The sequence below is a fragment of the Cygnus atratus genome, chromosome 1, assembly GCF_013377495.2.
Source record: "Cygnus atratus isolate AKBS03 ecotype Queensland, Australia chromosome 1, CAtr_DNAZoo_HiC_assembly, whole genome shotgun sequence".
Classification (NCBI taxonomy): domain Eukaryota; kingdom Metazoa; phylum Chordata; class Aves; order Anseriformes; family Anatidae; genus Cygnus; species Cygnus atratus.
The window spans coordinates 193,444,960-193,721,963 of record NC_066362.1 but is presented as its reverse complement, the minus strand read 5'-3'; the positions used below and the strand labels follow the sequence as shown (position 1 = coordinate 193,721,963).

General features: G+C 39.6%; 1 protein-coding gene across 6 annotated transcripts; it reads right to left on the bottom strand.

Annotated features, from left to right (window-relative positions):
* Positions 1–68,215: 68,215 nt before the first annotated feature.
* Positions 68,216–212,730, bottom strand: PDGFD (platelet derived growth factor D). Of its 6 annotated transcripts, none has more exons than XM_035542579.2 (8): positions 212,158–212,730; positions 128,237–128,423; positions 123,978–124,158; positions 123,271–123,312; positions 99,974–100,033; positions 94,936–95,137; positions 82,897–83,111; positions 68,216–71,891 (listed from the first exon to the last, which is right to left on the bottom strand). In XM_035542579.2, exons 1-8 carry the CDS (start codon positions 212,285–212,287, stop codon positions 71,757–71,759), a joined length of 1,152 nt encoding a protein of 383 aa, XP_035398472.1. In that variant the 5' UTR covers positions 212,288–212,730; the 3' UTR covers positions 68,216–71,756. The 6 variants fall into 6 exon arrangements, with proteins under 6 accessions (XP_035398472.1, XP_035398471.1, XP_035398474.1 ...); XM_035542578.2 differs by having other exon boundaries at positions 128,237–128,441; positions 212,158–212,728; XM_035542581.2 differs by lacking the exon at positions 99,974–100,033 and having other exon boundaries at positions 128,237–128,441; positions 212,158–212,729.
* Between the last annotated feature and the right edge of the window lie 64,274 nt (positions 212,731–277,004).

Here is a 277,004-nt window from a genome sequence, read left to right as displayed (position 1 = left end):
TTGTGCTTATTATCAAAGGATTTCAAAGCATATGATTGTTAATTATATTTCATGACTTGTCCCTGTGGAATACATGCCTAATGTTATCATTTAAAATTTTATTATATTCATTTAAATCTTGGCATCTACTTTCACCATTCCTGTCCCATGGAAAATCCTGAGTTGTATTTGGTATAAAGTTTTTTTTTTTTTTTTTTTCCTCAGTTGTACCTCAGTGAAGTGACTAATTGACAACCAATAAACACTGATAAACTTTTTTAGGTGTAGTGGCCCTTGGTACAGAATCCCAAACTCTATGTTAGGAGTCAGTAAATGCATACTGAATATGAAACAACCTAAATTAATTCCAGGAAATACTGAGGGAAAGACTGAGTCTTGAAATCTTGTTTCTTAATCCCCTTGTTTAAAGGTGCTGAATGTATTCCATCCACAGGGGATCGATAGTTCTAAACTTGTCCTTGAAAGTAGGACTGCACCTTCATTTGAAATATACTTTTAATTGCAAGCACTTAATGCTGTCCTTCTTTTCAATGTTAGTTCTCTTACAAGAGTAAGTACAATTTTGTTGCAGCTAAATTTCACCCACAGCCAGTTAAAGTTTTGCTAGTCTTTTCTCGATCTATCTCATTAAGACTAAATAAATAGAACAAGTCAAACCTTTAACTTTTAGGAAATCATAGGAAAACATTTTAATTGGAAAGAGAGCACAAAACTGCAACAAATTACCCAGAGAGTCTGTATATTTTCCATCCTTGAAAGTTTTCAGGAGAAGGCTAGAGATGACCTGCTTTTGTGTTGGCAACAGAACCACATTGAGGGATATATTGGAATGGGTGGTCTCATGATGTTCCACCCAACCAACCTGACTGTGGTTGTATGAAACCTTCCCATTATAGGTAGCTATTATGGGTAATCAGGCAGAAAACTGCAACACATTGTCAGTGTTTTAACTGATGATGATTCCACTGTTTCAACCTAGCAACTACCTGTGAAGAGCCAGGTTGACTTTGGTGATTAATATTGCCCTTATCCATTTGGATTTACCTTGGATTCAGCATCTTCTTACCAAATTTTGTCTGCTGAGAATTTTCTTTTGGGCTTTACCTTTTTATTTATCTACCGCTGGAGAGGATAAGTGAGGAAATGAGAGACTCATGAGAGAGACTCAATGGCATAGCTGTAAAGCTCCAAGTCTTCTATGCAGTGATCAATATTCAAAAGTCAGTACTACTCACAGCTACCACTCACAAATGAGAGAGTGATTATTTCTTCTCCTAGGTATTCAGGAGAGAGCAGAATTGTATATAATGCTATCACTTTGACTGCAGCTGGACAACAAATATCAGTATGGGATCCTTTTGTCTATATTTTTGCCGATCACTGCCCACAGAAGGTTTCACTGTGCTTACAAGTCTTTTTAGGGTCTAATGGCAATCAATCACTTGACTGGCATTTACAGCTTATAGTCTTGGCTGAAAATAAAGAGCAAAAGGATGAAGCCAGCATTAAGTATATATATGCTCTGTCATTTCAGACATGGGTTCATTTGTAGATGAGGCAACTAGGCTGTCATGATAATTTTTTGTTTCTACCACTTGCAGTTCAAGACAGTTTGAGACAAATGTTGAGTATATGTGCATACATGTATATACACACATAATGCAGTCATGTCCTTAATATGATCAAAACCACTGGGCAAGAAACCTTGGGTTCCATTTTTCTCTTATACGTACTGGTACATTTAATTTTCTGTATGAATAAGCATAGATTGCGATTAATCCCAGCGAACTGCAGGCAACTTATTTTAAACTATCACTCTTCCATCATTAATCGAGGGGAAAATGGGCATCTTAAAACATTGCTTCATCCCTTAAGTGTCTGACATGGATGCATAGGTACAGGATACGAAACATAACCAAATCCTTGCTGGTCGGGCTGAGTTGTCATTAAGGTCATAATTTTATTTAGTAACTCTTCCAGAAAGTCAACATTACAGGTTCCAAAAAATTCTACATTTACAGTTATGGTGTGATGTTTTCTGCTTTCTTCTTTAAGGTGTCATATAGGATCTTAGTGGATTCTCTGTCTCTTTTTCAAAAGACTTACACAAGCTTCTCTTTCTCCAGGGGTCTATTGTGAATAGTTTTTCTATTAAATTTTATAGCATAATGATTTCATACCTGTGCTTTAACTTGGCTTTCCCTTTTTTGAGAACTGTTGTTTGAATCTGGATTTCAAATAAGAAGTAGAGGTTGTTTTTTGTTGTTTCCAATCAATATATATTAACAAAGAAATTAAATATTGGTGAGTTTGAAATCAATGAGAGCATTAAGGGGCAACATATCTTGCTATTCACCATAACAAGAAATGAAATAAAATTTTTTCTTTGGTGTATGTGCAGCTGTCACTGAAATTCACTATATCTGTGGGTATCTAAGGGCATAATATGAACAATCACACATTGTTACGTATGTTGATCACCATATTCATATTTCTGTGTTGATGAACCTAATTTGGATGTCCTAACTTAATTAGTACATCACTTTATTTAATTTTGTAAATAAAATTCTAAAAAAGAGATGAAACAAAAACCATACAAAAAGAGAAAATCGTGCTCCTCTCCAGTAAAATCAGCAATAAACTTGATAAAGTTCACCGTTGTGAATCAGGATTGAATGATGTGTCATAACTGGAAAATGTTGTTCCAGGACCTCATATTGACCATAACTTATAAGAACTCAAATAGGTTCAGCTAGTCAGGAAGTATTATCCTGCTTCATGTGTGCAATAATGTTCAATATTTCACAATAGTTTGTGTTTATGTGTGGAGTTTACCATTGATTTGGGATTTATTTTCTTTATTAATTTCTATATATCCTTAATTACTGGGAGTTTACTTAGAGGAAAAGATACTATAATCTTGAATTAAATATAATAATGGGAAACACAATTCATGGGAAAATGTACTTAGCAAGATAAACATTATTGGAATCATAGTACAAAAAAAGAATTCAGCAAATCTAAAACAAAATTAGAAGAAAGCTAAATTCTAACTGTTCTGTCCAAAATTTCCTGATTTATCCAAGCAGTCACTACTAATTGTTGTCATGGTGTTGGCTGGGACAGAGTTAATTTTCCTCATAGAAAAAACACAAAATGCTATGTTTTGGATTTTTAAAGGGCAGCTCCATGTACTGCCCTGCCAACAAGATACCTGGGGGTCCACAAGGAGCTGGGAGGGGACACAGCCAGGAGCTGACCCAGGCAGGCCAAAGGGATGTCCCATACCACATGGCATCATGCTCAACTATAACAGCTCAGGTAAAGAAGGAAGAAAGCGTGGGCGTTCAGAGTGATGGCATTTGTTTTCCCAAGGAACTGTTACACCTGATGAGCCTGCTTTCTTGCTCTTCTATGATTTATCCTCCACAGGCAACTCAGCCCCACTCAGCTGCTCTCTCACTCTCCCCAGGTGGGATGTGGTAGAGAATCAGAAAAGTGTGAGAACTCAGCGGTTGAGATGCAGATAGTTCACTAGGTAAAGCAAAAGCCATGCTCAAGCAAAACAAACCAAGGAATTAATTTGCTACTTCCCATCGGCAGGCAGGTGTTCAGCCACTCCCAGAAGACAGGGCTCATCATGCTGGCAGGGCACCACAAGAAGCAGAAAAGTCTTTGGCTCTATGTAAACGCTGCTCTACAACAACTAAAACCAACAATGTTTTATTACCACTGTTTTAATCAAAAATCCAAAACACAACATTGTGTGAGGCTCCACAAAGAAAATTAACTCTGTCCGAGCTAAAACCATGACACTCAGGAAAAAGTGGATCAGTCCTCTCATGTTTAGAACTTCACTCATTTCTTGAGGAACCAGGCCCCTGGAAAAAAAAAAAAGGCTTCATATTTGTCAGGAACATTTATGCTAGAGATGACTATTTTACTCCTGTGGAAATTGCTTTGGTGGTAGCAGAATTATATGCTTTTACAAAAAGTTTGGTTCCCACGTACTCCTCAGTGAATTGGTGCTTTTCAACAGCTGTGCTCTCAGTGCGTTCCAGAGGGCTTTGAAACTCTTTCATTTGCTTTGTATCTCTAGACAATACAGCTGTTATCATCCCTAAATATACTTCAGCCTATGACATCAGGAGCAAAGCTGGACCTTCTCATTATTGCTCTTTTCTTCTGCTCTCTGACAGGGTGTTGCTATATACTGGAACAACCTGAGGCACTCTCTCTAGACTGCTAAATAAAAGTATCAGAAAGTGAATTTGAGCCCTACAGCCTTGCTCATCCACATTACTTTATTGTAAATTCTGCTGGCTCTCTTTTGGACTGCTCTGTTTGGCTTATTCCGAGGTAATAGCCTGGCAGGTTCACTAGGCAGTTCATTTCAGAGACAGTTCTTATAAGATAGTATGAATAGGTCTCTACCAGATCCTCCTGTCTTCTAAGAGTGTCTCAAAGGACTGCACTCTCAAATCCCATGAAAAACACCTTTAACCAGTGAATGCTGTATACACCAGTGAATGCTTAAATGTACCATTTAAGCAAAATCGTTCTACTCTTATGTACAGACCTCATGTTATTTCAGGTAATTTGAACTGTGGAAGAAAAAACTCACCAACTTAAACAGAAAACAAGAATTCTTTTGTACAGAGCCACAGGAGATCCAGAGGAGACTCAAAACCAAGCGTGGTGTAGCGTGGATGTGACAATTTTGTGCCACCAGGGGAAAAGCCTAAAGATAGACACTCTCATTAAAGCTCAGGAGCAGTCTGTTCTGGTCAGCAGGGCAGGCTTTGCAGGAGGTCACCTTGACTGTACAAGGAATTCCAGATGGAGTTCAAATGTAAAAATCTCAGCTTGGACTGGAGGTTGAAGTGAGGACAGGCAACCAAGGGAGAAGAGTCTGCAGTCATTGTTGTGGTGATGAAGGCCAGACATGTATTGGGTTGCTTTAGCAATATAAAAGACTGAGGGAAATAATTGTTAGATATCCTTTTGCCTTTATTTTACATGTGTGGGGCCTCATCTGGAATACTGTGTCCCGTTTAGAGACCTCAGTATGTGTTCAAGGAACTGGACCGCAAAATGTGTGAAAAGAGACTGAAGGAGCTGACAGTGTTCAGCCCAGAGAAAAGATTAGGGAGGGGATCTAATTACTGTCTTTGTCCACCTGAAGAGAATTATAGACAAGAAAGACCACTTCTTGGTGGTGCATGCTGAAAAGACAAGAACCAATGGTACCAAGTCATAATGAAGGAAATTCCCACTGGGCATATGGAAAAAAATTATTTAGACTGAACATGACAATATATCCACAAAGGCTGTGAGATCTCCACCCCTGGAGATATTCACAACAGAACTGGAGAAGACTTTGAGCAGCCTAATCTGACTTTGAAACTGGCCCCTGCCCTGAACAGAAGTTTGGACCAGATGGTTTCCACAGATGCCTCCCAACTTAATCTTTTCTTATTCTATGCCATCTAGCTCCATATCAAGGTATTATTTCATATCCATATTTTACCTAGTCATATAAACGTATGGTTAATGACTTCCGTCTTGTGTTTGGGTGGTGTGAAAGAAGAAGTCATCAGTTTCAAAAGGAGCAGGGACACAAGCCAGACTGGGAGAGAAGAAAAGCAATACTTTGGTGCAAGAAAGCTCAGACTTCTCCAAAGAATGGAAGCCTAATGTATGAAGCTTGAGCTGTGGTTCATATAGTCGGAATCACTTTCCATTTACTCAATGGACTTGAGATCGGTGCACCAGGCTTGACATCACTGGAATACTGCTGCATGGTCAAAGAAGCCCCACTGCACTAAGTTTTTGTAGGAGAACAAGACAATAGTGACACGGGGACCTGGGACCAAAGGAAAAAATGGTGGTACCACTTTCACTTTGTAAAAGATGAGTACTCTGGTTGCAAAAGGTATAGAAAGTAAGGCCTGGCACATATGAAGCTTGTTGAACCTCCAAGGGACTGGAGAAACTGTAAAAAGAGTTAGCAGTAGCTGGCATTGCCTACGCAAAGAGCCAAACTGAGGATGGGCAGCCTGAGAAGTGAAACCTTGTACAGGCTTGTCAAGGGAGGAGGTTGGAATGGGGATATTGAAGAAATAAAAATAGAAGGGTTAAACTTCATGGGAAACACCTCTGAGAAATGGAGAAAGTTGCTGGTGAATTTACCAATCCTCCACTTACAACAGAGGTTTGTGAAATCCACTAACAATCAAGTTTTTCTTCCCTCTCTTACAATTTTTGGTATTGGTTGGGTTTAAATTAAGCTGTACATGTGTACTCTGCAGCGTTCTGAGGACTTGCTTCTCTGTTTCTCAGTTAGGTGAAAGCATGCTGTGTTTGCTGAGTGCCTGATTTTTCTTTCTGTGAAGACCAGCATGCAAAGGCATGAGGATGGGAAACCAGTGCATGTCTGGTGTCTGGCAAGTTTAGATTAGGGACTCAGACAGTGTGTTCAGCCTGGGTGTAGGAGCTTGAAAGCACTTTCTTAGTTCATACTGGCTGCAGAAAATGCACCTCAGAGTGCTGCCGGCAGCCATGTCAGTAGGCTGTTCGGAATCAGAGGTCTGTAGGGGAAACTTCCGAGTGTCACCATTGCTGTGGTTGTGGGTTTCTACAATGCAATGTGATAAAATTAAGGGAAGAAAGATCAAAATGACTCCCATTTGCTTTTATAAAAGGCTACACTCTGAATTTAAACAAACTAGTTTACAGACCTTTTTGCATTTGCACATTCTTATTCTCAAGCCACACCTGCCTGCAACAGAGACAGGAGGGGATGGCAGCCTACAGCAATAATAATGGTGATGCCTACTTCATTGAATGTTGAAATACCTCACAATATTTCTGCTAAAATTGATAAGATCTTTGTTCCTGTTACTGTAGGTGCTCCAGGCATGTGCAGGTATTGTAAAGTAACACTCCCTACTGCAGCATTTCCTGATTTATAGGGTTTGTCTCACACCCTCCCATGTGAGATGCTTAAGGAAACAACCGAGGTCAGGAAACTCACAAAGGAGAAGTTATGGGGTGTGCCACAGGAGGTCAGTGAATGCTAACAACGTTTGGGGAAGAGGTTCACAAATACTTACATCTATTTGGGCTGGAAGACATGAAGCAAAATAATTTCTCTCTTTCATTGCCAGTAGCCAGACTCAGCTACTTCACAAGAAGCCACAAGCCCATAATAAAGCGTAATAGAATAGTCTTTGCACAGAGGAATGTTTTTTTCTAGCCCCAGATAGTTTGTATTTTATATTTGAAGCATGGAAGTTTATGTCCCGTCATAACTTTTACACTATACTAGTGCAACTCAGGGATTTTCTTTTTATTCATTCTACCTGCTATAAAAAATCTTATTGAACTCTTGATTTTGGTGATTTTTTTTTTTTTTTGATGTGGCGGTTCCCCAGAATAATTTTGTGTCACAAAACCATTATTAACTTATAAAACTTCTGCATTTGTTACTTTTCTGTGTATGTCTGTAAGTCTGGCTAATAATGCTAGAAAAAAGTGTCACAAGAGCTGCCCCAGCTTCAGAAAAGGAGGGATTCTTTCTGTGCAGACCCTTTTTGATCTTGGTTCTTGCACTCCCTAGTTCAAAATGTATGGGTGTAAAGAGGTATGTTCTTTGCAAAGACAAAATTGTCACAAAATGTTTCTTGTTTTGGAATATGGAAAGTAGCCACAGGCTAACTTTGTTTTATCAGTGTTTCCTCCTTTTTAAAGTTGAATCTCAAAAAAAGACCTGAAACTGTAAAATCACTTCTTTGGTTTGTTTCCTAGCTTCCTGTGCCTGGATAAACATGTCAATCAATCTCAAATCCTCTGCTTCTATCTTTCATATGCCTAAGAAAGGATTAAATTAAAGAAACTTCTCTCCTCTCCCGTCCATTTCCTCTGTTTTCTTCCAGTCCACAGAGTCTGACTGGAAAAGACTTAAGACTTCTGTTATCTGCTCTTTAAAGATCTGAGCCTGTTTAAACTAAATGTTCCCTAGGCCTTATGCACCAAACATTTCACATTAGCACAAAACTAACAGACATCAGTGCTTGGCGTCATAATGGTTCAGTTTACTAAGTGACTCTGAAATTAACTTTGGTGGAGTTAATTTTAATTTCTCATGTGCAGAGAAGTAAGCTTAAAAAGGAAAATGAAAGGCACACCACACAGATAAACAATTATTGTCTGGCTTGGTGAGAGATTTCTGTATACATTTTTCAGTTTTAAATGGAGCATTCTGATCAATGTAATTCTTCTGTTCAGTAGCATATTTTTCTATGAATTACATATTTGCACAAAGTTCCTCTGTCTCATGAATGGCCTTGTTTAGCAGTCAGGCACTTTTTTGTCAGTATAAACTGAGCAATATGTAAATGAGCCAAAGACTGCAAAATTTCATCTTCAATCTATTTGGCTATAGTTTGTGGAGCCTCTGCTATTCCAGCTTGTTTGCTCTGGGCTGTTGTTCTGCATAATTATTTGTAGGCAGATTTTGTTATACCAAGGTGCTTCCAAAGGTCCCTCTGGAGCATAATTGAGGTTTAGGTTCTGAACTGCTTACAGAGGCAAAACTTGACTTCACCAAGAGATTTTTCTTGAATAAGATTCACTCTGAGTACCTCATTTGCCCCTACATAAGCCAGAGGGGGATTGGCAGTCCTTTTATTAATTTCAAGAGAAGCAACTCTAAAACCATGGGGTTAACAGAGTGCTTACAGAATACATTTAGCAAACCATAATGCAATGTTTTTACAACAAGAGGTATCCATGTCTGTGAATAAACATTAACTGACAACTTGTTCCCTTTCCAGACCCATGTGCTGATTTTGTTCTTCTAATCTGTTATTTTTGTTTCCACAGAAACAAAAATAAAGAGAAATATAGTCAAAGAAGTATAGTTCATGTTGTAGGAACTCTAATTAGCACTTGATGTTGAGAATAGAGGCCTTTTGTCTTTACTTTAATCTTGAGTTTTGACTATAACTTCAGATTAGTATGTGCCTTGTTTTACTTCAGTTCAAACTGTCTATAAAACCCATTCTGTATTAAAATATATCTATATATCATAAACAGGAAGGGACAGCTTGAAATCTGAAAGAAGAAACTGCAGCCAACACAAGATAAGAGGGAGTTAGACAAAGAGGATCTTTTCATTTGATGCCTATAACCCAAAGAACTACAATAAAGTGTCAAATCCACATTTCCAAGCCCACACTTGCATGTTTAGTTCTGTTCTTGCAACTAACTGGAAATACCAGGTGTAACAGGCTAGGGAGTTGGGGGTTTTCAGCCTGGAGAAGAGAAGGCTCTGAGGAAATATTACAGTGGCCTTCCAGTACCTAAAGGGGACCTACAGGAAAGCTGGGGTGGGACATTTGTCAAGGGGATGTGTTGATAGGACAAGGAGTAATGGCTTTGAACTAAAAGAAGGTAGATTTAAACTAGATATAAGGAAGAAATTCTGTGAGGGTGATGAGGGACTGGAACAGGTTGCCCAAAGAAGCTGTGGATGCCCCATCCCTGGAGGTGTTCAAGGCCAGATTGGATGGGGCTTTGAGCAACCTGGTCTAGTGAGAGGTGTCCCTGTCCATGGCAGGGGGGCTGGAACTAAGTGATCTTCCAACCCAAGGTCTCTTCCAACCCAAACCCTTCTATGATTCTAACAGAGATGTTTAAAAAATATTTAGCAGGTGAATAAAAGACAACTTGTATAAAGTACGAGGTTTCATTCTAGCCTCTGATGTTTGTAAATCCATGTGCCTCACTAAACATTCTGATAAATTGGTGGTCTCCATAACTGGTTTATTTTATTTTATTTATTTATATATTTTTTTCCCACTAAACTTAATGTAGGAGTGAGTTTTGGGTACTGGACTTAAAATGTACATGAAGAGCTACCTCTCTTGTAGCCTTTAAGAAACAAGAAAACTCAGATAGGTTCCTCTGCAAAACAATTCCTATTGCTTAGTATGCACCTTTTATCTGAGTATCTGTGTTTTGAAGATTATTTGTATGAAATATCCTCTCTGTAATAACACTGACCTTTGTTTTTCTCACTAAGGCCAGCCAACTCAAACACTAGCATTATATTGTCCAACTTAAAGACAAGCAAATCCATTCTGAGGCTCTCTGAAGTCTATTTCTCTTCCCAAATCAAGTGAGCTGATAGTGTGAATTTCTCTACCTCTTCAGTGGAAGAGAAATAGTGATGGGTAGAACTATGGCAGAATCAGTATTTCCTCTGAGAACCTGAACAATTGAAAATATTAGTTAGGCTAATTAAATGCTTACCCCAGAGACAGTATGTTGCTTTTTCTTCCATTCTTATTATGGCTTTACTTAGGCTGACAGCTGAGGAGCTGACACTGGAATTGCTGTCTGCCTTACTCTTTCAGTGGGTCTTTCGGGGTGGCTGAACAAAGGCTTGATATGTGGAAAATGAAATTATTGAACAGTTTTGTTTTTTTTTTTATTAGAAAATGTGATGATAAAATTAAACCTAAGGCTAGAAAAATACCTCTTAACTAACTGGCTGGAGCTGCACCAACTTCATTTTTCTCCATACTGCATGCTGGGAAATGCTCAAGGAGTTAATGTGTCTTTTCCAAAGTAGCCAAGGCAGGCGACATTTTAAGACTTTTTTGTTATCCATTCCTCTAAGATATTCACCCAGAACTCCTTCCTCCAGCTGGTTATAGTCCTCCATCCTGGCCTAAACTCTCATATGCCTCACAGATTATTTGGTACTTTTTTTTTTTTCTCTGCTAATTATGTACTGTCATTTTTGCTGAAATGTAAAAAAGACCTATTGGCAGAAACAATTATTGTAGCTTTCCCCTCCTGCTTCACAACATAATTATTGTTTCATTTGGATACTATGGAAACTCTTAATTTAAAGAAATAGCCAAGCTAGCTACAACTGAATATTGTTTAACTGTCATATATACCTTGAGGATTTACATACCACCACTAACCCACTTCAGGCTCTGCTTGAACATGCCAAGATTATGAAGTTATTCACAGAAAGGAAAGCTAAGAAGGGCAAAAGTTGCAGCCATATGCTTCATGGGAATTTATCAAAGAGAAACAAAGTCTATTAAGAAATGCCAAGGTTATTCCTTTGCCCAGGCTAATCTGTTGTGCCCTGACAGCTCAAAACTTGAAGGTACCAACACAGCTTTGGAAAAGAGAACTACTGCAAGCCATTAATTTGCAAAAGTGGAGCTGACAAAGCAGGGAAGGTGAGCAGGTTAGGCTTAGCTTCAGATGTGTACTTTCAGAATACCTTCCTCATCTTCAGTTTCTTATTTAAAAATGCATTTGTAGCCATGTTTTTTTTGCAGGAAAGGACGTTGCTTCAAAGCCTTGCATTATTTTAATCCCTCTCCCTCTGATTCTTGTGTTTGCTGTTTACAAAGGAAACCATAATAAATTATCACTGGACTGATCACGAAAAGTCAAGAGTGCCAATGCTACTTTTTGAGATTTATGGATCTCTTATATATTTCATCCTTATATCCAGTTATCTCCGATAATTTCAAATGTTTTTATACTAAGCACCCACAAAATTATAGAAGTCATCATTTAAATATTTACCATGTTCAGAAGCTGCCAATCTGTGTTCAGGATACCTGATTGAGGCTTCCAGAAGATTTCATCTACCTAAGCCTGGCCCCTCATAGCTTTTTTCTTCAGAATCCCTCAGACACAGGCAGAGTGTGGGCTCTCATGTTTTAGCCATGTGATGAATATTTAACCTGTTATGCGATGGGTTGGTGTTGAAGTATCCAATCAGCTTGATATATAAAGAGCTTAGTCAGCTTGATGTAGAGAGCCCTTCTGTGGTTAACAGCAATGAAAAGTTTGGGCACCAATAACACAGAATTACAGAACCACATACTATTTGTTTTTAAGCAGTAAAGTTCAACTCTTCTGGATAACTTTTGTCACAAGTACATGTGCTCCATTTGTACAGTTACTCAGCTAAAGCAATCAATTTTCAGGAGAGATTCATGAGAGCTATACTCCTATTAAAAGAAACTCAGGGGATGACTAACCACTCTGTTTGTGAAACTCTCCTTCCGAGTTTCACAATGGCCATACAGCAAGTCAGCAGCACAATAGAGGATCAAGAAGTCTTTTCTACACACTCCATGTATCCTCTTTTCCTCATCCATACAGCTTGTCTATCACCTTTAACTCCTTTGTAACTTCATCAGGGATGAACACCTTCTGTGGCTTTTCTAAAAAATGATACTATATTAATATATACACTGAAAAAAAAATAGTGTAACCCAGTAGCTCAAAAGTGTTTTCATTCATAAAACTCTTAGGAACATTAGGGAGTCTGAGCAATGCCTGTAGAGTCCAATGTAGTTACTTAAAACAGACATGAGGGGTTGATCATGCCTTGGAAAGTTTCTTTTGAACCTTCATGGAAAGGGGACTCAGATGTATTAGCTTTTATGAAATGATCAGAGTTTCTTTGATGGTAACACCTCAGAAATATTGGTTATTATCAAAGAGCCTGAATGGCTAGCCTATGCCCATTATTTTCTGCACTATTTTAATCACTTTCATTGCATAGGTCAGTTTAATCTGCCAGTGAATGATTTTTTATATAGCTTGGCATGGTGTTTTGGGGTATGAATTCTGATTTCTTGACATGTGGATTTCACTGTCATTACTCACAATTTAAACTGGTGAAAAAGGAGATCAGAGTGAGCCCAAAGATCTTATGAACCAAAGATATTTTCTTTGATTTTAGCAGGACATACTTGTATATTCATAGGCAGAATTCATTGTTCAGCAATCATCTGACATTTTGCAGCTCTCACACTCCCTGAATACAGAAAACGAGAAAAAAGTTCCTGCAACTCAAATAGATCTCATTACTAGGTGATGCATGAATACTCTCATGTGCACAGTCTGCAGCACCTAGGAGATATGAAAAATTAAGAATGGCATAAAATTAACACAGAGCTTGCTGTTCCTGTATCTCTTAGGATGTAACTTAATGATTAATTCTCTTGAGAACAGACTCTGTCAACTGATCAATGCAAATGAAAACTGTTGACTGGCTAATACTTGCAGTGATGGTTTTAAAGGAGGCTGTGGATAGAAAGTTTTAAACATCAGCAGTAAAACTTGTGTTTCATTAGCACAGACCCTTTCATCCTCCTTTACCCTTCACTCAAAGTCTAGTGTGCCTGTGGAAACTAGGAACCACATTCAGTGTTGACAAGCATCCTTTCCAGCTCAGGTTAAGTCAGTAGGGTTTGCTGGGATATAAACCAATCGAGTATAGCCCTATGTATTCTGTAAATTGTCTCATCCATTCTTTCTTGTGTGAGAGAATAATTTTCTGTATTTGTCCCAATTTACCCTCTCACCACGTTGTTCCTGAGACACTGGAAGTGTCAAATTACACTTAAAGCAGTAAGTCATAAGGATTTTGGTGTCTAAATCTCTCACTGGTATGCTGTGCAACCTGTAGTAACTCAGCTTTCCTGTCTGAAAATATCTGCATATTCTTTCTATTTGTACTGCATGGTGCTGTTTTAAGAATTTCTTCATCAACAAACTTCCATATACAATGTCAGCATCATGCTTGAAATCCTTAACATTTGAGCATAGTATTGGACCTTACTTGTAAAATAAACCAAACTAAAATGTCACTGAAGGTCAGCTACTGACCCTTTACCCCTACTGACCCTTTTCCCATTCAATTACTGGTTTTAAGTTGGTCTCAGAGCTCTTGGTGAATCTTCACTAGGAACTTTTCTTCATTAAAATTGAAGTACTGGTCTTTATTGTTCTTGCTTTCTATTAGTTTGCCTATATTAGCTCATGAGGCTCTGAATCTCTAGCTGGGTATTTCACATTCCTATTTTCTATTTTTCTTCTGTGATTTTTACAGTCTTAAGTTTCATTGATACACATTTGCTATTTTCCTTTTCTTTCACTACATTTAATTCATGGACTATTACTTGCAAAAAATTTCACATGACCATGTGTATGAAATCTTTCTAGGTTGAAGACTGCAGGAAGCCATATCTATTCAGAAAGTCTTTTCAGTTATCATCGATTTATATAAGTCCTCCTTTTCTGGAAAATCTTCCTTGCTTTTAGACCTTTAATAAAACAAAACAAAACAAAACAAAAAAACAACAAAAAAGCATACCTTATACCTAACGCTTAGGAGAATGAGGGATATTAATTTAAATTAAACCATAAAGATAGAACAGAATTGAGAGCAAAAATATAAAAGAACTTTTGAATGACTGTATATACTCAAAAGGATAAAAAAATAGAGTACAATATAGTGTGGTGTACTGTAGTATTGTTTATAACTATCTCATGAAAAATCCATTTTGCTGAGAAATGTTATCCTGTTGGTGTCAGCTTTGATACATGCTGAAATTCCTGATGAACAGAGAGACCTACTGTGAGCAGGAATCATTGCCTGATGCATACATCTTTTTAGAAGAACATTGTGCAACTATCATAAGCATTTAGGTGTCATTTTTGATGAACTCTGCAGAGGAAATAGAAAGCTACTATCCTGAGCTCTGTGACCTTATTATCTGTATCCTGAAAGCTTATTAGACTTTAAGATTTGGATGCATGTATAAGTCAGGATACAGCTGCCTGACCTAATGAGGTGGACAGTACCAACAGAAACACTATACCATTCTTTGTGGACTTGATTGTGTTTTCCAACAGCTGAACACCAGAAATGGATCTTAAATGTATATAAGACTTTTTCAAAGCCACCTTAGCAATATGAGTTATTCTGGAATAACCTCTGACATGTGCGATTATTACTATTGGGTAGGTGACTGCAGGACTTAATATGAAACTGCATCAAGAAAGCCATACCAAATATTGCCTAACAGCTGCAAAGCAAATGTTGAGGCTAGTCTTGGAAAAAATATTAAATGGTAGGATATGATAAAGAGCTGGGCTGAAGCTGACTGCTGCTGCATCTGCTTCTGAATCTCTAGGAATGGTAAGATTAGGAAGAACAACAAGCTTCATATGATGTTCTGCTCCTGCCCTGCTCAAATTCTCTTTTTAAGTGGTACAAAGGTTGTCTTGGTGAAACAGTTGCTTAAATAAAAAGCACAGATTTGTTGGGTATCCTAGACTCAATCACTGGCAAGATGGCTCTTAGGGAGTTTTGTTCTGTAGTCCAAAATGGTTTACTTTGCATGAAAAGTCCCCAATTCTGTGTCAAGGGTGATGAACTGAATGTATGTCCTGACAATCACCATACACCCACAGATGGAGGAAAGCTTCTGGTAAAGCACTGGTTAAAGGGAAGTAGTTAAGAATACACTTCAAAGACTGTGACAATCACACCAACACAAAGATACTGGGCATTTAGATCTAAGCATTGACATATGTCTTCAAACAGGTGCATGACTCGAGTAATCTATTGTCATTTTAGACAAGCTTGCACGAATGGGGTTCAACTTCTTTGTGACAACCTGGAAATATGGCTAGATATTTGATCCAGACAAATTCCCAACTACATGACTGCACAAACCTCTATCTGATTGATGTTGATGGATATTGTATCTCTGGACTTCATAAGCTGAAATTCACATCAAAGACTTTAAGGCAAGAAGAGCCTAACAATATCTGTCTCGGTCTTCTTGTAGATGTTCTGGGCTGAGTGGTGTTGCTGTGTCTTGTAGAAAGGAAACTTCTGGAATGATGATGTGATGCTGGGTAAAGGACAGAAAAACTAGCATTAATGTTACTGTTTGAAAACTCCTGGAGGTGTACCCAAGCCATTATCTAAAGATTTAAGTGTTTTCTTGTAGTTTTGATGAAAATGTTTGAGGCAGTGAGCCAACCTGGACTTTCGAGCATTATGGTAAGACTCTCTCAGCCAAGAAAACTTTTGTCAGTCTTGAGACAGAGCGACCTGTGGTGGTATATATGGAACAGACTTTCCAGTGTAATAATGAGCCAACAGTAATTAAAACAACAACAACAACAACAACAAAACTAGTTGGTTTTGTAAATATAGGGAAATTATGGTGCATTGCTTCCTGGTATTAAATTCCAGTTTGAGAAGGTTCGAAATCCTTTCTGTATTTTCTTGCCTTTCATTAAAACTGTTTTGTGTCCACACTGGTTCTTACACAAGATTGACAATGTTTTTTGAAACTCTAGTTCAGGAAATGTCTTTGCTTACTTCAGCAGACCACACCAGGCATTTTAAGATGACTGGTAAACCACACTCATCTTATAAATACTTTTTTTTTTTTTTAAATTGCTTTTCTTTCAGTCACTATCAGTAAGTAAAGTCTGTATATCCCAGGTAGTTTTTCAAGGAAGACCTACTTAGAATATATCTAGATTATGTGTTTGGGAACCAATTTTGTAAGCTTCATACACGTTAATTGGGTAGCATACTCTCAAACATTCCTTCCAGCATAAATATTGGCAAGACATAACCAAGTTATTATATAAGAAAAGTTTAATTTGTAAGCACATGTTTGAATTTTGTTTATTTGCATCATATTGCTAATTGTGTTAAGATCCTTCTATACTGTTAACAAGGTAAAGGCTAGTTTTTGAGGTATCCTCAATGTCTGTGGAAAGTTCTTGAATTGCTGTTGGCTGTTACTTCATTAACTAAGTTTCCTGTCAGCTTCAAAATAAATGAAACAGGTTCTCACATTGCACAGAGGCTGTGGCCACAAAAAAATAATGTTTACATGAATAGAGTAAAGAGGTTCATGCCAAAGATATATTTAATACTTCCTGACTTGGCTGCTCTCACAGTGTTTTATGCATTACATTTATGATCTTATAGCACCTAAAAGCATATTAGATGCTTTCCAAAATGCCTCAGTTCATGATCTTTCCTATTCCAAGATGAAAAAGTGGTTCAGCTGTTTATACCTAAGGGTTTGAAATCTTCACTGTTGCAAAATGAATCAGCTGATGGAATCAAGTGATAGCATATGAATTAAATTTTAGCTTTTATTATTACAAACATATAAACCCAAGAGCCAAATGTAGTCTCAAACACTCCAGAGACATATTTGTTTCTTCTCAGAGATTCCTCAGAATATGTAGGCTTAAGTCATGCTTTTGAAATGCCAGAGTGTTTGGAACAGTTAAGACAGGATCATATGAAACATTTAGCCTCACTTGCATTTCCCAGACCACTTAGTGCAGGAGCTCCTCTGCTAACCCATTTTTGTCCTCTTTCTAAGTATTTTGTGATCAACGGTGATGGTACTGTGGAAGAAAAAGGTTACTTAGCCAAATCTGTCTGTGATGATCACAAAAATTTTCCTACACATTTTCAACACCACCCAAAATGTGTTGTGATACTGGTCCTTCTTCACCTTCTTTTGACTGAAGATTCATTACTATCTGTTAAAAGGAGCTGGCTCATACATTTAATATAACTGGAAGTGTCTCCTGCATGTCTGGAATTTCCTTAGACAACTGATTTCCCTCTTTCAAGGCTTCAGTTCATTGTAGGAGAGCTGCCTGGACTTTTCTACATCATCCAACTGAATCATACGAGGGAATTCATCTCACCTTGGTGTAGATATCACTACTATTAACAGCTATATGTAGATATCACTATTATTAACAGCTATAGCTGAGCTGATGTCTCTATCTGGACAGATTGGAGAGCTGGGCAATCACCAACTGCATGAAGTTTAACAAGAGCAAGTGCTGGGTCCTGCACTTGGGACGGGGCAACCCTGGCTATACGTACAGACTGGGTGATGAGACGCTGTAGAACAGCCCGGCAGAGAGGGATCTGGGGGTTGTGGTTGATAGCAAGCTGAATGTGAGCCAGCAGTGTGCCCTAGCAGCCAGGAGGGCCAACCATATCCTGGGGTGCATCAAGCATGGCATCACTAGTCAGTCAAGGGAAGTGATTGTCCCTCACTGCTCTCCGCTGTGCAGCCTTACCTGAAGTACTGTGTGCAGTTCTGAGCACCACAGTAAAAAAAGGATGTGAAACTGTTGGAGAGTGTCCAGAAGAGGGCTACGAAGATGGTGAAGGGCGTAGAGGGCAAGACATATGAGGAGTGGCTGAGGTCACTTGGTCTGTTCAGCCTGGAAAAGAGGAGGCTGAGGGGAGACCTCATAGCGGCCTACAGCTTCCTCACGAGGGGGAGTGAAGGGGAAGGTGCCGATCTATTCTCCTTAGTCACCAGTGATAGGACTCACAGGAATGGTGTCAAGCTGTGACAGGAGAGGTTTAGGCTGGACATCAGGAACAGGTTCTTCACTGAGAGGGTTGTCGCGCACTGGGACAGGCTCCCCAGTGAAGTAGTCACTGCACCAAGCCTGTCGGAGTTTAAGTGTTTGGACTGTGCACTTAGTCATATGGTCTGAATTTTTGGGTAGACCTGTGTGGTGCCAGGAGTTGGACTCGATGATCCTTATGGGTCCCTTCCAACTTGGGATATTCTATGATTCTATGATTCTAGTGTCTTCATAATGACTGGAGAGAAATGGTAGTCTGTGGTGTGCATCTTCTGGTCCATTCTAGATATCTAACCAGTATAAAATCCATGACAGAAATACTAGAGCTTCTAATTGCTTCACTCAGTATAAGTAAAGTCTAACGCTACTGTATATCTGTTTTAAAAAAATGGCATTTACTTAGATGACTTATTGGTCCTTCAGTTCATATTGTCAGTGGAGAATCTGTCCTGCTGCTTAGGGTAAAGCAAAGCAGTACTCATCAGGAATGTCTCCAGGAGACAGGGAAGCCTCCTGCACAGCATCTAACACTGGTCTTTCAGAGTGATGGATGGAATGGGTTTGATTGACAAAGAGTGCTGTGAGAAGGATTTAGTTTGGAAGAGTGGTTAAGGAAAAGATGCAAATGTCATTATCGCCTGTGTGTATGAGAAAGCTGACAGCTATTCATACTTTATCTTGGCTTTGGATATATTTTTCAGTATCCCAAAATAAGGATAAGTCTTTTTCAGAATGCTGTGAATTTCAATTGCCTGGTCTGAAATATCTAGTTAATATTTAGGTAAAAGCAGCCTGACCTCTTAAAATATGCCAAGCACCTTAGGGTCCTTTATAGTTCAATGGGATTTATTAGCAGGTTTCTAATAACCATCCAAAGGGGAGATTTAGCAATTGATTTTGGGCACTGGAGGCAATGTTTGGGAGCTAAGAATCTGTGGCATTTTTAAACTTGTATAGCTACACAGGAAAGAGGATATTAGGTGATTGTAATCAGAACTGGTGAAGGCATCCAGGATTTTTGTGTGACTTGGATATCTTACTGGTCTTTCCACAATATAAGCTGGAACTGGCCTTTTCCACAATAGAAGCTATTATTCAGCTATTTCACCATGTATGTGTCTAAGAGCAGAACTAAATCTATAAGAGCTGTAACCACAGAACTGCAAAGGAAACTGTGCCTGTAGTATCTTACTGTACCATACTTTCATTTTAAAATCTAATAGATAATAACGTTAACCTGAAATTTTATTTAAAAATATATATATTTAATAGCTTCCCTCAAAAACTGCAAAATTAAAAAAAAAAGATCTGCCTTTCAACTGCATGTTGATGTCTTATTGCTCTAACAGAGTAGGTCTAGAATACAGGCTTACTTAATAGTTTATAGGTATCTCAATATATCCTTCATAAGCATCGATATACTAAAGACTGAATCATAAACATGTATTTTATGAGCTTTTTTTATGAGTGTATGTGAATTTTTTTAAATCCCATTTGACGAGAGTCCTATTCACAGTGAGTACAATGTGTTTTAACATGCCCTGAGGGAGGTGTCTATTTGTGGTTCATTAATAAGGGCTCTTTTCCAAAGAGCTATCTGTTATGTAATTACAAAGAACACTAAAAAACGACCTCCCTGTTTCCAAGATGGAGTTGTTCAGAGTCTTCTGATGGCATGAGAATGGATGAAAACATCTGCGCAGCCCTAGCTTCTTGCCTAATTAGACAGCTCTTGTATATTTGCTTTTGCTTAAGCCATGCAAACAAATTTTTAAATTGCATTGTCTTATTTGTACTCTGTTGGGTGTAGGGATGAAATGTAAATTACACTAGTTAACCATCTGTTTATCTGCAGACATATAACATTGTTCCCTCTCGTGTGGCTGTGAGTGGCATGCCTGGTGTTGTCTGGGGACCTCAGGATGTAACCGTGGCCGACATATCATTAAGGGGAGTAGTATGCAGCAGGAACAGCAGCTGGGAGATGAAACTGCTTCCTTTTGACATCTGCATCATGTCTGAGCAAAAGAGGAGGCCCTGCAGTCCTGACGCTGGATGGGAGCCTGCTCGGCAGGCTCAGTGAGTGGCTGTGCCTCTTGCTGATCTCCCTGGGCATTGAAGCACCTACTGAAGCACTGCTCCGAATCACCGCTCAAAATAAATACCCAGGGTGTCCCTCCTGTCTCGACTATCTGAGTGGCTCTGAGCTGGGTGCTGGTTTCCTTCAGCTACCTGTGAAACAGTGATGCTGATATTATCCAGCATTCTGGGAAAGGGTTGTTTTGCTTGTAATGGGCTTTGAGCTTCTGGAGGAAAATAAAGTAAACACAAAACATTATGAAGGCTCTAAAGCTGAATGTTATATCAAAACACGTAAAGGGAAGTAGCTTGCTGGAGACTGTGTAGTGCCTCCAAACGTGCAATTTTATTTGTGTTTCCCAGGGGAATTTTTGTTGCTTTAAAGTTCCTTGTACAGAGTTGAGAAACAATGGTTAAATCTACTGATAGATTTATCAGTAAGGAGAAAATCTCCTTCCCTTCCCTTCCCTTCCCTTCCCTTCCCTTCCCTTCCCTTCCCTTCCCTTCCCTTCCCTTCCCTTCCCTTCCCTTCCCTTCCCTTCCCTTCCCTTCCCTTCCCTTCCCTTCCCTTCCCTTCCCTTCCCTTCCCTTCCCTTCCCTTCCCTTCCCTTCCCTTCCCTTCCCTTCCCTTCCCTTCCCTTCCCTTCCCTTCCCTTCCCTTCCCTTCCCTTCCCTTCCCTTCCCTTCCCTTCCCTTCCATCTTACTGTGTAGCTCTTAGTAATGAAAAATCAACATGACTACTACCATATTGTGCTTTCTCTGCAAAACTTTAATGTTATATTCTCTTCAGATCACCTCATAACATGTACTGCACTGCTCCTTTGTAAAAGTCATTTAACAGTAGCATTGCAAGGTATGTTCTGAGTCATTACTGCATGGGTAAGAAAGCAGGCATTTTTATAAGCTTTTTATTAAATCTTCATGTATAAATTAATGTATAAGGGTTTAATGTATGTTTAATAGATATTTCAATAAATAATGAATTCTTATAGACTTCATCAGGTCAATAGGTTGCCAATTATCATAGTTTATTACCTGCTTCTGATGTATTTATAACCATCTGGTACATGTACAGCTTAGATCTGTAGCAGCTAACATCTATTAATCATTTTAAATCATTAATTAGTGTAATATTTAAATGACATGTCGTTTTAAGCATATGAAAAATAGAGATTTCAGGTTTCTTAAAAAGGAAGGCCTCTTTAGTTCTTGGTTTTGTGTTCAATATGCTCAGCATCTAATTTGATTTTTAGCTTCTCCTGGTTTATGATTTGATCTTTCTCTGACAGCTTTCCTTTAACAGTGCCAATATTTGCAGCAGTTGCTTGTCCATGTGTGAATGTTATTTGATAAGTCTCTATATTCAGATGTTGTCATTCTGCGGTGGTAAAATAAACCACCATCTTTTTCAGGCATGGGTAGAATCAGATCAGATTTTTTCTTTTCACAGGGGAAAAATATAAAATGTTGAAGGATACTATTGGTGTGGTTTATGAACATAGTGAACAGAGTTGATGAGGAAGTAATTAAAGACAGGAAAAAACAATTCCACTGAATCCCACTGAAATTACAGGCATCAGAAAAGCTTCCATATGTAGAAGCCTGATTTAAAGTCTCTAAAAGGAGATAAGAGGAGAAGATTAAAGAAATTTTTTTTTTTTTTTTTTGTGAACAACATGCGAAATCAACAAATTAGTCTGCACAGACATTAGCCTGCACAGACATTAGCTCCTGAAGCCTGGAAACTGTGAATCACCTCTATTGTGTAGCAAATGTTTTGGGGGGTTAGATCTTCAAGTTCTACCGAATTTGTTCACAGTAGCTGAACAATAAAGGGGAACTCTATTGTGATTGCAAAATGCTAAATATTTCCTACATACATTTCCTTCATGGAGTAAAGGCCCTACACCCTTCCAGTCTGAAACAGAAGGCAACAAGGTGGGACTGGCACTGGTTTATAAAGCAAGTTTTGTTCCCTACCCACTGGAATTAGAAAGGTAGGGATTGCTTCTTAATAAAGACTATATATAACTCTTCCATTCAACACTGTAGGGGACTTTTAGGCACATATACATATTTTCTTATGAGCCAAAGGTAGGCAGGTGCCTCAAAAAGTCAGTTTTACCTGACCTGTTGCTAGGCTCAAACAGATTCGCATCACCAGAGTTTACTGATACTGAGAATGTCCCATGTCTTGTACATGGGTTTGCACAGCCCTCCACAAACTCAGGGGTAATACAACACTGACTAACACACAGGGTGTGATTTAACTCAGAAGACTCTGAGAGGGGGCAGGTAGCAATTAAAATGCCCTTTGGCATTTTTCAGTGTAGGTAAGCTACATGTAGGAGTCCAAAAATGGAGAGTGTGGAGCCATGGCTCTGCTCCCTTCTCCCTAACAGCTACCACAGGGAAATGCCTATTGCAAAGACACCGCAAGGCTTGCTACTTCCGGTATCTTTAGTATAACAGGAAAGGCAAAAAAATTTGGAGACACCTCTCCCCTTCCCTTCTTACATTCTAGCTGACTGTGAATTAAAGAGTGATGAAAAAATATTTGTGTGCACAGGAGCTTAAATGAAAATGCAAAAAGCTTGTGTCAGTTTACTGTCTCCCATAATATTCCTGGATGTGTCCCAGTGACTATTTCCAAGGGGCTGCCTGGATATAGGCACATGATTTTGGAAGATCTGAGAGGTTGCTCTAGGAACTCATCCAGGTCTGTTGGTCTCAGGGCCACAAAAAGACCTTGGGCATGTTTAATTCATGTGCATACGTGTGCACATTTTGTTCTCACTTGGTACGTTAATGGGTCAGGTCCCTCCATAATATGACTTATTAACTCAATACAATATCACAAATAAATGCCTCTTTACAATCGCTGTCTAGCAAGTCATTTTTCTATATGTGTTTTAAAGTTTCAGTTCTGTCCATGTAATGTTTGGCAAATAATCTTGTTGGAATAATGCTGTGAAACCAAGTCTATTGAACATAGAATATTCTATTCTAAATAATGCTAATTACAAACTGTCTGTACTTTACAAAATCATCCAAACATGGTATTCCATTGCACTTCAACAGCAGGCACCTTAGGACACTACTACAGCATAACAATAAGGGATCTGTACATTAATAAACATAGACTTGTAATTCTGCAAAAGTTATAAATCTTGAATGCATTTCTGGATTATTTACAGGGTAAGAGACCTTAAAGACCACCATGACCATAACCAGTTACCCATTTCTTCTTCCTTTTTATTCTCTTTTTTTTTTCTTTTCTATTTTATTTGTTTTCTTTTTCCTCTTTTCTTTTTTTTTTATTTTTCTTTTTTTTCTTTCTTTTCTTTTCTTTTCTTTTCTTTTCTTTTCTTTTCTTTTCTTTTCTTTTCTTTTCTGTCAGTTAAAACAAAAATACAAATATAGTCAGAACATCTGGGTTTTAATGCTGGTGTCTGTGAGGCTCTATCTCACTTCTTTTCTCTGTTTTACCACTGCAACTACTTTTTGTGCTGTAATTCACTTAGTCTAAATTTAATCTAAGGCTTTGTCTAAGTTAGACCTTTGGGCTCCTTCTGTAGGCAACACAGAAATAAAAAAAAAAAATTGCACTCATCATGTTCTCAGATAGTTGTCTAAGGCAATTTTTATATCACTGAATCTGGAGACATTTTCCTGAAGATGAGCCCAGGTGAGCACTGCAGCCAGCTTTCAGCTCCATGATAAATGAACATCAGGAACATCAGGCATGCACCCACCCTCTTCATCCCTAATTACCTGGTTTCCCCCTGGAAATTTGTGTTTTTGGACTCCCATAGATATGGGGATGTTCTGGAGACCCTGGAGTACCATGGCATAATCCATTAATTGAGTCAAGGTCAAGCCTGATGATAGTTCATTTAGAGGATGAAGTTCTTGCTATCTCTTACAGGGGTCCTATATAATTAACTTATATTAGATTCTAAATTTAGACATGTCTACAAATAAGTGATATGACTCTGAACACATACAAGAAACAGAAGACCTCTTTCTAATGAAAGGCACAAAAAACTATAACATTTCTTGCTGGTTTTGCTATAGGCAGGAGGAAAAACAGATGTCAGTTTTTCCCTTCTATCCTGCAACATGGACAGGAGAAAGTGTGTTGTAAAAAAGTTAGTTTGTATAGTCTATGCAGAAAGGACTGATTGTAGTTTACCACCACTGCCAGAGGTGGACACAAGAAAGCCCATAAAGTCTATTCTAAAGTCTATTTCTATTTTAATTGCTGTTACTGCTGTAACTTCAAAGAATATATGCCACACATTAACACCCAATAGTGCCAGGCTCTGTACTAACACAGGCCAAAGGGTCATCCTTCCAACAGTACTATTAATAGTACTATTCAAAAGCAGTACAAACTATTCCTTGTGCTAACACTTGCTGATCCGTGCTGATCTGAACTGTAAAACGTGAGTGTACTGAGGACAGGCCAATCTCTTCAGCAATGTGAGTATTAGCTGAATCTGAATTTTTTCATTTATATTTTTCCACTGCTCTTCCAGCTTACATGGCTGTCAATGAACTGCAAAGGCTATTTCTGCATGCTGCTGCTGGACCTAGCCTTTTCTGACATCTAGACTTTCTTACATTTTGTTTGCTTGTGATTTTAATGTGCCCTGCTCCTCCCAGATTAGTTTAATTCTCTCAATTGAAACAGTTTCTCCAGCATCTGGATGTTTCTGGCATCTGAAAATCATAGAATCAAAGAATGGTTTGGGTTGGAAGGATCTTAAAGATCATCTGGTTCCAGCCCCTCTGCTATGGGCAGGGACACCTTCCACTAGATCAGGTTGCCCAAAGCCTTATTGGCAAAAAGAGGAGATCTTTTTAAAATATAATGTACTTGCCTCTTACATTATAAAGGATTGACATTTATCAAGGCCTTTTTTCAAGATAATGAGCGTTGAGAAAATTTATGATACATGCAGTTACCTAGGTATGTTTTATGGAGCTAAGGCTGGGCAGTCAAAACAATTACATTAGGAAAAATTCTGCTTGCACTGCAAAATGGGCACATCTAGTGCTCAGAATTCTATATACTTAGGAAAAGAACAGATGTGTAGAAGGGCATGAAACATGAGTGTTGTAAAATATGGAGAAATACATTTTGTGTTTGGTTAAGGGTTAACATGACAGAAAACAAAAACAAGTAAACAGAATAGTTTGTGCACACAAATTACATTGCTTCAAATTAATAACATAGCACAGATGCAGCTGACGCCAAGCACAGCCATATATTTCTCTTTGTCATAACTGTGCAAATTAACTCAAAATCAAAGCAAGTTGGGGACCTAGGAAGCTCGTGTCTAAGTCATCAGCACAAGAGTGCCTGTGTAGAGCCAGAGCAACACAGTCAGAACCAGGAGCTGTGATTAAACTGATTGTCCTGAGCTGCTGCAGTTCTCAGAGAGAAAAGAATTAATCATTTTTGTGTGTGTCTTTAGATAAAGATAAAGACATGCAGTGGAGTGGTAAGCAAAGAAGCTCTGATGGAGCAAAATTGTATCTTGAATCTACGGCATTAATTAGAAAAAGAGGTGGTAGATTCTCCTAAATATTGAAGGATACCAAAAGGAACACTGTTTTCCATGATCATGTAGTTGCTGGTAATATTCTATACTTATTCAGTTTAGAAACTGTAGTTTATAAAGTGTCCAGGCAGTAAAAGAGTTCATGTTTGCAAGCCCCTTACTGCTCAAAGCCTTTTGTGCTTTCACTCCTCTTACAACACAGTTTGCCAGGACTTCTGGGCTGTAGACGTGCTCCAGGGTCCCCAGAACTGCATCCAATGTGCCCTTCAGTGAACTGTCCTGCTTTGACTCATAAAAGCTTTCACAAGACCTAAGCAAGAGTGTTCTCCAACTACTCAAAGACACAGCCAAATGATTTTTTCACCACTGTTACCATCACAACCAACAGCACATCTAGGTATTGGCCTCAAGAAAAACTGTGTACCAGCAACAGAAGTTAAATTCAGGATGTATAATGCAGTGAAAGGAATAGTGGCAGCAGCTCATGGTCCTCAAATGTTGCTGTGCATCCAGCCACACATAACATGTAAAAGCAGGAGAACGCCTAAAGCGCAGCACAAAAGAATTTCAGCCACTCCAGCTAGTAAGGCAGCTTCATCAGGGTCCAACTTAAATGTCTCTATGCTAACGCACATAGCATGAGGAATAAACAAGAGGAGTTAAAGATGTATGCATGCCTGCAGGGCTGTGACATCACTGGCATTATGGAGATGTGGTGGGATGACTCCCATGACTGGAGGGTTGGAATGGAAGGATATGGGCTCTCTAGGAATGACAGGCAGGGGAGACGAGGAGGGGGCATCAACGAGCAGCTGGAGTGCATGGAGCTCTGTCTGGGGATGGATGAGGAACTGACAGAGAGCTTATGGGTCAGGATTAAAGGGAGGAAAGGGACAGATGACATTATAGTGGGGGTCTGCTACAGGCCACTTGGTCAGGAAGACCAAGCAGATGAGGCCCTTTATAGATGATAGAAGCAGCTTCAAGTTCACAAGTCCTTGTTCTCATGGAGGATTTTAACCAGAACATTATCGGTTGGACGGACAGAAAAGCAGGGCACAGGCAACCCAGGAGGTTCCTGGCATGCACTGATGACAACTTCCATCTCCAAGTGACAGAGGAGCCAATGAGGAGAGGTGCTATGCTGGATCTCATTTTCACCAACAAAGAGGGGATGGTGGATAATGTGAAACTCAGGCTGCAGTGACCATGAAATGGTGCAGTTTGGGATTCAGAGGGTAGCACGGAGGGAGCACAGCAAGCTCGCTACCCTGAACTTTGGGAGAACAGACTTTCCCCTCCTCAGGGATCTGCTTGGTAGAGTACCATGGGACAAAGGGACCTGGAGGGAAGAGGAGCCCAAGAAAGCTGGTTAATAGTCAAGGATCACCTCCTCCCAGCTCAGGAGCGATGCATCCCAGGAAAGAGGAAGTTGGGCAAAAACACTGGGAGGCCTGCATGGACAAATAAGGAGCTCCTGGGCAAACTCCAACAGAAAAAGGAGGCCTACAGAGTGTGGAAGCAAAGAAAGATAGTCTGAGAGGGATAGAGACATTGTCTGAGCAGTCAGGGATGATGTTAGCAAAGCCAAAGCTCTGTTAGAATTAAATTTGGCCAGGGACATCAAGGACAACAAGAAAGGCTTTTATAGGTACATCAGTGGTAAAATGAAGACTAGAGAAATTGTGGGCCCTCTCTGGAAGGACATGGGAGATCTGGTCACCCAGGCTGAGGTACTCAATGACTTTTTTGCCTGACTTCACTGTCAAGAGCTCCAGCCACATGGCCTGGGCCCCAGAAGGCAAAGGCAGGGACTGGGAGAATGGTGAATGGCCCAGTGTAGGAGAATATCAGGTTCAAGACCACCTGAGGAACATAAAGGTGCACAAGTCCACAGTACCTGGTGAGATGCACAAGTCCACGAGTCAAGAGGGAACTGGTATATTTAGTTGCTAAGCCACTATCCATCATATTTGAGAAGTTGTGGCAGTCTGGTGAAGTTCCCACTGACCAGTAGAGGGGAAACATAAGCCCCATTTTTAAAAAGGGAAATAAGGAAGACCCAGGGAACTACAGGCTGGTCAGTCTCACCTCTGTGCCTGGCAAGATCATGGAGCAGATACTCCTGGAAGCTATCCTAAGGCACATGGAAAATAAGGAGGTGATTTGTGACAGCCAACATGGCTTCACTAAGGGCAGATTTTGCCTGACAAATCTGGTGGTCTTCTACAATGGGGTTACAGCATTGATGGATAGGGGAAGAGCAAATGACATCATCTACCTGGACTTGTGCAAAGCATTTGACACTGTCCTCCATGATATCCTTGTCTCCAAATTGGAAAGAAATGGATTTGACAGATGGACCACTCAGTGGGTAAGGAATTAGCAGGAGGGTCACACTCAAAGAGTTGCAGTCAACGGTTCAAAGTCCAAGTGGAGATCAGTAATGAGTGGTGTTCCTCAGGGGTCAGTATTGGGACCAGCACTATTTATCTTTGTTGGTGACATGGACAGTGAGATTGAGTGTACCCTCAGCAAGCTTGTTGATGACACCAAGCTGTGTGGTGCAGTCAACACACCAGAGGGAAGGGATGCCATCCAGAGGGACCTGGACAGGCCTGCGAGGTAGGCCCATGTGAACCTCATGAAGTTCAACAAGGCCAAGTGTAAGGTCCTGTACCTGGGCCAGGGCAATCCCAAACATGAATACAGACTAGGTGATGAGTGAACTGAGAGCCACCTTGCACAGAAGAAGCTGGGGATATTGGTGGACGAAAAACTGACTATGAGCCAGTGATATGAGCTTGCAGCCCAGAAAGACAGTTGTATTCTGGTAATACATAAACCTTGGTTCAGAAGCTTCTTTTACTGTATAGACTTCCCTAGTACATCATTTCTTAACATACACAGCTGGGGAGGGACTCTTTGTCAGGGAGTATAGTGGCAAGACAAGGGGTAATGGTTTTAAACTACAAGACGGGAGATTTAGACTAGGTATAAGGAAGAAATTTACTCTGAGAGTAGTGAGGCACTGGTACAGGCTGCCCAGAGAAGCTGTGAATGCCCCATCCCTGGAAGTGTTTAAGTCCATGGAGTTTTGAGCAACCTGGTCTAGTGGAAGGTGTCCCTTTCCATGGCAGAGGGGTTGGAATTAGATAATCTTTAAGGTCCCTTCTAACCCAAACCATTGCACGATTCCACAGTTCTACGTCATCTTTATGTATGAGGTGTCTGACTGATGTTATGACAGTTGTGCATTCCCCTGTGCTCACCAGAGGGTGAGCAGAATGGTAGTACCACGCCAGTCTTAGAGTTATGAGTAGCGTCCCCAAGTTTTCTGTGTGAGCGTGGAGGTGGGACAAGCTAGCTCTCCATGTTAACATGCAGTGAGACAGGCCTACTCATTCAGAAGCAGGTTTCTACACCTGGAAGCTAATCAGCCTAGACTCTTACAGATTGGTGATTATGTTGCTGAATAGATCCTGAATATAAATTCTGGTTCTGCATCCGCAGCATTTTCCACAAGGTCCCACAGAACAGCCATTTCAACATCCCCCTCCACCCCCCCCCCAATAATCCATTTTTAAATGTGAGCTTCTGATACCTAGTTTTAAAACACTTTAAGCTCTACCGATGAAATACACCACGTAAGATCCAAGTATGATCAACCTTACTGTTATTGTTGAATCCCACAAGGGATTTGCTGAAATGACTCTGTAGATTACCTCTGAATGTTTTTGAGTTCGTTTTCCTGTGTGCACATGTAAGTAGGCAGGTGCCAAATGTTGACAGCAATACTTGTATGATCAAAATGAGCAACCACTGAGCATTATTTTTTCGGTCCCCCTTGAACATATAAATCAGAAGTTGAGTATTGAGCGCTGTCTGCCATGATGCCAGGTGTGGGAAGTGCAAGTATAGCAAAGACTTACTTAGGACTCCAACACCTAATTAAATGAGGGTCCAGAGGGAGGAATGACAAAACAGCAAAGGGAGTGAAAATAAAGAAAGTATTTTACAAGTTTGCCCATACTCCAGGGAACTGCTCTAGTTCAAAGCATAAAAGGGATGCTTTGGCTCACAAGCATACGGCATGCTTGTTTAACTTTGAGGTATTAAGTCTGCAAAAAGTAAGTAAATATTCTGGTAGCTTTATTAAGCATTCTGTTTTCACTAGAAAGGCATATCCTAGCTTGGACTCTGTTCAGAGACAGGTTCTCAGGCTTTACCAAAGGCATAAAATGCAGCAATTATATTACCCAATTGATGGAGCTGCCATCATTTCCCTCGGGAACCTTTTTTACAGTCTAGTAGACTTCGCTACAGGGAAAATCAGTCTAAAATGTCAGTGTGAGATTCAGTCTACTTTTTCCTATTTTTTTTTCTTCTCTCCTGCACCCCTGCCCCTCCCAAATTAATGTAAAGTATTCTGAGTACACTGAAGTATAGGTTCCTGCACTTCTGACACATAGTTGTCCTTTTCCTGATTTTGAAACTTCTGGTTTAAATCATAATCATTTTTAGTGCATTTCCTTTGACAGAATCAGTCAGGACCTTTGCTGCTACAGTGACCAGCTATTAATGCCTCTGCCTTCAGTACAGCATGTGGAATGCAAGGAAATGTACAGAAATGTAAGGGTAGAATTTTTAGAGAAAATAGGAAGTTAACCATGATATGGCTAATAGGAGAGGATTCCTCACCAATCTCTACCACTTAAAGGTAGTGCATAGTAGCTGTAGTTGGCATTCCCAGTCAATACAACCTCTTCAGCTGCTGGAGTCAGCCCTTTACCATGAAGAATCTCAAAGGCTGTTGTCAACGTGGCACATATGTGTGGTCTTTGCCCTCCCTCCTTTCTCATCATCCCTGCTGGGGCATATTTGAATAATCCATGGCTTGCCCTCTGCTTATGCACCCATGTTTCCTTCCAGAGAGAAGGAAAGCAGGATGTACAGCCCCACTAACCATTATCCCAAGCCACTGAGCTCTTGGGTTGAAAAAGATGTGGTTAGCCTGCTCCAAGAGCTTTGTCTTGGCTGTGTTTTTCTATGACAAGAAATGCACTGACAATGTTTAGTTCCAAATTGAGATGTGGGGGGAAACACTGGGTGTGTGATTTGAACCGCTCAGCAGAACCATGCTTCTGGAAGGTTTGAACAACTGCACAGGCATGAACCTAATGGATGTCCCTAATGGATGTTGCTGTCAGTTTAGAATCCTTTAAAGTTAGACTGGGCAGATTCCTCAAGGACTGCACTGGTGCTTAGACAATCTAACTTTACTCCAGGGAGACCTGAAATCGATATCTGACATTGGACAGGTGTCTGGTTTCCTAGGACTGATCCAGGAAGAAAAATATGTCATTTGAGGGGGAAGGGGGATTTACAATGATGCAAGAAATGGAAACAAGATTTAAAAAAAAAAAAAGCTCTGAAAAACAATAGGCAGGTAGATCCTGAAAAAACATTTTTGGTGATGTGCATGACTCTGCATGCACACTATGTTACAGATCTATTCTTGGACCTCAGGTGGATTTTACAGCAAAACAGCTCTCTCTCAGTTCTGCAGTGATATCTGGCTGCCATGAAACTAGAGACAAAAAGCCAGATGACACTAGAGGTTGAACAATCTCTAGTGTGGGAGCTGGTGAGTGAGATCAGGTCTGCTGACTGTTCGGTCTGCTTCTGAATCTCTGCTGGTGCCAAGATACAGGTACTTTGGAAGAATGTGCTAAGCATAAAATAATCAATTCCTAGGGTAATATCTTGTAGCCAAGATATTAAGTGATTGCCTTTAGTCTTTAACCAGGGTTTTAGATTCTTTAGATACATTTATCTCATTATCTGAGATATTACATGGATTCTTCAGACATAGAATACCTACATCTGCAACTGTGGAGACAAAATGATTTCACATTTCAGACTCCTTTACTCTGGAATCCAAGTCACACTTCATGCCCTCTCTAAAGATGAATATATTTTTTCATGGTCCAGACTAGGTTATTTTCATTTACCTTCTCAGTTAAACATCTTTTTTGTTCCAAAACCCAATGACTCATCACTGAATTCCACAAGATGACTGGAGTATTATGAAATTTGCTTCTTTCTGTGTAGCATTTTGAAATGCGAATTGGGATGGGAAATACAACGGCTGTGGAGCCCCAAGCCAGCACCAATGCATGTCAACCTGTGCCAAGTTTTGCACAGGTCCTGCCACCTCAGTCCTTGCTACTGCCTACCTCCAAGCGGAACATGGTGCATGCCTGTGGAATACCACCGAGAGGCTGTCTCTGGCTGTGAGGGTGGGAGAAAACGATGATGGACACAGATGTTTTCCTCATTTCATGTGCTTTTTCTTTTCCCTTCTTGTTTATGGTGCAGTAAATTGTTTCATAGCTGGTCCTTTGTTCTGGGCACAGCTTTGTTTGCTTGTTTGTTTCCGTTCCTGTTCCGTTTGCTTTTCCCACTGCGTTTCCTCCGTCCGTCTCCCCGGGTGACAAAACCCGTCTGTGCCATTTCCCTCGTCTCCACAGCTTCCCCTTCTGGCCCCGCCCGGGACGCGGTGACTCCGTGCTGCATTGCTGTGTGCTGTGTCTTACATAACAGGGCAGCAGGCAGTGTGTTCACAGCTGAAAGGTGACCTCCTCCTGCCATGCAAGCAACAGACCTTGATTTTTAATTGAGTAAATTAAAGATTTCTTAAATCTCACTTTTTTCTTTTTTTTTTTTTTTTCTCACACTTCTATGAGCAAAGCAAGAGGCCTGTGTGAGGAAGAGATCTTGTTAATTACGTTACCTGAGGTTGTTTCTGATGGATGAGTACCAGCCTGAGTGACACAAAGTGGCAGTTGTCATCATTTGATCGCTCATAGTCCTTTGAACCAGATCAGCACTTTCTGTCTTCCACTTTGTCTTATATTTTGCTAGTCTGGGCCTGACACATCTTCTTAAACAATAGCTCACTTCATCATCTCAGGCCTGTTAAGCCTCCTCACAGTCAAACTCGGGGCACAGATCTGTGCCACAGAGCTCTGTGGCCTGCAGTGCATCCACTGCCCCTATAGCTGGCCGAATCCCACAAGATATCCAGAAAGCCATAAATTTGCCTCTAGGCTTTGCTTCTCATCCATGGGTTTGCTCCATGTCTCAAAAATCACAGGCCTCCCCTCAGTGCAGGAGTGGCATCATGTGCTAATGGATGCACACAAGGGGCTTCTGAGCTGACCAGACTGAGCAAAAAAGGGTTATTTCCCTTCCTTATAACTGCTTATATTTTATGTCTTTTGCAAGCTAAAGTGAAACTGAACTTGAACCAAATCCCATTGTCAGTGAACAGACTTCCGCTGATTTCAGTGGATGCCGAGCTGTGGCCCTGAAGTCTCCTGGTCAACGTACCTAGCTTTGCAACTCAAGCTACCACACTGACTTCAGGCAAGTATCTAAAACCTTTGCTGAATCCAGTCCGGATTCACGGAGAATGTGTTTCAAAGCTGTGGTGACAGTAGAGCAATGACAACTCAAAACACAGGCAGGCAATGGAGAAAAAAAGAGTTTTGTCCTTTAACAAGAACAAATCAACAGAAATTTCTCAAAAGAGATTTGTGAGTGCATGTAAAGCTTCAAAAAATTTTACCATATACAGGTTTTGCCAAAAGGGCATTGTTCAAGAATTTCCCTTGATTTTGCTCATTGCTTTAATATAAATTAAAATGTTGATAGTAGTGTTTTTCACTCTGGACTGTTACAGGTACTGTCAAATGGGTGGACACAGCAATGATGGAGCAAGCATTCCCAGGGCCAGGGACACGGGGTGGCACACAGAGGACCTGTGTCACTTTGCAGCTTCACTGTGGTCATGCCAAGTATCCTGTGTCAGACCCTACACCTCATTTCTTCATTTATCAAATATGGATAGCAGTGCCTCTCTGTTTCAGAGAATGCCTTTTAATGATTAGGAGGCACCACAGGTGTGATGGTGATTGAAATCACGTATATGGATAGATGTAGCCTGGTGAGAGACTCAAACTGGGAAATGGTCTTGATAAAAATGAAAGGGCAATATCTAAATACAGAGAGTGGTTTGCTATTGAAGTACCCTGTAACAAATCTGGTATTTCGCACATCACCCCAACACACAGATGCATGTGTTGTGTACATCCTTTTTGGGAATCACCGAACATACTCATTTTTAAGATAAACAAGGGAAAGTAATTCAGGATATTCTGCCTGTGTGATCTCAGTCATTAGTCATTGGCAAAAAGTGACCAAGTGCAGTAATTCCCCAGCTTGTCAGCTTTCTGGGAAGGTGAAGCCGGGCCATGCTGCTGGGCTGCTGGCCAGGGCAGCTGTCTCAGTACTAGTGGTGGGCAGCTCCTGTCGCTCTCCTGCTCTGGCTGCCCATGATCAGGCATGTTTTGCATGAAGGATGGTGAAGGAAAATAGAGGTAACATTACCATACTGGACATAAGTGAGAGACAGAAAATGTAAAGAGGAGCATGAAAAGGCAGGTGCATGCGTGAGTCTAACCTGACTGTATCTACAAGGAACTCATTTATACTTTTGGGCATCACAGTCACAAAACAAGCTCTTCAACTGTGCCAAGTGATGAGGGGCTGCTATTTAGTTAAATAAGATGGCACAAACTTTGGCTGCATCTATGCCATTGAATGAAGTGGGTCAGTGACTGTTCTTTGTCCAGAGGGTGGGGTACATGGTGTGATTCACGTCCGCATGGCTAAGTTCCAGAACAGGGTGGCATCATCCATCCATCCATCCACCCATCCATCCACTCATCCACCCATCCACCCATCCATCCATCCATCCATCCATCCATCCATCCATCCATCCATTTATCCATCCATCTAACCATACATCCATCAGGAAGCTCTTCCTGGTACTTGCTGTCCCAAACTGTGCCTGAACATGGTCAGGGAGAGGACTAGTGGATCTAAACCAATGCTATTCCAGGGAACATGCTTGTGACCAAGCCCTGGCTGGTAATAAAACCAAGTTTAGGTCTGCACCTGTTAATTTTACTAGAATAGATACATCAGGCAGGTAATCAGTAGAGATGGCTGCTCTAATCTGTGTTTGCGGCTTCCTCATATAAAAATGTTGTTGTCCACAACCAGAGTGACAAATCTTCACCTCAGTGTAAAATAATAATTAATATGAAAGATGGCAGGAGTTTGCCTCCTCCATGGTGTTGTTATCTCCTCAATCATATTCCTGCCTGAGATGCAAGATGGATGAAATTCAGTCCTACGGCAACAACCATTTACCAGTATATAAAAAATTGTAATGTAAAGGTCCTATAGTTCCCATTTTTACTGAGCTCAAACCAGAAATTTCATGAAATTGTAGGAATGATTCCCACTTTTCTATGAAATATACACGTTCTTCATTTCTAGGCTAAGTATAAGGGCACAGAGAGATGACCTGCTGGAGAACTGAACGGTATTTCATATCATTTACAGAAAGTTTTATGGCTTCCTCTGAGTCCTGCTTCATTGAACTTGTGATGAGGACACATGACTTTAATACCAAAAGGACATGAAGGCAAGTCCCAGCCATTTTTAAATGACCTTAAACTTTGATAGGATAAATTTCTGCCACTTCCTTGGCATGTTGAGAATTAATGGTATGAGACAGTACCATATGATGCTGTGTACATAACAGCCATGTAATCTAATTTAGCGAGGAATAAATTTTCCACTGTACAGATGCTATACAGAACAATCCCTGCCCCAGACACCTTCCAGTTTAGGCAAGACTGTACAGCTTAGTGGACATATATAATGGCTTTTTGAGTTACTCATTTTATTCCTTTGTAGGTCTGTTCAAATGGTCTAGTGTGGAGGGAGAGAAGTGCAAATACATTTTAAAATACAAATGAAAAATCTGTGTGAAAACTTCTACTTCTGTTGCAAACAATGAAGACACTGTGCTGTAGGACTTTATTATGACAGCCTGCAACTACAGAGACAAGGAACATTTGTTCTTTTTGGTTTAAAATCAACCACAATTTTAAATTTAAATATAATTTTAAAAATATTAAAATATAAGTAGACATAAAAGCAATGGCTGCTATCCTCCCTGGCCCAAACCCAATATCTGGCTTGTATGACGTATGGTTGCCAATTACAGATTGTACAATGCAATGCAAGCTCCTAGCACTGGAACATTGCCTTGCCCAAGTGTTTTATTCCAAGTGTCAAGCAACATGTTAATAATTTACTTCAATGCTAGTACATCCAGTAGTTTTATGACATTATTATTAAGTTTATTCCCTAATTAAATTTAAATAAATGAGGTGGGAAAAGAAACGGGAAAAGAGCAGAGAAGGTGAGATCTGAATGTAAATGTAACTCCAGTGATGATTTGGGGCAGGACAGGAAGCATACATCCCACAGTCAAGCGTGTTGTTTTTTTGTTTTTTTGTTTTTTTTTTCCCCACTACAGAAAGGTAATTATAAAGAGCATAACTCCAAAGAAAAGGCTGTACTAAGGTTTTTCTGTATAAAAAATGTAACTTTATTGACATTTATCTGTATTACTTTAAATTGTTAGCATCAGTTGCTAATATTTGCTAAGCAAATAAATGGGTCTACTAGCCTGTTAAACATAAGCGCTTCTAACAATGAAATTCTTGTCTTCACTTGTAAGGTCTTCTCTCCTCTTTCCCCACAGCAACATTTTGAATATAACAGAAGGTAAAAGGCTGATCTTCCCATAAGCTGCATGAACTAATTTTATAAATGGCAAGCAAGTTGAAATGAAAATATAATACTGTCAAGAAACAATTCAGAAGGAGAAGATGTGCTTAAAAACATAGTCTTCTTGGAGCCTGTAACAGTTCTCCACCTAAATATTATGATAAAGCAAATTTGCTTAATTATATAAACTGCCAGGATCAAAAGATAAAAGTGCTTTTGAGGGGGGGCAGGGGGAGAGAGAGGAAGTATGGGAAATTAATATTATTTTTTAGACCTGAGCTATCAACTTTCCATTAGCTAAACAGGCTCCTAAGACCAATGGTTTTTTAAAGTTCTATTGCTTATCAAGTTGTGATTTCTCATCTGTGACTTAGACATATCTTGGATCAGTAACTTTTCAGAATTATTCGCTACATTATGAATAACGTATTATAGTTTCTAAAAGTAGCCTAGCCATTTATCAAAGCAATTTAAGTCCCTCAAACCTTAAGGACCCTATCACTTTTTATATGACCAATTCACACATTGTAACCATTCTTCTTTGCCAAGCTAAGATGCATTTTACTTCTCTCTTGAGGGGGCAGGATGTGGCCGTCAGTGCTGTTTCTGTTCACTGAGTGTTGTGTGTCCTGTCTGTGTATATCTGTGCGCTGGCCATATTTATGCATGTATATGTGGTGTACACATCTCTGTGTGTGTGCGCCTGCTGGGAACGCACGTTCAGCCTCACTGCTGGTTGAACCTAGGGGTATGGAGATGTGGCACCTTACGTCTACCGGGCTGCAGGAATTGCCAACCTATACCATCAGGTGTGGCTTCATCTGCCTGCGAATGACAGCAATAAAGCAGTACTCAGATCCACTCATATAAATCAATGCAGAAATTAAAGAAGTTGTTAAACTATTTCTACAGAGTGCAGAAACCTGTATGTATTCAGAGGACTCTGATGTGTGATCTCAGCCAGGGAGTTCAGATGAATAAGGAGATTGCTTGCATTTCAGGAGCAGGAACACAGAGCTGTTATCAGTGAAATCTGTGGGATTTGAGGAGCTGCATCTGCAGGGGGCTGGGCTAGCACTGAATCATGAGAAAGCTATTGCTATTTAACTCCAGTCTTTTGTATACAAATTAAAACCCTAAGTCATGGCAATTTCCTTATCTGTGTTCTGCTTTTGTTACATGAGTCAGTGCAAATAATTGTCAGTAATTATGGGAAACAAAGCTGTAATCCTAGATGGTGATTCCTGGGTCATGCCCTTTATGCAGCTTTGACATTTCTCAAAGATTTTTTTCTGTCCTGTACCCTAGCTGTACAGACACAACAACTTCCTCTTCACTGAACAATTGGGAAAGATTCTTGGGACTGAAAACACTAGATATACACAATGACCAATTTTCAGTTTCTTTTTTCCTCGAGAGAAGAGGGTCATTTTATATTTCAGATTTCTGTTCGTGTCTTGCTGCCCGAATGGCAATGCCATTAATAACATGCAAGATGGATAGCTGTGATGGATTACTTCAGCAGCAGAGTCCGTGCAGGGAGAATACGAACAAGCTGCACAGAGAGAGGAAACAGAGTAGGAACCAGCGGGCAGCTGGTATGCATATCTGTAACGAACCTTTGTCAAGCACCAAACAGAAACTCACGAGAGTCATATTGTACACACATTTTGTTTTTTGTTTGGTGCTTGTTTAAAAATTCAGCATGTCTCTTTTTCAGTGAGGACAGATCACATTAAAACCTCGTAAGCAGTTACCTGTGGGATTTGGCCTGTTGATTCTGGTTTAATTTAACAGTTGGTGTCTAATGAGCAACAGGCATTCAGTCGTGAAAATAAATGTTAAAAATAAAGGTCAGGTGGTTTCCTGTTTCTCTGGGTCTCACAATGGTGTGGGTATATTACCTTAACTTTGCATTCCTCAGGTTTCCCACAGAAAGAATGCAAATAGTAATGCTAATTTTGGTCCCCTAAACAAGAAACTCCTAACCTTAAGGCACCGCTTTGACGTCCCATATTCACCATTATTGCTCCCTGTCTTTACCAGGCACTATTTTTCAAACTTGAAGCAATACCTTTAGACTTGTTCTTTGATTACTCTGTTGTGGTTTGCCCTGTTTAATTAGAGCCTGGAGAAATCCAGACCCATGTCTTGAAACTTTAGTTCTTCAATCTAAACCTTGAACTAAAAGAAGCTGAAGGTGCTGATTGATAGATCCTCCTGAAGACAAATGTAGAGAGGGGCCAGTATGTAATACATTCAGCTTATTGGTGAATAGAACATGGCATCTGGGAGAGCCACTCCAGCTTTAAGTGCAGCACAGAAAAAAAATGCCACTGTCTTTCCAGCCTCAGTAAGGTGCTACATGTGGTTTGGATATGCAAAGGAATATAAAAAGTGTGGGGTACAGGTCTTTTATGCACCTTGTGACCTTACCATATGGTTTTACAATACTGCAGTGCTGTGACCATTGTATGGACATGGGAATGCTTAGGTGTCCAGCATCCACTTACAGCCATGACTATATAAAATGGACTCTAATGTTTACAAGTTAGGGTAATTGTTTACCAACCTGCAGGTTTTTGACACTACATCCTTCGGAAGGAGCATTATGCTGTGGAGCACTGCTCTGCTGACAGTCCTTTCCCTGTTTTCCCAGCATCTGCACATCCCATGGCTGTGGGTCACTGATGTTTCCTCTGCTCTGGCAGGGCAGCGCCTGTCTTCCCTCCTGGCATCTGCTACTTGAGCCCAAGAACAATATACAGGTTACAGCACCTAACGTAATGGCCTGTCTTACTGTGTTACAGTACAAGGATTTGGGTCCAAAATGTCACTCTCAAAAATATGGTAGAATATTTCAGCCTCAGAGTCCTTGTGTGGTTTTTGTTGTTGTTGTTTGTTTGTTTGTTTGTTTTCCTTTTTCAAAGGGGAACATGAGCTGAAATTCAGTAATTTCTTTCTGCATATTTTCTGCTTTTGTCTGCTGGACTTTTGAGATTTTAGAATTGTAAAATGAGGCAGAAAAAGTGACACAAGGTTAATCTCCCCATCCTCATCCTGCAGCAGAATAATGGGAACTAACTCTGCTAAGCACTGCTGACTGCTGCAGCTTGCGTGTGTCCATGTTTGCATCTCCTTATGCATGCATGTGAAGCTTGGGAACAGCATGGCTATTTGTTAATTTTTCAGCTTTGTTCACTTGTGGTGTTTCCATTATGATCTCAGTATGTCAGATTGCATCGCAGCAACTGAGCTTGCACCAAACTCATGGTTGGTGAAGAACAAGGCAAGCTGAGCAAATGCAAATTGTGGCATTCTTGGGTTTTACTCATCTTTTGCAGAGAGTTAGGGGCTGCTTTGCAGTAGCAGCTGGCAGGGCCAAACCTTATGTAGTCACAAAATCCTAGCTCATGCTACTGACACTACTGTGATGGGCAAGATCAGATGCAGCATTAGATTATGGTATACGACCCTTACAGACAGAGAGACTATATAGTGACAGTGATTTAGTGTCTTGGTGCCCAGATGCACTGTGCTCATTGAAATCAATACCTGTTAGCGATCAGAGCACCTCTGAAGATCTGGGCCAATGTACTCTAATGCCTCATCATCTCACCAAGTGGAGATTTTCCCCTGAAAAACAAGGATGGAGGCTCCTGCTGAGTGTCTAATAATGCCTCATTATCCCTGCTGATTTTACATAAAAGGTGCTCAGACCATCTGCAGGTAGACAGCAGCATAACTCAGGAGCTGGCTAGAAAATGCAGGGATGGGTTTCAGTCCACAGGATGCTGCTGTTTTACGTGGATGCTACTTTTGTTCCTCCTTATTACAGCAGTGATAAACTGTCAGGCTTATCAGCAAGTTCTCCTCGAAGGTGTGACTTACATGTGCATTTAAAATCGCTCTTTTCAATCCTGCCCTAAAGTTATCTATCAGCATAAATTTTAATCTTTTCTATCTCAAGAGGAAACGTTATACTCCAATTAATTGCACAAATAATTGTGCTCTGTATGCAATTTGGCTGACAGTCGCAGCTTTTGTTAACTGTATGAGTGCTGTTGTGGCTTTTAGTGGCTTATTGTATTAACACCATTTCAAGGTAATCAACATTTACTCTTCAAATTCAGAAGCTGAGCAGGGCAGAGTCGTGCACACCAGAGTAACTCTGTGTAACATACTGCATTGCAGCAAGACAGCTAATAACAGTGCAGCAAAGCACATTAGCTGTCAGGCAATACACTGTGCTGTGGAAAATAGACTGATACCGTGTCATAGTTTGTAATCATGCATACGTTGAGGGATATTTTTAAGAGCTGAAGCATATTTCTGACACAGATGCCAATATATTAAGCAGCCAAATGGATTTCTTTCATTCTGGTTATTTGCAAAATATCACTCTGTTATTTGTAGCTGTTGGTGAGACAATTCTCTGTCTGGTGCACTGTTGTCTGGGGGACAGGGAATAATGTGACAAGCCTGTTGCAGCATTAAAACAAAAACCATAAAAGCAATACTTACATAGCAACAATACTTCAGGATGATAGTACCTTTTCTGTGAGGATATTTTCAGTCACACAAATGGACATTTGTTTTCCCAGTGAGTTTCAGTAAAAGTTTGGCACTTAAATGTCAGACCTGTGCCTTTGAAATAAATGGTAGTTTCACTGGATGGTTGTCATTACAATAGTTGTCACTGTTTTGCTTCATAAATGAGCATGCAAGCACTGTAGAAAGCACCAGAGCTAGACCTACTCCTGTAGTAAGAAAACAAGAGACCACACCACACTTCCCTGCCTGCCTGCAGGCGATTCAGGATCTCCCTGTCAATTTGCCTTCACTTCTTGAGCTATCCTGAACTTTCATACTAGAAAATCCATTGGGCAGTGCATAATAAGGGGAGGAAGAAAAATCAGTTAAGCCTGATGGATGCTCAAGTGCCCATGTAGATTCACACACACTAATCACGATTTGCAACTCTCTAAGCTATGAGCTGAGCTGTGCCTGCAGCTTTTTCCTTGCACCGTTTTCATGACCAGCAATGTGTGCCAGCCCAAGAAGTGGAGGCCTTCCCTCTCTAGAGCATGTCACTGCTGCCTGTTAGCAGCAGTGATTCTATGATTTTATGATACCTGGTTTCAGTGGAAATGTAGAAAAGAGTACAAAAGGACTAGCCAATAAATTACTCTCAACCCAAAGTACCCTTAGACTGGCCTTAAAAATCTGTTCTGAACAACTGTTCTCCCACTTTCTACACAGAAGCACTTATGGGCCATCCACATCATTCAGGACTGTACTGCTCAGTAAGATTAAATAAAGTCTGAATGCTGCTTGGCTATCTATCCATACAGTAACATGTGCTTGGTATAACTTGGGGGAGAAATCTAACAGATTTAAATGAGTACGTGGCGAAAAATGCTCAAAATGCCTTCAGAAATATTAGTAGAGATGTCATTTATAAATGAGAAGTGAATGAGGTTTTAGATTTTTGTAGATTTGCCTTTTGTTATGGTGAATAAATAAAACAGCTCTCAGAGTTTGCACTAAAATTCTGAAACTGCATTTAAACAGCTCGCACAAACTACACACTGATCTGAGAGAATCAGCAATGCAGCCAAGGTTCAGCAAATTCACAAGGACATAGCTACCGAAAGCACCTACATTTACTTACACAAGAATAATAAGCCAAGAATATAAAGAAAGAAAAGCATCCTTCTGCATTATATATATCAAGGGGCTGGAGTACCTCTCCTATGAAGACAGGCTGAGGGAGTTGGGGCTGTTCAGCCTGGAGAAGAGAAGGCTCTGTGGTGATCTCATTGTGGCTTTTCAGTACCTAAAGGCCTAAAAGAAAGCTGGGGAGGGACTCTGTGAGGAACTGTAGTAATAGGACAAGGAGTAATGGTTTTAAAATAAAAGAGGGGATATTTAGAGTAGATATTAGGAGGAAGTTCTTTACTGTGAGGGTGGTAAGGCCCTGTCACAGGCTGCCCAGAGAAGCTGTGGATGCCCCATCCCTGGAGGTGTTCAAGGCCAGGCTGGATGGGGCTTTGGGCAACCTGGTCTGGTGTGAGGTGTCCCTGTCCATGTCACGGGGGTTGGATTTAGGCGATCTTTAAGGTCCCTTCCAACACAAACAACTCAATGATTCTATGATTTTATGATACCTGGTTTCAGTGGAAATGTAGAAAAGAGATAAAATCTGCCTAGTGGGCTTCTGGATTTACTGCTGAGTCAAGAGGTTGTCATCACAGGGAGGAATTTACCTTGTCTATGGCTTTTAAACTTCATCACGAAACAACTGAAGCATCACGCATAGAAAATTTAGTCTCTTTAAAAGTGGTTTATATGAAAGGAAAATGTTAATATTTAACAACAACATCAAAACAACAACAGCAAACCACAAAGGTTTTATCTACTCTTTAGTCACCTTGAAGAGATTTAACTCAAATTCTCCCTAAATTCTCCTCTTGCTGGAGATGAATACAGGAAACTGTAGGTTCAAAGGTATCTTTCACAGAAAAATGAGGAGTACATGATAATCACTTAGCTAGGTTCATAACCAAGCTTTAATGTTTGGTTTGTTTGTTTGTTTGTCTTTCAAGAGATGTTTTGTTTGGGGAATTCAGATATGACTTTGCATTTATAACTTCTATGAACATAATGCTGTTTTTATTAAGGTGTTTTCTAATTATTTTTTTTCCCCAAACAAATTTTAGGTTACGGATTGTGGCAAGCTGTACTCTTCACTGTGTCTTCAACTGTATGATATTTATAAACCAATATCATGCTTGTTTCCCTAGTGAAGAAGACAGAAGATGAAATTCATTCTATACAAAGGAACAGTGAAAGTTACTTTTACCTGCCGTAAATAAATTGGGCACAATTTTCCCAGCAGTGTATCTCAAAGTATCATCAGGTAGAGGTTTCAACTTGCTTTTAATTTTACAGTTATCAATGGCATTTATTTATTTATTTGTTTTAATAGGCTTCTGTAGCATCCATGAATACTTTGTCTCAAACTACTTAATTTCATTAGCATGTCAACAAAATAATTAAATTTTTGGTCCATATTCAGTAGGTTAATCTTCTGGATCCCAGCTGCTTACCAGTTCAAAAATCTGCTGCAAAGTATACATGTGATGAAATACTAAGGTAACTCAAAAAATACAGAGGTGAACTACCCTGTATTTAACTCTATTGATTTCCTGCAGTGTTGATCTGTACAGATCTGTACTACTTCTTATTTTGGCTGGATGTATTTTTTTCTTTTGTCAAGAGTATATATATAATAACAAAAAGTATTTTTTTTCTTTTAACTAATCTTTAGGATTTTGCTTTGGAGAGAAAACACTGCAGTTTAGCTGGGAAACACCACTTTCCCACCAGCAGCCTTGATTTTTTTTTTTTTTAACAAGTAGGTTATGAAAGAATGAAAAATACTGAGACAAAATGAAAAATACTGAAACAATGTTAGTTTTCTTCAAAACCATTTGGACAAAGGAATGACATAAAAGAAATATTTTCTGCTGAGGAAATTTTTTTTTTTGGCTGTCTAGTTGCTAGCAGAGGATTTTGTGCTGTTGGGTTAGTTTTTGTTCAGGCTTGATCAGCTGTCTTACTAGAAGGTGAAATATGCTGATCTGAGAAGAGTTCATGGGACCTTATGAGATGTATCTGAGGATCCTGAGTGACCAGGTGTATGAAGTTGGTAAGCCACTATCTGTCATATTTGAAAAGTCACAGCAGTTTGGTGAAGTTTCGCTTGAATGGAAGAGGGGAAATATCACTCCCATTTTTAAGAAGTGAAGAATAGAAGAGCTGAGGAACTATGGACCGGTCAGTCACACCTCTATTCCTAGCAAGATTGTGGAGCAAATCCTCTGGAATCTATACTAAGGCACAGAAAAAAAGAAAAAAAAAAAAAAAAGAAAGAAAAATGTCATTGTGGAGCCAGCATGGCTTCACTAAGGGCAAATCATACCTAACTAACTTGGTGACCTTCCACAAAAGGGTTATAGAGTTTGTGGATAAAGGAAGAACCGATGTCATCTGCCTTGACTTATGCAAAGCATTTGATACTGTCCCACATGATGTCCTTGTTTCTAAAATGAGGAGTTGTGGATTTGTTGGATGGATCACTCAGTGGATGGTGAATTGGCTGGATGGTTTCACTCAAAGAGTTGTGGTCAATGGATCGATGTCCAGGTAGAAATCTGTAACGAGCGATGTTTCTTAGGGGCTGGTATCAAGATTGATATTATTTAACATATCTTTGTTGGTGACATGGACAGTGGGATTGAGTGCACCCTCAGCAAGTTTGAGGATGACACCAAGCTGAGTGGTGAGGCTGACATGTTGGAAAGACAGCATGCCATCCAGAAGGGACCTTGACAGGCTGGAGAAGGGAGTCCATGTGAACCTCATGAAGTTCAACGAGGCCAAGTAAAAGGTGCTGCATCTGGGCTGGGGTAATCCCAAACATGAATACAGGCTGGGGGATGAGTGGATTGAGAGCAGTCCTGTGGATAAGGACTTGGGAGTAGTGGTGGACAACAAGTTCAGCTTGAGCCAGAAACATGTACCTGCAGCCCAGAAAGCCAACTATATCCTGGGATGCATCAAAAGAAGTGTGGCCAGCAGGTCAAGGGAGCTGATTCTCCCCCTCTACTTTCTGTTAGGATTGCCCCCCGTGGAGTACTGCGTTCAGCTCTGTGACCCCAGTACATGAGAGACATGGACCTATTAGAGTGATTCCAGAGGAGGGCCACAAAGATGACCAGAGGGCTGGAGCACCTCTCCAGTGAAGAAATGCTGAGGCAGCTGGTATTGTTTAGCCTAGAGAAAAGAGGGCTCCCATGGCAGGGGAATTGGAACTAGGTGATCCTTGAGATCCCTACCAACTCAAACCATTCCATGACTCTATGATTCTATGAAGTAACTGTAGACAGCAACAAGCTCTTCTGGTTTGTCTTCTCCAGGCAGAACAGTCCCAGATCCCTCAGCCTCTTCTTGTATGATGGATGCTCCAAGCTGTTAATAAATTTTATGGCCCTTTGGTGGACTCGCTACAATATGTCCTTCCCTTCCCTTCCCTTCCCTTCCCTTCCCTTCCCTTCCCTTCCCTTCCCTTCCCTTCCCTTCCCTTCCCTTCCCTTCCCTTCCCTTCCCTTCCCTTCCCTTCCCTTCCCTTCCCTTCCCTTCCCTTCCCTTCCCTTTCCTTCCCTTCGTCTCAGCTAAGGCCACTTGTCATCTGTGGGAACCAAAATCAGCACAGAACATTTTTTTTTTGCATTTCCCCTCACAGTCAAGAGCTGCGTTATGCAGAGCTTAGCCAAAATTATCACAACAGATCACATCTAAACATTGGATGAAGAATTGAAGGATTTGCATGTTCAGTATTGATTGCTGTCATTGGCCAAAATAGCAAGATTTTCAGCAAATCCAAAATAATTACTGTTAAAAAGTAAATAAATCTCACTCAACTATTTTTGGAAAGGATATTTTGGTCATAGAAAAAGTAAGTGTGGTTTTGAGTCGCTTGGCCATTCTTGTGAGTTACCAATTTCTTCCATTCTCATTTATACAGTCTTGACATGCTTCACTTTCAGCCTGCTCTGTTTTGAAACAGGCTCTGAGTAGTCATCGTACAATGGAAAGAATGCATGTCCTCTGTCTTCTGCAAGTTGTGTTCTGGGCATAGGTATAGCAAAGCATCCACAGATTAATTTGTTCAGTGTTCAGTGAAAGAGTGTTAATCATGATGAACTAATGTGATTTTAATGGGAATGTCATAAGTAGCCCTATGCAAATTCTATTTTAATGTAGCAATTAATTGTACTGTGATTTCACCAAATGAGATAGCTTGCAGTGCAGCATTACAGCTTCTGCACTGAAATACTGTGACCTTTGATGCAGACCCGTGCTATTGACAGGATCCTCCTATATAAACATTGGAACTAGTGTGGGAACTAGGAGGCTGGGAAGGAGGGATGTGCAGATCAAATTCGATCTTTAACTCATGTTGCCTACATGGTAATTAATGCAGCTGAAGGAATCAAAAGCAGATAAATAGATTGGGGCTGGTCAATATATATGATGGAGAAACCTAAGTTTATAAAATGTTTTACACCAAAATTCCTCTTTCCCACAAGAAGGACCTCTACTTCTGCTGACCAGCATGACTTATTCCTTTGCACTCACTTATCTCTACTTGCATCTTTTTTCCCACCACTTGTAGTATTTCCAAAAGGCAGAGGCAGAAGTATATAGAAGTATATATCTCCTCATTTCACACACACACGCGCACACACACACACACACACACAAAAAAAAAAAAAGGAGAGAGAGAGAGAAGTAGAAATTCCATTTGTAGTACTGAGAAAATAACTGTCTGACATCCCAGAGAACCAGAACAGTAACAGAGGTATTTTGAGGCTCTCATGGTCTCCTGCATACTGCTACTCCCAAACCTCTACTGAAATGGTCTTCTTGCATCTCCCCAACACACGAATTGTTAGTCATAGCACTGCACTGGACTTCACAGAGAAGGGAAAGAGGGCAGAGGGGAAAGCTACTGTTAAACACGGGCAGTTGTCCTGACTGTGCAGAAGTCTCCTCTAGCAATGGGGAAGAGAAAGGCTGGTGTTCAAGTCACTGAATAGAAGCAGTAGCAGCAGGCAGGTTCCGCACCCCCCCCCCCCCCCTTCACCCCCCAGACATTTCCTGCTCTGTCTGTAGGAATCTGACTTTCCTTTCTGTGGGATACCCCAAGGTTTACTAGGACTGTGGCTATGGCCCAGACAATTTTGTGACCCTAAGGGCATATTCCTGGAAAAATAAATAAATAATAAAGACCTAAGTCCTCAAATCTTCAAGGTTGAGGAGAAGTGGAAAAACAGCTCTCTTTTTTTTTTTTTTTTCTGGGCAGAAACCTCATTGATAACTAGTCTGACAAAACAGACCTCTTCTCAGGGGATTTTGAATGGTCAATGGTGCTGTTGTGCTGCCCAGGATCAGTAACCCACTTGGACACAGGTTTTCTGGACAGGCAACTTTGCAGCCAGCAGGCAGGAGTTGTGATTTGTACCCTACAGCACCATATCACTCGTCATCCAGGTTACCCTCTGAACCTCTGATATTTCTGCACTAACTGTTCTGGGGATAACTGTGTTTTGTGTTCCTTTCTGAGTCATTCTTAACACTTACTTTTTGTCCACATTTTTAGTGTGCAGATTTGTTCTTATTTATATATATATGCCACAAAAGGAATTATGCACCTCGCTTGTAAGAGAAGCATCAATATATTTATTGATGAAAATAGTGATTTAACAGGGCTTAATTGTGACTGAGACAGTGATTTAACAAAGCTCTAATGGTAACTGTGACATTGACCAGATTTGTGATGGCAAAGTCGCTTCATTATTTACTGCATAAAGGACAGGGTCAGACTGAAAGCATCAGGGAGACCCTCACATTGAGTCATGAGGTTCAGAATGGAGTCCTTTTTGCTGTCCAAACTCTGAGGAGTCTAAATACAACTGGACTTTATGTCAATCCTAGATTTATTGGTTTATGCCTGAAGGATTATATGCACAACCAATCCTTTATATCACTTAGCTAAGATTACAAATTTCAACACTCTTAGCAAAATACTTGCAAAGATTCAACAAGCTACCTATTAGTCATTTATCAAGTGTCTGTCACAGGTAAGCAATTGACCTTGAGGAGTAACCTTGAGTGGTGTCCCTGCTCAAGGGGAAGATCCAGGCATGCAGCCTGCTGCAGTATAGCAGAGCTCAGCAGGCTCTGGGCTCTCTCCGGTTCACGGGGCGAGATGACTGACTACTAGCCATATGTGCATACCAGCCCAATTTGGTTGGTGCATGAACAGTTAGCCCTTGAATCATTCTCCCTCAAATCCACCTGGAGCCCAGTTTGGCTATCATGACCAAACACATTCATGATGGTCACCACTGATGGCTAGTGGCCAAGCAGGGTTATGGGTGAAGGGTCAAGCTGGGGGGAGGAAGGGGGGTGAGGGAGGCAGGGAGGAGTACACAGCCACACTGTCTTAGGAGAAAGTCAAAAGAATTTCAAGTCTCAGGAAAGATTTCAAAACAGTTCGGGCTCAGGCATGTCTGAGCTTTAACCTGGTTATATAGTCTTATTGTATCAGCAAATCATAGTTATCACAAATGTTTTATCCTGACTTTTATCACAAGTCTTATATACAGATTTTTGTTTGCTTTCTTTATTTCAGCCCATGAAATGCCTTTGAAATAAGCAGAGACCTTGAATGTGATTTGAAATATAATAGGAAGCCAGAATGAAGACCTCAGTGACAGACCGGTACAGATGTGTTATCAAATGTAGCTAGACACACTACCTGCATCTCTACTAGCTATAATTTTCTGTGTGCTGAAAGTTCATGCTGACATTTTTGCTGTTGTCCAGCAAGGAAGTAAAATGGGAATAAATAATAAAAATAAAATCACTGCTCATCTGGGTGGGTCAAAATCTGCTAATGAACTGAAGATGGATAACACTGTGGATGCAATGATGCAGGAATTAATGAGTAATGAGAAGTCTAAGAGCAGTTCTCAGCTTGGCCAATTGGAAGCTTCACCTCTTCTCCACTGGTACTGTGGGCTTTTTGGTGCCGATGTCTTCATTTATGAGTTAGTCTTTTCCAAACACAGGGTTGACTGTACATGGTGAAGGATGGGCAGGGCTGTGAGTCATCTGCACATTTCCAGCATCTAAGATGTTTGATCAGGCTAACATACTATTTCATCACTAAATCAGTGAATGTTTACTTCTAGTTACAGAAAAGTACAAGCTTAGATGACTTTGGATATCCATTAGATCCAGGCTTACCTTAAATGCAGACCATTTTCTCACACTGTATCCTATTTCAGCCATGCTGAGCACTCTGGAGAGGTAGATGAAGAGAATAATGAACATCTCTACCACTGATGGCTGGTAGAGTAACAGAAGTTTTTTTCATATTCCTGAATATAGATTGTCATACCTAAAGTATTATATTCATTAAGGGAAAAAGACAGTTGGTTTGCTTGAAAATGAGTATGATAGCAGCTGAAAACAACAGACCCAGAAGAGACTCCTCTGCTGGGACATTGAAACAGGATATTCACTGGCGTGTGCAATTCATAGAAAAGTTTACAGTTTGCGATAAACTTTAATAAGTTTAAATAATAGTTTAAAGGTAGGTTGCAAGAAAACAGGACTGATGTTGGCCCATTTTAAAATCATGGTGTGATATTTCTCCAAGATAAGTAAGAATCATTTGAACTCTAAGACTTTGTTGGCAGGAAAAGAAATTGGTATAAATTAGCTATAAATAAAAATAGTCCAGAATTAATTTTTTTTTTTCTAGACATTTAATGATTGAAGCTTTGGTAGAACTTTCCAAAGCTCTTCCAACTGGGGAGAGAAACCTGTCTGTTTTTAAGCCAGAGTTTGTTATAGATATGAGAAGAAACTTAGAAGATGGCTGAGTGTAATATCAAGAGACTAGGATGAATGATTCAGGAGGGTGTTTCTTGGTTTATATTCTTATAGTCAACATCTCTGGTAGTGCCTTTGGGGCAAGATTTGGCAGCCTACATGGAAAGATTACAAGGAAATTGCTATTTTTCATCCAGTCTATCTTACCTCTTTCTTCAGCCATTTCATTTCCACTTCTCATCCAAAGTGATACCTATGATCAGGTTTTGTTGTCTGTGTTTTCAGTCAGGATGAACACAGGCAATAAATACCTGAGATAATCCCAGAGCTGTTAGCAATTGGATTTCATTTTTCTTCAGGAAAGCTCTTACAGCTTTTGAATGGGAATCAGAAATGCATTTGGAAGTCAAACTGGTGCACGTTCCTGTTTTCTAGATGATACTTCCTTCCCCCAGAGCAATGAGAACTGCATGCAACTCATACAAAACTTGAGCCTGCACTTGTGGCTATTTCCTGCATAATGTTTTCAGAGCAAATTCACTCTGCAGCATAGATCTCGATTACACATTTATTCCAATTGTTAGATGCATTGTCAGGAGGATAATAAGGATAGTGGGGATGGGGAAGATTTATCTGGCTAGGAAAATCACATTGTGTTCAGACTCCCTGTAGAGCTTTTATTGACTCTGCTACCAGCAGAGATTAGTGCAATGCAAAACTGTTAAATACACAGCCCAGCACTTCCCACTATTTAAGTGGTTCAAATAATTAGCAGTTCTCAGCCTCTCCATTTACATTTTTTTCCAGCTGGCAGACTCATTTTTAAAATATATCTACGTGGATTTGTGTGCCACTTTAACACTTCTGAATTCAAAGGCTTCTACTGGGCATTTGATCACTCTGGATAAATGTCCCACACTGTGTAATGTCTTCAGGAGATTATTAAAGGTATTATAGGTAGAGTTATATAGTTAGAGCCTCTTCACAAAATTACAGAAGCCATGTTTCATATGTAAATTCATTTATTCATTTATATTCAGTCACATAATCACTGCATCTACAGTGGTTTACATTCTGTGGTGACATGAATACAATACGTTACTTTTCAATTCTCTTTCAAAAGAATTTCTCTACACTGATGATAGAAAGAGCCTGAAGGTATTTACCCCTATCTTGACTTCAGCACCTAAAATTATTTAGAAAGGTCTTGACATTTGTTATCAGCTGTGAGGCAATGCTCCTCTTCAGGGAGCTTGGTATGCAGCAAAGGTTGGAAAGCAGGTGGAAGAAAGATGGGGCTATATTTCCAAGGTGTATTACAGTAATCATGTTCTCTGCTCTATATCAAATCCAAAGGGTTACGGTTCAAGACAGGAGTGTTCCTGGAGTAAACTGCTTCTGTGAGTTCTTGGGTGTTTCATTATATTGTGTATGACCAGCATTTCCTCTGCATTGGTTTGTACAGTGCAATGTAAGACTTCTGTTATCTTCTTCTTTTCTGTCTGAATGACAGCTTAGTTTCACAGAAGAACAGGCTTGGAATTTGAAAAATATGAGGGTAAAATGGTGGCAGAGAGGAGATACATGGTAAGTTTAAAGCTGTCTACCTAAAAGCAATAATTGCTTCAGACAGTGTGGGACCCTTAGAGAGAGAGAGAGAAATGGGACCCTAAATTATTCTTAAGCAAGAAAATGCATCTGGGCTTCCTCCAGAAAGCCCATCCATCAGCAAATTCAGCTCTATCCCTCCTTTGCAAAAGCCCTCTTTCCTTAAAGAAGCATCAGTATTCAGAACAAAGAGAACAGCATATCCTTTGGCTGTACCCTGCAAAGACTTCAGATCCAACAGTAAATGCACAGGTAATTCATTACTAGCTTTGATTTATGTATTGCCTCCTGCCAGACTCCTTAGAGTCTGAGACTTCACTTTAGAGAATTGCCCCCATGAGCTTGAGGGGACCACTTTGCTTAATCTGTTTTTAAACTGCAGGTGACTTCAGGGCGTAAAATGGCTGCCATTAATTGGTAGCTGTAAACACCACACAGCAGAAGTCTAACCCTGTAAAAGTTGTTGCCTTCAAATCCTCTGACCTTGGTATCATTGTATGCTCTCAGGCTAAAGGTCCTCACACTGCTAGCTGTGGAAAATCAATCTCAATTCTCAAAAGATAGGAGTGCTGTCACTATTTGGTCACTGAAGTCACTGAAAGTTAGCAGCTGCTTTTCACTTCTGGGGTTTTGAAGAAAAGTTTTAAAAAGCAAACAGTGTTTTGATGATGGTACGCAGGTTCAAGTGCTTGTGTTGCTGTTTCAAGTGTGATGTTTTATTTCTGGTATCCCCATCTGAGGAGCTCTCCTCTTTGTACACTGGCTTGTTTATATCTCCCAAACTTTGTAAGGTCTTCGGGAGTCATCCGTAGGGTTGTGCAATATGTGGGTTCTCATTCCAAAGTCCAGGCAATGAAGCTGAGCAGGACTGAAGCTTACATTACTTTGATCCAAGAAAACTGTTCTCTGAAGACCTGGTTGAAACAAAGCCCTGAAGTCAGTGAGAATATCTTCTTTTGTTTAAATGAACCAAATCAGATCAGAGAAGCCTGGGAAATAAGCAAGGATAAATAAGCACAAATGACATCTAAGTAATGCATATGTGTATCTGTATCTGCATTTGTGCTTCCTTGTGGATATATTAAACAGTGATCAAATTAAATCCTTATGTCTTTGAGGGTCTCTGGATGTTTCAAATTTTAGAAAAACAAACAAACAAAACCAGAATGAGAATAAACAGTACAGGTGTTTAAACATGAAAATAATAATGAAAAATTTCAGCAGTCCTCATGTCTTAGCTAAATTGCTACATTTCCTCAGTGCCTTGGGCAAATCTCGAATCCCTTTTCCCTCTGGAGTGTGGGCATAATAACAGCTATTTGTCTAATTCGTAGAGAATTTGAGTCTTTCTTAATAAATATTTTCCTTATGTCTTAACTGTTGCAACTCCAGGCTTTTCAGAACTGAAAACTGCTGAAATATACAGTCAACACAACATCTGGAAAACAAAAGATATATTTATCTTCTGTTTTTCTTCTGTGGCTGTTTGATTTCCCCCTCAAATTCTGTGGGTTGCACACCAGTAAATTCTAACCTGCCCAGATAATATAATATCTTTCTCTTCTTCCCAAATTTGTGGCACTGCCCAATTATTTATTTGAATGACTGTTATTTATAATCACTGCTGTCAATCTTGAATACTCAAATAACAGGGTTAAAGGAAAATAGTGGTTAAAATGTAGTAGTTCTCTCCAGGATATTCAAAAATCCTTTCCAAACTGTTTTTTTAAGATAACTACTTGAAAGAAGTGTCCTAAGACCCTGCAAATTGTTTTAACTGAGATATTATTGTTTTATGTTTCAATTGGCAATAGCAAATTATTGCTGGCATTATGTTTGTCACAGTTGACACATTTAAACAAAAAAGCTTGTACAAAATGTTATTTTAGCCATGCTGGCACTGTGTTTTCTCACACTCGCAATAAATTATTTGACTAACAGTGTGACATACATTCTCATAAACATAGGCTTCAAGCTGACTCTGGAGAGGGACAGTTCTCCCCGGTAGGGTGCACGTTTCTTTAGGCATTATTTCACATCTACGAGTCTCAACTAGGTGTCCAGGATACTGCTGAGCATCTGAGAAATGTGGTTCAAACACGAGTCTTCAGTCGAACGGACTCTACCTGGTGATGTCTCATCAAAGATGACAGTTGATGTGTCATCTATCAATTGATCTGTCCTAGGGAGAAGAAAGGAAGAAAAAGAGGAAGAAGATACAAATTAGTTGCCATTTTCATAATTAAAATTTCATAATTTTGAAAGTTTTTTTAAAAGGTTTTGAAATGACTTAACTAAGAACTTCTGAAAATTAACTCTTCAGTCATTGCTGCTTTTTCTATGCATCAGTACTAAGTGGAGGTCTTAGAGAGTCACTTAGATGGTGCAGAAGAGGTTCTGGAGGTTTCTTGTCTAATCTCTTGCTCAAAGTAGGACTGGTGCTGACACTAGATCATGGCTGCACGGCTTTATTGAGCCAACTCTTGAAAGCTTCCAAGGATGGAGATTTTACAGTTTCTCTGGGCAGCCCATGCAAGTGCCTCATTGCTGTAGTAGTGGAACAGATTTTCCTCATGTCCAGGCAGAATGTCATAAGACACGAAGTGTAACCATTGTCTCTTCTGACTCTTTCAGACCCCTTCCAGCAGTTGCTGACAGCTATCAGATTATCCATCAGTGTCTTCTTCAGCAGACTAAACAAGCCTATCTTCCTCAGCCTTTCATAGAATCATAGAATATCCTGAGTTTTAAGGGATCCACAAGTGTCATTGAGTCCAACACCCAGCTCCATACAGGACCACCCAAAAATCAGATCATATGTCTGACAGCATTGTCCAAATGTTTGGTGCTGTGACCGCTTCCCTGGGGAGCCTGTCCCAGTGCCTGACCACCCTCTCAGTGAAGAACCTTTCCCTAACACCCAGCCTGACCTTCCCCTGTCCCAGCTCCACGCCATTCCCTCGGGTCCTGTCGCTGTCCCCAGAGAGCAGAGCTCAGCGCCTGCCCCTCCGCTCCCCTCGTGAGGGAGCTGCAGGCAGCCATGAGGCCTCCCCTCAGCCTGCTCTGCTCTGGGCTGAACAAACCAGGGGACCTCAGCTGCTCCTCATGCATCTTGCCCTCTAGACTCTTCATCATCTTTGTAGCCCTCCTTTGGACGCTCTCTGACAGCTTTATGTCCTTATATGGTGGCATGCAAAACTGCACACAGTACTTGAGGTGAGGCTGCACCAGCACAGAGCAGAGCTGCACAATCCCTTTTCTCACCCAGCTAGCAGTGCCATACTTGATGCACCCAGGAGACAGTTGGCCCTCCTGGCTGCCAGGGCACATTGCTGGTTCATGTTCAGCTTGCTGTCAACAAAAACCCCCAGATTCCTTTCTGTAGGGCTGCTTTCAAGCCTCTTGTCTCCCAGTTTTTATGTATAACTGGGCTTACCCTTTCTGAGGGGTCTCTTTCCACATGGGCCATGTTCTTTAGGTTCCTCACAATCTTAATAGTCCTCCATTGGACAATCTCCAGCTTCACTTTTTTTTTTTTTTTTTTCCTTGAACTAAGAGAGGCCAAAACCAAACACAGGATTCCTAGTGTTGCTTCATCAGTGGTAAATGTGGTGTACAACATTTCTCTTTTGCTGATGATGCTCACCCTAAGTTATCCCAGGATGAAGTTTGCTTTATTCGCACTGAGAGCACATGGTTGACCGATGTTCAGCCTGGTGTTGACTGTAACTCACTGTCTTTTTAGGTATGGCTTCTACTTAGATTCACTTGCCAAAGTGAATTTACTAGTGCACAGGGTTATTCCGTTGGTGACAGAACTTTATACTTCTCATTACTGAACTCCATGTGTTTTCTAGTGGCCCAAGTCTCAAATCTCTCAGGGTCCTTCTGAATGGGTCCTTCACTACAGTCTCTCACACAGTCCTTTCCTTCCTTCCTTCCTTCCTTCCTTCCTTCCTTCCTTCCTTCCTTCCTTCCTTCCTTTTTAGTGTCATTCACAGATTTGCTAAGGATTAACATTTCCTTTGCCTGCAAGTCAATGATAAAGACACTAAATAAGAGTGCCTTAGCACTGACCTCTGGGTGAGGTACCATGTTTGCAGTTTTGCAGAGAATTCACCACTGTATCTAGTTTACATTATTTTCAATAGTTTGTTGCTTGTTCACCTGTGTCAGATTACATTGGCACTGTATATTGTTTGTCTTAATCATAGAATCATAGAATCATTTAGGTTGGAAAAGACCTCTAAGAACATCAAGTCCAACCATTAACCTAGCACTGCCAAGTCTTAATTTTGAATCCACAATAAAGACAGTTTGGGCATAAGTGTTGGGAACATATGCTTTCCACAGAAAACAAAAGCAGCTTGGTGAACTCTATAACTTTGAAAGAACAGAGGAAATGATAATTTAAATATGGACTTAAGAACTAAAATTTTGTGATAAAATGTTGTCATTATTTATGAAATAAATGGCTTGCACTGTCTAAAGATAGATTCTAGACTAATTTCTAGTCAGTTACTTAACACAGATGTCTAAGGCAGAAGCCATATTTTACCACTGAAATCCATAAAAGATAGGAACAGAGAAACATACCTCCAGCCACATGCACCTTTCTCCGTAGGGTACTTCATCCCACCTCTCAAGCATCTTTGACACAATGGAATTCATTTCACTTTGTTTTAGAGGTCTACAACACAAATAGTAAGTTTCCTGATTAAATCAGTGCAGGAAAATAAGATTTTTGAGGGCACAATTCATTTGACTAAATGTAGAAATCCACTTCAGGCCACATTTCTATCCCATGGTTATATATGGGAGGTTTCTGTCATTTGTTTAATTGTGGATGTTTATGTTTTGGACATCTACAACTGGTCAACTAAGTCTTAACCTTATTGACTATAGAGGGATCCTGTGGTTTATACAAGTTCCAAACTTGCATGTCTAAATGTAATATGAAAATATCTGTTCTTTCTTTGTGCTCTGCATTAAATGAAAACTATCTTTTACCAATTTCCTTGACCCCAGTTCAAGTAAACTTCATCTGTTGTTGTAGAACTTCTAACGTCAACACTTTGCTGCCATTTAGATGATCCACCTGTGCCACATTCGTTTTTGTTCTTCATTTTGCTGACTGTAAGAAGGAGAGAGGGGAAAAGGCACTGTATATAGACATCAGAACTAACCCTGCTCCTGTACAGACATGATGAGAGGAAACCTCAGGAGATTACCAAAATGCAGCCTAGAAGGACGTACAGTGGTGTTATCCAAACTATAAATAAAGAGAGAGGTAATAGTAATTGAAACTGCAGATGAAACTGCAAATGATGGGGGGAGAGGGGATAATAATAATAATAAAACAACAACTACAAACGAACAAATAAAAACAAACAACAACAACAAAAACACTGCAAACAGCAACAACTTTGATCAACAGAATCAGAAGTCTAGAAGTACCTACAGACAGATGAAAGATCTAAATAAAAATATAGCATCCATTAAAAAAATTAGATGAATATAGCTTCTATTCAGCTGGACAAGGTTGACTTCATCACAGTAAATATATCAGTATTGAAAGTTGTAAACTTTACATAGATGCCATTTTAGTCTTAGAACAACTGCATAATATTTTTATTTCTCATAATTCTACCAAACTGAATTTTATGTAGGATTTCTGTAGATATATAATGGAAATGCCTCAATGTACCATTTGAGAAGAATAATGGAGTTGCCAGCATATAAAAATGATAAAGCACAATACCACTAGCAGCATTAAATAACTGAAATGTATGTATGTATGTATGTATTTATTTATTTATTTATTTTGTTCCCTCAGGGAGTATGGGAAGTGATCTCCTGTTACTTAGGACCTGCTACCCTGAAAAATGCCCTTCTCTTCAGGGTAGAGTTGCCTCAGCATCATTCTGGGATGGAAGAGCCTTCAGACAGTCAAGAGAGCACTCACAGACCATTTTGGGCTGTGGAACCATGACTTTGGACTTTGGCAAGGAAACAGGATCTTTCATGAGGCAATGCCAGACACTAACTAGAAATCATAATCTGTTTGAAATACTACTCTTTTCTGCTGTTACATATTATGTTTCTTATAGAGAATCCCTAGTCTGGGAATTGGACCCTTGCCCAATTGATCTCAATGGGAATTTATGCATTTTATAAAGGATAGTTTATGTAATGTTGCATATGATAAAGCTCCTTAATGAAATCATGTTTTTATTGACAATAAAAAACACCTCTCCTGCGTGTAGTAAAGTTGTGTAGGTTCTATAGAGAGCTCTGGTGTGGGTTGCTCAGGTTGTATTTCTTCTCTGGTACGTTTTGCAGAGCCCTGACTCAGAATCCAAAATGGTAATGTATGCTTTTGGCAACTAGGAAGCTGGTTGAGATTTCTACCTCTTTTAAAGACAGTGTAAAAATCACAGTATATTTCTCCTGACTGTAAAGCTTTAAGAATATTTTGCTGACTGCATCACAACATTACTCAAAGAAAATTTGTTGAGAAATTGGCACTCTTTACAGTTCAGACAGCAGGGGTGGCAGGTGACACTTAATGACATATTTAAATGCCTACATGGTTTGCTATGAACACTCAAACAAGAAAAAAGATCACATTTTATTAATAACACTAATGCCTTGTCTGGCTATTGTTCCTGATTGCAGGTAGTATTGCCAGGAATGCAAAGCTGTTATGAAAAGGGTATTCAGGCCAGACTGATAATTTTCTGAACACTTCTGTTTTTAGCACTTCCTGGATAATTACACTTGTTCAAAATTGTCACACTTTGTGCCATTGCAGTTCCATGTAATTTTATAGTTTCATGCAGATGCATCTCTTTTCTTTTTTTTGTGATATGTATGTTCCTCTCCTTGTAAGCAATCAAATTTCCTTCCTTCCTTCCTTCCTTCCTTCCTTCCTTCCTTCCTTCCTTCCTTCCTTCCTTCCTTCCTCCCTCCCTCCCTCCCTTCCTTCCTTCCTCCCTCCCTCCCTGCCTCCCTTCCTTCCTTCCTTCCCAGGAAAATATAACCTTGACTTTTGTTAGCTAAAATATCAAATTGTTAAAATTAACAAATTTGTGATAAAGAATTTACTTCTGAATGTAAGCATCATGCTTACATGATTTCCTTCTCAGCTTCCAGCTTTTGCAGCCTTCTACCCCTCCAGCACTTCTCTGTTTCTTTAAATCTATATCTTAAATCCAAAATCTTTTTAACCTGAGATCCTTGAGGCTTTTTATATTCTGTATATAAATAGTATAATACCACTTATTACTCATTGTGGAACAATTCTTGCAAGTGCTTGTTCTGGCTTATGCTGGTTTCTGTCTTAAAAATATTGTATATATAACATTTTTAAGCTCACTTCAGATACTTAATGTATGTAATTAAAAAAAAAGCTTTGAGAAATAAACTGTAGCATAAACTGTTTTTAGGCTCTAGAAACTATTTCTGTTTACTAGACAAAAACAAAATTAATCCAGAGTTTCTTTATAGTTTGAAAGCAGCACTAAATTAAATGCTATCTTCTCTATCATGCTGCCAGTGCTACTAAGAAATACAGCACTGGAAATAAGATGCCACAGTAACTCTCTTGCACTTTAATTCTAACATTTGTTTCTCTGTAACCTAGGATTTCTTTAGCACAGTAAGAAGCAGAGATTTTGGAGAGGGCAAAGGATAATTTATAGCATGCTTCTTGACCCATTCCTCAACTAATAAGATCAGTTCTACCCTCTGTGATACCTAAATGTCATGGGGAGTTACTCATCACAGCTTCTGGTCTTTACAGAGTTCCATCAAGCTTATCGCACAACAGATTCCCTCAAACTAAAATCTTCTCAAATTTATGTCACCCGTCCCCTCCCTGTAGTACTGCTCGATTATTTCCTTAGGCATCGAAGAGCGGCATCACACACTGCAGAGGGCCCAACATTGAGTAAATTAACTCAATAGTTAGGTAGGAGTCAACAAAAATGCAGATTTTCAAAGGTGATTTTGAATATCCATTTTTTCCCTGGGCCTCATTTATGTGACTGACAATTTGGAATCATCTAGACTAGACAGTTTACAAATAAATAAATATCCCACCTTAGGTTGTTTATGTATATATATATATATTACATATATATTATTACATATATACACACACACACATATATATATATTTCAGAACCCAGAATCAGACCACCTATGTCACTTAAAAAAAAAAAATAAATTTAAACCTCCAAATCTTGCAAGTGCCTACTGTCAGTCATTCCATCTGCAATATCTGCAGTTTTCCTGAGTGCTACTCAGTTCCCTCTTTTCCAGCAGTTTTTATTGGCACTCATTGCACAAATGAGCACTGGCCAATGCCAATGAGGTATGACCAAGAAAGGTCATTGCAGGGACAGTCGGTGTAATCAGGGCTTTCAAATCACCTGCTATCCACAGGTTAGGAATGACCTTGAGTGAAATTCAACTGTTCTTCTCAGACAAATTGTTTTGGGTGAGATTTTATTTCCATTCTTTCAGGAAAACCTCTACAGAATATGAGTATTTGAGGGAAGGGTATCACAGAAGTTTCTAAGTTTCATGGTTTTTCCAACTAATACCACATATCCAGAATATGGGGGAAAGTGAAACCCTGATTTGTATTCATTGTTTGGATGCAGGGACTTCGAATGTTTTTCTAGCTTGTGGTGATATCATACTGATGCCTGCAAATAAATACTCAGCACAATCTGAAAACTTTGGCTTAGCTGAAGCATGGTTGTTCTGAATTGTACAGAGAGGTTTGCCCTGTCATTTGGCCAGCATATCAAATGTAAAACCCTTTTAGGACTTACCATCCAAGCTTGGGAGCTGGGGTTTTGCAATAGGATAACGTCTAGAAACAATTGTAATGATCCATTCCACAAATAACATGATATATGACACTTCATGCTTGAAGAAAATTAGTACTCTACAAGCATGATAAATCATTCTGCCACCCGTCCCAAAGGAAGAAGGAATCCTTACAGTTTCTTCTGCATTACTACATCCATTTCTCCTAAGTCCAAACAAGGTTCAGACATGGTCAGTTTCCCAGCCACACTTACATTGTCTTTTAATAATTCCTTTATTGGAACTCAGCCTTCCTGTATTAGTTGGATTGTATTTCGTAACTGCCCATTGCTTGGGCCTGTCTGAACAGTTCAGAATTAATGGACGGGAAGCATATATTTTCCACAGTTTTCACAAATTTTTTCTTAAACTGCATCCTACCGTTCAGTGGTCACTGAGAAGAGAACAGAAAGCTTTGTTTGCCAAGAGACAGGGGGGGAGGATTTTTCAGTGACCTATCATTTATTTTTAGTTTTTCGAAGTTCTAGCAGGTGGATGTGGCCTGGAGGAAGCTGTGGCCCATTCATGTTTGGGATTGCCTCAGCCCAGATGCAGCACCTTTTACTCGGCCTCATTGAACTTCATCGTTCACATGGACCCCCTTCTCCAGCCTGTCAAGGTCCCTTTGGATGGCATCCCTTCTTTCCAACATGTCAACTGCACCACTCAGCTTGGTGTCATCACTCAATCCCACTGTCCATGTCACCAACAAAGATATGTTAAATAATATCAGTCTTTATACCAGCCCCTAAGAAACATCACTTGTTACAGATCTTTACTTGGACATCGAGCCATTGACCACAACACTTTGAGTGAAACCATCCAGCCAATTCACCATCCACTGAGTGGTCCATCCATCAAATCCACAACTCCTCATTTTAGAAACAAGGACGTCATGTTGGAGAGTATCAAATGCTTTGCACAAGTCAAGGCAAATGATATCAATTGTTCCTTTATCCACAAACTCTATAACCCTGTTGTGGAAGGTCACCAAGTTAGTTAGACATGATTTGCCCTTAGTGAAACCATGCTGGCTGTCACTTATCACCTCCCTGTCTTCCATATGGTTCCAACATGGTCTTGCATGGTACCAGTCTTGCATTGTAATTGCATTACAAGCCTGTTGTCATTTTCAAGGAAAGAAAGAAAGAAAGAAAGAAAGAAAGAAAATTTATCTGTAGAATAATATTTCTTTTTACCTATTGATAAATTTTATCTTGGTGGAGTAGGTTTTAATCTTTTTCCTACTGTTTTTTAACTTACAGTTAAAGCAGCTGGAAAAAACTTTTGTACATGTGTATATATAAATTCAATATATAATATATATATATAATATAAGCATATATAGATATTTTTATACATACAGAGATATATTAATCAGATGCATTTGATCAGAGCACTGCTCCATTTTGGATAAAATGGAAAAGGAGCAACTGCTTGGGACCAAATACAGATAAAGAATTCACTAAGAATTTTTTCCAAGACTGGATGAAAACCCATGTCTACAATGTAATGTATTCTACTCTTTTGTAGAGCAAATTTCTCAGTTATTCAGTATCATGTCAGATGCTCTGTACTCACAAGGAAGTTCATAAGGTCCTTGGCACTTGACAAGTGCCCTTGATATTTGATTTTTCTTGGAGCAGGCAGCAAGTTTTCTCCATGTTGCATGTTTCTCCATGTTGTTAAATAAATAAATAATATGCTAAGACATAGCACATCATTTATTTATTTGTTTGTTTATTTATTTATTTTCCAGTGTGTATTTGTTTACAGTCACCTTTTTCCCTATTTTATTCTGTGCCCACATAGTCATTTTAGCTTTAGGTTTTACAGAGGCAAAATTTCCATATTGTGTGTTAGCCTTCACTTTGATCCAAGGTAGCATGCCAGGTAGTTTTTTTATTCCAGCTGATTGTAGAGTGTCTATGTATATGCCCCTGTAGGCCATTGTCACATGGTATAAGACATTGTGTAGTTTAGAGAGTTATAATCCAGTGGAAAAAGCAGGAGGTGTCAATGGGAATGGTAGTTCACTTAGCAGATGCGTCACACGGTTTATAGGTGAGTTGTCACTTTGCTAACGTAGCTATTTTTGACTATCCATTAGGGTCCTACATGAATATACAAAATTGTATTTCAAAATCTAAAGGGAATTTGCTGTCTAAAAACGCATGACAGAGTCAAGAAAATTCCTGTAGCATATATGCAAACCTTTTAAACATAGTATTTTTTAATGCAGACAATTGCACATCCAAGTGAGCTCTGCTGTATGCAGGGAGTACTCTTTGGTCTCTGTTTTTCAGTAGGCACTACTGTGAAGGGCAAAACCTATAGGTCTTAATATTTAGTGAAATACTAATATCTTGTTAAAATTCTTGTCAGACAAAAGTACTTACACACTCAGATAAAGTAAAAAGAACTTGATGTTGGCCACAGATGAGTGGTGATACGAAAATGCAAGGACTAGTTTTCATTTGTTCCTTGAATTAGCTTGCTGTAGAAGGATGTTTTAAGGGATACTTCCATTTCAATTATTAAAATTGCTGACTTAGCCTGCATTGTTCAATACTGAAGATTTCAGGTATGCACTAGCTGCATTTCTCAGCAAAGCTAATTTGCTTATATTTTCTTGTCAGGATCTTAATTTGGACCCAAGTGTTTTCATTTTAATTGAAAAAAAACCAATTAGTCTTTCATGGAAGTCTATATGGCTTACCTTCATTTAATAATCGGTTGTGTAATTAGTGTTCAGGCATAGTTTAATGAGGAAAATTGCAGCATTTTGCCTATGCGGGGTTATTTGAATACTGAAACTGCATTTTCCTTACCATATATATAACAATCGATTCCTTGAGGGCACACAAATCCTTGCTTGACCTTCTGAAATAAATTAGCAACAGAATCCAAGGGTTGGTATTTTGATGTAAAGGTTGTAATGAACGCCATCTGTCGGGGATCGGTGCAGTTTAATGAAGCCCTCCTTTACATCAGGTGCTGTCTGAGTTTGGGTAGGTACTCTGGGGGTTGCACTGCAGACCAGCCTGCATATTCCACTGTAAAGGCAGACTTTTTTTGCCTTCCCATGGCTTAAGCAGAAAATCTATCTAGAAGCTGTGAGATATTGCAATCTCCAATCCTTTCACAATTTATGAAAGCTTCCCCTGTGATGGCTTGCTGTGGTCTGCTAACAGCTGCTGAATTGGGCATACAAAACAGACAGAAAAAATAAATAGAAAGTGGCACTCATACAGTCACAAACAGCACCAGTGGCCTCATCCTCTTCCCCCTTCTGTATCCTCCAGTACAAGAGAGACATGGACATAGTATTACCAGCAGGTCAAGAGAGGTGATTCTTCCCTTCTACTCAGCACTGGTGAGGCCACACTTTCAGTACTGTGTGCAGTTTTAAGCCTTCCAGTACAAGAGAGTCATGGACGCACTAGAAAGAGTCCAAAGATGATCAAAGGGCACCTCTTCTGTGACAAGAGTCTGAGAGAGGTGGTTTTGTTCAGCCTGAAGAAAAGGAGGCTCAGGGGGGATCTCATCAGTGTCTATAAACACCCGAAGGGAGGGTGCAAAGAGGACTTAGCCAGGCTGTTTTCAGTGATAACCAAGGCCAGGACAAGAGGCAATGGGCACAAACTAGAACACAAGAGGTTCCCTCTGAACATAAGGAAGCACTTTTCTTCTGTACAGGTGACTGAACTGGGTTTACAGGGCAAGGTTTTGGTAGCAGGGGGCTGCAGAGTGGCCTCTGTGAGAATCCAGAAGCTGCCCAATGTTAGATAGCTCTGCTGGCCAGAGCTGAGCCAATAAGTGATGTTGTTTGCACCTCTGGGAGGGTCTATTTAAGAAAAGGAAAAAAAAAAAAAAAAAACAACTAAAAACAAACAAACAAACAAACAAACAAACAAACTGCCGTGCTGTAGCAGCTGGGAGAACGAGGAGAGAGAAGCAGCCTTGCAGCCCTCAAGGTGAGTGCAGCAGGAGGGCAGGAGGTGCTCCAGGCACGCAGCACAAGTTCCCCTGCGGCCCGTGGAGAGGCCCCTGGTGGAGCAGGCTGTCCCCCTGCAGCCCACGGGTCCCACATGGAGCAGATCTCCACGCTGCAGCCCGTGGAGGAGCCCCCGGTGGAGCAGGTGGATGTGGCCTGGAGGAGGCTGCGGCCCATGGAGAGCCCCCGCAGGAGCAGGCCCCGAGCCGGAGCTGCAGCCCGTGGAGAGGAGCCCACGCAGGAGCAGGGGGTCTGGGGGGAGCTGCCGCCCGCGGGGGACCCGTGCTGGAGCAGTTTGCTCCTGGGGGATGGACCCTGTGGTACGGAGCCGTGTGGGAGCAGTTCTGGAAGAGCTGCAGCCTGTGGGCAGCCCCCGCAGGCTCAGTTCAGGAAGGACGGCATCCCATGGGAGGGACCCCACGGGGAGCAGGGGCAGAGAGTGACCGTGAAGGAGCAGCAGACACGAAGTGTCATGGACTGACCGAAGCCCCCATTGCCCGTTCCCCAGGGGTGCTCAGGGGGAGGAGGTGGGAGAGGGTGGTTGCGAGGAAGGTGTTTTTAGTTTGCTTTCAGTTCCTCACTGTTCAAGTGAACTGGTGATAGGCAATAAATTATATTAATCTCCCTGTGCTGAGTCTGTTTGCCTGTGACAATAATTGCTGAGTGATCTCCCTGTCCTTATGTCAACCTTTGAGCCTTTTTCATTGTATTTTCTCCACTTTTTCCCTTTCTGGAGGGGGAGTGAGAGAGTGGTGGAACTCATCTGCCCAGCTGAGTAAAACCACCAGTGATGGAGCACTGGCACGGGTTGCCCAGATAGATTCTAGTGTCTCCTCTGGGGCTAGAAGCTTGAAAAATCCTGACCTCCTTGGCAGGCTGAAGGACCTTGCCACCATGGACTGTAGAGTTCTTCCATGAGCCACAGCCCTCAGTGAAAGTCCAAGGCTTTGTCAGGATTTTCTCTCTCTCTTGTTTTTAGGACCCACTTCATGAAGCAAACTGCTCCCTCATTCGTGCTCTACATACAGTCTGGTAATAAGAGTGGAGTCTCCATCCTTGGAGATAGTCAAAACCTGACTGGACACAATCCTGAGGAAACCTGCTGTAGGTGACCCTTCCTGAGCAGATGGTTGGACAAGTCCATCTCCAGATGGCCATTCCTCACCTCATTCAGTCTGTGATTCTTCGACACATAATGGTTCTTCATTTTGGGGGAGGAACTCTTCTCCATATATGAGTTGTGAGTAGAAATACCAAACCAAACTGATTTGTATTTTCTTTGCTTGCTTTTTCTATTTTCCTGTGCTGAAGTGAAGAGGTAAAAAGCTGTGACTATGACAATGAATAGAAAGATTTGGCAGAAATGTAGTGATATGTAGGATGGTTCCCCAGACCACCTTCATCTCGGTGAGAGTAAACTGATTTCAGACTGAGGCAGAGAGCTCATCTTAGTGCACCAGCTACTTAAGATGGTACTCTCCAAACTCAAACACAGACCAGAAAGATTAAGCTGTCTGCTGCTATTACTTATCTAATAGAAACACAATGAATTAAAGTTAAGGGCTTTTTGTCATGTCACCAGCCTTTACATCAAAATATTTGAAAGGTAGCCAGCTCTCTTTATCCTCTTCTCTTCATACCAATTTTGAAACTGAAATTCTTTCAACTGAAGCAGAAATCCTTTGTCAGCTTGAAATTGGAGCATCAAATACAGTCACTGTTACTTTGTAGCTACTTCCATTTTTATTAAAGCTTGTCTGTGCTACAGCAGCTTTCTATAAGCAACACATAAATGAGGTTTTGAAAATGAATTTCAAAAATAAGGCTTTATAAATTCGGTTTTGAAACTATACCTCTCTATAAATAAATTTCAGCCCAAGTCTGAAAATCAGTTTTAGAAGATAGTTTAAAACCTAGAATATTTCCTTCCTACTATATGTGGCAGAGTATTTGCTGGTTTGGAAATTCCATTTAGTGAAGAAGTTTTTGAAAAAAAATGCAAAATCTACTTTGCTCTTTAAACACTTAAGGCAGCTTTTCAAGGCCTCTCAATGAATGACCAAATAAATTATGAATATTTTATATTTCAGCAGATTTGACCAAGACAGTCAATAAACAAAGTTATAGTTTCTATAATGAGAGACCAGAATACTAATTTCTGCACTTTCATTAGCTTCTGCACTGTAGTCCCTGGGAGAATAAGAACAAATTGGACATCTGTTGAATTCACATTTCAGCAGAGTGACAGGGCAATGCACTCCAGTAAAGAGCAAGGGAAATCATAAATGAATTTGTAGGAAAGTATTTCTACAGCTGTTGCAGACCTTAAAATTAACTGAAAGAAGATTCTGGATTCTTCCAAAATGAGAAGAAAAATATTTTTTAAAAATATATTATTTAAAAAACATAAGTAATGGTGAGTTTCTGATGACTTCAGGAACCATATGCTTTTTCAGCTGAAAAGATGGAGAACTGCTTTTTTGTTGCAGATTTATAAAAGTTGTTACTCAGGTGAGCACAAGAGTATTCTGATAATGTTAGCTAGCCATTACTTATACAGGTACATAGCAATGCCAGATTGAAGGAGCTTTATGCCATTCTTGCACACTTTGCTATTTTTGAGCTGCTGTCTGTACAGGATATTCAGGATATTCAGAACATTTCTGATGGGCAAAAATATTCTCCTCCACCCATTAAATATGTCCTTGCTCATTGAACACAAGAGAACTGCTTCTTTTGTTAGGAGAAGTCTCTTCTGTGTGTCTTTTTTTTTTTTTAATATATTATTTAAAAAAAAAATGTTGTCACCATACCATGGTGGCATTACCATACAGAACAAGGTGCACATGCATGAGGACAGGTTGCAAAGCTGTGTCCCCAGACTGTATGCTATCTCCAATTTCCCCTTGTCAGACAGGAAGGATAGCTGGTGAAGAATTAGGATGGCAACTGTTTCATGTCCTTATTCAGTCCAAGATCCAGCAAAGGCTTAATGCACATGCTTGACATGAGAATCTTACATTGAAAGCTGGTTATCAATGTTATGAAAGTTATGTTCCAGACAGAAGCAACATAACATAAATTGCTTCTGCCAAAGTTGGGGAAAATGTCCAAATTCACCAGGGTTGGTTAAATCTCCCCATCTGCTCCAATCTCCCCATCTCCCCATCTCCCCAGTGCTTCAGCTTCCTCCAGCTGCCCTGCACACAGGAATTGGCCGCTCAGCTCAGCCATGGTTTGGGTGGGATGCAGAACTCCAGCAGGAGCCTGCTTCGCTATTAAGCAGCTGAGCTTCAGCAGGACAAGCAAGGATAGCTCTGCTGCAGCCAAGCCAAGCCCATGGGGGTTGAGAGTAGTGCCGAGCCCAGGGGAGCACCCTAATGTTTATCAGAAATGCTGTGCCTCTGTCAAACTGCTGCTGCTTTGCAGTGAGTTTTAAATTTGATTATCCTAAAATCACACCTTGGTTCTTCCATGATGTTCTTCCTGAGAATGACTACTAAAAATCTCAAAGACAGCATGGATGATGTCCTGTTGTGGAAATGTCCTCCAGTAAATTTCATTTTTAATTCATCTGAATTCTGAATGATCACTCAAAAAAATCACTTTTCTTTCAAAAGCAGTATTTATTTTTTTCATCAAGATAAGACACATTACATACTGCATAAAGTAAAAAATACTGCTACAAAAGCTGCATTTAACTGAAATAACAAAAAATATATATATAAATTGCACTTGAGAAAGTAGGCTTTATCCCAGAAGAATACACTAAATAAAAAGTTAGCAAGTGGCTTTGAAATTAAGAATCTATTTGAGTTTGCTTTGAAAATGTATATATTTTAGGGTGCCCAATTCCACCAATAAAAATGAACGAGATTTTTTTTTTAATAGCATTGCTTTTTACATTAAAACAATATGTAAACAACATAGAAATTATTACATAGACAAAAGAAAAAAAATAGGTGTGGAAAAACATCTCTGCAATTTCTGCTATAAATAAAAAAAATTTTGCTGGTATTTGATTTTGCCAGGTTCACTGCAGGCTGGGGCCAGGGAGTTTGGAAGTTTTACTTAGTTGATGTTTTTTATCTCCCCCTCACTGCAACATAAAGCCCATCCTTAACTCTTCTGCATTGGCCTGGAGCATGCTGTCTTTATGGCAGATGGCAGCATGAAGCAGTGACTCCTGGTCAGTGGTTCTATTCATTGCTAAGTGTCCCAGGAGAAACATTTTATGTTTTATGACAAGTTTAGCCTCTTTTTAAGAAAATAAACCCAACATTAAGCAAGAGGATAATCCCTGTTATACCAATCTCTTTTACAGCTGAATTTTCCTCCTGGATCCTGGCATCCACTGCTGCCTGCATCTAATTCAGTTAGCAAAACTATTGGCTCTTCAGTCTTTAAAATGAGTATTCATACCATCTGCCTTGGTATATCTCCTTTAGATGCGCAAATCAGATTTTTAATCTCTCTACACAGTCAAAAGAGAGAGAGAAAACTGCCATACTGGGTGACCTCAGTCTGGGGTCTATGGCATACTTCATAAGAGCATCTGTCTCCTTGCTGCCTGTAGAAGCGACTCAGGCTGTCTGATGAGGCTGGATCCCCAAAATTAGATGGTGTGAACACCTCCCAAGACAGGGTTGGTGTGGATAGAGACCAGGTGAGCAAGCAGAGGAGCATTGGAGATGCCAGGCACAGTGGATACACGGTGCACATCTTCCCTTGATGTGTGGGAATCAAACGACCACTCAAGGCACAAAGTTATATGAGACAGATGCTTCCTACCACTGATACTAACTATTAGGCTAGAGTGCTTAGGCATACTTCAGGCACAATTCAGTCAGGAATATACATTAGAGAGAGTGCACCGTCTCAAAAACAATCAGTACTGTCAAGGTCTGACATGCAAATTTATTTCCAAATTAGCTGAAAATTATGGAAGGTCTGGGTCAATCTTGTTATAAAGCTAGAGACAGAAAAAGAATGAAGTCTTCTTTAAACAGCCCTGAAATAAGAAATGAAGGCAGCAGTATTTGGTTACAGTGTTGTTCTTTTAAAATGAATTGCTGTGAAAAATGATGAATCACCTCCCAACTCAGCATTTGGGAGCATTTTTAAATAGACGTCTGGGAGCCAGAGAGGAAAAATTAATATAAATAATAATAATAAAAACCCCACACATTTTGAGTCTTAAATGTTAAAGTACAGGAAGAAAAGCAACACAACATTTCTAAGGGATGTTTCAGTAAAGTTTTGTTAAAATTATAAAAAAGCACTTATAAAATACTTGAGCTGATAGAGAGGCTAAGTCTGAACATTACTGCACGTTATGAAACATAAAATTGTGTATTGCTAAAACATACCTTAAAGGCTCTCAGTATCATACTATAGCACATGCCAGTTTTCACTAATTATGACACACTATTGTCAAACTACTTTGCTCTTTCAGAGAGGCAGAAACACAAGAGGCAACATGAACAAGATGAACCAATGCAGTCTATGTCTGTTATTAAATATAAAACCTCACCATTCCATGCCACCCCATTCTCTCTGTTACATTCATGTAAGAACTCCAGTTCTTTCATAGACCTAAAGCTGCCTGTGTTTTACACTGAACAACTTTTGGAACAGCATTTTAAAGCCTTTAAAGCTATTTTGGAAAGATTTTATTTTATTTTGTTTTATTATATTTTCATCTAGAGCACTTTCATAATATTTTAAAAGGCATAGGAAGCTATGCTGTAGCTTTTAAAGTGCTTATTTTATTACGAGGTGGTGTATACTAATATTCTTGTGGAAGTTAATAAATGATGCACATTTTCCATGACAGACAGACATTGCTTAATGAGCTAATATGCCTCAGCAAAATGCAATCAAAAAGAAATTCGCTGTCAACAGTTTAACCATGGCAATACACATAGCTGAAGTGAGACAACTAGCCTCAGATAACTAAGATTAATGGATACATGACAAAGATATAATAATCCATATTTAAAACAAACAAACAAAAAAAAACCCCAAACCAAATAACGATAATTAAATCTCAAACACAGTTTAGTTTCCCAGTAACACAACTGCAAAACAAATCATATTTTCAACAGACAAGTGCCCTATTTCATCGCCTGCTTGGGGAGACACAACACTCTCCCAAATACAGTGAGGGGAGGACTTGGGGAAGCTCTATCTTGCTTTTCATATAGAGAGGGCCCTTCCTGGGCAACTTGCTCAGGGAAAGTGGCAGGAGTCCAGTTCAGGTGGGTAGAGACCAGAATCAGTCCCAGGACATAGGGACTTACTTGGGGATGTGAAGGGAGCCCCATCTCTCCATGCTTGCAGAAGCACACGGACGATGGCTCCTGTGGAGTCATCATGGCAAAAGAACCAGCCTCTGTACCCCCTACCACCACTAGTGTCCCAGATTATGCAAAGCATTTACTAATTTCAGCACAAGGTTTGCTCAAGTACAGACAGTGAGATTTGACTCTACTAGTGTTATATTTCATGTAGTCATGGATTTTCCTCATTGCATCTCACTGTGCTGGGAGGGAACACAGGGAAGTTCATTTTCAGAGCTCGGTTAACCATTTTACAATCATACAGGCTCAAATTCTCTCTTCATTTATACCCACAAAACCCTACTGCCAGTCAGGAGAGTTCGTCAGGTAGAAATGGCAGCAGAATTTGAGTATAGCAAATACTGAGTGAGAGACGTGCAGAAACGCAACAAATGGTCTTTCATTACCACAATATCAGTGGGCATTATTGTGTGCTTAAGGACTGTAAGTGAGCTTTTGAAATCTCAACCCTCAGAATCTAGCTATAGAAAACCATAACCCTATATTCTTGGATGCTGATATATAAATCTATGATATACCTGTTTAGCTGCCATGGCACTGATCAGCATGGCTATGCTGAAACACAGCAATCATTTAACCATTTTTGCTAATTGCAAAGGCAGGCTAATAGCAAAGTTCAAATGATTAGTGAATAAAGGTCCTCGGAGCAATCCCGCTTAAAAGTAAATGTCTGGTAAGCTGCAATTAGTGGGTCTTGGGTTTTTTATTTCTCTCTTTCTTTCTTTCTTTCTCTCTTTCTTTGTTTCTGTTTCTCTCTCTTTTCTTTTTTTTGTTGTTTTGTTTTTGTTTTATCGCGGTGGTCTTGAACTGCAGACACAATCACAGCGCTCATGGTGATCCAACTGTATATCTACTAAAGCCATGTTGTTCCTGGTTCTGCCTTTCCTTCGAGGATGCCCAGCCTCAGGGACAAATTTCAGCACCTGGCAGGATGAAGAGAAAAGCATCAGTTAGAAAATGCTGCTAGAAATAAGAGGATGAGAGTGTTGGGGCCCTAAGGATACCACCCTGACCAGCCTCATTTGGAGCTTGCACCCACACCCCTTCCTATGGACACATACACCTGCATACTCATAAGATAATGTTTAGGTAGTCTGTCTTGGCAATATATCTGTATTTTGGTGTTTATTTGCTTCCCCCTTTTGGAGTGGAATGGTGCTTGGATTCTACCTTGAAGCTCAGATTTTACTTTCTGTTAATTGGGACACATTTTTGTTACACTTCCAGCTTTTTTTTTTTTTTTTCCCACTCCATGACACCCTGCTGTATTGTTTGTCCTGGAGCTTTGACAGATTGGATTATTTTCTACATCAGGTATCTTTGTATTGTGCAGTTCCCTAACCATGTCCAGAGCTGCTCCTTTGCATGCTGATTATCAAGCATGATTCCTTTGGCTTGTCTTTACAGTCCCATACATATTTGAGTTGTTCTGTCCCTTCTCTTACTTGTATAATATTTCTGCTCTAAAGAACAAGGAACATTTTTTAAAACATTTTTAAATTTCTGAAGTATACATCATTAGAATTGGTCCAAAAATGAAATGCCTGTTGGAGACAGAAGGACATGAATGCAGCTTGTGCAAAATATTCACCAAGATACCACTGAGTTTCTCTAGAATCTGACTTTTCATAACATTTCTAACTTTGAAATTCTCCCTGCTTTGAATGGGAGATTGGACTAGATGATGCCCAGAGATGTCTTCCTACCCAAATTATTGTATGAATCTATGATTTCATAAAAAATGGTGTGGAGATGTGGAAAACAGCCATAATATTGATTCCTATCTCATCTTCCGTGATAGCATATGTATGTGAAACATGGACTGGCAAAGGTTAAGGAGGACGGCATTTTGCTTGGGCATGCTTAGTGAGCCCACCATTGGAGGTTGAGTATCTGTCTAAAAGCTCATATCACCACTAGCATGGTGGTGCAGGTCGAGGGAAGAGAATCCCATTTTGTTTCATTAGTTTGTTGTTGAAATGCTTATGATAGTTTAACAGAAAAGGTAATAATTTCAAATTACTGCCCTTAAACTCAAGTATTAGTTTTGATCAAGTACAAAAGTTGAGTAAAAAACTAAGAACACCTTAACTCTCCTATAGCATTTTTTCCCTAAATCTCATAGCACACTCCACAGAAAGATATGCATCATTATCAAAATTTAATGGATGGAGAATATGAAACTATTTCCTCAAGGCTCACTACAGATCAGTAGAAGAACTACCAGTGGCATTTGAGTTGCCAAAGCAACTCAAGCAAGCCATTCCAGAAACCATGCGCTGGTAAGATGCTAGAGCCAATCATCTCACCCCTTGGCAGGCTGTTGTGAGCCATGCTAGCTTGGCCAAGGCACTTCTAAACCATCTAGATTTGTCTTGCTTGTTCAAAAGGTGGAGAGAAGTCCATCTTGTCTATGACCTGCCAAAGCCACTGATCAGCTGGGGAGTGGACCACTCAAGCGTCATTAGTGTCTCAACCACAGAAACACCCACATCTTCTAGACTGAATAACAGACCCCCTAATTAACAGATCATACTGTCACTCAAGGAATAACCTCATTTTTGTACCAAGTACTTTCTGTACATTGACCTCAAAACATCATACAAGAATTGAGATGATTTGGGGAAGGAGAAGCAAAAAGGGGTTGGACAGCAGATTGACAAAATATTGGCAGCTTCAATAGAATTAGAAAGTCCCAAAAAGTAAGTCTGAATGACTTGCCAAAGGTTAACCATGAATGTTTGGGAGGGCTGGTGGGGAAGGGAAGGGTGAGCAGCCTTCAGGATGAGACCCTTTGTTCTCCACTGGTAATGCCTGGAGGGTAGGAAGGCCATGGGATGTAACAAAACAGGAACACTGAACATCCTCCCTTTTGTGATATAATTCATGTTTAACCTATGTAATACTAAGAGGAAGGACTGTGCCTAAGCAAGGTACAGATATGGTGTTTTAACCTGTTGTGAAACCTTTAGAAATATACAGACATGCCATTGGAAACAAAGGAAAAAAATATGATGGATTTTAATTTTGAACATTGACTGCCTCAATATAGGCCATAAATCCTGATCCCAGACAACTCACTGTACCACATTGTCATCCAAAACAGAAAGGAAATGAATCTAATCAGGCTACTGAGATTATTACAGAGTTCAAAATAGACTGCATCTTCAAACATGCCTTTTTTTTTTTTTTTTTTTTTAGGAAAACAGACTTTTAAAATGAAGTACAGCTATTAAAGCCAAACCCATAATAAAATTCTTTACTTAGGGAAGACTTTCATCAAAACCTGACAAATTCAGATGACTGGTTCTTTGCAAGATTGTAGGTAGGTAGATCTGCTTTTTTCAATTGAGAGCAAATGAAAGTATGCAATCGGATAAGAGCAAAGATGTGGGCTGTATTTAAGCTAACAGACCTCCTGACAGATTGGGGATTTTCCCTGTGTTTTATATTAAGAAACATGAGCACAGTATATGGGCTTTGCTGATAAGAGTAGAAAAATGAATTGGCAGACATTTCCTCAGACAAGACAGGAAAGAGGTGTTTGAACACAGCTGAAATTGGACTGCTTTAATAGCTGATCACAGAACTGATGTTCAAAGCTTTCAGTCTAGCTTCCATCTAATAGTTTTAGTTTCAACTAAATACAGAGAATTGAAAAGAATCAGGAAATAAGGCCATTTCTGGTGACCACAGTAGTTGAAAGAAAAACCTTTATTTTGAAAATAGCTGCTGTTTATTCATTTCATGGTCAGTTCCTTAAAGGCGAGGAACTACTGAATTAATGAAAACAGTTCAAAGAAATTTTGTTTAGGACACTTTACTGCTCCCTTTTTGATGAAATCAGAAGCATTTCTGCCATAAAAAAATATGGATATAAGGAAGGACTGGAATGTTCAAAAGCTTTATGTTGTGTGGGAGAAAAAAATGTTTGCAGCTTTCAAATTAAAGGAGCAAGTCTGTCACTACTAATCAAAATGCAGTGCCTCAGCTGTTCAGATCATTGCCTCAAAGATAATATGTAACTACAGCCATATCACCCTCATCAAACACTGAGTTAATTAGAGTCATAAAGCTATTAAACCAGTATATTAAAAAAAAAAAAAAAAGCAATACATGGGACTTAACATCTGAGCTAGACTTGGTGTTTACAAGTAATACAAAAAAGAGAATCAGGGCCTTGTTACATTTTACATGTGGATAACCCCACGAGCATGCCACTATGCCAGACAGCACTTTTTGTAGGTGTGAGTGAACATCTGAGAAGTTTCAGGGTCAGATGACTGTGGCAACTGCATAATTTTCCTTGGGGGTGGTGGTGAAGGAAAGAGAAAGAAAATGCCTACATACTTTTCTCTGCCAGGAGTCTTGCTAACTGACTGCGCATTAAATTTGGATTCCAGATTGTGAAGGATTCCTTTAACTAGAGACTAAAGCCATCACCAAAAACAGCACCTGGAATCTGAAGCCAGATAAACTCAGTCTGGAATTAGGGAACAGCTGTTTAAGTCAGGCCAACTCAACACTTGGACAGCCCTCCAAGGAGCTAAGTGGTTTCTGATCTCAGTTCGAGGACATCAGAAAACAGCAGCCTTCCTAGTAGGTAAATAGTACAAGCTTGGGGCTTGCTTTGGGGGCAGCAGTGGCCTGTGGAGCATGGGAGGTCAAGACCAATGGCCCCTTTAACCTCAGATCTATAAAAGTACTTTGTAACCTGATGTCAGAATCAATGGGGCCTGTTTGAGGGCTAAAGAGAGCAGAGAGATGATGTCTGCTGGAGAAAGGACCCATCTGGATATGGTATGTTCATCCTGACCCATACCCAGCACTTCTCCAGTAGAAGCAGCAACAAAGAGGTAATTTTGGAGAACAATTCACCTGAAACACCTGTCTCTGGAAGTAGGTGGTGGGGCTAGCTCTGTTGACCAAGAGAGGAGCCCAGTGGCTGGACTCTCAGCTTTAAATGAGTAGAGCTAGATGGGGAAAACCACTCCCTCCTAACCAAGTATTATTTGCCTTTGAAGTCAAGCAACATTTAGCCATAGAAGTCCATTATAGGTGATTTCTCTTCTAACAAAAAGCAAGGAGCAATAGGGAACCCAGCCAACACTTATAACAGCAGCAAGAAAAATGTATCTAATTGCTCATATCCATTTTTAACTTATTATCATATACTTTATGTATTAGTATTTATTAATACCAACTTCACTAATATTATTTGCTAAATTCTTGATCAGTAGTTTAAATACCAATGAAAATCTGAGGCCTCACTTAAAATAGCTTTTTTTTTTTTTTTCTTCTTTTTTTTTCTTCCCCGATTAGGCTAAGAAGATTACAAATAATCAAAATGACTACAGTTTACCAAATATTGATTAGCTGCATATTCCAGTGATAGAGGATGGAGAGCAACTCTGGATGCTATTTTAGATAGTGAAATTTGTACTTTGCAGAATTTATTTTAACTTGCAGCTATGCAGCATTATCTAATCTCCTTTTGCTCATCTAAAAATACCATCATTCTAGCATGCAAACCAAACTACATTTGTCTGAGGTTCATGAAAGAGGACACATCAAAAGTGCAAAACATCAACAGAGATCCAAGTTCTGATACAGATGAAAAATCTTACTCAGCAATTTCTGAAAGTTAGCTAATCCAAAGGCCACACATAGTTTAGCTATGCCCTTAGCATAAGAAAGCAAGCATCATGGGAATGTGGTTCATAATTTAGCATAAGAACCTTTATTCTAGTAGGAATGTAGCCTAAAATAACAACAGACCTAAAGCTGTATTCTTTCTTACCCAGAATAATTATAGGATATCAGGAACAAGAAAAAATAAAAAAGGGTTCTTTTGCTGATCAATGGTAGCATTCAAACTAAAGCATTATTAAATGTGGTTGGGATTATTGCTTCTATTTTTTTGATCTGTGTGAATCAGAAACACCGGCGTGTAGCACAGCAAACATGGGGAAAAAATATTTGGCTTAAAACTCAAGCATCTGAAACAGACACCAAAGCTACAATGTTTTTTATTTACTTGACATCAACAAGACCCTCACTTTTGATCATCTTGTCAAACATTATGGCTCCAGCTATTGCTTTCCACTGACAGATACAGGGGTTCCCTGTTCCCAAATTTGCCTCAGTCTGCCCAGACCTGTATCACAGCTGTCTCATTAGCTTAACTTCCAGATGTCATCCCAAGAACCTTCATTTTAATCTAGTCAAAAATCAACATTTATTCTCTTCCTGCACTACTTTGCTCTCACTGCTCCTCCTGCAATCTAGCAGTCACTTCTGACTCATTCTGTTTCCTTGCATTTGCATTCCAAATAAATCCCATTGCAGCTTCTTGTATAATATTTCTATGTATTAACTCTTGTTAGGTTAATTCTGTGCCTTTATTACCATAACAATCTTTTTGTCTCATTCGTACATGTACTATCACCTCCAGGACATGCAACAATCACACCAATCAACAATCCTTGCACATTGGTTTGATGATGCTAGCTCTTTTTAATCCCTCAATCAATTTCCTTTGTTGTATTATCTTTGTCTAGTTATCTTATATTTCCCTGTGTAAAGACAGCATGAGAATTATTGTCTGGTCTCTCAAGTGCCTCCTTAAGGTTTGCTTCTCACTTCCCTGTGGAAAAAGAAAAGAAAGAAGGGGGAAAAATAAGCCCAGACAACACCAAATTGCATTAGTTAAATTTAACTCCACTGCAAGAATTCTTCTGTCTTACTGAAGTCCCATATCACCTCTTTGCTTTCTCCCCTGTTCATTCCTCCCCTTCTGTATCGTTTCCCCTTTACTGTGCTGGGTCTGGCTAAAGCTCTTTTTGTGCCCCAGCAAGTTGTGTAAAGGCTCAGTACTGTGCAGGTACTCTGAGGTGCTTGCTGCTCCTCTCAGGGCAGCGAGTGGCTGGGAAGTTGCAACATTAACAGTAATCTAAACCTTGTGGTTGAGAATTATTTGCGTGTATGTCCTGTGAAAGCAAAAACAAAGCAACATATACATTGAAAAATGCATCAGTCTTTACCATTGAGAAAGTAAGTAGGCAAGAGAGATGCAATCAGTTTCACCACTTTATTTTTCCTTATGTGCCTGTTAGCTGTGTTGCAGAGCACAGTGTTGGTGGAGGTTTATACACTGTGACAAATTCTGGTTGCTACCTTAAGAGTGTTTATTCCTCACGGAAACTCATTTCACATCTCATCAGTTACAGCAATGAGATGGGGATACTGATTTCTCGTTTCTGTGAGGTACAAGCACTCCTGGCACAGCTGGAGACCTAGCTGCACTAGGTCCTGGCCTCTCTGGGCTGGGTTGTCTCCAGCTTCAGAGCCCCTCTCTCCTTAAAGGGCAGCTGCAGGCACTTCTGAAGAAATACACTGCAATGGAAAACATCCTTTCATTTCAGTTCCCCTTTAGCAAGTCAGACGTGAGTATTAGATTAAGGAGTACTGCATTCATTTCCATGATTTGCTTTGTCTTTGCATGGAGCCCTGCACCGTAACTCAGGATCTCTTCTGGTAGGCTGTCAGGGACATTTTGAGATGCTGCCAGAACTTGTCCTGTTTGGTTTGCAGGGTTCATGACACTAACTGTGTGGTAAGTCATGAGTATTTGTCTATGAGCTCTCGTTTCAAGCAAGCCCAGAAGCTGCGGAAAACCAAAGAGCATCACAAGACTCTTTTTTTTTTTTTTTAAACAAAACAAAACAAAACAAAAAAAAAAACAACAACAAAAAAAACCATAAAACTAGCTGTTTACTCAAGTTACGAACCCTTTTATTTCTGGAAATTGCTGAGTAGTTTGGTAAAGTTATGGCAGACTTCCAAGTTAAATAAAAAAAAAAAAAAAAAAAAGCCCCAAGGTCTTATTATTAGCATTTCCCAGGGCAGTAAAGAAAAATATACCCCTTACTGAGGCATTCTCATTTTCTCTTTTTCCCTGCTGTTGCATTATTTCTTACAATTGGACGTGATAGGAAAGAGCTATACAGTCTGTTCAATGAACTGCAGCAGCAGCTTGGGGAAATGTGATTGCTGTTAGTCCTGAGATACTAGGAGGGAGTGCTCAGAAACCTTGGTGATGAGTACAGTATAAGGCTTTGAATAGGAACTAAAAAACATCATGAGCATAAGACGATAACCTTGAAATCTCTCTGGAGTGTAAGCCTCTCAACACGCACGCTGGGCATTTGTGTCCCCAGAGCTGCCTGCATGCTGCAGCTCTAGTACTGCAAGACACTGGCTGCAAAGATGAAAAGCAGCCTATTGCTTCTGGAAAATTTGCCTGCTTGTCTTCCTCATGCAGAATAAGGGGTAGCACAGAAATGACAGACAACTGTTATGTGTTTTCTAGTCATTTTTTTACTGTTCAGAACAAACATATCCGTGTGTAGGGTGAAGAGCTGTAGTGGGTCCAGGAACTTGGTAGGTGAAACTCTAGGACAGTGTTTAGGCAAATTTCACCTGGCAAGAAAAGAAAACTGGTGTCTGCACGACGCAGTTTCAGCTGCTACAAACGATTCTTTTGCTCCACTATCTTGTACTTCTGGTGTCTTTTGCAATTGAATCAAAGTAATTGAGACTTGCATTTGAATCTGGTTGACCTTCTCCTGGAGCGGAAGGCAGAGATTTTTAACAAAATTAACACCCCCGGGGAACTTCTTAAAGTGTGAAACTCTGTCCTTTGTCATGCAACTAAAGGCTTTTTGATTAAAGCTAGTGGGTTTCAAATTGGCTTCGAAAAGGGTAAAGCAGATACATGGTTCTAAAATCGGCATGTCGAGAAGCCCCTCCTCCGCGCTTTTACTGCCAGACATTTAAATAAAATTAGAGTTAAGCGTTGAAAATGAATAAAGAATAAAACTGATTACCTGCACCTACCAATAATAATAATAATAAAGTGGAAAATATTGTGGACTAAAAGTAATGGATATACCCTTAGTATGTCATATGTGAATTTATCTGCATGACTTTCACTCATTTTAATGGCAGTCACTTGGCTAAATTTCTGTTCAGTGAGCTGTTAATTCATCCCTCAGGGATTAAGTTGAAATTTAAACTTACAAAAGCCATTCAATGCTAAAGCTGAATCACTGCTTTGAATTCACACAGTTTTCAGAGAACAAAGGACCAGTGAAATAAATAAGCAGTGGTGTATTAATGTTAATATTGAATTTCTTGAATTTAGTGATTAATTTTGTATGCCGTGACATCTTGGTTCTGACCAGTACCCACTTGGTGTGATATTCCAGTGTTCCAGCACCAGATGCTCCCAAACAGCTGATAAAAAAATAACTACTTGACAACATGTTTGCAACCAACGTTTTTTCTAGCTGCTGTCAATAGTTGGCTTAAGCTCTGACACAGATGTGACACAAGATTCTTTAGTTTATATTTTGCTTCTAATTCTCTCAGAATCCTTCTGAATTTGAATTATGCCCAACTTTTACATTTAAGTATTGAAATTTCATATAGATTTACTGTGCAAAAAAATCAAAATCCTTTTTATCATTTCAAATTAGTTCTATTTCAATATCTTTGACTGCACTTGGTCTTTTTTAAAGGAGAAGATTATTTGGGAAGACCTGAATTTCCTGTAGGTAGTATTCATTTTTTTTGTATCTTTTACTGTGTCCTCTATTACTGACTTTTTTTTTTCTAAATGCAATTGTCCCAAACTTTTGAGCCACTTTCCTTAAAAATGCTTTTGATATGTATCTTCTGCTGTATCTCCACTGCTGTATATTTTCTGCTTCTGTATATCTCTTCTGCTCCTGCCTGTATGCTTCTAAGCACCAACAGTCAAAATCCATACAAATACCCCACCTATTTATCTGAAGCCATAGTAAATACTTGGTGTGCTATTCTCTATTCACCTCTGCTTCTGCAGAATATTGTCACTTGCTTTTTTCCCACCACCTCTATGCTAAACAAATGTTTTCCTGAAGCTCTTCACAGTGATTCACTACTCGACCTTTGGTCCAGTTTCCATCCCTCATTTCTCCCTCCTTCCCTCTCACGCACAGTGCTATATGAATAAATAGTTGAGACTGCTTGTCCCAATGCTTGCTGCTTTTCTAAACTGCATTTATAAGTAGTTTCATAGGTCTTCTGAAAACCCACACAGCCTTCTATGCTGTTAGAATACTTTATCTCTTGTGTTATCTGTCATTTTTGCCACTCACTGTTCACCTCCTTCCGGACTGATCATACATGAAATAACACTTAATTCTCATACCGGGGACACCCACAGATAGTCACTCCTATGTAGCAAATTGTTCATCTCTTCCACCTCTTTGCTATTTATCTAATCCATGACTGATCTTGTCTGGTAGACCGTCAGATCTCTGAAGGAGGTGCCAGGCCTTTTAGCATTCTTGTACAATGGTATGGTGCTGTATAGATATTTATTCATATGTAAGGCATTCTAGCTTCATTTTATCAGCTCACAGTCATCTAGGTGTTTTATACCTATTAATTTTTTTCCAATTAATTTTTCTACCACTGAGATAAAGCTTTCTGCTCTGTAATTACCAGGGTCATCCCCTGCATCTTGCTGAAAATTAGATAAAATATTAACTATTCTCTAGTCCTAGGTGACGTAGAATATGTCATACGCTGCAGCTAATTGTGAGAAGACTCTCTTACCTTGGAAAAGGGTAACCACACTGTTCACAGTGAGGAAAACAGTCTGACCTTCAGCAGCCTCCTGCTATTTCAGCCTTAGGCTCTCCCAAGTTAAAGCCATTTTGAGCACACATTACCTCCAGATTAAAAGTCCATGAAGTTCACTTTCACTGATGACTTAAGCCAAGTGGCAAATCAAGGCTCTTAAAAGAGATATGTGTCAGAAACTTAAGTCAGTATGGCATACAGCTACCTACTTTCAGACACTGAAAGAAAAATAGCAAGTTTCCTATATATGTTCACTTTGGTGAACATCGTTCCTGTCTGGTTTTGAAAATGCTGATTCAGAGGAGAGAATAAAAAATTATCTTTAATTCTCTTTCCTTGTTCACCCCAACAAGGGAAACTTGTTGTTCTGAATGGATTGCAAATAAATATAAAGGACTTTGTTCTCACGCAGAATTTTGCATGAAAAAATGCTGAGTGGGAAAAAAGCTAAGGCTGAAATATTCAGCTGCTTCCTATGGGTAATAAATCTGGAAGGGAAAAGAGTTTACAAGCAACTTAATTGTCATTTCCTAGCATGATCATAAGTTTAAAAGATATAGTGTAAACCAAGAGGAAGCACAGTCAAATGCCTCAAGGAACATATCTCTGTGTTACTGAAAAAAATATTTTCACTGCTATATAATTGTATTAGTCCTTCTTCGGGAAAATCAGTCCAATTTAAGCCAAGCTCACTAGGATGCTATGGTAGTATCCCTCTAGAGAGGTGGCAGAAGTTCCCTCCAACTTCCAAATTATCTTACCCATAAATACCTGTTAACACCCCTTCCTAACCCATATACGAACTCCTTCCACTCTGCTCATTCACCACCTCCAAATGTAAATTGCTGCACAGTTGTTTGTAACCACTGCTTGTTTGTGTACTGCTGCTTACTGCAGCATAAAGTGTGAAAGCTGCTCTGCGAGGCACCAAGCTGGTATCTAGCATGGACAGCAAGAGCAATGCCACTGACTAAGGGATGCTCCACCCTCAGGCTACCTGAACCTGTCTGGAAGCCCAGGCAGAACCTTCACTTTAGGAATAACACTGATCACAGTGGGCATTCACTTAAATATCCTACTTTACTACCATCGGCAATTTTTGCTCATCTTCACACTGCAGACGCAACATGATAAATAACATGGCAGCACACATAGGTCTGAGAAACGCTTTCAGAATTCACATAAGCAATAAATAAACAAAAGAAGTACCAAAGAAAAGAAAAAGAGTAAAAATACCTCATGATATTTTTTCACTGTTTTCCCTGACACACATGTGCAGGATTTCCAGTTCGAAGTCCCACAGCCACAATTTCCTCCGCAGCGCTGGACGAGGAGGCAGCGAGGGAAGAAAACTACATTTGTCAGCTTCAGTTCCTCCCTTAAATTGACAGAGTAGTTTCTCGGAGTGCAGCTGTAACGTTTCACATCATCATTCAGCCTGTCCAGGTCAACTGCAATGCAAAAGAGAGTTCATTAGTAGGGACTGAATGAGACATCCACCCCCCCCCCCCCAGTTCATACTGCTCCCTGGGAAGCCAACAACACCAAGTGATGTGGCACTGGTTGGAAAATACACCAAGTACAGCAGTGATTTCTGACCAGATAAGCATAAACACACCAATTTTAAGTCATTACAAGTGGTCATCCCTGCTCTCATCCTGCCCACACCGACTCCCACAGCAGGGCTCACATAGACTCTAAAGGTGATGGGAAAGCTTGTAATAAAATATTGGCTTGAAAGCTCAAGACTGGTTATTTTATTTGCTCTGCCACCTATCTGCTGAAACTTTGGGTGAGAGATTTCACCTCCACCACTCTCTTCCGTCCCTGATTATAACCTACTTATTGAGATGATGTTATTTTTTATTTTGGGCACAATTTTTTGCCCAACTGTAGGTACACAAAGGGCAAACACTTTAAACAAGTCTCTTCCTGTGGCCAGTAGAGAAATGCCTTTGTAGAGTGATTCATCCCTTCCTCAAAAGGGCCTCTAAAGCAGGTGGCACCCCTTGCTTTCCTGAATTGCCTGTCTGTATCATTTGTGGATAGAGGCTAGATACCTCACTTTTAGATGCCTAAATCAATCTAAACAATATTAATTTCAGCCTTTAAGTGCTGTTATAATAGGCATACAAATAGATACAATTAAAACTAATGAGCTTCATTGAATGCCAATAGTTGGTTGATGTTTAAAATGCCTGGTGTCTCTGTGAGATGTATCATGGAAACAAGCAGTAAAGCCAACCATAAAAATGACTTATAGACAATCAACTGTGAGTTTAAGTGCTGTTTCTAGCTTTATCTTGCAAAGCTAAAATAAAACTCAAAAAACTTCTATAAATCCATTTTCCACAATTGTGATGCATTTAAAAGTAACAAATTCAATTAATTTTATTTCTATAGAAGTTTCCTGATTTCTGTTTCCATCCTTTTCTGCTTTCACCTTTTCTTTAGGTTCTATTCAGCAACTACCTGTTCAAAATCTTAATAATTCATTCAAAATTGGAAGACGTGTGAACCTCTGTTAAGAAGTGAGATCCTCTGGATTGAATCTAAGAGCAAGAAAGAAAATTAAAATGCATTTTGAACTGATGGAGCTTGAAAGCTGAAGAATTCATCTTTCTTTTATTGAAATCTTAAAATTTCAGGAAAAAATAGAAAACTGAAAATCAGAAACACTTTCTCACTGACAGATCACTCATTTTTTATCAGTGATAAATCACTAAGTAAATTACAATCAGACGATAAATTAATGTGAACAAATAAAAATAACAATATGACTGGAGGGTACAGAAAACAAAAAATAATCCCCTCCCACTCCAGACAGTATTTGCAACAGGAAAACAGGAATGATTTAAATGAGAACTGAGATAACCGTATAGTGTTTGTGAACATATCAGATTTTCACAGGCATGTTTAATAGCTCAACACCATCTCTGGAACTGAGCTCACCTATGCTTACGCTGTGCTATAAACATGTGAAAACCTCCAGAAAAGTCAGGAGCACTACTGCACTTCATTTTGTCCGTGACTCAGCCCTTGTCACAAAGTAAATTGTGGAAAAGCTGTGATTTGTAAATATCATCCACCTTTACATTCTGGCCTTGAGATACTCATTGGTTCATGGCAGATATGCAAGAGGCAAGGGTACATAAATGTCATGAGTACTGTTACACAAAATCATAGCAACTTCAGTTTTTTGGCAAGGTGTTATCTCAGTCAAAGGGAATTTAGCAGATAAATTGTGATTTTATAGCAGTTGTGATACATCTTGCCATGAAATCTCAGTGGTTCTGTCCAGAGAGCTAGCATCTCTCCAAAAGAGGTATAGATCATCCTCCTGATATAAGCACAAAATCAATGGGGCTGCTGGTATACTCATGCACTGGGAGAAAAATACATCCCGAATATCCACAGTCAGGACTTAGAAGACAAGGAAATATTGATTTTTTTTTGTTTTAACAGATGATATTTTGTTCTCCACTGTCATTCTTCAAAGCCACCCCTTCTCACTGCAGCCTCTCAGGCTAATTCTTCTCACAGGAAAGTGTTTCCCACTCCTCTAAACGTTCTCACCAGGACCTCTGCCATCAACTTTGCTGACTGATAAAGCAAAGGAGTATCTGGCTAATATTCATTTCAACTGATTGGCATGAAGGGAAAAATAATCAAAGGAAAAAGAGAGCAGAAAACATTCTGCCTTGATGATTAATTAGATTTCTTGAGGGGAATGCCCAGGCCATCCACATTCTGCCCTGCAGCAATCCAGGGGAACGGATATCGATACAAGCAGGCTCCTACCAGGACAGGCTGGCCGTGGACAGGGATGGCATTATGTCAATGGTGCATCTCTAGACTGAGAAGAAAATGCTCAAAGGTTTAATTCAGACATTGATTGCAGTGCCTCCCACTGAGGTAACACAGCAAACAAGACTTCTGGCAACAACCTGGTCATTAAGGAGGGCCCATACCCAAGCAACGTGAACCGGCATCTCTGTCCAGGCGAAGATGTCCAGGGGACAGAACAAAATGTGCTCTATCACAGACTAAATTTCCCCTGAGGCTCAACAGTTCTCATTCCTGCATTGAGCTGATACCTATTATCACTGCTGTGTTATCAGCACAGGAATGAGTCTTTGCAAAGGGACTGGCAGAGAGAGACAGCACCAGCATTTCAAGGACCAGGGTGGGGTCCTTCCCGCAGAGACAGTCACATGTATTAGTTCCAGTACTTAAGCTGCTCGATTTAAATGGCAAGGGTGACCTGGCAGAGGGCTTTCTCTGGAGGAAAGGCTTTACTCACTAGCCCTCAAAAGCCTAGTTTTGATGACTTTCAGAAGTCTTTGCAGGATCTCTCAGACTGTAGCTGAGTCAGTACTGTGAAGAGCTGTTGACTTGCTCAAAGCATAGGAGGGAATAACCAGATAATTAGGATAACTTGCTTTATGCAATATGAAAAGCTCAGCTGTTTTTGATGAGGGCTCAAGGCTTTCAACAGATGCATTTTTCAGGAATTCTGAAATCAATCAGTGGAAAAAAAAAACCACACTTTTAGTGTATTTTTCCATGTTGAACTATTTTTGAAAAATATACAGGAAATTTTCCAATACAACTGCATGAATTCTCCTTAGTTTCATATTCATAGAATTCTGATAATGACTTGTCAGTAGTTCTCAGGACCCCCAGTTTCAGAGTTTTCATTTAAGATGTGAATTGTGAGCTTTGGCATATCACAACTCAGGTATCAGAGTCTAAATTGAAATTGACAAATTCCATAATGGAAAGGTCTTATTTTAGTGATGCTGAAATTATGAAAATAACTGCAAGCAGAGAAGGAAAGATTAACTAACAGGTTTAAAACATACACAAGTAATCCTCTACAAAAAATTGTCTTGAGGTTAACATTCTTTTTGACTCTGCTCTACTGAAACCCAATGCTTGGTGGGACAAGGAAAGTGTGCAACACCTCTGAACAATGTGTACAGTACTCTAGTAGTATCCTGCTGACACCCAAGAAGAGTTCCTATTGCCTAATTAGCTTTAGAGCATGGTTTGCAACCCCTATAACAAAAGAACACATTTTTCTCTGAATAACTCTGCTGAAAGCTTCAATATGCATATTTTTCCCTGTCTTGGGATTGTTTTACTGTCTGGAGCCAGTCTATTTCCTCATCCATATAACAATGAGATTTTACAGTACAGTCAGTTTCATGCATCTCTTCACTGCTGTGACTAAAACGTAACCGAGCCTTGGTGTGATTGGTGTGAAATCCTGCTGCTTTACTTATCAAGGACTGAAACCACTGGAGTCCTTAATTTAAAAATAGAACTAAAATGTTCTGTAGACTGGATGCAAATAACTTCAAAGTATTATTACAGAATGTCTGCATCAGAGATTCAATCTGAAGGCAAGGCAGACATAAAAAGATGTACTGGAGCAGCAAGCTGGATACTTGGGGTACAATGTTTGCTCCTTCTTCCCTCTTAAATCCTACACTTAAATCCATACTCATTTTTCAACAGCACTAAGGCATCTGCTTACCTTTAAACATTGATCTTAATCAGAAGTGACCACTGAAATCAGCGACTGCAGCTAACACCATGTCTTGTTTAGAAGCACAGCCTTCAAGATTGGACAGGAGAGAAACCCCGTGCTGCTGGTCACTGATTTTGTTTAAAAAGACAGTCTGCTAGGATTTATTTTAATACTGTATCTGTTCCAAATTCATACATGGCTGTAACATTTTCATATCAGAACATTTTACACTTTTTTTTTTCATGCATCAGCTACAGACTAGAGTTGAGGTGTAAGAAATGGTATCTACCTCACTCACAGTCCTGTACCATATGTCAAGGCCATCTACAAGGCAAGGAGGATTCGAGCAATTGCAGACCAGTCAGGCTAACCATGGTAAAATGAAGAAGTAAATCCTTTTGGAGACAATGTTCAGGCACATGAAAGACAAGAGGTTGACTGGAAATTGCCAGCACAGATTTACAAAGGGCAAAATGTGAGTGACCAATCTGAGAACCTGTTGCGATGAGATGACTTGCTGGTGGAGGGGGAAGCAGCAGATGCTGCCTACCCTGACCTTAGGATTGTTTTTGACACAGTAATCCACAGCATCCTTGCAGCCAAACTGCTGAGATACAATGGGATAGGTGGACTACAAATTGGGCAGATAATTGGAAAGATAAGGGGGCTTGCACAAAGTGGTCAGCAATTCCAGGTACAACTGGTGGCTGGTTGCTAGTGGTGTTCCCAAGGGTTAATGCCAAAGCCAATACTGCTAAAGATTTTCACTAATGACCTGAGGAACAGAATGGTGTGACCCCTCAGAAAGTTTGTCAGTGAAACCAAACTGTGGAAAGTTGTCCGTATGAAGTGGGGCTGCCTTTCAGAAAGACCTTGGCAGGCTAGAGAAATGCACTGGCAAGAACCACATAAGGTTCAGTGATGACAAATGGAAATTCCCAGACCTGACTTGGAATAATCCAATGCATCAGTCCAGACTGGGGACATACTAGATAAGTAGCAGCACTTCAGAAGAAGACTTGGCATCGTGGTAGGCAGCAGGCTGAACATGAATCAGCTGTTTGCTCTCGTAGAGGTAGAGGTTGAATGCTGAGCTGCATTAGGAGAAACATAGATGTCAGGTGAATGTCCGCCTTCATTCAGCTCTTGTGAGGCTGTATCTGGAGTACTGTGTCCAGTTTTGAGCCTCATTCAGCAAAAGGGAAGGATCAACAAACTAGGAGTATAGTGAAGGATGACCAGGATGGTTAAGGAGGGGATCCACAACAGCCACAGTGACGCTGAGGGAACTGTATTTATTTAGTCTGGAGAGAAGACTACAGGACGTTCTAATAATTGTCTCCAGCTGTCTAAAAGGAGCTATGGAGAGAATGGAGCCAGACTCTTCTTGGACGTGCACAGCAAAAAGACAAGGAGCAAAAATCACAAGTTGTAGCAAGGGACCTCTAAAGAAATACTAACCACTATAAGCGTGATTGAACACTGGGACAAATTATCCAAAACATTGTGGAATTGTCCTAGTTGGAAATATGCATAACTTAACTAGAGAAGGCCCTAAGTAACCTGTTCTAAATTTGATGTTGGTCCTGCTCTGGGCAGAGTTTTGGATGAGCTGATCCACAGAGTGCCCTTGTATCCAAAATTGTTCTGTTAATCTGTGATTGATATTAAACTGCCAAGATGGCTGTATGTTTGCTGTTTTTCCTGAAAAGGTATCAACATCATCAACTATATGGACAGATATGGTTTAAAAAGTCTGATTATGGTCTGTTGTGAAGGCAATATGGATGTGTGGAACAGGATTTTGGGATGACATTCATCACCAGACTATGTTGACAATAGGCCAACATTAAACATCATCAGTATGCAGAGAGAGTATAAGGCTTAGAACTTCAAAGACGTTAAATGCCTAACTCTCATTGAGGGGATTTACCCACATTATACAGGAAACTGGTGCAGAGACTGCCCAGCTCCCTGACTATTCTCCCCTTTAGAAATATACATCACCTCGGGCCTCTTGCCAAAGGCAAGCAATCCACTGCCAATCCTGCTGAAATTTCTAACACTTGTACTCTTTTTGGCAGCTAAAGAGACATATGCATGCAAAAGACCTGCACTCGTTACTTTCCCCTGCTCATGTTTTGTGCATCAGCAAGTGATGGAACTGCAGCATGGTATGAGCACTGTGTGCCATGCACCGGTCCAAAGCTCAGTTCTAGTTTGACTCTCATCCCCCTTCATGTGTGATTTACAGTTTGTAACAAAGGTTGTGCTGCTGTTTTTATTCTGACTCTTGACATTTAAAAATTCCTCCTATACATTATGGACTTTCTCAGAGACCTATGAATGTATTGCACCCCTTATCCCCAGCATTTGTACTCCTGTGTATGTCAGAGCTGTGTCAGGTAGTGCAGAAATATTGCACAAGTGGTCAAAGAAATTCAGAGCAGTGCTGCAGCTGACTGCAGTCATAGTGTGCTTCAGCCTGAGTTGGAAAATTCAGTCCCGTACATACAGTAAACAGTTAAATCTTCCACTGATTAAATTACCAAAATACATCAACACTGATGAAATTCTTCTCCATACCAAGTGTTGATCAAACCCTGTGGCTTTTAGTCTTCAGCACATATGGTTAAAGGCAATCAGTGCTCCCCTGTACATGCTTAATGAATCACAATAAGCACTATGTTAAATATACCTGAAAACTTTGGGAGATGCCCAAGTCTTTTTTGTGGGAACTAGGGAAAAGATGCTGTGATTTGGATTTACTACAGAACCACAATGCCAAGATGAATCTACTTGATACGGCAACTATTATTTTAGAAGAATGAGCGAGCAGAATTTCAGTGGGATTATAACTGTCTGCATGAAACAATGTTCACGATATATAGGCTTATTATAGACTAGCAAACCAATTATCAGCTGTGGTATGGGTCAAGTAGCAAAATCAGGCCAAACCATCAATGTCGTAAATGGACATAGCTTCATTGAAATCAATGAAACTGAACAGCTTATTCCAGTGATAAATAATATGCTGCAAGTTTCACTAGCTTTTTAAAAAAAGGACTTAATAAGAAAAGCTTTCACTGCAGTGGCCAACAATAACGCCATGTAAAGCATGAGGGAAAATCTCATTTGAGATTAAGACTATGAAATGAATGAGTGTGTGCCTTTTGCATGTAACAGATAAAGTGTTTCCTAACTGAGGAAGAGAGGAAGTATACTGTTTTTTTTAAGCACAGGGAATACTTTATATTAGCAGCTACTTGAGAAGGTATTCCATCTAGTCAGAATATTCACGTGTGCCATGAATGAGCATGCATTCAGCATTTGTGATGCCTGCACTCCCTGTCTGGTGCACTGAAACTTGCTGGCAGCCATCCCAGAACCTTTCAAGGAAGAGTACATGGATGTCTGCAGTAATTTATTGGCCACTGTTTGCAAACCCCTGAGAAATGACATTCCTGGGTTCAAATTTTGTTTAACTTCTTGCTAGAGCATTGTAAACAGTAATAATTAAAAGGTATTGTTAAGGACATGGTGCTACTTGCTTGATATTGGGAACCTGTATGGCAGTGGATGGCAGCAACATTCCGTTAAGACTTGTGGTCTCACCTTGCTATTCCCCTTCTAGGGAGCAGTTTGGCTATGCTAGCAAGTGTTTATTTATTTAACTTGTGAAGCTGTCATTGCAGACAGATGTTATTACAAGAATGTCCCACCTGATTAATTTCTTCTGATAGCCAAAGGCTTCCTGCACACTGTTTCTCAAAAAGAAAATGATCTCAGAGGCATGTGTAGTCTTGCTCATTACCAGAATGTATCCACAGATGTTCCTGTTTCCTAGGTCTATTTATGAAAAAAACCCACATTTATTTCTAAAGATGACCCCTTTCTTTATGTAACATCCCCTAGACATTTGGATCTAATTCTGTGATGAGAAACTGAACTTTTTCTTTCTCTTTTCCTTCTTCCTAGATTTTTAAACACAGGTCATTTCACAGGCAGAGGTCTTTTTCTTTCTTTCTTTTTCTTTTTCTTCTTCTTCTTCTTCTTCTTCTTCTTCTTCTTCTTCTTTTTCTTTTTCTTCTTTTTCTTTTTCTTTTTCCTTTCTTTTCCTTTTTTTTTTTTTTTAACTTCTAAAGCATTTTTAATGAGATATAAAACTTCAGAGTGAATAACAAAAGATAAATGCAAACAAGCATGAGGCAAAAGTTAAATGATGTTTAACTGATAGTTGGAACTGTTTACAGCAGCGTGTCTCTGCTCTTCTAGGAGCTCTTCTAGTAGTATCAAGCAGACACACTGATGCTTTCAAAAAAAACAAACTGTTGGATGAACAAATTTCCTTCCAACACTTCTAAATGTTCCTTATGATTCCCTAAAAGAACAGAGACCTATTTGTCTAGAAGTTCAACACAATTGCAGAGTATGGCCATTTTCTTTTTTATATGTGCTGGTGTTCTTGCTAAGAACAGTATAAAATAACCCAATAGCTTGTGACAGCCTTTTAGAGAAGTTTTGTATTTGTAACAGCCAAATTACTATGACACTGGGGTCAGCTACAACATATTACAGCAAAGCAAAAGGAATTACTTTAAAAGATATACTTTATTTGGTATGACCTGCTTTTTCCTGAGAGTCTAGGATGAGCCTAAGGCTGAATATTCATACTTTCAGAGTTTCTAAAATGCATCAGTGACGAGCAAACCTTTTTGAGTACAGTTAAAACTGCTGCAAAGCTTTTGAAACCTCTACTTGTCCTATTTTCATGTAGAAGGTGTACACTGTAGTTTATATCTTATACAAGACCTCTCATGTAAGGATTTTGAAAATGCAAGTGTGTATCTTCCCCTTTCCTTTCTGCCTTTTTATTCTAGTCTAGGTATCACTGTGATTCTATAGTTAACTTCTATACTAGCGTGTTAGTCACTCCAGTGACTAACAGAAAACCTCATTGAACATATGTAGAATTAAATTTCAAACTTCATGTGGTTATTAACAAGACACATCTGATAACAGTATCCCACCTGAGTGGTGTAATTAGAATGCAACACATTTAACTCAATAGAGTTGTATCAGTGTTGTAGAGGTGTGAGATCAGATATTGTAGATGGAATAGAGTTATCATATATATAAAGATACATTTAATCAACAAAGCCTTCACCTTTCAGGTTGTTGCAGGAGGAATCCAGGGAAGGACTGGTCTTATCAATGTCTATAAATGCATGAATGAAGTAAAGAAAATGGAGCCAGAGTCTTCTTTGAAAGGACAAGAGGTATTGGACAAATTGCAACATAGGAAAATCTACTTAAACATTGAAAAAAACAATCAAACAAACACTACTTTTGTTGTTGTTGTTCTGAGGGTGGTCAGACACTGCCACAGGTTGTGGAGTCTCTATCCTTGGAGATACTCAAAACTCCAGTGGACGTGATCCTGAGCAACTTGCTGCAGATGGCCCTGTCTTGAACAGGGAGGTTGGATTAGGCAATCTCTTGAGGTGCTTTCCCACTTCATCTAATCCATGAGTCAGTAAATTTAAGCTTTGCTAAAACACTGTGCTTGTTTCCTTAACTGTGATCCTTATCTTCGTGAATTATTGATTGCCAAATTAAGAAAAAAATACCATTTACATGTCATTTATTATATATCTCTGTTATCAGAACTGATATTCAGCAACACTGCCTCTTAAACTCAATTTTCTGGCACAATTTGGTATGGGCAGAGAGTCGGATAGGAGTGAGAACATTACCAATTTATTTATATCATTTATATGACATGTTCTGAAAATATTGTGAAAGGTAGGCAGAGATTACATCAAATTGTTCTAATCTACTTCACGGCTGTTCTAACTAAGGATAAAGAATAAAACCCAAGCTGGAATTAGAAACAGATATCTGAAATAAATAATGATATAATCTACTGTTGTCTTTACTGCAAGGTTATCTTAGTGCCTATAAACATTCCTCAGAGATCCACAGTGTCTGTATTTAAAATCCACCAAGCATTTCTAATTTAAAGACCTGTTAAAGCTATTCCCTACTCCTGACATCATCCAAGAACAAGTCTTTAATCTTCTCAGAAGTTTATGACAAAAGACAAATTCTTAACTGATTTTGTTTAAAGATTTGATTGTGTTGAGGTACTTTTGCCCAGACGGCTGCTAATATTTAGGGAATTTGGCCTTTAGTTTGAAGACAAAAGAAAAACTGTTGTGAAACTTTTTTTTCCTTTTTTTTTTTTTCCCCTGGTGTTTATTACTGTAGTTAAAACCAAAAATGAATAAATAAATAGAATAAAATCTTAAATAAATAAACCAAAAACATTAAAACAATAATGAAGAAACCCTTATACATCTGCATTTTCTGAGCACTAACAGAAAATCAAACTGATGTCTATAGCCTACGTGATCAGCCTACATAAGCATCAAATGCTATTTTCTATATATGTTGTCATGTATACACATGGGGTACAAGGCCAAATATGCTCTGAGGATCAAACATTTGGAGAGCAGAAACAGTACAAGATCCAGGTTTCTAATCACCTTCATTAAAATCAAAACAGTCATTTTATTTCTGTGGTATGCGTGTCTATCAATGCTGATTCCAGCCTGGATAGGATACATACTTTTCATGTTTCACAGACACCTAAAAGAGATCAAACTGATCTCTGATGCTGTTGCAGTCAGGTGATCTTTTCACAAAAGATGGAGTGTTGTGGTTGCCTGAAATCTTTGATGTGCCAAAATGGAGTGAAGTAAAGAGGGCCAGCTTTCTTTAGATGGGTGCTCAGGGCTTTTTACAGATTTCTTTAAGTGCTGAACCAAAAAACAGAGATAGTCAACACATTTTGGAAACACCAGCCCAAGCTGGCTGTATAACTACTAATATACTGTATGTTCCTGCGGTCATTCTCCTGCACCAAGGTCAAAAGGCATGGGAGAGCCCACCTCTCTGCCACTAGCCTCTTGCACTCCAAGACAGGATGGCCACATGTACACTGACCACTGCTAATGTCATTCTACCTCTGCCAACTCATGCCCACCAATGACCTAGGAAAATGACTCTTTAAATAGTGTTTCTTTATCAGTATGGGTTTCCTAGTTTACCATCTCTTTGCTCTACCATTTGGTGGATTATTTGAACTAACAGAAGAAAACATGAAACATAACCCAGAAATGCATGCTTTGCTCAATTACTAACAAAGATGTTAAACCATAGTAATGTTTGCTGCCAACAAAATGAAAAACTGTGAGGTGCTCACATCCTAAAAAACCAGCTGCATATACAGGTGTCTGCACCAGATGCTTTCCTAAACACAATGTGATAAAAGTGATTATTTCTCACTCAACAGAGAACAATCCCAAAGCAGGGTATTTAACAGAGGATGATAGTGCAGGTAATTAGGAGCCCCATGCCTTACACATAAAGTAATGCTTAAGAAGGTGAAGCTGAGAATCATCTGCACTTTACACAAAGGCCTATGGTTGTGTTTGTGGATTTATCATAATGATTTGGCAGTTTTCATACTGATTTCTCAGGTGAGATCCTACTCAGTCAGAAAATGATTAAGGATTAAATGACTTCTTTGTAGTTGTAACAGGTGATAGCTTGTCCTATGGCCCCAAAAGGAAAATAGGCATCAGAATCTCATACTTGATCTAAAGACATTTCTGTGAGGAGTGAAGGAATAGCCTGGTTTTCCCACAAAATTTATATATTATGTCTTTTCTTACCTTTGGACTTCCTGTCATGGTAGCTTCTGCCTCGATAGTGGTGGCCACTGTCTGTGTACAAATTCTCCAGATCTTCTTGCCAGGAGTCTGGATTAAAGTGTTTGAGCAGATCCTCCACTGTGTCAAATGCAGCAATGGTCTGATCCAGCGCTTCCGCTGTGAGCGTAGGGTCAGTCACTGATGGAGAGGGATAGGAGACCCCCTAAGAGTGACATACATCTCAGTGTACTTGGAATAAGTTACAACACCACTCAAAACAATTGACAACATTATTGTCTTGTTTCTGACTGAAACAGGTACTTTGGGCCATCTTTTGAAGTCCTTCACTCAGTCAGGCTGTGTTATGCCTGCGTTTTATTTTGCAAGAAGCAAACAAACTCATGATGAAATCCAGGAGGAGATCTGGGGAGAGGCAGTACCACTACTGCTAGATTGTCCACTTTTTGCTGTCCTCAAAGGACATGATGGTTTGCACATGTGCAAAGATATTGTGGAAATGCCTTTTGAAACCACTATGATGGCCATGATAACAGAATGGAGGTGCGTTGTAGTGCTGGGGTGGTGCCTTCTCATCTCTGCCAGGTCTGTAGGTAAATCTGAAAGAGGCCGATCAGAAACCACAGCAGAGAAAGACAAAGGCAGCAACTTCTCTAGATTTTCTTTCTCTCCTTGGTCAGTTTGGACTACAAATTTGGCTAGGTTAACGACTTGAAAAGATGGCTCTTTATTCCCAAGAACAAAACCTGTTATGAAATATTGATGAATGTAAATTTTACCACCCTTTTACCAAAACCAAAAGTTACTTAAAAAAATGAAAACATGGTATTTGGATCTCAGCAATGTAGGAATGAATATTGGGATTACCAACAAAGTCATATCCTCACAACAATATCACAATACCATATGGAATATTATTTCTAAGCAGGAAGAGCCAAGTACCACTTTCTGAGCACACTTTGTTCCCACTGAATTTGTCACACAACTTGAGTTTGCAGAAAGACTGGAGTGATTTCATTTTTACTGGAATTAACTTTAAACATTTTTCATAATCATCAGTTAGAATCACAGTATTCAGAATCCTGATACCACATTTTTCCTTGTCCAAGCACAAAGCCTCATAATAACCGTGTAAAAGATGCACAAGAAAAACTATTAATGCAGATCTGTTACTTTCTGAAGAACCACAATCAAAATAGCTACTTTTGTCCAATAAAAAGCGTAATGTAACACGAGAGTTTTGTTTGGATTATTATTATTATTATTTTTTAAGTTAAGACATTGGGGCAAAGCCCTGGAAAATGAAAGAACCCTTTTCTCTTCCGAAAATCTAGCTCTGAAGTAATGTAGCAGAAACATGCCATTTAAAATTAATGGCCCCCCCAAAATAGTTTTTTTGCCTGATCTCCCAAGTAAATACACATGTTAAACCATTAATCTTTGTGATTAACTTCACTCAGTTGAGTAGCAATGAAAGGCTCGACTCATCTAAGTGAAGTTACTTGCATGTTTGCAGGATTGTGTCCTTCAATGGTGGCTAAAATAGTTTCGAAGTAATAATCTTTTTGTCTTTTCCTGTTAGATATATCACAAAATTTACAATCCTTGATATTTTACTGCATATATCTGCTGAAAGTATGGACAGTCCAAATCATTATACACAAGAAAGAGAAGTTGAAAACATTACAATGGTGTGGTCAAGAAAGCATAGCTGCACTTTACTGCTTATTGCCAACAGCACAAGAAGATTCTGAGGGCCACTTGTGCCTGTAATGCCTCTACAATGCAGTTCTGAGACACAGTGCAGATGGCTCTAAAAATTCATGACCCACTAAAAGGGAAGGCATACCTCAAAGCATCTCTCCTGACTTCTAAGTGGCTCAGAGTAGAGACTGACAAAGAGACGGAAACCCCAGGAGATGAAAAGCTCACACCAGTAAAGTGAACAGTGTTGTGATCTAAAACAATGCTGCAGGACGGACAGTGCTGTTGCTGGGCATCACGCAGTGTACTAATGCTGTCTTCGAGGTTACAAAAGAAAAATACTTTGAATTGCTACTTGTTTATTAAGGAGAGTTAATGGGAGCTCATGGCTGGTCTGTGACTGCAGCCCAACTGGGAAAGGCCAGCCCCTGGCTCCCTTTCTAAAGTGAGAGAGGGAGGGAAGAGGTGCAATGGTGCTGAAGAAATAGCAGCACAAAAAAATGGTCTGCTCCGACAACCCAGTGACAATCAGAAAGGAAATCCAAGTGTGTATGAGCATGCTGCTGTCCAGGGACCGCCCCGTGACACGCATACATCCCCCTTCTCAGCAGTTTAACTAAAGCCTATGTTTCTGAAACAAGAAGGAGGGGTTAACAGACAAAGAATGGCATACAACACAAGAGTTTTTTTCAGGTGTTCAACTGTGCTTTTCATAGCAGAACTGCAGGTCAGGCTGTGAATTTGTAGGGCATGTCAAACTAACACAGACAGCAGGGATTCCCCATTTTCTTTCAGTATAAAAGGCCCTACTCAAGAGATTTGCACAACCTAGTTCGCACACAGAAGAAAGCTTAACTTTTTTCTCGGTGACAGCCAAATCAAGAGGAATTATTGCAACAGCTAAGATAACCTACTGGCAGCGACATTATGTGACAAGCCCAAAAGTAACTTCAAAGCTGCCAACCCAACTGCCTCTCTTTTGTCCTGCCAAGAATGAAACACTAGCTGCAGAAGAGCTTGGCTCATTGTAATCTGGCTTCTGAGATCGCATCCAAAGAGAGGGCAAGAAGCGGTGAATAGCGAAGATTTTCCATATAATGTACCTCTTCTACATTTCTTAAAAGCACTGAGCACATTTTTAATTTCATGAGATTTAAAGCTACCTTTCCTGTTAGTGCTCTTATCCATAATTTCTATTGCTTTTCCCCCATTCTTTTATATTTTCTATCTGTATTGTGAAGGTGGCAGGCTTTTCAATGTGCATCACAGTTATTTGTTGGTCATAATATCACTTCAGAAATAATGAAAGCTAAACCAATAAGGACTGAATTATTTATTTATTTATTTTTTTTTTTTCTGGGTTGGCCATGCTGGGATCAGGGCAGAACTATTGGTTTTAGCTTTCTGAGAGAAAACAAGAAATATGGTTTTGTGTCTGATATAACCTCAGACAAGGAAGAAAGCATTTGCTCACCTTAAGTTTTCATTCTAAGCATTGCAAGTAATCCAGATCCTAAAATGGGTCTTAATGTTACCTGTGGGTTTCAGTAACAAAACACATCTGTCATGCTAACTTACTATCAGCAGAACAGTATGTCATCTTGCCAGCAACTGACAGGTTCAAGTTTGTCCTTCTGCCCCCTCAGAACCACAGCGGAATCACTAAACCTTTCTCACTTGAAGAATTTGCATGCTCTCAGACTTTTTGCCTTGATATTTTTGGGAAAAATTACTCAACCTCTCCACCTTATTTTCCCTGAGGATAAAAAAGGGCTAGTGGGTGCAATGCACACCAAGTGGAGGATAGTATTTTTAATTGGATTGCTGATGGCATGGCAAAAACAAAGAGACAGGAGTTCTGTTACTGGTTTAGCTGTAGGCTTCTTTGTGACGGTGGCCATCAGCATTCTACCTGTAATATCGGTACTGAACTTCCCTGCCTCTAATACATTAACAACAGTTTTTCAGAAACTAGATGTAGAAGATGAAACAATTTTTTTTTCAACATGAAAAAATACTGGCTTATTTTTTGACATAGTGACATTATGATGTTAAGGAGGATAATTATCATGGCGTTTACCATATACATGATCTCGTTTTCATAGCTACCTGATGAGGGAGCCCTGAGCTTACATTTTCAAACATTAGTCTACCAAATTTTAAAAGAAAATATTCTATCAGATATATATATATATATTTTCCAATTCTATGTTAGAACGAAAAATTAGTGTCTTTTAGCAAAATAGTCTCTTAGTATCTCCTTCTTAGCATACCCAGTAGATCTCAGTCCTGCTAACATTGCTACTGAGGACTTTCAGCACAATTAATTCAAGTTTATCATAGCATTTTATCATGAAGGACAAATGTCAGCTGCAAACTCAAGAGTAAATGCAGGTGAGATTGGCATAGACTCTTAATTTTGGCACTACAGAATTTTCTCTCTACTCATTGTCTGTCTTAGACACTAATCAGTAGAATTTACTCATATTTTATTTACTGTTCCTCCACTGGCAACTCCTCATAACTACTGTATCAAAGGTGCCATCAGTAAGCTTTCATCCACAAATGCTCCAAACATTGTTGTCATTGGTCTCAAGTCTGCTTTGAGCACTTATGTGTTTAAGGAGGAGTTTGTGAGACCTGTGACATGGTCTTGACCAGCCAAAATGGTGCACAGAAAAGGACTGTCCATAATATGAGGTCTGATGATACCTTGCTATTCCCCACAATGTGGACCCAGAATACAAATTTACTTGAGAAATGTAGGAGGGGACAGATTTTTATCCAATGACACAAATCAAGTGTGATGAAAAGAAAAATAATTGTACACTGGCTTCCTTTTTTTGTTTTGTTTTGTTTTGTTGTTTTTTTTTTTGTTTTGTTTTGTTTTCCTGAGTCACGTTTCATTGATGAATATGGAGACTTTTAGATACAGTATTATATTACAAACACTTAAAAAATCTCATATCGAAAATAAAAAGCTAAATCCCTTTTTCTACCAGCCTGCTATAAGTACGATCTTCTATTTAGGTCAAGACATTTTACCACTGAAAATCCTAAGGAGTTTGTATCTTGTATTTTCATCTTGGCAAGATGAATTTGGAAGCAAGAAATGTTTCCCAATGGCTATCTCATGTGGTTACAACAGCTGATGGCATATTTTGAATCTTTTCTCCTTAAAAACACAGTGGTTAAAAAGCATAAGTTTGTTAAACACTTATTTTATCCTCTGCCAAAGGTGAATACATGGCTTCTCTGTGTAGGTACCAAAATAGTGATTTGGATTCATGCCATTCTATCAGTCTATTCGTGGGCAAAATAGTAACAAGCTACTTACTGAGACAGAGCTTGTGACTGACTCCCAGTTGGTTTCTGAGGCTGCATGCTGGAAATCATCCTAAGGGGAAAAACCCACAGGAAAAATCACCGTTAAGGCAATGTCCTGAATTAACTATAGAACCTAAAATGTCTCAGCATTCAACGTCTGTCACCTTTTTGAACCCTATTCCATGAAAGAGGAATTGCCATGTATCATTCCTAAACCTTTCCACAGGATAATGCTACTTGTATTCAGGTTCCTCCCTTCTTGTTCTTTATAAATTAGCTCCTTGTAAGCTTGTTGAGGCAAGGCTAGGTATTATTATTGTTTGTAATATGTAATATGTTTTTCTTCGTAACAGGACCTAACTTCTAACAAGTATTAACCACCTCTGCATGTATACAATCAGAGCGTAATGCTGTTTCCCAAGCTGACCCATTCTGGAAAGAATGTGGACATACCCTAGTATGTCATGGTGAAAAGCAAGGTAACGTAATCCATTTGAAATGTAGTCCTAACATGACTGTACTGCTTTTGGTGCTTGTGCTGAGCAGGACTTGCTCATCTGTGCAGAGCACTGAATGGCACTAGGCCCTTTATGTCAACAGCCACAGCCACAGTACATTCACATTAGAAGCGTCATATCACAAAAACCCTGGGCTTTTATGATTAATTTGAGCATGGGAATAGGATCTATCTAATCTACCTTTGGACATCTACAAAGCAAACATCTAAGCTAGTCATTTTTTCAATTACAGTCAAGTAAGACTTTTTTAAGAATTTTTAGGCTGTAAATCACCTGATCTATTTTAGATGCCTAATTTGGGATGACAATAATCGGATCCTAAAAATGCTTTTTTTTTTTTTTCCTCTCCATTGTCTATAAAGGCAGCCCTGGGGTGATTAGCGTAGATACAGATTTCAACATTGTAGATATTGACCTGTGGTCAGCTGAATACCAACTCGCTTGTCTGACCAGTGACGGGCAATCATTACTTAAATAATGAATAACCCATTTCTTTAATCTTTGGGCAGATTTACTTATTTCCAACTAGAATAATTAAACTAAGAAAAATTAAGGAAAAAGGCAGCATTAGAGAATGTTTATTTAACATACACATGCAGAGAAATGCTAATGATCAGCATGAATGGGCACATAAAGAAAGCAGACTGAAGTGATAGCGTACCAAGATTTTAGTTTCTAATAACAGAATTCATGATGAAAGTGTTTAAAGAAGAAGGATCAATGTCTGGTCTCACTTTACACTGACTCAGTCTCTGCTATGTACTTTTTAAGTTGACAGCTTAAAGGGAAAATGGAAGATGAAATAATCAGCTGGTGCTCTCAACACCATATTGGACCATACACATATGCACATGTTCATTATTTCTTATGAATGCAAAAGAGAAAATTGATCACATAATCTGAGAGATCAACAATAAATTTCTCCATTTGTCAAGAAAGAACAGAGCTGCTTTCAGATACAAACTTCATATACATGGTATTTACTGTTTTTCATCTGCTATAGAAAAATATTAAAATGTCCTAAAAGTCACAAGACTGTTTATTCATTATTGTTACTGTTTTTTTCTTCCTTAAAACGTTCATTTCTCAAACTTGTGGCTGCAAAACTGTAGTAATTTCTTTAATACTTAAGATTAGTAGAAATTAAGCAACCCCATCAAACTATACTGTCACTAAGTGATCACTGAAACTGCATGGCTATTAAAATGTTAATAATTACAGGGATCATTTCTTCTAGGAGTACAGAAGCAAAATGTTATCTGTGAAAATTTTCCTGCAGGTATTTTATAAAGAGTAAACAGATCTACAAATGCCATGATCAAGTCATAAAAAATTCAGGAGTAGTGGGCTACCTTAGCCACATTCTCTACAAATTTGGTTGCCCAGTTATTGACAAGGCATGCTTTGATATACATGGACATGGATTTTAAAAGCTCATGGATCCTCTGGTAGTAGTTGTCAGTTGCAAAATTTGGAAATCATTTCCTCTCTGTCATTAGCTTCCATTTACCACTTCCAGAAAAAAGTGGCATTGAGTTCTGAAGCATTACTTTAAAGCAGGAACAATCTGCCTCATTGAATGCCTGGAGGAGACCACAGACAAGGAATAATTTTCTGTTTGAAGTGACGGTCCCCTTGTGTTCTCTAATTGTAGGCATCAAAACAGTTTCTTTAGTCTATGATTCTTCGAGATGTTTGATGCCAGGGAACCCCTCCAAAACCCTGAGATAGTCATGTGTACCACCTGCTTCTTGGATCTCAAACCTGATGACTGCATATTTTGACTCTGTGATTATATTTTATCTGCATAAACTATTCATAACTAGATGGCTTTGTTCCACCATCACTTAAGGCAGCTGCAGTCATTCTTGGCTTCTTGGAGCTTTCAACCTCTACAGTTTGAAGATTATTATTATCTATGGCTTCTGCTTGCAGCTATTTCAAGTAATGATATCAAAGTGATTGTCATCATTGCAAAACCCTCTCCTCCTTCCTCACCTAATAGATCCTGAAGGACAAATCTATTTTCAGTGCTATCTATTCAGTTCAATTCAATTCATACTATCTTGTATATGGAATTGGCATATGATCACTTGGCTTTTCTTTTTCTTCTTTACTTAAAATTACATTAAAACTTTTAGTTAAAACATATAAAAGGCAACAACAAAAAACAACCACATCTTTTTAAACTGAATACTGGGAAAACAGGGTGGCAATAATTTGGCTAGACCACCCTGACAACAGTGCTTTCACTCATATATGTGTCAAGGTAATTTTACAACATTACACGAGACTTCAGCAAAGCAATGTATTTACTCTACAAGCAGCAAAACTAGCGGCAAAGCCACAGAGCTTCCAATCATCTTCTGATAGAAGCTACTTTTATTGGAGAGAAATGACTTCCATACCTCAACTTCCAAAATTACACTGCAGCAAGCCAGTCTTCAGAGCTGAATATGTAGGGACATTGACATATTTTTCGTGGCTCTGTTTCAGACAAAGATAAGCTACTCTCTCTCCTTCACAGACTGACTTTGTTTGCACCCTGTCTCTGACCATTATCTTCATGAAGTGAGAGGGAGTCACAGGGAATACTTGTTTAACCAGAAGCTTTCACAAGTGATGCATAATGGCCACTGCCAAGGATACATGAGCTTGCGGAGACAACACTGGCTGCTGAGGGAGATAGTTTGTGTGACCAGGGCTCCGTGACCTGCAGCAGCACAGGATCTGCAGGGCTTGAGCCATGGGGTTTGGCAGGGTCAATGGGAACATGGAGACATGGGGAAGATGCCAGGGATGAGGCTGGGTCTGGGAAGATCGCCAGTTTGCGAAGCATGGTGTCCATGACTCGCTTTGCTGCACCACAAATCCAGCAACACCTGAGTCCTCACAGCCATGCTGAATTACTACCTGGTCCTCGATTTATGGACAAGAAGCACTTTATAACATTTCTGTGATTCTTGATTTTTTATACACTTTATCACTGTAGTCCAGCCTTTTGTTACCTTGGTGCTTGAGATCTTATGAGGCACAAGGCCTGGGATAGGCAATAACTGCCACAGGAAAGGCACAACACACTGGCAGCAATCCCTCCCATGATCTCTATAAGCTCCTCTCTGAAGTGCTTTTCATAATCTGCAGGCCCCAGGGGTAAATGGATTAGGCTTGCTAAAAGATTGTTTACTTAAGGAAATTAAGGAACTAAGGAAACTAAGGAAAAATGAGCATAACAAAGGAAAAATGAGCTTAAAAATGCTGAAAGTTGAGCTCTGCCTATGTGCAGCTCAACTGTGGTACTTAGATGGCAGATCTTTAAACTATACAACAGAAGTTGCTTCTAGAGGTTTCCAGAGAAATAGGGCTAAGAGATGCACTGAGCCACCAAGCAGGTTCTGCAAAACTAAATCAGAGGTGAAATGGGGCATGCTCAAAGAGTTTCAGTGCAGAAACAAAAGGAAATGATGATCTCCCACTAGAACTTAAAACTAAAGGGCTGGGACAGTGGAAGGTCTGTAAGAAAAACCTATTTACAAAACCTAATAAATAAACCTAAATAATAAACCTAATAAACCTAATAATAAACCTAAATAAAACCTAAAACCTAAAAAAAAAACTAATTACAAATTGAAGAAAAAGTGATGAAATTATCCTAACATTAAAATTAATAAAAGGAAAATCAATGGCGGCTGTTTTTGAACCATGGTCAACATGCATCTATTGCATTCAGAGCTGAGTACAGGCAGGTAGCTGATAAGCAGATAAGCTTGCAATTGTAGTTTGTAGATCAAATTACCCTAAGAAATTATAATAAGGGCATGAGGTTTTTTTTTTTTTTTTTTTTTTTTCCTGTAACAAGCATTAGTACCAATGTTTCCTCTGAATACTGAAATTACAGATAATACATTTCAGATATTAGATTTTGTATAGAAAGCAACAGGTATTTCAAGCAAATAAAGACACAAACTCAGAACACACTGTGTAACAGTGGCAAAAGGCAAAATAAAAGTCATGGTTGCATTAAAAATAATGCTGTGACAAATACTCAAGTTTGTACACTTCTACTGATTCACAATAATTTCCTACGCAGTGTACAGTGTACACTCCAGTTTCTATTCTTAAAGACAAATAAAAAGATAGAGATGAACACTTTGAAATACCTTTTCCTTTTACCATAAGTTCAATCCATCACATTGCTAAGTTTCACTTTCCTACCAGAATGATATTTATTACCACTTGTCCTAAGGATGTTGAAAGATAACTGTTTTCCTACAGCAGGCTACTCACTAGGAACTGAGAGGCTGCATTTTTCTTATCTACTGCGATGGCCAAACCACCAGTCTTCTAGTGACCACAGTTCTAGTGACCAGGCTTTAAAATAAAAGACGCTGAATTTGGAAAACATGCAATACTGATTATTTGTAACATGGAAATCATGCTGTGCAAAAGAACACTACACAGAAGGTGGTGTCTTTCAAGGTCAGTGCTAATATAATGTGGTCTCACCAGATAATGACATGTAGTTAGCTCAAGGGGCTGTTACCAATGTTAACATGCTTTTTTCTCTAGCAATGCAAACATTTAACAAAACTGGGTAGCTGTAATCCAAAGGCAGTAATAGTCAAACTGGAAGTACAACCATATGTTACCACCAAGGGAAACTATTACTGGAACAAATAAGATATGAACAAATAACTTTAACCAGACTGACTTTTTTCTTTCTGTTTCTTGATGTAGTTGTATAAGGCACACCATCCACAACACCACTGCACTAAAGTCAGTAACAAAAGGTCAGACAGCCACCAAAGTGTCTGATCCCAAACGTGGCAGTATGATTCTTGCCCTTTAACAGAAGACATAAACTGAGATTCTGCAGCCCAATTGCCACTATGTATCTGAAGCTACAACCTTATCAGTTATGACTAAGTTAACACTAGTGCAAAATGACAGATAAAATCACTCTTGATTTGTTCTGACACATTTACTAGTTACTGAACAGGTTACTGAACAAGATACTTAAAATTTCAAAAGTGTAAGGCTGTAATAATGATTTAGGTTAAATGCAGTTTGATACATTTAAAGTCAAAGTAAAACTGAAGCAGGAAAATACATTTAATAAAAGTTGTGTTCAGTCAATACTTGTCTTCATCCTTCACCTTGTTTTGGAATCAGGCATTGCTGGGTGCCTAGTGTGAGAGTGCCCAAGACACTGACATTTAAATGATCTCTCTAAAAGGTCACATAATACTTTTTGAAATGAGACAATAGCTGTGTCTTTGAAAAATCAGATGTCATCTAGCATTAAAGTGCCCATGAGCACCCCATCTGATGCATAGACCCACGAGGGCACAGAACTTCATCACCAAGCTGTGCAAAGCATGCATTAGCTTCAATTTTTTCTTTTATCACAGAGGTCTGTCTTCAAATCTCTATATACATGGAATTCTGCCTGCTAATAGCTACTCTGGTGCATACTGTAGCTAAGCAATTGCAAACGATATAAATCAACCACCATTCATTACAAATACTCTGTAGTCCCATTTTTACCAGAATAGCAAATTCTACCTGTGAATTTAAACACCAGGACACACAGCTTGAAATAATCTGTCAAGTCGTCACTTCCAAACGTTAATTATTTCAGGCAACTCCATCATCATAAGAAGCTCACTGTCCATTTTGAACCTAGTTAGGTTTTCTTTTCTCCTTCAAGTTCCTCAGATTGGATGGCTGTTTCCAAGCTAAATTTATCTTTATTGAGCTTATGTAAGTGCCAGCTTTGTCCTTTTCTTCCTCTCCTGAGTATTCTTCCTGCAGTGCTTCTGAAGAGATGTTATATCTCCTCTCAGCATCCGTTTTATTACACTAAGCAAGCCAAGTTGTCTTGGCCCTCAGTGAGAAATGTCCTCTCTTCCCTCAGCTGTCCTGTAGCTGTTCCCTGAGCCCAGCCCAAGAAAGATGTGTTTGTTCTGTACCATGAGGATGAAACTGTACAAAGTATCCCAGAAAAGTGTACACAGTAGTACTCAGAACTTTTCTGTACACAGAAAAGTTACACAGAAAGTGAAATTACTGCCTCCTTGGTACTTCTATGCCTATTACACACAGAAACTCTCTTTTTTTGCTCTATGCTAACCAGTGAGACATCATTTCGCAGCAAATGTTTTTAGTATTAATCTCTACCTGAGTGACCTCTGGTTTCTTTTACTTGTTTGTTTGTTTGTTTGTTTGTTTATTTTTGTATGGCTGCATTTCACTGCAAACCAGTTCTCTGGTGTTCAAGGTCAACCAGTTTTCCTCCCTGATATTCTGACTTTCCCATTGCTGGGCAATGTACTTCAGCTCTGCGTGTGCTGGAAAATTCATTAAAATGCTACTGTGACAGGCTAGGCTCTGGTCCCTACGAAAAACCCAAAATAAAACTGATCATAAGGCCAACCCTTTAGAAAGTCCCTGTAGCAACCTCTCCCTGGTGGGTTCCCCCCTCTTGCATTACAGCATACTGCTTCCCCTTTGCCTTGTGGCACTTTTTTTAATTGCCATCTCCTCCGGCTAAGTGACTGCTTCCTATGTGGCACAGGTGAGGGGCTCTTCTGCAGTCCGGTTACATTTGCCATACAGAACTTCCTTCCTCTCAGACTATTCTTCAAGCCTCCCACGAGCTCCTTTGATAAACAGATACATTTTTTTTCTCCTATTTTCCTGTATCTTTAACTACCTGTTCTGGTGACAAGTGCCCTGTAAGCTTTCTAGGTCAGACTAATGAGCGTGCAGCGGCCCAGCCACTCTCCTTCTATTGATGTTATATACCTTTACTGCACTCGCTATTTCCCCGTGAGGCCTGCTTCACCTTATTGCCTCTAGGGATAAAACCCAGATGCATGAAGCTAACAGTAACGCTGCTCTCTGCTTCCTATATATTTATTTCTATGATATAGAAAGAGAGACTTGCTTCCGGCAGTGACTCTTTGTGCCTTGTGCAGGTGGTCTGCGATGCCCAGCTCTTGGCAGTGACAACTGAGGGTGCTGAAAGCGATCTGTCTCCTTGCTCACCTCGGGTTGGTGTCTAAGTGCCCCTGGGCCACAACACTGGCACAGTTTTAAGAGCTTGCTGGTCCCCCTCCAATACCCCATGCAGCAAGGTGGACAAGAACCTGGGAGCAGCAACCCCAGGAGACAGAAATGTCCAACTTGGAGTCCAGTGCCCTTGAGAGGACCTTGGGGAACTTCCATCATGCTGACTGGCAGGTTTCTTGGAAGCAGCCTCTCTGGTAATAGGTGAATCTGCCCCAAGCAAAACTGAGAAAGCTGACACTTCACTTGCCCTGTGGTGTCCTGGTGAGCAAAAAAGTCCTTCAGACTTAACAGAAGGCAGTGACAGCTGGTTATTATGGGCCCTCAATGTTGTCGTGACTCACAACAAAAGGTAAGGTACTGAGAGGCCCTGGTACTAGGGTTAGAAGGAAAAATATTGACAGAAGACCTCCTAAGGGACAACTATTCATTTTGTGTCTTCTTCCCACTTGGGTTTCTACCTATGTTTATAGATACATTCCAGTATATAGTACATATATAGTACATTCTATCATCAGTGGAAAATAATCATTAACAAAGACAGCCTAATTTCTTTTAATATTCCAAATTTTCTGTTGTTCTATTAGGTGGATCTGCAACGTGCTCTGACATGCACACTCACATTTTCAAATGAGGTTTGGGAGAAACACAGAAGGAACAGTAATAATAATGAAAAACACTAATGGAGCTAAGCAAATTTAATTCCAAAGCTGAGGACACAATGTAAAAAGGTACCAGTAAGGGACATAAGCTGTCCTAGCAGCAATCCCAGCCTATTGATTTTTTGTGAAGGATCCACTTGTTTTTGAGCTTTCTCCCGGAGGATGCCGTTTAATTCTGCAGTAAGCATGCAGCAGGAGCATGTGTTGTGCTTCACAGATAATGCAAAGCAAAACAATTTGTTCACCCTTCTGCTTTAACTGGAAGGCATTGCCTTTTTTAGGACAACAAGAAAGGACTGCTATATAAAGTTTCTAAGATGATAACAATAATCAAGCAAGAACAAATAATCTCTGAAGAATACAAGAACCAGTTTCTCTTAGCTTTTCCATGTTTTTGATGGGATCAAAAGCAGTTGATTTATTTCAAACAGCAAGGGATACTGCTTATGTGGAATTTCTTTTAATTTAAGAAAATAAAACTATGCAGACTGGGCTTCCAGTCCCAAATCTATTCCTACAAAATGGCACTGCTGTTCAAGCTAAATACAACTACTTTAGGAAGAATCACGTCTCTCATTTCTTTTATGCACTATTTTTCTGAACTTTAATTATAGGTAAGACTATGAATGAAGACTAGAAAAAAAGAAGACATCTTACATTTGCCTCATTGTAAATGATCTTACTGAACTGACTGGTGTTATCAGTTTTGGGATTGCTTTACCAAAATCCAGTCTGGGAAATGCTCACAAACACCAAACTGAGATAATGGTCTCCAGAGCAGGAAGGTGTGTACTAGCTCAGAATTAGTGCTTGACACATTTTTATTTAAGTTCAGACTGAATACAAGTGTAACCAAATAGACCAAGGATAGCTGTAGAATTAAAATAGGCTAAATATTTTTAAAGCAATAAAAATCAAGTGGAACGGTTTATTTCAGTTTAATACTAATGACCTATAAAATGTCACAGAAATTGAAGCTGAAAAAAAAACAGAAGTTGGAAAAAAAATAAATTAGAAGTTTTAGACATCATTTAATACAAAGAAATATGCTGCGACTACAAGAGGTCAGAAGCAGAGGCAGGAAAGAAAAATAAGCTTTCATTTAGAAGAATGTAAATGGAAAAAAAGGTCCAAACCAGAAACTCTATTTGATGGCACAGACAGACTCAGAAAGGAGCTAGTGCCAAGAGACTGTGCTTAGAAAAGGGGAAAAATATGAAACTAATCTGCAAGCAATGCGGTGGCATGGCATGCAAGGCAACTTCTACCTGCGCGCATGCACAGGGATATTGCTGAGGGCATGGGGAGGAGGGTCTCCCAAAACCAACAAAAACAAATCACAGCCTCCCAGGGGTCCCGGGGCAGAGGTAGATCCTCTCCTTGCTGCTGGGGCTGTGTGAACACCTGCACCACTTCACCACCTTCCATGGGGGCAGCCAGGGCTGTCCTCTGAAGAGCGTAAGGTCTGTGGTTGCAGGTGACTTCACTAGAAACTGAAGATACATATTCTCCACATAACAGGCACAACCCATTTGTTTTAACCATTCTGTGACATCACTATCAATGAAAATTGCAAGAGATAGCTTCATACCCTATCTCTGAAGACACTAAGGTGGCACCAAGCCCATGTCATCATGGCCTTGCTGTGCTGGTCTGAGCAGGCCAGGTTTTTGGGCTCTCCACCTCCTTCAGCAATGCAGGCTTGCAAGAAGAAAACACTGTGAGAGTGCTCTCGTACACTCCACTAGAAAACTTTGATCTGTGGTTCAGAAAGCATGAGTCTTTCCCAAACTATCATCTGTTGAGCTTTCATTGCTGATTTTAATACAGATCTCCCATCCATCCTTTCTATTCTTCAGGATGACAAACCCTCCTGAACAGCCACTGTTCCACCAGAAGATAAGCATCTTTGTAAACCTCCAGATGTCACCTGCTGGCATCACAAACATTTTCTCTGTTTTTAATCTATTTCTTAACGCACCTGGAAAATGTGCCCAAGTAGCACTGAGCTAGCAATGCCAGTGGACAGGGTTGCTGCTAAGGTGGCAAAGCAGGGTGTTTACTTTCACATATTTGTGAAGGAGATAAATTATATATAAAGGAAGTGGAGTGTCCTATTTTCTGCTTACTTATATTATTTGTCCTGACTGCTCTTTGTTTTTATTATTTATTTTTTCCATCGGAATTTAATAATGCTACATCTTCTGCATAAAATAATGCCTATGCAGAAAAGGTGGGGGGGTGGGGGGGGAGGCCTGAATGAGAATGTGACTAATATATCCAGACTCTGCTAATCATTATCATAAGAAAAGCACAGAAAACCTTGTTTTCATGATGTGTGCCTAATGGGCAGGACCTCAGATATATACTATGAGGCACATTTTGAAATGAGAATGTCATTTCCAGACAGTTGAAAAAAATTTACCTCATCTGTAAAAACAGCAATTGATATCTGCTTGGTGTAGATACCAATACCTGCAGAGCATTTCCAATTTCTATATACTTCTAGAGAAAGCAAAGCTTTCAGCAGTGCATTTCCATCATTAGCAGCCTCTTTAGCATGTAACTCAATCCACACGGGGTGGTCAGACTACCTGTCCTCACTGCAACTGGGTTCTTCAGAACACTTTTTCATTTCAAGATTCTCAGCCAGACCTCAGAGTGAGAAAAATATTTGTGGTCCAAAGCTTGTTGTTTTACCCTGCTTTGCAGCCTGATTCTGTTCAGACCATTTTCCCACTTTTAAGGGTTTGTTTGTTCTTTATATATGTTTTTTTCAAAGATAAGATTATCTTTTAAAATTACCCATGGGTCTTCAAACACTGGACCCCCATGGCTCATGGATGCCATGAACTGTCACTCACAGTGAAGGCAAAATGAAAGAAAAGACCAATCTCCATGTAAGAACTTTCAGACAACATCTACATTAGTACATGAAATGAGAAAGAGATCAGTAAGGTGTGGTATGATTCATGTCCAAGGACATAACGATGACCCTGCAAAACAGAGTGGCAACTGCAAACTGCATATTGGAAATGGCCCAGGGTCCATGCTAGCTCTCAAACTCACCATGCTAAAAATGGGAGACTGCAAACAACCTTGTGTCTATGCTTTGGCTCACACCTAGCATTTTTAATTTACTAGTACATCACTTTGCTGACAATGTGGGATACATAGACTTCTTTATTAGAGAGTCTGATCCTACATATAAAGAGTCAGATCCTGCAAGAGCTTGTATTTATGCTTCATTATATGACTTACGGGTAGACTTCAATGGTGCACAGTATCAAGAACATGCAATGAGAAAATATGTGGCCTGATTTCTATAGTTGAAGGAAACTTTCATTACGGAATGTTTTTTACTGTACATCACCTAAGAAATACATCAGGGTTAAATGCTGATTGAAAATAAGCATTTATATAGCTGCCAAGATTGGAAGTATAAAAAAAAAAAAAAAAAAAAAAAAGGCTTCTGCAACTTAAGAACAGAAGGGGACCTGGAAAATAATTTTTGCCTTCCACAAAACATCAAACTGTGTATTTAAAAAAATTCTCAAACAAAAGCAATTAAAATGAAAAAAAAAAAAAACAAAAACAAAAACAAAAATAACTTGTCAAGGTTCACATAAAAGCTGGATGTTACTTGATTCTGCTGAAATGATCTGGTAACAAGATACAAAAATTCCACAGATCTAAAAAATATTTTTTGTTTCCAGTGGTGCACAGGAGTTGCAAAATCTGGCCCTGTGCAGTTACTGGTCAGATCATCTCTAATTAGGCATTGACTGGTCATCAAACCAGTAAAGAAGAAACAAAATAAAACAAAACAAATAATCAACCCCAAACAGCATTTTCCATGGTATTACAAAAGACAGGAAATAGGATAGACCTTCGGCATGGCATGTATGTCCAAAGTCAGTTTAGCTTGGATAGAAATGTATGGGTTGAAAGACAGACGGGCTTGTAGGCAAAGAACTATGATAACAACCTAGGCACTTGGTTTGAGGAGATGTTTCATTCAGTAGCACAGAGTTCAGCACCAGGCAGGGGTTTATTTTACGTAGCAGTGTCATTTAGCCCAAAATTTTCTTGTAAGATTTATCCTATCAAGTTTAAAGTGACAAGAACCCTGCAACCAATAAAAGGTGAGTGTGAATGCGCATGTGTAAGGGACAAACAGAAACACTCTGTGACATATCTGTCATCTGTATTACTATGAAGACATGCATGGACTTTATAAAGTGCTCAGAGCAAAACAGAAGGCTGTAAATTTAATAAAGATGTAAGCATAAAAAATCCAAATCAGATTTATACAGTGCCACAACTGTCTTTGGAAATATGGTGCCGAGCATGAAGGTCATTTAAGCTAGAAGCAATGTGCAAAGAACAGTGCAAGTTTGCAAGCACACAGCCTTCTCCAGCATGGGGAAAGGACCTTTTCCGATGACCTGTGCCTGGAATTGCAGAGTCAGATTAAGACTAAAAATTGTTAAAAGGAAGTGTAGAGATCACGAGAGCTCTGGTTATGATGCATCCCAAGGAGGAGAGGGATAAGAATAGCTACCAGACCAGCCTTTTCCCAGATGCAAAACCATCTGCTAGAAGTAAAAAGCTCGGTGTCCTGTCATGCTCTGAGGCTGAGGTTTGCTCTTTCATCTTCCTGGTTTGGAAGCTGGAACTGCTGTTCTCCATTTTGTAGTCATACAATTTCTTAAACTAGAGGGTATCTCAGGTAAGACTGGCACACACACACACACAAACATGAACATCCAGATAAAACAGTGTAGCTGACAAACCCCTTTGTTTAGCAATCTCCATTTGGCAATGCAGCTCACCTAACTGGTACAGAATCCCAGACTGGAAACAGGAACAACACAAGGTGCCTCTGTAGCATTTTGTAGAAGTTAATCTCATGGCATTTCACAAAGGATTGCTGTGTCTGTGTTGCAGGTGGGAAAACCTGAGGCTGAGAGAAGGCAGCCTGAGGCATCGGGGCAGGCAGCTTCTGTGGAGCCTGGCCCAGAGCTGCAGCTGTGAGGCTCATGCCCTCCCTGAGGGCAGGAGGCTGTATTCAAGCCTGCTGGCAAGGCAGAAATGGGCATGGCCATCTTTGTGAGGGCATGGAAAAGTCATAAATACTATCCTGACCCAGCAAGGGGAAAGTTCACCCTCGAAAAATGCACCCTAATGTCTTCCTAATTACATGCTGAGTGGAAGGAGGCACCTAGGAAACTTGGGAGCTCAGAGACAGACTGTGCTGACAGAGGAAAACGTGTTAAAAGACACGTTCCCAGAGTTAGGGCAACCAAGCCACTGTCATATAGCCCTGCCTAAGCACGGTACCTTGGCAGGTGACACTATCCTCCTACACAAACCTGGTAACATGATCCTCCAGATTCAGTTCCCTTCACTACCACAGAGACATTATAAAAAGCTGAGAAACTGTGGGGGAGTTTTGAAAAGAACTTCAAAAAACTTCTGTGGGAAATGCATTGCCTGAATTTTTGGGGAAAGATTAAAAGCTAAGTATGGACTTTATTGCTTGACTAAGCAATAAACAAGGAAGTGTGAAAGCACTCTACAAAGATCTGAAGCAGATAGACACCCACGACAAAGAGAACAGACTTCTTTATCAAAAATTAGGAAGGAATGTAATTGCATTCAATGGTATTGCACTAAAAGAGGGGAAATTAAAACTGATTATGAAAGAAAAAAATGTCTTTCTGACAGTGATTTATTAGTCTATGGTTTAATCTCCCAAGAGGTATGCTCCTATGCTTGTTGTATTTAAAAATGGTACCAGATGAACAACCAGTACATTTACAAAGCAGAAAAATCTTGTCCTTAGAGAAAAATGGGCTGAATGACTTCATATCTTTAAATTCTCAGATTGTATATTTTGCTGCATTACACATACTGAATAATAATAATAATAAAAGCCTCCAGCCCCTACTAAATGTAGGCTTGGAAACCTTAAAACAAATGAATTATCATTTGATCCAGCGTTGTAAGTATTTTCCAGTGGTTACAGCTGTTGCAACAAACAAGGCAAAGATTTATTCTGTAAGCAATTAAACACGCATTATACACAATGCATTGTTTCCCCTGGCTTGCCAAGAATGACAAAAACGTGAACTGTTCTAAGCTTGAAACAGACCCTGCAATGCAAGCTTGGGCTAGAACAGTAAAAGAGCAGGATTGGGCTGCCAGGCTTTGTAAGATAACATTGACACATGGTTGAATAAATAAAATTGGTGTAATACAAAACATGAAGTTGAGCCTAGGAACCCACCTCTACGAGACTGTGAAGACATGCAGTTCTTGTTTTGATTTAAAAGACAACTGCAACCAACACTTGCTGTGAAGGGTTTTCACAGGTTCTTCAGTGTAGGTTGGAGGTCTAGCACATTTCAATTCACCAGTCACTTTCTCTGGAACTCAGTCAGAAGAAAAACCTAAAAGCAGACTGACTCCCCATTCTCCACCACAATCAGCCCACAATGAAGTTAAACTGCACCTTTACCTTTTGTGCAAAAGCAGAGCAGAGACTACTCAGTAGGAAACAAGGTCTGGAAGAAAAGGCCATTCCCTCTTCCCTTGCAGCCACGGTGGAAGGATGGACAAGCCTTGCCACACCAATGCACCAGGAGTTACTTAACACCTCTTTGCAGCGTTGCTACAGAAGCTTAGTGCCTAATCAACCTCTTTACAGAATCAAACATGACATCTCTGTTCTCCCTACAAATTTGTCATCTAGAATTAGATTTCTATAAAAAACCCTTCATACAGTGTTACCAAAGAAAATAAAAGGTAAGCTCTTAATATGTTATTGGAATTCCACATGCTAACATTCTTCAGCTGTTGCTAAAGCAGAGTTAAAGGGCAGAATATGGATTTGCAGAGCCAGCATTATGTCCTCAAGTCCTCAACAAGTGCTATTTTTCAACCAAACAGCTAATGTGATGGACAGCTTAATTAGTGCTATTAAAAAAGTTTGATAGTGTAAAGTCACCTCATGTTCATACACACTGAGATGTGGTTTGGGGTAAATGTGGGATAACGACTGGATTTAACCTTCCTCCTTAGCGTAGACACAGAGAGGTCCACTGACAGGGTATCCGTGGCACATCAATTTGCTAATATATTTCCTATCTGTCCTTGTAGTGCCCTCCTAATGGCAGCTCTACAATGGACTTTACCTGCAAGGTCTTTCCTAGAAGACTCGATGTCTTCCAGCAGGAGCTGCACTGAGACTAGAATGGGTCTGTTCCTATTACAGTATTGAAACATCAAGTCCAAGCTATTGATATTTTCTGTTTGGTTACACAGACACAGGAAGCCAGGACAGGGAACAGGATGGCCTTTACCCTCTTCCATGGCACAGTAAATTTACCCTTTCATTTTATGCATTACAGTTTTCAATGCTGGAGCATTCCTAGCTTTCTGCTAGCTATACATGCTTATTGTTGATTAAGAATATTGTTTTATGGACACCCTGAAAAACCTTTCCAACATATGGTGTAGATAATATCACTGATTTTAAGTCTGGCAAGCCAGGAACAATAAATCCTTTTGAAAACTAATTGATTTGCCCAGAACTGTTTTAGTACAAAAATGTTTTGAATATCCTTCATACATTTTTTTTATCTGCCACTCATTCACAAGTATTCCAGACAGTAAGGAATCATTGATTTATTTCTCTCATTGTCAACAGTTATTTAGGATCTTTCCAATAAGTTTTGGGATGAGTTTCATTTCCTACTTGTCCAATAGCACAGTTTTGCCACTGACCAGTAAATCATGAACTCTCTCTCACTGGAAATCAATTTGTATTTGTGTTCCTCCATAGATTTATTTAACAGGGATTGCTTGACCCTAACTGACATTTGAAAAGCAAGGAAAAGATTAGCTTTCATATTGTTTGTTTGTTTTTGTTTTGTTTTTAACTTCCACAGCTATGTTAGGGCTATAAACTGATTATGAACTGGGAAGCAGCATGGACATGTAGGCTGAGACGGGACAGACAACCCATCATGAGTCTTCATGTGTTCTTGCACTTGGCCAGCTACACTAGCAAGATCATGGCCCACAGCTATGTAACAGGTTCACTTCATTCATTTAATAAAAAACAAAGCCACCATTCTGTTGGTGTCAGAAAACTGCCAACAACTGCAACAAACCTGCTGCCCTTATTCTTTATTCTTACACTCTATGTAGTTGTTTAATCTCACTACTAACATGGTTGTGTGCTTCTTGCAATTTTCATCTTTCAGTTTGCTTCTGTAATATTTTCCAAGAAATCAAGTTGATGCTGAATAAGGCTTTTGATAACTACCACAAAAATAAACTTTTTTTTTTTCTTGTACAACATAGTACCACCTTGTACTGCACGTTAGTCTTTTCTGTTCTCATCTTTGTATCTCTAACTTACCTTAGAAAAGTAGGAATTTCCTCTTTGGGTCACTAACTTCCTCAGGAATTCTTAAAACAGTTAAGTACTGCTGACAGGAAATGCAATTCTTCAAAACCTAAAGCTGTTCTAAATAAGCAATGCCTTTAAAGTCTTGTTAAAGTCTATTATTTGGGACAGGATACTGGGTTTGAAAATAACATGCTTGCATTTGTGTAATCCTTTGAAGTTGTAAAGTGCTACATTTTCTTGTCCTTGACCATGGCCACAAGTTTGGTGAATTTTCAAACAGTGTATAACACATCATTTGATTAAAGATGTAGCATTTTCAGCAGGAATTGGACATCGACAGGATTGCTGTTATGTTAAGACAGATTGATGACAACATCCTGCAAGGGAGCCACATTTTAACTGAGCTGTCAACAATTCAGAGACAGAGAAGAACAAATGGCCAGTTCTCCACCATGCAGTTCAAACAACAAAACTGCCAGGCACACATGCTTGCAGCTGGGAAAACACAGACGCTAAGGTCTATTTTGTTTTCTGATTAAAACAATTGTCTTATCAGTTGAAGTCTGAAAGATTCCAGTAACTTCTGTGTACTTACTTGGCCTCACTTCTCATTTTGGTATCTTCCTTGCCAGAAGGTTTGTATTTCCCTGGCTGTAATTGAATTTCTCACCCATGCTTCTGGCTGACTCTTTTCACCTTTGATACGTCCCCAAATCCAGGCCTACTACTCCTAAACTTCACAGTCAGGTTTTGCTAAAAGAAGCTGATGTACTGGAATTGCCCTATTTTTTGCTTTGTTTTCTAGACTCAGTCTTTCCTACTTCATGCTATATTGGGTTTACGTTTTAGTCCTTCTCTCCACATCATGCCACAACTCATCTGATTTCACAAATCCCCTTGATTCCCTTGTTATAAGTGCTTCCTTAATTTCCATTCTCCCTTCTTCAGTCCAACTGAAACTGCTTTAATCTTGCTGTAATGAGCAAGTGACACTTGGATATCTTCCTGGTAAAGACGGAAGGTTTCTTCTCGCTTATCTTTCATGATGTAACTGCTTAGTTTGATATTGTCAGTCATTCAGATTTTTTATTTGTTCTTAAACTTTCAAGAATCTGCTTGTTTGGGTCTTCTGCCTCTCTGACTACTGCCTTTTGACATTTTTGCTGCCCTCTCTCTCTCTGTGGACTTACCTCTTTGGCTGTATGTGTTTCCTAGATGCAAATGTTGGAATGAATCTTTTAATTAGGAACTTAATTAGCTGCCCCTGGAGCAGACAATGCTGCTGTGAAAGTGTCTGTCCAGACGTGCCTTATCAACCCAGGTATGTCAGCATCCTTTTCGTTGAGCTATCTGACTTCCAGTGTTGCTTCTTTTGTAACCTTCACTACCTTTTATTCTGCTCTGAGTACTAGGAGAACTGGAACATTCCTGCACACTGCTTCCTTTCTTCATCAAACCCTGCTGAAGGACAGGTTAGGTCTGTGAGATGAATTAAGCAGCAGAGTGAGGCTTGCTAGGTACTTGGGAATCTTCATTAAATGGAAAGTATTGCTTCTTCTCATATGAAATTATTCTGAGATGTTCATGTCTCAAGATGCACTGAGGCACAACCTCTTCTTTTAATATTTCCCATTTTATGCTGCTTTTTAGAACACTGTAACACCTTCCAAATTAAAGAAGAAGTACATAGATAGATCCTCTACTGATGTAAAATTGTGAAAGGAATGTTAAAGATTTGGGGCAAGTTTTATCTAATTAGAAAGGAATTAATTACTTCTGTCCTGAAATATGAAACTCCGGCTGTTAATTTTATGAGGATAATATGCCTTAAGCAAGGCACAGAAAACAGTTTTCTGAAAGAACTTAAGAAAACAGAAGTTTTCTCATATAAACTGTTATGAGTTTTGCACATTGATGGTATTTATAAATTTTTGTTTTTTGCTGTCTAGTTTGGACAGGAAATCAAAATTTAAATCAGAGAAAGAGTAGCAGAACAACTGATAAAGCTTCCACATGTGTAAATTCTGGCTTCTTCACTGTGAGATCTATTTCACGTTCAATCAATTTATTAACCAAGACATTCCCCCTCCACACCCCATTCTTCTCCTTCGTACCCCCAGCAATTTACCAGGATTCCTTCTGTGGATTATCTAAAAGCAGGGAAGATGTTCATGCATCATTATCATGCCTGTTGTCACATTGGATATATTTTACGGGTTTTCAGGCAGAATATTTTGTCTTGGAGACAGAAATGAAATGTCTATTCTGTGAAACAAGTGACGAGCTAAAACAGAATCACAGCAGCAAAGGCTCCTGCAGCTTCTGGGCTGGATTCAGTCCTGTGGACGGTGATAAAGAATTAATCATCCTTTATGGTCCTCATGAATCTGGTGACTGAATCTTTTTGCTATCGTATTAACTCTTACAAGGAAGTTTACTTATTTACATTTTAAAAAATGCTGCCTGATGCTGCATTATTTATGCAAACAAATCTGCTAAAAAGGAGGAGCCAGTCACTTAATACAGAATGACTGTCTTTGCATGAGCATCACAATCAGTTTTAATTCTGTACATTTTAATTCTCTGATTGTGCTTTGAATTTTTGGCATTTTCTTGTGAGCTTAACAGGCACGTATCCAACAGTTTAAATGTAGTGTTTGAATCGGTCAACATTTTTTGCATGAGAAAACAATTACATTTTATTAGTCTGCCTGTCGTGTCTTACCCCACTCTGTGACCAGTGCTCTTCTTTGATCATAAATGATGAAGTGTAGCCTGGATGTTTAGTGGAAAGCCAGTTCTTTGTAAAATTCCACTATGGGTCAAAACCCAAAGTTCTCTCCTTTCCATTCATTTCTTGAAGTCTTTATCATTCAAGAAATGTTGTTACAAACAAGCAAAAATTACTTAGAATCTAACACATTGATACACATTTTAATGCTAAATTTATCCCCGTGCTTCTGTTCTTCTGTTTAACACTACATGTATATCAGTTTTGATTTATAATTCCCAAATAAGCAAGGATTGTTATTAATGCCATATGATGTTTCTTATTAATGAATTACACTAAAAAGAAAAGAAAAATAAAAGCAGATATGCACGTTTACATATGTATGTATATATATGCAAAAATGTGTATGTATATATATATTTTTTAACCTTATAACTTTGTATATATGCATGTTTGTACACATATATGTTACAAGTTTTCCTGGGGCCCTTGTTTCCAACAATGATTTAAGTCAAAGTTCCCAAACATGGACTTCATTTAAGATTAACAAAAGGATTAGTAAGGCAATAGCAATTTACTGTTATAAAAGTATAACAAATATATGCTCGTACAATAAACTTATAATAATGGTTCTAATTAGCAAACGGAATCCAACATTTTCCAGTTGTCTCATTAAAATGAAATTAGATGCAGAGTTGGGAATTTTAATTCAAAACATTCACCTTTACTGTTCGAGTGTGTTGCTGAATGAGTTCCTAGATTATTCTAGTAAATGTCCCTTCTAATGTATTTGTAAAATGCAGGGTCCAGTCTTGTTAACATTCCCTTTCAGAAAGACGACATTGGAAGAATTTCACTTCAGAAGGAAAAGGGAGATTGTATAAAATGACTTCAAACAAGCAAAGATTATTTCCATGTGCAATACCGTAATTTAATTTACATTCCTACATCTCAAAATAATTGATGTTGTATTCTTAGTAATTACTGAATACCGACTTGCTAGAAGCAAGATTCCTCAGTTGAGGTAATTGCACTGAAACCAATGGTGGAATGAAATTTTACATTTGTGAAGATATGGAAAATTCTCATCACCTCCTTTAAGGTGTGCAACACAGGGCCCTGTCTCCTGACAATGCTTACCTCCCTGTTAGCAGCTGTGTAAGTAACCAAAGGTAACTTGTCTTCCTCTATTTCACACAGAGCATTTGTTGTGAAATACTATGCCCTTGGAGTAAGAAATTATATCAAGTTTGAGAAAAAAAAAAAAAAAAAGAAAAAAGATTGGAATACCTCAGTGCCTTGTATACCATAAACTAATATTTCTAAGGCAACACAATGAAGAAAAATGAAATATATTTGTTTGAGAAACAAGCACTTTAAGTAATAATGTCAGGGAAGAATTTCAAACAAATCTGCAACTAAGTGAGGTTCCTGCCTAATAGCCATCCTGGGCTTGGTCCAGACTTTTTTTGCTTTAGGTTTGTGAAGTTTGAAGGAAAAGACAATTTTTAAAGATGTTCAAAGGAGACATTTCTCCATGTGGATACTCAGGTTATTTCAACAAAGTGCACAGCTACAACTAGAGGCTTTGGTTGTGAAATATCCCAAGACATGAGCTGCCAGCTATGCATACTTACCTGCTTCCGCACCATCACAGACCACCAGAGTATGACTGTCTTCTTCTAGCTGTGACAGGACACTTCTGAGTCGTTCAACTTGGGGTGGGTGGAGCTCGCAAAATAAGCTCCTGGAGTCAGCTCCACCCTGGAGCTCCCACCCCCAGGGAGTTGTATGACTTGGAAAAGAGCGTATCAAGGACCAGCAACACCAGCACATTGGATCTCCCCACTTCCCTCCAAAACCACCCTTGGTGTTCCCCCTTCAGCCTTCCTAGCCCCTTAGACCCACAGAGGAGACAGCAGAGGCAGAGATGGGCAGAGGATGTGGAGAGAGGTAGAGTAAGTGGAAAATGTGAAGGGAACCAGCCTTGGCAAGCAAAAACTGCTAAATGCTGTGTTTAGATGCTCAGACTTTTTTTGTTGTTGTTGTTGTTTTGTTTTGTTTTTCCTTCACAGCTCTGCTCCCTTGCCCATTGTCCCTTATCTTATATTTAGGCAGTTAATTACTCTCATATATCCATATGGCTTTCAAAACTGTCCTGTTTAAGATCACCCTTGCATCTCTTCAGTCTTTTCTTCCAGGAGCCACTTTGAATTCTAATCCCACCACCCTGAGCCCCTTCATCTTACATAGGTTGCTTACGTTGCATGCCTAGTTTTACAAGGGCAAATGTGATTTTCATGGATACAAGTGTAATTTATGCATTCTATAAAAAAATAAATAAATAAATCCCTTTTTGTTTCTCTAAATGGTACTGAAATGTGAAGTTAATGCAAAAACACAAGTACACGAAGATAATGAAGTATGTCTCTGCTAAGCTCAGTGGTGCGTCATTTGTGCCTCATGCAGAGTGCTGAACTAAGTAAAAACTTGATCTGCATCAAATGAAGTGAAGTTAACTGACTTCCTTGAAGATTCATAAACAAGAAGACTAAAGAGCAATGCTGCAATGTTGTTTGGCTGCATGGAGAGCAGGGAGAAATTTGTCCAGTCATTCTGGCATCAAGCTTCGAAGATGCAGCTGATCAATAAACTCAAGTGAACACTCCAAATTGCTTGCTTCAAATTTTTTTTTTTTTTTGAAAATTATCAACCAGATTTGGGTATACAAATAAATAACTGCCATGCAGATACCAACTCCACATATAAGAAAAAAACAAGGGAGTTAAACGTTTACACATATCTTGCACACAGTTTTCCAGGTAAGCCCCCAGAAGTAGCCTTGTCATGCAGAAGGTTATAAGGGAAAGAAAAAAAGCAGCGTAAAGGTCTTTCATTTTGTCTGATGCAAAATACCATATGGTTTTGCATGCTTCGTTAATGCTCCCTGCTTTGCCACCTACAAAAGCACAATGAGTTCAACCTTCAGGGGTCAGCAGTGCTCAGCATATCCCTGTGAACCAAGCTCAGAACGGCTGGGGGGACTGTTGGATAAGGGCTGAATATGCTGAATATTAATCACACAGTTTTAGATTGGACCATTTGTAATCTGAAAACTATCTAGCTATGTATCATCCCCCATCTCACTGAGATGTAAGAATGCTGCTAATCACCAGCACAGTTCTCTTTGAGAAAAAAAAAATAAATTAATTAGTATTTCTTTCAGAGGGTGCACTTAGAGAGTATTCTTGTGAATCGATTTGCTAGAGTATAATATTTACTGTTTACTTATAGTGTTGAAATTAGATAAATAGAGAAGCTTTTTTGAGCTTTCTAGTGCAGAGAGTCCTGTGTTTTGAGTGATAACATTCATTGTTGGAAAGTCTAATGCTATCAGACTAGCTGTACGTCATCTGGAATCAAGGTTGCTAAAGCACCAGAGTTCTTGTAGTTGCACTGAAATACAAGCAGGCTAAAGAGAGGCTGCTTCACTGTCTTTTTTATGCCCAGTGGTCCTTCATACAATGTTCCACCTAAATTTTAGTCTTTGAAGATTACCCTCAAATTAGAGTAAATTAGAGCTCAGGATTTACTCACAGTGCAATGCTTTACTCCACTAGAAGCCTACCAATTTAAATGCAAAGGAGCACAATCTTTATGGTTTTATACTTATCTTGACAATGCGCTGTTTATGGATTCTTTTAGCATACATAGGCATACATGCATGCAAAGCCGAGAGGTTGAAGTGGAATGACTCAAACAGTGAGTCCTGTTACAGCATTAATGTTACTGCTATTTCAAGCTTTCTTACTCTTGTTAAGTAACAGTGGACTAACAAAAGGGAATAAGAATTGCGATGGATATGAAAATATAATGATGACAGTATAATAAATTACTGCTTACCATTTCCTGAGTGTTTGCAAAATCTGCCTCTTTCGAGCTACACTGCACCAAAAGCATTATAATATTAATCACGACAATACAGGGAATACATATTTGTATCAAAACCTACTTAAAGTAATAAGCATTCCGGTTCTCTAAAGACAACAACAACAAAAAATTAAATGTTTTCATCTCATTGAAACTGTACATGATACACTGGTAATGCTACTGCATATACAAACAGGTGTGTTTATATGTTTATACATGGTTAAAAATACAGCCTGAGCATTAGCACACTGTGTCTTGCATGTGGAATTTTATTGCATGTAGAATAAAGTGCTCTGCATCTAACTCAGAATCACAGCAATAACCCCTGAAGGTATTTTTATTTGACCTCAAATGAACATAAAAAAAGGAGCAGCCATTTCTTTGCTATTTCTGCAGCATCTGTCAAGGCACTGGCAGTGCAGCCTCAGTGCAGAAAGTGTTAGTGCTTCTGAAACATGTTATTAGTGTAAATCTTGGCCTGGACTTGACTTTATTTTATATTTAATGACAGAATGTCAAAACTACTTTGAGATGTATTAATGTAGTTGCTGGAATGAAAATACTTCTAGTCAATTAGTCTTTTGATCTAATACAGTTAGCTACACCACCTGGTCTTCAAGTACTGATACTCTTTTACACTACAATCTGTCTTACATCCATTATACGGTGAGATGACTTACCACAAGGGAGTAACAAATCTTGAATCCGGGTTTAGCCACAAAGTAGTCATCGGATTTGAAGGTTATCTTTATCTGATTTGTTCTTGATGTTATTCTTGGAGGTACTTCCTTGTGCCCACACCACCGTCCTCGTATAACTGTGCTGGTCTCTGATAAATCTTCCACTTCCACAAAGTCATACCTGGGAACCAGTTTGAAGGATTAATTTTTGCTGGCTCTGGTTACAGAAAGTGGCTGCAAATAGACAGAAGCGCAGCTGGAGATGCATAGACAACTGGCCCCCATTCTCCACTGCAAAGCATCAGGATAAATATTACAAATGGTGTACATGCCCACTTAGCACGAAACATACTAAGCTGCAAGCTACTGCCTGAGTGCTCCAATGGCTACTTCTGGTACTCCTGGAGCATGGCAGACAGTATTCTATACAATGTTGAAATAACGATGTGAGGCATTTAGACCTGCTTGATACACAGTAAATACACGCATTGTGCTTCACGTGGTGGATAAATAATTTAGAGATCTGATAAAATATTATTTAAGGCAGGCTGCTTGAGCTGAGCAGCTGCAAGCATTTGTGAGCTTGCTGGTGGTCCCTGAACTCCCTGCAGCAGCAGCCGCTGGCTCCCGTCTACTGTGCTGCGGCAGGAGCCAGGAGAAAATGAAGATGCTGGGGGCACACAGGGTAGTGCATGCTGCTGAAAGGTGATTTTTAGGACCTTCCTTGTAGGTGAAAGATGCTCCCGCTACATCACACCCTGGCCAGGTACAGCCCTGGTGCTCCTCAGCCCAAAGATGGCTCTGCCAGGAGCAGGAAACACCAAACCCCAGGGATGGGAGGACACGGTGATGGTATTTGCTACTGCTGCCTGCTTGTTCAAGTGCTTGGGTCATTTATTGAGCTCATTTATTGAGCTGGAGAAAAAGAAGAAAAAGAACAGAGTCCTGATTTCACTGCATCTGTGAGAAAAACAGTCCCTCAATATCCGTGGAGCCAGAATTAGGCCTCACACATTGCAGCCAGCAAGGGAGGGGTGATGACAAGGTGGCAGGCCGAGCGCAGGCAAGGGGAGACAGGGAGAGCTGCCATCCCCACAGCACGGCTAAGCCTTAAAACTTTGGAAGTCTTCACTCAGGAAAGGCTTTTATTGCCAAAGCATGTGCTCTTTCCAAAGAGGGAGTTTAATATCGTTAAATGACTCTTAGCAGAAATGTGGTATCAAAGAGCTCCCCATCCCCCGGGTCTGCGGACCAAGTGCCTGCCTCTCTCCCCACTTGTGGGAGTTGAATAGCTCTGTAAATAACAGACCTGCTTTCCTTTTTCTGCTGAGAGCCCATGTGAAAAAAAATCCAAGCATGATGCAGCTTGAGAATATCAGCCCTGCTGCTTTTACATTCACAACCCCCAAATTACACAGGACAGAAAATAACAGATTCACCAAAACTGAATCACTACATCTGCCCAAACCCTGCTGAAGCAAACATTTTTTGTGACATTAGAAAGTTTAGTTCAAGACTGAGGTAAATTTGTCTTGGGCTCTCTCCACCATCCTCTGCCCAGGCCCCTGCTGTCTGGTGGGGATGGATGTGGTACCCCAGAAGAACTCCCCCACCGCCCATGCAAACGTCCTCCACTGCCCCTGGGCAGCACAACAGCCCCTTTGCTGAGCTGGCAGGCACAGCTGGGGCCATGCTTTGAGGTGATGTCAGCTCAAGGACATTTAGGTTGCCCAAAGCCCATGGTGTTAACTCCTGCCCCAGGGCCCTGCAGGCCTGGCCTCTTGCCCTGCCACCTTCCCTGAGGCCCTGTGCCAAACAGATTGGCTCCTCCAGCAGCATCCAGTGAATACATTTCGTAACACAAGATGTTGTGTGGTTTTCAGTAGGAGATTGAACAAAACCTTGTAGGCTTTTGTGAAAATTGCCCTGATTGGCCTCCACTTCCTAAGGCCAGGAGCCAGAGCAGCTGCTAGCAAAAATGGGGCAAAGCTCTTCTAAGTAAGTTTCTCTGCTTTCAACAGCAAAGACTTGGCTGCAAAAACCATGGAAGTAGGTATAATTTCTGTTGTTTCTGTGCATCCACAGAGCCTCAGAGGCTGGGTAACTTAATTGCTTTTTAGAATCACCCTTTATCAATTACCTGTGGAAATGCTAACAGCACTTCTAGAAAGATCTGCAAAACCTGAAATATTTCCCCCTCTGAAACAGCTCTGCTAAAATGTACCTTTTCATTCCTCAGCCTGAATGAATTTCAATCAGTTCAGCCTTAACAGTATGCAAATTACAATAATTAGCATTAATGAAAAATTGAAAGAAAACACTAGGAACTTTCTGGAAAAAATCATAAAGTCAAAAGCAAGTACAAAAGGAATCTAAGGTGTAGAGACCCTGAATTACTTGTCCAATACGCACAGCATTCAAGCACATGCTCTACTCAAAGCATTCATTTCAATTAAAAACATGCCTTGCTGTCTCTCTAAAGCAGCACTGGAGGGATTGTCGGGGACTAAAGTTGAAGAAAAAAACTAGTTTTGAAAAACATATCAAGCATTAACAAAAAATCTAGCTATGCATACAGAAATGGACAGGCTTAAAGCCATTACAAGCTGTCTCTCTGAGAAATTCCTCGCTCTGGAAGTAATACTAGGCAAATAAAACTGTTCCAGTAACTCCAGGGAAAGCTCTATTTCTGAAAAGAATGTGATATTTCTCCAGCTTCTATAGTCATATGGATTACGGAAGGTCTTTGCTTCTCTCTGCATCCTAAATTAGCTTCTCTAGGAAAAGCAGGCAGAACGTCTTCCAAGATGGTCAAAGTCCAGAGTTCCAATAATGGCTTGACTTCCCCTCACTGTGCCACCAGCTTTAATGACTCTTGAAAGAAAATATTTCATCTTTTTCCATGGTAAATTAGCCCTCTGTTTCAAAGTTGCAATGATTTAAGGTCAGCCACAGTTTATCCACTATGTAAATATTAACAGGCTGCTTCTGTATGCATTAGGCTTTCAATCTGCAAAAGTGTTCGAGGTGCTAGGAGGTAACTTATTACTGTGTTGCTGATCTCAGACCAACAGCACCCGAGCAGAGCAGAAGCTGCCAAGACAATAAATGCGCAGGAGAGGAGAGCCAGCTTCAGTCTGCATTCCTTTATTGCTAAATGGAAAACAAACCTGCAGAAATGGTTCTCTCTATTGGTAACGCAGAAAATCAACAAAGCAGAAACACACAAAGAAAATCCACCCTGTAAAACCCTGCAGAGCTACCAAGTCCTATAAATGCAAATTAATTGACAAAGAAGATAAGATAAGCAGGGTCTGGGTGTGCAGAAATCCTAACAACTGAGTTCTCTGCATAGATAAGGCGCAAGTAACAGCATGATCAGGCAGAGAGCTGGAAGCTGAGGCTTGAGCTTTTGATGTAAGCTGCATCACAGCAATCTGGCTTTTGGAGCACACGGCAATCTTGAGCCTGCTGTCCCTCACAGACCACATAGTTGAACAAAGGAAATATAAACAAACCAAAAAATTGTATTTATAGCATTTTAGTGAATGCTGGCGAGATTCAGCTTTGCGCTCTGCTGTTGCATAGCAGTTTATCCGCCTGGGTTAATCAGCCAGATCAACCGCGCTTATGGCCATTTTGGCCTAAAAGAAAAAAACAAAGGAACTGCAATACGGTAGAGTATACCCTATTAGATATATTACTGTGCAGAGTATACTGACGTTTGTGGGCCTACATTTAAAGGTTTTAACAGAAACTGTGCCAGTGAAGAATAACATTAAAGATAAACAAATAATTTGAAGAACATCATTATATTTTTCAATGCATTTGTATTTGTCCCTCACACCCCAATACATACACATACCTACTCATGCACTCCTCCCAGTGCCTTACACCTACTGAAAAAGATGTTTTTGCCTGGCTGAAACATGACAGAGCTGACAGAGGACAAAATCCTGTTAAAGTAGTTCCTGAGCTGTTAGGTAGCTGGATTTGAGTGTACAAGTGCATTGTACCTGGAATGTTATAGAAGGATAAAAGCCTGCCAAAACTGCTTCAAGTCTAGGGTAGCTCAGTTTATGATAAACTCGAAGACCAAGGCATGTTGGAAGGAACTCCTGGAAGCCTGGGGCTTGAAGCAGGGCCAGGGTTACTCAGGTTTTGGTTTGCGGTCTCATGCCAATGTCCACGCCGTTAAGCTAGAATGTCATAGTAAGGAGCTCTTTGCAATATTCCACACAAGACAGCTTGCCACTCACCTGCAGATTTCATTTTCAGGCTCTTCCAGTCCAAACTGATTGTCAAAGGCCAGCTGGATCCTGGTGCTCTCCGGGGAGTGGAGCCGCCACGTCAGCAGGAGGTTCCTGGGGTAACTGCTTGGGAAGCGAGGACTGTGGATGCAGCCGTTCCCTGCCACGCTGATGGTCTCTTCTTTTCGGTACAAGTCTGTGAGGTGATTGCTCTCTGTTAGTAGTCACAACTTGTAGAAATTAGTATGTTGTTCCAGTTACAGGAAGGCAAAAAACACAACAATTTATAAAACAGAACAAATTATTTGCATTTAAAGTCTATGACTTCTTAAGACTTTTTAAAGTTGGAACTAGGAGCATTCATTATTAAATAGGAAGCACAATGTACATTCTCTTAATTCAACCCCCATTAAACAATAAGAACAACAATACTCAATTGTACACAGTCTTTATTTTATGATAAATATATCATTTCTTTTACATCAATATTGATTATATAACTCCCGTCTCGCTATTTCAGTTTTAAAACAGAATTTGAACTTTAATAAAAGTTGCAAACATGAGAATAATCAAGTAAGACAGAGCGAAGTAAAAAGGCAAACATCCCTGCTTCACAAATTTGATGCTCTGGGGAGAGATGCTCTCTGAGCAAAACAGCATTAACAAGGAAAGAGTGATTGGAAGTTTGTTTATTGTGCTTAAGTATTTCCTCTCAGAAGCATGTGTTAGGTCACATTCTGACAGTCTTCTTATGGTGTGATTCTTCTGGTGTCAAAGGACCATGAATACAAGTAGGTACTCCACACTTACAACAACAGAACAGAAACAGGAAGCTGGCTCACCCACCACCATACTGAGTAACTTCAAGACAAACAACCGAGCTCTTACTTAATTAAAATTTCACAACTTTGCCTGAGCAAATACTCAATTGTTCCTAAAGTTTGCTTGTACTGAGGTAAAACCTCAGCTGCTGTAAATCCCTTACTCCAAGGATAATGGGAACTGTGTCAAGACCCAGCTCCCTAAAAGTCAAAATGTCCTCTCAGTTGCGCCATGTACTTGCATTGTCCAGCTGTTACCAATAGCGGGATTTGGCTCCCAGCACTGACAAATGGCAAACAACTAGATTTTTGTGCACTGAAAATTTTAGTGTGGTGAAATTTCAAAGATCAGATGGCTTCAAGGCAACATGCAGTTTCCAGTCAAGATATTTGAATCCGAGCCTCCACATGTGAAATGACTATCTACACTCCCCATATGATGCGTGGAGGTCTTGAGTAATTGAGCCCAGCTCAATTACTCACAGATTTCTAACACCATTTACGATATCATATGATTTCCTTCCTGGTCTCCATGAGGATGGAGAGGTCCAGCAACACATCTATCAGTCTCAAACAGAGTCCTGTGGAGCTGTGCTGTCTCAGAGAGCCACCTGTGTGTCAGCAAGCTGAGATCCTCCTCAACATAGTCAGAGGGACTTACACTCTGATAGGTCTTCACTCAGTTACCCAACTGCATTGAACAAATGTTAACTAATGGGAACATGGGCACTAGCTTTCATGTAAACATCTGAGCTCTGGTGTCCTGATCTTAAACTGAACATCAGCTCCAGTTCTGTGCTGAAGATTTGGTCAACCTCAACTGCAGGCAGCCTAAATGTAAAACCAATGCCTTCTCCTGACTTTGGCTATTGAGGAATTCTCCCCCCCAAACCACTCTACTTAATTTCAGAACCAAGACTCAAAAATACACTGAATATCCCTCCCTGCCCTCCCCCCCCCCCCCCCCCCCCCCCCCCAAACAAACAAACAAAAAACCTAAGCAAATAAATTTATTTGTTAGTTAAATACTCATGGAAAACAGAAACCCAGAGAAATGTTGCAAAATTCATGGTAAGTGAATTTACTTTTCAGGTGGCTTGTCACTGGTTCCTGGCTGTAAATACCTCCTTGCACAAACCTGTAAGCAGTGTGGATGTGTGTCAATGGTTCATTGTACCCTTCTGACAAGGTAATAATTCTTGCTTCCAAGCAACCTGAAACTTAGAAGATAAAAGTCTGTGTTTCTTGTAAAAATCTCCAAAGATCTATTTGTGACATCTTTTTAAGATGCTTTCATTCAAGATGAAATGTTTTCACACCCTGAGCTATCCCTTCTAAGCAAATACAGCCTTGACTGCATAGTTCACAAAGTTTTGTTTGTTTTGTTCTGTTTTGACCAAGTGATTTTGCACTGGGAAAGTGAAAATTCAGTGAAAATAAAGACCACCTGCAAATGAGTTTTGTTGTAATTTTCATCAGGAGCATCTATACACAAGTCTGTTTTACATATATATATATATATTTTTTTTCTGTAACAACAACAACACCAAAAAAAGAAACCAACCACCAACAACAAAACTTTTTTCTTTTTTTTTCTTTTTTCTTTTTCCCTAATCTGGAAAGAAACAAAATGTCCAGCCAACCCTACTGAGTTCTTTCAGAAATAGTGAGCAACTTTGGACTCTGAGAACACCCAGTACACCCACCCAAGAGGACAGAGGATATTCATAGAGTCCAAAATGTCCAGGAAAATGGATAAAAATAAAACAGTTTTGTTGAAAGCAAATTCTGCACTTTTGAATGAAGCAACCATGCCCTAAGTCAGAACAAAGGTTACTGTATTAAAACATGGCAAATTCCTCCTATACCTGAGAGTATTTTTTTTCCCTTGGGCAGCAAATTCTTGCAATTTTCCCACTATAACCACACATTTCGTTGGGGGATTCAATGTGGTTCATATTTCTCACAGAAAGGTTCCCCTTCCCAGCCAGATAGGAGCACAGATGGGCTTGTATATGTACCCCAAACAAAAAAATCTGTGCATGTTACTCAGCACACCAGTAGCAAAAGCATGTTACCAATGTTCTTGTTCCCCAAGGAGACATGCTCTGTCAGTTTTTCATCTAACTAAAACTCTGAATCCAACAGATTGGGGTGCTCTGCCCCTGCTGACTAGATCAGAGCAATGCCTGATCTGCATTGCTGCATCCACAGCTCTGCATTATCCAAGTTGAACAGGTAAATTGAGAAATAAAGCAGCACATTGAAAAGCTTATAAAATCAAAGCACAGTGACTTATCTCTATCATAGCAAACACAGCAATTATAGAGTAACTCATTATAAGGAAAGGCTAGAGGGAAGAATGGGAGGAGAATTCTCAATAAAAATATAACAGGATGAAGGTATGGCTTTTCCACACAGAAAGAAAATCTGTTTGACAATAATGGACACAAATGCTGTTTCTATAATCCTTCACAAGGGATGAAATGCAAAGCCACTCAGAGCCTTCACTTGACACTGGAGTAGACTCTTCAAGAGCTTTCAAACAGTTTGATTCCCTCTTACCTCTGTCCCCATGTGCTAATTTACAGTCTGAAGTAGTGCAGCCAGGAATGGATCTACAGTATTCTAATAGGATTTTCTGTGCAGTTTTCCAGAATTAACTGGTTTAAATAGACTTGGGAACATGGTCAACCCAAATTCAGTCTCTGGAGGTTGGCCCCTCACAAACTGTCAAGTATCTGGGAAACAGCTTGAGGAGATGTAAGCAATTCCTGTATTTCTTGTAGGAGCTAAGACAGGAGACTGAAATAACAAGACCATTCCAAGCAGACAAGCATTTCAAACATTGTCCTCATCAGATACACCGGGGGAACTCATGGAAATCAGATACTGGACATGGGGAAAGTCAGAAAAAAAAAAAACTTGGAAAAAGATGTAGGCAAAGGAAAAGAGAGTGCCTCTTTCAAGGCACAGAACTGTCCCAAGCTGTAATGCAATACAATGCAGTATTATACAGTGTCCTGAATGCCATGTAGTAACTGTATTCCTTAATGCTTTATGGTACTAAATAAAAGATGACAGTGGGTAATACACTACCTGTCACATTTACTAAAAAGCATATAAAATCATTTCACAATGAATAAAAGAAAGCGTTAAGTCATAAGGCAAAAAACAGAGTCCGTTTAAGCAATACGCACAAGGAGGATATTCTAGATGGCAGGAGCTAGAAAGACGTCCTTACACATGGGGGAGGGAGCCTATTTCATAAGAAAGATGAGTGAGATGGAATTCTTTGCAGTAAAGCAATTCCCTGCAGAGGCTGAACTGACTGCAAAACAACTTTATCTATATTTTACTTTTCTGGACTAACCTATCTTTTATTCCCTTAATTCTTGCCCAACTAATATTTTTAAACTTACTGGTCTACACTACAGCCTTCCGGGTTAGAGGAGCTCCCATTGCTTATAGAAGATGCATTTTCAGATGTGTTTGCCTCCCTCCACCTGCATGGAGATCAGCTGAGCGTGATACACAGGGGGAAGTCCAGCCCAATACTCTGAAGACAGGGATTGTCTGAAAACTGTCCCCAGCATGAGTGCCCAGCACATCCAGTGATTCTCCTTTCCAGCTAGGGCATGCTCTCCTAATGTCATGCTGCATGAGCAGCAAGATCTGGAAACCCCAGTTTCATCCTGCGTTTGCTCTGGATTTCTGCATTTCCTAGTAAGCTTTCACAATGTATCTACATGCTATTGTTGAACCTGCTCCCAGTCCTGACATACCTGATACAGAAAGAAGTCTGCTTTTATTATCATCGCTCAACAGACAATGAGTTCCTTCACTTAAAATCAAAATAAAACCAAAATGCAATTACTGCTTGCTAATAGCTAATCTGCCATCTGTTCTTGGATATTCATTGAGCAAAGAGAGTCTGTAAGTGCCAATTGCTTCAGAAAGGAGAAGAATTCAGAGAATGACCTTGTCTAAGGGCCTAACCAATAATATGGAATATTTAGTCCCACTTTTCTAAGGTTTCTGGAGTTTTAGCCTCACTAGTAAAGGCATTTTTCTGTGCATAAGTTTGCTTCTGTCTTTCTTCCCCTTGTACATGTACTTGTAGAAGTTGGCCAACATCAATAAACTTTGACACAGTGGTAGAAGCTGAAAAGATACTACATTCTGACATGCTTTATGACAAGAAGTATACCCTCTTAAATCCCATGGAGCATAACCTGATGAGCTCATCCTCTGTTACAGTTCGGGAGAAAGTTGCTGGAAACCATGTGAAGTTCATTTCATCACTTGTGAAACTATTTGTTTTATTTCAGGAAATAACCTTGGGAGTTTGCATGTGGGAGTTTTCCAGATATAACTCTCCTCCCCCACTGCTGCCGTCTTTGAAACAAATACAGTGGTCAATGGTTTGCCACCAGTTTTTAAACAAAGGAGATAACCTTCGGGGAGAATAATAGCTCTTCAGTTCCCTCAGCTGAAAATTAGCCTGATCTAAATAGCTGAATCCTCTGAGTGAGAAGCAAAGAACAGTAAAACATTTTTGAATCCAGGCCACAAATCATTTAATCTTGGGGACAAGCATGCCAAACAAGCTGTATTTATGGCAGCCTGTTCAGATATTCATTGGCTTTTTTTTTTTTTTTTTTTTTTAATTCCTCCACCCTCCTGCAATAAGGAGAAACTTTATTTGTTATCCATAAGGTTCTGCGTAAATCAGAGAAAAAGATGACAGACTTCATGGTCAAAATAGTGTATTTCATAACTGGTCACAGCTTGTTGGGAAGATATAAAACTGTAAGGTCATTTACCTAGTTAAAAATATTATGCATATATTTTTAGTGAATATAAACAATAAAATTAATCTTAGATAGTCAACATAACATTATGTTTCTTCTCTCTAATGGAGAAAATAATACTACACAGTAGTACCTGTCTTAGACATCTCTGTCATTTCAGGGACAGAAGCTTCATACATCTAGCTCATTTCTGCTCCTATAGACAGTCATCAATAAAAGATCTGCAAAAACACAGAATCGGCCTGCATGGGTGTCTGCGGAGCGAGGGAGGGAATGGGTTGGGATTGCCATAAATGAGAGTGGAATAGCACTTTAAGCCTGTCCAGATTTAAAGTTGTAAATTTAGGCTCACTAAGTGGTACTAAACTGGGAAAAAAATCATTTTGGAATAAGAATGCATATGTAAGAGCATATCAGGCCAGGGGATCCAGTCTGAAGCATTACCTTAGGTTGTGTTCAGCTCAAGGATCAAAACCTAATAAGAGAGCAGGATTTTAACACCACCTCGTATTCCTTGCCACCCAGTTACCAAGCAATTAATAAGTGGGCCCAAAACCCACTGGGAATGATGAAAGACTCAGTCAGGTAGGCTGGCCTCTGAACTTCAAACAAGCAGCTCAAGGTACGTGCTCCTTCTCTTATCAACAGGCCCTTACTTTTGATGAGGAGCATGTAAGATATTCCAGACATCAGAGTTCAAATCCAAAGCATGACCAATGCTGTCACTGGAGTAATATCAAAAGATGCTGTGTGCATGTTCAGCCAGATTCAGATCTGACATGCACTCACCCAGTTCCCTCCAAATTCCTGAGCTGTGTGGCTAGAAGAATATGTTTTATCGTGTATATAGGGTATATCAAAGCATGAAAAACTGAGATGTAGTTAAAAGAAGCAAACTTAACCAGTGTTAGAACCAGCACCAAAGGTATCAGAGAATGGAAACAAACAAACAAACAAACAAAAAACACACCGCTGTCTAAAATTCAATTCAGAGCCATCATCCATTTTATAATAAAACAGTTAGTAGTCAGTGTGAGTCCCTGTGCAGAAAGCCCCATGGGTCTTGGAATTACATATTCAATCTGCTGTTTAACAGGACCTCAGCAAAGACTATTCACGAGAATATTAATTGGGCAATTGATAAGGAAGTCCAGGCACATAACTCACAGAGACAGCTTGTTACAGTGCTTCTCACTATAATAAGCATTATTTTATTCTAATTTAATAATATTTGTACTGTTGAATAGTCACCACCATAACTGCTTTATGAATGTGATTCTAAAGAAATAGTCCTAAAATGAAGGACAGGCCTGCCTGGATTTTGGTGAGATGAAAACTGACTCGTCTGTGTCACCCTTGGTAAGCACCTTGCTCAGGCTTGAACTGTGCTCCACAGATGAACACTGAAAAAACAAATCCTTACTTGTTTTTATGGAGATAACAAACTGAGACATTTGCTTTCTGCAGTCAATTTTATTACTTGCCTTTATTTGACCTCTTGATAAAGATTTCATTCTACACAAAAGGACGTGCTGAATGCCATAATTAAAGAAAAAATGTCTATAGAAAAACAACATATGCTACGCCAACATATAAAAAATGTTGTTAACTGCCAGTTCTTTCATGGGTGGATGTGTTGCAATGGATTGGACTTCCTGCTGGACTCTTACACCAACAGCTGAATGTATTTTTCTCTTGAGATTCCATAATTAAGTATGAAAAAGGAAAATGCATATAATCAAGAATGTGTAGTTTTAATGATGTGGAATAGGACCAATGCAAATAACCCCATGATCATGAGAACAAAAATACAGAAAACCTTGAGAAATCGTTTGAAAAAAATAAAGAAGGAAATTACACTCCTGGTGCTGCAGAGAACACAAGGGAAACCCAATAACTGAAGCGAAAGTTTGCAATGAGTGCTGACACCTCCATGAACAGGCTGGTACATAACAAACTTGTTCTAAGGCTGATCAGCAGATGTGTAGTGCCTCGAACAAGATCATGATAGACACAACTGCTTTTAAGCATGAATATCAAACTGGACTTTGGCTCATATAGTTTTGCTAAGTGAAGAACTGGAGAATGTGAACTAGAGAAATTTTCTTGTTTAGGTAGTAGTTTCAGGTAAGCAGGCCTGTGCAGGAAGTTTCCTTTATGTTCTTCTGGTGTAATGAAAAGATACTAATTTTCATTTTCCTTCCATTATTTTTCAGATGTTTATGACCAAGGACTATTTTTATCAGAAATCTGGTGTGACTTGCTGTAAAAGAGGATTTAATATATTGTTTTAGAAACTAATTCAGTCAAACACTCCTAAGATTCAACAAGATGTGGAACTACCTTAAAGAAAGAAAAATATTGATAAAAGGAAAAGACAAAATCAGTCAAAAGGGGAAAGGTTTCTCATGCTAAATATATTGTAGCAGATTACTGAGTGGAAGGTCATATGTTAAAACATTAGGCAGTAAAAGAAGAGGCTGATTCAAAAGACAAATCAAAGCAATTTTCTCTTGTAATATGAGTTTCTTTACCCTCTATGTCAGCACTGAAACTCTAGATCCAGAATATCTGGAAGGGATTGAAGTGTTTCTTCTTAAAACGCAAAGTCTGGCAACAGTGTTCTGGTAGACATCTTTTCTGTGGCCTGATTTTGTCACAGGCATGTTTTTAGTCTCTTAGGGTCAGTATATGACTAATTGCACAAAGATAAAAATATTGAAGTCCCTCCAAGCTAGGCGCCCCATGTTGGACCTGGTAGCTGAAATGAGACCTGGAGCACTAGGTCCAGTGCCAGACTACCTGTTACGCATCCAGGGAGAAAATGATCAGGATCAGACAGTCTATAGAGTGTTAACTACCACAACATGCATGTTTGGCAGCAAGCCATCTTTTAGTAAAACTTCTACATACATGTGCTCTCTTAGGACTGATAGCCACGGATGCCCTCATTAAGACAGGTATCTAGGCTTTTCCAAAAAAAAAAAAAAAAAAAAAAAGAGAACAATGGAGGCAGATCTCACTGTAGGTAGGCCTTTCCTTTTTCTATAGTAGCCTAGCAGCAAGCCTTTGCAAGGAAATGGGAGCTTGTGTTGCTCTTCTTGTATTTGTTTGAGAGAATTCAGACCACATCTGTCTCCTCCCCAGGGATAGATGGGTTCTGGATGATGCTTCCAAGATGGGCTGTCCATTTGCCAAGAAATAGTTAGAGGTAAAATGCACAAGCAGTTCTTGGAGCAGGGACCAGAACTCGAGACTTAGCCACAAAGGAAGGAGCCAGCAACTTTCTACTTTCTGGCTCCAAGGCACCCTGTCCTGGGTCTCTGACAGTTTAGACCAGAGTACACCATGGCTCCCTTTCAGCCCTCATGCCTGAGTTTTCTTATGATGGAAACCACAGCACTGGGGCAAAGAGGATAGTGTACATTGATACATTGAGGTCTTTTCCCAGCATGGAGGCAGAACACAAGTAAGACCCTGGGGAAGGTTTTCCATCATTTAGATAAAACCCTTGTGCTGAGAAACATTTCCCCAGTCTGGAAAGCAATTTAAGTCATACATACTGAAAGTACCGGATACTTTAAGTGCAGAGGATCTTTCCTGTAAGTGCTTAGGATTTTCTCTGAGGATTTGGCATCAGAACACTACAGAGCTGTCAGGCGGATAGATACTGCAATTTAACAAAGTTTCCAGGCACATTCATAAAATTCTTGGCTGTGGCCTTGCTTTACTGTTATGATCTTGCACCAGAAGATCATCTAGAGATTTCCTTAGTCCTGCACCAAAGAATGAAACTACATGTGGCAGAAATACCTGGTGGGAGAGCTCATTCTTTGCCAGTAGGATCAGTAGGGATCAGTGGCTGGGAAGATGATGCTGGTGTGCAGCAGCACAACCCACAAGCTCAGGTGCTGCTGTGCCACATGTAGCAACAATCTCTTACACCGGCTCTGCTACATTCTGATTACAAAATTAGAAATGGAGTTGGCTCTCAAAGTTCCATGTCCATATCCCAGATTCCCAACTACTTTCTGGAAAAAACAGCTGGCTACCAAAAGGAAGTGATTTGAAACATTGCTTCTAGGCTGGAAGGGGAGAGTTTGAACAAAAAAAAGAATTGCTGAGAAGTTGTGGAGCTAAGCCACCACTCAGGCTCAACTCATACTGCTGCCCCATGCAGTCCCTGCTACATCCATACCACCTGCATTCAGCTCCAGCAGTACTGGGCTTCATGTATGTCAAGCTGGCCAGTCCCAGCTCCAAAATAAGTTTAAGGATGGTAAGCAATGAGAATCACATCATTTTTATGTCCCACCGTGGAATTTACTTTCACTTAGTGATACTGACTGCATGAATCAAGCTATCTAGAGCAAGACTTTGTTGTCTTGCTCTTTCCTCATTGTAGTGCACAACAGTGGAGGGATGATGGAAGCAGTAAAAAGGCACACAAGGTTAAAGGCAGTTCTGAGGTCAGCAGATTGCTGTTCTGCAGTTCTCTGTTTGATGGGGGGGGGGGGGGGGGGGGGGGGGGAATCTTGTTGGTTTTGCTCTCTCTCTACGTGAACCTGACAATTTCACTGTCGATTTTGTGGCAGCTGGAGAATCCAATCAACGTTTTGTATTTGTACGCCACAGAAACAAGGTGAGGGAGAACTTCTCCTCTGAAAATTTTACAGTTTACAAGATAAAGTCTAGAAGAACTAAGAAGTCCTGAGACAAATGATTAACATTCAGCAAACCAGTGATTGGACAAAGAATTGCATATGTCTAGCCAGATTTCTACTGCAAAACCCTAACTGGGCAATGCCCTTAGAAAACCAGGTTTTGTTCTTTACCCAGAAGCTCCTCAAACAGGATGGAAAAATACAACTCTTAATAATAATTAAAACAACAACAACACCGAAACAGTACTTTCTTCTTTTCTAGCAAATTAGGGCACAATAAAATGAACATATGCATGGATGTTTTCTTCCTGAGAGAAAGATTTTCTGTCTGTTTCACCTATTAAATAAATTTCACCTCATGCATTTTCACCTGAAAAAAAAAGTGACCAGAGCAGAACTTGAACTTCTGCTGCCATGTGTTCTCAAACCTACTGTAATACATTTCCCTGTGCTTAGGTTTGCTGCCAAGAATTTGAGAGCAACAAAAGATACTGCATGAGCAGATGAAAACACATTGAAACCTGTGTGGAGAAAACCATGTTCAAGACTCCCCTAAGACTCTGTGGGAATAGACAGTATATATCTTTATGTTCTGAACAGAGTTGAGTGTACTGTTGGCAAATCAAGAAGTAATTAAATAATCCTTCACTTTCATGGACCTTCAATGAGCTCTCTCTTTTAAACAGAAAAAAGGAGTCCATAGTGTAATCATGCTGGAGGTAAAACCAAGCTTCAAAGTTGTCCTTTGACTGCAGGTTCAGTGAAACGTTTGACAGAAAAAGAATTGAGCAGTTACAATGACAAATTCAGCCAACTTTGTCTCCAGATCTCACAAGCAGGAACCCAAAGCAGCACATTTCACTCCTCCGGCTCTCAGAACAACATAACTTTAACCAGCAGACACCCTTAGCATCCCCTCACTCTAAAGCTTCCAGACAAAAAATGAACCAAACACACTCAATTTGCCCTACCTTGCAGAAAGACTAGTTCTGTTGAGAAATGCCAGTCGATGTTGGGGCAGAGGATTTAAAAGAGAAATCTCAGGCTATCCCTTACTCTTGTTGACCTAAACTGCATACTAAAAAAGCAGAGAAGCAAACAACGGTGGGATGCACACTTCTGGCCACCAGACAGGAGCCTGATAGTTGGCTGAGGCATGACCAGAGCAGATCCCCAGGAGCAGTGGGACCCTGCATGTGGAGAGTGATGCCAGGCCACCAGGGCTTACAGCCTGTGGGCTGTTGGCAGCATTGGGGTGGGAAGGCCCACTCTCTGCCTGTGATGGATGGGAAGTCAAGGGGTGCTATTTCACTGCCCTCTCACTCCAGCTCTGTGCTAGCATTGACGCTGCACATCTAGATGAACTCAGGTTCCCGAGTCGCTCTGGTCCTGCCCACTAGAAAGGCACAGCTCTGTGTTCACTATTTAACATGGCTTCGAGCAGCTGTTTGGCCAGAGAGCAGCATGGTAAGAGGCTTATGTGACTGTGATAAAAAGGGTGAGAAAGTCCAATAAACACAGTATTCTCACAGCATTTCATTTTGTGAACATGCTGTATCAGAGCTATTGAATGGAAACGGACATACTGCACCATTGCCTAGGCATTTTTTTCCACACTAATGCTTTAAACGAAGAAGCTTACCTTTGCACCCTTTGGACTACCCAAACAAGTGACTTCATTTGCTTTGCATGTTTTGATGGTATCTAGGATTACAGTCCAGTAAGAAAAAAAAATTAGCATCAGTCCATCTCTCCTTGTAACTATAACTGAATACACTGTGATGCCATTTTTTTAAAATAGCCTCAGCAATCTTGAGCCAGACATCCCCAAATTACTACACCAAGAAAAGAAAAATAAATTCACCATACTACTGCATAAAGCTACAGTTTAGTCAGTTTCCAGAGGAAAAAAATAAGAAATAGTAAAAGCTTTTTTATTGCATTTAAAACTACGAAAATAACAGTTACAAGCCACTTCACTCTTGCCAGGTTGAACCTTTGCCCAAAGGAGGAAAAATGTTTGTATGTTTTACCCATGAAAGAGAAAAAAAAATCAGCTTGGCAGAACAAATATGAAAACATGATTTACTAGAAATTTGGTGTCAAAAATGTATTTTTCCAGTTTCTATTTGCTCGCAAAAATTCTAGACAGTTTTTTGTTCTGTTTTGTTTTATTTTGTTTTGTTTTATTTTGTTTTGTTTTGTTTGCACTTCCAATGTGCTTCAGTCATTCCTGCTGAGTTTATCAGTTTTTTCCATGGGAGAACTGTCCATCAAAAGACAAAATTTTAAACCTTTCTAGATTTAGACTTCAGAAGTCCAACTCTACAGCAGACATTTAAGAGGACTCCATAAGATGAAATGGCAACAACCATTTTTGGGTTCCCCAGGGTGAAATATTCTGTTGTTTGTTGTTGTTGTTGTTGAAGCTTAGGCTGTAATTAAGGAAGTACCACAGTGATGACTCTGAGAATCTTCTAGTACAAACTATAATTAAATAACTGACATCTTTGGTAAATAACAGCTGCATTGTGTGCTACTAAAATCAGTTGTGAGCAGTGTAAATAGTGTTTTATTTAGCTCTGCACAACTGTCCTACAATTGCTGGCCTGTGTACTGGTTTGATTCATTTAAAGTGGTTGGTTGGCTGGTTGTTTTTTGTTGTTATTTTGTTTTGTTTTGTTTTGCATTCTCACAGGATGCTCCTGATCTCACAACAATTTCCAAAACCTCACCTGTGATTTTTTTTTACTAAAACAGACTTGCAACATTGTAAACCTCCCCTGCTTTTATGAAGACTGATTCCTTCCGCATCAGCCTTTTCTCTCCTAACTGCTTGCAGCTAAAGCTGCAAAGACTGGTGAGATGCTGAACTTGGCTACACCCATAGGGGACATTAGCTCAGGGAAGCTGCAGCAGCAGTGGGAGAATTTCAACAAGATGTTTCACCCCACTTGCTTTCCATACACTAGATTTTCCAACTCAGTCCTCGTTCTTTCAGTGTAGAAGACATTGGGCAGCATTTTGGAGCCATCATCCCTTGCTTTGCTCCCTGAGAGCCTCATGGGCTAGTGATGTGATGGAGCATGCTATTGCATGGGCTGTCAATATCCATGCTCCCTCAGCATTACAGGTCCTTAAGTATTTCTCAAATCCACAGTGACATGAGCAAACATTATCAAGATTTGTGCAGCAAATATTTGGCAAGGAGAAGGCGGCTCTCCCTCCCTCCCTCCCTCTCTCCCTTCCTCCCTTTCTCCCTCCCTCCCTCCTGGGTGCAGCAGGGTCAGTGCTAGCACTCACTGGCAGAAGGGAATGGCATTCCTCAAAAGAAACCTGAAATTCCAGAGAGCCCACAGGTCACAGCCTGACAAGGGTGGCCAACACCGGGGTACGTTTTTTCTGATATATAGCTGCAAAGTAAAGGCAGCAAGTTGTCTTTCTGATTCATTCCCTTTAATTAAGGGACTGATAATCCCCAACCTGCCAATTCAACTCTACCCATATGCACATTTACTTGGCTATTTCATACATAAAGCTTTAAATAAACTCCTTTTCTATTTTTTTGCTCCCACTTTTTAATGGATGCAGAGAAATGTTCTGTCAAGAAAGAAACAAATGCTCCACTAAACTCATCTCAATGGACAATTTGTTTCTTCAACACAGCATTTAAGTAATAAAGAAAGAATAAACATAAAATTCTACGAAATAAAATGAAAACACGCTTAAAAATACTTGTCTGAGACATATTAGAATGCTAATAAACTTAGATCAGACATTTACAGATGAAGCTCATTCGCCAAATCCATTTTCATAAAGCAGCAAGACAATCTGGAACCAGAACATTTGCTTGTGTAAATCAGCAGCATCCTTACAGCGGTCACAGCTACTTCCAGCAGCTGAGGATCTAACCACAGTAAGAGATGAAAGGGGGAAGAGAAAACTGTAAGAACAAGATGCAGAATCTGAGAAACAGCGGGAACAATAAATGCCTAGCACAGTGATACACTGAAGTCATGATAAATTGAACTAAATTGGCTATGTTGATATCAGAAAAATTTAAAACATGCCTCTCTGGCCTAGCAATTAGAACTGAATTCAGCCAAATATATGTATTTTACTCAATACTTTTCACATTTTAGTGGGGTTATAATTTTCAAAAAAGAAAACAAAACGGGCAGTAGGGCACTCTCAAAAGTCTCATATACCTGCACTGGGGACACTTGTATGACTCAAATGAAACATCAGATCATCAACTGGTGTGAATTAGTATTGTCTGGCTGACTAAATTGGAACTGGCCTGGGATTGAGCTCGTGGTGAGATCAACTGCTCTTCTTCAGGCAGTAACAGGACCTTGAACTCCCTGCCTTACTGTAGAGCAGCAATAAACACCTACGCCTTTACCAGAATGATCAGTGCCCATGTCAACATGGGCGATGTAATCCCTGTCAGTTATTTTTTCTTTTTTTCTTTTCTTGCTCACATCTTTTGACCAAAGTTTCCACTACTATATACCAAACTAGAACACAGATGTTGAACTAAGAGTTTCACATTAAAATGCATAGTCTACCCCATAGAATTACTGAGATGCTAGAACACTTGTGAATTTTTTAGAACTGATGTTACTCCTTTAATATCACATATTAAAACAAGTCCAGAGGAGGGCCACAAGGATGATCAAGGGGTTGGAGCACCTCTCCCATGAAGAAAGGCTGAGGTGCCCCATCCCTGGAAGTGTTCAAGACCAGGCTGGATGGGGCTTTGAGCAACCTGGCCTAGTGGGAGGTGTCCCTGTCCATGGCCGGGGGACTGGAATTAGATGGTCTTTAAGGTCCCCTCCATCCCAAACCATTCTATGATTCATTACGGACATCATCACAGAGATAGTTTCAGGCTCTTAATTCAAAATTCACCTAAAATATTATCAATAGCAGATTCCTGGGTATAATATTTGAGTTTGTTTCCTTTCTTCCTCCTTGAATAATCTGAAATATTTCCATATAGCCATAAACACACTGCTTTTAAGAAGCATACGAAGCAAGTCCTGAAAGAAATACTAACTAGTCATTAAAAGCCTATGAATCGATTAGAATGTATTGAGTACATTTTCTAAGTACAGGTTGTTGTTTGTGTCAAGATGCAGAATTATCAATCTTCATGTACTATAACAATTTGTCGAGAAATCCAAGGGCAAAAGAGTCAGCTCAAATAAACTGAGTTTGGATGAGCTGGTTCCAAAAAAGCACAATGACAATAGCACATGGCTAAAAGAGATATTAAAGAAGGACAAAAAGTCAAGTCCACTGCCACATTGTTAAAAGAGATATTAAGGAAGGACCAAAAGTCGAGTCCACTGCAGTCTTGAAACGGGATATAATGAAGAGAGAAATAAACAAAAATAAAAATAAAAAAGGTGATTTTTTTCGTAGTAGAAAAACAGTGAGACTGTACAGCATGGATGTAGGGATTAATTGCTCCCTCCCCTCAAAAAAAGAACTCAAAAGCTGGACCAACTATTAGAGAGGAATAAAGTTTGCTAAGAATGACGTTCTTGAGAACATAATGCATGGCTGATTACCAAGAAGCCTGCAGATTGTTTTTTCTTTCTAATAATAAAGGAGCAAGAGGCAAAGGCTGTCAAAGCATTTGACATTACCATAAATATATAAGATTAGTGGAAAGACACTAAAGGCAGTATTACTCTCCAAATTCAACAGTGGCTGATAAGCGAAGGGAGATTTCTTGGCTTCTGGAAAAGGCAGGAGACGTGTTAGAGCTATAAATTGCTATCATCATCATAGTAGTAGTGGTAGTGTTAATAAACACTTAAAGCAGAGTAAGACCAAGGCTCCGTTATGCCAGTTGTTGACAAATATAAAGGGAAAAAAACTGCTGTCCTAAGAGACTAAGTATTGAACAGATATTACAGAGGGAATGTTAAGTTATCTTGGGATTCAGACAAAATTTACAATTCAGAGAAATTGGACACTGGATCATTTTATCAAGAGAATCAATACACTTATTATTACTTGTACTCTTTGTCACACAAATTGTGGCTAGATCCAAAAATGCCACTTGGGCAACATATTTTTACTAAAATTTTGCCTCGCTTCTTAGATGCCCAAGAGCCTGAAAGCACTTCATTTTCTGCAGGGCTTTACCCTCAAAATTTGTCACAGTCCACATCCAAGAGTTACCAAACACAGACTGACTGAACACAAATTATTCCTGATCCCATGTTTAGAAGAGGTAATAGGTATTTTCTAGCAGTTTATAATAGCTTTTCATGAAGCATAACGTGGAGCAGCAGGTACAATGGTAGATGTCAAAATATTGATCATTTTAATTTCCATGCATGCAGGTACTAAATATTCACAACTATTTTTGAGAATCTGGGTACACAGCTAATACATTTGAGCATGTATGCTCCTGGTATATATACATATATATTAATAAGTAAGTCTATGATTAAATTATAATAGTTTTGTACAGGCTTATGCATTTACACTGATTAATAGAAGACTATTTTTACTCCCATTACTTGAAAAAGCTCTCTTACTGAAAGTAAATATTGATTAAAGTAACCATAAACAGTGCTTCTATCAGAAGTAAAGCTACTTCAGCTACTTCTTTCATAGAAACCTCAGAAAGAACTGAGGCAGAGCATTATTATTGCAAAGAATCTGCACACAGCACAAGTATTTTTTGAAGTCTTCATGTTTTCACAGGAAGTAATACAATTATCAGAATAGGCTGGATCTTGAAATGTTTTATTTCCCCCCTCACTGCCATTGCCAGCATGAATAAAAGAAACGAAGCAGACAGAAGCTGAAAAAAAAACAAAACTCAAACCACAATCAAGTTGCAATTAGTTATTATGAAAGGCTCTCTTGTTATAATATCCTTTATTCTAGATCCTGCTTGTCATTAAAAAGGAAATTGATTATTACAGAAGACACACAGGGGCTTAAGCACATTCTGAATGAAAAACAGAAATCTGGAGAGAAAAGCCGCCAGTGTTCTTGCCAAACAGAATTAGGGGAGGATGGTATTTGTGGATGTTCATGTTGTCTCTCTCTTAGGACATGATCTTATCTTTGAAGTTGCATTAGTTTCAGCAGTAACATGATTGGGCTTCAATTCTTCATTCATGCTGGATTTTGTTTCTGTGCTTCTCTTCTGCCCCATCTCATTTTCATGGTTGGGAAAGACATAAACCATATAAACAGATGGCAATTTGCTATATTAGTTAACAAGTTGATCAATCGCATCATCTGCTGTGTGAGACTTCCTTCCTTTCCCTCCTTTCCTTCTACAAACGAAGAAAACTACTAAATTGTTTGCATCACTGGTCGTAATGATAGACAACACATTTCTCATTTACACCTCTTTGAACATATCAAGGTCCAGACAACATCTTTGCACCTAACTTAACCATAGATACACAATACCCACCCCTCCCCCACTCCCACCCCCCCCCCAAAAAAAAGGTACACTTTTCTGCAAGATCTAGGACATCCATGCCCACAGCTTCTCTGGTTTTCTGCTGGGGTTGGTAAAGGAGCATGTCATAATTGCCTGGGGACACCTCCGGTGAAAAAATATCTCTATAACATTGACTGCTGCTCTTAAAATGTATGTTGGCAGGAAATTTCATTTCTCAAGATTCAAGGTCTTTTCTGAACTGGGCACCATATGATTATGTAAAGCCCTTCTATAGAAGTTGCCATGATGACAAGAGGTAGGATAGGAAAAGAAGTGGAGAAGGAGCATGAAAAACAGATCACTGAAACTATGATAAGTAACAGGAATATATAAAAAGCAACAGTCACTGAACATTCATTACTAATTTTATCTAGTGTTTGCCAGTAGAAAAATGATACAGCTCTAACAGTCTAAGGATAGCAGAGAATGTTTGCAAAGAAAGGTAAATTCTTTTACTTAGACTAGGTGAAACGGCTTAAAAAAATCAAAATGCTTTTGTGCACAAAGTATTTTCATCAGGTCTCTCCTCTTCGTGGCTGAGTCATCTCAGTGAATTTCACAAATGGATTTTTAGTGGCCTCACTACTTCTTATGAGGGATCCATGAGTGCAAGAAGGACACATGAAAGACACTGGCAAGACTACTAAAATTTAGACGACTGGTCTCCTGGAAGTGAACATCTTGGGGAAAATGAAAAAGGGCTAAAACACACCTGACTTAACTGGCTTTCTGTCTGCGTGTAAATAAGATGTCAGGGCTGGACCCCATTTTTTTTTTTTTAAGGAAACCCATAAACAAGAGTCATAAATACTTTATTCTGAGCATTTTGTAGCAGTAATTAACAAACACAGATTGCAAAGCTCTTCTTGCAGCTGTGATGCTGGTTTCTATAAAGATGCTTAGGAAGGACATGACACTGTTCCCCATCTTAAAGCTGTCTTCTAATAAAAGTAGACACTAATTCCAAGTTGCATTCAGAGCACACAGGGGAGCAAAATCAATATTTGGCCAAAGAAATCAAGGAAAACAACTCCTTAGCAAAATAACTGTGTTTTTCAGATTCCTATGTTCCCAGTTCAAATGCTACTGAAGTCAATACAAGGACTCTCTTTGGATCTTTTTTATAAGATCCAAAGATGATGACAAAAAATACAAAATAGAAAACCAAGCCCTTGACTATGAAGCATATTTAAGCTGCAAGCAATATACACCTCATATTCTCTGCACTAAGTCTTTTAGTGTGACAATCAGGCAGATGTGCACAAGGTCCTTCAGCTGGCAAACACATTAGTGAGAAAAGTTTTCTAACCATTATGATTTGAACTGAGATGTCATTTCTGTTTAATGTTGTCTGGAAGAGCTATAATATCTACTATTTAAACATCAAAGGAGTTGAACACTTCTCACCAAAACTATTCATCTTTAAAGGCAGAAGAAAGCTGTTATTTTAAATACCCTGAAAGATTGAAGAATTCTCTGTATTACCTTACTTTTGTTCAATAATCTGTGTCCATTCAGAGGTAGCAGCTTAAATGTTGAAAAAAAGAATATTCCAGAAGTGGCGTCACTATGGATAGAATCATCTTTTTATTTTGATTCTTTTGAAAGAAATTGGTTGAAGAATGTGGCTGTACTTATGTCAAAATGAGTGCAAAAGTAGCTGGAGAAAGGGACGGGGAAAATGCTAAAGCTTTTCTTTTTTCCAAAGTGACATCTTAACTTGACTATAAAGACTCAATTGTTATTTATAAAGTTGTATGTGGTTTTAATAGACCTCTTAATCAAACTCATAAAGGAACAACCCCCACCCCCCAGCGTTAATCATCAATCATTTATACTTTACCTTATTTTTCATTATTCTGGAGGGTTTATTACTAGAAAGTGGTTGCTAAAAATGTGTATTAATGTCTGAAATTGCTTTTCCTTAAAAAAAATCCAAAGCTTTTTTTTTTTTTTTAACGTAAAATACAGACAATAATAACGGAAGTCATATTATCAAAAATTATTGATGTTTTGTAAGCATTACATAGAATCAAAGAGGAAGGACTTGCTACTCTTCAGGATGTGATGTTTTATGCAGAACTTGTATGCTTCTGCTCAGGAGAAACCATGGGCAATATTATTTTTGTCTTAACTCCATGCACCCAAACATGAAAATATTTGCTGTTGATGTGTATTTGTATCTGTGACTGCATTCAAATTATTTAAAGCATTTGTCTGATAACAATTGTGTTCTACCACAATATCATTAACAACCTTTCACATCTGGACATTGTAACTGTGTTAGAGAGAGAGATTCATAATTGACTTGGGGACCAAGATCTCAAGATCAAAAACTGAATGCACTTTTTCCTACAGGGCTTGCTTCTGCAAATCCTTTGCATACTATTAAATTTCCAGAATGAAAGGGTAAAAAATGTGCTTGAAATTGATTTTTTTTGTAACAATCAACCAGCTGTATGGAGTACTAAAATAAATAATTTCCCAAAGAGAAATGATTTCTGTAGCAAATCATCTAGAAGGAAAAAAACTTAGGCCGTAGCTGGCCTTATAACTTACAACTTGTAACTAAGTTGCTTACCCATATTTCATATGCATCACTGACGCAATAGCTGATGAATAACACTGTGAAAAGAGTTGTTATGTGGAGAGGCTGAAGACCCTTGGGTTGACCAGTATGGAGAAGAAGAGGCTGCGAGGCAGCCTCACTGCTCCCTGCAGCTCCCTGAGGAGGGAAGAGCTAAGGAGGGCACCAGTCTCTTCTCCCTGGGACCAATGGTAGCACACAAGGGAACGGCACGGAGCTGCTCCAGGGAAGGTTCAGACTGGGCATGAGGAAAAATTTCTTTACTGTGAGGGTGGTCAGACACTGGAACAGGGTTCATAGAGAGGTCGTTGATGCCACATGCAGTCAGTGTTCAAAAGGCATTTGGACAATGCCCTCATTATTATGCTTTAACTTTTGGTTAGCCCTGAAGTGGTCAGTCAGTTGGACTTGATGATGTCCTTTGAAGGTTCCTTTTAGCTGAACTATTCTATTCTACTGTTCATTTCTCTTGTTTGTTCTTAAAGGTGCGAATGCACATGACAGTAATACCCAGAAGGGTCTTGGGAGGATTCAGGACTATCCTCATTTGAAAAGACTATGGCTGAATAAGGATAAAATGGCTTGAGAAAAAGAAGTAAAAGTTGGGATCCCCTCTTTTCAAAACATTAATGAAGAAATTTCAGAGCATTTTTTTTAGATAACGGACAACATTTAACTACCTACTCAATAACCTAATCAAAGCAAATCCAAATCCCTGTTTAAATCCATGATCATCAACTGGTCATACTCACAATGTCATCAAAAAAGCAGTGAAAAAATGGAGAATGGTAAGAGATCTTGGTATGTATCCAAGAATCAACGAATATGTTATTGTTGGACAAACAGTTCACAGATGATAAAACCAGAAGGGAGCATCATGAACACCCATTATAACTTGCGGCAGGAAAGCAGTTATATCCCGAAGCCAGAACATGTTAGGTTAGAAACAGCAGTTCTGTGAACAGCAGAATGAATGAAGATTGGTTTCCAACTGTCTCTACCTTGCTTGCTCAACTTCTTAGCTACTATATACTGAGATATGCTGTTACCTCTGCCTTTCCCCTTACAACCTTTTTCTGGATAGGCTGAACCAATGGGCCAAGGCCAATTGTATGAGGTTCAACAAGGGTAAGTGACAGGTCCTGCAACTGTTGTTGGGGCACAACAAGTCAGTGCAATGCTACAGGCTGGGGGAAGAATGGCTGGAAAGCTTTCCAGAGGAAAGGGACCTGGGGGTATCGGTCAACAGCCAGGACGAATGTGAGCCAGCAACATGCTCAAGTGGCCAAGAGGGCCAAGAGCTTCCTGGCTTGTATCAGAAATAGAGTGGTCAGCAGGACATGGGAAGAGATTATCCCTCTATACTCAGCTCTGGTGAGGCCACACCTCTAGTACTGTGTTCGGTTTTGGGCCCCTTGCTACAAGAAGGGCATTGAGGTGCTGGAGCATGTCCAAAGGAGGGCAACAAAACTGATGAAGGGTCTGGAGAACAAATCTTATGAGGAGCAGCTGAGGGAGCTGGGGTTGTTTAGCTTAGAGAAAAGGAGGCTCAGGGGAGACCTTATCACTCTCTACAAGTACCTCAAAGGAGGTTGTAGCAGGGTTGGGGGTTGGTCTCTTCTCCCAGTCAGCAAGCGACAGGACAAGAGGAAATGGCCTCAAGTTGTGCCAGGGAAGGTTTAGTTTGGATTCTGGGAAAAATTTCTTCACTGAAAGGTTGTGCAGCATTGGAGCAGGCTGCCCAGGGAAGTGGTTGAGTCACCATCCCTGGAGGGATTCAAAAGACGTGTAGATGTGGCGCTTAGGGACATAGTTTAGTGGTAGACTTGGCAGTGCTAGGTTAACAGTTGGACTTTATGATCTTGGAGGTCCTTCAAACCTAAATGATTATAGGATTCTAGGATTCTATAAACTGTACCCCACAGTATTTGGCAGTGGCACACAGACCAGCAAACAGAACCCAAAGTTTTAGTCCTGCAGTGTCTAAGTGGCATGTTCAAGATCATGCAGTAACACAGAGGCAGAACAGGGAGAATAACCTAGTAAGAACAGCAAGCACCTGACTTTCTGCCAGGGCAAGAGCTCACGGTGACCATTTTCCAAGGCCAGCCCCACTTTTGGTTTCTTGGTTTCAGACTGAGTATCTTAAGAAGAGGGTTCAGAGAGACATGTGGGAAATAGATAATGCCCAAATCGGCTTTTTTAGACCTTAAATGTGAAGATCAGAGATCAGGACCCAACTGATAAAATGTGTATACAGATGTGTGTGTGTGTGTGTTAATATATTTGTGTTAGCGGATACCAATATATGAGAAAGAGATATGGCACTTTGGTTTCTTATAGGGAAATAATAATAAGTAAACACAGGAATTTCTCCCAGCTTGACTTTAGCAGCAATATGGAGTATATGTTCATGAATCAGATTTCTTCTATATGCCTTCAGGGATAATGAGCAAAACTAATTAAAATGCTATCAAAAAGTGATGGCATGATTTCTCCACTGGATTCAGGCATTAATTTAATTCTCCAAATGCTGTGGTAAAGCAGCACTTTGAGAAGGGTTGGCAGGGGAGGCATTCAGTAGTAGCTCTTGTTGGCTGAATAGGACATAACCAGATCTCAGGGACCATACATGATATTTAAACTGGAAATCTATTCACGTCAACAAAATACTCAACGGAAAATGAGTGCAGAGAAAGGAGTTCCCAGATGCATTAATTTCTAACCCCATCTTTTCCCAGAAATTACTTAGCAAAATGGTCAACATCTTTCCTTCAACTTTATCCAAGGTGACAGCATACGTGTTTGACAGATACCATAACCATTACCTGCCACCATTCATTATGGGCCCCAACCATGTTTCCCACACTCTGCTTTGAAAGTACATGCATAGCCAAAAAGCAGAAAAACAGGTGAGCAATTATATCCATTTATTCTACTCGGAATCCTAAGCACTGGAAAGCACACATTTGTCAGTGTTCATTCAGTTGATGGAAAGGTTGATATGTGTAGAAGAAACAGTCACTAACACAATATTATATAATCTTGCTGTCATCGGTAGTTTTAATGTGCCCTTCAAAGGGTACCTACAGTTAGAGAAATGGAAGGGTCAACATAACATAACAAGGCAATTCCAATATTAGATAAAGAAATGAAGATTAGAAATAATAGTCTAATTCCCAGTTTGGTGGCAGAATTGTAAAGATTTGTGCAATCCAAAGAGTGTTTTAAAACAGAAGTAGTAGCAGCAAACATGCAACACAGATGTCTGTGACTATTATAGGAGAAAGTTATTTTGTTCTGTTTTGTATTTTTTTCAGAAAAAATCCATTTTTAATTGTTTTACAGGGACATACGGCTCAATTATAATGGAGATAGTTTTTTTCTAATCCTTTAAAAGAAGATTTCAAAAAAGCATGCAGAATTTTTCATTTGCAGCAGTACCTTGGCTTCATAATGTAAGACACAGAAAACTGCTCTGGGACACAGCACTTGGTCCTTGAGATTCTGAAGACATTCAGATCACACTTAGGAATAACGCATTAAAAAGATTTTTATTTTAAGTAGAAGTCTCTGTAAGTTCATATTCAATAAACATTTTTTTTGAGCTTGGGCGGCAACTATTCACAGGACTTAATCTATCCTCAGGTTGAGACTGAGGTGAAGAGACTTCCTGTCATTTCCAAAAGGGATTTGAAGTCTCTCAACTGCTCTTGGTGCCTCCACTGACATCTCTGAAGTTATTTATGAACCTAAGTGCCTGGAAGAACCCAAGTTTCACCACATTCACTTTGTTTTCTAACAAGCATGAATAATATATGCAAAATTTGCTCCTTTGCCTTCCAGAATTATCTGTCTTAGCAGAGATAAGGTTGTGCACATTCAGTTGTCAAAAAATAAAGTAATGGGCTGTATTGTAATTGCAGTACGTACCCCGTGTTAAGGAATGCTTGTAGCTCTGCCTGTGATGGACAAAGGAATGATGGCACTATTTCACTCACAAATCACTTGGTTTGCTCTGGGTCCTGAAGTCCAGAGCCCAGGTCAGGATGCTAATCTGACAAAGCTGTCTTGATGAAAGTATGAGGTCCTGCACATCTATGTCCACACAAACACAAAAAACAAACAAGACTCAATAGTGGAACTGAAGAGTGTGTTGGCTTCAAGTCTTGGAGCTCTGCTATACTATAGTCAGCAAACAATAGCAACTTTAAAAAAATTATTCAGAGGTGAAACACAATAAAAAGTTTTGTGTTTTTTCCAAGGCAAGAAATGCCCCAAGGAAGGGGATTCAGTATTCTGACTTTAAGGGGAGATATCACCTTTGCAGAAGCCTTGTTTTTTCCAAAGGTAGAACTCTAATAAAAAGGTCTTTACGTTTTATCACTCATGTAAGTCCTTTTGAGATGCCTTAAAACCAAAAATATGGCAATGATTTATTTTAAAAGGCCATGCTCGTGGTTTTCAGGGGCAAGAGTCTTAAATTCCCTGTTTGCGTGCTTTCCCTTATTCAAGACTGAGTTGCAGAGTTGACATAAACCCTGAATATGGACACATTTGGCCTATTTAAGGATCAGGGGGCTATCACAGTCAGAATTCCACCTTTCTCTAGAAGGGGATGGGAGAGGCAAACATCCCAGATGCATCTGGCTCCCTCGATATGCCTGTCACTTATGTCAGTGGTAACACCAGTAATTTGTGCAAGAGACCAAGCAAAAGTATTTCAACATCTGTTGCTGCTCCAGCAAGCAGGTAATGTCCAGATAATTATGCATTCAAACCTCTGTGGGCAGGCGCAAGCACATGGAGAAGGAGCATTACCTTCAGCAGAGAGCATGAGGCACCCAGCCAAAACACACTAACACAAAGCACAACACGGGTCCAACTGCAGCCTCTGCTGCAGCTCATGTTGACCTGCCAAACAAATGTGAGACTCACTGCACTCACTGTGCAGCTTTGGACTGAAGAAAACAAAATACTGCTTGTCTATATTTTCAGCTTGTTTATAATTTCTTACACTCCTGCACGTAATACCTATGAAAACTTTACAATGGCCAGGTCAGTCCATCTGCTTGTTACGCTAACTTGTTTGAGACTGCCATTTCTTGTGTTGGATTCCAGCTGCTTGGAGTAACTACGTCTTTTTTTTTCATACACCACTCAGGACAAAGACGATCCCTGACCATACTTGTGGTGGAGGAAAAGACTGGGTGTTCTTTGGGGAATGTAACCTAAACAAATTCAGGTCTGGGATATGAACATGCTGAACAGGGTCATGTCTTTCATTTTAACCATTTGAAAGTAAGGCATCTTGCAAAAACCTGTCACATAGGCTCCATTTACATTCAGTGGATTCATGATTAATGAAGATGCTTATCTCCTGGCTGGATGACCTGAGTTGTCTCACTTTCAAATGCCCGTTGTTTGGTACAGTAATGCAGTAATGTTTAAGCAGGAGGAAGCTGGTGAGGGAACAGTGATGCTGGTTGCTCCAGTTCCTCTCAGGGCACCCCAGGCACCATCTGCTCTGTTCCACTGAGGTCTTGGGAAGGCCTAAAGACCTGCAGGACCTTCCTACCTGAAGTGCCCCTCACCACAGCCAGGTACCTCGGTCAAGACGGGGACAGCCAGCACCTGCTGTCATTGAGAGGGCTCTAAGGATCTTGTGGATTGCTGACTAATGTTTTAACTAGCTTCTGTAATTTAGCATCACCTCTATAACAAGAGCAAGTCAGATTTAAGGAGAAATAGATCAGCTTCCTGTGGCCAACATGCTACCCACTCTGGAATAAGGACGGTTTCTCATACGTGACTTGAAGTGGATGGTTTGTATTAAGTTTTAGTGAGAGGCAGAGAACTAAATTAGCCTGGGAATACTTTGGTCCCTCCTAATTGTGCAAGGAAAAAAAAAAAAAAAAGATTCACTATTCTTTTTCTTCTGGACAAGACCACATTTTTTGCCCTAGGCTAACTCAAAATCAGAGACACAGAACTCCTGTGCCTCCAATAGACTTGACACTAGCTGTTACAGACTGCAAGACCTGACAGAACTGAAAACTTTAGCAGATTTTCTAAGAATGTGTTGTTTCTGCCTCTTTTTCAAAAACCAGAAGGTTTGACTGCTTGTTCTGAGCTCTTAGCACAAGCTTGGATTTTGCAGGTATTTCTGTATCCTTTGTTCCTTACCCGAGCTGTCCTCAGCCGAGCACAGCTTAAGAGGAATAAAAAGGTTAAAAAGAGTAAGACTTGATTTTCTTTTCCCCTGCCACCATTTGGTGCTGCTGTGGGACCACAACAAGCCTTGGCTCTTTGTCCGCTTTTTAATAAGGATAAATGTGACTGCCAGTCCCTGCTCCATGTGACCACCCTTTATGTAAGAAGAAACGCCATCTGCATACATTTCAATTTCATGAGACAAAGTGCCTACTTCACCTAACATCTCTCCAGGGGTGTGTATCGGTTACCTCGCCCTCAAATGTCCATTTGTGTTCTGGGCAGTGTAGGACACGTCAAGATACATCTTGGGAAGTGACTACTACCCCATGTGAGTGCAATGCTCTTACCCTGCTCGGGGCAGGTGCTGGTGGGAGGTAGCTATGGGGTGAGGTGGGGAAAGAAGGGCTGTGCTCCCTCCCATGAGCACCGGCACAACATTAGCTTCAGGTGACATGAAGCACACACAACCATGGCTCCCCCATCCCCACACAGATCACAGCACATCTCACCTGACGCACAGAAACCCATGGACATAAATAGGTATGTATATATCTATCCACCTTACAGATACACACACACACTCCATGGAAAGAACAGCATGAGTTTTTAAGTTGAGCACTGAAGACCTACACAGCATCAGACTGGAGATGCCCGTCAAACCTCACTCATGCTCCCTTTCTTCCCAAGTGCCAAAAATTATGTGGCCACATGCTGTATCTCCCCACAGTGTTCAGCATGCAGAATGGACAGGGTCCAGGCACAAAGCAGCGATCCAGCATTTTGTTTCTGTAGTAGCAGTATTTTCTATGCTCAACGCACAGCTAGCAGCTGCAGATAAATTCAGCAAGCACTTACACAGATCAGAGGCAGACTCAAACTGGGCACACGCAAAAAGAGGAAACCCGCCGTGAGTGACCACTGCTGCTGGGTTTAATGGCAGGAGTTTGATTTCCAACTTCACGTGGTCAGTTTGGGTATTCTGAGTTTTGAAGACCACATTTCTGCTCCAGTAGTACAGTTCAGGAGTCAGGAATTTGTGAGGAGTGAAACTTAAAGCCTACACACTGCAGTGGCCAGCAATGGCTGGTTGCATGTCTCAGCCCCTGCGTCTTGTTGGAGATGAGATACCCAGCACGACTCCACATCACCCACCTCTTTGAGATAGAGGAGCAGAGGGCAGGGCCCTCTCCGGAGCAGCACCATCCTGCTGGTGCACACTGGTGGCCATGGTGCCTCCCTTACGCCAATAAGTGATCCCCTACTCCACTGAGTCTGCAGGGGTGTCAAGGGAAGTACATGCTGTCTGAGGCTCCCTGGTCTGGTCCGGGGAACACACCTGGTCTGGTGCAACCACAGAGAAAACCCTCTTCAGCCTTAACTAGGACATGATCTGCACTGCTACAAACACACAGCTTTTCACTCAGACGAGTGTACAGCCTCACATCCCCACGACCAACCATCCCCTGACAAATTTCAGGTCTCCAGCAAAGTACAGAGGAGTTATATCTGGTCAAGCAAAGTCACCACAGTTATCATGATCAAAACAAAAACAAAAGAAAAACATATTCTTCAACAGTTTTATTCTCAGAAATACCCCAAATTTTCCTCACTGTTTCTCCAAACAAAATAATTAAAACAATATGGCCTACGGCAGATATCTAACTCCCAAAAACTCATCCCAAGCTGTCAAAGTGTAGCAGAGTCATAAATGAGAGAGAGAGAGAGAGAGAGAGAGAAGGAAATTAATGCAGTCTTCATAGGAGATGTTACACTCAACGGGACTGAGAGGAGCTGGGCTGAGGCAACCCTTCCTCCCCAGACCTGTCCCACCACAGGGTTCTTGTAGTGCCAGCGGGCCCTGGAAGAGGACAGCACCCTTGCAGGGGCTGGGGTGTGCTGGGAGGTGGCTGCCTCCTGCTACTCCCCAGGAGCACAGTGGTCAGCACAGGATTTCTCAATCCATACACAGAATTACAAAGATAAGCTCCAGGACCCAGTGAAGAATTGAGTCTAGCTTTAGAGGCGTATGGATATGATTAATAATCCTACAAAGTTATTTAAAAGCACTATAAATGTTTCTGAGATAGCTTCACTGAACCACTTCTACCATGTACCCGCTCTACGTTGGCATGTTATGAGGTTTATCAGCATTCCTCTGGGAATGTGCATAACTGTGCCATGCCACTGTCTCTCTCATAATACAGCCAGATCCTGAAAGACTAGCAATAAAACCCTTATCTCATCCAACACTGTGCTTGCCCCTCAAATGTCCTTGCTCCCTCTCACCCTGCCCATAAACACATAAGACTTTCTATGTATTCTTGAGTTTAATCTTGTGTAAAAATACACATTACACTTGAAAAAAAGAATATCTAAAAATATATTACTTTATAAGCTGTTTTTAAAAAGACCAAAATGAAATGCTCACCACATTATGACGTTCCGATTTCTTTGATTAAAATGTGCACGCATTCACACACATGCACACAAATGCACACACAAAGACAAGGTGACCACACAATAGTCTCAAAGAAGATATCTTTAACTGAAAACCACCTGCACATTTTGCTTCTTGCAAGTATATAGATCTGTATACTATAAGAGGAAAAATCTACATTACTAACTAATCTACTAAAGTTTCAACTTATTCTATATATTCAAAACTCTTCAGTCACTGATGCCTTTTCCTTAGAAGATCAATCGTTTAAGAAGACAACATTTTGCCTTTTTAAAGCACTATATATCACCACAAGTGCTGAAGAAAGAACTTCACTGCAAGCCCTTGATGAAACATTCCTCTGGAAAAAAAAAAAATCAATAAAATCTTTGAAGTGTTGTTCTGAAGTATAACTGGTCTCATTTTCTGATATGCCAGCATAAAACTGACTTCCAAGCAATTTTAACAGAAAGAAGTAAGTAAGAATTGTCTTATTTGAAATGGGAGCTATGATTAAATCAATAAAAAAACTTATACCATCTTTTGGATTTGATAAATGCTTTGAGAGGCTAACAAAAATAAATGCAGCAAGCATTTGAAAAAAAAATAAATAACGAAATAACCAATTGCTTGAATTTAATGAAATATGTATTCAAACTGGAATTTTGGATGGGGGATACAAGAATTAGAGCTCCCAGTTCCAATGATTCCAATGATAGAGCACAGTTCCAATGACTGTGCTGATTTTCTTGGGAAGAGGGTTACAGAGGTCTGCTGGTGGTCCCTGCATCTTTCCCTGCAGTAAGCTCACAAGCACCTCAAAGGACAGGATGCACCCAAGCCCGCAACAGTCTGCTCCAGCAGACATGAAAGTCTGTCAGCATTTAACAATTTCAGTTTTTAATAATGTGTGTCATTATCCTTCATTGTACTCAAAAATAGCAGGGCCCATGCCCACCTGCATTTAGCAATTTGTACAAAATGCAAAAACCTTTTGCTTCCACCATAGCAAACGCAGACTGTGCGCCTGCCACAGGCCCACTCTGCAGCAATGACCTCCTTATGTATTTATTCTGCCCTTTGCCAGAGGGCTATGATATCTATGGAAGGGTAAAATCCTAATAAATCCTAATTGATGACTAATAATCATAAAGCCCAGACTACTAATTTGCAACCACCAAATGATAACACCAAAAAGTAATAGGGTTACAAACAATTTTGTCATCCTTTCTTAAACAAAAACTGGTAAGAATTTTTCTGACTCAATATGATATTTTTTTTATTCAGGTCACTGACTTCTGACTTAAAATGTTTTCACCCAATTGTTTTTTAATTTCTTTTTTATGTCATTATTTTTATCTGTTTAAGCATCTTTATGAGATCACTATTCAAAAGGCATTTGTAGAAAGGAAGGCTAGAAGTAGTTAGGAGAAGAGCCTGTTTGTGCTAGGTTTTGCCTGCATCCATGAAGAGAAGTGCAAAACAAATACTCAGACCACTTCCATATGCTTCTGAGAAGTACTGAGCACTGCCCTGTCTCATGGCGTACGCTTCTGATGCTGCTTTATGAAGAATTACTTCCATTCCCCTTTTTATGTTCCACATCTCTATTTTGAAACATAATTCAGCATCACTTCCACACTGCAATGCTCTATGGAAATAAATTCTTAGAAGCACACAAATGTGCTGGCAGCATCAACATGCCTGCACCACACCAGGCATTCAACAAAACAGAAAGCATCTCTCAAACCAGAATCATTTCACTGTGACCTTCAGCCAAACACTAACGTCAGGAAATATTAACTTTGCTAAGTTCATTAGGAATTGAGTGTTTTTCTTGGAAATATTCTCATTTGTAACCTTGTCGGGTATAATTTTATGCTCCAGATTATATGATTTTCACAATGGTCTGGAATCAGACTTTGAGCAACATTCTTAGAAAATGAAAACAGATGTATTTATGTTTTCTTAATTTTGTGACAAATAATTGCAAGTAGCAGAGAAGGAAAAGATGGGCAATCACAGCAAACAGAAGTAGATATGTTGTCTGTTTAAACTGCTGCTGGCTCATGTCACCAGATCACCACTTGAGCAAAACACAAGACAACGTCCTAGTGTTCTATGAGCTACAGGATTTTATATAACCAGATGCAATGACTGGAATTACACTAATATTAACATGGAATGTCAGTGTTTTACATTACAGGCACGGTATTTTCATAACTATTGAAACAATACAGGACTAACCTGTAAAACACTGAAGTGTCCACATTGGCAGTCATGGGCCTCACAAGATCTTCAGGGTCACACAGATGACTTTAAATGCCTTCTAAATGATCTTTAAATGATTAATCTTTTAATGATCTTTAAATGCCTTTGAAAAGCTTCTGCAATACTAGAGGGTCCTTGAATGGTTAATAGGCAACAGCTATTCTGAAATAATGTGAAGGACCTCGCAACATCTTTGTTACAGTTCAATCATAATAACAGGCTCCAGACTCCACTAACCATTTTTTGCCTCACAGCAATTCTTAAAATATTCAGAATAATCAGAGTGATTACTCTCCAGCTATGTATATCTATGTGTGATATATGGAATATCAGTGACTTTCACCCTTTTTCATATTCCTGTAAGGAAAAGAATGGTTTAGTTTCTTCATTAATATTTTGCAGGCCACTACTACATGCTATGAAATGCAGCCTCAACTGTGAAGGGAATAAATGAACTTTCTGAGCCACCGGCAATAAGTTTTGAAAGGTCATGTAGAACTGGTGAGCTCCTGAAGGAACGGAAAAAGGAAAACATGGATTCTGTGTTCCAAAAACTAAGGATAGCAACTAAGAGAAAAGCAAAGCAAAGTGCCACAAGCCCTTCCCTAGGCCGACCAATGTTAATCCTTTGTCTTCCATTTTACCCGGAGTGCGAACATACCACTTAGGTGTTGAACTGAAGCAGTATCCAAAGAGGAGAACATGTTTGATGAGATTTATAAATTAGTATCTCAAGCTACAGTTGAAATAGTGCCTAAGGCCCCTCCTTTTTGGAATTCCTTTTTTACTTTTTCCCCCAAACTTGGTCATGTCATTGGTTCTCCTCCCAGCACTGTGCCACCAGTTGCATGGGAAAAACTGCAGGGTGATGAAGAGGAGCAGAAATGAACAGCAAGGGTGGGAAAATGAAAACTGGCTTTGCCAGCATAGGCATCCTGGTAACTGCACTCCACTCTGTACGTGCTCAGCCCCTCATCAGCATATTCTCTTAGCAATAGTCCCACTCATAAACAGTAACCAATTCTCTGAGATGGCCTAATTTCCCACATGATTTTTTTTTTTGAACTGACTTGCCTTTTTCACGTGAAGAAAGGTTAATGTGCCCCAAAGTTTTTTTTTTTTTTTTTTTTTTTCTCAAGAACATTAGTTGCTCTAATAAAAGTTATTGCTTCTCCTTAGAAACCCTGACTAAAAGTTGAGTCCAATATTTATAATCACCTGACTCAAGAAACGTGCAATTTTATTGCAGGAAAATTTGTTTATTTTTAATGATAAAATACCCATGGGATAGTGACCAAACTCAGTTTTGCTGTGACACGAATGAATAACAGCTTTCTACATCACAACGGCTTTTGGGAAAACAACAAAGAATCTGAAAGTTCACTTGCAATGATGAAAACCACATCCAAGCAGACAATACTTTCTCCATAAGCCAAGTGCTCCGCTTGAAATGCTTGACTGTTTTTAACCCATCTAATCTTTGTAAAGAAAGGTCATTTGCAATATACCTAACCAGAACTTTACTTTATTGGTTGATGTAAACTGGCAAGTATGTCACTACAAGCCACATGTTAGACATAGCTGGCAATTCCTCTGCTTATAAATCTGACTCTGGCTTTTATGAACACTTGCTGAAGTCATGGTGATGAGGCTGTTACTTCATAACTGAATAATGCAGTTTTATGGCTTGTAAATTCTCTGCTCAATGGTTTGATGTGAACTTGCAGAAAACAGGAGACAGAATGGTTGCAGAGGAAGATGCAATAACCTACAATCCTCACTGCCCCTTACTAAAGGCTGAGTCTGCAGAATGACCTAGAGATTTGGAAAATATTTCACTATGCATGACAAAAAAAAAAAGGTGAAATGTGTTTTGCCTGTTTTCTGCATTGCTTTGTGAGTAAGAAGAGAGCATACAAGAGTTTGTGCTGTGTTTTTATGTTCTAGCTCATCAAATTACGTTTTTCTCCCCAAAGTTATTTCAGTAGACACGAAGTTTTTCAGGTCAGATCTGAGCCTCTGAAATTTCTTTGGTTCATAATAGGAGCCAAGGTTCCTGGAAAAATTACCAGCAGAGAAACTAAAAAAAAAATTAAAAAATAAAAAAAAATGCAAACAAATAAGCAAATAAACAAAAAAAGTAGGTGCTTTATTGCAAAAGATAAAGGAGAGAGAGAGAGATGTTGCAACACAGCACTGCAGCACAGCAATGCATGAACCTGAATGAAGTGTTACAACAGAAGAGGAAGGAGAATCCAGAGAGAAACACAGCAAGGAAAAAAAAAAAGTATACAGCAAGTACACAGCAAGTATAAAAGTAAACTGTATTTGTATGCTACATGCTAACCCCCAGGGTATTTCAGCGCATACATATTCCCAGATATTGTGACTAAACAAGAGTCTAGAGAAAGCTATTTCTGTCAATTAAAGGCAGATTTTTCTGTCACTAGTGCTGAAGTGGCCATTTTATTCCCTGCCAAGCTACGGATTGCTTTGAAAGAAAAAAGGTTTCTTTTTTATGACAATGACTCTAAACCAGTTACAGCTGTCTAACAAAGCAGATGTGGGACTGCAAAAGTGGAGGAAAGTTCACTGGATCAACTCTAAAAGAAATAATTGCAAGACAATATGCTATTCTGGCATCTGAAGTCAGTGCTCAAATGCTAGCAGCTTTAATGTGGACTCTCCCCTTCCTTCCCAACTGCAAGATCTGCTAACAAATGTACACACCGTTGAATTGCATTTGCTTGCTCGTGGAATGCATCAACCATGAGCACACTGCCGTGCTGCTCAGAATTTTAATGCTACTTTATCACAAGAAGAAACAAACACTGTGATCCTTATCATGATGATGTCCTGCCTCTCCCCTCCCATAATTTTCCTCACCTTTTTCATTTCCTGTAGTCAAACTGAATACCTACAAACGGAGAAAACCAGTCTTCCTTTTCTATTTTTCCATTATCTTGTTGGGTATATCCCATGTATTATACAGAATACTTATTCACCGTGTAATCAGAGTACTTATTCACAGTCAACACTCCAGTTGCTAGAGCTCAAGGGAACATATTTGAGCTATCTTTAAATTAGCTATCTCGGTATTGATAGCAGGGTAGCTATCATAACACACTGCACAGCACAGCGTGCTGAATATCGCAGCTGCTTGAAAGGTACCACAGGTATTTCTAGGAGAGCTGCAATGTCAGCAGCATTTGCAATGAGGGCTTCTTTGCATATTTATTTTAACTATCACAAGTTCAGAAATGAAGAAGGGAGGATAATGAAATAGAGAAAGAGGGTTGAAAAACAACATGAATCAGCTGAACAAAGGAAAAAAACACCTCACTTCCTTCAGCTCTTAGGTTATTAAGGTTATTGAGTAGTGTTATTTACCAAGTTACCATATAGAACAATCTTTTTTGGCCTAGATATCTTCATGTTGAGGTCAAGGGCAAAACAAACAATAAAAACCATAAATAAATTTAAAAGAAACAGAATGAATGGGAGGAGGCTTTCAGCTGCAGAGACTTCCCAGAGCTTAAAGTTGCATATAACTGTGTGGACAAAAACTACGAACTTTGGGAAGTCACTACTTTGACTAAAGCTTAGGACACTGAAAGAAGCTAAATTTGCAGTTGTGCAACGGACTCTTACATGTTTGCTGAAATTTTCTTGTAAGAAAGAAAGAAAAGCATACAATTACTTTTGGGTGAGAGGTGGATACAGTCCTGGTCAGTAGGATGGATGGACAGTGGTCCTTAGGCATGACGCATGAGCTGCATCTAACCGTCCTCCTTTTTTCTTCAAGATAAGGACACAAGGTCATTTCAAAGTAATTAGTGCTGGGAAATTGCCCACATTTGCAAAGTTACATCAGGCATGATGTACACAACATAAGTAAGATCAACAAAAGGACAACACAACTTACAAAACCAACTTTGAACTCTCTTAGTGGTCAGCCTTGGTTGACTTACAGCAAGCAACCCAATGTTCTGGATCAGAGATCTTGATGCAAGGGGTTATATATAGATAGATGAGCAGTCAGTCAGTTCTTTTACCTCCTGTTTTGAGATTTATGATGTATATACAAAGCTTAAAGAAACATCCCCTCTGACACTTTGTCAATATTTCATGCACTTAATCTTCATTTTCACCCATATTTTTTGTTTATTCAGGATAGATATATATGATCAATATATTCTGAAGCCAAGAGTCACCAGAATACATTTAAAAAGATCTGGAAGAACTGAACAATAACGACACTCAAAAAAGGACTTTGAATTATATTCCAAACTTGCATAAAGCCCTCAAATTTGTATGAATCTACAGTAAACTGAGCCTTCTCTCATTCCAGTGGATTACTGCATGTCAGAGGTCTTATACTACCCGCAAAGAGATATGGAATAAAAATGAGACCAAAAGTCAAAGTCTATCAAAAAAGATTTAGTTTACAAAAGAAATAGTGCTATAAATACCCACAAAAAGCATTCCTGGCAAGTACTCACCAGAGGGAGTGTCAGAGATCTAGAAAGAGATACTAAAAATGAATGCTGAAGCTTAATTTTCTAAGAGATATCAGATTTTTTTGTATTTGTAGCCTCTAGAGACAGAAAGTGAATTCGATCATGTAAAAAGATTGTCATCAAAAGCTTGGATAGTCATAAAAATGCTCTTGGGGAAAGGGATGATATTGAATAACACAAATGTTTAGTGTTGTACACTAAAGCCCACACAGCTACTTATCAATTAAAAAAAAATTACTTACCTGTACATATCCTGGGGCAAATATTGCCCCCAGCTACACCAAGGGCACTCAACTGATGTCCATGGGTTGAAGCAGATGCAGAAAAGAGCAGGATTATGTCATTTAGTGTAACCCATCATTTATGAACCTTGCTAACAACTCCCACTTGTAATAAAAGAAATAGATGGAAAAATCTAAATAGGCTGTTACTGGTTAAATTTTTTTTAAAAAATTATATTTCCCTTTTGGAGAAATTACTCTTTTTTTTTTTTTTTAAACTAATGCAGCATATTCATGGGTGACTATCTATGTCCCCAGAGAACAGTAACATTAGAAATAATTATGAACCATCTTAATTAATTAAAGCTGTTTTTCCACCCACTTAAGTTTCTAATCTATTGCTGTGCTAGCCAACTGAGAATTGACACGCTGACAGTAAGGAACTGATTATATCACCACTGGCATTTTCTGTAAGAGCTAAGAGCCAAACACTGACTTGTCCTTGGGAAAGAACACAGTTCTAGGAAAGAAAATGCAACTAAACCTGGTAAAAGCAACATCAGATGTGAAATTCCAGACATTTCTGTACTGATGTCTCTTCCCAAAGCGAGATTTCAGGAAGACATATGCCCATACTTGTACAGCTAACAGGTCAGAATGAGATCAATGTGGCAGACACATGCAAATGTCAACTGACTCAACCTAACCTCCCTGCAACATGAGGGTATTAAAATATGATTTCCATAACATCCTTAATTTTGGCATATCTTTAAAAACTCTTTTCAGAAAGAATGGTGCTTCCATACAATGCATTCAAAGTCCCACTGTTTCCACACAAGGTTGATAATTTTGGCAAGGAGTAACTATATTGTGCTATTGCAGGTGCCACAGCATAGAATTATATGAATATAGCCACAGCATAGAATTATATGATAACACTTAGTGGATCAGAAGAGTGTTCATGCAGTGCCATCTACAACAGCAGAGCACGTCACTGTATAAATCTCCTGGACCATGATTTGCAGGGAATGGTGATGTGAACTTTCATTCAAGACACAAAAAAGTGAATGCAATAAATCAAATCTACCAATAGCTCAAGAAAGTTCAACTTATTTCACAGGTAAGCTTTAAAACTCCTGCTAGTGAAAGTTTTTAAATTGTGTACAGCTCTGCTGGACCTGTTACAGCTTTGCTGGACCTGATATTCATAAACAAGGAAGAACTGATGTTGCAAAAGAAATTATGCACTTCACTTGTAAGAGAGAAGCAGCAATATATTTATAGATGAAAATAGTGATTTAACAGGGCTTAATCGTGAATGAGACAGTGATTTAACAAAGCTCTAACGGTAACTGTGACATTGACCAGATTTGTGATGGCAAAGTCACTTGATTATTTACTGCATAGAGGACAGGGTCAGACTAAAAGCATCAGAGAGACCCTCATGTTGAGTCATGAGGTTCAGAATGGAGTCCCTTTTGCTGTCCAAACTCTGAGGAATCTAGATTGGACCAGACTTTATCCCAATCCCAGATTTAACAGTTTATGCCTGAAGGATTATATTCACAACCAACACTTTTGCCCAGTGGGCAAAAGCTGAAATACATGGGAATTCATTTAAATAATTATTTATTTATTACCCTTAAGGATGGTCAAAAACTGGGAAAAGTTTCCCCCAGAAGTTGTGGGGTCTCCATTCTTAGGGATATTCAAAATCTGATTAGACATGTCCTTCAGTAACCGGCTGTAGATGGCCATGATTTGAGCAGGGGGGGTGGACAAAATGATCTACAGACGTGTCTTCCTAACTCAGATGTTCAGTGAGTCTGTGACTCCATGATTCTCTTTTTCCTAGTATCCTGATACTTTGCTTCCTACAGTGTGAAAGTACATGGTATTTCAGGAGCACAGCAAAAAATACGTATGTGCTTGCACATACGCACAGTCAGTAGAGTAGTGGATGCCTTTACAGTCATGCCTTACTGTGCATTTCAAACTGCATAGAAGTTGTACCATAACCTCTGTTCTTTGGCCAATGTGGAGGATTGATGATGTCTCTACACAACAAAAAAGCAGCTATCCCTTGTGCAGCATTTTTAATCAAAGAAAAAGAATAAAAGAGCAATGTGCATGCGGCATGTACCAGGAATGCTGGAAAGCAAAGTGCCAGTGAGCAAACCACATCTGTACTGCTGGTATATCATTTTACACTATTCATAGCTGGAATGTGCTAAACAGCATGGCCCAATTGGCAGCCAGCAAGTCAACTCCAGTGCCTCCATTCAGCCGGCTGCTTTTTTCCTGGGCAGCACAAAGAATGGCTGTCTGAGCAGCCAAATGCCTCCTCCAGTGCCAGCTCGCAGGCCTGGGGGCCATGCTGGCTGGCTCCAAGGAGCAGATGGGAGGAGGTTGCTGCTCCTGGGGGGGGAGGGGGAGGGACGAAGAAGAAGGAGGGGATGAGCTGCAGCTGCTGGGGGGGAGATGCCTACCTAAGTAGGGAAAAGGTGGGAGCAAGCTGCTGCTGCCCTGGGGTGATGGGGAAGGCAGCTGCTTGTGTAGGGAGGGTGAAGGCAGGCAGGTGCTGTTAGACAAGTGGGTGGTCTTTAAGGTGGAGGGATGGGGGGATCCCTCTCAGGAATACTGCAGAATGAATCGAGCTGCTAAGATCACTCTGCACAAGTGCATATCTGCAAACTCCTCCTGTTCCTAATGTTGCAGTCCTACACTACCACATTCTCCACCTTCCCCTTCTGGTTATGAGCACTCTGCCCCTCTGCCCAGGCATGATGCACGGATGCTCTGACACCTGCACATCTGCAGCCACCCTGCAGTGCCATCATGCATTCAGTGAGACTGCACGGACGAAGCTACCAATCTGGCAAACCTCTCCCAAACCTTCATGTTCCTTCCTAAAGTACTTCGACACATGATATTGTTTAAGCATCACTTTAAGTGAATCCTATAAACAGGAAGAATCCCATAAACTGGACGAAGAGGCGTTAGCTTATTGTCTACAGATAGACAATTAGTACTTTTATGGGCAGCCTCCTGTCCTCTCAAGTTAATTTCTACAGGTTAATTTTATTTTATTTTGTTGCTTCTCTACGCAAAATTGTGATGCAGTTTTTCACAGATATATGCAAATATGTCTATGTGCATAAATATATGCAACGTGAGACAGGAGAGACAGTGTCAGGATCTATATTGAAAAATGGTTTGTGACTTGGCTGACCCAAGAGAGAACATGTTGGACACTCGCAGTTAGAGGGAAATGTATCTGATGCACAGATTTGATATACTCACTGTACCATAACTGCACACATATAGAAACTACTGTGCTAGCTTCGCTGCTCCTAGGCAGGAAAAAATGTATAATATTGTTTCAAAACCAAGGGCAAACTCCAGACCCTAAATCCAGCTTGCTTATAAGACAGGCTCACAAACCTAATTCCCTACCGAGTCTGAAGTGAGTTGCCCATCTGCTCTTCTCAATTGGAGATATATTTCCACAATGATAAAGAGCTGCTTGAAAAACTTTAAGGGACTGTAACTTAGAACAATATAAATGAAGACAAGCTATATCAGAAAAGTCACTTCAAAGAATGTGCATTTCTGATAACAAACCAAAAGGCCTGCCTGAGATGTGAATATCTTCTCCAGCTAGTGGCCCCATATTAGCATCACTAATCCCCTAGGATCCACAGCTGCAGTGAGTATATTCTACCCTGCAGGGAAATTACACATCTCTAGCAGCTGCAAGATGCCAGACAGATGGTGAATTAATGCCACACACTAAAGAAGTTGAGCACTTTGTGGCTATCTGTCTTGTTTCATGGGACAAACGGTATGACAGAAAGGGTGATGTAGCCTCAGCTGTCAGAAAGGGGAGAGTCCACTCAGGAGGTGTCTGAAAACAGCTGGGAAACCTCCCCACACTTTCTATCTTATGATAAGCCAGCAATAAAACAATACTTAATAAAACAATACTTAATAACTAAGTACACAGATTTAGTTTGGATCTTCCTTCCACTGACCCCTGCAGTACTGTACAGTGATGGGAAAGTGTCATGATATTGACTTTACATGTGGGGAACAGCATGTTCAATGGCAGTGATGGAAACAAAATCCAAAGCCTCAGCCTTGGATTTGTGGTAATCCATCAAGTTTTACCAGAAATGTCACTGCAGCCAAATTTCACTCAGGTTTTTTCACTCAGGTTTTCTGACCACTATACACCATCTCTTTGTATATTCCTTTCTTTTTTTTTTTTTTTTTTGATGCAGCAAGAGCTGTTCCCGAGGATTCCTCTTAGCAATGCCAATATCTTTATTGCAAACACAGTCACTTTATTGCAAACACAGTCACTTCATGCCAGGGAAACAAAGGTCAACTCTACACTTTTGAACTTAAGAGTCCTATAGTGGATATAGAGAAAGCAAAACGACATGAGAAGAATAACAACCTGAAATTTAAAACAACAATCTGTGAAAATTGATTAACTGCTTGCGTTTGTATTTAAACTGGCAACATGCACAAGAAGCAATGCAACCTTTCTCCATTATAACCTCCTAGCATGCTATTTCCCAGATCCATTGGGATCAATTCTAGGAGCACAAAGATAATACAATGCCCATAATCATTCAAGTTGAAGCTTCTAAGGTGAGGCACAGGATAACTGAGCATGAGGTAGCATCACTCCCGTTGTTTTCAAACTTTTCAATCTTACAAAATATTTATTACCTTTTTCTATCCCAGCACTAACTTCTGCTGGAAGTCTTCTCTCACGACTGACTCTCTGACCTCATCTCTGACCCTCTAAAAATCTGCTCACAGCTTTCTATTCCCTGGCTCCACCACATTAACGATTCTGTCTTCACATTTCCATACAGCTTAGTCACAGCCGCAGCACAGCTCTAAGCCCTTTTGCTTTCCTGAGCTTTGTGAATCCCTGTGTCTGCCTACTGTCACTTTCTTCCTTCCTGGAGTCATTACACTCTTTTAACACAATTTCTCTCAGGCAAAATGTTCACAGAAAGGCCATGGAACTATTGCTTGAATAAGAACTTTGGAAAGAGCTCCAGGTTTGGCTCAATGAGGTTATACACCTCAGGAGGAGACAAGTTTATTGACTAAGGCAAGGTCCAAAGACACTAAGCTTAATTACACAGTAAGATATCTCTTGAATAACTTTCAAAGAGGGACACTGCCTTCTCTTGTGACCATAAGCAACCAGTACCAGCTCTCTTTTTACTCCAAACATAAAATCAAACCCAACACAAACAAACCAAAAATGCAACAGGTCAGAAATTGTTCTGAATGACACCAGTGCCCATGAAGATACGTACAGTCCTGCCTTTGAGCAACCCAGAACAACATAATGTCAGCAAGAGCTAATTCATTTCAGGTCACCACAGTGGCTATAAGAAGGTGGCAGGGATCAGTCCTTACAGAGGGCATCTCCACTCTGTATCTGGCCACCGCCTGGGGCAGGACCACCACTCATCCCCACTGGAAAAAGCAGCAGTGTTCACCACCAACTTTTGTCATGGTCAGAGGAGAAGAGCAACTCTTGGAAGATGGAAGGATGCCCATGTGACAACGGCTTCATCTGGTCAGTCAGCACTATACACCAGCACTATACACCAGCAAATACAGTGTGCATGCCACTGGCTGTTTAATAGCCACATTAAAGAGACAACATGCACCTCAGTGATAGATGGCTCAAAAAAAGCTCATGCATAAAATTAGAAGCAATCTGTAGAACTGTAATTTCCATTCTCTCAGGGAATTGAAAGGAGGGTGATTATTATAGCAGCAATTGCTATGGCTGCTATATCCAAAGGTCAACCTGCAATTGCATTACCTCCACCCCTCAATACATACACACATAACAAAGACCAAACCATTCACATTTCAAGAGCTTGTAACTCCCTCAGATGTGTCATGTAGTACACAAATCAGAGTCCAGAAGCACCCACTTGCCATAGTAAAACTAGCATGTCTTTTTGTAGGTATATTTGAAGTTGAGGAGGTCTAATAAAACCTCGATACGTTTTCATGTCAGCTTGTTTCACACACTTCAACAAAATAGCTTTCACTTTTTCTTATAGAGAAATTTTGAACCCTATTAACCTTATTTCTGTTGTATCAGAAACATGACCACAGCAGCATTATTTTCCTGAGCAGGAACCAGAGAATGGACCTGTGACTGGGTCCTGTGAAAGGATCCTGTGATCCTTTCTTTGATTCTTTCAGTCTGATATATCTCAGTAGATTTGCAGAATAAAACCAAATACAAACCACATTCTTTTAGGATTTGAATGTATATTGCTACAACAGTAAAGGAGAATCGCCTTAATGAAAAGTAGACTGGCATTGTCCCTTTAAGATTGCAAAAGCTTCTTCTGAAATAAAAGCAATAATATCTATTGGTTTCAAGACACTTTTAAAATTGCTAAATATTTTGTGATTGTGTTCAGAGAAAACTGAATTATCTTCTTTCATATAACAACTTCACCTTCTAAAAAATATCCTCAATGAGGAAATGATATACTAGTTCAATATGATGCTCAACTATGATGCCCCACAAGAATGTAAGTGAAATTCTGGGTGATAAACACTGTAATATTGAACATTACATGAGACTGAAGAAGAAAATAAGGAAATCTTCAGTGCATTAAAAACAATTACCAACTAAACTAAGATCAATGACATGACAAACTACAACACTGGAATGCTTCTGCTTGCTTGAACTGTTTCATCTGCTCTCAAGCTTCAGACAGAAACCCGAGTTAGAGCTTCTGAATTTCATGACCTTCTACTACAATTTGCTTAGTCTACACCAAAGGCTTGTAGATAAATATATCTGTCAAGTTACTTTGATGGCATAAACCTAGTCTGGACCTGTTGCAATGCATTTTATTAAACCGGAACAATATACCACAGGTAATGCAGTGAGATTATCTCAACCTAAAATGTGCATTTACTCTTGACCCCAAACAGTATTTTTTTTCAATATAGTTCCTGGACAGGATAGTTTTAGTTAGGTCATTACATAAAACTACAGGAAAGTAAGTCTTGATCTTCTCTTTAGAAGATCTAGTATCAAGCAAACCACAGAGGCCTAATAAAGAACTGAATTTTGGTGGTATTAGCAGATATTTTGGCAGGAAAAAAAAAAAAAGCAAGAACAGGTCAGAAATTACTTCTGAAGCTTTCTACAAACTAAACTGGATGACATTTGCTACTAAGTCAAACCTACAAAATTTATTCATGATGAATTTTTCTAAATGGCTGGGTAATGGAGAGGAGAATGGTCTGATAATGCTAGCTCAACCTGCCTTTGTCTCAGCAATGCCCCATATTCTCACCAGTGAAATCAAAGATCATCCAGATGATCTCTAAGGCTCCTTCCAACCTGGGCTTTTCTATGATGCTATGATCCTGCTGCAGAAGAAAGAAAACATGTTGGTGGATGGATTGGAGGGGCCTTTTTAATACTGACTATAGATATTCAGGAAAAAAAAAATCAGAGTAGGTTGGTCTATGCAAAATCCTTCTAAATAAATTAAGAGTAAGAAAAACCACAAGAATCACAACCCAGTGTTATTACCACCTCCAAGATACTTGCTGCATAACCCAAAAGCACTCAATTTCTTCAGAGGATGAAATCCCACCATCTCCAAATCCACTGAAAAGCTCAATACCAAATTATGTATTTAATGCATTTTATAATGTTATCTGTGCAGGAAGATATTCCATAACAGAAAAACAACTGAATAAGAACATCCTGGCCTGAAATTGCAGTCACAGTAGGTCTGTTTAAAGACATATCCATGACATTCTTGTGCCCAACACAACCATAGTACTGTAAAATTTTTAACACATGTATAGACACAAAACTCCAATAAGGCAAGGGAGTATTATTGGAAGAAAAGATTCAGGTCTGTGGAAAAGAGGGATGTTACTGATTCACATGGCATTGTTGCATACTCTTGAAAGAAGAAAATCCTCCAACAGTCTAAAAATAGTGGACGTTATTAACATCATACAGAGGAGAACTGAAGTGCAGAAAGAGTGTAAGACCAGTAAGGATTGCAATGGAAGTTGTAGGGAAAATAGGATTTTAACATGTTCTTTTCCTAGCGGCGATCAGCCTTTTCTCTTCCACTCTTCTTATTCATACTAGTTATTTACTACCTTCAAACCTACTCTGGGCTTCATTTGCCATCTATGTAAGACCTACAGCAAACTGTTATTACAGAACTAGTATAGGCCTGATAGCCCTGTAATTATAACTTTAACATGAAAATTATATTAACATTCCTCATATCAGGAATGCAAGTCTCCTGACATTTTCGGTGAGGAAGGAGAAAGAACCCATAGGCAATTAATACGGAGCCATATTTTGATTTCCAGTGAATGTCTGGCATCTTTAGCCTTATCATTACTGAATCTACACTACGAAAGAACAGTAAGTTCTCACATTAGTTAGTTACAGACAACTGCCCAAATGCTAAGATGGGTACTTTGTCTCAACTGTAAAAAGCTATGGCAAAAGCTAGCTCATTTTTAAAAATTATCCACATATTTGAATAGCATGGTTATATGTTAAGGATAAAAGAAAAATGTACTGTGGTTGAAGTCTGGCATGTGTTTGAGAATGTAAAACAGAACACTCCTGCAGCGGAGACATTGGCAGAGTCTCAGTTATAATATGTAAGTTAGTTCTGCTATAATATAATGCAGATACTTCAAATATTTCAAACATTTAGAATTTTTGTACAATCACGACGCCTTTGAAAATCCCCCATATTAACCAGATATCATCTAGCACACGCTTTTACATGTGGTTATACAATTTCAGACTCCAGTAACAGAGTCAATTTTTACTACCCTATATCTAATACAGGTTTGCCTTCAAAAGAAGATAAACATACAATTTCAGTCTGTAACTCCTCTCTTCCTCATGATAAAAGCAACTTAGTGCATTTTTTCCAATTAAATGGGAAATATTTATTTTAATAAAATACCATGTAAATAATGCTTTCTAAATGTGTAAATTCCACAAATTAGGTACTACTGTACACAGGGATTTTGCTTCAGAATAACAATTTAGCACAGTAGGTGCAATTTCTTCTTGAGCATAGCTAACCATTAAAGAAACATTAACTTTTACTACAAAAATAGCAATGCACTTTATATGTATTTCCTATGTAAAAATGGGACAAAAAATCTTGAACTTGAAGCAACCCAAACTTAATGATAACATTTCTCCCTTTCCATATTAAGTGACTATTTTACAAATAAAACCACTTGGAAATTAACAGGGTTAAAAAAGGAAATAATAATAATAACAAAGAATATGTTTAACATGTTTGCTTAGCACTCGATGAAACCCAATGGAAATCTGTTTTTCTATGTCTGAAATAGGACAGTGGTTTGTTCTCTAACAGTGTAAAGAAGCATCTAAATCATTGCTCTAAAACACACATACAGCCATAATCTCACACCCAGAGCTTTATCCTTTCCATTTTACAAAGAATCATGGCCCTGCTTTAGTCATAAGAAATCAAGCATCAAGTTGAAGCTTCCTGCACTGTCACCTGAGCACCAGAAACACCCAATGGTCCACTTACCAGGGATACCTTGCAAAGGACTGAAGAACTGTCTTACAGAGATGCATAGCTCTTTGCATTGACAGTGGATGAAGTTTACAGAAGTTTTCCCTAGGCTAGATGCTTAACTAAAATCTCCAGGGCTGGATGTATCCCAGTCTGACCAGGAAAGAGATCTAGCACTTGTTACAAAGGAACCCTGAAGCACAACAGCAAGGTAGGGCTGGGTGGTGGATGTCGCAGGGTGGTCACTGGGAATGACCACCATGGGAATGGACCAGCCATATGGGAACATCTGCATCTTGGACTTCTTAGAATCAGAGATGGCTCAGGAACAGTTCCATAATTGTGTAAGGAAAGCCATGGAGCAGGGTGGGTACAACAGCCATCCAGTAAAAAGGGTGTGCATAGTCCTCAAAACCAACCCTTACCTCTTGAGCAGGTTCCATCATTTCCTGCTTATCCAAAACAGCTTTACTGTGTTTCCTCTCTGCTATCTGTTTCTTCTCCCAACTTTAAATGTGAAAAAATATTTGAAAAAAAACAAAATGTGAACAACAAACTGATTGACCCGATTGTGTTGTAGGTAATGGAACTAAATGATACTAATATAATCCTGCAGGTTTCTCTGTTCCTAAATAACCTTAATTCATATGATATCAGTGAGGCTGCTCACTTACAGTACGAGTTATTCATATGAATAAAGGTCACTTACTTGACCCCAAGTGCAAATGAAGAGGCCTATTTAATAGGGACAACTATTCTAGCCAACTCAGGCTGTGAGAGCCCTGTGATCAGGTTATTTGAGGACTGGAAAATGCCTTGCACCTCTTTCTTATATCTGAGTATACACATATTAAGCTATATATATTTAAACAAGAAAAACCAAAGGCACTCTGTTTGTTCCAACTAATAACTGAGATGTGAAGACTCTCTCACTTCATGAACATAATGAAAAATAAACAAGAGTCATAACATATTTTTCTGAGAACAAACCATGGTTGTTCATAGAGCTTTCAAATGGTCTGGCAGTCCTTTCTGCCTACAGTCAGGCTGTAATTGCTGCCTCTCAGCTGGAGTGAACCTCCAGTCTGGTGCCTGACCTTGTGGTCACCCCTACTTTCATCTTGCGTACGGGCTTAGCAGACAAGAAGGCTTTTTAAAATCTGTGCCTAACGCATTTTGGCAAAGTACCACAACTTGATACTCTTTTCCTTTTGACAGGCTGCTTGTAACTCTGGCCACTTCCGTAGCTTCAGTTGATGCAGCGATCTAGTATCATCCAGGGACTGAAACATGCAAGGGGTATGCTCCTTAAAAAAAATTCAAAATAAGCCTTCTGCAGGCCAAAGGAAATTCACCCCCTGCCCTTCAGCTGAGGTGTCCTTATTCTTGGTCTCACTGGGCTTCAGTCTGGAGGCAGAGCTTGGCTCCGTGTGTCAGAGGAGAAGCTGCCAGCCCCCAGCGAGGTTTGGGTCTGGCACAAGCTCCAGCACAGACCTCAGCAACAGGCATGATGTCTCAGACATTGACAGAGGTGGAAAGGCTAGAGCTTTCACAGCAAACAAGAGAAGGAAGACAGAAGTTTTGCAGCTGAACAGATTTGAGACATATTTTGGCCACCGATTCCTCATAGGCTTGGAAACAGAAAGATGATCAGTATGGTCTCTCAACAAGAAAAGCCACAAGAAAATCAACATAATGATAGAGAGGAATGTAAGTTCTTGCAAAGATCCATGATTTTTAAGTAACAAAATCCAGCAAAAGAAGGTGAAGCTGCCACTTTTTTGGTTGCTGAAGCTTTCTTGTCAGAAAGACTGCACTGGATAGTTTGTGTCATGTAACTACACTGACCCAAAATTTTAACTGAGGGGAATGGACCACTCCTGCCCTCTCCTCTCAGTTTGAATTTAAGGTAGGTACCAGTTCAAAGCCACACAGAGAATTTTCTTTATCGTCCCCACCAAAGAAGCAGGAAATAAAAAATAAAGAAAAAAAAGATGTTAGATTACCCTAGGTAGTGTTCATTAAGGTATTGTGATCTAAACCAGAGTTATCTTGTCTACACATGCCACCTCAAGTTTTTTTCTGTAACCAGCAAAGACAGGCTCCCCTGGAAAGTAGTTCACTCTCTGTGCATCTTAGAATGGGATGCATTTATGCATAGGTGGACCAAGTTGGATGATGTAAATTCCCTTGTAAGTGTGTCATTTTTCATGCAGCTTCTTCCCTAAACAACTTCAAGACAACTGCAAGGACCAAAACAGCTAGTGAAACAAAGCTAAACTAAAAATGGTCTGCATCAGTTTAGGGCAACCTGTGGCTTCAGCTGAGCTCATGGATTCCTCTACCAGCCCAACAGTGAATGCAAGCTTGCACACTCAATTTTATGGTGGGATCTGCAGTGGCAATATGACAAAGCTACTGAATTCTTGGCCCGTGCCAGTTTTGTGCCAGGGAATTGCTCTCCTTGCCCCACTAGAGCTTGTTTATGGCACTTCTATACTGACAGGAAAGCATACGCAGCCTGTGTCAGGGATGAGAATCAGCTGCTGTAACTTGCTGTGCTCAAATGCTGTAAGGCAGCTGGCTTCAGCTCTTTTGTATGAAGCAAAGTGATGAGATGAGAGCCAGAGGGGAAATGCAGTACTTTAGGAGCTCCTTATAGCCCCTCTCCTCTGCTCCCTTGATCCTCATTAAACACTTGCTCAATCCATCAAACTCACTCAACTATTGTTTTCCTAGCTCAGCTGTTTTGCAGTGACTGTGACAACACATCCATTCCTGGTATCTGGGATCCTCAGCAACAAATTGCAGAAGAAAGAATGCAACACAGTACGAAAGGAAGTAAAAGAGGAAGAAATGGCAGAAGACTTGGTGAAATCCAGGCTATAGAACACAAGACAGAAACTCCCTCTTCCATGTTCATGAATGAAGGAGAAAGGATAGAAAACCACTTTGAAAGGGCATCTTGCTGCTGAGTGCTTTGTAGATTACACACAGGAGGACTCTGAGAAGTAGTTTTGATGTGCTACAGGAAAAAGTGAACTAGGGTTGCAACAGAATTCCTGAAACAATACCATTTAAAAGACTCTCAAAGGTTGGTTGAAGTTGTTTGTGGATATTGCAAATTAAGTAGGAGATGGTATCATGGACATGCATGGGGCAGACAGCCCAGAACACCTCATTTCTATCTATTGCCCCCCTCAGACTCTTCCTAGGAAAGAGTACAGTGAAGACAAGACCTAAATGAAAAAGCCTTTTCAAAAGCTTCATCTCTCTGTGGTTTAAGAACTATAATCCGATGGACCTCAACTCTCCAGGATGCCTCTTGGCCACCTGGAGGTGGGTGAGAATTGATTTTTAAAAAAAAAAAAAGACCAAATAGAAGTCATACATTATTTGTTCAAATTAGGCTATTGCACTTGTATGCGTCTGTGTATATATATATATATATATTTAAATTACATTGAAAACAATGGTATCTATTAAAACAAAATATTAATACCATTTTACTTATAATGAATAATTGAAACAGAACATGCTTGTCAAAGTTTTAAAACAAGTCAAATAACTAAAGTGGTTTATTAGTAACAAGTTAAATGGAAGACAGTGGTTAAGCACCTGCAATAAAGAGTGCGAAAACAGATTCTGACAGCACTAGTCTCTTCTGCAAATACAGAGATAATGTATCTTTATTGACAGTTTATTTAAATATTTTTGGTTCACTGAATAATTCATTCCAAGCTGAAACCAACTATGAGTTGAGAAAAAAACAAACCAAAAACTTCAGACAGCTTGCTTTCTAATTTCATCTTGTGAATAAAAACACACGGTGAGAGGATGAGCACTGCAGTTCTAAAGCCTTGAAGACAGTTATCAGAAATAAACAGATCAAGTCATTAATTACTGACAAAGTTCTTTTTTTTAATTAATGACTTTGTTTTAAATGATGAAGCTTGCAGAAAAAAATATCTAAAGGCAAAATATATTTCACATATATAAGGGAGTTCTGACTCTTTAACAAAATTTTAAGAATGTTGCTTTTGAACATTTTTCATTTAATCTGATGTTTTGTCCCCATGCAAGTTGGGATTTGAATGAATGGGAAATAATTATTAACCAGGGAGAGTTGTATTATTCTTGTTTGTTTGTTTATTTTATGAAAATGCATAGATCCAGAATCTGAGCAAACATGGAGTTTCTGGATCACCCAAGAGATGCTAACTGCAACACTGGACAGCTTGTGGTAGGGGAGGTCTTTTCTCACAGATCAAAGCTGCTGCTGTGGATGGTGCCCTGTAAGGAAGAGAGGGCAGCGGCAGTGCAACCCTGAAGCATCAATCCTCTGTCCTCGAGCAGAGAGACGTGGTGCAGAGACCACAGATCAAGCTGCATTTGACCTAAGGAGTCTGGAAAGAGTCAGAGGACACAGCACTGCACTGCACACACACAAGGAGCACATTTAGCAATTGTGAAGTGTGAGACAAAAGTCATCTGTTTAAATCTTGAGCTCAAGACATGAATGTAGTAATTCTGATGTCAAAGCCCTGTTCTGCTGACTTAAACTCTTAACAAAGTCACAGGGTTTCTACGACCTACATTTTAGCCAGGAGACTTTTTACCTTGACTTTCCAGTCTAAAGTGATGGGAACAATGTTTCCCTACCTCCCTTGCAGACATTCAGGAAAAGTGAATGAGTTCAGGTTTGGACAGCACTTTTGACTACAGAAAATGTCATGTACTTAAATGAAATTGACTGAAAAGTTAGCATTAAAATCAACAGAAAAAAGGAGGCAGGAGGAGGCATTCAGGACTGCTTCAATGTTCTCTTAGAAGCAGAATCAAGTCTGTAGATGATTGCTATGACTAAGAAAAAATAAACCCACCTAGGTAAAAAAGAAAATGAGCAAAGTCACTGTGAAGGATTCCTCTTCTAGAGATCAGGCTACTGCTATATTTGCTTTCTGTTAAAACTCTTCAAGCAGTAAATTTAAAATATCAAGGTCCTTTATTGGTCTGAGAAGACAAATTCATGCTGCTTAATTTGTATCCAGAAGAAAGGAAAAAAAAAAAGAAAAAGAAAAAAATTCACCTGACACTCAGTTATGCAGTCATTTTTTAGCTCTGCTGTATTACTGCACAAGAGAGATAAAGTGCTATCACTGGGGAAGCTTTGAATGCGGCAATGTAGCTAGCAGCCTCCGGGGTGTACATCCTCAAATAGGGTCACATTTCACTCTCTACACCAACGTTTCTCTGCATGTTGTGCTGGAAAGGAGGGATTGGCATGCTACCTCACTGGAGTACAGGGCCACTATCTGTAGCGACTCAAAGCAATTTTCTTCAAAGATGCCACTTCATAAAAACTTCAAGACATAAATGAAGTTTGGTCACGTTGAAAACTCTTCAGTCACAAGAAAACAGAATACAGTTGTGACAGGCAGCGAGTCTACCCTAGCTGACTGGTCTGCTCAAGAAAATCCCCACCCCTGCAATACTGCAGGGAAAGCAACACCAGCAAGAGATACTGCCACCGGTGGTGAGACACAAATGCTCAAGTAAAGCTCATGTGCTTTAAAATGGAAATTATTCAGGGCCTTATGTGCTTAAAAAACTTCAGTGCTTCACTGTTTCATGAAAAAAAAAAAAAAAAAGGCTTTACTTCGCAGCATAAGACTACAGTGAGACTCTGCTTGTTCCTGACTGATGGCAGAGTGGAGGAGGCCATGCACACCACTGCTCCCTGAGCACCCATCCACCACAGCTTCTAAGGTGGAGAGGCAACAGGTGTCCACCACACCCAGCCTCCATGGCCACCTCTCCCTGTCTCCCTGCACAGACAGTCACAACCCCAAAATTGGGCACCTCAGGGTGCCCAGTGTCCAGTGGTGCAGGGGCCTGGGCAAGGCATTGCTTACCACTCTTGTGATCTCCTCAGTGGGGAAACAGGAGCTGCTGAAGCATCTTGGCTTCCCCAAGCAAGGCAGGAATCAGCTGTCCTGCTTATCTTGTCTGCTTCTTCCAGGGTGGCCCTATGTATCTTAAGCACAAAGAGTTTTGCAGACACAAACAACATTCCAGGGCCTGTACCGCTGGTGTTTGTGGGTGTGGAGCCATCCCTGCTGAATGCCTCAGCGGCTCCTCCTGACTGGGAGCTTGAGAAAATCATGTCTCCTGAGGCCAAGCTCCTTCCTGGGATAAGATCATGTATTATTTTCAGTAAGGATCATCATCTTAAGGCTGGATTTAATCTGTGGGGTGGGGAAAAAGTCACTGGGAGAGATGCAATGAGATACCACTGTGGAAAGTTAGTGAAGCAGGATATAAACACTAGAAAGTAAGCCAGGCGGTAACAGCAGCCCTCCAGAACAGGTGTCCTATGTTCAAGATTTATAGAAAAGTTAGGAGTTCAAGACGAATTACTCTAAAAAACAATAGGATTTATTAGACAGTGCTAAACTTTCTATTAGCATTTTGACCTATCACATATAAAATACAACAGGTATGCAGCTTCTTAGTGTAGAACATGTTCCAAGTATGGCATATTTTATTTTATTTTTTTCCTTCTTATTTTCTGGTAAAAGTGGAAGGACTTTTTTTATGCCAGATAGAATTTATTTGAGATTCTTGTCTGCTAGTGGTAGTCCAAAAAGATTTGAAAGGTCTCAAGATGACATTTTTCCCTCCACTATTAGGTCCTTTCAAAAGGTGACACACAGAGTGGCTGGCTAGCTGCCTGGCATGGTAAAGAGATGAAGCACCTGTCACCTCCCCTCCTATTTCTATAAGGAGAAGGGAAAAGGGAACTCTTTTATTGAAAAAAAAAAAAAAAAAATTAGCTGAGCTGCACAGACCTTCTATTGTGTACGGCTACTGTGGGAAGGTGTGGGGGAAGGCCCCCCAGCAAACAATCAAGAGGGATCAGGAAAAATGTGACCCTCGAACAAAAGGGAAATCTGCCTAGAGAATGAACAAGAAGTAAGGAAAAGACCTCAGAACAACTCAGAGCAATGCTGGGAGGACTGGGGAGAAGCTGTCCTGCATAGACAATGCTGCTGCGCTTGCAGGTTCCCTTCCCTGCTCCAAGGATCCATCACCACACAAGGATCGCGCTGTGGAGTGCACTGAAGTCACAGCTGGGCTTAACCAAAGTACTCGGCCTCCTCCCAGAGCCTTTCTCTCACAGAGGCTAAAGGAAAGCAACCGGTCTAGCATTAAAACACAAAACCAGATACACACACAAAGTAATCTGGTATTAAAAAGAAACAATAGAAGCCATTCAGATCTCAACGGATATTAATCTTCACCTTGTGTACTATTGCTATCCACCATAAAAAATACAATTGGTTTTGTATTAAAGATTGTTTATATGTGACTTTAATTTTCTCTTTTTTAATTAGCAGGAGTAAGAAGGTTTAAGGCATTTAATTAAAACTAACTGAAATAACTGCCTCATGCTTTTAGGTTTAAATGCTTTTCCATTCCTAGGCTGAAAAGGGTACAGTGTGTTTATAACACTGAGGTAGTGGGGAAGGTCAGACACTTCACTGAGTACAGTCTCTTTTCAGAAAGTCAGGAAAAGTGCCACTCATAGCTTTTTCTGCCGAAGGAAAGCAGGCCAAGAAATGGTTGGGTTAACATTAAAATCAGAAGGATTTTATTACTTTACTTTCCTATAGCCAGGAAGTCTCCAGTATCGAGGCCAGTCACTCCAGTTGTGTGCTGCTTGGCTCATGAGACATAAGGATGGTAACCACATGCATGTGCACAGCCAAACACCCGAGCCTTGCTCTCTGCTGTCCTCTGCACAGGGACAAGAATAGAAGTCCTGTTCCAGTGCAGAAAATAAGATACTGTGCAATACCAGAGGCACGCTTAAAGAGAGCAAAATGAAATAGTTTTTATACAGCGTGTAATTACCTTGTAGAGCACACTATTATAGGATATGGAATGGGCTAAAAGTTCAAATGACTTCAAAAAAGTAGTAGATATTTGCAGAGGATGGATTCATCACAAGTTATAAAATATGTTTTGGATGCAAACTATGGCTCAGCAAGTCTCTATAGTATTGATTACTGAAAGTTGGAAGAGTGTAGCAGAGAAAATGTCTCTAGATTTGCTCTGATTTTTATATCCTTTGGTCCGACCCTTGTGTTACTGCAATCTGTGCACAACTGAAAATAACTTGTGTGTATGCAGGAAACTGCACATGAAAGCCAGGAACTACTTGGATCAAGCACTGACTCCCTTTATGATCCTGGACAAGGCATTTGGCCTCAGTTCTCTTTCTGCAGTCACCACCTTGCAAGCACTGTGAGATAACTAACTAGCTAATGTTATATATGTTGCTATGTATGTTTTAAACAAGTAATACGCTGGATATAACCAATTGGTCTCCCTTAACAAACCCAGAAGAAAATTGTTTCTTCCAAACCCTATTTCTTTAGGAATCTGTGCAAAATGTAGCTGTTACAACCTCTATCATAGCAACCTGACGTTTTTTTTTTTTTAAAAAAGTATCTCTATTAATATAACATATTAAAACAGTACAGCCTTGAGGGCGAGGTGGAATAACAGATGATATAGCCAATTCTACTCAGCTTTTACATTGTACAAGCTTCAAAGACATGATATTAAGTTTACATGGATAAAAGCCAGGTGTCACAAACTCTCAGAGATGAGATATTACATATGCAGTATCTACCAGATGGATCTTATCTCTGAGGCTGAAGGACATGACCATGATTATACTACAGTCTGCAGCAATGGCAGCTCATGGAAACCATTACATTTTTTTGAAAACAGCTACTCTGCTGTAATAGTACAGGTGCAGCAACGTAAAGCTTAGGATGCACTAGCTACCAAAGTTGCTTGGGCAATCTTCCCTGCCTGTCCTGAGCTTTATGCTCCTGCAAGCGGCATGATGATCAAGCTAGTCCAAAATTACATTAGGTATATGTGAATGAAGTCCTTGCGTCAAGGAAAATTGGACTCTCTAGACAGGGTAAGTCACCTGAAGCTATGTATGTCTAAATTGGGGTTTCCTTTACAGTCACAAGGGACAAGTAGACCAAGCACTATTCCACACTGACCCAAAGCTGACGCTGTGTGTGTAAGAATCAATGTACAGCTCAGGACACTAGATTTTCTGTGCATCAGATGTGAACTACATTTGCACCTCTATCCTTCATTCAGCTAGTCTGCTGTTTTAATTGAATCAAGTAATAAAACTATCACTAGGCTATGTAAAAAGCCTTAATGTGGCTGCCAACAGGGCAAATTAAGACACAAAAGGACCAGTAGTTTATCACGTGCTTTATTGCTGAGAAAAACAGTGCGCTCCAGCTATTATCACTATTATGCTACAAGTTATAACAGGAAATCGATAAGGATAAGACAGAGAAATGTTCACATTCATCCCTGAGGCACTGAAACTCTCCCCTCTTTTATGCAAATGGAAAAAAAAGAGAATTGAACGGCTGCAGTGTCACTGAATGATGTCAAAAGGCAGGTACATTACTCACAGAACAAGTGATGCTGCAGAAGCCATTTAGTGAACCTGAATATTTAAAACCAAACCTGCCTTCACTGAATTTCCTAATACAAAAATATTAGACTTCAGGGAAACACAGTGTAGGGGCAAATTCTCCATCTAGCAGGAAAACTCTCAGCCATGATGCTGACTGTAGCTGGCATCTCAAGCTGCCAACAGATAGGTCTATCTTACATCTGCCATGCAACCACATGCAAAGGAGCTCCACTATGCACACCCAGCACTGCCTTGCTATAGTGTGGAATGGGACCCAAGCTGTAGCAGGGACTGTTTCTCCCTCCCCAGCTCATTGCCTCCCAACCTCAGGGACCTTCTCCTGAATGCTGCCACTTGCTATTGTCATCACTATCTGGAAAGTGGTAATAGTCCAGCGGCTAAAACAGACACCTCTAAATGGAAGGCCACATGGAAGGAGGACAAAAACATAACAGCATGATGCTGTTATGTGAGAAAAAGTTCCAGTTGCTGAAGATGCAGAGCTGAAGTTATTCTTAATTTTCATCACAGGCTCTCAAGAAGCATTTCAGTTTATTTGCTTAGTTATTACTACATTGTTTTCTGGTTTATCAATGAAAAGGGTCATGAATATATTTACTATTATTTATAATTTAGTCCAATCTATTTATACTGCATAAGAATACAGAAAATAGAACTTGTTCTTTTTTTTTTTTTTTCCCAAGACATCCATAGAATTTATAAGATCTGCTTTTGTATAAATTTGTAACAAACAAAAAAAAAAAAAAAAAGAGAGAGTGATGTTGAATCATAATGTCATAGAATATGCTGAGTTGGAAGGAACCCACAAGGACTATTGAGTTCAACTCCTGGCTCCACACAGGACCACAGAAAAATCAGACTGTATGTCTGAGAGTGTTGTCCAAATGCTTGTTGAACTCCAGCAGGCTCGGTGCCGTGACCACTTCGCTGGGGGGCCTGTCCCAGTGCCCGACCACCCTCTCAGTGAAGAACCTTTCCCTAGCACCCAGCCTGACCCTCCCCTGTCCCAGCTCCATGCTGTTCCCTCTGGTCCTGTCACTGTCCCCAGAGAGCAGAGCTCAGTGCCTGCCCCTCCGCTCCCCTCATGAGGGAACTGCAGGCCGCCATGAAGCCTCCCCTCAGCCTGCTCTGCTCTGGGCTGAACAAACCAAGGGACCTCAGCCACTCCTCATACATACATCTTCCCCTCTAGACTCTTCATCATCTTTGTAGCCCTCCACTGGACACTCTCACAGTTTTAAGTCCTTTTATTGCAGTGCCCAAAACTGCACACAGTACTTGAGGTGAGGCCCCACCAGCGCAGAGCAGAGTGGGACAATCCCTTCCCTTGTCCAGCTAGCAGTGCTGTGCCTGATGCACCCCAGGTTGGCCCTTTTGGCTGCCAGGGCACACTGCTGACTCATGTTCAACTTGCTGTCAACAAAACCTCCCCTTTCTGCAGGCTGCTTTCTAGCCTCTCATCCCCCAGTCTGTACATATATCCAGGGTTACCCCTTCCCAGGTGCAGAATCTGGTTCTTGCTCTTGTTGATCTCATGCAGTTGGTGACCATACAGCCCTCTGATTAGTCGACATTTGGTTTATCCATTGCTTCACTCCTATCTTGTATTTCAGTACCTACACGACAACATTAAAACGCAAGAGAACGAGCCAGCAAACATATCTCAGCTGATGCATCTGATTAATGAAATGACATTAATGGATTATTGAAAAGTGGTTATGGCATTTTGTGTCCTCCCCATTACTCATTCAGCTTACTGCTTTTGTTTTTATAAGTAGGAAGGCATAAAAAATTACACCAGACTTCTTCAGACTCTCTCAAAGTAGTTCTAAAATCTTTTCTGTATTGCATATGACATATGCAGAATGTTTAATATTAGGGTATAACACAAAGAAGGAATAATAGCAGTTGTTTGAGACAGATTCACTTTTGCTTTAACTTAGAATCACAGAATCACAGAATGGGCAGGGTTGGAAGGGACCTCTGAATTTCATCTAGTTCAACCCCCCGCCAACCCTCCTAGAGCACATTGTGCATGATGGCATCCAGGAGGGCTTTGAATATCTCCAGAGAAGGAGGCTTCACAACCTCTCTGGGCAACCTGTCCCAGTGCTCTGTCACCCTCACAGTAAAGAATTGCCCCCTCATATTGAGCCAGAACCTCCTGGGCTTCAGTTCGTGCCTGTTGCCTCTCTTCCTGTTGCTTGGCACATCTGAAAGACTGGCTCCATCCTCTCGACACTCTTCCCTCAGATATTTATATACACTGATGAGGTCTTCCCTCAGTCTTCCCTTTTGCAGTCTAAACAGGCCCAGCTCTTTTAGCCTGTCCTCATATGACAGGTGCTCCAGTCATCTAACCTTGGGTAAGAAGTGCAACTAATTCAGTGAGAAAAAAAATATTTTACAATCACCCTCTCATATTCTTGTCTACTGCCATACAAAATTTGTCATCTATTTGAGAAAGTTGCCAGATTGTTCAACCATAAGCTAAAACTTTTAAAGGAAAAGAAAAAAAAGTGAGGTCACTCATGAGCACACCTACGTGAGTTCCTTCATTCCCTTTCCAATCTGTGCTACCACCACATTAACCCACTTTTTCTTTTTACTTTTACGCATTGTTTTCTCTAACCTGTGCTGTGCACTGGTAAGGCACTGGACTCACTACTGCTAAATTACAAGGAAAGGCAAATTTGCTTTTTGGGAAGAGGTGAGTTCTCAGTAAATGTTTTGGATTCCCATTTCTTTTTTATTTCTCAAGCATCCTCTACTCTCTGTCCTTTCACAGACTTTTATGTCATTTATTAGCATATAAACTTCTCTCTAGCAACAAGACACAAAGAAAGAAATTGGCATCTCAGCTTTGGCTTCCAATCACAAAATTGGCTTTCAGCTTTTCCATGCTCTCCTCCATCTCAGTCATTTTTGCACACAGTTGTGCAACTTTTACCATATGCTACAAGCTCTTCAGAGGAATGTATGATCTAGCATACCAATTTACAAGCAGACGGAAACAAAGCAGAAAAAGTAATGTAAACAAACATCTTTTCTCCTGGGAGCACGGGAAATAAAATATAGAAAGGAAGAAAGAAGACAGGCTATAGATCGAGGAAATCCCCTAACCGAAAATTACCCTGTTGTACTATACAGTCTGATTTTTAGAGTGAGATCTAGGGTCAAATATGCTGCTTTCCCATACCATTCTACAGCGGACAGCCACTGAATGACTAAACATTACACGGGCGTGCGGCAGCAGGACACTCTTTGTTTACCATTTTACTGTGATGCTAACTCTTTTTCTGAAGAAAATGATCCCAGTGATGGTAAATCAGGACAAGTATTTATCAAGGTACACACAGATGGTTGGGCCATCTGAAAACTGAGGAGAGCAGAGGGGATTAATAACACCTTTCCTTAAGATCATTCTTAGGTGGGGAAAGCCATCTCAGGATGAGCCAGTCATTGCTCATTGCCTATGGAGGGATGACCAGCTTTACAATCACAAAATTGGATGAATCTGAAGATGCCACCAACTCTGTTCCACTTCAGTGGGATGTTCTGCAATGAGGGCAAAGAAGTAGCTGTAAGGCAGTTTCAGGGAATATCTGAGCATGCGCCTTTGAACTCTCTGCAAGTCTGTGTTCCACTGAAACTCCCTGTAAACAAGATGATATCACTTTCTATTTTTCATCCTTTCTGGCTCATGGTTTCATCAGCATTTTCCCTGTAATCACTAATTGACAACATATGTTAGCATTTTCTAGTATAATACTTAACATTGTACAGACAGACTTCTCTGCTGAAGTTTCCTTATGTCACTAGCATGTTAGGCAATGCTGGAAATATTCTCCCAGCAGAAAGCTTGCCACCTCCACAATCTACTCTTTTTTTTTTTTTTAATAATAAATAAATAACAGATTAAAATTCACTTTTTCCAGAATCTACAGGATTCTTAAGCTTTCTGGAGTAATATTTTGATCTTTGATTTCTTTAAAACACCTAAAACATTTATACCCTAATACAATCTCCAGTTAAGTTCACAATGAGCTTTTTTTTTTTTTTTCCAGAACAACATCCTATACTCTACCACAACCCCAAGCTTCTATTAAGTAAGAGTTAACAGCTCACAAAGTGGTTCAACATGGGGCTAAACATGACTCAGGAAGCCACACCAAATCTGAAGGATGACCACACTGGAGAGAAAGATGTTGTATGGAGATACACCCCAAACCAAACTTGCAGAGCTCTCTGCATGGTAGGACAAACTATATATATATATAGTATATTTATATATATATATATATATATATATAGTATACTATATATATATAGTATATACTATATATAGTATACTATATATAGTATATATAGTATATTTATATATATATAAAATTAAATACCAAACCAACCAACCAACCAACCAAAACAAACAAGCAAACAAACAGAAAACACACCAGGCTTTCCACATAAAATCACATCTTCCAGAGCCCATGGCTTAAACATATCTGCTGCTGTCTTACAATTGTTTAGGGGTTTCTGGAGACTGACAGGCATGAGTTCCAAGGGTCCACACTTCTCAAGTTTTATGCAAGACTGTCTTCAGCAGTAAGAAAGGCAGAGGCAAGCAGAAGTTGGAGGGAACACAACAGACCTCACCAGGTGGAAGGTGGGAGAAATAAGTCCCTTTTTACTAGCTGGAGAAGAGCTAATTCAGTATTATCAGACCCAGCAGAGTGAGAGGGGAGAAACTTTGCATGTAACGACAACATTCACTGGAGGGTCCAAGATATAAAGCAAAGTATGCACTTCTGGCAAAGCAGCTGTGTTATGATCATACTTCTCACTGGTAAGATCATAAACTGCTCTCAGTCTGGAAATCATCCTAGGATATACTGCACATTCTGCATTTGATTTCATGTTACATCATGTTTTAAAGTTTACTAATTTAGTGCAAAGTTATCTTGAAAAACCTGAGTTCCGGTCAGTCACATAGGTGACAAAACTGTATAAAACCAACATAAAGAAGTTTGTCTTATTGCCTTAAAAAGCTGGGAGTTGTCTTTCACACAAGAGCAAATTCACATATTTCTTAGCCAGTACTCATCTTCTGTTCTCACTGCCATTACCACAAATATTTATATTTATGGCACAACAAGGTGCTACAGTTCAAAGGCAAGTCTAGACAAATTCAGACTGAAAATATGAAATCAAATTAAACTCTGAAGCAGTGGAATAACTTAACAGTGGATTCTAGCAATTTAAAGTCTTAAAATAGTGTTCTTAAGTAATGAAAAAAAATAAACTTAGAAATATCTCACTGCAGTGAAGTACTCATTTGGTGAAATACTATAGTCTGTTTAATGGAGGATGCTAAACTAGTAGTTTCTTCTGCTCTAAAACTTGCTTTTGTGTTCTGTAGGAACTCCTCTTGCAGAATAACTATCCTGGCATAAATAAACCTGTGTTTATAACAATATGGTAAGTCCACCACAATATCATTATTTGAACTGCCAGTGTAAACATTACCAGCCTAATCCATCGGGCCAGTCCTTTGTAGCATCTTAGTTCTACTGAAATCACTCAAGTTACAGCAGCTTGAAGCAAGAGCAAGGTCCTGAAGACTCAAAAATAGACCCTTTGTTTCGAGTTAAGAGTGAAGCAAGTCTTTCAACTCAACATGCACATAGTCATCAGCAGCCACAATGGAAATAATGATAATGATGTAGATGGAATGTAAATAGGCTTCAGTGTAAAAGGAAGAATCCTGAAAGTCTTTCCAACATAAAAAAGTAGTCATGCTTTTTATTTTTAATTGCAGCCACACTCATTCTTAGATCATAATACACTTCTCAATAGAAAACAAGAACACGGTTTAATAATGACAAACACATTAAGTTATTCTGAAGAAATGCACATTTGAAGAAACGGTCACATTTCACTGTGCAGTGACATGAAATTTTTGCTGAGAGCCTTCTAAACTCTAGTTGCTAGCACACAGTAGTACACTCTGTGATCTTGCAAGTATGAAGATTTGACAGTGTATCTTGGAAACAGGTTTTCACCTACAGGCAACTGGTTCATATAACTTTTGGGATCAGCTCCTAATTTACAATGTACCTGCATGGACACAAAAAATAAAAATCCATGTATTATGCTAAACTGAATGTAGCTCAATTCTTCTTTTAGGTAAGAAATCAACAAGTCAAACCAAGCAGTTTATTTAACGTTGCCATTTATCATATTCATATTGTGTAAATGTTTGCAAAAAGAAAACAAAAAACAAAAAAAGAAAAGAAAACATCTCTTTCTGTGTCAGTAAGTAAACATGAGCTTAATACTATCGAAGTTGATGGGATGGAAGTATGTACTTAAGTGTTGCCTTGACTCAGGGCCTAAAATAAGGCTCATAAAAAGTTCAAAAATGGGTGCTGGAAGGAAGGACACAATGTGATGGAGAATTCTGCTAGTGTAAATGTTCTTGCCCACTTTCTTCCACTTAAGCTAACATAAAATCCAAGAGGTTCAAAGCTGTAGAGCTCATCTTTTCCAGCTCTGACACTTAACCACCTCAATGGGTTGTATATGCCTGATATTTAAGAATATTAACATCTCCACTTTCTGCAAAAGACAACAAGGAACAGAGAGATCTATTCCTTTATGCAAGCATGAAACTGTCTGTTAAACTGTTTGTACATATTTCCTTATTTTTAGTAAAACTTTCTTAATGTTTTCAAGCATATGAGACTTTTGCTTGGTGAACTATTACTTAGTAATTGCAATATGCTTGAAGGATCCACAGTAACATTAAATATACAAAGGGATCTTATATTGATTGAGTCAGCACATTTACAGGCAAATGGAATTTTAAAGCTGGTTCCTGTGTGAATGTGCCAAGGCTACATGTTTGCTAGTCAATTCCTACTACTGGATTTTTAGCCTTCTAGCTAATTGGAACCAATCTGAGACAGGAGGAGAAGTTTTAAGATACTGTATTTCTACATGATAAGAAAAAACAGGGAGGCAGCCAGAAGAAGAGACTCTGTTAATGACACCACTCAAAAAAGGATGCAGAACTGCAGCACCCTCATCAGGCATCAGAGAATCCATACTAGTTTTCACCATAAAGATTAAAAACATTATGAAACCAAGCCTTGTTGGTCCACTGCTCACAAGACAACTTAGTGTCACTCAGATAAGCATTTTAATAGCTTAGAAATCCAAAACCAAATTTATTTGTCTTATTAGTTTTCAACCACTAACATTGCTGGCACAGCAATATAATGCTAAACTGTAGACAAGAGTGCAAGTTCTGCATTGCAGAAGGGACTGGAAAACAAAGAAAATTACTAGGAACATCTTCCTATTAGCAAGGGTCAGTTTGTCAATATGTAAGATGATCATTTTCTATAAATATACCAAGAAGTCAATTCCAAGGGGAGAAAACCACCCAAGCTAGACGACAGAGTTTATCTGGGAGCAAACAGACATAAACTTGGCACAGCTAGACCATGGTCGGAATTATAACAAGGTTGCTAAGCAGCTTTAGTACCGCCAGTAGGACCAGAAGCAGTACAGAATATACTATTTTTAAGATGCAGCTCACTTGACCTGTGTATGGGGACTTGGACTGAGGCAGCCCTTCCAAGTGCAGTGTGAAAGCTAAGAAAAGAACAGAGGTGAGGTACCAGCACATATTCTACAGCAAATAAAATCTGTGAATTTTAGAAGAGAATTTCATATGAAAAGTTAAGAGCTGTGAATTATGCTAGGAATACTGCCTATCAGGAAGATGGCTACAGCTATGTTAACAGAGAAAGATTCTGGCCTCAGGAAAAATGCTGCTTTAGGAGAATACAGCATACCAGAAAAAGGTGATAAGTGAAAGACCAATTGTGGGTAGCATGAGGCACTACCTACCCCTACTGAAATCTAGAAAGGAGCCACACAGGGAAATGAAAGTCAGAAATGGATAGGTTTATGGATAAGGACAATTATTTAGCTGAAGAATGAACGAGGAGAGGGAAAGACAGTCAAGCTGACAAGACTCCAGTCAAGTAGGCAACAAAACCCTTGGAAGTGGATGCCAGCTTAGAGAGAACATACAGTTGAGAAATGTTAAGAACACTGACTACAGTGATCTTCTCAAAGCATTAAACACCCATTTACATTTGCTGCTGTTCCTAAGCCACAGTTCTCAGCATTTTTCAAGATCAAGTTAAGTAAGGAGGACAAGAAAGCCATCTAACAGTTGTGAACCTAATGAAGACATCAAGGGAAAAGATACATAGATGCAAGAAGAGAAATGAGGACCTCAGTTTTTTTTTTTTTTTATTATTATTATTATTATTATTACATGCTTTCAAGATGCAGACTAAATTTAAGAAACAAAGTGCTATCATTATCTTCAGTTCCTTTATTCTAAAGAAGCCTTCCCCACAGTGGACTGGTATTCAAACCAGAAGAAGATTGAGGCTGAGCCCCTTAGCTTAGATTATATCAAAGTGCTACTTTTCAGTGGATCGATAGATAATAATCAGAGCAGAGGACAAGTGGCCACTGCTTGTCCAAATCATTATCTCCTACATATTCTACACATCTGCCTTTGCTTTGCTGTTTAATCTAAACTCAGTAAGAGCCAAGAAGGAATTCTTCTGACTGTTGGTTTATATGTCCTGGTAAGAACTGTTGGAACAGATCAAATCAGTCGTTCCAATCAGTCTGCTATTCTTTTTTGTGATAGTACGTGTGCCAAGCCACAGAGGATGGCTTAAAACAACAAAATGTATGAGATTTTTTTAATATTAGATAACAAAAGAAAAATTATTTTTGATTATATGTTTTTTTTTTAATTCTACTTGGATTCATAGCCTTAGAAAAATGCAGCTGATTTAATGATAGTTTCTATTCAATTTCATTCAGGGACAAGTTCTGCACATTGGAAACAATAGTAGCAAGGTTATTATCTTCTAGGGCATATGGTCAAACCCAGGAGTGTCTTAGCATTGCTCAAAACTTATTAAACCATTTGTCTAAAAACAGATGCAATCAAATACCCTTCAGAAATATTCTGAATAAGACCTATCATTGGAATTTGCACGAGTGAATTTATTGTGCAAATAAATCCTTAAAACACCTCCACAGAAACACTGCTTTTCAGATAAATTGGGTTCAACCATCTATTCCCAAAGAGGGCCAAAGAAAAGAAAAAAAATCCATCTCAGCTTTTTTGTAGTGTTATTTATATATCACTTCTCTTCTGCGTTTCTATTTGCTAGCTTTTTCGTGTCTTTTTTTTTTTTTTTGGTACAGTTTGTATATTCAAATAAAAGATGTCTCACAGGTGTAAGGCAAAGCAACAAGCCAAAGTTTCTATTGGACATGTCTGTATTTCCTTACATTTGGATTTTTGGTATATCTGATCCTAAAGCTTTCCAAGCTAACTTTGACGAGACAACTGATTTATAATCATGCAATTTAAACTATGATGTATCTGTGGGGACAAAAGTCCAACCTTGTAAATATGTTATTAACACCAATAGCTGGAATGAAAAAATGTCAAGGGCTAAATAAGAATAGGCTGGCATCTTTCCTTGGAAAAGGATGAAATGGAGCATGACAATCCACAATGTTCTATTTTGTTGTAAATATGCTACACATGAACCAGAAACAGCATCTGGATGTCCAAAAAATAAAAAGTTTCTAGTCACAACTGTTCTGGATTCAGAGCTGTTGCACAATACTGAACAAACCTTAGAGTCTCATGGTGTCCCTACAGAGATATAAATCTTAGTCTGATTTCCAAATGTGATTTATCTCTCTCCTTCTCCCATGCTGCCTGTAGTCTATGATAGGTGTTAATGTATGTTAATTATGTACCTTAAGATGGGGATTGCACATTAGCTGCCTTTACTGGCAAAGTTTAGATATACACATCGTATCTCCATTCTTGGTGGCACGTAATCTCTCTGGACTCCTCCTTTCATTGATTTCTCTTGACTACTACAATTTTCAATACCCTTCTTCCTATGACTCTTCCTTTCTTCCTTTGTGGGTTTAAATTCTGCTATCTGAAATACTTATAACTCTCTGAGAAATAAAAACATTACTAGATGGGGATTTCTGAAAGCTCTCAATTCTCTATTCCCATTGAAGTTGCTGATAGCTTTACCATGCACTTTAGTGGGATGAGTGCTGAGACCAGATTTCATGTAGTGCTTCCATAAATGGATGGTCTACGCAAAATCTATTTTTTTAATACTTAAACACTCAATAACATCACTGTTGTGAATTTGCTCTATGCCTATATTCCCGTTTGTGAGGTTTCCTAATAACTACTGAACCTGTTGGCTAAACTGAGGATAAAAGCCTCAAAGGTATTACATTTCTGTTACTTTTCTGAGGACAGGCAGGAAAAAGAAGAGAAGAGAGACTATATTAATGCCTCTCTAGGAAAATGGAAGCAGCATGAGCTTTATCCTTACTGGTCAGCAGGCAAATCAGAGGGAGAAGGTTACTATATGCTTTTAGACTGTGAAAAGTTTCAAATACAGCTCACATTTCACAGCACAGCCTACCAATGAGGTACAAAGCCCAAAGAGATCAGGTTGCATTATTTCTGCTGTTCAAAGAATTACATTTTATTTGAACTCAATATATTAAATAAAGTTTAAGCCTTAACACAATAAGATTTAGACATTTTATATCTGCACTTAGGTTTATTTTAAACAAGGAAATACATTTTAAAACAAATACTAAATATGTGTGGAATTACTAATTTTTTCCTTGCTTTTAGAGCTGTCAGTCAAGAAGGGAAAATGGTATCTCATAGCAAATAAGTGGTAGAAAGCCCTCAAATGCCTCACATTCCACAGTTCAAGGTGCTGGAACACATGTGGAATTCAATGACCACATATGCTACAGCTGCACATCATCAGAAGTGTCTTTTGTCTTTCTGACCTTACATCACCACCTCCACCATGAGGGCTTTACCTGTGTTATGACTTCTCTCCATGCCTTTACCTAAACTGCTACATAACCTCTCATTTTCTACGTCCCCTGGGAAATGATGAACAAAGACTATAGTGAACAGGGTTTTTATTTGGGTGCTTAACAAGTCTCTCTTCTTTTTGCATTAAGCCAAGAACAACTGCTGCCCAGAGATTGTGTTTTTGAAAGTTTTTTAAGCATCTGAAAAAAAAAACAATGAGAGGGCCTGGTTCTGCCCACCTCCTCCTCTGCATGCTTTTAGTACCTCATTCTGTGAAGAAACCCTGAGCTGTTAGCAGCTGGGTTGTTGCAGGTCCAGGGAAGAAATCAGCAGGCACAGGTCTCTGAGGCAGTATTTTGTTCCCAGTGGGTTTGGTCAAGATGAGGGAAGGATGGAAGAGAGGGAAAGGGGGAAGAGGCTTCGGTTAAGCAGCATGAAACAAACACAACCATAAAGATTTAGAAAGTAAAGGGCTCAAAAAAGTGTAGATTCTTGTTTGCATTTGTGTGTTCATATAGCTAGCCCATAATGAAAGTTATGCTCATAGGGATGCTACTGGAAGATTAATGATGATCTTGACAGTTTGGGAGTCAGCATTCATCCCCCGTGCCCCCCCCCCCCCCCCCCCCCACGCACACATACACACGCACATTCCCCCCAGTACTTACAACTCTGCAGCAACCTCTGGCTCGACTTTCACATCTGTACCTTCAACCAGGCATCACTGAGAGCTGTTTCCTTGCAAGCAGTGATTTCACCTCCTGCCAGAAGCCCCTGACAAATTCATCCTCCATGAGTCAGAGCCTAATGCCATTACGAGGTCTAACCCAGCTGGCAGTGGCGATAAATACTAATCTCAGTTGGCCTCTGTACACATAAAAAATTGCTAACATGAGATCTTGTGCAAATATGTATTTTCTAAGTCTATTTAATAAATGCCTGTGATCTTGAAAAAAGGGAAGGAAAATCTAATTTTAAACCTGCTCTTATTCCAACAGCAGTGCCAGCCCTCCAGATTTTATCACAAAAGCAGTGGTAGTGAAGCTCACACTCCCAGAGTGATGTATTGCTATCAATTGCTCATCAGAAATAACCATTATAATGCTATTGTTCATCACTCTGAAGAAATCTTTAATCTTATCCTAAAGATGCAACAGTTTGAAGAGATCAAGAATATCTCACATTTCTTGGAGTGTGATAAAGACAGGCATATTTTCAGGTTCTTCTCTGAGCTTGCTATGACCTAGTTGCCTAGACTTGCTCTGTACTGTGTGATAAAAGAATGTGCATGCAGAAGGTAATTCATCCTGCCTGAAGATGGACATCTAAACCCAATGGGATGAATGGCTCTCTGCAGGAGCTTTTCTCACCCCCTCAATTACAAGGGAAGCTTAACAAGACTCCCAATTTTTCAGACAACCTAAGTTTGGTAAGATTAACTTTTTTCTCTGTCAGTTATATTTCTGCCTCATTGAAGCACACAGTAAGGCAGAATGAATCTAAATGTAAATGTGTAAAAATCCCTTAAACACAAGGCCAACACACACATGCACACGCACACACACACATTTTTGTAAAGGCCTGCAGCCAGAACCTGAGATAAACTGACTGCACTACATGTTTTCTGGTCTACTGTGGGGTTGGAAAAATGGGCTGATTCACATCTCAGATTTCAGCTGGGATTTGAAGTTACTAGTAGGAGACCTAGCTTTGTATCTTTAATTTTAATCTGAGTTTTCCTTTTTACTTTTTAGGCTTGCTTGTTTTAAAAGAATGTTTAAAGGTACAGACATTAAGGAAATATGTCTGCAATTAAATTTAACTTAGCACAAGATCTGGTAATTATTTCAGCTCCCTAAGAAGATGAGCTATGTCTAATAATATTTAGAGCTACTTTGCCTCACCATATATTTGTTGCGCATTCTGAATTTTATGATTTTTAAGATGCCAGAGAACATATTTGTAATAATGAAAATGATTGTTTTGACTGTGATTTGCATCAAACTGCATTTGGATAGAAATCAGGATTCAATTAAAATGTGCAAATCCCAGCATTTTAAATAGCTCTTAGTTATATAAAAGTATCTTGATTGTGTTGAAAGTGTCAGAAAAAGTACCATAACATGTCTTGCATTCAAGTCTGATTTAGTAAATAAAAGAAATCTAGCCTATTAACGAACTCCCACTACTCCTATTCACACAACAGTGGCCCTATTTCCAAAATGATTCATGGGCCCCAAAATAAAATGAATTGAAAATTAACATCTTTTTGAAAGCATCTGTGCAGGTAATGTCCCTATTTGTATTTTGAGTGTTTTTCTCTGCAATGCTGACTTCGTACACTTAAAAATCTTACAGTCAGTAATTCTTGGTTTTTATTTATGGACTGAAAGAGAAAATGAGCTTTTCTGTTGCTTTTTTTTGTTTGTTTGTTTTTTTTAACCTCAAACTTATTATTTCATTTTGAGTGAACTTACCAAGACAAAAAATAATAATAAAAATAATAATAATAATAATAATAAAATCATTCTATACTTGCCAGGGAAACTGAAACCAAGAATAACGAAAGCAAAATTTCTGTTCAGCAGCAATTTAAGCCTCAGATTTTTAAAAAATACTAACGCCAGAATTCAATCCACTGTAAATCTAGGAAATACAGGTAGTTAATGAAGTACATCCTACTGTGATATGGCTGCAAAACTTGAGCTAGCCCAAAAGATAAACATAGTTTTTCAACCCCATACATAATTAAGGAAACAGCAGTATTTCAAGTAGTAGAATTTTTAGTAATCCAATACCACATATTATAACTTTCAGTGTATTACAGTTTGCTCACTTCTTCAAATAAGCTGTCAAGATTTTAAATGCATTTCTTTCCCAAACTAGAAAGCATGCATTTTTGATTAACAATGTTTTTTATCACATGATTGAGCTCTACATTTAAACAAAAACCCTCTCAAAAACTAATCAAAGAGAAATTTGCAGATTTTATAAAATTTGTACAGAATAGTCTCCAGAGCATAGCAGCCCCACCAGCATTCATTTTCAGTGTAATAGATGTAAACAATACAAAAAGTAAATAGACCTTCACAATGCTATTAATTTTATCAAGATCATATGACATCAATTCTTCAAAACAACGCAGGTTTAAAAAGCTTTTCATTGAAATATAAAACATGATTATGGCTGAGAACAACACATTTATTACTGCAGTATAAAAGTTTTATGTCTAGACAGCTCCAAACTCTAGAAGCAGAGAAGTGTGACCTGCTTTTCTGTGTCTATCAGAACTATAAAAAAGTCTTCCACAGAGTCTGTACAGAAAGATGTAGGGCCTGTAAACAAACAAACAAACAAACAAAAGTAGCTTTTGGGCACCAGAATTTGGAGTTAGGTATCCAGAGATAAGCATCTGCTTATTTCCCACGCATATTAAGAGTGGATAGTGGAACTAAATAAATATGTGATGATTTGCACTTATTTGAGAGAAATCCTAACTATAGCGACATAGGAACCTTGTCACTGGCTGATGATGTCATTTAGTCCATAACAGCTTTATTTTTTCTTTTCAAAACAGAAGCCAATAGGAAAAAAAAATAAAATCTGAAATTATTCATCCAGGAAGAGCTCAAGGAATGAAACACAAATCTTACAGCATACAAGCTGTATATTATATTTAGAGTGCTCTGTGGAAACACAGAGTATTTACACTAGAACCAAGTAATTCTGCAAGGTATTTTAGTGCTTTTCTGTAGATAAACTAACTGCTACGCACACACACACATACAGACCAGGAAACACCATTCATTCTCTCTTAGAAAAACAGGACAGGGGAGAAGGTGACAAAATACAGTAAGATCCCAAAACTAAATCCTTGAAAGTCTGGGACACCAGAAATCTCTTTTAAGAAGCCCTAGGTCCTCCACTTAACACCCCTATCACTGGCAACATGGATGGTAGGCCAAACCACGCTTGTGGCAGAGAATTTCTCCAAGGGAGGACAACTGAGACTGTCCGAGGTGTATTCATTATGTTAGTTTGGAGGTTGCCAGAATAATCCCAGGGAGAGGCAGTCACCACCAGAGGGTAATACATCTCATAGAAGAACAACTCATAATTTACATGCTTAAAATTAGATGGTATCAGCAGCTGCCTCAGTGGTGATTGAATGATCCTGATGGATTTTTAAGACACAATACTAGAAACTGTTTTCTCTCAAGATTCCTCAACCATATGTTTCTTTGCATACAGAATGGTCTCCAGCTACCAGAGTTAGAGAAAAGCAAACATAAAGACACCGTTTCTCATGTTTTCTCTAATATTCCTTTCTCCTCTGCCAACCACAAGGGAAAAAAAGCCATAATCGTTTTATACATGGTTTAACCAGTTCTGTTCCTTCTCTTCATTACTATATGTCAAATACGAATCCTTAGGAGATGAATCTAGAAATACCTGTTAATATTGGAAGTATGGACCTCCCTCAAACTACAATGCCATTAACAGCTTCATCACAGTTAGATTCCTCTCAGCAAAGATGTCTAAAAATTGTCAGATTACAGCAATGATTCAGTGTAATGCTCAAATCAGATGCTAATTAAGCTATCTGAATACCTGAACTTTTGCAACAGAAAAGCTGTAACATAGATTAGCATTTTGTTTACTAGTCATTAGTGGAAGATGAACAGCAGCTGAAATCACACTATGTTAATAAGGTCACAATTACAATAAATTATTTTTGTACAAATTGAGCACAATAGTTAGAATTGCATTATTCTAGGTCTTGGAAGTAAGGTGATGACAGGTGATGATCTACACCCAGTGTCAATCATCCGTGGGAGGTGCAAATGATACACATGGGCATGAAATGACACAAATGATGTGCCTCGCATGAGGCTCATGTGGGCTGACTCTCCCACACTATTCAGTGAGGAATACAGAGACCAAACGTACATCTGTTTCTTGTAACAAAAGCTGCAGTACTCCTTGGAGGAACTGCAGAAAGTCAAATGTGTTGATGTATTAGACTGTTTGCTGACACAGTGCTAAGCTGTGGTTCAGTTCTTTGGGCAGAGGGGAGGAGGAGGCGGGAGGAACGCCATCCAGCACAGTCTGGAACAAGGGGATGCCCTTCCATGTCCATCAGCAAGACATCGATGAGGTAGTACAATAATGGGTAGAGAGTACCCTTAACATACTATCCCATTTCTTCTTTAACAAGGCTGCAATCAATTGTACTTCTCGCCTAACGTGACTTTTAATTTCATTTTCAAAATGTTTGAGATTAACAGTACTTGTCTTGTCATTCTAGCACTGTTTTTTGTCTTGGCAAGAACTGAAATGAAAATGTCTCTGTTGCTAAGTTTTTTTTGTTGTTGTTGTTGTTTTTTGTTTTTCCCCTTTTATTCTGGTTGCTTTCCTTTGCATTATTATAAGGGCAAATATTCAGCTAAAGATTTGTGAGGGCTGTGTTTTGTTTTCAATATCGTAAAACTGGTGATTGGACAGGTAATAGAAATCTTCAGTTTCCAGAATTGAGGAAATTCTCTTTTTCTGGGCTTCAGATGTCAGCACTGAAAAATAAAAAATTACCAACTTCTTAATAGAAATGGCACATATGTACAGGAAAAAAAATGGGCACTCCATGCGATATCATTGAGCAATCATTGCAGGTGAGCACCCCTTACTAGTAACCATGAGAAGCAAGCCCAGCATATCTCAGCTGTGGCTTTATAAGGAAGCTATGTATCTTTCTTATAAAAGATGAGCTCAGTCCCTAGTGAGAGCTCCTCGGTTTTCTTCTGCACAGCTTTTTCAGCAGGCCCACTCACACCTTCTGGAAACCCATGCAAGATGCTGATTCATCTGTAAGATGTTCAGCCCGAGTCAATGTACAGAACAGATGCAATTCACATGCTCAGGTCTTCTATTTTATCTTGCAGTTTTAACAAGTTTCAAACTGGCAAGACCATCAAACTAAGAAAATAGTGATAATACCATGGAGTTCATGCTGGTTCTTCACTTAAGTACAGGGTCGCATTTTAGCCAAAATAAAAGTAAAATAAAAACTGTTCACCCTGGAAAAGAGGAGGCTCAGGGGCGATCTGTGGTGGTTTCTCCCTGATGGGCAGCTAAACTTCACCACAACTATTCTCTCATTCCCCATCGTCAAAGAAATAGTGGGAGAAAATACGATGAAAAAGGGCTCAAGAGTCAAGATAAAGTCAGGGAGATGGCTCACAAATTTACAGTCATGGGAGAAACTGACTCATCACAGGAAGATTAATGTAATTTATTGCCTACTGCAAACAGACTAGAGCAGTGAGAACTAAAAGTGAACTAAAAACACCTTCCCCCCATTCACCCTCTCCCACCTCCTCCCCCTGAGCAGCACAGGGGAACAGGGAATGGGGGCTGCGGTCAGTCCATGAGACTTCGTCTCCACCGCTCCTTCACGGTCACTCCCTGCCCCTGCTCCACGTGGGGTCCCTCCCACAGGATGCCGTCCTTCCCAAACTGAGCCTGCGGGGGCTGCCCACAGGCTGCAGCTCTTCAAGAACTGCTCCCACATGGCTCCGTACCACGGGGTCCATCCCCCAGGAGCAAACTGCTCCAGCACGGGTCCCCCACAGGCGGCAGCTCCCCCCAGACCCCCTGCTCCTGCGTGGGCTCCTCTCCACGGGCTGCAGCTCCGGCCCGGGGCCTGCTCCTGCGGGGGCTCTCTGTGGGCCACAGCCTCCTCCAGGCCACATCCACCTGCTCCAGCGGGGGCTCCTCCACGGGCTGCAGCGTGGAGATCTGCTCCATGTGGGACCCGTGGGCTGCAGGGCGACAGCCTGCTCCACCAGGGGCCTCTCCACGGGCCGCAGGGGAACTTGTGCTGCGTGCCTGGAGCACCTCCTGCCCTCCTGCTGCACTCACCTTGGGGGCTGCAGGGCTGCTTCTCTCTCAGCTCTCACCCCTCTCTCCCAGCTGCTGTAGCACAGCAGATTTCCTCTTCCTTCAATCTGCTCTCCCAGAGGCCCAACCAGCGTCGCTCATGGCTCAGCTCTGGCCAGCAGCAGGTCCCTTTTGGAGCCGTCTGGAGCTGGCTCTGATCTGACCTGGGGCAGCTGCTGGGCTCTGCTTACAGAGGCCACCCCTGCAGCCCCTTACTGTCAAAACTTTTCCATGGTAATCCAATATAGAATATTATTAGGGGGGATTTGAACGCAGGGTACTAAGAGAATGGAGCCAGGTTCTGCTCAGTGGTGCCCAGTGCCAGGACAGCAGGCAGTGGGCACAAACAGGCACACAGGAGGCTGGCTCCCTATGAGCACCAGGCAGCACTTCTGTGCTGTGCAGGTGGGGGAGCCCTGGCACAGGCTGCCCAGAGAGGATGTGGGGTCTTCTCCTTGGGGATCTTCAAAAACTTCCTGGACATGGTCCTGGGCGGCCTGTTCTGGGTGTCCCTGCTTGAGCAGGGGTTGGACCAGATGGCCTCCAGAGGTCCCTTCCAACTTCAACCATTCTGTGATTCTGTTATTCTGGAAAGGATATTGATTTAGAACAAATTAGCACAGGAAATGGTTCTCTCCTACCCATGTGAACAGAAGAGAAACAGAAGACCCATTAGGTTACCAGGCTGGCTGTCATCTTTAGAAAGAAACAAGGCAGCTCTGAGTATTTCTGTTCTGGTTTGGCCAATCATGTTGAAGGCCTCTTTGAAAATGAAGTGCCAGAAATACACTGTCAAAACTCCAGTGACATGTACTTAAATTTGTAATTACTTCATTGCAAAAGCATATATGGAAAAATATTCTGTCTCTCTTCTGATAAGAGAAATAGGAGACACCTTTTTACTCAGTCAATATTTTGACTAATGGCTTGCCTAAGGTAAGTTGAAAAGCAATCTACCTGACAAGACTTGACTTTAAGTTCTGCAAGAGTTGGTGATAGCACAGAAGATAACAGTAGCATCAGGAAACAGCACTGCTGTAGGCTGTGGAGACAAATCCTTAGACAGGATCCTTGCACAAATAATAAAAGGCAGCACCTGCAAGCCTTAAAAATACCCCGCATGTATTGATAAGAAAAGCTTTTAAAATCAATTTTCATAATTAATTAATTAAACCAACATATCAAATCATTGTTATTTCTTTTTCATGGCCCTCCTCTGTTTGCTTATGTACTAGATAAAACCAAACCCAAGGAACATGCAAAGAAACAAAAACCAGGATCGTAGCTTTCCCTATTTTGTTTTGGATTTTGTTTGGAGGGCAGAGTGCCATTTTTTAATTTTTTTTTCCTGCTCCATGCCAGTTACTTTCAGGCATGCAAGTGAAACCAAGATATTTTGGTTTTATGCATGCCATAACACAGTTGTTTTGCATGGTTCTCCGTTCTCCAAAATGGCTACCCATGGATTCTCACTCAGTACATCACACAGCTCTGAGCCTGGTTGTAGCTCTGAGGATGAAAGCAGACAGGAGGCAGGATAGCAGAGGCATCAAGACCATGGCATTTTAAGGAGTGCTGCTCCTTAAATAATGCTCCTTGATCCCTGGTAAGGTTCTCCAGGCCTTGCCCATGTGTGATGAATGCGCTGGCTGATCCCCCTGCCTCTCCAACCTGCTTAGGTTCAACCCCTACAGCGAAGCATAAAGTACTAGCCATAGTGTTACTGCCAGTGGCAAAAATGGTGTCAAATGAATGACTGTTGCCCAGTAATGAGTCTTCACTTCATGTGAAGGTCTAGTATGTGTGCTGTGATCAGGGAAAGAGCAGGCTGAGCAGCCACCTTGTTCCACATCACATCCTTCTCTGCTTGCCACTGTGGTCAGTCCCCAGATCTGCACTGAAGTATGCCATGATGTTCCCCTGTGGTGTGAGCAAGTTTCTTTCCCGGGATGGTGCTTGTTTCTGTATTGCCGTGCAGCTGAGGGAATCACCCGTGTCTCAGAGTCTGTTGAGAGGCAGGCTGTATGCATGGTGACAGGGATGCAACAGCAAAACCTGGTTCTGCTGTGTGGGTCCAAGGACAGACACAAGACATGTGGACATCACTCAAGGGTGCTGCAACATGGGGTTGCCACAAGGCTTCCCTGCAGCACCCAGTTCTCAGAGGTGCCATGCAAGACACTTTGAATGCAATGAACAGAAAATGTCAAAGAACTGTTTTTGGAGGTTCATAGGTTTCCAAGTGCTACTTATGTAAAGGAGATCACACATACAATGTAGTAGCCAGATAGCTACTACATGATGTGTGAATTTTACCTCTTGCTTAGGAGAAGGAAACTTTGGCTCCCGCTTTCCAGGATCTAATGAATGATGGGAGCTGGTGAGAAATGCATGTCATGTCATAAAGCTCTACAGGGTGACAAGTGCTAATTACGAACAAAACCAAAAGCAACCCTATGCAGGCAAGAACTGTTCTCTGCTGTTCCAAGGATGGAAGGAACACATCTTTCCCCTTCTTATGACAATGCAGCATGCTACCAGAAAAACTGTGACACATGCAGGCACAGGGATCTAGGGACCCCAGGTCACAATGTATGGACAGGAACGAGACAAACCCACATCTCCTGTGCTGACCTCAGCATAAAGATGACTCAATGTTCTTTATGAGCAACCCAAGACAGAAATGTGAACAGCAAGGGAACAGGCATACAGCCTGATCTAGGAAAGAAACCAGAGTACAGTAACGCTGGGGCTTTCTATTTATTTCAAAGAAGCAAATTCTCCATAGGCTTCTGTGATGAGGTTTTAAACCCTTTTACTGACATCTTGATGTGTTAGTGAAATCATTCCTATAAGTGTTTATCCCCTGCTGAGGCATCGTGATTAAGAAGCTGTGTTTGTCCATTTCCACAAAGAATATAACGGCATTATCACCATTACTTGCCATTTTCACGCAACACTGCTGTCACTCATTTGCTGAAGCAAAGTATTTATCTTTCAAACAAATTCCTGGTTGAAAAATTAAGGCCACAAGGGTACATGAACGGTTTCCAAATTCCACAGTACATCTGGTAATCAACATTCTGTGTACCTATTTTTATTCCTTCTCTCTAACTAGTCTGGGTTGCTGCTTCATTCTCAATCCACTTTTATTGTGAGTCACATCAGATTAGAAACACATTCAACTATGAGAAAAATCTTCTGCAACTGATCCAAGAAAAAACAATAACAAAAACCCACGCATATTACACTTTGGGCCTTTTTAAACTTATAAAAAAAAAAAAAAAAAGAAAAGAAACAATGCAAGAGACTGTGAAATACTGACAGGTTTCCTTAAGGTCTTATTTAGAAATGTACTGCAGATCAAGTCTCTTGTAGGATATCCTGTGCATGACACATAAGATTGTTAGTACAGGAGAAAAAACAGCAAACCACCAGGACGTTTACTACGTAATCTGTAATTACATCAGTTGCTTCTTCACCTCTATGAGTGCAAATTTTATTTTATTTTTTTTTCCAGTGTGTGGACACTAATTGAATATCTAAACTGTCAGTATTGGAAAATTTACCTACACAACGAGAGGCTCTGTGTTGAATTCCTGAGCCTCTTCCTTTATCCTGCTTTAACTCATGTAAAGTGTGAGCCAGACCCTGCTGCAGTAAGAGCTGATGGAAGTTCTGTCATTGATTTCAGCACAATGAAGGTCAAGTCTGCTATTTTTCAACTTCTTCATGGACCTGGTGTTTTAATAAATATTTTTATAGAGTTTAACAACACCAACTCCCAATGCACAGCAGGGCTAAAATACATTGGCAGGAAGTTTGTACAGAAGGTAAAAGTGTGTCCTCCTGCACCATCCCCAAATACACAGAGCTCTGACTGCCAAAGCAGAAATAAGGGATGTTGGCCTTCACAGCGTGGGACACAGATCAAAAAGGAAGCATGAAACTGAAGATTACTCAAGTACAATAGGAAGCTTGAGATCATGTAGGATTTATTCACTACCAAAAATATTAGAGCCAAACCCACACTCCCAGAAGAGAATCTATCCAGTTTGACACTGTAAACAGGACGCTTCCTTAGCTTTGTAAACAGGAGATTGATTTGAAATAAGCTGCCAAGTAACCTAACCCACTCCAATCTTTTAGCCAAGAGATCCTCACCAGAAGCAATGATATAAGTGGCCTCCTTTATCCAAAATGTGGTATAATGTAATCAACCTCTTAAATATAATATAATCAGCAGCTTTGGGGAGGCAATCCTTGGATACAACTTGAATCAACAAACTAGGAGTACTGCTAAATTTTCCTGCATTAGTAGACAAATTCTTACTACAGAGAATGCCAACATAGAGCCTTCACGGTATTTCTTAGGACCCATTTAGTTTATTTTATGTGGCAAATCTCTGCAGGTCCACAAAGCCAGCGTGGGCAGAAGCAGACTGCTGAAGGGTTGAGAACATGCTATGAACATCAACAGTTAACTCAAGGTTTCTAATCTGGGAAGGCAAAATCGAATACTGCTATACAAGTAACGGAGGACAAGGGCAAGAGGATGGGATGCAGCTGGGCCCAGAGCTGTGGGAGAACCAGATTTCATGCTCCTGCTGCTGCTGTGCATGGGAGAAAAGGTGAGAGTGGGGAAAAGTGAGAGGGGGATGGAAGAGATGGGGAAAGCAGCTGCTACTTCTGGGTGAGGATGTATTCCACCCATCCCCAGTCCTCTGCTAATAGCAGTAGGTGCCGTTACAGACCCACGGAACTGCTGAGGCTAGGGACCTGGGGAGGTCATCGTTATTGCTCTGGAGGCAATAAGGACCTGGACAGTTTGAGGCCTTTTGGACTCTGGTATCTCAAGGCAGCTACTTTGCTTGTGTTCAAAGCCAGTCCTGTAATATATTTTATTTGCTGTTAAAAAGATCAGCCTAAAATTTGCTGCAGATATATTTTAATATAAGGAAGACTATCAATATGAAAACTTTGGAGCATAAAACATTCAGACTTCTACCGCACCTTTGTAAACATACTATTATTAGAGTTATAAAATGAAAGCCATTCCCTGTCCTTCTAATTTTGCCTTCCTAAAGGGGTTTCTTGCTGTACAAATAATACATATTTTGTAGATCTGTTCTTTTTATGTAATATTTATATCTTGTCTAAGGAAGGAGTGCCAGAAATGTAATGCAGTGAATATGTATATTATTTTGTTGAAAGAATTTCTGTCTTCAATCATCCTTTTCCCTATAAATTCCTTTTTGCTTAATAAAAAGTTTAACAGCATGTAGAGACCTTCAGAACTTCCACTTGCAGCCTGGACAGCTGACAAACACCTTTAATATTCCATGAATTATATGGCTAATGACAACACATAAAGAGGATCTTAACTACATGGAGTGGTTTGGCTCAAGTATCTGTCTAATAATTCATTGTTCAACCAGGATTTTTAAAAGTTACATTAAAACTGTATTTTTTTTAATTATTTTTTTTGTTAGTATTCAAAAAAAAAAAAGTTTTCTGGGTACAATATCTTTAAGTTTCTAATGCTAATTTGGTAACCAATTATATTGCATGCTTATTCTGATTTCCCTGTCCCTGTGTCCTCTGACTTATGTATTATATACATGCGTATACGCTATACTGTACAGTATTCAAAAGACACAACATATATTATGTGTATACATATGCATAATACACCTATAATACATAAGCATTATATTTATATATATTGTTATTTTAAAAGAATATTTGACAGATACTGCAAATACAAGAGTAAATGCTTGTACTCCTTCTTCATCATAAGACAGTTAGTTTAACTGGACACAGTCACACTTTCATATAAACTATCCAAGCTTCATTACCATACAATCCCGCAGGATGTAGCCCCGTGTCTTTAATGGAATTATATGGATCTTCTGTTTAAGCACATGACAAATGTTACTGCACTAATGATTCCCCATGAGTTTCCTACTTATACGTGATTGCTAGGTGCTTTATAAAACACATCTCTGTGGGATCACAGTTAAAAAAAACATTATTTTACAATTTTCAGCAGTGTTCCATTTCTAATAACCACAGTAATACAATTATCAAGTTTTCTCTGCAAGTCCTTTAATAATTAGCTGGCCTAATTAAGTCCCATACAAATAAATGTATCAAAAAGAAACAAGAACTGCTGGGAGACTGGCTGGAGTGTTTATAAGTAAAGCAACTTCCACTGTGTGATATACATCTACTCGATAGAACATGTTTCAAAGCACCTTTGGAGAACTCCTTAATGCTTGCCACTGAGTCAGGGTTGCAATTCTCATGTAATATCCTTTGTTACTTCAGTCCAAACAGTTAATTATACAGATAAGAAACATCATCAAAGTCAAACAATCACAGACTAAATTGCATTACTAAAGGTAAATTCCTTTTTTTTTTTTTTTGTAATCTGATGAAGCCTGAAATTTATTTTAATTATTTTGCAGTTGACACAATTTTGTTACCACAGTCCTTTAAAAAAGAATCATAAAAAACACGTATACAATATTTTATATGTTCTATACTATAGAAGAACTCCATAAATGCATTCCAAGGTTCCTATACCACTAGTGATACAACAGCCATTCTTAAGTGGTATGAAAAAAGATTCAGTCCTGTCTTCTCCCAAGAGCAGATAGTTAATGCTCATCTGGTGAGAAAACATTGACCAAATTATCAAATACTTTTCTGTGTGCTTACGCGTAGACCAACGCAGGAAAGTGGAGGGTAGAATTAATGGCACGCATCGTCTTGGACAGACAAAAGCTGTTGCTATTTCTTCAGAATGTTGAAGTACAATTCTTGTTCGTATTTCTTAGGTGCACAAGCAAACTAGGCTTGAAAGCTCCTAATTTTTTGGATTCAAAATGAGAAACACATGACCCCAGAAACATATCTCAAGTTGTCTGATGTCACATTTTCAAAGCCACTTCAGGAGACACTGATTGCATGGCTTCTGGTTGTTTACATACTGAAACAATCTGCCACTATGCTACGTTCTTTGCTATGTCTATGCTTTTTATTTAAACTTTGGATTTTAAAGTTTAAAATATGCGTAGTGATGCTTAGTATGAGTACACAGATTAGGCATAGATTGAGCATTCATACAGATGTTTGTTCATAACAACAAACAACTGAGGTTTCAGTTAGCATACAGTAAATATTATTTAGCACTTTCCATCTCCACTTTTCATCTACAAGAACACATAAACAACAAAAATACCCGACTTCTTGTCATTAGGTAGCACTACCTGAATAATGCAAATAGGGAAACGGAGGCAAATGGAATCATCTCAAAGCCTTCCATGTGTAATTCTGATGAGTTTCAAAGTGCTTAACAGACAATGGCATTAATAAAGACTTTAAATAAATACCATTATGTGTGCTATAAATGTTTCTGGCATCTCTAGGACACTTTAAATTATTGATTAGTGCTACACCAGACAGCTGAATCATCAACGCCTGTCCTTGCACGATGACAAGAGGATGTCTTGTAAGCAATTTATTTATACTCTTAATATCTTCAGCAGGAAGTACAGTCTGGTTAGGTTTGGCAATCATTAAATAGGACTGATTTTATATGCATTGCCCTTCATCTATAGACTTCTTCCTAGAGCAATCTCAGTCTTAAGTGAGTGCAATTACAAATAGGCCAACCTCTTTTAGCCTAAAAGAAGAAAGACAATCTGGAATCTTGTACACTAAAAAAGGTTTATTTTGGCCAGAAAGAAGACCAAGGATCCATATTAAAGCTTTGTGTATTCAGTTATCCCTAGTTTATCCTGCTTGGAGGTAACAGAAAACTGGAATCCAAAGGATTGTTTTCTTTTTTAATAAAATGTGCAGGTGGTCTTGGACTTGCCAAGATATAATATTTTTTTTAAAGAAATGAACAGATCTGGCTTCCTCTTCAGTATCTCTCTTAATTCCACAACATAATAATCATGATCATCAGCCCAGGACATAATATATTAAATTAGTTTTTATCCCTGCTGTGCATTTTGAGAGAGACTGTTGGAACATATTACCCCCAATGTCTTGTGTGCTCTTAGAACCTATTCCGTATTGTCAGATCTGCAAATATTTACAATGCAAAAAATATTGTCTGTCTCACTCGGCAATGCAACTCACATGTCTTTAATGCAATTCTGTATCAGCACTTCAGATCAAAACAAGGCTCTAGAAATTATAAAAGACAGAAATACTTTTAGTGGCATACAGCCAAGTACGGTCTAAACACTTTGCTTGTGAGCTCGTCACATGCATGCAATAGTTGGAATACAGCTCGTAACCTTTGGCTGCACAAATATAGAACTTCAGTCAACAAACTCAAGGAAGTTTGATTCACTTCAGGTGATTCACATCAGGCCTACCGGCAACTGACCTGCTTTAGATGTTGTAAGAGGATGCCCAGCTCCACTGGCCACACCAGAACATGCTGTTCTTTGCAAAGAAAAATCAAGATTCCCAAGTACCAGGAGAGAGCAAGGCAGCATCGCAGTGGGCTGGAGGTGTTCATGTGGTCTTCCTAAAGTTGTGTTACCTGCTCATTACATGGATCACATCCACTGAAGGGCTGCAGAGGTGTCTGACCTCTGCGTGGGTTAATTTTACTACATCCATACATGTCAGGCCTGGCTACCATACGGCACACTGAAGGTCAGTCAAAAGTAATGTGCAGTTTCGTATAGTTCTCCCATTTTCAAACGGCCCGCTGCCAGCCCACCTGAAACCCATTACATTTAGTCACTACAAGGTGTCAAAGTCTGATTTAAAGGTGCAAAGCTTAATCACAAAATTAAATGATCACAACTAGGAAAAGAGCAATTCTCATGATAGCTCCAAGAAGTTACTTCACTACAATAAGTTTTCCTCTTTGGAGTAGAACACCCATCACACTGCCAATAACCTGAAAACTTTATTCATATTGTGGGTTACAGATTTCCCCATTGACTCTACAGAGAAGATCAGAGTAACCCACATTTTAAGTTTTAAGTAGATCACTGCAGTTTTCCATCAGAAAGCTTGTTTGGAGTTTGACTTGGAAGGAAGATTGCTTAGTTTAGTTCAGGGACAGTCTCAGCTCTTCTGAGACGTTTAAGATGGCAGGCTAACAAGTCATGAATCTTGATAAAATACACAACAGTTTTAAATGATGAAACAGAAATAAGGGATGTAGGCTTTTATTGCAAACACATAGATTTTGTATTAGATTAAATTTGATTTCTAAACCAAAGTAACTGCAATTTTGTCTTGTTTCCAGATATGCTATCTCAATTCTAGAGAAAAAGTCTCTTCACCTTTCCTATGCCTCCATGCACTGACAAGGGAAGGTATACAAAAGATTACCAAGTTCAATATGGCTCCAAAGCTGAATCAAAAACATCTCCCTAAATCAACTGTATACCCATTACAGGAACTGTATACACACTGAAAAATAAACACTGGCAAATGCAGAGTACAATCTTGGAAATGTCTCAAGTGAGTGGGTTTTTAAAAAGGGTTTATAAAAGATATAAATTCTGGCAACTGTAAAACATTAACTTGAAGACCAAATGTAACTCTGTTACTCTTCAGGAGAACATCTTGCATTTCCCTCTGCAAGGTATCCGGCAACATGCAAGAGCAGGTCCTCTCACATGAAGCTGGAACACAACGGGCTCACCAGACCAGAGGCTCACCCCCCATCCCGAATCCAAAGCCTTGGTTTTCTTTAACCTTCATCATGAGCAAGTGGTTTCTAAAGGTAAACTCCAGTTGTGTTACTTCTATGCAGCCTCTGCAGCCATCCACCACGAGGCCACAGCTTGGCAACACCTTCGCTGTCCAGGCCGAGGCCGTCCTCCACCAGCAGCTCACAGCAGGCAACATGCTGGTGTTTGAAGGCTGAGACCACTGCTTCCACCACACAAGCAGCATCTCCAAGTCCCCATCCACCCTCCTTGGCATGTGCCATCACTGGGCATCCCACCTCTGCCAACAATGGGGCTGGCACAAGGGAGGGGGCCCATCCTCGCCGGGCACTGCCCGACAACCCCCAGCAAGCAGCCAGCCATGGTCCCAGACCCTCCAGCCTCAGCTGCCCTCGACCAAGCTCAAAGCAGGCCACCAGCAAACGGCTCTTTGGCCAGGTCCCATGAGAGGAGCTCAGAGTGGTGGCCGAGCTCCTGCTGAGCTCCCCTCAGGCGATGGCAGCACGCCGCCCTGGAGCTTGTTGGGGGACACAGGGCTCCTCAGAGGGAGACTGGGCTCCTCAGTGGGACATGGGGGGACACGGGGCTCCTCAGAGGGAGACTGGGCTCCTCAGAGGGACACGGGGGGACACGGGGCTCCTCAGAGGGAGATGGGGCTTCTCAGAGGGACAGCAGGCTCCTCTGAGGGACACGGGGTACACGGGGCTCTTCAGAGAGACACCGGGCTCCTCAGAGGGACACGGGGGACACAGGAGACCCCCCTCCGCCCTGACGAGGCGGGACCCTCGTAGACCCAGGCACCCCGCGCCGTGCGGAGGGGACGCGGTGGTCGCCACCGGCTCCCTGCTAATCTCCTCGGAGTTGCCCGAGAAGTTTGAGAGAGCCCGAAGGAACCGTCACCAGGCAGAGCCGCAGCCTCCCTCCCGCCCCCTGGCCGCGCGCTCCCGGGACGAGCCCCGCAAGACCCCCGGGGACGGGACACCCCGACCCACGACCGACCCCCTGGGGAAGGGGGCGGCAGCCCTCGGGACGCCGCCTGCGAACCGAGCCCTTCGGGGAATAAAGAAGGAAGAAGGACGCTTACCATCTCGCCTGATGTTGGAGGACCGCAAGGCTTTTATAGATCCACTCTGGGCAGGGGCGGTGGTGCCCTGACGGCTGCAAAAGTTCGCACAGACGACGGCGTAGAGGAGAAGGAGGATGAGCAGTTGCATTGGGATCCGCTGGGCACGGGACCGCGGCTCTGCAAAGAAACCCGGCGCTTGCCTCTCGCAATTTATCTGTCCCCCACCCCCTGCACTTTTTGTTTGTTGCTGTTACGGGTTGCTTGAGGTGCAAAAAAAAAAATAATAATAAATAAAATGAAATGAAATGCAAAAATAAAACGGAGCCCGAAATCGCAGTCGGCGCTCCCGAGTTACTCTCCGAGCTGCCCCTAAAAACTTCCTGCGCTCTCAACTTTTTTTCTGCTGCCTTTCTGGGGCCGTCCCGAGGCGGCAAGGTGAGGCAGAGATCCCCCGGCGGGGACCCGCCGCCCCCTCCCGGGCCGCAGGCGGGGGCTGCCGCAGCCGCGCTCCCCTGCGGCCGGAGCCTCGCAGCGCCCCTGCTCGGCTCGGCTCCGCTCGGCTCGGCTCGGCTCGGCCCGGCCCGGCTGCAGCCGCCGCTGGGGTCGGGGGCGGCCCGGGGGTGTGGGGAAGGCGGCCCGGGGGTTGGGAGGGAAGGGAGGCGGGCGGGAGCCGTGCCCGGGCCCTCCCCGCGTTCCCGGCCCGGGGAGAAGGGTGAGGGGAGGGATGGTGAGAGGGGGCCGGCCGCCTCCGGGGCGCCCCCCGGTCCGCTCCTCGGGCTGGGCAGGGGTGGCTCGAAGCACCCCAGCTGCTGCAGGGAGGCTCGGGGGAGCAGCCAGCGAGGACACGAAGAGAAACCGCACGTGGCCCTGGGAGAGAAATGCATGGGCTCTTTTGCCATGCCAAGCACCACCGTAAATGTCCAAAGCATTTCATAAATGGTTAATTCCTGCTAATTAATTCCCTTCGTTAAATTGGGTCTGCTATTAAAAGCTTGTATTACCGCCTGGAAGAGTTTAGGTCTGAGTGGAAGGTATGTGAGCAGATTGTGATCAGATTGCTTTTTTAATACTCTTTTCCTTTCCATTAGCTACAATGAAAATAATCAAGTGAAGTGAAGGCAGAGAAAAAACAGTCAGGTTTTAACTGTTCTCTAATAAATCCTTACCTACTCACTTTGTTTCTTAAGGCATTACATACAGTCCCAGGCAGCTAGCAACTTGTAACACAGTACCAGACCTTATAACATGAAACACCACCTCAGTAACAGAGGAAGTGTGTCGATAGGGTGCTATGTCAGGACTATGGGATGAGTCCTGCTACACACAGAGGACTGCCTCTGGCTGTATGAAACATTTTCTCCAAAAGCATGCTGAGATGACAATGGAACTGAAACATCTTGTGTGTCTTAAGGAGCCAGTAGGGTGCAATTCTGTTAATGCATAACTCAGGCTTCTTAATCCCTTTTGTGTTCCCCAAAACTGACAGTGAATCTAATCCAGCTCCCGTGTGGAAGATGGAGGAAAGGCCCCAATAGTGCTTCATCTATGAGCAGATGTGCCTATATTGTAGGTGCCCACTTCAAGGGGGAACTGGACAGGCAGAGAGGCAAGGTGGCGAATCCAATCATCCTAACAGAAGCAGAAAGTTAAGTAAAGGAGATACAGAAAATGAAGATAGGGGGAGCTCTGAAGATGTCTTCTGTTCATCCAGTCCATGTGTCTGTCTCTTTCCAATTACAGTATAAGGCACTAGCAGAAAACCTCAGAAAGATCCCCAAAACCAAACCATCTCCTGAGGGCAGGCACCCCAGAGGAAAACTGTGGCTGCCTTTTCAGATAAAAGGGGGTGACCAATGCCCTGGTCACAACACCTCAGTGAAGTCTTTCTCAGTGCCCTGAGGCCCTCCTTCTTGCTTAGACTCAGGTTGCTACAGCCTGTGGTTGCTTCCTCCTGGGGGTGTGCAGTGGCCCTTAAGAGGTGGTGGAGGGGGAAGGATAGTTCACCTTGCATCCAGAAGGCAAAAAAGGTGTTCTGACAGTATCTGAGCAGTTATATAGCTCAGTCAAGAAAGGATGCTGTTTCCAAGGCTGTTCCTCTTCCTGCACCCCTCTTTATCCATACAAATTTGCATTTTATAAAACTCATACGTCTTCCCAAGAACTGTCTCTGGAGCTGGAGTCATCTGCTCTCTTTCTGGCCCCATGTTCCCCTGGCTGTGCAGGTCCACCATTGACACAAGAGTGGAACAAGCTTTCACCTAAAATACTCTGCAGCTGTTTGGCTGATGTGCTCCCTGGCTTGATGCAGACTGTAAGTTTAAATTTCCTCCAGCTGACCAGGGCTCAGATCTGAAGTTTTCTACAGCTATGTCTATTTTTTATTTTTTTAAAATATTAGATACTTCTGTGGTGCTTAAGAAAAGATTCCTGTTTCTGCAGCAGAGGTACTGCTGAGTGTACTTGTTGCTTAGAGAACTCTCAAGCAAAACAGCGTGGGGCCTCATAAATTAGACAGCGATGAAAACAGGCAAGTGGATTCCAGCACCAGTGGCTTTGACATATCTCAAGAGGAACTGTGTATGACTCCTATCGTACACTCACGGTACACTTCTGTTCCTCCCTTTGCAAAGCATGGTATGCTTCTGTCTTCGCTCTAAATCTGAAAGTAGTTTTGCAGGAGAAGCATTGAGGTTTTTTTTCTCAGGTCAGAAAACAGCCAAGGAATATTACTGTGGGGTTCCAAACAGAGGCATTGCTCTATCAATTACGAGATATTTTTTTTAATCCCAGTAACAAAAATCCTCCCCCCTCTCCCCCCCCCTTTTTTTTTTTTCCATTCAATATACAGGTGTAAAGTAAGCTTGTGGGACAGAGCAGCAAGGCTGACATGCATTGGTAGACCTTTGTAAAAAAGCCTGCACTACAATGACTGTTGCTACAGCTTCTCAATTCACCTTAAAGAGCCCCAAACCACTACAAAACAAGAAAGTACCTTTATAAAGAAGCATCAGAGAACTCCATGTCAAAGGATGAGAAGTTTGGGCAGTTTTATGAGCAGATCACTGGATCTTCACTTTCTGGGGAACATTCTAATGCATTGGCTAAACTCTGTTCTAGGGGGTTGGGGTAATTTAAAGCATTCTATAAAGATTTCTATATGAAGACCAGCAGTAACTCATGGTCACTGCAAAAAAGGACATATGGATGTGTAAGTGTGTTGGCCTAGATAATTATAAATCTGTCATCCTAACTGAGATCCTGGCAAAATAGTATAACAGTTGATATGAGGTTCAATTAATACAATTTAATAGGGAAATAATATAATTAATGCTAATCAACTTATATCTTATTATGCTAACTTGGAAATCTGGTTGACAAACAGAATAGCATCAAATTACAGCCTTTATAAGGCATTTGACGTGGTACCACACAATATAAATCACATTAAATGAAAGTCATGCTTACTAAATGTTTCAAAAATTCATTAAATGACAGATTTAAAAATGTTTATAAAAAGGGAAACACTATTAAACGGATTCTATGCGAGAGGGTCCCACTTAGTATAATTTTTGGTTCTGAATTGATTTGTATTTTCAACAATGACCTGGGAAAAATGCAATCATTACTCATGACATTTGCAAATGACAAAATTCTTGAGGGAGTAAAAGTTTGATTTATACCGATGGTGTTATATGGAAATAGATGTGTAGATACAGGGTAGAACTGCAAAGCTGAGCAAGCACTGGCATAGCTTATGTTTTAAGATAGCCAATAGTAGGGCTACCCAATGCCCATGGCATCTATCTGACCTCATTTCAGTCTTCTACAAGTGCCTGGTGTAGGCCAGTCACATAAGATCTTGTCCATAGGGAGAAGCAGGTGCCATCAGAGAGCAGTTTAGCCCATCAGTTTTAGGCAGCTGTGCTGGGATGGGATGAATTGTTTTCTGGTAGTTACAGTTTCTCTCCACTGACTGCAGAGAGAGTATAAGGAATAAATACATTTATAGCTACTGGATAAAGTATTTAACCCTGGAAACCACTGATGCAGGAATGATTATTGGGATGGATTATCAAGGAAGTCAATGGGCTGCAGCCCTCACTGTTATTACTTGCTGGCAGGCAGATGCTCCTGTATCACACAGTTTGTTCATGGAGCACAGATGTGCTGTATGCACATCTTAAAGCATTGGCAGTATGGTGAATAAGTAGCAAAATCCAAGATCTTTGTGCAATAGCACTAGGATCTTTGGATATTTATTTAACTAGGAAATACCAGTTAGAGTAAGGGCATTATGCTTTCTTCCATTTCTATTAGACCGCTGCATCAAGTTCCTGTGAATACAGTCTGAAAAAGGACCATGATAAACAGAAAAAAAAGAAAAAGAAAAAAAAAAAAGCACATGGAAAAGAAAGTCACAGGGTTGGTTAGAGGGTGAACAACATACCATTCAGGGAAAAGTTTAAAGATCATGAACCATTTAGCTGGTCAAGGAGAAAAGCAGAGGGCTCACAGCCTGAAGCTGCCTCCATGGAAGTAGGATATTGATTCCAGGAGGCTATTGTGTCTAGTGGAAAATGACTTATCATGGTAAAAGTTGGAGCTAGACTTTTAAATTAAGATTAGAAATAAAAGGCATACTTTGCAGTGTGGCAAGCCATGGAAGTATCAAAGTTGTTGTATATTCTTCTTCACTGAAAATTTGAAAGTCAAGATTTAATGTTTTCCTAAACCCAGATATGCGGTTTCAAGATGTAGTTAGGAACTCACAGGGTCTATTGATCAATTCTAAAAGGTCTGTAAAAATAACAGAGAAAAGCGTGTTAATATGTACCATATGTACCATACTGCAAACCAGAGATGAAATTTGTAGTTGGTTCTGCAGTTATTGGAAAATGACAGCTAAAACTATTTACCTCCAAGGATTAATTCAGGGCAGCACTGTGACGTCTGTTAGAGGAGGGCAACAAGTGATGGCAGTGATCCCATCCCCTTGTTTATAATCTGTGAATGACTTGAGAAAGAGCTGAGGTGTGTGGAGTAGGATGGAGAAAAAAATAAAACCTCACAATTGCTGAAAGCAAGTCTGAGCAAATTAATGTAACTATGACAGCAGACCAAAAGAATGCAAGAGAAAAGTAGACCAAACCCATTATATGGGTAGAAATAGCAAATAGTGCAAAGTGATGTGTTGATAAGACAATCACAATAGCCCACCTGGTGCAGCAGGACACCAAGAGGAGTGCAGCACAGCGATGAGTGGCCCAGATTTACTATCTGAGCTATAGGCAGCAGTTCAGCAGCGTACAGAGAAAACCCACTATGAAACCGAACACCTTAGGTGTGGAGATTATCAAACACCAGCCCAAGCAGAGCTGCCTGGTACCACCAGCTACACACTAGGAACTTAGCATTGATTGATGGCAGCTCATTAAAACACCCTGGACATTAGAGCTGGGCCACAGACCTGCAATTGGTGCTGCCGTTTGTCCTCCTCCAGCAGCCAGCTGTGGCTCACTTGTCTCTCTCATTTTTCATAAAAGCTGCTTACAGCTTTGATATAAACTTTATTTCACTTTTCCCTCTTGTGCCTGCACTGCTGCAGGATGCTGTGCCCTCCTCTCTTTCTCTGTACGCCTGCTTCCCTTCCCAACTCTTAAATGATTTTTGCTGCCAAATGCAACATTTGGCTAGTTCCCCACTGCAAGTGTTAAGAGACAAAATTGCATCACTGGCAGATACACACAGGTAGGGAGGGAAGGGGAAGGGGGGTCAGAAATTGAAAGTGTTCATTCATTACATTTAAAGAAACTGCCATATCACTCAGACTCTCCCAGTGGTACACAGTGACAGGACATGCAACATGCAACACTCATGGTCATACTTCCAAAAAATGCATATGAATCACAATGAAAGATGAAATATTGCCCTCCTGAGGTTAAATAGATTTTTTTTTTTAAATTGATAGCATTGGAGCAACCGTTTAAATTTAAATTCATGTTTAAAAACGATGGGCTACACTACAAGTATTTCTTAATAAGAAAATAATACCATCAAAAAGACTATATTTCTTCTGTATCCCAGTTCCCAGCTTCATAGATTTTAAGGATAGAAGTGACCCTTCTGAGATGATGTAGTCTGACTTCTTGCATAAATAAGACAAAGCATTTTTTTCTAACCTGCATCAATTTCTCAAAAGCCAGTTTGATATCTTTTAGGAAAAAAAAAATCAATTCTTGATTTTAAAATAGAAAGAAACTCAGTTTACAGTACATTGAGACAGAGAATTCCTCACCATCATGGTTAAGTAATTCAAGTGTTTAATAACTATTTTATTTCATTTTATTTTAATTTAATTTTGTTTTATTTTCCTCTGGATCCTGTACTGTGTATGAGCAATAAGGGTCTGTAAGGATCCTCAGCTTGGCCTCTTAAAATATTTGGAACCTACTGCTCTGGACTTAGCAAAACAGCTGTCCTCAAGCCACAGTCAATTCTACCCAACCACCCTTGTTACTTCTGTGACCAATTTGTTTGCATCTGTCAAAATGAGGTCAAACAGATTTTGTTTGTCCTGGATATGATCTGAGTTAGAAAATTGTCACCTAGAATTTTATAGAAATTCTAAGAATGTTTTATTACTGGCAGACTAAGACCTCAGGGATCAGAGGTTTCAGACTGAAATTTCTTGTGTTAATTCATGTTTTCTGTCTGAACATTGTAGCTATTAGTTACAAAATAAAGCATCCAGTTATAGTGAAACAGATAAAAATATGCTGTAGGTACCTCAGACTGTTATTTTGCTCAGACTTTTAACTCTGGTCTTTTCTGTGTTCTAAGCTCTGGGACAGGAAAGAGAGAAGTGAACTTGACTTGAGCATTTTCCTTCTCCAGCACAGTTTCAGCATAGCTGGGAACACTCAAATCCTGTAAATTGTTATTTTATGAATAATTAGGACTCACCAGCTGAACAATGTTATAGAGACTAAAATGCACCTCAGTGCTGAACCCTCAGAACAGTAATTTGTGTCTTGGCTTCACAAAGACGGAACATAAGCTTCTTTGCAGTACGTGCTCAATTGTGAAGATATGTCAGAGATGAAATGTTTTCCTTTGTAGATTAAAGATTCCATCTCAGTTTCCTGAGAGTTGAAGTTCTGAGGAATCATCATAGGATGTGTGTCCTATACAAGCCATCTAGATCATAAGAATTTCAGGATTTTTTAAGGATTGAACCTTGTAGTTATGTAAAACTTTTCCAGAGTTATGTCCTCCTGAGTTACAGCTTGTCTTTCATTCTTTGTTTTCAGTTTTACTTACTCATCTAGTCGGCAGAGTTTCAAAACCACTGAGCTATGACTCTGCACCTTTTTTTTTTTTTTTTTTTCATTCCTTGATGGGTAATTTCATTCCTCTTTGAGGTTTGGTTGTTCATGTGCAATAATGGAGATGCTTACTAAATCTGATTGTCCAAAAACCTCAGCCTTAGCTTTTTCTGTTCTTTCCAACTCAAGAATTTTCCACATCATTTCATGAATAGGGAAATTTCTGGCTTGCACAAAGAAACGTATAACGCACGATGGAGAATCACTTTTCCATCGCTGACCATCTTATTCCTTTGTGTGGTTTTGTGCTTGAAAAGCAAACTTGTCTTACTTCCTTTTGTGGTGCTCATATTTCAGATACAGCAAGATGAGGTCTTTTTAGTCATTTCACAATCAATAAGTAGACACCATTAAATGAACAAAACCAGACCAAAGGGTCAGAAATGCAAAACTGAGGTTCAAAACTCTGCCTCCTGGTGCTTACATCTTAAAATGTACTCTGTGCTTACAGTTCATTTTTCTTGGGGGGGGAAAGAATTTTGCATCATGCCGAAAATAGAACACATATACAACACAGTACAATAGATAAGAAAATAGAGTTTCAAATGGACTTGATTTCTAAGTACTGGAAAAAGCACACTAAGCATATCTTAATTTCTTGCTTTTAAATATGTGCAGTTTATAAATCATCTGGTTCAGAAAAAACTACTTTCAGTCAACTTTAGATGACAGTGCACAAGAGTATGCATCTCATCATCTTAGGTGCAGCAGTGAGAATGATTTACCCCTGGTTCCAAATTAGCGCAAATACTTCCAGGCTGCCCAAATCTTTCTTCAAAGCACATTGTCATAAGAAGGAGGTGAGTTCACAGCTTTATGCACACAACACATTAACATAAACTAGTTAACCACCTGGCATTGGTTAAGCAGAATTTATGCTGATACTGTGCTAATGACCTTGCACTATCATTAGACTAAATCAGTCTCCTGGGAGAGAGCCCAACGGAGCATACTAATTCAGTGTATTCCTAGGAAGCAGCACATACAGTAAAATATATTTTGTCATTTATCTAGCTCTATTTTCATTCAGAAATACTTTCTAAATTAAATACCAAGGCCTCTCCAGAGGCCTATAAGATGGAGCAACCAGATAAAAACATGCATTCAAGGGAGACAAACAAGAGAAAGATTTGTGCACACTTGCAGTCACTGTGGGCATTTTAATGTACTGGTGTGGTATTTTAACAAGCGTAGAATCATCTCTAAACATAGACTTAGAAAAAACTTAGAACGACGAACAAAACTTGGAAGGTTAATTCTGATGTAGGCTCCCTTTGTAGCCTGTGAGAGAAACAGGTGCCACCAGAGGGTGCTTCATCTAACGTAACATTTTCATATTTGTCTTTGGATGTGTTGAGTTCCTCTTGCCTCAGGCCACCCCAATGAATAACTTTCCCTTTTCCCCCCGATTGTAAGATGACTACGTAAGATGAATTCCAGCCTGAACAATCAAAGCAATCAAGAAATTTCAGAAATAAATTGTTTTGTGAATCTTAATTCAGCCTCCTTTTGCATATGTAGGTTATATTCTTTAATTTTTGATGTGCAAACTACCTTTTTCAGAGGATTTAGTACACATAAGGGAGGGAGTTGAGTTATGATTTTACAGTAAAATGGAGATAATCTGTAGAATATTTACTTCATCTATTGCAGAGTTGAAACTTACAAAGTGAGTGGTGTAGGAAGGGGATGGAAGAGAAAACTAAAGACAACTGAGTGCTGTGAAAGGGTTTCTACACCCGTCTGCTTGTGTTGCTACACAGATGACGTAAACCAGACTTTTCACAGCTGGTCTCTATTGCTGTGTTTCTCATTTTCTGGATGCCCAGCTGGAGACAGTAGGGTCTGACTTGAAGAAGTGCAGAGCATGCATAGCTATATTTGAAGGTAACAGAAGTTGTTTCTTGAATATGTATAGCACTATAGAATGCTAAGGTTTATAAATCTTATTATCTAAATCTAGTGGAAACTATTTACCTTACTCTTTCAGCACCCCAGTGCCATCTGAGAAAGGGGATGATACCATATTGCACTATATGTTATAGCACCCAAGTTAAATGCCTGGTGTGTATTCTGCCAAATAAAATTCTGTGTCTAACTACAGATATGTCTGTTACACAGACAAATTTAACAGTTTTGAATGGGATTCACGTGTTTGAGATGTCTATATAAGAATAAGGTGAGTTGACCCCTGTCAGAATCTGTTTTGTTTTTCAGTGACAGCAAGGGAAACCCAATGTGATGAGTTCACATGCGGGCATCAGGGCTGTAGATGTCTGAAGGTAGGCCAGATGAACCCTGCATTCATTGATGACTTACATTTTGGGCACTGAATGAAGCATATTCTATAAGAAAAAAATAGTCTCTGATCATGTTATTTATTAGATGGCTTCATAATAGAAACACACAAGGGACAAAATTAAGGTTGCACAGAATGCCTTTTGAAAGCTTGGCATAGCAATAGCAGTATAATAATTATTCTCTGGGAATGAAAAGACATCAGCCTGAGGCAGACACTTGGAATGTTGCATTTCAGTTCAAATAGTTAAAGTTTGAAAAGAGAGTCCTATAGCAGGAAAGGAGAGCAAATTAATAATAGTTTTACCAGCTCTTTCTGAGAAACTTCTAGCCTCTCTAGGTTCAGTGGAAGGCAGCAGAGCTTGTATGGCAGCCCTGTAAGCCTGTGCATGTCTCTGCTCCAGTCCTTTGCTCAGCATTAACTCCATCAGAGTTAATAAGCATATGGCATTTTCAAAAGTTTTTACAAAAATGGCCCAATCACAGGAGCCTTTCTCTGGAAGCTTGTTAGGTGTTTGTTAACATCCACGCTGTAGGGACAGGTAAAACTGTGGTTGAATTATTTCTCCAATATCAAATGGCACAAAATTATCAGGTAACAAATGGCAGCCAAATTCAGTTTTTAACTCATTAGGCTAAAACGTCTGACAAAATTTTCTCTCTGATTCTTCCTGGTAAAGCTGTATCGTGCCCTTGCACGTAGGTCAATGACTTTCTGTGCAGGTGTTACAGACTCATGGAAAAGGACCTTAACTAAGCACTTAAAATTGCTTGTGCAATGTTGTCACTTAAAAAAAATATCTCAGCCACAATAGAGGGACTGTGGGCTCTAGCAGGAGGTGGTTGTACCTCCCTCTAGCAGGAGGTGGAGGTACCATTTATGGCTCCTCAGACACAGCTCAATTTAAACTTACAAGACACCTTTCATATGCCCTTCTGGTGTAAATATCTTGGTGGATATTGTGTGAGCAACAAGGAGTCTTACAGTCTCACCAAGCATTAGCTATTGTTGCCTTTTCTTCCTAACTTACTTTCCTCTGCACTTCACTTGCTCTGAAGCTGCCCCAGATGGTGGAGGTCAGCAGGACCATGCATTAGAGGCTCACTCCATCTGTATCTCAGTGGAAACTTACATTAAGCAGGGGGGAATTGTGTGAGCTCCTTACGAGCCATTATGAACCCACTGAACAGTGTATGAGAATGTGGTGACCTTCCTAGGCAAAACATTAACATCTAACTTATTGGAAATGGGCTTTGGAGACATGAATTCTAAGGCTGACTTGATTTAGTTTACTGCAGAATGCCAGATAACTGATTAAGACCTTTATTTCAAAAAATGTCTACTTATTTTGGAAACCTGATTTTCAGAAAAGTGCATTGCCTTCAGCCACAGTCCAGGCATTACAATTGCATATGTATTGCCAATTGCAGCTTTACTTGGGAAGGGAGAGAAGCGGACCATGAACTTTTTAGTCTTTGCATTAACACTGTCCAATTCAGTGCATGATTAGATATATTTGCATTACTGCTGTTCCCCCCACCCCATCCCTTTTAAATATGTGCTTTGGGATTACTCAATGTGTTAGAAAGATGTTTTGGAGAGAGCTCATATTTGTATGGCTATGCAGTCAGCTGCCCTATATCAAATGTCAGTGGAGCTGGAAAATTAATTGTATTTAGCAATGTCATCTGAAGTTATCCAATGCAAATCTGCATGGCAGAAAAGATTTCAAAGTCCTCCACAGGATGACTGCTACACACAGACAGTTATGTTGTTAGTGCAAACCTTAGGCACCAAACAAAAACTCCAATAAAGACACCTACAATTATTTACCTAAGAAAGAAATATCCTTGCCTAAAACTTCAACACAATGCAATCAGCTGCACTGGTCTTCAGTCAGTCATCAAAGTAAACCAATCTGGAACAAAATCAGCTGAGTCACTGAAATTTGAAAAGAACGATTTGTAGACGGCAAAATGGTCAGGTTTCTTTCTTGGATAAAAAGAGATAGAAAAGGTTTACTGAAGATTTTATGAAAGCATTCAAACTTTTCTGATCAAACCTCACAGTTTCAACAGAGAAGGAATTTAAATAACTGAAAACAGTGGTGTTTGTGCAAGATTTTGTATTGGAAATTATGCACTTATCTTGACTGTATTCTTACAGATGATACCTTTACCTATCTATGCAGTACAGGTTATTTATTCTTTGTTAGAATAATTTATTGTATGCATTTGCATGCATGCACTCTGCCTTCTAATGTATTTGCAGAAGAAAGAGACCCTATTTTATGTTCATCATCAGATATATTCAGGAAAAGGAAATCAGTTCAGGTAACCTAGCTCTGTGACTGTGAAGCAGGTAGCCAATCTATAATTTACTGTCTGAACATTTTTGTATTATATTTTCTTAGTGCTTTCATATACAAAGTAAGGATAATAACTCTCTACAGAAGGAGTAATAATGTATGCTTCTAAATTCTGTTGCAGAGAGCACAGAAGAAAAAGCAAATGAAGTGTAAGGGACAATTTCTGTTTGACAATTCCCTTATAAGTATGCTACACTTAAATAGTGTAAACAGAGATTCAGATGAAAAATGAGAAGCATTGCTCTTATGTTAGATATTTGAGAACAATGAAGAAAAAATCAAATACAAGGAAGATATTCCTCTTTAGCTTGGAATTCAGTCCATAATCGCTGTGGAAAGAGCTAAGGTTCAAATAACTGTATCACAAATGTTAGTTTGTTATTCATAAAAGTTAAACAGTAAATGGTTTTAATAGCTTTACTTTCTGTCAATTGATGCCTATTTTCAGGTACAGTCCCAACGTGATTGTCAGCCATCACGGGCAGCCCAAGTAAGTAATTATCAGCTGTAGCTCTAGTAACTTATTATTAATGTATGTTTAACTTTCATGCACAGCATTTATGCATTATTTTAACTTCATCCTGTGTTTTAAGATACCCAGGATGATGATATTTTCACTCCCTGAAGCAGTGGTGGAAATTTCCTTATGCTTATTTACACCCAGAATTTATTTGTGAGCAGGAGTTTGTTAGTAGTTTTTGTTTACTCTCCATTAAATATTATTCATGTAAAAAATGGAAGTCCATATTGTTAGACATGTCTGGTTTGGTAAAAATATCTCACAGTTTAAGTAGATTAAGCTCTTGGGAAATTACACTAATTTGTAGCTTTTCATGAGTACTAACTCTCAAGTGACAGTCTCCCTAGTTGCACGATAAGGTAACTCAGTGTGCTTCACACCTGCTGAGTTACTCACAAGTACAGCCTATAATCAGTGATTTGAGTGATTTGAGACCCTGGGTAGGTTATAAAGACATGTCAAATGGAGTCAGTGAAATCACAATGCATTTGTGCCGTCCTTTGATTTATAATTCATGTTGCCTTTATTTTCATCCTACCTCCATAAATTCATATTTTCTTCCATTTTTTTTCAGCTATTCTTAAACTTTGTTATTCACTTCTTAGGTATTCTGAGGGCAAATATATTGGCCTATGCTGTAGTAATCTTCCTTAATTGATTTGGGATGTCTGCCAGTCTTCTATTATTCTGTGCCGATATCTATATATGACTGGCTTTTATCCAAGTGCTGTCATCTTTCTCATCCTCTTCATCCCTTTGCTCTTTTTGTGCTGAGAGGCAGTATTCTTAGCCTTTGAGTATTGGTCCTTCATCTGTCACGCTTGCAGTGGAAAAGGTACAAAGGGCAAACTTTCCAAATACTGAGATCTCTGTGCTTGGCTTTTCTGGCATTTTCTCTTAACTATTTTTGGCTAAGTCAGTTGTTGCAAGGTACTCATCTGCTTAATAAAACTACATATAAAGTTTTGATACATTTACTACCATTTAGTACTTTGGTGAACTTGTGCCTTGTTTTTTTTATTATTTTTTATTTTTATTATTTTGTATTTTACTTAGTATTTTTCACTCTATATTTGATTCATTGAAGAAAAAGTGATTCAGAATCAAGAACTACCATCATCATGTTCTCACAAACCTTTCTCATGAAGCTTTTTGATTTCTGTAAAACATGAAAAAGAGATCATTTATAATGAGTTTTAATGTAATTGAAATTCAACTTGGTTTTATATTGGGGATTGTTTTGTTTTCATCTTCATTATAAAGCTCATAATGTATATCACTTCTTTTAGATTAAAGGACAAAAGCTGTCTCTAGACAAATGAAAATTCCTGTGTTGTGGATATATCTGACTGCCTTTCTACAGTCCAGCTCTTTCTTCATGTGTCATCTGCTGCAAAATGGGTTCTGCTCTAAAAGACATAGAAGAAAAGTAGTTGTTCTTCAGTGTTTTACAGTAAAATATCAACACTGATCTACAGAAGAAATATAAAATTCAGTTGCAATTAAGGATCAAGACAAGCTCATATATATAATCAATATCCTCAGTACATATTTTGTTGGCCTTTAATCCAAATCTCATCTGGACCAAAGGGATTTTTTTTTTTCTCATTTCAGTGGTCTATCAGGCTATCATTAGTCCTTGGATTAGTAGGGCAACCATATTCAGCACAGGGCATTACCACTCCCTTAGCCAAATATACGTAGCTAATTCAGTCAGTGGAATGAATGTGACTAGTAAAAGGCCCCTGTGTAAGGTTAACATTGATAGATGAAACATTTCCTAAAGATGGCCTTGAAAACTTTGTTTTTGTGATTTTGTTATTTGATCAGCCAGATGCCTATCACCTGCTTAATGAATACCTTGCAGCTGTCCTCTCCTGTCTTCAGTTCATGAAATCATCGGTGATTCATCTTTTGTGACTCTAAGACCTAATCTATTTGCATATTGAGAAACCCTCATGGATGAACCCAGCTGGACCCCAGCTTTCCAAATGAATGGAAAAAAAGGTGGTTTATTATGTTCCTTTTAAAATCAAAATTATGATTTCGGTGACTATGTCTTCAAGGTTGTAAGTACTGGAGAGAATATAGATAGAAGTTGAAGATCTGACTCTATCATCTATAAGCACTATTACTTGAATTCTTTGGAGATGACACCATTTGGATGTAATTCAGAATTGTTATATTTTCTCTTGGATCATTATACAAATGTGTTTAAAAATAACACATTGTAACTGTCTACTTTTATTTTTTCTATTAATACTAAAAATAAGAATGCCTTTTATTGTATTCTATGTAATATACTATGTGGAACCTACATAATTACAATCAGTAACATACACTTATAGTCTCTATTTAAAATAGTATCTGAGCAGCTCACCATTTCAAAATATGTTCATCTCTCTAACATTTCTGTTAGACTTTATTAATTATAACCTGCCGTCATTTTACAGAAGGAGATCTGGAAACCATAGGCTCTTTGTGTACTATTTTTTGAAAGCAGTGCTGATTTGAACCCAGATTTGCCAGCTGACCATGTGATTCACCACAGGGAGTGATGCAAGGGGCAGGTTTTGGGTAAGCCAGCTGCTTCACACAGTAAGAAAATCTCTAATACCTTTTCCACTGTAAGGTGCACCCAAAGGCACCCTAATCTGCAGTGACAGCAGATCCACCCCAGCAGCATGTGCCTGGCCATTTTCATATTTCTTGCCTGCCTTTGCAGTGACTTCATGGGACTAGTATGGTGTGTGCAAGAAAGCCTACAATTCTTCCTAGAAGGGACTGATTTACCATTTACAACTGAAGGTTTGATTTTTAGTTAGTCTTCATTTTGGTTGCTTATAAGGACAAGGTTGATCTTGGAACCAGGTCACCAGAGTGTATGACCATGTCAGGACATTGCTGTGACCATGTAGCTCAGGTTTAGTAATAGGCACCATTGCTGAGACTAGGTAACTTGTTCCATATCACACGGGAAATATGTTGTAATGTAGAGAATTAAATTCTCTATGTCCCAGAAAAATATTATAGCTCTTGAGCCATCTATCCTATGGAAAAGTTTTACTTACTAGTCACATAGCACTATGTATATTCAAAAAGTGTTATAAATGGTGACTATTAAATGTTCACAAAGTTCTTAGAAGAAAAAAAAATATATTATTCTAACTACATAGGTCTTAGTCCTGAACCCAAAGGCTGCAGTGTTTAACTAATGCAGATTATAGATTTGAATCTATATTGGATGTTCAACTTGGAATTCAGGACATAGCATCACAGAAGATCCAATCTTTGCAAGGTCTATTCAAATGACTCAGTAGGCTATTTTGCCATCTTGTTCTATAATTAACTACAGCAAGTGGTAATTAACAGGGGTGTTTTAAATCCTTGATTTAATGTTATTCTAAAATAGATACAAGGTAAATGGAACCCTGGACAATCTATCTGGCTTTCTCTTCTCTAGCATTTCAAAGGCACCTAGAAACTTGGCTTCTAAGTACTACTAAGCCGATTTAGACCCAAAGGGCATGAGATACATAAAAATTAGTCTGGGTGTAAGAAAAAAATACAGAAAGGGCAGATTGGCAGCAGTGCATCAGAGAAGACAGTCTGTTCAGCATAAAAAAGGAATAGAATATGATACCAGGTTGAGCTGTCTCTTGAAACTCTTTAGACTTCAGATGACATTAATAAACTACTTAATCTCTCATGCGTGCAGCATTATTATGTACAGGGGAAGAATATAATGCTCTTGTGTATTATTTATTCTCTCCCCAATCTGCAGATGCCTAATCTCATGCTCTGCAGACAATTTTCAGAGTTTGACTCCAAATTTTCTGTACTTTCAGAGATGGCAGAGCAAGCATAGCTGCACACATGTAAATAATTAAAATGATACTGAAAAGAGTATACAGGAAAGTGGGCTACCTGTGCAACGTATTGCCAAAAAATCTAATGAAGCTAAATATTCAGGAGCAAACATAAAGCACTGGATGATTTGTGAACAATGAGTAACCAGTATTAAAACAGCTACAACTTAAATGAAATCCAAACTTAAAGAACTGGAAATACTCAGTATATTCCCATAGAGTGATGGGAACAAGAAAATATCTCTACATTAAATTATTTCTTACTTATATTTCCTTCTAGGAGATGGGTGAGGCATTATGCTGAGGAGATAGCGTTCATTGTGTAAATGAGAGGTAAGGACTATTGTGGTGTAAAATAAATCTTTCATACTTGCATAGCTGCACATACTACAGCTACAGCCTTTTATCTGCTATGCCTGGAGCTTTAGAAAAAAACTAATCTTAATCATAGTGTGATTCTTTCCTGTGGTAATTTTTAGTATGTATATGTGCAAAATTCTCTTAGTCAAAAATATTTTTAATCTCTTTTTACTGATTGGTACATAAGAAGCAAGGTGAAATGAATTACATAATGAGAGCTGGTGCCTAATAGTCTAGTAATAAGACTGGAAGTTATGAGATCTGCAGTGTGTTCCAGTTTTAGTTACAGTGAATTGATACCTGGTTTCAGAGACTCTGGGATCACATTTACATCTGCTTTTACTAATTTCTGAAGAGTGAAGGAGTTTGAATTGGAGCAAAGAATATTAAATATATACGTATGCTTCCATATTCTGAATAAAAGTCATTAACAAACACCAAAGTGGGAACTTCTTCCATCATGATGATTTCTTCAAAATTTTGACTTATGGTGTTCTTCACTGATAAAAGTCACAGAGCAGCAGTGTGATCTACCTTCACATTTAGGTTTAATGTGTAGTGACATCTCAACCTTTTCCCACTTGCACAGGCTATCATTGCAAGCTCTATAAGACACACTTAGGATAAATGTTGTTTCTTTCTCCCAGCATAACTTCTACAGTATTTTCCATGAAGAGATTTATGGTGTGTTTCATTTTCTATTCAAGATTTAAAAGGCTGATGAATTTGTCTCTGTTTTGAGTCAAAGATGGTTGCATCTGTTCACGAATCAATTCATCTGCAATTAGTATGCAAAACTGAAGTGGCAATTCTTTGAAAATAGGATAGGCGTCAAAATAGTGTAAAAGGACTGCAGAAGATCAGTTAGCCCAAGCTCCTGCACTGAAACAGAATAAAAAATTTAGTGGCTGGAACAAGTCATTCAGAAAATATTTCTGTTTAGAAGTAGCTCAGATTGAGTTTCAAAGGAGGTGTATAATAAAAAGAACAATGTAAGAACTGAAAATTAATTGCTGTTCCTGAAGTTGAGGTTTTTTTACTCCTTCCTTCTATATAGTTTAGCATGACTGTGGTTCTTTGGAAATGAGTTTGCCATACTTCAAACAACCATCACTGTCCCAGTCTTGGGCAGTATATAAGCAAGTGCCTAAATTCAAATACACATATAGCACAAGGGACAAATTTTTAGAGCTACTTGGGCACCCAATTCTCAGCCTTGTGCTCTAGTACATTTCTTAATCAAGTTGCATTCACATTTCAAGCACTTGCAATAGGAAGCAACTTTACAAATGTTATTTTTGAAGTTCTCAGAGTCTTGTGAATTAGACAGACTTTGGTTAGACAGACTGCACTTTAAAGACTGGTACATACTGGCTCAAAGGTATTAAATGGATGATAAAACACATCAGTAGAAGAGCTGGATTAAATACACATCAGACTTAAATTCTAGTCCTCTACCTTCAGCAGTTTCTTATAAAGTTGCCTGTACATCATTTAAAGCCCCCAAAATGTGCAACTTAATGTTATTGGTTTTTGTGCTGTCCCTGAGATTCAGTATATGGATGGTCTCCTACAAGTCAAGACAAATGATGTATATTGACAAACATAGTTCTGAAGTCATAAGTGTGATTTTTCCAAAGCTCATTTTACTACTAGAGTTTATTGCAACTTGTTAGTTGTCTGTGGATATTTTTCAGTCTTTTGTGTAATTATTTGGTAATCTTTATTTTTCAAGAATATGGAGGTGTACTTTGCAGCTGCTAGCTCTGCTTAATGGATTACATCAGGAAGACACTGTAAAAGTTAGAGATGGGAAAATTCATTTCATTTGCAGAAAAATAGAAATGAGAAAGATACTAAAATATTTTTCTATTTGTAGCTTTATAACAGATATAACAAATTACCTCAGTTGCAAAGTGTCTTATCATTGAATGCTAAATTGCATTTATAGTAGCATAAATTCTAGAAGGCACATAAGAGAATTTTATACTGCAGATTTTAAAACTTTCTGTGTAGCCAAAGAAAAGCCAAATGTAGTTTGTAAAAAGTATTCTTACATATTGCTGAGCTAACATTAACTCCTGGTCTGTAGTAACTTGCCTTTCATTATCCAAGTCACCTTTGTTTTCTCATTACATATCCATTCAAGACAGGCAGAAATTTTGTAATGCTGGAAAGCCATATAATTGTAGAAGTTTATATGTAAAGGCCCTTCATCATCTTTCCTACTTTTCCAGCTACACAGTTTGGATATAATAAAAAGTGTTGCCATTGCTTACAGACTTTTCCATGCCTGTATTCTTAGGCAATTATGATTACATTACCGATGAAAACTCTTCTGTGGCACTTTGTTACAGCATACCTGGTCTATGGTAAAACTAATGAGACACTGAATCTGAAAAATGTCTTGAGCTTTATTTTAAAACCTGAGGCATCCATCTTCAATTGGAAACTGGAAAAAAAGAAGAAGAAAGAATGGTAGGGGAGAGGGCGTTAAGGACACTAAGTGGGAAAATTAAGACCTGGATACATACCTTTACTTTAGGGATTGTTTCCTCCAGAAGCAGAAACTCAACACTCGTCCCTACTGTCTTTCATCTTTATTTATAATTCACAAACTGGGCTGCACGTCTTGGCTAGTGAGCATATGAATAGTAAAGATTGCAGAAGACCACAGAAAAGCAAGCACATGCAGAGTTCAGTACAATTGCAGCTAGGTTGTTTCTGGAGCCTAAACTGGGAAAATTGCCAAGGCATCAGTAGATCACATCGCAAATTGCAGTGTAGATACAGCATGAGCCCCTAGGAGGCCCCGTTCAATAAGGGGTTTCAGAGCATGCCTGAGAGATTTGGGCTCCTCACTGCTCAAGCCCACATCCCTGAACTACTGGGAGAGTGTCTTAATCCAGGTGGTTAGAGAAAGGCAATTTATTGCTGCTTGTTAAAACCCTGCTTTTGAACAAGAGACACATGGGCTGAGGGAACATGTAAAACCATGATTAACTGTTGAAGTCACTGGGGCACTCAACAGGGTAGTAAAGACCTGGGTCTGGACACTGGGAGTCATTTTTGCATTCTCTCCTGCACCCATCAGGTGTAGGTACAGGAGCCAAGGGACATGGAGAGACCAGTAGTGATTTGAGGCCACAGGGTGAAAACTTCTTTCCCATTCCCTTCACCAATACCCCTTCTGCCTCTCCTGTCTTAAGGTATGTGATCAATGCTGAGCACAATGTGATACGGTATGGAGTAGCCCTTTGCTCAGTCTGGGTCAGCTCCTGGCTGTGTCCCCTCCCAGCTCCCTGTACACCCCCAGGTACCTCGCTGCGGGAGCAGTGTGGGAACAGAGAAGGCTGTTGTGCTCTGTAAGCACTGTTCAGCAGGAACTAAAACAGCACTGTGTTTTCAGCACTGTTTTACTCATATGAAGAAAAGTTACTCCTTCCCAGCCCAAACCAGTATAGAGGTCTGTCTAATCCCTCCTAGAGGAATGAGAAACAGGACCTGATCAGAAAGCTCTGCGGTGTAAGGTAGCCACTCCTGCTATGGCAGAGTTTGCAAGTGGAATAATGGCTGCTCCTAGGTGGCTCCTCCCCACATAATACTGTTAATCTGTCCCCCAGAAATATATTGAATGCAGGTCATAATGTAGGTCATAATGAATTTTATCCACTGACTTAGCTGTACTTCAACAGCAATTTAAGAGCACAAGCCCCATAATCCATCAGAAACCCATTCCCTCTAAAATACAAATATAAGACAGGACTTAGAAAATAAAGTCATCATTTTGGTAATTACTTTAATAAATGTGCATTATCCTACTTTATAAGCAAGAGGACAAAGATTTCATAAGAAAGGAAAAGTTATCCAGTAAAGAGCAAAAGGGAGGCACAAAAAAGTTTTATAAATAATGGACAGTGTTTTATAGAACAATGTCTTCGTTGTCTCTCCCGCAGAAAGGGAAGACAGAGCACATACAGAATTTTAACTATCCTCTCTTCAAATCTTAGAGACTTTCAGTGAGGAGAAAAAAGCACCCTTTTCCAAGTTCATGAACAAATAATAAGGTGATGCACAGTACTTTGCAGATATGTAATCTTTATGCTTAGCCAATATCTATTACAAAATAATAATTAAAAAAAAATGTACACCGAAGACACTTAAATGTCTAGGTCCAATGATATGTTTTATGATATTTTAAAACTAAAATATTGCTAACACTCGTTACCATCTATTTAACTGTCTTATTTCTTCAATATCATCACATTCATCTATCTAGTTTTCTCTCTTGCTAATCTCAATCACTAGCTGTGGCGGCATTTTCCCCACTGCCCAATACATCTGAAGGAGCATTCTGTGCAATCCTTTAGTTCCCAAAGCTGCAACATACCCCACTAACAGAGTAATCAATGCAACATCTCTTCTATGTGCCTGGAAGTAGACAGGGCTACTAAGGCTGGACAAATCTGAAGAAGAGGTGTGAGGTTCTCTGCCCTTAACAGCATGGCAACACAGCAGCAGCTGTGTTGCAGAAGCTGCTCCGGATGCCACACCAGTTTTGGAATTACTTAGAACATGGTTCAGTTATCACATGTGTATAAGATTTGATATGCTCTAAAGAATCCATTGGTGCATGTGGGTATTGCCCAGTATTTGCAGAAGATCTATGCACTTCTGCAGTAGCATCTGAGGACCTAGCAGTATACCAAAGGCGTTTCAAATGGTACCAGAAACCTACCTGTAGAAAATTGAATCCATGGCCAGTGCTTTCCTGAGACACCATTCCACAGCACAGGTTCCGGAGCAAAACATCGCTATTAATTTCTTAAGCAGTGTAAAAGAAGAAAATTACTTTCTTTAATTGGGCTTACCTTCATAATAAAAATTAAAAACCCTGAAAATTCTTAGTTGCCATAATATCCATTTGAATTACTTCCTAACAAATCACATGCAATTTACATTCTGTTTATAGATACACACTGAGCTTGAGGATTTTCTTTAAACACAAGTATTTTCCTATGGAAGATCATTATTATATGTATTATGGATCTCATTTTTATTGTTACTAGTTGGGAATAACAGACAGAAGTTCTCAATACATTAAAATACACTGTTTTAGGGTACTTTGGGTACACAGTCCTGAAAAAAAACAATGCATAAGTAAATAAATCCTCTTATATTGATTAAACAAATTGCTTCTTTTGATTAGTTTGATATACGTTTCACAGAAAACCTTCTCTTTCTCTTCCTTAAATCAAAAATCAAAATGACTAAAGAGGGGCAAGACATGCACTTAAAAATGTCTATTTAAACTGTTGAATTCACTGGAAAACAGAATAAAAATTGAGGAGAAGTATCCACATCCAAAGAAGAAAGAAAAAAAGTCTTTGTTTGACTGTAACACCACCCATTACTGAATCATATCCTGGCTAGACTGTAATACATAGAACAAGTAGAAAAAAGAGTATTTGAAAGCTAAGCATTTGATCATTGGCTCCAAGAGCTAACAGCCTTTCCCAAAGCATAATTAATGTGCAGTGGTCTTTGTACCATTGGCTTTGTCATCCATTGTTCAAAAGAAGCAGGGAAAAGACGTACAGGGTGGAACAAAAGGTACAAAGTTCACAGATGCCACTTTAGTGTTAGAAAAAGAAAAAATTGGACACTAGAAAAATTCTTAAAATATGAGAAAAATCATGTAATGGTACATTTTTTCCAGGAAAGCAACATCCTCTTCAAATGTAGTGTGGAATTTGGTTGAGTGGACTTCCTATTACAAACAGTAAAGAAACTGCTCTAGGCACATGAATGAAACCTGGGAATAATATATAACCGAATGGTAATAAAATGTTTTTCTGAACAGCTGGAGTCTACCAGTGTTCTTTTACATGTTTTTTTTTTTTTACCCTAGCTGTTGATAACTGTTAGAGAATTAATTCCTAAATGGGACCTATTTTGCTATATGACCTTGCTAAGCTTTAACAGTAAAAAAAGTCAGATTGGGTAATAAAAATCAGCTCTCTCTCTCCGTATATATATAATAATAATAATAATTTTTGCACTGAAAAATGGGGAACTATGCTGGTTTCCCTCCACTGAAGTTCTAGCTCTAGGAAGACAGTATTTCAGATAGGAATAAAGACTGTGATGTGGCAACACTTAAGCCTGCCTCTAAATGAAATCATTGAAATGTAATACTGTAATACATGTAAAAGCCCTTGGATGCCCTGAAACATTAAGCACACAGTTTTAATCATGTGCATGATTGCTTTGTGGAACCAAAAGGACAGCTCTGGTGATGACCTAGGACAGTAGATATTTTTAAAATACACGAGCAAAATTAAGATCTGAAGTGATGTTGCAGGTACTAATGAAAGATGTAGTCAGAGGTGTGTGTGGTAAATACATTACCTTTGGTGTCATAATTATTTTTTAGTGACACATTATTCATTATTCATGACCTGAATAAAATAGTCAAAGGGTAAAATAATCGTTTATGCTAGATGCATGATATTTAATGATGTCTCCTTGATTAAAACTAATCAATGCAATCCCAAATGGCACTTTTTCAGTGACATTCTAAAGATCAAAGAAGAATGTACACAGAATATTACAGTTATATTAAGATAAATGTCAAAATCCCTCAGGATATACGATATTACTGAATATACGATATACGATATATACGATATACTGCAAAAAATCCTATATTACAGTTATATTAAGATAAATATCAAAATCCCTCAGTTTTCTCAGGAGATATACATCATACAACACAAGAGGTAATGGACTAATCAACATTATGATATTGTACCAAATAGTTATAAATGCAAGAATTAAGTAGTTAGGTGAAACAAGTCTTTCAAATCAGACTAGATGGGAGAGATATTAGAATCATAGATGTTGGAAAAGACCTCTAAGGTCAGGTCCAGTTGTTGATTTCAAACTCAGCCAGCAAGAAGAAGATTATTTTGTCTATGAAATATTGGGAAAAAAAAAAAAAAAAAAAGGAAGGTGGGAGATGAATCTCTCATTTGTTGTTTAGATAAGTCAATTAAGACTAATTACAGTCCTTCATATCTAGTTCTTCAGAAATGACTTTATCTCACCATCTGATCAGATGATGAAAATGATTGTTTCCCAGTTATGCCCAAGGTATTTCTGAGCTGGAGTATGCCTGACAGTGAACACTGCGGAGGAAGTTTTTCTTAGATATTAAAATTACAGCATGAAGGCTCATACTAATGTGAAACCATTTCCCAAATAGGTGATTGAAATGGGTAAAGAGTTTCATGCTACTGTGAGAAGAAGACTTTGCAGTTCAAACACAGAGACATAAACAGTTGCAAATACCTTGCCACTTCTGAGAGCCTGTAAGTACAGTATAATTATCTTTTTTTCTGCTAATATTAATTTTTAGCAATATATTTTCTGAGCAATGGAATTGTTTCCCTTAGACATTTGCTTTGACGCAGTTACTCCAATAACCATTTTATTTGCTACTGCCCTGCTTACACAGACAAAGTTTACCTTTACCCAGTCTGCTGCTGCAGCACTGCTTTGGGATTAAATATTTAGTTGTTTTATCACCTTCATGACTGATTTTTTTTTTCCAGAGAAATTTCATCTCCATAATGAAAAGCAAGATGCCCTTTTTAAATAATTCCATTAATTCCATCCAATAATAACTCAATTTTAGTATGATATATGTTGTTTGCCTTTTAATTTGTATTATTTGATTTGAAGAGATTGCATAGCAGGATAAACAACCTCCAGCTAATCAACAATGAAAACAGTTCAAAGAATGGAGAAATTTGTTTTCAAACACCTGGAACAAGGTGGCAATGCATATTAGTTTGTCCTCTGACTAGTGGCCAGTGCTTCTTCCTAACCTAACAAATTATGGGCACAGAATTTAGAGAAACCTGTATGTAGACATAATGTTTAGCAACCCCTTCCACATTATCCGGGAATTACTGCTTCCTTACCTTCTGTGAAGTGTCTGTATTGGATGGAGACCATTCCTCTTGCCCGGGTCTTTGTAGCACACTGAACCTGTCTATATAGGGAACATCCAAATGCAAATCCACTTGCAAAGTCCTCCATCCACTAGCATTTGACTGGCACTTCTACTGCAAATGCCTCAGGAGGATGCTTTTTTCACTCAAGTAGTGAAGGGCTCACAGTGCCTTTCACTAACAGCTCTTCTCTAAATAGTGCAGATCTGTTCTCTGGATAGCATATTCATAAATGAGCTGGAAAAGAGAGTGAGCTCCGAGGTGATAACGTCTGCTGCTGATTGAAGTTATTCAAAGTGAAAAAGACAGGAGCTGAGTATGAAGAACTATGTAGGGATATTATGTGACTGAGTGACTGGGCAATAAAATGAAAGATGAAATTCAATGTAGATAAATGTCAAGTGATGTGTGTAAGGAGAAAGACTCTCAGCTTTCAGTATAGAATGATGGGCTCTGAGGTGACCATTAATGCTACAGGAGTGAGACATAAAGTTATGATAGATAGATCCATGAAAAAAAAATGTGCTTAATACTTGGCAGTTGGCAAAACAAAGAAACAAACAAGCAAACCAAAATCAACCAACAGATCAAATCCTGAGGCTTATTAGGAAATGATTCAAGAGCAAAACAGAAAACAATTTTATGCCAGTGTACAAACTCAAGGGTGACAAATTCAAGTTATACTCAGGTTGAATCCACAGATCATCCAGAGCATGTAGGATTCCTGTCTGCACCACACAGTTTCCCTTTGTGCAGAAACCAGAACTCCACAGAGACCAAAATACACTCTTATATGGGGTCAGTTTGAAAATGAGAATCACACTGAGAACTGAGACATGGAAACACTCCTGAGTAAACTAGTATAACCTTTGCTTCAAGTCTTTAGCAAAAGGCGACTGAAGTACATACCTTTTTGTGCAGGTATACTGAAAAAAATCCTAGATTAGATATATGGATTGCTATACATGCAGAGGCATTTGGGAATGAGCAATATATTTATGTGCGTAGCTTGTGTATACAGACAGTCACATATATGTAAGAATAGACAACCTTTCTGAGGATAAAGCCCTTCTCTAGGAGAAATACAGCAAGTATCAAGCTAAACTCCAGCTGGAAACTATTGATATGGATGTAATTTATATACTGGTGAGAAAAACAGACTGTATGAAAGAAAAGGTTGGTTGTTGCCTGTGGAGCAGAGGGGAGAAGTGATTGAGGAAAATTGTAAATAACTATGAACCAATGTCTATTCAGTCATAACCACTGTGGCTCCAGTAGTTATGAATTTTAGTTCCCAGGTTCATATTTCCATGTATTTTTTTGATCTCCATTGAAGATCAATACTCAGACATGATTTGTGGAAAAGAAAGGGATCCACAAAAGCTCATGTCTGATCAGGAACTTGATCAGAATGTAATAGTGCCTGAAGAGGAACATGCTTTAAACTATACTCTTTCCCACAGATTTAGGAAACCTTCTCCACATTGAAGAAAGGGGCTTAGAATCTTGAAACATCTTCCTCAACTTGAATGCCTCACTCAAATTTCTCTCACAAAACATGGCTGAAGTGTGAACCTCAGTTTAGATTGCATGCACTCAAATCCTCCCACATCTGCCAGGTCGACATTCACACTGAGATGAACAGAGGGACTCCTAGCTTAAGCAAGTTGAGAAAGCATAGGCTTCCTCTAGAAACCACTGCTTTAGGACTGTCAAGACTAAATCCATTCCAGACATGGCAGTGGTGACATTTATATCTTTTGAGAGGAAACTAGAATACATTATGTACAATTCCGTACTAAAATTTCTAAATGGGTCTCCAGATAGGCAGGCAGAGTTAGCACTGACTCACCATACTTTGCATTGCACAACTGTATCCAGAAAAAGTGTAGTCAAGCTCTAAATTTCATGTCCTGAAATACAGTGGCAAGATTTGTAAAACATATGAGATGCTTTCCTCTTGTATATATGATCAAAAACTATGTGACTGCTGAGTTAGAAGAACTGTTAATGAAAGAGAGAGTGCTTGTAATAAGTACAGTGAAAACATAAAACCAATTAGTGCTGTGATGGGCACCAGATCCAACTGTGAGATGGCAGGGAGATATTACCACTGTAAGGTCTGTGTACAGTGGCTGTTTTCATCATCTGATTTGAGTCCCAGTGTCCTTGTTTTGACTGGGATTGTTATTTCTCTTCCTAGTAGCTGGTATGGTGCTGTGTTGTGGATTTTTGATAAAAATAATATTGATAAAACACAAATATTTTAGTTGTTGCAGAGCAGCACTCACACAGAGCTAAGGACTGTTCAGCTCCCGGTGCTGCCCTGCCAGTGAGGTACCTGGGGGTGCACAGGGAGCTGGGACAGGACACAGCCAGGACAGCTGAACAAAGAGATATTCCCTACCATAAAATCATAGGAAGGTTTGGGTTGGAAGGACCTTAAAGATATCTGATTCCACCCTCCCACACTCTTCCTTCCCCCCCCCCCCAAAATGCTCAGCAATAAAACCAGGAGGAATTGGCTGGGGTGGGCTGCCATTCCCTGGAGATTCATTGGCTGTCAGCCAGCAGTTGCATTGTGCATCACTTTTGTTTGTTTGTTTGTTTGTGTAATTTAGTTTAGTTTAATTTTTCTTTCTTTCTTGTTGAAGTGTCTTTGTCTCAACCCACATATTCTCGGACTTCTAATATTTTTAATTCTCTCCCCAGTCCCACTGGGGAGTGAATGGCTGTGTGCTGCTTAGCTGCCTGCCAGGTTAAACCACAACACCCACTGTAAGCTTAGCTCTTTGTATAGCTAAGAAACCTGACTTCTGTTTTGCTTTATTTTCTGGGAAGTTGCCTTTCAGAGCATCTGTACAAAGATGTCATTACTTAATTAGAAAGAATGTATCCCCCAAACTGAAATCACTTTGATTTCAGTAAATGATTTCTGGAGTGGCATGGTTTTCTTAGCTTTGGTATTGTGTCAGGTGGAACTGCTTACGTCAAAAATCAGTGATAATGCTCTATCAAGATATATGACTAATGAAATAGTCAAATTCTAAATAACTAACTAACTAAATAAAACCAACATCCATTCCAAACTTTCTGGGGAGATTTTTCATAACATGGAAAAGCTAACAAAGAGATTACTCTCAAATGAAATATTAGAGTAAAACAAAATAAGTATGGCTCTGTGGTCATTTATGCATGCTCAGGCAATAATACAGATCAAAAGGCAAAACCATTTTATCTCCACAGCAAAACAGAACTGATTGTTTTTTTTCGTTTGTTTGTTTTTAAGTTTTCCATTGTAAGATATGATGCCAGAACTATTCAGTGGCTTTCTTGGCTCTCCTTCCCACCTAATCCTCCTCACTTACATTCTTTACAGTGCTACTGAGCAAAGAGTTTGCTATGGATAACTGGAAATAAGCATCACAGAAAAGTCTTCCTTCCTCTTCCAGTCTTTGTAACCATTAAGCTGATTTCTACACAACATATGAATATGGAAATATTGTTGAAATGAGTAAACATATGAAAAAGAGATCATGACATCTATAGAGATATTTACATAACAAAAAAAAAAAAGAAAAGAAGGTTGACTGGAGAATTCTGATTGTTAGAACTTTACAATCACTTTACAGAAGCACGGCTATCCACAGTGTCAGGTAACACAGAAGAAGCAGCAACATCAGGATTTATTCTCTACTGGAAACTTGGACACAGGAATGTACCACTTGGTGTCAATCAGAAATATATTTTGGTATTTAGTAGTTCCCTTTCAGGACACTAAATAGATTAAAGACAGGAGAAAAACTTGCAGGAGAAGTAATTCAGTGGCACAGATTAATTGCCAGACAAAAAGAAATGATATTTGGATGACACTTACTAATGCAATGAATTAGCATCATGCTGTCTTGTTATTTCCCTTAATAAATCAGAACCTGTCAGGAAAAAATAAGAAACTGAATGAAAGAAAATGTAAGTATCCCAGAAGAGTTTAATGAATAGAGGGAGAATGCAGTCTTTTTGATTGCCTATATACATCTGCCCTGCAGTGATGTGCCAGCACACTAGAGAATAGTGTGGAATAGTGAATAATAGGTAGCAAGACAGTAGGGAAATACAAATTATTAATTATATCTATTGCTAGAAATTTTTTATGGAATGTTTTATTGTCCTACAAAGAAGGAAATGCCTCTAAAGGGTGCAGAGATATGAAAAAGGAATGACCCTAATATCTCCTTTGGTTTACACATTACCTTCATCCCTTTTTTCTCGCTTGATGCTCATCTATCTGTTCCCTTTACCTCTGTTCCTTCTCATCATTTTTGGTGTCTTACATAAGATGAATTGCAAGTAAGTGATCACAAGGTGTTTGTAGTGGTGGTGAAGAGAAGAGCTATTTTGTGCTCCTAATATTGTATATTAATTAAACTGTAAGATCTTAATTGGAAATTTAGGAAATGGCTTACCCCAGATAGAAGGCTTTAGCACCGCATGGGTTTCACACATCTTTTCAACCTCCTACCACATGGTGCTTTTCCTGAAGGGTTTGGTACTTGTTTCAGCCTAGTATCTGCAGAAAATTTGGGGCGGTGTGTGTGTGTGTTAGAGAAGGGGGGAAAAGGATTGCGAAGTGCAAGAAATTTTTGTGACCAAGCCAAAATGCACCCAATTAGCAGTAAAAAAGTGAACTTCTGTAAAGTGGGAGTGATATATTACTTCCTATACACCATCTCGTAATGTCTTTTGTATTTAGCTTAAAAGCTATTTGGGATAAGACTGTACTGTAGAGGCTACACACCACAACTACTAGCCTGATGTTCCTGTGCAAAGGAACAGATCCCAAGCAGCAGGGAAGAAAGCTCTGCAGGGACCTCTGTGCCAACATACATGGGAAAGGTGGCAACAGATAAGATCTATACCATGCACAATGGCATACTTTATGCCATGTAAAGGGAAGAAGGACTTCTGAACTTGATTGGTGTCTGAGGAATAACATATTATAAATACTGTAGGGGGCGGGGAGGAGAATGCTTGCTTGGCATATAAGAGAATCTAAGAAACTTGGATTTGGATAATCTAAATGGTGTTGTTTGAAAAGTGGTCATAATAAAATAGTCCGAAATTTTCTTCAACTGAAGACACTAGTTAGCAAACACTGACAAGCATCTCAGATTTGCTGTTAAATGTGTGTGTGGAATCTGGCTTCAAAAACCTGGAACAGGTTCCTGGAAAGTTCTCTTAAGGCAAGGGCTTGATAAGGGGAAAGCAGTAGGTTTGGAAAGCCTGAGAAGCAATTTATTGCTTATTTTTGTTGACCTTTGCATTCACCTTGCTGCTGTGTGAAAGCACAGATTAAAGCAGAGAAAGCACAGAATTTCAGAATAAAGCACAGAGGAAATCTGTTCATATTAAAGTCCTGACATGTTTCCCTTCCTGCTCGGATTTTATCCTAACAAAGGGTGTTACATCATGATACAAGAACCCAGGGGAGCTATAAAGATGGTAATGATGTATTTTTACTGTTTAGGAGTCAGAGTCACGTTGGGGTAGAATACAAAATGATAAACTAAAAAAAAAAAAAAAATCTTTTGAGGCTACTGTTTGTATGCATTACCCAATAAATGTCTCATGCAGACTTTATAAATAGCCCTGGTGACACCCACAACTTCCCCTTCTTGTGTGACTGTGTGAAACATTAATGTGCAGGATTAAGTCTTTGGGAAGTGGAAAAGTTCATGCAGTGAGGGAACAGAACTTCATCAGCTTCCTGAGAAGCTGCCCCAGACACCTGGCTGTGATGCTAAAGAGGTATCCCTTCTCTTTTGGAACAGATTACATTACATTCGTGTTACAGGCAATGGAGAGAAACAGGAACATTTAATGGTGCTATACATCTTAACCGAAGGGGTCATCTACTGTAGAAGTACTGATCACTCTCCACTTACTCAATTGTCTACATATCTATAGAAACAAGCATCTCTATAAATGTATCAGTAATGTAATTGTCCATGGCAAAAGAAGATAAACATCACCCTTAAGGATTTTGTTGATATACAACGTTAAAAAAACAGTCAGTACAAACGATAAATACTGTATAACGCTAGGAGACCTGCAAAACCAAAACTTCAGACTCTCAGGTGGGGCACCGCAAATTTGCAGACACTTCTAAATTTCTGTGACTAAAGATGCCATAGAATCATAGAATCACAGAATGGTTTTGGCTGGTAGGGATCTTCAAGACCATGTAGTACCAACTCCCCTGCCATGAGCAGGGACACCTCCCACCAGACCAGGTTGCTCAAAGCCCCATCCAGCCTGGCCTTGAACTCTTCCAGAAATGGGGCATCCACAGCTTCTCTGGGCAACCTGTGCCAGGGCCTCATCACCCTCATAGTAAAGAATTTCCTCCCTCCTCTAATCTAATTCTACCCTCTTTTAATTTAAAGCCATTACCTCTTTTTCTATCACTATGCTTCCTGACAGAGTCCCTCCCCAGCTTTCCTGTAGGCCCCCTTTTGGTATTGGAAGATTGTTATATGGTCTCCTTGGGGCCTTCTCCAGGCTGAACAACCCCAACTCCTTCAGTCTTTCTTTATCAGACAGGTGCTCCGGCCCTTGATCATCCTTGTGGCCCTCCTCTGGACTCATTCTTGTACTTCCATATCCTTCTTGTGCTGGGGGCCCCAGAGCTGACTGCAGTACTCCAGGTGAGGTCTCATGAGACACCACTCTCCATCTGTCCGTGGGACTAAAAACAGTACTGGCTTCATTGGAAGGGTGTTAAAAAGTCTGTCTATGAAGTTCTATTATTTTGACAATCATCACAGGAAGGCTAGAGAGGAAAATATGTACACTACTTTTGGATCAAGACACGAGTGCCATCCAAAAACCAACTGCTCAGGCTGCATACTGAACAACAAAATTTTGACATTTAACTGAATGCTATTCATTCTGTGCAATGACTACCAGTATGGCAGTCATTCTTTTCAGGGTTTACTAAAAGATAGGAATTCTGTTATGAGCTATTCAACATCCACTCATATAATTTTAACATGAGATGAAATGGTGTATCAAGCAGTATAAAGGTTCATCTCTAGTGTTGAAGTACAGAAGAAAACCAGCATATTTTTCAGAGCTTCATTTTAGTATTGTGAACTTGGCATTTCAATTGGTATTAAAATATGTATTTAGTACCCCTGGCACCCGCCCTGGTGATGTGGTGGCTGTGTCACAGCGGCAGAATGTTGGCTGTGGCCCATGTCACAGACGACACAGCCACCCAGGATGGAGGTGAGGAGCAGGTGAGCAAGGGCTGAGGTGGGGAGGCGGACAAGGATGGGGAGGGCTGAGCCCAGGCAGGAAGACAGGGGTTGTCCCTGGTGGGGCAGGTGGTGGCTGTTCCTTTTTCATCCTCTAGAGCTGGAGGCTCACGCAGGGACATGACCAGACCATGGCGCACTCTGTCCTCAGCCACTCAGATGAAGGGATTTGCTGCTTTCTACAAGGACACCAACATCAAGATAAAGCATCAAAAATATTATCTCTGGGCACCAACCCCAGTGATGCAGTGCCCCTGTCACAGCGGGCAGCAGGCTGTCGGTGGCCCACATCATTGTGGGTATGTGACATGGCCACCCCAGGATGGATGTCTGACAGCCACCAGGGAGACGTGGGACTGACAGCCTTGGCCTGAGGCAGGGAGAGCCCCGGACAGGGGCAGGGGCTGCCCAAGGTGACTGAGGGTGGCTGCTCCCTGTGCTTGTCGGCCACAGGCAGTGAGTGTGAGTATTCACTGAGTGAGTTTTTACTGAGCTATGGTACATAACATACCAAAAACACTAACATCATATTTTGACTCAGCTCAATCACTTTTCAAAAACTGTGAAGTCAAGTCCCTTAATTACCTTAGGGCTGCCTGATTACTTGATTTTAATTCTGGTATGGTCTGTGAAGCTGATGTCTTATATTTCTGGGGTTTTGCAGTCCTTTTACAAGTTATGAAGTCCTTTTACAAGTTTTCCCTCATTGTTGATGAAAACATTCATATTTTACTATCCTACTTATACTAAGTGCCTCAATAGATGTGCAGGGCTTCATCACAGGCCACAGCTTGTTTGTGTGTTAAAGGAATAAAGGATGTTTTTGTGCAAAACTTTTTAGTGGACCACTTCTTTTATGACCCAGAGTACTACAAATGCTTATTTGTGTGGGCTATGCTAGAGATCCTGAATGTATTGAATTATGTATGTGTTAAATGTATTGATAAACCAACACAGAACAGACCAAGTAGTCATTAGAGATGAGACTGACCTCATCTCATTTAGATATGTATGATGCAAATTTCACACCGTCTGAAACAGGCTTTATTTTAAGTCAGTGGAGAGAAACAGGTGCTTTTAGGGATCATTCATTTTACCTGCTTCAGACATTGATTTAAGACAAAATAAATCATATCTTATAATTATTTTTTATTATTATTTTATTTATTTATTTATTTATTTGTCACTGATGATATAGTCTTTAGAGTAATGGAAATAAACACAGAAGGGTGAAGTTCAGTGAAATTAATTCTATCCTTGCATGCTATGAGCAGTACAGGGGGCTCTATATCACACGTACTTAAGCCATCTTTAGATTATCCATGCTTGTTATCATTCAGATTGACACTTTGACTGCTTTATGTTGAACTAGAGCTGATCTTAATGAATGCCATTGGCCAATGCAAAACACTGTACTCTATTAAAAGAAGTGGCTGCTCAGAATTTGCTATGATCTCCCTGCATATACAGTCTGAAACATGATGCAGAATACTTGCTCCAGTGTGGGCTCTCCACAGGCTGCAAGGAAATCTCTGCTCCAGAGCCTGTAGTGCATCCTCCTGTCCTGCTCCTCATCCCCTTCCTTGTCCTCCTCCTTCTCTGGTGTCTGCAGGGATGTCTCTCATGTCTTTTTTTTTTTTTCTTTCTATTTTTTTTTCATCTCTCATATTTCGCTCTTTCCTAAATATATTTTCCTAGAGGTGCCACCAACATCACTGCTGGGCTCAGCTGTGTCTCTTGGAGCTAACTGGAACCAGCTGTGTCCAGCACAGGGCAGGCCCAGCCTCTCCTTGCAGAGCAGCCCCTCACTGCCAGTGCCTTGGCATGTAAACCCAATCTCCTTCTTTCTTTTTTTCTCATCATTTTATTTTATTTTATTTTATTTTATTTTATTTTATTTTATTTTATTTTATTTTATTTTATTTTATTTTATTTTATTTTCCTCTTTGTTTCAGGATGTAGCCAGGGAAAGAGAGGAAATCAACTCATTTACATGGTATTGGCTGCTGATCTCTGAATCAGGCAAAGTCCCAAGTGGCAGAGGTTCTTCCCTTGGAGTGATTGAACATGATCAGAAGGTCTTGTTTGACCAGTGTGATCTGGGGGAGCCCTGGTTAGGAGTTTTCATTCTTTATGTGATATAGTGGTGGCTGAGAGCTTCAAGAGGGGCCAGGTGTTAAGAAGGGCCAGACTTCAGAATGGACAGAAGGAAAGACGTTCTCTCTGGGTCTGGAAGATGAATGACTGTTGGTTCTTGCAAATGTGAAGCTGCTGAGCTAAGAGAAGCCCAGAGGAAAATTAGGGAGCTCTTTGGTATGTTTGAAGTGTCTCTCCTGAACTAATTTAGCTTTTGAAGAGAAAGCAAAGAGTCAGCATCTCAATGGAAATTAGATATCAGTCACTCTGTGTGCCTGGAAGTGTATGATTGATTTTATGATTTGCTGTGCTAGACAAGTACTGGTGTCAAATGTCCCTTACCTTAATGTGACACAGCCGAAGTTCCTGCACTCTGGAGGATTCTCTCTGTGTGATGCTGGGTATTCAGCAAGTGGTCTTCAGCCAGGAGAGACCAGGTTTCCAGCTACTTTTTCCCAGGCTGAGAGAGCAGGATGGCTTCATCCAAGGATGAGTCCATGGTTTCCTTTCTCTCTTCACTTGTGGCACAAAGGTGTTATTTCCCCCTCTAGCCTAACCTAGCTCTTGCTGAATAAATGAATGAGGTTTAATCAGCTCTAGCAGGTATCTTCTCAGAAGCATGATCTAGTCTCAAATGATTTTGCCTCTCTGGACAAAGAGTTTAAAATAACTCCTTCTCAGGATTTAGCTTATCTTAATAAAGGAGTTATTTTGAAAGTCTGTTACTCCTATAAAACTGTTCAAATCTAGGCACAGTTAGTGTTTTGGTCCAGGGCATAGCACAAATGAGAGCACTTGGCATCCACCCCAGGAAATCATTTCTTCCATTTGAAGTGAACAAATTTTCCTTAGTCACAGTGTGCTGCAGCTCTTTAGGGAGCCTCTTTGCTTATTTCTAGCAAGAAAAAAGAGCTTGAGCAGTGCTGAGAAGGTGTGTTGTTTCCAGAAAACCTTGTCCTGTGTCTATTTAACTTTAAAGGGTGGCCAAAGCACGTGTTCAGTCTGCAGTTTTTGTAGACTGGCAGCAGCTTCTAGGAGGTCCTTTGGGCTTTAGTCTAAGGACCTTGTCTTTTGGCGGTAGATGAGACAGAACCACGAGCCATAAAAACAGAGAACCAGTGAGTTTTCTCTGGTGTCTTGCAGCCACTTGTCTTGCATAATCTTTAAAAAAATCTGCATGTTTACACATACTGGTTCCTGAGGTAGTGTATAGACCATGTGAGATTGGAGGCAACATCACCTAAAGGGAGTGGGAAAGATGTGGCTTGTGGGACATCTTAAAGTGGCACATCTTTACCGTGTCAGTGGGACTCAGACCTGCTCCCTTACAAAAGTGAGAGAACCCACTGGAAGGATAGCGGGTGAATTTAACAGCAGTGCCTCTTTTTGCTATGTTAAAAATAGTTTACAATTGAGGCATAACTTAAGAAACAAGTGCAGGTATTTCCTTGCTCTACAGCTTTGGGTAGACTGTTAATAGGTACGATTTTTCAAAAGATAATAGAAAGATAGTTTGAATTCAAATTCTGTAAGATGGAAGCATCTTAGTTTTTTTAGGAAAATTTGTTTAGGCAGCTTGTTGCCTCTTCAAAATCTTTGCTGACATGGACTGCTTTTAATTCCCCTGTTTCCAGAAGAGACAGAAGGATGTCAGTTCTGGGAGAGCTACTGGAAGATTTTCTGCTCTAGATGTTTTTGCTACTAGGTGAAGCCTTTAAAAATTAAGCTAGAGATTTGTAATGTTTTGTGTTCTTGTTATGAATGCATATTGCTACTAATATTTCTCACCATGGCCATAGTGCCTCCGTGTGTCTCATCTGTGTGCTCACCTATTAAATGAGTGCGGCTTTAGTCTTTGTAGTACACCAGCATATAAAGAGTCATTAGGAAGTTTAGATGGCAAAGTTAAAACTGGAAAGGGTGGGTATGCTAGAGTTGATATAACTGGAACTTCATTACAGGTTTATTTTATTTATTTCAGTTTGGAAATTAGGAGAAATTTCTTCTCAGAGTGTTTAGGCATTGGAATGGGTTGCCCAGGGAGGTGGTGGAGTCAGCGTCCCTGGGGGTGTTTAAGAAAAGGTTGAACATGGTACTTGGGAACATGGTTTAGTGAGTGATATTGGTGATAGGGGGATGGTTGGACCAGATGATCTTGGAGGTCTTTTCCAATCTTAATGATTCTATGATTCTATGATAAAGTAAGACATATATATATGAGAAGGTAGCTTCCCATTTGTTTGTATTATGTCTTTGAATGGTGCTCAAGGGCAGTCTGTCCTTGTTTTTTAACTGTAGGGAATCATATATTACTGGTGTTTCCTCTACAAAGGAACACGAGTTCAGGCAATGGAGAAGGAGGTAGACTAGCATATGTAAATTGATCACAGCATAAGCTGTACATATGACAAATAGGATAGTAGTATTCACTGAGGGAAGTACTTCAGCAGAGACAGCAAAATGCTTAAATAACTATACCAACGTGTCTTCTAACCCAGTACAACAAGACCTAAGAGGGCTTAGGAGTGCTGTATATAAGTGGACTCGGGGAGATGGAATCAAACAGCTTGTGTTCCAAAGGTGTACCTCAAGTATGAACAAGGTTTTATAACAGTTGTAATAGGAAAGGATGTATCTGATGACTTCTGAGTTTCTTTTCAGGCTTGAAACCTTAAGACCTTGGTAAGTAACTCACCTGTTTTTGTTCTTATACTTTGAAGCTTTCATAGGGCAGGCGATTTTCTTTTATTTGAAGTGGAACATAGCTAAGAGTCCTGTATCAGTTAGATATTCATTGAAATGATCAGCAACATCATATGCACTTCAACTGCCAAGAGTAGCTCTGAGCACAGGCAAAGTAGGTAATAGCTTACAACACTTGCCATTCTGGGTAAGATAACAGCCATGGCACAAATGTTTACTTAACTTGTGCCAGAGATTTGAAAATCAGGTTAATAACCATCCTTTTCCCACTGTTGGAAAGGCGTTGAAATTATAGTGTTTTCTGAAAGGAGAAGGTTTTGGCATTAATGAAACTATCTGCTCCTCAAGAGAAAATAAACCAGCTTCATCCTTTCCCTCTCGTCCTCCTTCTCTCGCTAGTCTGACCCTTGCTTAGCTCTAATCTTTTGCCTTTGGGAAGAATCAAACTGAATCTAGATTCTGTCAAGAAGCTTTAAGGTGATGTTGGCAAAGAAGAAAACTTTGAGTTTTTAGTGTGGTACATGTCTGAAGCCTTCTGCCATTTGATCTCAGTAGACACACTTAATCTCGAGTATTTGTCAAATGATGAGTTCCACAAAACATCCCTGATTCAGTCAACCAACTTGTAGTACAGCAGTTGCCCAGTCTTAGGGGGCCACAAAAATCTCCAGGCTTTCAAGGTGAAGGGTATTGTAGGGCAGCAACATCCAGGCTGATTTTTCCTTCTTTAAATATGGTTCTGTAAAGAGAGAGCATTCTTTCCACTTGGGTTTGATAAAGTAGAGCAAAACAACTTTGAGGCTGGGAGTAAGCTCCAAAATTTGTGTTTACTTGACTTACAGCTGATCTGTTCTTATCCATGTAGATTTAACACAGCTCATATGCAAGCACATCACATATACATCTGCATGCACACATGTATATAGCATTCATGTACATTCAGGCTAGGTTTATTTACCAGCTTTCTTCTTTCAGGTGGACTAGGACATTTAATAGACATTCAAAAATGCAACATCATAGAAAGACATATTTTAAATAAGATACAGTGCTGTTATACCTGGGGATTTTTGATAATGAAACTGAAAGCAATTTGAAGTAGGACTCTAATGCAGTTTTCACTAAAAGAATGATAAGCCTTCAAGATAATTGAGACACTATAACTCAGTGATTCTACTTGGTAGATCTTATGTACTCAGGTATGTCTATAACATGGTGGTCTGGATCCTCTAGGCTGCAGAAAGTTAAGTTTGAGCCGTCTAATGGCCATTTAAGGTGTTTTATTAAGATCTCATTGCTTGAGCTTTATGCTACAACTGAACAGAATTATAGGCTCAGATTTTCTCTGTGACCTATTTCATGCTTTAGCACCCCCATATGTGTTTATATATATATATTTAAATACTAATTTATTATAGCTTCATTCAATGCTGAGCTGTTTTAGTGACAAATTGATTATGTGCCTTTGGTGATATTGCATCCCTGTCTGTCTCCTGCTATGAAACAATGACTCATAATTCTTCTTCAGGAAAACAAAGAATTCAAAATAGGGCGTTTGATGCCATTAGCGTCAATAAACTATGTTTTCATTTCTATAATGCTGACAGCTTTTGTGATACGAGTCATAGGGACCATTTTATGTTAGCATTAGAAGATCAAATGAATCTTTAAGTATATATATATATACACATATATTAATACCCATTCAAAAATGTAAATGATTCTCTTAAAATATTTTTGGAGCCTGGGTGTCTCTAAAAATTGTTAATAAGACACACATTAGCATGAATCGCATGTTAATTGGACATTAAAAAAACGACAACCACAATAAAACCCCAAAACACCGAGAAATAACTATTAGTTTTACACTTTTAGTCTAGAGAGGAAAAAAAAGATGGGAGATGTGATACTCTTAACGATGGAAAATATTGCAGCAAAAAAGGTTGGAAATAAATGGTTCACAGTGGACTTGAAAGGAAGAAAATGAATGGGCAGAAACAGCAATGTGAGAGGTTTAGTGTAGGAAACAGAAAATGTTTATAATGGTAAGGAAGGTTGAGCACTGAAACAGATTGCTTGGGGAAGCTGTGAAATCTCTGTCACTGAAGTTTTTAAAAATAGGATAGATAAACTTTTGTCAGGAATGATTTAGGCAGAATTGATTTTGCCCAAGGACAGGAGGATGGACTACATGACTTCTGTTTGGGAGTTGTCTCATTATATGCCTTCTATTGAGGGCCTTGGAGGAGTCCTGGAATCAAATGTATGAGGAATGATGGTTCCCAGGACTCAACTAGGTAAGTTCCTAGCTCAAAGGGTTATAGTGAATGGGGCTACATCAGGCTGGTGGCCAGCCATTAGTGGGGTTCCATGGGGCTCCATTTTATGGCCAGTTCTCTTTAAGGTTTTCATAAATGACTTGCATGTAGGACATGAAGGTGTACTGAGTAAGTTTTCAGATGATATTAAATTGGGAGGAGCTGTTGACTCTGTCAAGGGGTTTGCAGAGAGGCTTTGTAGAGAGATCCTGACAAATTAGAGAGCTGTGCAATCACTAGCAATATGCAGTTTAACAGGAGCAACTGCCAAATTCTGCACCTGGGAAGGGGTAACCCTGGATATACCTACAGACTGGGGCATGAGAGGCTGGAGAGCAGCCCCACAGCAAGGGATCTGGGAATTTTGGTTGACAGCAAGTTGAATATGAGCCAGCAGTGAGCCCTGGCAGCCAGGAGGGCCAACCATATCCTGGGTGCATCAGGCGTGGCACTGCCAGCTGGGCAAGGGAAGGGATTGTCCTGCTCTGCTCTGCTCTGTGCTAGTGTGGCCTCGCCTTGTGTACTGTGTGCAGTTTTGGGTGCCACAGAATAAAGACATAAAACTACTAGAGAGTGTCCAAAGGATTGCTACAAAGATGGTGAAGGGTCTAGAGGGCAAGACGTATGAGGAGTGGCTGAGGTTGCTTGTTGTCGTTGTGCCCAGAGCAGAGCAGGCTGAGGGGAGGCCTCATGGCAGCCTGCAGCTCCCTCATGAGGGGAGCGGAGGGGCAGGCGCTGAGCTCTGCTTTAGAGACAGCGACAGAACCTTAAGGAAGGGCATGGAGCAGCATCTGGGGGGGTTCCTGTTGGATGTTAGGAAAAAGTTCCTCACTGGGAGGGTGGTCAGGCACTGGAACAGGTTCTCCAGGGAAGCAGTCACGGCGCTGAGCCTGCTGGAGTACAAGAAACATTTGGACAATATTGTCAGACACATGGTCTGATTTTTGGGTGGTCCTGTGCAGACCCAGGAGCTGGACTCAATGATCAATGATGGAGTCACCGTCCCCAGGGATGTTTAAGGAAAGGTTGGACTTGATGCTTAGGGACATGGTTTAGTGAGTGACATTGGTGGTAGGGTCACAGTTGGACCTGATGATCTCGAAGGTCTTTTCCAACCCTAATGATTCTATGATTCTGTGATCCTTGTGGGTTCCTTACAATTCAGTATATTGTATGACTGTATGAGTGTAGTTGAAGCTTGTATTAAGAATGCCTTTATTTTGATTTCTGATTTCTGATATTTCGTAAACACTTTGGGGATGGAGCACCACAATTTGCACAAGAGACTAACTGGAACATTTTGGCCAAAAAGTTTAAAGAGTTTTTTTTTTTGTTTTTTTGTTTTTTATATTTATATATATATATATATATATATATATATAAAACAGCTGTGATCATTCTCTGTCTTTTCTTAGGAATTTCAGTGATGAGGCTCATCCAGCACTTCGTAAGCACATTTGGCTTGATCTGAAACCTGTTGATGACAGTAGAAATCTTTCTATTACTTCCTAATAGGGTTCATTTCAGGCTTTTTGTGTAGTCTCACATAGTAACTCCTGTGTTTTACTAGGAATAAATACCCAGCTTGACAAATTTTGCTTTTAACTTGGTCGAAGGAAGTTTTTTTCCCAATTCTACACTCAGCTGCATGTGTCCAACACCATGTTCCTGGATTGTATTTAGAAAAGCTATTATATTTCTGATGAGTCAGATCTGTTCATCGTCACAACTGCAATAGACTGACTATGTTTATGCCTGTTAAGAGATCATGATACATCTTATGAAAAGACAAGCCGTGTCATCAAAATACTATTAACCACAGAAAAACATTGAAAATCCTTATCTCATTTGCTAAAATGTATCTCAGACCGAATTTAATGATGCTATTTTTACCCAGACATATTTTAGAATACACCCGCATCTGCCTGATGTAGACAAGTCTCTTAAGAAGCACAAAAAGAATTTTAGAAACTCAACTGCAATTGAACCTATTAACATCTGTTACAGTGAAACCATAAGATGTCAGGATGAGGAGTTTGCAAAGACCTAAGTGTTTTATTTATATATATAAATATATATTTTAAGATTGCTAAACAAATGAATATTGATTGCCTTCTTTCCCTACCTCCTTGGTATTGTGGGTCTTTCTCTTATTTCTCCCCTCTTTTTTTTTTTTTAATATATATATATTTTTTTTCCCCCAGAAAATGCAGTCACTCACTGAATTTTAAAAACTAGGAACACCTTCTCTATCTGCATTACCAGAAAAAGTGTAAGAAGTAGGAATAATGTCAGGATGGAATCTAGACATAACACAAGTGTTACCAAACAGCGTTTTGGCAAGGGTTTTGGAGAATTATAATTAAAGAAGTTATAAACACAATGAATTTGAAGACAGATTGTTTCAGAATCTGTCTTTTATTTGTAATACTCGTATAACTACTGCAGTCCAGTACATTTGCTATTATCTCTTTAGGTTCCTTGTCAGTATGTTTTCCACAAAAAGCAGGAAAAATTGACAAAATTACAAACTTCCAGTTAGCAGTCATGCCCAAATCCACATTTGTCTCGTACATCCTGAGTGATAACAGCAACTGAGTGATACTTCTTTGAAACTTGAGTGCCGGTACTTCAACAAAATCCAGGGGTGCCTGCAGGTTGGAAACCCCAGGGTGAAAACTGTTGGTTGCTGAGGGAACTGCTCATTGCACTGGTGATCACAGCATGAGGGTTTTGGAGCTCCTTCCCCTAAGGAGCTCCAGTAGTCCACATGGCCAGAGGTCTGGATATCTGCTTCTCTGTGGCCTGCTTTTGAGTAAAACTCAACATTTATGCTCACTGTTAAATTCCAATTTCAAACATATTGCAGGAGTTAAGCAGGTAATTCAAGTTGTTAATCTTGGTTTAAAAACAAACTATGACTAGGAGACGCCTCCAGAGGAGGAACAGTATTGGTGCTGCAGGGAAAAGACAAGAATCAGAGAGCGTCAGTGAAAGCCAGCTTTGTTTAAAGGTTTTTGGTTTTGATCAGAAACGTGGTGAGTGGCTGGGACAAAATGCTGTGAAGAGTGGTGGGTTGGATGCTTTCTTGGTGGATGTGTTCTTTCAAGTAAATAATTGGGAGAAATACTATAGGAAGCATTATAGAAGAGGCTGGATTCGGTGATAGTATAGTTTGTTCTGGCTTTAACTTGTGTAATTACTCCTTGTTTATCATGCGCTCCTCAAGTCTGCTTGTCATATGCTTCTGACAAACATCTAATGATTTTTTATTTTTTATTTCTTTTTGTAAATTGGAGTATTTTCTGTATTGAGCCAATATACCAAAAAAAGATCCAGTCTCTACTCTAACTGTCCCAATAGATGAAGCGAGTGAGTGGAACTGTCTGGGCATGAAGCAGCCACAAGTATCCTCTTTACTCTATTTGCTGGAATCACAAAATCCTGCTTTAGGTATTTAAAACCATCCCAAATATCGTAAGAGGACTGGAATTGCCTTATTCATGGAGGGGGAAAGAGGATTTTTTTTTTCCTGCTTATATTTCAGTAAAAGCCACTCTTGCAGTTATATATTTAGTAGTTAATCTTAAAATTTTTAAATAGAAATAAGGCTGAGAAACACCCTCATTGCTCCCTACAACTTCCTGAGCAGGGGATGCACAGAAGGAGGCACCAATCTCTACTCCCTGGGAACCAATGGTAGGAGGGGTATTAATGGCACAGATCTGCACCAGGGGAGGTTCAGACTGGACATAAGGAAAAATTTCTGTACCATGAGGGTGGTCAGACACTGCAACAGGCTTCATATTGAGGTGGATGGTGCTGTGTGCCTGTCAGTGTTCAAGACAATTTGGACAATGCTTTCAATAATATGCTTTAACTTCTGTTTAGCCCTGAAGTGGTCAGCCAGTTGGACTTGACCTTTGAAGTTCCCTTCCAACTGAACTACTCCATGAAAGCAATTGACGCCATCTGTCTTTATGTCATCTGTTTATGGAGTTGCACTGTAAGCTGTTACTAGTTAGTCACCTTTGCCTTTATTCTATGTAGATTATACCTATGATTTTTATGTTTTCACTCTCTATATCATATTTTTGAAGTTTTTTTCAAGGGCTCTATTTGGTCTTTCTTGAGCTGGGGAGTTTGACGTGATGAACTCCAGAAGTCCCTTCCAACCTGAAACATTCAGTGAAAATTGTTGGTAATGTATGAAGTCTAGCCATGAGAATAATATTTGAACCCTTGCTTAGTGAGGAGAAAAGAATCAAATAGTTTATTGTAGCTGCAGTCACATAGAATGTAAAGTCTTTCAACAGTAATGCCTATTAGAGTGAAATACACTTAAGAATCCTTTGATACTTATCAGAACTATATTCAGTTTCTAAATACTGGGAATGCTGTACCTCTGTATCTAGTAGAGAGTGTGTCAAAAAAATGTCCAGCTGGTTTGGCAAAGTTAGCTATGGCATTAAGCTGCAGCCAGTTCTGTCTCCTCGTAAGCTTCTCCTTAGCTTTACAGTGTCTTAGATATCCAGCTGTAACTGATTTCTTAATACTTTCATTGAAATATACAATATGGTATAGGATGTTTTTAAAACAGATGTTTGAATGATTTAGTCAGCTCCATTACTGATAAGAAATGGCTGAAATTCCTGCATGCTTTTTGGAGAACATTTCTGCAAAATCCAAGAAACAGAAGGTGGTTCTGCTTGTAAAATAGTCTTGTTTGCCTCTTCTAAAAGAGAAAAAAAATTCTTTGGCACCTGCTAAGTGTTGAGGGGTTTATTTTGTTTTGTTGGTGCTTTTATTTATTTTTTTTAAATTAATTTCATTACTTTAAGCACCTGGCAAAGACTCACTTGAGCTGTTTAGCAATAACATAAGGTAGCCACAGCAACTGGGCAAATACTGCAGAGGACTGGTTCCCAATATTCATATGTATTCACTTACTGTTTCTTTGCAAGGATATTTGCAGAATAATGATTTGTGGTTTGACTTAGAGGTGGGGGGAAAAGAACTGAGTACTGTTGCCATTTGCTGGACCTTCACTGAAAGGGGCCTCTGAAGCCCAAGTCTATTCTCTGAGGTGTGCTGGCTGCATGGTGGGAAAGATGTGCTCTCCATAGATTTGATGACGCTATTCACCCTTTTTTATTCCACTTTGATTTTCTAGACTCTATGGCAACCCCAGCTTGTTTCTCTCTTTCTGAGAGAAGACTTCTCATCCTTTCCTTTCTTCTTTATGAGTTTCTGAGGCATTTGAACCATTAACTGTTGCTTTTTTTTTTTTTTTTTTCTTTTCTCATAGAAGCAGCCCATAACTTACAAAGTTTAGGTATTTATCAGGATTTGTACCTTTAAAAGATGATCAATTTCAGATAATTTTATCATTTTAGTGAAGTGAAAAATATAAAATCTGTTGCCAGTATTTCTTTTTGAATCTGCTGTTTTGCAAATGAATTAGGCTATTTCTTTTTCTGACACAAGAGCTTGCTTGATGCATTTTTTTTTTTTTTTTTTACTGAAGAGACTAAGAATAGTCACATTTTTCTCCCTTCAGTCTCATTCGGTAGATAAAATGTTTTGCAGAAAACTAGCATGAAATCTAACAAAGAGATTAGTTGCGCAAAGAGCAGGCATAGAGTGCCTGTGTTCAAAAGAGCTTGACAACTTTTCCCATGTCTCCTACATACACCACTTATTTGTATATGGCTTATCAGGAAACTCAGCTTTCTGAAGATGCTTCAACTACTGAAGACCATCAACAGCTGACAGTAACCAAGCTGACATTCTTTGCTTAGAGAGCAAAGAGGCAGCTTCCCAGCTGAATGATGATTTCTTTTCATCTTTGTGGGTGTATGTGGCACATATTTCCAAATAAGATGGCTGCAGGTGGCTGAGGTACAGGAGGGGAGAGTCAGCTGAGCTCAGCTGAACTTGTGGAGGAACAATCCCCTTGTGGGTATTGCAGTGTGACTGGAAAATACCACTGCTCTTTTGACTCAACTGTAGCTTCCTCATGTGCTTCTCTGATAGTTTATACTAACATAACAGACCCATATTTTTCATGCCATAACTCCATAGCTCACCCAAAAGCTATTTTCAAATTCTTTACATGGTGTAGACTAGGGACACTGAAGCTTTGAATTAGTCACTGGAGAGGAAAAAGAAAAAAAAATATAGTAAGGGGAGGTTTTATTCAGAGAGTTTTAGGCTGAACAATAAATGCCGAGGAGAAGGTATTTCTTAATACAGTGACCATCTTACAGTTTTTTGTTTGTTTGTTGGTTTTGTTTTGTTTAATTTTATGTACTGTACCACTATGATTAGATGAATTCAGTGAAAACCAAGCCAGAAATTTAACCCATTGTAACAGATCTTGTTATTCTCATGGTGAACTATTCATTGTTTTCAGCAGATTTGATGCCTGCATTTGTCACTCGATACAGGATGACCTTGGTTACCAGATAACAGGGGACCTTGTCTACCTAATACGGCTGACAAAAGGCACTGTAATACGTATAATACATATTAACTATGACTAAACTACACATGACACAACTAGAAGAACGAACAGTTGGTGATTGTAATCTTTCATTATGACTGAGGGGTTTTATTTCTTCTGTGGAGTCAGGAAAGCTGGCATATAAAGCCTCTGTCTCTTTGAAGTGTATAAATCTAAATGAAGTTTCCCTGAAGCACTGAGATTACAAGCCAGGAAAAAAAATATAGAAAAAACAGACAACTAACATAATGGAAAAGTAAAACTTAGGCCTACAAGGAAAATAGAGAGTGTAACTTGGCAGTATTTGAGAGAAAACATCTCCAAAGATTCTGCAGTCTTGGGCTAGCAGAAGACAGTTGGCTGCACTACCACTGCTGGCACTGCAGAGACACTCTTCACTTCTCTGTTCCACCATAATAGGCACAAGAGCACACAACAGAATTCTTGTCACATATATATATATATATGAGGAAATTATTCAACAGGAGAGGAAAAAATCCACTTTGAAAAAGGAAGGGTTAAAGCATTTCTCTTTCCATTACTCTTCTCCACAATATTTGTCCTGTAGCACTATTACCTAAATAAGTGCACTTAGGCATCCCATACACCACATTTACGAAGAGAAAATCAGTCTTCTGGATGTAGTTATCCCAGATACAGGGAAAAAGGGTATGACTAATTTCAGTCACTCTAGTGAGTGAGAGATCACATTCTTATCGGCCTAAACACTCCTTTTTGTAAAAAGGATATTTAAAAAATTCTAGCTTCAATTCCGTAGAGGCTGATGTATACATTAAAAATAAATAGTTGAACCAGCTATTTATTAATTGTAGGAGTAATGCCTAAGTTGTAGCCTACACGAATTTTAATATAATGTTGATGTGCAAGCTCTAGTTTGCACCCAACACAGCATTGTGGGTCAGCATCTGTAAAATGCCTATTTCTAACAACCTAGACTTGGATAGAGCCCTCTTGTAGAGTGAGAGGGAATATTTTCCATGAAGATTAGATGTTTAACAAAACATTCTTAAAATTCCATTCATACACAAACCTCACCTTACAGCACAGTTGGTTATGCGCATGCAAACATGTAGGTGTTTCTTTTCCTCTCACTTGCTGTTCAAGAATGGAATAGTTACAGGTTTAACTTCCACTCTCAGACTGACACAAATTGCTTTATCATTACTGTTTTATTTTTACAGTCATTTCAACCTAAAATTTCCTCTCAGCAGTATGGCTTTTTATTAGCCTTTTGAAAACATCAGGTCAGAAAATCCAAACTATAAAGCAGCCATTACTTGGTTATTGATGCTAACCCTTTGATAGGTCTGGGGAAGTCAGGTAAATTATGTCTGGGACTTTAAACATTTTTTCCTTTCCATTTCAGCAAGCAATAACATCGGAGACATCAAGCTAATCCCTTCAGTTTCTAATCAGTATTGTGGGCACATTTATTTCAGAGACTGAGCCTCTCTGCAGCTATTGAGAATTTCAAGTTGAAACGTTAATGATTATAAAAATGTCACTGAGATGACATAGTGCCCCTTTCTGCTGCCTACAGTTTTGCAGAAAAACAAAGTTACTGAAAGTAGCACTTGTTCATCCTGGTGAAGTGCAATATTACTGAAACCATTTTATATGCGTAAATTGACATTTTACAAAAGACACTATCCTGAAGTGCTACTAGTTTTAGTCAGCATAAATTTGTCTGTTCTGGGAAGTGTCCTCTTTCTTCATCCTCCAGAAAGTGGGAGATGGCCTATTGGCCTATCTGGTGTTGGAGGATCTCATTACCTGTTTCCTTCATGGGTGTCCTTCCCTGGGGTATGTGAGAATCTCAGACCTCAAGACTGAACTTTACTAAAGGGTTATTTTTACTTCCTTTGAGAAGATGTCGTTGCTGTCTACCAGTCAGATCCCACAGAGAAGGCTGAGAGAGTGGATAGAAATTACTTATTTTCCAAATGAGTGTGTTGAAAGTCAGAATTTATTCTTAAATGATAACTCTGGACTTTGTTTTCCATTCCTCCTCTCTCATGACAGAACATCAGGAAATAACAGTTAATAGAAGTTATTTCAGTTTTCTTTCTGAACTCCATAAAGCTCCAAGGAACTCCAAGGAACAGTCCTCCAAAACCTCCCCTTGTAAAAGCTAGGATTTTCATATAAGTTCCTGACACCCAGAGCTCAGGCTCCAAAGAGAAAAATAAATCTTGTGATGCAATAAATAAATAAATAAATCATAAAAAAATATTGCAATTTTTAAAATTGTTGTCCAGTAGAGGAGTACACTAAAAAGCTCGAAAGCTTTCCTTCTTTTAGCAAAGAGGAAAACCTCTCTTCCACATACAAGACAACCTCAGTGAGGAGAAAGACAGCTACCAATGCTTGAGAAATTTAAATGAGGCAGAGCAATTCTTCAATGTCCCTTCTTGTAAAGGAAAAATCACTACTAGAAAGGAAATGAAAATCATCATTGGCCAAGATTTAACCTTTAACCAACATGCTGCTGTTTTCAAACATCAGTCTAATCTTTTTTTTTTTTTTTCTCTTTTCTTCTTTATTAGCTTCAGAGTACTTCAGCACCAATGGAATTTTTGATCATTTTGTCCAACATCTCTGAAATCATGTAGACAACACAAATGACTTCTGAAAGTTTTCACCTGTAATCTTTGCAGCTAAAATATTTAAAACCTAATAATCAGTTTTGCAGTCAAAAACAACAGCAAATCTATTCTGTATCATTCTTCAAAGACTTGAGGTGATTTATATCAATCTTGAGTGTTAATAATCAAAAATAATATAATCTATTACACTTTTATATAAAAAAAATTGCCATGCACCAGTGTATGGTCTAAGGGAATGTTGAGCAAAAATTTGTAGAAATAGTGTGAATGATCTACATCATACCACTGCTCAATTTAATATACCAGGATTAGTTAAACTCTGAAGCATGAGCTTTTAAACTAATGTTTAGAAACGTTTTAAGTTTCTGACAGCATTAACAGACATACCACTAAACAGAAAAGCCCTCTTTGTACCATTCAGTTTATGTTTTATGAACAAGTAGGTCTGAAAATCAAGGCCAAGCTGGATAGGACCTTGGCTAACCTGATCTGGTGGGTGATGTCCCTGCCTATGGCAAGGGGGTTGGAGTTAGATGATCTTTAAGGTCTCTTCCAACCCGAGTGATTCTATGATTCTATGATTCTATGGTCTGTATTTATGGAAGTGCAAATCAGATGCAAGTCCATTAAAATCAGCAGGTACTGGTGTTTCATTCCCTTCCACTCTACACTATTTATACTCTACAAAATACAGAAGAAGCTGTTTTCACTTTGATTCCTTTTCTCTTTCTGGATGAATGGTATGTTTATTTAACCACCAAATGTGGAATTTCGAATCATTTCTGTTGAAAAACTTTAGACTTCTCAATAGCATTTTTTTTTACCTAGTCTTTCTTGCCGTAACAGCAAAGGAAGATGGGTGCACAGACCTGAGAATCATGTTGATTCAACCTGGTGTTCATCATTGGCAATTACATGTTCTCCTTGTGTGAGCAGAGGCAGGTCTATTTTTCCAAACTTCCATTGCAAAGCACAACTCATGCACACTGAATCTTTCTGGATTCATACTGAAGTCTTTCACTTCTCTGACTTACAGAAACACTTTGTATTTTTCCTCAGATGGTTACTGTTGGACAGTGTTTTAAGCCATCACCTTGCTCTTATGTTAGTGAAACAGTATATTTCAAGGACTTTAATTATGTAAATATCTGCACATAGTGGCCAACCTTGTTCCCCTGGCATTTTTGAGGATATTATTTACAGCCTTTCATTGTTTCGTTGTTTCAGCTTGTGTATTTAAGTCTTTAAAAGTGTTGGCCTTTTTTTTCTCTTTTTTTTTGGAGGGGGGAAGAGGAGGGTGGCATATGGATTTCACTTTTAACATTTGGCTTATTCTTTTCTAAATACAGAAAAAAAAAATCTGTCAACAACATCTATTGACTAAACTTTCCAAAATAATGTTTACTTTCTCATCTTTGCAGTCAAATTAAAAGTCAGTACTAACACAGGAGATAGTTTGCCAATAAATGCAAACTACTTTGGCCTTTCCTGGTCCTTCTAAGACAGCTGACTCCTAAAATAAATGACAGTAGCATTTTCAAAGCTGCTAAATAATTCTGATCCTACTGAAGCAGATACTGTCTGACAAGAAGAATCCTAGAACTGGTGAATCTGAACAGACAGGAATAACTGAATGAGCAGAATTCACTGTTAAGACCTTGATAAAGAGCTTAAGATAAAAGGAGAGATTTATATTGAAATAGAAGCTTACAGTAGCAGATAGGTTTAATTTACTCAGCCATGTAGTAAGCAAAAAGGCATGTAAAAGGTGGGTAGAAAGATTTGGCTTGTAGATCAATACTCTGTTGCTCTCTGCCCACAAAACAATTCATCTCTGCAATACAGAGCAAAAGTAAAGGGGAATTTAATGTTGAATCAGTTAACCACAAGCTGAAATTGAAAAAACATGCAGTATCAATAATGACGGTTAGCACAAGTTCTTCCTAGCAAGTGACACCATCCAGTGCATTCATCGCAATATATTAATTACACATGACAGTCAGCTTGATCTCCCAGGCTAATGGCATATCAAGCAATTGCAACAGTGTCTCCAACATTCTGTTTAGAACTAATTTTTTTTTTTTGCTGAGTCTGAACTTCTTAGAGAAAAAAATAATTTCAACTATCTACTATAAGCTCTGTTTATCTACACAATTCGATTTTTGAAGGGAACACAACTTTTTTGTTTGGGAAATAAATGTAGTCACAACACCATTGTTAGGAAACCATACTTGGAAATTCCATTTGGAAACAATCGTTATCTGTTATGTCTCCCAACACCAATCAGTAGACTTTAAAACGTATCCATTCAAAATTAAAAAAAAATAAATGTGTAGGGAAGAAGGGGAGTATAGTAAAGGGGAGTATAGTAAAAAGATTGTAAAAAGGAGAGAAGGAAAGGAATAAGATCATTAAGTTCTTCCAAGAGCAGGATACTTTACAGGAACACATATGGACAGAGGTGAGCTGTGTAGAGCATCCTTTTTTTCCCAGTTGCTTCAAAACACAAAGAGAGGCGCTGAATATATGAATACCTCCTCCAAAGTGCCAGAGCAAATGCTACTAGGCAGGTTCTGGAGTCCATCGCAGAATATATCAAAAAGACAGATGCATTAGATAAGGTAAGTTACTTAGCAAAGAGCAATACCAAACAAACTGTTTTACACCAACTCTTGCTGGATAGACAGTGGTGATTAGCTCATCAGTGGCTTACAGGCGATATAGTCTTCAAAGCAGCTACATCCATAGGTCTGCCAAAGGGACTTTTGAGTCAGATATACTCAGGGAATGATCTGGCCACAGAGGAAACAGCCAGAGCAAATGGCTTAAATTAAAATTTACTCCCATTTGTTGACTAGATTTCATTGTTTTGGTTACTTGCTCATTTTCTTCTTTGGGGCCACAGTGTGAGCTGGAGACATTAAAAATTTGAATAGTTCAAGTGCTCGATACAACTAAATGATGGACAGGAGATTTCTCTTCTCCCTGCTGTGTACCAAACTACTCAAACATTTGGGGTCAGATTCTTGGCTGCTGTAAACCTGAATAGCTATAGTTAAGCCCACAGAAGTGCACCCATTTACACCTGTAAAACAATCTGACCTCCTCCAGTGATGAGTTTGCCTACGTATTGCTCAGGTCAGATTCACTTGTCTGTATTTTCTTGGTTTCTGCTTTTTAATGGCTGCACTTTGCCCTTTTAGCCAGAGGGAGTTAGCAATGCAACTCAAAGCACTATATTATTTTTGAATATGAATCATGTTTATGTCCCATAAGTACAGCAATACTTCCTTTTACACTAATGAGCTACTAAAATCTGTGTTAGAGGATCACTAATCCTTCAAGAGGTTAATACATATCTCATCCAATTCTAACACTCCCATGACATAAGTGGGAATTTGGGAACAGAGCACATTTTATTAAAAAGAAAAGTAAACATGCATGCAAAGAGAAGTGCTTTGTCAAGGCTTGGGAGTGCCTGTGTTGTTATTTCAGTTATTTATACTGGAATAAAAGCTTTCACTCTGACCCCATTTTTTCCACTGTTTTGCTCTGAAATGACATCAGTCTTTTGACATGATTGCAGTCTTAAAAATGCACAGCATTGTAAGGTCAAAGATGGGGCACAGAAGCAAATGTTAATGCCTGTGACCCAACACAACAACACCTTGTTAGAGGTATCTGCTGTGTATCTGCCAGGCAATGGGCATGGACAGGGGATGCCCCATGTTGGCAGAATCAGAAAAGACAGGGTCATCGAGTGATGCCTGGAAGACTTGGGCGGTCAAGCTGGTGCTCAGACTCTATAAAATGAGTCTCAGCTACCAGGGAGAAAAATCTCACTAGTGCAGAGCAACACAATGCTCAGAGAGGCTATGCAGTCCGTGGGGGAACAAGCAGCAGCAAGGGGAACACACACGTGCTCAGCAATTACAGCAGAGAGCAGTGAGAAAATTGAATCCTCTCCAGAGATAAAGATGTAACGTGCCCTTACTTTCAGTAGAGGAAAAGGAGTTTTGGTCTCCTGCCCTCTCTTTGAATACCTGTTTATGCCCTTGATGACCTCTGCAGGAATATATATTAACAGCCAGTGACAAGCCAGCTTCCAGGTTGCACATCAAGTTATATGCACTGAAACGTTTCTCAATTGCAATCATTGCTGCTTAGGCTACATTTTGTCCTTCGAGATGGATGCAAATTTCAGACCGTTTGTGACAGTCACTGGAATTACTCCCAACGTACAAAAGGATATCCAGCCATGCAGTACCTTATATAAGAAAACTGAAACAGAAATGGATTTACCAGCTACTCCCTGCTCTCTACAGTAACGTGTCAGCGTTGCTCCTCTGCAGCAAGCAAGAGCAACAGGAAATATCATGAAGCTGTCTTCTCTGTGCACTGCTGGGACCCAATAGAACAGCACTTCCTTTGGGGTACCAGAGAAACTGCCTAGACCACAGAGATGAATTTTCTAAAAGGCCTGAAAAGCATTAGCAGCATTTTTCTGAGACATTTGGAAAAACACTGAAAAATAATGTAATGATCTCCTGCTGCCTGTAGCTGACATACAATTAGGTGTGCTTTGGAAGCCTGCACAGAACAGAAATAGCTTCTTTGGTTTCTGCTACTTCTGTGCTAGCTTGGCTGTATCACTGCAGCAAAGTAACAAACCACACACTGAATAGGAAAATTGACCGTGGCAGTTATGGAGATTAAGACATTATACACAGTATTCTCTGATAAACTTTCAGCTAACACATTATCACTAAACAGAGCATATTTTTTGCAGTGGCCCATTCATTATTCAAAGTTCTGTGTTGAATCACACCTGGCAATCTATGCTGAACAGCAAATTAAGAGTATTCAAAATAGGAACAGTTTTGACTGGATGGTGAGTACACCTTCTGCATCAGTTCCCCGACTACCTGAGTGCAACTCATTGCAAGCGCTCATCACAATTAACTGGATGTTGAACAGCTTCTCAAAACTATCCATAACTTTATGGGTTAGCCTGATTTATGAAGAGACAAAATGAGCCTCTTTGTGTTATTCTATTGACTTCTTCCTTCTATGGCATTTTCCATCCCTATCAGGAGGGGAAGAGATCTCTTACTTACTGCTACACAAAATTATTTATTCTCTCTCAAAAAAGGGGAATGTCCCTGTCCATACCCTCCCCCTACTTTGGAAGCAGGAGATATGAGGAAACTGCTTGTTACCCAAAATGCCTCCCAGGATCATAACCATCTAATCAGAGCCAGTTCTGGACAAGCACTGCACAGACAGCACAGTCTGCATGGATGGAAGTTGTACTGACAAGACAGAGTATTGTCTGTCGAAAAAGCAAAGAAGGTGAGCCCAGCCACATCACTTGGGGAGAAAGGAAGAGATTTTGAAGTCTGTATTGCCTCAGCCAGCCTTCTCTCAGAGCACTCAAGAGCTAGAAACTCAGCCAGAAAGTTCTGGGAACATATCTCAGGAATTCCACAGAGGCAAGATCAGCAATGTATTTCTGGTCAGAGAAAGGTGAAAACACTTTACAAACTTAGTTGTAAGCTAAGTTTGACAACTTGGCTTTAAAGGTGAGGAGAAGAAAGAGAGAAGCTGCTTCCTAAATCCTGAAGGTAATCTTCCTTGAAGTTAAGTTTAGAAATAATTTCCTTATTTATTTCTGTAAAGATCACCTCTTTTTTCTTTAATGATTTTTTTTCTCCATGTTTCAGTTAACAGTTCTCTTATTAGTGAGTTACTTATCCATTGTTTTCCCCACCCACCATGCGCCATCCATGCACGGTGAGATTAAGCTTCTTTAAACCAACTTTTGGGTTGGTTTATGAACTAACTCAGGTTGAAGAAGGAAACAAATTCATTTTCTGTTATGGTATATGCTTTGTGTTCCACTTAATATATGCCAGGTTTCTCATGCAAAGGGTTTCAGAATATTACAACAACAAGAATAGGCACAGACTTTGTACGAAGATGCCTTTACGAGATGCTCTACATGAAAGTACAAGCAATTTTCTCTACTGATGAGTAGAGTAGTCCACAAGGCAGGAGACAAGTGGAGCTTGCTCTTGCACCCATTGAATATAGTGACCAAACCTGTCTTGACTTAAGCCATCTGAAAATGTTTTTCTGCAGTTTACTATGTGGTAATTTAGGTTTCTTATTTCTAGCTCATGTTAACATCTGTGTCATCATATATTTAACATGGAATGGAAGTCACTGTGGAACTTAAATGCTGGTGTATAAATGGAACAAAACGAGACAGTAGAAGGAATACACGCATATTTTCAGTGCAGGACAACTTAGACCTTATTTTCCGGTTTGCTAAGCATGTACAATTAGAGGCCCTTACTTACAGCCAGCTGAGCTCACTGCCCCTTGAAGTTAAGGCCTACATATGCAGTTAGTTATCTGTAATCATACCTCAGTCATGAAAATTTAACATTCAGAAATATTGTCCAAAATCACAGATTTGAGAGCAGAGTCAGAAGTACAACCCAGGTCTCCTAGATCTAAGTGCTATATATTAAATGAAGTGTAAGCCAAAATTCAGTATGCTACATATCATAAAAAAGTCTCAGCAGTGTTATTATATGTTTAATTACAACCTAGTTTGCAGTTTTAAACATAACAGTTAACATAAGGTGTTTTTGGCAGAATTCAGTAAAGCACTGTACAAGCAGGGAATATTGTACAACAAACATCAAGCCTCCCTGAGGGATGTACGCAATACTAAATATATTAGGCACAGGCACAATGTATACATCCAGAGCGTCATATACTTTGTTGGTCAAGGAAATATCTGACTACTATGGAATCATAGTACCATATTGGCATAGCCATGGATATGTCTTCATAATTCTGTCTTTAAAGATACAGAACATCAGTATTAAAAACATTAAGAAAACATTTACTTTAAATTCTTTGCTTTGAAGAATATCGTTCCTGTAAATCCCCAGTGTTTATAAAGTGATGAAAGGCCACATCTTCGTAGGACTTCCATGAAACCTGAACCATTTATTTTGTCAAACCTGTAGAACTAATGTGGTGTGTTTGATGCATGAAATAATTTTGCTAGTTCAGTCTAATCTTTGAGTTATTAGTGTCTATTTTGATAGAGTTTGCTGAGAACAGTGGTCTACAAAGAACTGGGCTGAAACCATCAACTCATTTTTGAAGTTTGTATCCAGGTTTCAAGTGGTCATAACTTACTGGTGTTGCTGTCTTGGCTGAGTTTGAACTGGTCATTGAAACACAAAAAGCTATTAGTCACCCAGCTATAAATTTGTAGGAAAGATCTGATGCCTCACATTCCACTGCATGATAAATTGAGCCTGAAAAATTCCTACATTCAACTTCATAAAAAGTCATACAGGGATCGAGAAAGACAACTGAAGAACTGAAAGACTTAACAGTGAGAACTGGGGTAGATCAACCAGGCAACAACAGAACATGCACTGTTTATCATGTGTTATTCTCACTCGCAGCAGTATTTCAAAACTTTGGTATTCAAGTTCAGATCTGTTTAGCACATTGTACATGCAATTTAGATTGTTTCCATGTAGCTGTTAGCACTTTGAATTTTAGAGTTATTGCTGTCATCTTTAAACTTGATCAAGCAAAGAATGAAAATGAAAAGCTGCTGGCACTGTGTCATGTGTGCTGGTACTGCATCCAGGCCTATTTGCAAACCTGGTGGAAAAAGGTGTCTAAAACCAATCAGCAGTGAATCTTCTTTACATGGCTGTTTCGTGCCATATCAAATTGACATTGTGCATAAAATTGTTAGCAATGCCTGTTGTAGTTTTAGAGCCTTATGCATTTTTAATGAGGGGTTCAATCCTTGAATAAATCTGCACCTAAGTAATTGTGTGATTTTTGCAAATATGATCATGAGTCACTCTGATTAACGGTGTGTCTGAAGTGGCAACTGGGCTTAAAGCAGTGTCAGGGAGGGAGTGAATGTAAATGGATATAATCAGGTTATTGGTGTCTCCTAAATATTTTATGTGTTGACTGATATATCAGACTATTTGGAAAGTTAAAAGATGAATTTTCCAGTGAGAACATTTATTGGCAAAAAATCTGCCCCAACATGCACACTTTTGCCTAAGTAAGCCCCATGGAAATAAAAATAGATTTTTCATTTCTTATTGACAGCAATTCCAGGGCATCTTGGAATAGCACATGGTAACTTTAGGCAATAAATAGGTAAATAAAAATTGATTTTTGCTATGTAATCCTTGAGAAGCCAAGTTAATTGAGTTTCTGAGATTATTCCTACTGTATATTAAATTCATTTTTCATACTGAAGTCCTTTTACTTTGTACATACTCACAGGTAGTGTAGTCTGGAAGGATAGCATTGAAAAGCTTTAATATCATCTGTATATGAGCTTTGACTAAAGGGGAAGCATACAAAGAAAGGCCAGATTTAAAAGCAGTTATTTTCCATTTTGAAAACAAAATGATAGCTGGAGATTCTTTGTGCATTATTAGTAGTTGGGTGATAAAAAGTGATATTCAGCAGTATGTGAAATAAGCCTGGATTGGAAAGTGTGGGGATTGCAGTACTGAACCTGTACTATGAAGTGCTCAGAAAAGGGGCTGGGCTTCATCTCTTAAGTGCTGAAGTAAATCAGGCATAACTTTGCTCAAATCAACTGAGCAAAATCAGAACTTTCCCAGAGGAAAATTGGAGCCATGGCATTAATGTTTCACACTGATTGAGAAGAACAGGTTGGCTCTCTGTTCTTCATATTCCTTTTAGTCCATAACAAATCTGCCAGGGATGTCAGACAGGGCTTATACCAAGACAATAGGGAGAACATGGCCTTAGTGTAGTGATAAGACTTTTTTTTTTTTTAATATTTATTTTTTTCATTATAACTGGATAGATTTCACCCCACATTTAAAAGCAGTGTGGTCTAAAGTTTTCTAGTCTCCTTCTGTAGCTATTGTAGACAGAGAAGAAGACTCAGCGGACAGCTGTTTTAGTATCTGTCTTCTGCTCAAATGGGTGTGTTCCTGCGGCTGTGGCTGCATACTCGGAGTCTCCCTAGTTTCTCTGGCCCAGTCCTTGCTCTGTCTGTGCACTGGCACCATATGAGGTGAGAATAATGCTCAGGCCTTGCTCCCTGTCCCAGATCCATGATGAAGGAGCCAGTCATGCCACCTGGGCAGGATCTGTCACCTCAAGTCTTTGATATGGTTTATCAGGATACTGGGAGCAGGCAGTGGGCCACTGGACCACTCAGCAGCAGTTCAGTCTGGGTGCAACCTATATCCAACTTGATTGCCAACAGCATGTTGATGAGTACCTTTGTTGAGGTGCCTGACTTTTATACAGATAGGTTACATTAATAATTTAATAGGTTACATTAATCAACTAATACATTAGTTAGATGGTTCCCTATAATCATCTGAAATTTAAATGCTTTTGTGTAGGTGCACATGTGCATTAGGGGACTACGTGTAATATCAAAGCTGTGAAGTGTGATCTCTATTTAAGCAAGTATCCCTGTTTAAGAAGTGTTTATCTGCTAAACAATTAAGCCTGTGCTTATTGAATTGAGGCTTCAGAAAACAGTGAGGAAGGACCACAGGATTTGGCTTGTAAGTAACAGTTTGGTAATGTTTCACTATAATGTTTTAGCTGCAGTAAACAACATTGCCGTGGCTTCGTGACTCCAGAGAGTAATTCTGCCAGCAAATTCTCCCCTGCTGCTTCAGAACTGTTAAATAACTATTTTCCTACAATTTATCTAAGGCAAGACCTAGAGTATTTTCATAAACACCACCAACTCAGGCACTGCGTAGCAAGATGATACAGCGGATCAGAAACAGGACCCTAACCTTCCTTTGCAATCACTGGTGGATATTTGGGGTTTCATAAGAGTCCCATGCTGAACTGGGAGTTTTCTTCAGATAAGTGAAAGGAAATTATGGCCGTACAGTCAGTACAGTAGTGTGTAGACTCCTTCAATGTCCTGGAGTGCATGTGACAGCATATGGCTATACCTAAGATATCTCTATCCATTTTCTGTTGTTTTTTTTTTTTTTTTTTTTTTTTTTTTCAGTGAATGTCTAGTTTAAACTAGATGCAATCCAGAGATAAGGAATCAGAAACCAGGTCTAGTCCTCACTTGTGCCACAGGAGACTGTGTAAAGTCTGCAATAGGCAGGTGGTGCCCATGCCAGTGGCAAGGCCTTGGTGCAAGCACTATCCCAAGGCTGTCAATCAGTGCAACTTAGCATGGACCCTGTTACAGTCTCAGCCAGGGCCTACTAGGAATCTTCCAGAGGCCAGGAATGTTCTTGGACATCTTGCAAGGGCCACTTGCAATAAACAGCTTGAATGGGGACACCCCCTTCTGGGGACTAAAGAGAGAAAATGCCGCACATGCCTGATCTTTCCACTCCAAGAGAGCCTTCAGAAAGGAATTTAATGTATGTGATAAGTGATGCAACCACCAACGTGTAGGGGTTTTGGGTACTTTTTCTTGAAGTAAGATATCTAAATGCTGCTCATGCCTGCATTCCATGTGCTGAACTACATACTCTGCAGTTTGCCTGAGAGAACAATTATTAAGCCCTTTATAAAGCCATTGCAGCCATGTGTTTATAGACATAATTAACTGATGGCATCATTGCCTTTCTTCACTGATGTGTGATTGTACCAATTGAATAGAAAGCTGATATTGAAAGGAGTGATCTGCACAAGGAGCAAAACCGCACCTGTAATTATTCCGGATCACAAAGTTTTGCACAAATGGGAGACCTGGTTTTAAAACTGTTGTTTAATGCAGGTATTTTTCCATCTTGGCATTTCTATCACACAATATGAACTGCATTTAGCAGTTTATTTTTTGCTTTTAAGTGGTTATAGGATACTGAAAACTTTGAAGAATTACACCCTATAAACCACAAAAGAGAATATATTCTTTAAATGATTAAGAAAATAGGAACAGATATTAAAAAATATATATATTTTATTTACATCAAAATGTGCTTTGCTAGAAAGTATTAGTTCATCCATGCAGCAGTGTAAGACATTGATATTTTAATTCACATCTGTAACATTATTACACTTAATACCACTGAGATGCTGAAAGAATAAATCACCACCTATCAAATAAAAACCTACCATATCCTGAAGATTTAATGGTAAATAGCTCACCAGTGCTCAAAAATAGGATAGCTAACTGCAAAGCTGTAATGACGTCTCTGAAGGAAAATGAGCGTTTTATTAACTTTGCAGAAACTGTTGCTATTATTGATAACCCATCCTAAGAGACGATTTAATGGGATTTAGCTAATATCATAAAACTTTTCTACAGTATGTGAAAAAATACTCTAATCAATATCCAGACAAAAGAAAGGATGGGGAGGAGGAAAAAACTGAGAAAGGATGATGATACAAGACCAGGTTAGATGGGATTTTGAGCAACCTGATCTAGTGGGAGGTGTCCCTGCCCATGGCAGGGGTTGGAATTAGATGAACTTTAAGGTCCCTTCCACCCCAAGCCATTCTGTAACTCTATGATTTTATAATGAGGAGAACTCTAAAAATCAGAAGCATTTTGCATTTCTTGTATCACCCTTATTCTTGTGTGGTTTCTTCCTCTGTAATATCCAGAAGTGGTGTCTGGGTGTTGTGGTTTAACCAGGCCAGCAGCTAAACACCACACAGCCGTTCGCTCAACCCCCCCCCCCTCCCTGTCTGGGACGGGGGAGAGAAATGGGAAAGTGAAGCCTGTGAGTTGAGATGAAGACAGTTTATTAAGACAGGAAAATAATAATAATAATAATAATAATAATGATAATGTGTACGAAACAAGTGATGCACAATGCAATTGCTCACCACCCGCTGACCTATGCCCAGCCTATCCCCGAGCAGCCGGCCCCCCACCCTGGCTAGCCACCCCTATATATTGTTCAGCATGACGTCAGATGGTATGGAATACCCCGTTGGCCAGTTTGGGTCAGCTGTCCTGGGTCTGTCCCCTCCCAGCTCCAGCTGCATCCCTAGCCTGCCCGCTGGCAGGACAGAGCGAGGAGCTGAAAAGTCCTTGGCTTGGTGTAAGCACTGCTCTGCAACAATTAAAACATCAGCATGTTATCAGCACTCTTCTCATCCTAATCCAAAACATAGCACCCTACCAGCTACTAGGAGGAAAATTAACTCTCTCCTAACTGAAACTAGGACACTGGGTTGTGCCATAGATCCCTGCTGGTTATAATGGGAGATGACATTTTTAGCTCACACTACCTCAGTTCCTGTATCTTTATTTGACATTGATTCTTACCCAAACAACTTCTATTGGCATTCTCGTTGGCACTGGCCTAGGTCATAAATGGAAAATAAATATATCTATTCAGATACAATTCATATGTCATCAGGGTATCGTTCTTTCAGTTCTACTTATAGTTATTTGTCTCTGGATGACAGAGAGTACTTGGTCTTGCAGCTGATCCTGTTAAACCTTAATAACTGTGCTGTTAACAACCTTGGTACAGATAAAATGAGATAATTTTTGCTCATCACAGAGAAGTGGTAATCATGGTCAATACAAAATAGATAACATAATGGATTTATTTATTTATTTATTTATTTTTCCTGGAAGATTACAGTAATGGAAATGGGAAGAAATATAATACTACAAGGAGTGAGTGATGCTTTTAGAATGATAGAAAAGTAGGACTATAAAGTATTTTTTGAGGTAATGGGAAGATGTATTCTGCTGTCTCTTCTAAGAAAGATTTATCTTGACATATGCTCATTTAACTCATTCTTAAACAACATCTCCTCTTCCTCCTTGCAGTCTATTTCAGTGCTTCACTATCTTTACTAAGGGAAAAATGTCTTTTAAATCCTCTTTGAATTTTTCTCAATACAATTTCACTCCCATATCTGTTGTAATGACTGTTGTTAGCATGAAATACAGATTATTCTTTTCTTTCTTTTTTTTTTTTTTTGAAGCAATCCTTTGTTATCAGAGATCTCCTCAGTCTCCTCCTCTTTAGACCAAACACTTTAATTTTTTTTCAGTCTTTCTGATTTAGTAGAGTTTTATAGTCCTCTCATCATTTTTGAAATTTTCCTCGGGACTCTCTTCATTTTAAATGCTTTGCTCAAAACTGGGCTCAGCATTGCAGCTGCCTCAGCATGAAAAGATTTTTTCACATTATGTGGGCTGCCACCTTTTCTGCATGTCCTGGGGGTATGCTGTGTTTTTCACAAGGAGAGCACTGTTGACTCATGTCCAGCTGCCGTCTGCTACAACCTCAGACCCTTCTGTGAAGATGATTTTCCTAACCAGTTGTTCTATATCTTGTATTTAAGCAGATTATTCCTGTGCAAGTGTAGAACTTGGCTCTTATCCTCCTTTGAATTTCATCTATTATTTCCACACTGTTTGACCAATTTGTCAAAATCACTTTCAATACTTATCTTGTCCTCCAGTATGCTTGCAGTCACTCACAGTTTCACATCTATTGCAAAGTTAATAAACATAGACTCTGTTCCAAAATTTATGTAATTAAGAAAAATATAAAACAAACCCAGAACCAGGTGAAACTTCATGCTAGGCATCCATCTGATTACTGGTAACTATTTACAAGACATGGTTAAAAAAACAGCCTGTGGTACTTTAATCGATATCATATGTGAATAACTCGATTGCGACAATATCATTTGAGCTACTCGGAGTCAGCATTTGTAAACAACAGCCAGCTCATATCAAGACTTGAGTACCTGATATCTATATTCTTGCTTGTAGAAAAAAAAATTAGACTGATTTAACACAAGCTGTTCTTGACAAATACGTAAAGCCCATTTTCCATCTCTTTTTCTATGTGTTTGCAGGTATCTAAATTAATTATTTATTACATAATTTATTTGGAATTTAGGTTACAGTGATCAGTGATCCATTCATGCTTCCTTGTCCTTTTTTTTTTTTCCTTTTTTTTTTCTTTTTCTTTCTTTTTTTTTTTCTTAAAGATCAGCACCATATTCCATCTTTCTTTCACATTGCTGACACTTTGCCCCCTTTCCCCTCTATGATTACTCAGAGATAAACACCAACAGCTCTGAGATTGCTTCTATCATTTATTTAGGTGTACTAGAATTATTTTATCAAACCCAATGAATTTAGATTTAATACAAAAGTTTAGCAGAAGCTGGGTGATATTGGGGGCACTGGATCTTTGAAGATGATAACAGGATGAGCGTGAAGCCCTAAGCAATTATGCTACAAAAATGCAAATGTGCATCTAGAACATAGCAGAAAAGTTTTGGTTCTGTTGTTTTTTGTAAAGACAGGGAAGTGTTAAAGCCATGATCCCAGTAAGGCTGTCCTCAAAGCCTCCTGTACAGTTCCCTTCATTCATAATGGGGCAAGTACATGGATGAGTTACTGGTATGATCAGGGGAATGGAGAACCTAACAAGAGTTTATGAATGCAGCTTCTTTATCCTAGCAAAATAAAAGCAGAAAGAGTACAAAGTTGCTGTCAACAGTACAGATAACTGTAATAATTAAGACAGCTATAAGACAGTGCACACACAGGTTTTGCATGCTTGGGTCACCATGGCAGTCATTAATACATCTGTTAGGACAGCTGCTTTTGATTAACCAGAGGTGAAAATTTATGGATTTTGCCATCAGGATTGTTTGAACCAGAGGGTGGAATAACCTTAACTGCCAACCATGATTGACACAACAAGTTGTAGAAAGTCTAACCCCACTCTGCAAAATATAATGAGAAAAGAAAGACAGAATGAGGAAGACTGAAATATCCTTTGAAGTATGCTCTCCATACTAGCAGCTAGGGTAATTAATGTAAGTGATGTGCTGCACATTTATCTACATTATAAGACATGGGTGGCCAGGGAGAAGAGATCATGTACTGCTCTGTATTACATAAACTGCCAAGCAGATTAATGATTCCTGGAAAAATAATGATCAGAAAAATGACAAAGATTTTTTTTCTCCTCTAAAGACAGATACAGACAGCTCAACCTGCTACAACAGCACTGCCAAACAGACAGGGACATCTGTTTGTACTGTTGTGACAGTCAATGATTTTAAAGACACCAGGTGCCAGGATTATGTACCACTAAAAGATTCACTTTTTAAGCCCTCAAGTTCCGTGCTGGCAAACATTCAGAGGGATCAAACTGAAAGATAAATTCCCTGTGACATAAGTGTCATGCATTTGTTTAAGCTGAAGGTGTGAAGTGTTCCGGTGCTGCTATGACAGCAAAGAATTCGATTTCCCCTAATTATGTATGAAAGTTTTCTCTCCTGAACAGCTCAGCACTGCTGTTAAAAGCAACCTGCCCTCACCATGATGAGAATTGTCATGTTGTGTTAATGCAGTCTCTGAATAAAGAACAGCCTGCCAAAATCTAGAAAGGATGAGTGAATAGTGAATAGTTTAAACAGTCATTTAATTTTCTTTAGTATATCTTGACAAAGTATTTTCCAAGAATAAGATTTTATTCTTGCTAATCAGTGAAAGAAAATGTAGGTACAGTCTTAGTTCATTTAACTCAAATGGGTTCATGAACTGAAATCCACAGTGCATACCGCTATTGAGGTACTGTTGGGATACAATGTCCACATTAATGGCTGATGTTGGAAGACCACAATCCCCAGGTTGCCAGTGTTTTTACAGTTCTTCCTTTCTTTCTTTTGCTGTGATGTAGCTGTGAGCTTTTCAATCAAATTCTCTACCAAGTAGTATGGAGAAGCATTCTTGCCTTGGGGAAGAGCCCTTGCTTTCAATCTGCTTCTGCTAAGATATCTAGAGGACACTTTGAAGCATGGAATGTCTCTGTACCAGCAAGTTTTTCTCAGATTAGCAGGTTCTCTGTGAAGCTCTACCTAACTGATTAAATGGCTAGGATAAATGATTTATGAGAAAAGATTAAAATAACTTTATACTTATTGCTTGTTTAAATTACAATTACTCTGCCTTTAATAACGATCTACAAGTGTTATTTGAGGAGCATATGTTCCTGGGATGGAGATGAATTGTTCACTGTTATCCAGGGACCTATAACTAGAAATACAGCTGCAAGAACGATACAAAACCAATCACTGAGATGATATTTGCGATCCCTTTAGTCACTTAACATTAAGATTCATGCAAAACCAATTTCCTTGACAAGCAAGTTCATCAAATATTCACATCAGAGCTTTACTAAAAACAGAGAGTACCATTTACATGCCTAGATACTCTCCTTGCATTTGCAATAGCTAAAAATCAGCTTAAAATGTCTTTGGGTACAAAACCATCCACTGCAGAAACAGAGGCAATAGAAAGTGGCTGGGCAGAAAGCAAGTAGCCAGCTACGAGTAGATGCTACTCAAAGTGGTAATCAATGAACACTTAGGGAAGGGTCATCAGCAAGGCTAATATTAGCCTAAGGAA

Excerpts from the sequence above, each read along its gene's own strand:
- PDGFD (XM_035542578.2), bottom strand. The coding sequence starts at position 212,287 with ATGCAACTGCTCATCCTCCTTCTCCTCTACGCCGTCGTCTGTGCGAAC. Across the intron at positions 124,159-128,236 it reads CCTGAAAATGAAATCTGCAG|GTATGACTTTGTGGAAGTGG; the intron begins GTGAGTGGCAAG and ends ACTGGTTCCCAG. Across the intron at positions 95,138-99,973 it reads CAGTCACAAGCTCTGTCTCA|GGGGTCTCCTATCCCTCTCC; the intron begins GTAAGTAGCTTG and ends TGTCACTCTTAG.